This window comes from Phyllobates terribilis, unplaced genomic scaffold (assembly GCF_046119375.1).
Source record: "Phyllobates terribilis strain yellow unplaced genomic scaffold, ASM4611937v1 Scaffold_1__5_contigs__length_1240528914, whole genome shotgun sequence".
NCBI lineage: Eukaryota > Metazoa > Chordata > Amphibia > Anura > Dendrobatidae > Phyllobates > Phyllobates terribilis.
Genome location: NW_027362761.1, coordinates 788,004,614 through 788,248,406, shown reverse-complemented (window position 1 = coordinate 788,248,406; position 243,793 = coordinate 788,004,614). Strand labels below are relative to the sequence as shown.

The 243,793-nt window shown below is 45.4% G+C and overlaps 1 protein-coding gene across 2 annotated transcripts; it reads left to right on the top strand.

Moving 5' to 3' along the window:
- Positions 1-18,452: 18,452 nt before the first annotated feature.
- STAP1 (signal transducing adaptor family member 1) lies at positions 18,453-240,183 on the top strand. 2 transcript variants are annotated; one of them, XM_073637049.1, is made up of 11 exons: positions 18,453-18,699; positions 115,909-115,977; positions 131,444-131,557; positions 133,403-133,459; positions 146,055-146,239; positions 147,662-147,796; positions 175,640-175,712; positions 194,288-194,387; positions 208,177-208,308; positions 224,914-224,959; positions 239,614-240,183. In XM_073637049.1, the coding sequence occupies exons 1-10, from the start codon at positions 18,589-18,591 to the stop codon at positions 224,925-224,927; spliced, it is 990 nt and encodes a 329-aa protein (XP_073493150.1). In that variant the 5' UTR covers positions 18,453-18,588; the 3' UTR covers positions 224,928-224,959; positions 239,614-240,183. The 2 variants fall into 2 exon arrangements, with proteins under 2 accessions (XP_073493150.1, XP_073493151.1); XM_073637050.1 differs by lacking the exon at positions 18,453-18,699 and adding an exon at positions 19,121-19,182.
- The last annotated feature ends 3,610 nt before the right edge of the window (positions 240,184-243,793 follow it).

The following is a 243,793-nucleotide window of genomic DNA, read 5'->3' as shown; positions in this document are numbered from 1 at the left end:
CGCTGAATAGCCTTCAACCCCTCTGGTCGGGGCCACTTCTGGATGGCAGACAGTTTCTCAGGATCCATTTGTAGGCCGGTCTGAGAGATTATGTAGCCCAGAAATGGAAGAGAGGTCTGCTCAAAGATGCACTTCTCATATTTAGCGTAGAGGTGGTTCTGCCTGAGCCTGAGCAGGACCTGACGAACATCCCTCCGGTGAGTAGGAAGGTCCGGAGAGAAGACCAAGATGTCGTCCAGGTACACCACCACGCAGGAGTAGAGCAGGTCACGGAAGATGTCATTGACCAACTCTTGAAAGACGGCAGGAGCGTTACAGAGACCGAAGGGCATTACAAGGTACTCATAGTGGCCGTCCCGGGTGTTGAATGCCGTCTTCCACTCATCCCCCTGACGGATACGGACCAGGTTATACGCCCCACGGAGATCCAGTTTGGTGAAGATTCTAGCCCCCCTCAGGCGGTCAAATAATTCAGGAATGAGCGGGAGGGGATATTTATTCTTCACTGTAATCTGGTTAATCTATACATGGACGGAGTGAGCCGTCCTTCTTTTTGACGAAGAAGAAGCCTGCTCCCGCCGTGGAGGTAGATTTCCGGATAAATCCCCGGGCCAGATTCTCCTCAATATATTCTGACATGGACTGGGTCTCCGCTGCGGACAAAGGGTAGATACGCCCACGGGGAGGAGTAGAGCCGGGTATCAGGTCGATTGGACAATCGTATGGTCTATGAGGTGGTAATGTCTCTGCTTCTTTCTTATTGAAGACATCCGCATAAGACCAATAGGGAACCGGTAGACCGGGTAGATTGACTGGGGTAGGAGAAGGACGAGCAGGATGAAAGGGAACTAGACAAGTCCTATGGCAGTCCTGTCCCCAGCGAAGGACTTCTCCGGTCTGCCAGTCAAGCACGGGTGCATGTTTCTGGAGCCAAGGTAGGCCTAACAAGAGTGCGTGAGAGAGTCCAGGCAGAACATGAAAGGAGATGCTCTCAGAATGCAGCATTCCCACCTGCAGAGTTATGGATTCGGTGATGAGTTGGATGGGATGTGGTAAGAGGCCCCCATCCACGGCGGCGACAGATAAAGGTACGGCCAGAGGTTTGGTGGGAATGCGGTATTTCTCTACCAGAGACTGAGAAATGAGATTTCCAGCAGCTCCTGAGTCAAGTTGAGCCAGTTCGAAATAGCGGTTCTCTCCGCAGGTGATAGAGACTGACAGCATCAGAGATGGAGAGGGTTTACTTTTTTCTAGGGCGACCTCTCTGAGCGATCCTAGACACAGGCGTTTCCCGACCTCTCTGGGCAGGAACGGATCCGGTGCTCCTTACTGCCACAGTAGAAGCAGCTCCCCTCGGCACGGCGTAAGTCTTGACGGGTTTTGACCATCTTGGTCTGGTCGACCTGCATAGGCTCAGGTGAGTGTGCCTGGGGAGTAACGGAGGGAGTGACGGGTTTCTGGAAGGTGGGGGCTAGACGTGAAAACCTCTCACGGGTGACCTCTTTGGCGCGCTCCTGGAATCGGATGTCAATCCGGGTGGCAAGTGTTATTAAGTCGTCGAGAGTGGTAGGAATGTCCCGACCGGCGAGTTCATCTTTAATACGGCCGGACAGACCCTCCCAGAAGACAGACACCAGAGCGTCGTTATCCCAGGCCAGCTCCGAAGCAAGGGTACGGAACCGTATGGCATATTGGCCCACGGTGAGATCTCCTTGACGGAGGCGTAGCAGAGACGATGCAGATGAGGTCTTCCGTCCGGGTTCGTCGAAGACTTTCCGGAAAGCCGTGAGAAAGGCTGGCAGGTCGGACACCAGGGGATCTCCTCTCTCCCACAGAGGATTTAGCCAAGCCAGAGCCTCCCCCGTGAGGTGGGACATGATAAAGGCTACTTTGGACCGGTCGGAGATAAACTGGTGGGACAAGAGTTCAAAGTGCAGGGTGCACTGGTTTATGAAGCCCCGAGCTTGAGCGGAGTCACCTCCGAAACGAGGTGCAGAAAACCGGGGTCCGGGACAGGATACCATGGTATTGGTGGGCAGCGGCGCTGCCGGGTTGCGAGTCATGACACTAGCGGTGGTTGCTGGTGGAACAGTCAGAGTGTCCAGGCGAGAGTTGACACTCCGCAGGTGACTCAGGATGGACTCCTGTTGGGACCTCTGACGGGACAGTTCATGACATAGGTCCGAGAGCGAGGGAGCTTGGGTGCCACCGGATTCCATGGCCCGAGCAAACTGTAACGGGTCTGAGAGGCGGAACCTCTGAGCAACTATACAAGGGGGCGGTCCTTGTAAGGAAGCGGGTGGCTCCCAGGGAAGACGGGCAGGTAGTCACGGCAAGTGACAGGGACAGTCTCTGGGTAGAAGGGCAGGTAGTCACGGCAAGTGACAGGGACAGTCTCTGGGTAGAAGGACGGGTACTCACGGCAAGTGACAGGGACAGTCTCTGGGTAGAAGGACAGCAGGCAGGTGACTGGTGAGCGCTCCCAGGTGAGCGGGCGAGAGTCTCTGGACAGGCAGGTGGTCACGGCAAGTGACGGCAGAGCCTCCAGGTAGGCTAGCAGGCAGGTAGCAGGTGAGCGCTCCTAGGTGAGCAGGCAAGAGTCTCTGGACAGGCAGGTGGTCACGGCAAGTGACGGCAGAGCCTCCAGGTAGGCTAGCAGGCAGGTAGCAGGTGAGCGCTCCTAGGTGAGCAGGCAAGAGTCTCTGGACAGGCAGGTGGTCACGGCAAGTGACGGCAGAGCCTCCAGGTAGGCTAGCAGGCAGGTAGCAGGTGAGCGCTCCTAGGTGAGCAGGCAAGAGTCTCTGGACAGGCAGGTGGTCACGGCAAGTGACGGCGGAGCCTCCAGGTAGGCTAGCAGGCAGGTAGCAGATGAGCGCTCCCAGGTGAGCGGGTAGGCTGGTCCATAGACAGACTGACAGGAGTCGGACGGCAGACCGTCGGACCGCAGGCTTGCAAGCAGGTAAACGGATATCAGGCAGGTATCAAGCAGGAATCTGGCAGGTGACTGGCAGGTAACAGGCAGGAATCTGGCAGGTGACTGGCAGGTAACTGGTAACGGGACCTGAGGGCTGAAGCTGAGTGAAGGCTTTGCAACAACATTGCTCGGGCACCTCCATTTTGGAGGAGGAGCCTTATATATGGTGAAGTCCTCCGGCCATTGGCCGGGGACTCCTTAGGACGGTGCGCGCGGCCCCTTTAAGAGAGGGGGAGCGCGCGCGCCCTAAGCACCGTGGCCGGGAAGCAGCGCGCGCTGCCAGCAGAGCGGGAGGAAGACGCCGGGCACAGAGCGGAGAGGTGAGGGGAACAGCGTCCCTGCCTAGCAGGAGGCAGGGACGCCGGCGCTACACAATGTAAATTGACATTTGCGGATTTAGAAACCACATGTTAAGTTCCACTCTGATTTTTTTTCACAGTGTAACGATTACATTTGATAAGGATGTCATTGCCTTAGCTGCTACTGTAGTTTGATTTATATTTTCTGGCGGCAAACCTGGATAGAATGTGTGAACATATTCCTATAATGTGGATACATGTTTCTGTGTAGTCCAGAATTATTTTTCACATTGTCTAAATATTTGTACTTCTTGTTTTGTTTTTTTGGGTGATATTTTCTTTCTACATGTTTCTCCACTTTAGTTCTTTGCAGACGGCAAGGGGCCCTCTCTAGTCTTGTTGCACAGGGGCTCTCTATGTGATTGTAAATTTCCTACAGAGCGGCCATATTGTCATACAGATTAATAGCCGGCTTGTAAAAATATTATTCTCTGAAATGTCAACATTAGTGTAAATTAAAACATAAAGCTTTAACGCGTACTTCTACTTTCACAAGAAAACTGATTATAGTGCAGGAATCGCTAATAAACCGATTTATAAAAATGATTTTACTGCCATGTCCTGCACTATATTTTCTTCTGAAACAGGAGGTATGCTTTAAAGTAGCACTTGCTACTTGTGACTAGTGATGGAGGCAGTTCTGGTCTCATTAGTAGTCATACTATTAGGGCTCACGCAGACGTCCATGGATTTCGGCCCGATCTCAGATCGCTAATGTACAGACTGCCCACGAGTCTCCAGACTCAAACATGACAGCTTTATATAGTTCTATGAGGCTGTCATGTTTGGATCGATAGAGCCACGGCTAGTCCGTGTATTAGCGGTTCGCGCTTGGACCAATTTGTATGGACGTCTGCATGAGCCCTTAATGTTTACAATTAGGTTTTAGCGACATCCAATGCATAGGCGATAGTAGATGAAGCCGAGGCAAGTCCATCTCAATTATATGGACTTTAATTGCAAGAAATGACTGCCTATGAGACTGTGTAACGGCCTGCATTACTATTCACAGGTAACAAGCACTACCTAAAAACTTAATTTTTCCTTACCCGTGAAAAGTGACCTTTGAAAGAGTTGTAGTCTTATAACACAGTCATATATCTATTCAGTGTAGGGGCTTCATACATGATGACAGGTTCTTTTTGATTGAGAATTTGTCACTATGGTTATGCTGCATAGAATAATCCCTGATTTCAGCAGCATCTGTTGCGTGTGGATTATATGCACTGCTTTTATTAGAGGTTGTCTCCTTTCAGAACATCTTCTCCCGGCGCGGTTTCTTATAAAGAAACCTATACCTTACTTATTGTCCCTGGTCCCACTATGGAGTCTCCGCTACTGCTCCCCAGTGCCCTACATTGGCTGCTACACTAACATCACGTCATCAACGCGGCATCCAATCAGTGAGCTTATTGACTGCGAGCAGGTGTTCCGTCTACATCAGCATATCGAGATTTTCCCAAAGAGGACAATCTCTTTAAACTCACTTTTTAGTAGTTGCTGTGCATTGTTAGGCTGTGTTCACACATTGTGTTTTTGCGGCTTTTTTTTTATGCATTTTTTATGCAAATTTTCAGCTGCGTTTTACAGTACCAGCAAAGTCTATGAGATTCCAGAAATCTCATGCACACATCTTGTTTTTTTTTTAATCAGGATTTTGTGCTTTGCATGTTTTTTTTGCAAAATAGAGCATGTCACAAAGCGTTTATTTAGCATTTTTTTCACCCATTGGAAGTAATGGGAAGTGAAAAAAATCACTGAAAACCAGGTGTCAGGTTTTTCAGCATTTTTTGTTCTAAAACCAGAATGAGATTTTTTTTTTCACTGAACTTTATATACATGCATAAAGAGACACAAGGACAGTGAAAAAAACACAGCAAAAAGGCACAAAAAAACAAGCAAAAAAGCTAGAAAAATCCTGAACAAACCTACTGGCAAGAGTTCAGGTTTTGCGGCAGAAAAAAAAAGCAGCAAAAACGCACTGTGCGAACATAGCCTTAGATGTGTTTAGCATTCCCACTGCTGATTGACATTTTTCTTCCTATTACTATACATAGGGAGAACGCTGTTAGTCGGTGGCATTTCCTGTATTGTCGGTATTCCCATAGTGTTTTTTTTTATTTGGCAACAATATGGCTGTATTATCTAATCTCTGTTTGGAGATGTTATTCAGTCACAGCATGGTGGTAATATTCAGTCTCCGTATGGTGGGTATCTGATCCAGTACGATGGTGTTGATATGGTATGGTGTTACTATTTAGTCACAGTATGGTGATGTTATTAGGTAATGATATAGTGGTATTATTGATCTCATGGTATTATTCATTAGTCTCCGTGTAGTGGTAATATTTGGACAGTCTTTATTAATATTTTTGTGGATAGGGCTAATCTATGTATAGAGATCCCAGGTTTTGGTGCAGCATAGTGGGCCCTACATGCCCAAGAAGACCACATGATTGGAAACACAATCAATACCACTGAATACCAGTACCAGGCTTCTTGTGTGGCAGCACAGGCTTCTGTAAATAGTGCTACTAGTAACAATTATTTTTACATTATCACAACTAGTGATAAGTTACAGTGGGGAAAAAAGTATTTAGTTAGCCACCAATTGTGCAAGTTCTCCCACTTAAAAAGATGAGAGAGGCCTGTAATTGACATCATAGGTAGACCTCAACTATGAGAGACAAAATTAGAAAACAAATCCTGAAAATCACATTGTCTGATTTGGAAAGAAATTGATTTGGAAAGAAATTTTTTTCAAATTTTGGTGGAAAATAAGTATTTGGTCAATTACAAAAGTTCATCTCAATACTTTGTTATATATCCTTTGTTGGCAATGACAATAGTTTTCTGTAAGTCTTCACAAGGTTGGCACACACTGTTGCTGGTATGTTGGTCCATTCCTCCACGCAGATCTCCTCTAGAACAGTGATGTTTTGGGGCTGTCACTGGGCAACACAGACTTTCAACTCCCTCCAAAGGTTTTCTATAGGGTTTAGATCTGGAGACTGGCTAGGCCACTTCAGGACCTTCAAATGCTTCTTACGAAGCCACTCCTTCGTTGCCCTGGCGGTGTGCTTGGGATCATTGTCATGCTGAAGGACCCAGCCACGTTTAATCTTCAATGCCCTTGCTGATGGAAGGAGATTTGCACTCAAAATCTCACGATACATGGCCCCATTCATTCTTTCATGTACAAGGATCAGTCGTCCTGGTCCCTTGGCAGAGAAACAGCCCCAAAGCATGATGTTGCCACCCCCATGCTTCACAGTAGGTATGGTGTTCTTTGGAAGCAACTCAGCATTCTTTCTCCTCCAAACACGACGAGTTGTGTTTCTACCAAACAGTTCTACTTTGGTTTCATCTGACCATATGACATTCTCCCAATACTCTTCTGGATCATCCAAATGCTCTCTAGTAAACTTCAGACGGGCCCAGACATGTAATGGCTTAAGCAGGGGGACACGTCTGGCACTGCAGGTTCTGAGTCCCTGGCGGCATAGTGTGTTACTGATGGTAGTCTGTGTAATGTTGGTCCCAGCTATCTGCAGGTCATTCACTAGGTCCCCCCGTGTGGTTCTGGTATTTTTGCTCACCGTTCTTGAGATCATTTTGACCCCACGGGGTGAGATCTTGTGTGGAGCCCCAGATCGAGGGAGATTATTAGTGGTCTTATATGTCTTCCATTTTCTAATTATTGCTCCCACAGTTGATTTCTTCACACAAGCAGCTTGCCTATTGCAGATTCAGTCTTCCCAACCTGGTGCAGGGCTACAATTTTGTTTCTGGTGTCCTTCGACAGCTCTTTGGTCTTCACCATAGTGGAGTTTGGCGTGTGACTGTTTGAGGTTGCGGACAGGAGTCTTTTATACTGCTAACAAGTTCAATCAGGTGCCAGTACTACAGGTAATGAGTGGAGGACAGAGGAGCCTCTTAAAGAAGAAGTTACAGGTCAGTGAGAGCCAGAAATCTTGTTTGTTTGTAATTGACCAAATACTTATTTTCCACCAAAATTTGAAAAAAATATTCTTTCCAAATCAGACAATGTGATTTTCAGGATTTGTTTTCTCATTTTGTCTCTCATAGTTGAGGTCTACCTATGACAACATTGGTTCCCTAGAAATGAGCATACCATACCAATAATTGTAATTCTATAATAAATGAAGACTATTCTAAATGTCATATCATCTTTATTGTATCAAAATCAACATGATAAAAGAAAACTTTAACTCCTTCATGAAAATGTGATTTTTCCTTTTTTTTTTCTTTTGTTTTCGTTTTTCCCTCCTTTCCTTCCAAGAGCCATAAAACTTTTTCATTTTTCGTCAACATAGCCATATGGAGGGCTTGTTTTTTGCAGTACAAGTTATACTTGACATCATTCATTCTACCACATAGTGTACTTAAAAACGGGGAGAAAAAATTTCAAGTGCGTTGAAATTTAAAAAGAAATTGTAATTCCACAATTGTTTTTTGGGTTTTTCATTTACCATATTTGCTATATGGTATAACTGACTTAGCAATATGATTCTCCAGGTCAGTATGAGTACGCAAATACAAAACATGTACAGTACAGACCAAAAGTTTGGACATACCTTCTCATTTAATGATTTTTCTGTATTTTCATGACTATGAAAATTGTACATTCACACTGAAGGTATCAAAACTATGAATTAACACATGTGCAATTATATACTTAACAAAAAAGTGTGAAACAACTGAAAATATGTCTTATAGTCTAGGTTCTTCAAAGTAGCCACCTTTTGCTTTGATGACTGCTTTGCACACTCTTGGCATTCTCTTGATGAGCTTCAAGAGGTAGTCACCGGAAATGGTCTTCCAACAATCTTGAAGGAGTTCCCAGAGATGCTTAGCACTTGTTGGCCCTTTTGCCTTCACTCTACGGTCCAGCTCACCCCAAACCATCTCGATTGGGTTCAGGTCTGGTGACTGTGGAGGCCAGGTCATCTTGCATAGCACCCCATCACTCTCCTTCTTGGTCAAATAGCCCTTACACAGCCTGGAGGTGTGTTTGGGGTCATTGTCCTGTTGAAAAATAAATGATGGTCCAACTAAACGCAAACCGGATGGTATAGCATGCCGCTGCAAGATGCTGTGGTAGCCATGCTGGTTCAGTATGCCTTAAATTTTGAATAAATCTCCAACAGTGTCACCAGCAAAGCACCCCCACACCATCACACCTCCTCCTCCATGCTTCGTGGTAGGAACCAGGCATGTAGAGTCCATCCGTTCACCTTTTCTGCATCGCACAAAGACACTGTGGTTGGAACCAAAGATCTCAAATTTGGACTCATCAGACCAAAGCACAGATTTCCACTGGTCTAATGTCCATTCCTTGTGTTCTTTAGCCCAAAAAAGTCTCTTCTGCTTGTTTCCTGTCCTTAGCAGTGGTTTCCTAGCAACTATTTTACCATGAAGGCCTGCTGCACAAAGTCTCCTCTTAACAGTTGTTGTAGAGATGTGTCTGCTGCTAGAACTCTGTGTGGCATTGACCTGGTCTCTAATCTGAGCTGCTGTTAACCTGCGATTTCTGAGGCTGGTGACTCGGATAAACTTACCCTCAGAAGCAGAGGTGATTCTTGGTCTTCCTTTCCTGGGGCGGTCCTCATGTGAGCCAGTTTCTTTGTAGTGCTTGATGGTTTTTGCAACTGCACTTGGGGACACTTTCAAAGTTTGCCCAATTTTTCGCACTGACTGACCTTCATTTCTTAAAGTAATGATGGCCACTCGTTTTTCTTTACTTAGCTGCTTTTTTCTTGCCATAATACAGTCTATTCAGTAGGACTATCAGCTGTGTATCCACCTGACTTCTGCACAACACAACTGATGGTCCCAACCGCATTTATAAGGCAAGAAATCCCACTTATTAAACCTGACAGGGCACATCTGTGAATTGAAAACCATTTCCAGTAACTACCTCTTGAAGCTCATCAAGAGAATGCCAAGAGTGTGCAAAGCAGTCATCAAAGCAAAAGGTGGCTACTTTGAAGAACCTAGAATATAAGACATATTTTCAGTTGTTTCACACTTTTTTGTTAAGTATATAATTGCACATGTGTTAATTCATAGTTTTGATGCCCTCAGTGTAAATGTACAATTTTCATAGTCATGAAAATACTGAAAAATCTTGAAATGAGAAGGTGTGTCCAAACTTTTGGTCTGTACTGTATAGTATTTTTTTTATCTAAGTAATGAAAAAAAAATCGGAAAAGTGTAAAAAAAAAAAAAAATTATTTTTATTTTTTGTTTTTGTTTTGTTTTCTTTTGCTTCCATTTTCCGAGACTCGTAACGTTTTCATTTTTCGTGATCTGTTGCTTTGTGAGGAATTAAGTTTTGTGCGCTATACAGAGGTTTTTACTGATACTGATTTGGGGTAGGTAGCAGAGCTGGAGCCGTCCTGGGAACCATGGAAAGGTAAGGATGAGGTTGGTTTATTATTTTACTTTTATTGCAGGAGATCGTTGGCTTCAGCTGGAATGGGCGTGATGGTAAGTGTGGTTTAATTTAGAACATTAAAGAATTGTGTGTTTATTTCAATTAAAGGACTTTATTCTGGGTGTTTGTGTTTTTTTTTAACTTTGACTATGGGGTTAGTAATGGAGGTGTCTTACAGACGCCTCTCCATTACTAACCTGGGCTTGATGTCAGCTGGCATTATAAGCTGACATCAACCCCAGCCCTATTACCCCACTGCCACCGCTACAGGGCAGTGGGAAGAGCGAGGCTAAGTGCCAGAATTGGCGCATCCTATGGATGCGCCATTTCTGGGGCGGCTGACGGCTGGTGTTTCTAGCCTGGGAGGGGGCCAATATTCATGGCACCCTTCCTGGGCTATCAATATCAGCCTCCAGCTGTCTGCCTAGCCTTTGCTAGCTATTAAAATAGGGGGAACCCCACGTCATTTTTTGGGGGGGGGGTCCCCCATTTTAATAGCTAGTAAAGGCTAGGTATTCAGCTGGGGGCTGATATTAGTAGCCTGGGAAGCTCCGTGGGTATTACCCCCTTCCCAGGCTTCAAACATCTGCCCCAGCCGTCTGCTTAACCCCCGCTAGAGACTAAAATTACGGGGAACCCCACGCCAATTGTTTTGTAAATAAATCCTTTATTTTAACATTAAATGAGTGTAAGAAGTACAGTAATCAACACTATCACTGTACTTATTATATATGTGACTGACATGTTTCTATTTATCTACTCTATGTGTGATGCTCTATTCTTTTTGTTCTAAATTGTCGGGTACCGATGTTGAATTGCCGGCCGGCTTTTTTAAAGAGAGGATGCATGAAAACACTATTATTTTTTTTTAATAAATCCTTTAACACTAAATGACAAGTACAGTAACCAACACTGTCACTGTACTTCTTATATATGTGACTGACATGTTTCTATCTACAGTATCTAATCTATTTGTGATGCTCTATTCTTTCTGTTCTAAATTGTCGGGTACCGGTGTATGCCGCTGATAAATTGCCGGCTTTTCATGTTTCACTGTGAGCACTGTTCCCATCGATTTGGGCAACTACTGTAATGCCATAACCACCATGGCTGTTGCATTACAGTGAGTGGCAGACAATCCCTGCATGATGTGAAAAAATCCAGTTACTCTTTTGGTGCACGAACAGTTATCGAACATAACCTTGAACAACCGAATTTTTTGCAAATCGTTCGAGTTCGTTGAACGACTTGAACACCGCCCAAAACAGCTTGAATTTGAGATTGGCGAACAGTTGTAGTCGAACACTGCTCATCTCTAATAACAACCCATCTGTGCCGCTCGTTCACGTCACGGGCATGCCGATGTAACAATATGCCCCCCCGATGGAGTGATTTACATGCTACTGTCAGAGATTGACAGCGAGATTTAACAGGTTAATAGCCACGGGCAGAGCTTCGGCTGTTAAAGCCACATGAATCAGCCATCATTTGCCGGGAAAGGTGAGAGCTCGACATGGGAGCTGGCGTCAAAGGCAGGGACATAACATATAACGTAAATGTACGTCATATGTCATAAAATGTTAAGATACAAGGGATAAGTGGTGCAGGAAGGAAATATCTTATTCTACAGCTATGTATAATGCTATTATCAAATGATCATAGAGTGTAGTTGCATTAAAAAAGAAAGACGCTGTGTCTCGTTTGCTATGATGTTCTGCCTTTTAAAAAGGAGGCTCATACCTGTTGTAGTGATCCGTGAGTAAGGACTATATTGTAGTTTGAAATGCATAGGATAAGCTGTCATATATACAGTACTGGGAATGCCCTTTATTATTTGATTCTACAACAAAGTTTTTGCATAATTTTTATCCAAAAAGCAGCTGGATTCTCCCTACTGATATTTACCCCCCCCCCCCCTGTAGCAACAGAACTGCACTGAGCTCATTTTCTGTACCCATAACCTGCCACCTGATGTCACTTGTCTTTAACTTCTCTACACCTGAGGCCATATGAAAGGAATGCATGCTAGACAAGGAAGTAGTAAAGGGATTTGCCCAGATTAACCAGTGCATCACAGAGAATAATAAACTGAGTAAAAGGGAAAAGCAGATAGGCAGCTTAATGTGATAGTAGGCTCGTTAATTGATACGGGGCATTTACGTGCCCTTCTTTGTTTCAGTAATTCCTACTATTGCAGCTCTATTACATACTAAGTAGGGCTGGTAAAATTCTGGCAATGGTGTCAGTGTTTTATTGTTGGTGTTACTACTAAATAATGCTGTATTTAGGGGTTTTTCCAGTAATATCTTTCTATACAGCAAAAGAAAAGTTCTTAAAAAGCCTAGTACAGCATTAAAAAAAAATCCTTGCCTCTGTCATTCAAAAAAAATATGACATCTGCCCAAAGGTTGCATGGGGCACTGCTGCTCAGCCCTACTTACTACAGTTGTGCTTGGTCGTAATGCTTGGTGCACCCTGTGGGCTCGTGGTGGCACTGTTTTTGGAAGAAAGCAAACTCGCAGCGTGGTGATGGCACGGGCTACGGACTTTAAGCCAAAATATAAATGGTCAATGTGTTTATTCGGTTAATCACTGCACACCCCTAAGCTCATTGTTTTGGTGGTGCCCAGGATGGAGTAAGCACATACGTGACAGATACAGTAGATATGAGAGACACTATGCTAAGTGTCAATTTCAGGTTCTGTGACCTTGCTTACCTGTGTTTGATCCTGTTACTTATCTTGGATTTTGCTTCTTGCCTTGCCCTTGATATTGTAAGCTTCATCTTCCTCTTGAGTTGACTTTTTGGCCTCTGTTAGGCTGCGTGCACACGATGCGTTTTTCATGCGTTTATGCTGCGGAATTGAAGTGACCGCGGGCAAGGCCGCGCATTGGTATCTATAATCTGGCCCAGCAAGATCCCCACACACAGACTCCATCTTGATAACCGTATCTTTACTCGTATACATTTTTAACAGCAAAGAAAAACAATAAATGACAACAGTAAATATGCACAGTAATAACGTGTACTGATAAGCTGACCCTCACTGTCCCTACTCACACGTTACCAGTCCTTTACTCCAGAAGGATGTGTCCCCCGTCGCAGGCCTGTCTGTCTTTGCAGGAGGGCGTCCCAGCCGGAGAAAAAAACAGGAACAACAAATTACGCTGAAAGGAGGGAATACTTCGGCCTCTCGCCAGAGGACCCGCTTACAGTCTCTCTGATCCGGATAGCAGCTTTGGTGGATCCCTTATGTAGTCCACACTCCAGTAGCAGGGAGTGTAATAGCTGTATCCCTCAGCAGTGAAGAAGCTGGGGAAGGCCCCGAGGAAATGGTGTCAGGTAAAAGAAATCCCGTTGAGAGTCTCTCCTGCGCCACGCACGAGGGCCTGCACACCGTCCTGGCTCTTTTCACAGCCCACAGCAAACTCCTCGCGCGCTTTTTTCTGCTTCCCACTTTGGTCACGTGACTCTCTAGGGCCGGACACAGGAGGCTCAGTCTTTTGCTCTGTCATCACACCCTGCGCAGGTGCAACCTCTGGCCACAAGGTGGCAACATCATCCTGTGTAATCACTTCTGTAACAGGCTCTATATCAATAATCACCGAACAGCCAGAGCCTGCCAGCTCACTACAGAATTTCCGCAGCGGAAACGAATCAAAAACGCATGGTAATCCGCACCCCATGGTCCCCAATGGCATACCGCAATGTCAATGCACATGCTGCGGATTTTTCCGCAGCGTTTCTGCAGCTCATAAATCCGCAGCATGTTCATTAATTTTGCGGAAGCGCAGCGGAAGAGCCGCCACTGACTTGCATTGAGACGCACATAATCCGTGTCTGTACATTTGTACAAGCTGATTATATGCGTTTCAATGTGCGAATGGTACCCAGTTCTGGAGGAGAGAATACTCTCATCCAGACCTGGGTACCATTGTACCTGTGAAAAAAAGAATAAAATAACAAAGTTTATATTCACCTGTCCGGCGGCCCCTGTAGCGCTTCTCCTTCCAGGACCTGAGATGACGTCGCAGTCATGTGACCGCAGGCTGTCTCGCGAGATGCCGGCAAGTCAGGAAGGAACCAGGAAGGAGCGCGACAGCACACGCGGCGGCATCGGGGGTGAGTATAGCTTTTATTTTTTTATTTTTACGGTCACACTGTATAAATCCATGCCGTTTGCATGGATTTATATAGTGTGACCTAGTTATCAAGCACTTTCCAAGTGATGCGATCGCCTGGAAAGTGCTTGTCAGTCCGCATGCAGAAACACATGCGTTAACGCATGTGGGTACGCATGTGAATCCGCATGTATTCCGCATGTATTCTGCAGGAAAAACGCATGCACAATCTGCATGCGTTTTTTCTGCCAGGGAGATGCAGAAATGCTGCAGAAATTTTCTGCTTCATTTCTGCATCGTGGGCACATAGCCTGACGCCTAAATCTTGGTTCTGTCAGACTACTTTCTGATTCTCAGAAATTGATGGCATAGCCCTGTGACATTTAAGTATTTGGAAGATCTGCAGACCGTTATGTTTCCTATTAATAAAAATTATCACAACAGGAAACATGGAATTCATAATATTTGTCACATCACCGTGTGTGTATCTTTTTAGAAAATCATGCAACAAATAAGGAACCTAGCTTATCATATGATTAGCTAAAATGCATCATTTGGTCAATAGTGGCACTTTCTGTTACAAGCAAAGATCTTCCAAAATGGGTATGCTGCCTTCACTAAATTATCCCCTTAAAATAGCAACAGATAACATTATTATACTTGAATTCCCAACAACGTGTGCCCAGCCATTGCTTAATGAGGATACTTCTATGCACAGACGGGCATGCCATTGATGCAATCTGTGCAGCCACACAGGGGCCCACGAGGTAAGGGGGGGGGCCACTTCCACCCTCAAAGCAGGTGGAATTGTGCATAATGATTATCAATTAGACTGCAAAGGGCATATATTGTTTTTGCACAGGGGCCCACTTCTGTCGCTGTCTGTCACTGCTCCTATGGGCCAATCCAATTTAGTGATTATTGTGAGTATTGGGTGGGGCTGGTTTTCTAATAATTTCTCATACTATTTTCCAATCTTGAAAAGGGGGAGTCGTACATACCAAAAATTCCTGTCTGCGAACATAAAACGCGGTACGGATTCAATAGAAAGCATAGGCTTTCTAGCCTTCCATTGAATCTGCACCATGTTATGTGTGTGTGCCCTCAGACTGTGCTGTGCGCTCCTGTCCGCTGAGTTGCGCACCTCTCAGAGGAGGGGTGGATTGATCGGTAGGGGTCTCAGGACCTGGATCTCCTCCAATCTGCTTTGGTTGGAAAAGATCTCAAATTTGGACTCATCAGACCAAAGCACTGATTTCCACTGGTCTAATGTCCATTCCTTGTGTTCTTTAGCCCAAATTTGTCTCTTCTGCTTGTTGCCTGTCCTTAGCAGTTGTTTCCTAGCAGCTATTTTACCATGAAGGCCTGCTGCACAAAGTCTCCTCTTAACAGTTGTTGTAGAGATGTGTCTGCTGCCAGAACTCTGTGTGTCATTGACCTGGTCTCTAATCTGAGCTGCTGTTAACCTGCGATTTCTGAGGCTGGTGACTCGGATAAACTTATCCTCAGAAGCAGAGGTGATTCTTGGTCTTCCTTTCCTGGTGCGGTCCTCACGTGAGCCAGTTTCTTTGTAGTGCTTGATGGTTTTTGCAACTGCACTTGGGGACACTTTCAAAGTTTGCCCAATTTTTCAGACTGACTGACCTTCATTTCTTAAAGTAATGATGGCCACTCGTTTTTTTTTTACTTAGCTGCTTTTTTGCCATAATACAAATTCTAACAGTCTATTCAGTAGGACTATCAGCTGTGTATCCACCTGACTTCTGCACAACACAACTGATGGTCCCAACCCCATTTATAAGGCAAGAAATCCCACTTATTAAACCTGACAGGGCACACCTGTGAAGTGAAAACCATTTCCGGTGACTACCTCTTGAAGCTCATCAAGAGAATGCCAAGAGTGTGCAAAGCAGTCATCAAAGCAAAAGGTGGCTACTTTGAAGAACCTAGAATATAAGACATATTTTCAGTTGTTTCACACTTTTTTGTTACGTATATAATTCCACATGTGTTAATTCATAGTTTTGATGCCTTCAGTGTGAATGTACAATTTTCATACTCATGAAAATAAAGAAAAATCTTTAAATGAGAAGGTGTGTCCAAACTTTTGGTCTGTACTGATATATATACACCGCTCAAAAAAATAAAGGGAACACTCAAATAACACATCCTAGATCTGAATGAATGAAATATTCTCATTGAATACTTTGTTCTATACAAAGTTGAATGTGCTGACAACAAAATCACACAGAAATTATTAATGAAAATCAAATTTATTAACCAATGGAGACCTGGATTTGGAGTCACCCCCAAAACTAAAGTGGAAAAATACACTACAGGCTGATCCAACTTTGATGTAATGTCCTTAAAACAAGTCAAAATGAGGCTCAGTATTGTGTGTGGCCTCCACGTGCCTGTATGACCTCCCTACAATGCCTGGGCATGCTCCTTATGAGGTTGTGGATGGTCTCCTGTGAGATCTCCTCCCAGACCTGGACTAAAGCATCCACCAACTCCTGGACAGCCTGTGGTGCAACGTGACGTTGGTGGATGGAGCGAGACATGATGTCCCAGATGTGCTCAATCGGATTCAGGTCTGGGGAACGGGCGGGCCAGTCCATAGCTTTAATGCCTTCATCTTGTAGGAACTGCTGACACACTCCAGCCACATGAGTTCTGGCATTGTCCTGCATTAAGAGGAACCCAGGGCCAACCGCACCAGCATATGGTCTCACAAGGGGTCTGAGGATCTCATCTCTGTACCTAATGGCAGTCAGACTACCTCTGGCGAGCACATGGAGGGCTGTGCGGCCCTCCATAGAAATGCCACCCCACACCATTACTGATCCACTGCCAAACCGGTCATTCTGAAGGATGTTGCAGGCAGCAGATCGCTCTCCACGGTGTCTCCAGACTCTGTCACGTCTGTCACATCTGCTCAGTGTGAACTTGCTTTCATCTGTGAAGAGCACAGGGCGCCAGTGGTGGCTTTGCCAATCCTTGTGTTCTGTGGCAAATGCCAAGCGTCCTGAACTGTGTTGGGCTGTGAGCACAACCCCCATCTGTGGACGCCAGGCCCTCATAGCATTTTCATGGAGTCGGTTTCTAACACATGCACATTTGTGGCCTGCTGGAGGTCATTTTGCAGGGCTCTGGCAGTGCTCGTCCTGTTCCTCCTTGCACAAAGGCGGAGGTAGCGGTCCTGCTGCTGGGTTGTTGCCCTCCTACGGCCTCCTCCACATCTCCTGGTGTACTGGCCTGTCTCCTGGTAGCGCCTCCAGCCTCTGGACACTACGCTGACAGACACAGCAAACCTTCTTTCCACAGCTCGCATTGATGTGCTATCCTGGATGAGCTGTACTATCTGAGCAACTTCTGTGGGTGGTAGAGTCCGTCTCATGCTACCACGAGTGTGAAAGCACAACCAACATTCAAAAGTGACCAACACATCAGCCAGAAAGCATTGGTACTGAGATGTGGTCTGTGGTCCCCATCTGCAGAACCACTCCTTTATTGAGTGTGTCTTGATAATTGAAATAATTTCCATCTATTGTCTATTCCATTTGCACAGCAGCATGTGAAATTGATTGTCAATCAGTGTTGCTTCCTAAGTGGACAGTTTGATTTCACAGAAGTTTGATGTACTTGGAGTTATATTCTGTTGTTTAAGTGTTCCCTTTATTTTTTTGAGCAGTATGTATATGTATAGTTTGGATGGTGAATAAGCAGCCCCAATCAAGTTCAAATGAAATTAAAGCTGTCCTGCAGGATCAGGATGCATCAGTGTCCACGCAAACTATCCGTCAACATTTGAATGAAATGAAACGCTATGAGACTCGGAGGATCCCACTAGTGACACAGAGATATAAAAAAGCTAGACTGCAGTTTGCAAAAAATGTACATGAGTAAGCCAAAATCCTTCTGGGAAAGCGTCTTGTGGACAAATGAAACCAAGATAGAACTTTTTGTCCGGAACAAAATCCCATTGGACACCTGTGGCAAAATCTTAAGATTGCTGTTGGGAGGAGGCACTCTTCAAATGTGAGAAACCTGGAGCAGTTTGCAAAAGAAGAGTGGTCTAAAATTCCAGTTGAGAGGTGTAAGATGCTTGTTGATGGCTATAGGAAGCGATTGATTTCACATATTTATTCCAAAGGATATGCAACCAAATACAGTTGAAAGGCCCATTTTTGGGGTTTTGTGTGAAATTATGTCCATTTATAACAAAACATGTGTAATTGCAATAATTTCCTGGGAAAAATACTTCATTTTATGGCACAATTTAAAGAGTGCCGACACTTTTGGCCATGACTCTATGTGTGTGCGTGTGCTTGTAAACACACACGCGCACATAATATCATGATATCTTACCTTTCAGCATCATTTGCAATGGTGGCCGATTTATAAAAGATATGTTCCATTTCTGGAGGCATTGTGCTACATTTGCCAGAAATGAAGTAATCCGTCCATAGAAATGGCCTTTAATCTTACCTGCTTTCTCCTCCCAGCAAAAATGGGCTGGGTGAGCCTACAGCACAAACAATCTGCACAACATTTTTCTGCCTGGACTTCCTTATACACGCTGGTTATTGTATTATCTCTCACTTGGCATACTGCTAGCTGAGAGGGAGGTCAACGGCTAAAGAGATACTTGGAATAAGGAAACTGTGAACATGGCAGCTGCAGAACCTGCACCAAGAAGAATCTACCTGCAAAGGTCTAAGCTAACTTCACTGCCTTTATACTATGAGGGTTTTCTGTGGATCAAACGAAGTAGAAGTAAGGTAGGAATATTCAGATTGTCTATTCTCTATTGATTTGTACATATTCATAAAAACATTCATGGTAAATCCTTTAGAAACATTTTTGATTTTGTATATTTATATAGACAGTCAGAAGGATAGATAGACCATTACATATGATATTAAATTACCAAGATTAGAAGATATTTATCCAGGTTTTGGCATATTGCTAATATGCAGGTAAAAAAGTGAAGGTGATGCAGAATGGAGGCCCCTTCATTATTATTATTTATTATTATAGCGCCATTTATTCCATGGCGCTTTACATGTGAGAAAGGGGTAAACATAGCAAAAAACAATTACAATAATCTTGAACAAAACATGACCGTGACTGGTACAGGAGGAGCGAGGATCCTGCCAATGAGGACTTAGTCTACAAGGGATGGGTGAGGATACAGTAGGTGAGGTTAGTGCAGCTGTATGGTGGAGCAGTGGTTACTGCAGGTTGTACTCTTGTCGGAAGAGGTGGGTCTTCAGTTTTCTTTTGAAGGCTTCCATGGTAGGCGAAAGTCTGATATGTTGGGGTAGAGAGTTCCAGAGTAGGGGGGATGCACAAGAGAAATCTTGTTTGCTATTGTGGGAAGAAGAGATAAGAGGGGAGTAGAGAAGGAGATCTTGTGAGGAGCGGAGGTTGCGTGCGGGTATGTACCGGGAGACTAGGTCACAGATGTATGGAGGAGACAGGTTGTGAATGGCTTTGTATGCCATGGTTAGGGTTTTGAACTGGAGTTCCTGGGTAATGGGGAGCCAGTGAAGGGATTTACAGAGGGGAGAGGCCAGGGGATTGCGGGGGGACAGGTGGATTAGTCGGGCAGCAGAGTTTAGGATGGATTGGAGGGGTGCGAAAGTGTTGGAAGGGAGGCCACAGAGCAGGAGGTTGCAGTAGTCAAGGCAGGAGATGATGAGGGCATACACTAGTGATTTTGCAGATTCATGGTTGGGGAATGTGCGGATCCGGGAGATATTTTTAAGTTGCAGTCGGCAGGAAGCGGAAAGGGCTTGGATATGTGGTTTGAAGGAGATACTCATACTCAGGATTATGTGGTTCCCAGCACTCGGCACCACACCAATCAGAAGGGTATTGCATATTTTAGCAATTTGCCATCAATTTTTGAGATGAGAAAACCATAAAACATTTTATGAATCTAAATCTTACGATACATAGATCATTTTGCATGTCTATTAAAGCAATCTTTACGAGCACTATAAATAAATCACATAATGACTGTTGTATTACAGCCGGTGGACTTTAGCTTGGGGTTATGACTAGGAAGGCTAAAAAATTCATTGAGGAGCTATTATTTTAAAGATTTTACTTTCTCCATAAGCGTTAAACAAAGTCAGCATTGTACTTTACCTGAATTACACAGCCCACAAATGCCGATGATGGCAAATAATTTATATCTTATAGTGATTACACTTTAATAGTTACTGTATGTGAGCCAGAAGAGCCATAAAACTATGGATGCCGTCTCAGTGCAGTTAGATGAGGTTGATACGGTTTGCAGAGAATTCTGGCCTATGCATTGCATATAAGCCAATCCTGAAGAGAATTTTAATTTAGTCATTGTGAAGAAAAGCTGTCCATTGATAGAGGTTGACAATGCACCATTCCACTCATGAGTTACTATATGTGCGACTGCTTTGAAGAATCTAATATATATAATCGTCTTATCCCGTCTGTCTGTCCTTCTGTCCAGGAAATCCCGCGTGGCTGATTGGTCTGGCCGCGGCCAATCAGCGACGCAGGATTTCAGAAAAAGATGACAGCCGTTAGCGGCTCATCTGCCCCATGGAGGTCAGCGGCGATGCAGCCGGGAGATGACCGGCTATGGCCGCTGATCTCCCAACGGCAAGTGTGAAGGGAGGACCGGGGAGCGGTGCCGCCAGTCGGGATACTTCTGCTGCGAGCAGTCGGTCATCTCCCGGCTGCTCGCAGCAGAAGTACCCCGACCGGCGGCGCCGCTGCTGATCTCCATGCGGCTACCGTCGGGAGATCAATGGCTATGGCCGCTGATCTCCCGACGGCAAGTGTGAAGGAAGGACCGGGGAGCGGTGCCGCCGGTGGGGATACTTCTATTGCGAGCAGCCGGTCATCTCCCGGCTGCTCGCAGCGGAAGTACCCGCACAGGCAGCACCGCTCCCCGGTCCTCACTAATACGATTCGCTGATTGGTCAGTGATTTTGGCGCCAAATTTAAACACGCTCTCCGGTCCTCACTAACACGGTTCGCTGATTGGTCGCGGCCGGGACCAATCAGCGATATTTGTGCCAAATTTAAACACCGCTCTGCACAGAGGTCAGCGGTGAAGTAGCCGGGAGATGACCGGCGCTAGCCGGTCATCTCCCGGCTGCTCGCAGCATAAGTACCCCGACCAGCGGCGCCGCTGACCTCCATGCGGCTACCGTCCTCCCTTCACACTTGCCATCGGGAGATCAGCGGCCCTGATCTCCCGAAGGCAAGTGTGAAGGGAGGACCGGGGAGCGGCGCCGCCGGTCAGGATACTTCTGCTGCGAGCAGCCGGTCATCTCCCGGTTGCTCGCAGCAGAAGTACCCGCACAGGCAGCGTCGCTCCCCGGTCCTCAATAATACGGTTCGCTGATTGGTGCCAAATTTAAAAAACGCTTTGCTGATTGCGCCCGGTTGGCCGCATACATATTCTAGAATACCCGATGCGTTAGAATCGGGCCACCATCTAGTAGAGTAATAACCAACAAAGTTGGTAACTACAAGTAAGTTACAAAAGGCACAAATCATATGGGGACTTTTTTTGGGACTTGCCTGTCACTGTATCTTGCTGGTCACAATGTGATCATATTCACTTACTGTTCATACTGTATTATGGTAGTCTTTGGCTGTGCAATGTTTGATGCTGCAAAAGTTGCTCATAGGTCCCAGCCTTAATCATACCTTTACTGTGAGCTGCGTAGTTAGGGACGTACATAGGAATCCTGGGGGCACACACCAAAAAAAATGTACCATATATTGTGTGGAGCAGGCGGGGTAACAGGATGCCACCATTGTAACAAGTCAGCTTGGGAAATTGCTTCCTTCCAAAAAGTTTTAGGACCAAATGTGAGTGATATTATTGAAAAGTGGAAGCATTTAGGAACCATAACAACTCAATCATAGTGTGGCCCACTGTGTCCCTGACCTGAACCCCATGAATACATGAATATCTTACAACTCATCATTATTGTGACACAACACAGAATAATCTTGCCAAATTGAAAGCACTGATACATAAACAGCAAAGTAAGTTAAAGTGAATCTGTCACTAGATCTCACTATACGAGCTGTATTATTAGATAGATGTCTTAGACCTGATGAGACGGATGTACTTACTATGGAAATCACTGTCATAATGGCTTTATAATCCTGATATTAGGTTTAGCATTGTATGAGTCCAGCAGCAGAATCAAATATTCATGTGTCCAAATGTATTCAATCTTCACCCACTCAGCATGACGGACAGCTGAGCATTGTGAGATCTCAGCAGCAGTAGGGAAACTGAGGAACTGTCAATGGGAGGATATGGAGTTCAGCTGTTATGAAGGATTGTAAAGCCATTTTAACATAAATTGTCAACTTAAATACAGCATCTTCATCAGGTCTAAGATCTATCTAGTAATGTGTGCAGTTTCTATTGTGTAATCTGATTAACCACTTTATAGGTTAAAGGAGTTGTCCAGGTTTGGCACAAAAGTCTGCAGTCACTCTATGTAATTTCAGGCTTGTGAATCCTCAAAGCACACGCCATATGCAATATGCATGCTCCCGGTCACAATCCGAAGATGTACGCAGCCCTTCTCATTACCAATGAATTGAGCAAGGCTGCGTACATCTTATCAAAATGTGGCCGGAAGTATATATTTCACAGCATACTTACCATCACATTACCCCCTGACTCTCACTGGAGGATCCTGACAGCAAACGCTGTATGCGCTATGAGGATTCACAAGTCTGCAGTCACATAGAGTGACTACAGACTTTTGTGACAAACCTGGACAATACCTTTAAACTTCTGACTGCATACAAAAAATCTTCAGATTTTATCCAAACTTAAAGAAATCTACTTGCCCCCAAAGCCTGATTTACCTAAATGGTTGGTTGCTACTGAAGTTTAAAGTGAAATAAGATTGATCAACGATTATAATGCAGGAGTGTGCACAACAAGTGTTTTTATCAATAAATTGTATTGGAAATTATGCTCTTTAAACTACGTTCCCATGATGAGCTTTTGGCGAGTTAATTGTTGAAGATTTTCTGCAGCATTTCTGCACACGTTAAATAAAATAGGTTACTTTCATTTTTTCGAAAAATACGCAACTTAAAAACTTAACGAAAACTCATCTTGAGAACGTAGCCTTAAAGGTAATCTGTTACCAGTTTTTTGTCATGTAATCTGAGATGTAAGGGCCAATACCCTAATTACAATGATGGGCTTCAGGAAAATGGCAGCAGTGAGGCAGGAACAGAATCCCCGCTCTGTACATTGATTTCTCGGCGGTGGGCTTCAGAAAGATGGCTGCCAGAGGTGGCGGCGCATGCTCAGGTTTAGATCTTGGCTTAATGACAGAAGATGGCAGCCCCAACAGAGCCTCAGACGTGTGGCCCAAATGCAATGTGAACCTGGCCTTGCACTTTGTTGTAGAATTTGCATAGCTTAACTCGAAATATGATTCTTCCACTTGACTAACCACATTCTCCAGCGGAGATTTTGTTTTACCAGATACTCACGTTTCCTAGCATTGTATGATAGTGTATCACAGCATGCCTTTTTTTAGCTCATATAACACAGCTCGGACAGAACTAATTTGCATGAGTAGATCATATTTAACCCCATCACGATCTTTCAATCTTCCGTTATTTGCTCCTCTTCTTCCCAGAGCCATAATTTTTTTATTTTTCCATCAAACGTGTATAGATTCTTTTTTATTTAAAGGGAACCTGTGACCAGAAATAACGCCATCAACCTGCAGATATGCGGTTAATCTGCAGGTTAACAGCTTTATTATGCTGCCCGGCGCCTGCACGCAGCCAAATGCAGTGGGGAGAAAATGAACTTTATTCTCCCCGATAGCATTTGGTTTCAGTCTTGGGTGTGGGGGCGCCGCGAGTTCAGTCATCGCTCTGGGAATACAGAGCGGCAGCTATAACCGCACCCCCGGCCCTGACTGCCAGCCAGCCCCAATGCAGAGCCAGAGTCAGTCAGGTAATAGGGTTATTTCTGGTGACAGGTTCCCTTTAAGTGGTGAAAAAAATCCAATGTTTATAAAATAAATAAATAATGACACCATTTTCCGAGACCCGTAGCATCTCCATTTTTTCGGGATCTGGGGCTTGGTGAGGGCTTATTTTTTGCGTATCGAACTGACATTTTTATTGATACCATTTTGGGGTAGATAAGATCTTTTGATCGCCTGTTATTGCATTTTATTGCAATGTTGCAGCAACCAAAAACCGTAATTCTGGCGTTTTTTTTTTCTTGTTGTGCCATTTACCGATCGGATTAATTTAGTTTATATTTATTTATATCAAATCAGCTGTCATGTGCCGGAAAAGATGCGGTCTCAGAGCCGGAGCCCGCATCAAATACAGGGACAAGAGATATGACGTACCTTTACGCCATAGGTCGTGAGGCAGTTAAGTGGGAACTGCCTAGTAATCTACTATTTTCCACTTTCTGATGAAACTAATTGTGTAGAGTGCCATTACCTAGCGACGAGCAACACCACGCGCTGCTACACACGGACTAAACATCCATAACTCAATAGGCAATCAGTTCTGATGAAGGTCCATATGTAGGACCGAAACGTTAAACAACAACGACTGTCAAATATAATTTGTTTACTTTCACTGCAAAATCCTGAGTCTCAAGCTTTTATATTGCATTTGTGCTGAAACTAGGTTTGGCTTTTATGTCAAACCATTTTTTATTTCAACTTTAAATTGTCACATATGAAGAGCCCTAACTTTTCATTTTCCTTTGGTGACGTAGTCGTATGAGGGTTTGTTTTTCTGCAAGATGAGGTACATTTGTCAGCTGCATCGTTTTGGAGTAAATATAATTTATCAAGCCTTTATTAACGCTTTATAGGAATGGATATAAACAAAGCATCAGTTCTGCCACAGTTTTCATTTTTTTTTTTTTTTTTTTTAGGCTGTTTATCATGTTCGACAAATAAAGTGTTACCTTTAGGCTACAGTCAACTATTAGTATTTGTTCAGTATTTTACAGCAGTATCTGTAAGCCAAAATCAGAAGTGGAACAATCAGAGGAAAAGTATAATAGAAACTCATCACCACTTCTGTATTTATCACCCACTCCTGGCTTTGGCTTACAAATACTGATGTGAAATACTGATCAAATACTGATAGTGTGACTGTAGCCTTATTCTGTAGCTAAACACATACCAAATTTCTTTCTAAACTCATTTTATCGATGGGTGTGTAACCATGACATAAAAAACCTATAAAGTTTACTGTGAACTTAACATAAAGAATTGGTTTTAACAAGAGAAAGCAAAAAATAGGTATGTGCTTCAAAAAACAACATACATCATTGGCAATCAGATCAGTACAATTACTCACTGATACCTCATATTCAGCGCTACTACAATAAGTAGGAAAGTCAGGGTAAAAAGAGAGAAAGGAGAATGGCATTATCTCCTCTAGTTATGAGATGCTAAAGCGTCCCTCAGTTGTGATGAAAGTTGTGTGACAGGATTTCCATACCTATCAAAATTATATCGGCTGTGTCTGTTCTTCTACACTATTCTTTCATACATTAAAGAGGCGTTCACCATATTCATCCATTGTGCTATAATAAAAGATCTACTGTCCATCCATCGCATCACGATCATTTTCCTAGCCATGAACAGCATTTCTCAAATTAAACAACGAGGATAATGGCATCAGATATCATCTAAAACAATGTTTCCCAATCTCCAGTTCTCACGGCCCCCAAATACATCATGTTTTCAGGATTTCCTTAATATTGCACACATGAGAGAACCTGTGGCAATTTCTCATACCTTGATAGTAATTCCATCACCTGTGCTATACTAAGGAAATCCTGAAAGCATGATGGGTTGGGGGTTGTGAGGACGGGAGTTTGGGTAACACTGATCTAAAACACCCAACAAAAAACTAAAGACGAGAAAGGTTTAGAAGAATGGACACTTCCATAGAGGATGTTAACCACTGTTCTGCAGAAATAAGACACTAAAGGACACTGCCACATGAGCTAGATGAGGGAAGTCTTCCCATTTTATATAATGCTTTGGGGCTAAGTCCCATTAATGTAATTTATAAAGTTGAATTAACTGATGGTGAAATATACACTTGGGATACAAGCACCTCTACCCATTTCTCATTCGTAAAGGAGGAGACTAGCCATCTCCACCTCTCCTCTGCCAACAAAAGGGTAGGTGAACTTTGCCTTTTGAGTAGTTCAGTGTATAATGATGAAATTATTCCTTTGGGCCCCTAGCTACGAAATACTCTCATGAGAGGTTAGGAAAAAATAATGTATTCAACCCCAGAAAACTGTTGGAAATGCATGACTGAATTGTAGAAATCTATAGAATGCTATCCTGGGGATCTGGTATTGTTACTGAATATATTCATAGGAAACAGATACATTTTAGATGTATACATGACCTTAGGTGGGCTTCCAAAATACCAAAACCTATGGGTTACCTAACTGTGGAACCACCCAATTAGCCCATAAAAGGGTCTTTGTCTTAAGATCCTGAAACAGTTTTTTTTTTTTTTTTTTACTCTCACTCAGACCCTTGCAGCTAGCATTTGTATGAATAACAGAAGACATTTAAATTTATCTGAAGGCTCTTAAGCTGCCCCCAGGGATCCAATCTGTAAATGTGAGGCTTGAAGGTTGTTCTGAGTTGGTGAAGGTACCTCCCTTAACTCAAAGTTTTAATAAACATTGCTAGCTAGTTAGATTATTTAGATAAATATCTGGCAGTGCCATGTCACCATAATTTTTAGAGCATTGAAGTGTGGCCAGTAGTGATGGGAGAACACTAAAATGCTCGGATGCTCGAGGCTCAGGTCGAGCAAATTGGAATACTCGGGTGCTCGACTCGAGCAACGAGCCCAATGTAAGTCTATGGGAAACTCAAGCATTTTTCAGACGGCTCCCCCGGCGGTCTGCAGAGGGCCTAAAAATTGCTCAAATCGATGGGAACAGTGCTCAAATGACATGGGAACAGCATGGGGAAGACCCCTGGAAGCATTTCTGACTCCCAGGTCACTGCTGTGAACAACATTGTCAGAGGTATTACACCACTTTTACAGACTCACAATAAAGCATTCAAAAACTAAACCAAAATGGATTTTCCTGAAAAATATGTTAAGGAACATCCTTTCCAGGGTAATGACTTGTATATAAGCTAAAATAAATATACAAAAACAAAAATGCTCCTCCACACCTTTGGCTATGTTCACACGTAGCATTTTTGATGCGTTTTTGCACTTTTGCATTTCTTTCAACCAAGACAAATGCATTCACTGGGAAATGTAATTTTAACATTTTGCAACCTTATCTGGCCATGTGGTGTGTGACACATCATCAGACACATGCATACAGTGCTGAAAAGACATGGGAACAGTATGGGGAAGACCCCAGGAAGCATCTCTGACTCCCAGGTCACTTCCTAAAAGTGTGCCCATCATAAGTGATCCTTAGCGCATACGAAGATGCCTTGCGCCATGCACCTGTCGTTGCAGACTTGCAACAATCACCGTCCACGTCCTTGTCCCAGTGCAGCGTTCAGTTGTCCCTACCCCATACCTTGGAATGCAGGCGCAAATATGCAGCCAGTCACCCACCCACCCACAGGCTAGAATACTATACTACCAAATTTTTGACAGCTGCTTGCACTTGAAATGTAGCCTTTTAGGCTCGTGGAGGCGAAAGCTTTTCACAACCGATGGCGGCCGGGTGTCCATACTCGGTCCCCAGTCGCCAATATTTCTCCCGGTGTCGTTTCTGCCTTCCACAAGCACGGGTCCCACAACATTACCCATGCCCTCCCCAGTGCACTTCCTGGGAAGGACCGTCTAACCACAAACACGTGGTCAAGTGAATATGGCCAGGTACGGTACGGAGCCAGTCCGCAGCTTGTCGGTGAGTTGTATTTCACCACAGTCATATTTTTTAGCTTGGTAAAAGGACTTGGGAAACCGTACCTACTCCAGCTGTCATTTCTCCCAGGAAGTCCTCTAAAGCTGCTTGCACTTCAAATGTGGCCTTTTAGGCTCGTGGAGCTGGAAGCTGTCCACAATCTCATGCCGACGACGGCCGGGTGTCCATACTTGATCCCCAGCTGCCAGTGTTTCTCCCAGTATCGTCTCCACCTTCCAGCACAGGTCCCTGAACATTACTGGTGGTACTTTTCTGTGGGAATCTGCTTGCCTCCTACCAGCCTGTAATATTTCCAGTGAACTATGGTACGACGCCATGGTATTAGCACTTTCCTACCAGTAGGGAAACCATCCCCAATTTCTTTCTCAGGAATTCTATTTGGTAGACTGAGTGGCTGCCCAAATACATTAGTTTCTCACAAAGGAGCTGAAGATAGAATGGCAGTAAGTGCAAGTTTCTCCAGCCTGTTAGATATCACAGGGTGAATGGTAGCACATTGGCTCAGTGGTTAGCACTGAAGCCTTGCAGCGCTGGGATCCTGGGTTCAAATCCCAGCAAGGACAACATCGGCAAGGATTTTATATGTTCTCCCCGTGTTACGTGGGTTTCCACCTCAGTCAAAAGCCATGGAGTGTCCGGGAACATTCCCACACACTTGACTGCTTCTCGGCAGGGTTGGACAGTCCCACCCGAGATTCCTCGGGTGGGCCCTGTCTTCTCCATCAGGAGAGTTTATGATAGCGCAAACTTTGCAGCAGCAATGGGGCTCTTGAGCGGAGGAGAAAGGTGAGCCCTCAGAATCAAATCCTCTGGTGGGCCCAATGCTTTCAGTTTGAAACTGCTTCTCAGTGGGAGTTGTATTTCACCACAGCCATATTCTTTAGCTCGATGAAAGGACTGGCATAAGGGGAAACCGTATCTACTCCGGCTGTCATTTCTCCGTCACCAGGTTCCGCCCATTGTCACATACGACCATGCCTGGCTGTATGTTCAGCGGTGAGAGCCACAGATCAGGCTGCTGTGTTACAGCTTTCAACAACTCTGCAGTGCTGGGCGGTTTGTCACCTAAGCATTAAGCATGTTATCTTCAGCACAGTTTGTTGCCTCTTGGCCAAGGCAGTGCTGCAGTGCTGTCAGCTTGTGACTGATGTGGTCATTTTGGAGATGGAGGAGGAGGTGGAGGAGCTGAACAATGTGATTACATTGAGGTTACATTGGCGACTCTGTTTTTTATACTAAAGAAAAATCCTACTGTTTTTTTTTACGTCATTTTTTAAGACAAATGCATTCACTTGGAAATGTCATTTTAACATTTTACAACCTTATCTGGCCATGTGGTGTATGACACATCATCAGACACATCCTGTTTCATTTATGATGGAGGGACTCTGAAAGTCACAAAGCCTATTTTTATAGGGCCATCATTCGGCCCTTACTATTCTTAAAGGGCCAGCATTCATCCCTCGCTATTGTTAGAGAACCATCAGTCGGCAATGCTTTGTTGTTCCCATTATTAACGAGTGGGTCTTCTATACTGTTTGGCACTCCAATTCCCATTGGAAGAGATGTGGAGGACGGCCTCATAAAAAAATGTTCCCATTAGAAAGGAGCAGGTCTCCTATACTTGTAATGCCCATGCACTAAGTGTATGGACTGACAAACATTTACCCCTGGGGGGTATACATGAACATACTGTATAAAAATTATTTTTTACTGGCATCATAAACACCCTTTAAAAAAGTTATGTGGGTGTTGCATCACTGACCACGATCACCCTGGTGATATGGTGGTCGAGGAGGACAAGAGCAAATAGCCAAAATCAGGAAGCGTATACCCATGTGTGGGTGTGAAAAGGTGCATGGGAATACATCTCCCAAAAAAAGACACTGGATTTGAGTTTGTTATATGCTGCTATCATTCGGTGGTGTTGAGAAGTCTGGCCCAATCCAGGCCTTGTTCATTTTTATAAGAGTCAGACTGTCAGCATTTTCAGCTGACAGGCGGATGCGCTTATCAGCTTATCAGTTATAATTTCACCAGTGGCACTAAAAACCCGCTCTGATAAAACGCTAGCGGCAGGGCAGGCCAGGACCTTCAAAGCGTAGAGAGCCAGTTCATTCCACGTGTCCAGCTTGGATACCCAATAATTATAAGGCACAGAGGAATCACGGAGGACATTGGTACGATCGGCAAGGTACTCCCTCAGCATCTTCCCAAACTTTTCACTCCTTGTGAGAGTACCCCACACCTCAGGGCCTGTGCGATGGGAGGGGCTGAGAAAATTCTCCCAGAACTTTGACAGTGTTCCCCTGCCTCTGCTGGATTGGAGTTGTCTCTCTCGCCTGTAGTCCTTGGTTGTCAAACGAACTGTGACCTCTGCCGCCAGCAATTTCAGATGGGAATTTTTTTAATAGTTCCTCAACAAGGGCCTTCTGGTACTTCCCCATTTTTGTAGACCTGTCCGCCTCAGTAATAAGAGATATAAAGTTCTGCTTGTAGCGTGGGTCTAGAAGTGTCACCAACCAGTAATGACTGTCACCCAAAATTTTGAGAACTTGAGGATCATGGGAAAGGCAGCGTAACACAAACTCAGCCATGTGTGCCAGACTGCTAACAGGCAAGACTTCCGTGTCCTCACCAAGAGGACGAGTGACCATGCTCTCCTCCTTCTCTCTGTCCTCAGGCCATCCACACTGAACAGACGGTATGACAGTTGTACAGGTAGTACCGTCTATAGCTCATGAAACCAGCTCCTGTTCTTCCTCCTCTTCTTCTCACCCAAATCCATGTTGGGATGAGATGAGTCTGGTCTGTATGTAATCACCCTGTATAGTTCCTTGCTCCATCTCATCGTGCTCCTCCTGCAATGCATCCTCTTTGATTGTGAGCAGAGAGCGTTTCAGAGGACAGAGAAGAGGGATGTTGATGCTAATTATGGCGTCATTGCAGATCACCATCTTGGTGGGGTCCTCAAAGTTTTGGAGGATGGTACATATGTCTGACATCCATGTCCACTCCTGAGGTCTTATATATAGAGTCTAAACTGAATACCGACGGCCTTCTTGATGCTGGTACTCAACAACTGTTCTCTTCTGCTCACAAATCCTTCCCAACATCTGCAGTGTAGGGTTAAAACGCGTGGGGCGACATCACACACCAGTCTGCGAGCCGCAAGTTGCAAACGCAAGGGCGGCAGAAGCTGTAGATGACTTTCTAAAATGGGTACAGGCAGCATACTTTAACAAGCAGATCCGGCAGCTCTGGGTAGGATTTGAGAAACTGCTGAACCACGAGGTTAAGCACATGGGCCAGGCATGGTACGTGTGTGAGCTCGCCTCGTCTCAGAGCCGCCACCAGGTTCCGGCCATTGTCGCACATGACCATGCCTGGCTGTAGGTTCAGCAGTGTGAGCCACAGATCTGCCTGCTCTTTCAGAGCTGTCCACAACTCTTCAGCATTGTGCGGTTTGTCACCTAAGCATATTAGCTTTAGCACAGCCTGTTGCCGCTTGGCTGAGGCAGTGCTGTAGTGCTTCCAGCTTGTGACTGATGTGGTCATTTCGGAGATGGAGGCTGAAGAGGAGGAGGAGGCTGAGGAGGATGAGGTGCAGGAGCTGTAGACTGTGGGGGCAACACTGATTGACCTAGGACCCGCAATCCTTGGCGTTGGGAGGATGTGTTCCGTCCCAAGGTCCGACTGGGTCCCGGCTTCCACTATGTTAATCCAGTGTGCCATCAGCGAGATGTACTGTCCCTGCCCACAAGCACTTGTCCATGTGTCCACAAGCACTTGTCCACGTGTCCGTGGTTAGGTAGATTTTCCCGGTAACTGCGTTGTTGAGGGCACAGCTTATGTTTTGGGACTTGTGCTTGTGTAATGCGGGGACAGCACACTGGGAGAAATAGTGGCGGCTGGGGACCGAGTACACCAAGGGACAGCAGCCGCCATCAGGTTGAGGAATGCTTCCATCTCCACGAGCCTAAAAGGCAGTATTTCGAGTGCAAGCAGTTGCGAAATGAGGGACAAGGACGTGGACGTTCTTCCTGATGCTGCTACTTGACAGTGTGCAATGACAAGTGCAGGGCAGGAGGCATCTTCGCATGCACCATGGACAGGGGATTGGCTTGCATTTACAACAGCGAAAGAAGCAGTGGTGCCACCCGCAGACACTGTTCCTGGACCCTGGGGTTCGGCCCACAAAGTCGGGTGCTTTGTTGCCATGTGCCTGATCATGCTGGTGGTGGTCAGGCTGCTAGTTTTGCCACCCCTGCTGATGCTGGCCTGGCAGGTGGTGCAAATGGCCTTTTTGGGGAAATCGGCAGGGTCTTTAAAAAACAACTTCCTTTGTATTGGTGTTACGGGGAACGGTTGACTGCCTTCTTTCTGCGGCCACCACATTGCTTCTTATTGCCTGTTGGGGTGCTCTGCCTCCCTTCCTCTGTGTGCTGCTGTCCTCGCTCTGCATGTCCTCCTGCTAGGTTGGGTCAGTTACTATATCATCCACCACCTCGTCTTCCACTTCCGCACCCTGGTCCTCCTCCTGACTTTCTGGCAATTGTGTCTCATCATCGTCCACCTCTTGTGACACTTTTCCACCGTCGCCTTCATGTGACCGTGGCTGCTCAAATATTTGGGCATCGCTACATGCGATCTCCTCTTGCCCGCTTCAAGTGGACTGGGCGAGAGGCCCGAATCTATAAATGGAAAAGTGAACAGCTCTTCGGAGTGTCCAAGTGTGGGATCAGTTGTTTCTGGGCACTCGGCATGGTGGGAGGAAGGAGGTTCAGGGTGAGGAATATGCGGTCCAGACTCACGGCTACTGAGACTTGACTGTGTGGAAGATAGGGTGGTGGTGATGGTGGCTAAGTGACTGGAAGCATTATCTGCTATCCAACCAATAACCTTTTCACACTGCTCTGTGTTCAATAGTGCTGTTCTGCGGTCCCCTATTAATTGGGACAGGAAGGTCGAGCAAGAAGATGTGGGTGTTTGTTGTGGCACAATTTCAGCTTGCCCACAGCCTCGGCCTCTGCATGCACCGTCCCCATCACGTCCAGTTCCCCATCCCTTGCCACGTGCCTTGCCCATTTTAAATGGAGGACAATAAATGGAGGACAATATCTTCCACACTCACTACAAATGGCTGAATTTGAAGCGAACTTACATGTGATCTGTGTGACGGAGAAAACAGTTTTAAATAGCTGGCCTGTAGGTAACTATTTTGAACAGCAAACTGGTGTCAATAGCTTCACTGACACACTGAAAAAAATTTCAATGGAGGCCAGAAATGGCAATATTTTCAGCGCAATTATATGTGATCCGTGTGACGGACAAATCTCAGTTTTAAATAGCTGGATTTTTAGCGCTGTAATATGGAAAGGACCTGGCTGTATTCTGCAGTGCCAACAAGCAAATGGCGCAGAAAAACTGTGTTCTCTGGATTGCTTTTTATGCAAATAATGAGGATTATTATCCCCCAAAAAAATATTCCTGGCCCCTGAGACCTGGGCCTATGTCTAGAAATATCTAACAGCAGCAGGAGCAGACAAAACTGGAATGGAGCCTCTTGTGCTATATGCACTGCAGTCTGCTATATACACTGCCTGCCTGATATCTCTGCAGATTGATTAGTCCTCAGAAGGACTGTTTGTTGAGATGGATATGTGTAATATACTTCTGTTCTACCTACACTACCTAATAAACAAGCGAATCTCTCCCTAGCTCAGCAGCACCTGTCCCTACACTGCCTGATTGCGGAGTAGACTGACGAGCACAGTGGCGCCAGGTCTGATATAGACCTGATGACGCTATGCGGCCAGCCAATCACTGTAATGCCACAACTAACATGGCTGCGGCATTACAGTGAGTGGCAGGCAATCCCTGCATGTTCATTGGCTCTGTAAAGAGCGCCAAACATGCAGGGAGGGGACCCGAGCTCCTGCCAAGCAACCACGGAAATACTCGACGAGCCCCGAGCTTGTCGAGCACAGTGATGCTCGGGCGAGTACCGAGCAGTGGCGAGCACGTTCACTCATCACTAGTGACCAGTTTTAATTTATTACACAACAAACCTGGGCTGTGCAGATAATGTATGTGGTGATATTGGTGAAATAGGTCAATTACCCAAATCATAATAATAGACACATATATCCGTTGGACATCGTATAAGGGAGATCATTCAGAAAAACACAAACACCAGTCAGAAAAAAACAAACTGTTTAGTCATGAACAATAACGTACGTATCAAGATAAAAAAACCTTTCTTGAACACATGGTTGTTTTTACGGTGACACTGCGGAAGACAGATGCACACACATCACAGAAAATTTGTTCAAACAGTATAAGCGTAATAAAGGATAAAAACATGTAGCTAAAAATATATAAAGGTGGCTGGACCAAAAGATAGTTATTAACAGATGTATAAGGTATGTGTATTAGTAAGTATGAAAGCTATATATCAAGGCTATTTATCAAAGGGGGTCCAAATATGTATACTCAAGTGTCAGCAGATAAAGCGCATATATATAAATAGACAAAAAATTTATACAGTTAAGGAAATAATTATTTGATCTCTTGTTTTTGTAAGTTTGCCCACTGACAAAGACATGAACAGTCTATAATTTTAAGGGGAGGTTAATTTTAAAATTGAGAGATAGAATATCCAAAAAAAAAATCAAGAAAATCACATTGTATAAATTAGATACATTTATTTGCATTTTGCAGTGAGAAATAAATATTTGATTCCTCTGGCAAACAACACTCAGACGTTTTTTGTAGTAGATGATGAGGGTTGCGCACATTTCAGGAGGAATTTTGGTCCACTCTTCTTTGCAGATCATATCTAAATCATTCAGATTTTGAGGCTGTAGCTTGGCAACTCAGAGCTTCAACTCCCTCCATAAATTTTCTATGGGATTAAGGGCTGGAGACTGGCTAGGCCACTCATGTTAGTCAATGATTCCGTGCTCATCTGCAATTTTTTTTCTCAGCTTGGATCGGACTGAGAAAAAAATTGCAGCATGCTGCGAGTGGCCGCGTATATTGGGCGAGACTTGCTAATGCAAGCCAATGGGTGTGATAAAAATATCCATGCGTGTGCCTTCCAATTTTTACGCATCCATCTTGTAGAAACCTGACATTTTATTAGCCGAGTACAGTAAATTCATAGCATGACCCGTCAGAATAGAATAGAATATTATATATTCTATCTATACATAGAATAGATAGAAAGATGCCAGTGACATATATAATTAGTGCAGTATGTGTGTAGTTTAGTGTTCATGTATATAGTTTAGTGTTCATGTATTTAGCCAATAATTCAATAAATGAAAGCAAAAAATGGCTTGTGGTCCCCGAATTTTTAATAACCAACTGAGGAAAAGCCAACAGCTGGGGGCTTATGTTTATAGCTTGGGAAGGGGGTAATAAACATACAGGTTTCCAGTCTATTAGTATCAGCTGTATACTTAGCCTTTACTGGTTATTAAAATGAGACCACCCCCCTATAATTAGTAACCAGAAAAGGCTAGGCAGACAGCTGCGAGTTGATATTATTAGGCCAGGAAGGGGCCATGGATATTGATCCCCTCCCAGACTAAGAACATCAGCTCTCAGCCACCCCAGAAATGGTGCATCCATAAGATGTGCCACTTGTGGTGCTTAGCCTCCACTCTTTCCACTTGACCTGGTGCGGTGGCAATAGTATTGAGGTTCCTGCCAGCTTTGTATTGTCAGCTGACATCAAGCTCAGGGATTAGTAATGGAGAGACGTCTATAACACGCCCCCGTTACTAACCCCATAGTCAAATTGTAAAAAATACAAAGAATAAAATAATTTTAATCCTTTATTTTAAATTAATACTCCACGTCCCACTTTTTCCCCATTTATTACTGTAAAATAAAAAATAATAAACCACCATATTCCTCACCTGTCCGACGAGAAGATAATCTATAACTATCCCACGAAGAACTCCAGCTCTGCTACATCTGGGAGGTTTCTTGAGCATTGGGATGATGCTACTGTTCAGCAAGCCAGCCAGAATACACGGAGACAGTAGCGTCATTACCCTCCTGCAGTGTGTAGCGCTGATGAACCTTGGTCACCTCACTGACATCAGCGTTAGCTGAGTGCTGATGTCAGTGAAGTGAACGGAGTTCATCTGCTATGAACTCTGCTCACCTTGTTCACGTCACCATGAGGCCCTGATGCTGCGCTATCATGCGCAGCTCAGTGTCTCTTCTGGATGCCAGGCTGAATGGTCGCATCATGGTAAAAGAGGGGGGAGTGTTTATTTAAAATAAAGAAGTCTGTCTTTCTTTCAATTAAATTACTTTAATCAGGCTTTGTATTTTTTACAATGTGACTATGGGGTTAGTAATGGGGGCGTCTCCATTGGGGACGCCTCTCCATTACTAACCCCTGGGCTTAATGTCAGTGGCCATAAAATAGCTGACATCAACCCCAACCCTATTACCCCACTTGCCACCACACCAGGGCAAGTGGGAAGAGCGAAGCTAAGTGACAGATTTTACGCATCTTATGAATGCGCCATTTCTTGGGCAATTGAGGACTGATGTTCTTAGTCTGGGAAGGGGCCAATATCCATAGCCCCTTCCTAGCCTATTAATATCAGTCCGCAGCTGTCTGCCTAGCTTTTGCTGGTTATTAATTATAGGGAGGACCTCACATCTTTTTGTTTGGGGGTCCCCCATTTTAATAACCAGTAAAGGCTAAGTAGATAGCTGTGAGCTGATATTAATAGCCTGGTAAGCTCCATGTTTATTACCCCCTTCCCAGGCTATAAACATTAGCCCCCAGCTGTCGGCTTTCCCTCATCTGGTTAAGAAAAAGTAGTGGGACCCCACGCCATTTTTTTCTTTAATTTATTGAATTATGTACACTAAACTGCGCATGCCCTGCACTGATTATATATATCAATGACATCTAACTATCTATCTATCTATCTATCTATATCTGTATCTAAGATTGTTTTTAGTTAGTAAACTAGCTTGAAATGACTTAGAGAATTCCTGTATGTAAAAGCTGATGTTAAAAACGCATTGCATACGGATTGCATGCGCATGTCATACGGATGCTAGGTGAGAAAAATCGCACTGTACTCGCATGACACTTTTCCGACTTCAAGAACAACATCAGACCAAGTTTTTCAACACAGATGAGTCTGAGCCTTTCAGCTGACATCCATAGCGCTGTATCATCATAGTGTCTGCTATTCACTGTGATGCTGGAGCTGCTCCTTAGTTCTCCCCTTCCCTTTTGGGACTATACGTTTAAATTAGGAGACGTGGTCTGCTTCTGGTACAAGGCAGCCCCCTGATAACACCTCCTTCCATTCAGTCCAAAATCAGGGGCCAACCCCCTGGCAAGCTATGTTTCCGGTTTCATTTTGTCTTTGTTCGCTACCTGCTCAAACTCCCCCACCACCCTTCTCCCTCTCAACTCAGGAGATAACAAAGGGCAGACCAGGCAGCACAGAATAAGCCTTGACAGTGCATTATATACTGACATGGGTTGATCAGTGCTCTACCTCTGCTCCCTGCCTGACACATGACAGTACATATTATACACTGTTGTGATCAAGTGCTGTACAAACCATATCTTGTATTTGCACACCTTTTTTGTGACTTATCTGAGTGTGGTGGGCGTGATACACACTTATTTTTAAACTTGGATAGGAGGAGATCCTATACATCAACTTCCTCCTGCCCCTGCAGACTTACAGCCCCCTCACAGTCTACCCTCTCCTTCACGCTGTCTGAATTCAGGTTGGGAATTTTGACAGGCTATATCTCAGCCTACATGTAAGCTACAGCTATGATCCAGATCTTATTTTGAAGGCCTAGTTCACACAACCATATTTTCGGTCCGAGTGCTGTCTGTCAAAAAATCACTCAGACCAATGTTATTCAATGGGGCATTGCAAATGAGCAATTTTTTTCACTGACCGAATCTGTGTGTAAAGAAAATTGCACCATGCACTAGTTTCTTCCATAAATCAGATGATACTCACCCATTCAAGTCTATGGGTGCACCACCAAAATCTGATGCCATAAGGATACACAGTATCTGTTTTTTTTTATGGATACATTGCAATTCTGTAGCAGGAAACTGTAAATAGTCTTGTAAATTATGAATAGCTGCTGCTGTAAAACTCGAATTGCATACGAATAACAAGTGACTTTAGCCCCCGATGTTTCTGGTTGGGTCGCAACTACAGCTGAGATTTTCAGCTTCAAAATGAGCCCTGGATAACAGCTCTAGCTGTGATCCAAGCTGAGATATGCCTAAGCTGAGTAACTAGGGCGTATCTCATACATCCTCGGCTACTGGGTTGCCGCACTGCAGGGACATGAGATTTGTCCTTGGAAGGAAAAGGGTTAAATGGAGCTCTGTAATCCGTTTTTGTTTGAACCCTCCTGTTAGTTTTTTTTTTTTTTCTATTTTGTGGTCACGTGACCTGCTGCCTATTTATTCCAGCTCCGCCCTTCTGGCTTTGCTGGACTTCAGTGTTACTTTGACTCTTAATCTAGCCAGGTGCTTTGTACCTATCTCTATAGTTTGCTTGGTCCTTGGACCTCTAAGTATTTTTGTCTCTTTGTCTTTTTGCTCCGCTACAACTTCTGCTAGGAGGTGTCCAATTTTGTCCCAGGCCTTAGTACTTTTAGGGACCCCTCCCTTATATCTATAGGTCTGCATTCAGACTAGCTGAGGACGAAGGCGGGTCTGTTCACAAGGAACAGGTTGCCCATTGCATCGTAGGGAATCAGCTTAGTCCTATTGTAGGGACAGTTTTGCTATCTTTTCTTAGTTCTTGTAGCAGATCATAACAGTTTTTAAGGTATTAAATCATGTTTGAAGTGCAGCTCTAGCTTAATCCTAATTAGTGTTGAGCCACCCCTGTAGTGTTCGAGTTCGGTTCGGTTCGTCGAACACCCATATGTTCGTCGAACTGTTCGTCTAACTGTTTGTCGAACACCTTCGAACACCGTTAAAACCAATAGCAGGCAAACAAAAACACATAGAAACACATAGAAAACACCTTCAAAGGTGTCCAAAAGCTGACAAACTGCTCAGAAGACACAACTAACTCATGGAAAAGTGACAAGTACATATAGTCATGCGAAAAGAAAAGAGGTGGAGGAGTAAAAGGAGGGGGAGACACAGATATAGGCATGTCATGCCCTTCTAAAACCAAAAAAGTGCGAAGCCGACACGGCCAGTCCGTTCCTGCCCGTGCGACCTCCGTGTCGCCGGGTTTGTGCCTGAGCCGCGGTGGACCCTAACAGCCAGCCCCCCTCTCCCAATACTGGTGCCTGTCCGCTTGTGGGTCGAGCGAGCCCCCCTGCGGTGGAGGCAGGTCTAATCTTTTTAATTTAAATTGTCTCTCTAATTTGAATGAGTACACTTTTTAAATCCTTTTACAAGGATCTATTGAAGGGCAAGTCTCATGCCAGCAGCCGCGGTAATTCCAGCTCCAGTAGCGTCCACTAAAGCTGCTGCAGTTAAAAAGCTTTTATAAGGATCGAGCTTGGCGGTCCACCGCAAGGCGTCCTACCGCCAGTCCCAGCCCCTATGCCTTGGGGTGCCTCCTGATGCTCTTCACTGAGTATCCCGGGGTCCCGAAGCATTTCCTTTGAAAAAATTAAGTGTCCAAACTACAGGTGGTGTAGCTTGCTTACCAGCTGGGATAATCCGCTGACTAGCAGACACTGCTACTAGGCACAAAGTATTTCCTGGGCTAGATGCAGTTAAAAATTTGTAATTAGATACTCTCGTTGGATGCTGAGAAAGCATTCCATAGAGTCTCCTGGCACGCCATATATGATTCTCTTTAAAAGCTTGGGGTAGGGGTATAGGGGACCCTTTTATAGGCAAAATCACGGCCCTGTATCGCAATACATCACCTAGGCTGAAGATAAATGGAACATTTTCATCACCTTTCATAATCACCAATGGGACAAGGCAGGGATGTCCTCTGTCCCCTCTCTTATACATCCTAGTGACGGAGCACCTGCTCTCATCAATTCGCGATAACACCAATATTAGGTGGATCGAGGTGGGAGGCACCGAATACAAGTGCTCTGCATTTGCTGATGATGTCCTAGTATATATCACTCAATCACATATATCCATCCCTGCTGTTATGGCTGAAATAGATCACTTTGTTACATGGTCAAATTTTAAAATCAATGCAGCGAAGTCTGAGGCCCTCGATGTCTCCCTCCCCAAATCCATACAGGATTCCATCCAGTCCAACTTTCCCTTGGCCTGGCCCTCACAGGGTATCAAATATTTAGGAATTCGTATTCATAGAGACCTCTCCCGTCTGTTATCTTAATTTTGGGTCCTTTATTGAACAACTCCATACTGACCACGGTTGGCAAGTTAGAACTGTAAGATTCACTACGTGAACCACTGGTGTTTTGTCGAAAACCACATGTACATTGTGTTGCAAATTATTATGCAAAAAGTGTTTAGGAGTGATAAGGTAAGAATTTTTTGTTTTGTCAGTTAAACTCATTGATGGTGATGTGTGTCAGGGCTCTTTAGATCACTGTAAGCAATTACAGACACCTGTGCTAATTAGTTTGGCAGGTGTGTCCAATGAAAGGCAAGACTACTTAAGAAGGCTGTCCCACATTATTAAGCAGCCAACATTTTCTGCCAAAATGGGAAAGAAAAAGGATGTGTCGGCTGCTGAGAAGCAACAAATTGTGGAGTGTTTAGGTCAAGGCATGACTACAATCAACATTGCCAAGACACTTCATCCTGATCATCGCACAATCAAGAAGTATGTAGCTGATTCACAGTACACACGTGTGCGTGCTGATAAGGGAAAATTGAGGACTCTTGCCTACAGGCAATTACGTCAGGTTAAAAGAGCAGCGTCAAAAAAGCCTTGTCATAGCAGCAGACAAGTTTTTGCAGCTGCTGGTGCCTCCAACGTCCCCCGAACAACAAGATGCAGGGTCCTTCAGAGGTTTGCAGCTGTGTGTAAGCCATCCTGTCGACCTCCTTTACCCACTGTACACAAGCAGAAACGGCTCCAGTGGGCCAAAGAATACATGAAGACTGACTTCAAAACTGTTTTGTTCACGGATGAGTGCCGTGCAACGCTCGATGGTCCAGATGGATGGAGTGGAGGATGGCTGGTTGATGGACACCCCATGCAAACACGGCGATGGCGCCAACAAGTAGGAGGTGGAGTAATGTTTTGGGCTGGAATCATGGGGAGAGTGATTGTCGGCCCCTTTAGGATCCCTGAAGGGGTAAAGATGAACTCCATAATGTTTGTGGAGTTTCTCAAACAGCACTTCCTGCCATGGTTCCAGAAGAAGAACCGTGTATTCCGCAGCAATATCATTTTCATGCATGATAATGCACCGTCTCATGCTGCACATAACACATCTGCATCTCTGGCTGATATGGGCATAAAAGGGGACAAACTTATGGTTTGACCCCATGTTCTCCTGACCTCAACCCCATTGAGAACCTCGGGAGCTTCATCAAAAGGAGTGTCTATGATGGCTGGAGGCAGTTCACATCTAAGCAACAGCTCTGGGAGGGTATTCTGTCCTCATGCAAAACAATTGAAGCAGAAACCATCCAAAACCTGACAAATTCAATGGACGAGAGAGTTCAGAAGCTCCGTTCGAACAAGGGGTCCTATGTGCAAATGTAACATCACCTAGAATAAAGTTTTGAGTTGAAAACCGTTTTATTTCAGTTTCTAATAACCTGCTAATGCTTATAATTTCAAAAATGACCATTTTTTGTTTTTTTTATTAAAATGAAAAGGTTGATCGAAGAGTGTGGGGGATCTAAGAGTGTGGCAACCCAGTAGTCAGGATTATTTCGAATTCTGACAATCTGAGGGTCATGTTGCAGGTAGTGCAGCAAGAAGGCACTCATGTGTCTTGCGCATCTAGGAGCCCCAAAATTATTTTCCGGGCTAGATGCAGCTAAAAATTATTATTAATTTGAAAGCTGGTGGAGCTTAGTATAGATGGCCTAATAGAATCAGTACTGCAAACTGCTACAAGGCCCAAATTATTTTCCAGCCAAGACACAGATAAACATGATTAGTAATTTTAAATCTGGTGGAATTTAGTATAGATGGCCTAATAGAATCAGTACTGCACACTGCTACAAGGCCCAAATTATTTTACAGCCAAGATAGGGATAAACATGATTAGTAATTTTAAATCTGGCGGAGTTTAGTATACATGGCCTAATAGAATCAGTACTGCACACTGCTACAAGGCCCAAATTATTTTCCAGCCAAGATACAGATAAACATGGTTAGTAATTGGAAAGCTTAAAACGGTTGGTGAGGTGATTTTAACAAATCATCAAGCTTTTACTCTCCCCAGGATGACACAGGGGTAGAAAAGTCGTTTCGGATCCATGATTTGTTCATCTTTATGAACGTGAGTCTGTCTACATTATCAGTGGAGAGCCGCGTGCGCTTATCTGTCAGCACACCACCAGCAGCGCTGAACACACGTTCAGACAGAACGCTGGCTGCGGGGCATGACAAGATCTCCAAGGCATAAATTGCGAGCTCCGGCCATTTATCCAGATTGGAAGCCCAAAAAGAGCAAGGGTCCAGTCACATGGTCATGGCTTCAATGTTTACTTGGAGATACTCCTGTACCATCGTCTCTAGGCGTTGACTATGTGTCAGACTTCTTGTCTCCTGTGGCATTGCAAAGGATGGGCTAAAAAAGTGGTGAAATGATTCCGCAAAATTGATGTTACCAGCAGATACTGTGTTTGTGTTACGTTTTGAGTGCTGAACACTTGACGGTCCCACGGTTGTCAAGTTGGAACTGTGAGATTCACTATGTGCACCACTAGTGTTTTGTAGAAAAGCACATGTAAGATTCTGCAACAGTCTCTGCTGATACTCCTGCATGCGTGCATCTCTTTCTGTGGCAGGAATAATTTCTGCAAATTTACTTTTGTACCAGGGATCTAACAGTGTGGCAACCCAGTAGTCAGGATTATTTCTAATTCTCACAATTCGAGGGTCATGTTGCAGGTAGTGCAGCAAGAAGGCACTCATGTGTCTTGCGCACCCAGGAGCACCAAGTCCCTGTTGTGTTGGTGGCGAGGTAACAATCATGCTTCCTTCCTCTGCCTTCTCCGCCCAACATCGCACAACAGAAATGTGATCAAGGTCTCCCTCATCTGATGAGTCTTCCATCAGTTCGTCCTCCACTACTTCCTGGGCTCCTGCACCTTCCTCACTAGTTTGGCTGCTACCATGCGCCCTGGTAAAACCATCTCCCCTACCCTCTCATTTCTGCTGCCTTGGTGCTGCCGTCCGTCTGGACCTTGCAGATGTTAGCCCTTCCGCATACAACTCCTCCTCCTCTTCTTCCTCCACCTCCTCTTGTGCCACCACCTGACTCCGAATTCTTTTTAACATGTGCTCCAGCATGTAAATCACCGGAATAGTCATGCTGATAATGGCATCGTCAGCACTAAACATCTTCGTCGCCATTTCAAAACTGTGCAGAAGGGTGCATAGGTCCCTGATCTGAGACCACTCCTCCAGCGTTATTTGCCCCACCTCTGGATCTCGTTGGCCCAGGCTATATGTCAGAACGTATTGCACCAGGGCTTGTCGGAGCTGCCACAGTCACTGCAACATGTGCAGAGTTGAATTCCACTGGGTATGCACATCGCATTTTAGCCGGTGAACTGGCAGGCCCAACGACTTCTGTAGAGATGTAAGTCGCTGAGCTGCGGGATGCGAACGGCGGAAGTGAGCACACAGCGACCGTGCCCTCTGCAGAAGGCCATCTAGTCCGGGATAGTGGGATAAAAATTGCTGGACAACCAGGTTCAACACGTGAGCCATACAAGGCACGTGTGTGACATTGCCCCGCCGAAGGGCCGCACCCAGGTTTGCAGCATTGTCGCACATGGCCTTCCCTGGTTTCAGGTCCAGTGGAGTCTACCATTCATGAAACTGGTTCTCCAGAGCTGACCACAACTCCTCAGCTGTGTGACTCACATGTCCCAGACATTTCAAAGTAAAAACTGCAGCCCTGCTGCCAGCATAGTAAGGAGGTGTGCAGGATCCCTTCTGCGCAGTTAGAAAGCTTGTGGCATGACCAGACAGGCTTTGGGTGCAGGTGGAGGACCGAGAGGAGGTTGAGGAGGCAGAAGCAGTGGAGGAACTTCAAGATAAAGAGGATTGACGCACAACTCGTGGGGACGGCAAGACTTGGACAGCAGCCCCTTGTCCTGCTGTCACCATAGTTACCCAGTGCCCAGTCAGCGACATGTAATGCCTCTGTCCATGCCTACTTGTCCAAGTGTCTGTGGTGAAATACACCCTGTCACACACAGAGTTTCTTAAAGAAGCGGTGATATTGTGTGCGACATGCTGGTGGAGCGCAGGCACACCTTTCTTTGAGAAGTAGTGCCGACTGGGCATCTGGTACTGGGGCACTGCGACGGACATAAGGTCTCAAATCCTCTGTGTCCACCAGGCGGAAAGGCAGCATTTCTGTAGCCAAGAGCTTGCAGATGGTGAAATTCAACCTCTTAGCTTTCTCATGGCTAGGAGGAAATGGTCTTTTACTTGTCCACATCTGAGGGATCGAGGGCTGGCTGTTGTGCTTAGACAGGGTTGAGAAGGGTGTTCCCGGCAAACTGTGAGGAAGATGCAGGCGGACATGTTAGGTTGCCTTGATCCAAAGGTGGTGCTATCGATGTCGGACAGCGCTGATCACCAGCTGGTGTTTCCACCTCCAAAGAAAATGATGACCTGCCAATCACGCTGGCTGTTGCGGGTAAAGAGTTGGCAGGTCTGCATCCCAAAACAGGTGTGACTGCTGTCCCCCCTGTCACAGAGGATGAAGAGGCCGCGGATTCCCAAGATGTGGCAGACGGTGGTTGGCCCGGCCGGCTAGGCCGCATTGTAGCACAGTGAGCTTCCCACTTCAACTTATGCTTCATATCCATGTGCCGGTTCATGCATGAAGTACTCAAACTTTGTATTTTTTGGCCTCTACTTAGCTTTTGCTGACAAATGTTACAGATAACACGAGTTGGGTCATCTTTATCGAAATGAAAAAATGCCCAGGCTATGCAAGGCTTAGCACCCATGCGACCTGAAGAGCCACCACGACTTGTGGTCAGAGGCAGAGTTGTGTTTGAGGATGCAGTTGTTGACGTGCTTCCAGTACTACATCTCTGTCCAGGAAGGCGCAACCTGACCTCGTCGTCACTAGCATCCTCCTCCACCTCCTCTGCTGACCTCATCGACTGGCTGACTGTGGGTTGACAGTAAGTGGGATCTCCAACCTCGTCATCATCACCCTGTGTGTTATCACACCCGTCGTCCTTAGAGCCAACCTCTTCCTGACCTGACAAAAAACTCAAGTTGTCGCTCCAATCTGGTATTTGAGTCTCATCATCGTCTTCCTCATTGTCTCCACCAACAGGAGTTACAGTTTGGGAACTTGGGTCTACATTATGGTCAGAACCTTCTGCGTCTGGTCCTGGATCCGACTCCTAAAGATTCTGGGCATCAGTGCAGATCATTTCCTCGTCTGGATTCACAGAAGCTCTGGAGCCGACATCTGATTCCCAGGCTATAGTATGAGTAAACAGCTCTGCAGACTCAACCATCTGTTCTACCCCATACTCAGACGGGCAGCTGGAGACTTGGGAGCTGTGAGGAAGCAAGTGCGATTGGGGTGACACCTCTGAGGACTGGAGTATTTGTGACGTTGAAGTTGAGGTGGAGGAGAGCCCACTTAAAGGAGCACTTGATATCCGTTGAAGCACCTGCTGTTTTTGTGCCTCATCTGGAATTGGTAGCGATTGGCGTGGCCGTAAGAAAGGGATCTTATCACATTGTCCGCTAAAAGAAGTAAGCATCTTCGTTTGGCTGGAAGATGGTCTTTCTTCTGCAGATGTTACTGGTGCTTTAACACCTACCCCATGGACACAACCTTTTTTTCCCTTCCCAAAACGCCTATTCCCCTTTCCACCAGCAGCAGGCCTTTTTCCACTCATTTTAGTGGTTAACTAATTCACAACTCTGGAGTTGTTTGCACAAAAAACAATGGATGGGAACCGAGCAGAGCTGAGTGGCCAAACTGTGGTATTAGCCCAAAAGTATTGGCTGGGTTAGATGCAGATAAAAATTATTTTGAATTTGCAACCTGCTGGAGGTTAGTATAGATGGACTTATAGAACAAGTCCCACACACTGCTACAAGCCGAAATATTTTTTCAGAGCTAGATGCAGAGAAAAATTATTTTGAATTTGCAACCTGGTGGAGGTTAGTATAGATGGACTAATAGAACAAATCCCACACACTGCTACAAGCCGAAATATTTTTTCAGAGCTAGATGCAGATAAATATTATTTTGAATTTGCAACCTGCTGGAGGTTAGTATAGATGGACTAATAGAACAAGTCCCAGACACTGCTACAAGCCGAAATATTTTTTCAGAGCTAGATGCAGACAAAAAATTACATTGAATTTGCAACCTGGTGGAGGTTAGTATAGATGGACTAATAGAACAAGTCCCACACACTGCTACAAGCCGAAATATTTTTTCAGAGCTAGATACAGAAAAAAATTACATTTAATTGGCAACCTGGTGGAGGTTAGTATTGATGGACTAATAGAATGATGCTATGCCCAAAAGGTTTTACTTCACTAGGTGCAGTAAAAAAATTTGTATTCTATACACATGTGGTGTAGCTTGCAACACAGATAGGCTACTCCACTGACTAACACACACTGCAAGAGGCCAAAAAGAATTTGCTTTGCTAGATTTAGCCAAATGCTGTGAAAAAAAACTTGCACAGCTCTGGCACAGACCTGCTTGGCAAAAAGTGATAGGAACTGATGTAACCTAGCCCTAAAAAGGACTGCAATTACAATTAGTCTTTACTCCCAACCTATCTATTTAAGAGCACAGACCTGCCTGATAAAAGTCATAGGAAATGATGTAACCTAGTCCTTAAAAGGACTGCAATCACAACTATTCCCTACTCCCAAGCTATCTGTAGATTTGTGCGTAAATTGGCTTGAAATTAACAAAGTATAGCGCGCAAGGCAACAGCGGTGCCGTCTAACACGCAGCTGCAGCAGTGAGAAAATGGTGGCGACGGGGAAAATGGCTGGGTCTTATAGGGCAAGGACATGTGACATACACTGCCAATGACACATGCCCTTGCTTGTGTGAAAAAGCACTTCGCTCCGTGTGTGCGCTGCTGATAGGCCGACAGACTGCACCTCCCCACTGTAAATGCGGGAAAGAGAAAAAAAATGGAGATCTTCATTATTTCTGCAGAGATCCATCCCCTGCCCCTCCCTCCGCCCCGCTGTACACTCAAACTGCGTATTAACATTCATTTTCAGCATTACTGAGAAAAAATCCAGTTATGATTTTGGTGCACGAACAGTTATCGAACATAACCTCAAACAGCCGAATTTTTTTCAAATTGTTCGTGTTCGCCGAACGGCTCGAACACCGCCCAAAACAGCTCGAATGTGAGATTGGCGAACAGTTCGAGTCGAACACCGCATATCCTAATATCAGCTGGGAAAACTTTCAATAGGGGTTACATGTCCATTCTGTCATGGATTTTCAAAGTAAGATCCCAGCCTCATTGGGCCTAAAGTATCTATTTATTAATGTGTGTAGTTTTTTTCAGTGCTGGAGTGGTGCTGTTAACCTAAGCTCCCTTCCCCTTGTCTTATACTCACCATTTCACCATTTTTCGGTGCCACTCCGTTCTCGCGGCACCATCTTGTGACTGTAGCTTCTGACTAGCAGGAAGTCTGAAGCGACAAGCACAAGCTCTCAAGGCAAGTGTATGGGAGCCAGAAAGAGGTTTTCATAGACTTGTAACCTCCGGCTTACTCCATGAAAAACTGGAGCAGCTGGCAGGTCACGACTCACAAACTGCAGGAGACCAATGGGAGCGGCGGAAGGTGAGTATAAGACAGGGGGCAGGGGACTTGGATTTGAAGCACCAATCAAGCAGTAAAATAAAATAAAGCACTGGAGTAGTGATTTAACCCCTTTCTGCCATGGGCCTGGTACTTACCGATATGGGACGTATGGATACCAGAGGCCGTGCGTGCGCGATTCTGCTCGCGGCACTTTAACCCCCTAAATGCTATCGCAGCATTTAGCCAGCGAGCCGAGGGACAGACACCCCTCTGCTCTTGGATCGGAGATGTTGCCATGGTGACCCGATGTCATCATGACATCTGGGTCACCAGGCACTAGCTAGGTAGTTAGATCATGCGCAGTTAAAAATCACAAAATGATAAAAAAAATAAACAAAAATATATTGTACCCATAAATAAATACTATTATGAGAAAAAATAAAACAATAAAAGTACACATATTTGGTATCGCCGTGTCCGGAACGACCCGACCTATAAAATTGTCCAACTAGTTAACCACTTTATTGAACATGGTTAAAAAAATAGTAAAAAAAACGATGCTTTAATATCATATCACCTAACAAAAATTGGAATAAAACACGATCAAAAAGACGAATGTAAATAAAAATAGTACCACTGAAAAAGTAATCTTGTCCCGCAAAAGCCGAAAAAGAAAAAAAGTTATAGCTCTCAGAATAAAGTGATGCAAAAATAATTATTTTTTTCTATAAGATAGTTTTTATTGCACTAAAACATAAAAAAAAACTATACAAATGTGGTACCGCTGTAATCATACTGACCCAGAGAATAAAGCTGCCTCATCAATTTTACCATACGCAGAACGGCATAAAAAAAAAAAAATCCTGAATTGTTGGTTTTTGTTTATTCTGCCAAAAATCTGAATAGAAAGCAATCACAAAATGTCATGTGCCCGAAAATGGTACCAATAAAAACATCAACCTGTCTCGCAAAAAATAAGACCTCACTTGACTCTGTCGGCCAAAATATGGAAAAATTATAGCTCTCAAAATATGTCAATGCAAAAATCTTTTAGTGTGTGACAGCTGCCAAACCTAAAAACCCGATTATAAATCTGGTATCACTGTAATCGCACCGACCTGAAGAATAAAGTAATCTAATCACTTATACTGCATGAGGAACAGCGTGAAAAATAAAGAAAACCAATTCTTCACATGCTGCTGATTTGTTCATTCTGCCTCCCAAAGATCACAGTGAGGCTCGGCTCACATTTATCCTGCGCTCTGCACTCTGCGCTGAGCACTTGCACTGGGGTTTCCGTGTAAGTCTCTGAAATATGCGATTCAGATAGAACCCCCGGCGGAAGATTCCCTGTAATGAGGCAGATGGAGGCACCATGGATGTATCTGGCCTGTTATCCCATGGTGTCCGTCTTTTTAAGTGCCGACGGTCACAGTTTTGTGAACCTCTGAAAAAAACTACACCGCTGAACAGAGGCACAGTCCAAAGTAACTTTGCAGCCTCATTATAGTGAATGGATCCCTTGGGGTTTCATCTGAATTACATCATTCAGAGATTTAAATGGAAACCCCGATATCAGTGCTCAGTGTAGAGCACCGGATAAATCAAAACATTTTGCATAACATTTTGGATCACAATAAAAGCTTCAACTCAATCCACAAAAAAAATCAAGTCTCCACTCAGGTCCGTCATCTGTTAACCGAAATATAGGAGCTTCCACGTTACTAGCAGCGCAAAGGCTCTGGAAAAGTGAAATGGCACTTGCTCCCCAAAAGAAAATCAGAAAATCTGTGCTCTCAAATCCAAATGCCCCCCTCCTTTCTGAGTCCCACAGTGTGCCTAAACCGCAGTTAGTGCCTACATGTTTGGCATTTCTGTAGTGATGAGACTCCTCCTAATTTACGGGTGCATGTCTTCAGAAGCACAAGCTGGGCACAACATACTGGTCACTACAATGTACTGATCACTACAACAGCAGTTTGCAACTTTCACTCAGCAATATCCATAGCTGCCTGTTTTTGGAAAACACCCATGTAGTTAAAATCCTCACCACACCTGTAGATAAATTCCCAAAGAGGTATCATTTCCAAAATGGGGTCACTTGAGGCGGAATTCTGCTCTTCTAGCACTTAGGGTCTCTGTATATGGAGTCCGCATACTATTCTAGGTAAATCTGCACTCCAGGAGGCAAATAGCGCTCTGTCCCTTCTGAGTCTCGTTGTGTGGCTAAGCAGTACTTCACAGCCACATATGGGTTTTTAATACATTCAGCAGAATTTGTGTGACAAATTTTGGTGCCATGTTTACCCATTTCCCAGTGTCAAAATGTAAAATCTGGGGCTAAACTTTGGTGGTAAAAATGTAATTATTCTTTCTTCACCGCCCAATGATGTAAAATTCTGTGAGGCACATGTGGTGTCAACATGGTCATTCATTGAGAGGTGTAGTTTGTAAAATGGGATCACTTATGGGGAGTTCTGTTAGCATCTTAGGGGCTCTGCCAATGTGACATGGCACTGTCAAACTGGTCCAGCAAAATATGAACTTCAATATGGTGCTTCTTCCCTTCTGAGCTTTGCACTGTGCCTCTAAAGTAGTTTTCGACCACATATGGAGTATCGGCATACTCAGGAGAAATTGTACAACAAATTTTCGGGTCCATTTTCTCAAGCTATCCTTGTGAAAATGAGAAAATTGGGGGCGAAAACAACATTATTGTAGGAAAAATATATTTTTTTAATTTTCACAGATCAAAGTTGTAAAATTCTGTGAAGCCCCTCTGGGTTTCAAGGTGCTCTCCATACATCTAGATAAATTCCTTGAACGGTCTATTTCCAAAATGAGGACACTTGTGGGGGTTTTCCACTGTTTAGGCACATCAGGAGCTCTCCAAACGTGACATGACACCAGCAGGCCATTCCATCAAAGTCTGCATTCCAAACTGCCTCATCTTCTTTTCTGAGCCATGCCGTGCGCCCAAACAGTGGTTTTCCCCCACATATGGGGTATCTGCGTACTCGGGAGAAATGGCACAACAAATTTTGGGTTCCATTTTCTCCTGTTACCCTTGTGAAAATAAAAATGATATAATATTATAAACTTCTGTGAAGCACCTGGGGGTTCAAGGTGCTCACCACACATCTAGGTAAGTTCCCTTAGGGGTCTAGTTTCCAAAATGGTGTCACTTGTGGGGGATTTTCACTGTTTAGGTACATCAGAGGCTCTCCAAACGCAACATGGCATCCTCTAATTATTTCAGCAAATTTTGCATTCAAAGAGTCAAATGGCACTCCTTCCCTTTAAAGCCCTGCTGTGCCCCTAAACAGTAGTTTTCCTCCACATATTGGGTATCGGCGTACTCAGGAGATATTGCACAACAAATTTTACAGTGTGCTTTCTCCTGTTACCCTTACAAAAAAACAAAATTAGGGGCTAAATACATTTTTGTGGGAAATATGTGAAATTTTTATTCTCATGGCTCAATGTCAGAAACTTCTGTGAAGCACCTTGGGGTTCAAGGTTCTCACCACACATCTAGATAAGTTCCCTGAAGAGTCAAGTTTCCAAAATGGTGTCCCTTGTGAGGGGTTTACACTGTTTAGGCACATCAGGGGCTCTCCAAATTTGACATGGCGTCCGCTTATTATTCCAGCAAATTTTGCATTCTAAAAGTCAAATGGTGCTCCGTCCCTTCTGAGCCCTGTCGTGTGTGCAAACAGTGGTTTTCCCCCACATATGGGGTATTGGCATGCTCAGGAGAAATTTCACAATAAATTTCGGGGCCCTTTTTCTCCTGGTAGCCTTGCTAAAATAAAAAAAAAATTGGTCAAAAGTAAAAATTTTGTGAAAAAAAGTTAAATATTCATTTTTTTTCCACATTCCAAAAATTCCTGTGAAGCACCTGAAGGGTTAATTAATTTCTTGAATGTGGTTTTGAGCACCTTGAGGGGTGCAGTTTTTAGAAAGGTGTCACTTTTGGGTCTTTTCTGTCATTCACACCCCTCAAAGTCACTTCAAATGTGATGTGGTTCCTTAAAAATGGTTTTGGAAATTTTGCTGGAAAAATGAGAAATCACTGGTCAACTTTTAACCCTTATAACTTCCCAAACAAAATCCTATCTATTTGATTTAAGGGCATAAGAATTCAAAGTTTGAAAATTGCAAAATTTTCAACATTTTTGCCAAATTTCCATTTTTTTCACAAATAAATGCAAGTCACATCGAAGAAATTTTACCACTGTCATGAAGTACAATATGTCATGAAAAAACAGTCTCAGAATGGGATCTGATGAAGCGTTCTAGAGTTATTACCTCATAAAAGTGACGCTGGTCAGAATTTTAAAAATTTGCCTGGTCATGAAGGTGTAAATAGCCTTCGGGGGTAAAGGGGTTAAACACTGTTTGAAGCATCAGCCACAGAGATTTTTAAGATTCTTTTTCACACTGCCAGTCAAAACAGCAAAATAACTGAAATGGACATGATGACAATGCAAACTTTTATTTTTCCTGACTGTAAAGCACCAAATGTAGCCCACAGGGTGGTTATATTTGGCCTGCGACACCAGAACCGCCACCCCTATGTGGGGCCCATTTTTCTGTATGGAGGTCTATGCTGGGCCCATTATTCTGTGTGGAGGACTATGTGGGGTCTGTTATTTTGCATGGAGGACTATGTGGGGCCCATTATTCTGTATGGAGGACTAAGTGGGGCCCATTATTCTGTATACTGGTTGGCCTGCGACTTTGTTCAAGTTTTTCATTTTATCCCTCTGTCTGTTTGAGTTTGACATCCCTGCTGTAAAGCCAATGTTAATATTATGTGGAAATTCTTTCAAGGTTTTGAAGAATATACTACATGATAAATACACCAAATCCACAGCGTGGCCAAAGCTGTAGAACATAACATTCATATGTGTTCTGTTGAATACCTAAATTCATGCATAGGCATTAAAAACAATATACTAGTTGGGTTCTAGGGACTGAGTCATGATTGACATTCGATCCTAAAATTGCTGCATGAGTTTTAAGTTAGGACCAAGGTGTAAACCAAATGTAGGCAATTATTTTCCCAAGGGGCTACCTGAGAGACTGTTCATGTTGTGGAAGGCTGAATTAACAGGCCCAACTTACTTCTGTTCATTATTATTAATGTTTTATATTTTTATCACTTAAAGAGGTTGTCCACTACTTCAACAGCTGATCAGCGGGGGTGCTGGGTGTCACACCCCCACCGATCAGACACTGATGACGTATCGTAGGTTAATGTATTGGACAACCTCTTTAATATTAAGCAGAATTAAATAGCTTGATTAGCTCCTACTATTAATGAATGTAATGAAAGTGTTTATTGTAACCTGTATTTTTTATCATAGAAGCTTACTTAAATCATATAAATTACTGCTCTGTATAAAATTTATAAAAAGCTGTAAATCATACTGCTCCTTTTCTTCAGCCCTTGTACCTTTTTCAACAGTCTCCAACACAATATGATGACCTCACAGCACCCCGCAAAGTATGATGTCCCCACACAGCCTCTCAAATAATGGCCCCCCCAAACCACTTGATGTCCGTATAAAAATATATCTCCTTATAGCCCCCCCATGCAGTATGATGTACCCACACAGCCCCCCACACAGTATGATGTCTTTGTACAGCCCTGTACGCAGTATAATGTCTGCACACAGCCCCCATACAGTATGATGTCTGCACACAGTCTCCACACAGAATGATGTCCCCACAGTTTTCCACAAGTACTGATAATTTAAAAAAATAAAATACAACTACTCACCTAACCCCCTTCCCTCTGCTGCTCTGGACAAAGCAGTTGTGATGTAGTGACGCTTGCTGCACTCTCAGACACAGAGGCTCAATGGTGGAAGAGGTAGCTAATGGCTCACTGTTCCACCATTATATTCACCGGTATCTGCATCCCTAGGATGCAGATACCAGGGAAATTGAGGTGGAAGGTGATCACTTGATGTGGGACACCACTGTTTCAAGCTCTTTGATGGTCCCAGTTCATGGGCCGCACTTTCCTCAAATCTGGTGTAAACCATTGAAGGCAGGGCCAATCTCCGCAAACCAAGCTTAAGGGTCTTCTCTTAAATGACCAACAAAGCAAAAAGTTGTATAAAATGTATGCTGTAACAATAAGGTACCTCTTCATTGTATCGAAGACAACAACACCATGAAAGAGCCTCATAGCACTGTTTTTCTTTTACTAGAATTGTATGCATTTGCACAGAAAATGTTTACTATCATGTCCCACATACACCTTTTATCTATCCGGAACTGACTTGACGGCATGATGCCAACCAGATTGCCATTAGGGCAGCAAAGTTTGGCACTGCTGTTAGGGTGCCTTCCCTTAAAGCGACAAGGAGTGGAGAGGAGGAGTTCAGAATGTAATTTTTTGTTTGCATAGCTGCCCTGGTTGCCATCCAGCCATGTATAAACTACACGAACAGGCTCCATAACATTGCAGAACAAAGAAAAGCATTCATTTTGCATTTGGATTTTTCATTTATACTGTGTCTGGTAAATTACTATTTCCTGAATGTTGCTCCTTGATTGAATGTGTAAATGTATTCCCTTTGTTTTAATTCATTTACATTCCCTGTTCAGATCCTTAAATATTATTTAATATCCTGTAGAGAACACTGTAATAATGGCTTACTTTGATATGCTCGGCTAACTCAGGAATGAGGAACTCATGTTTAAAACCTAAGCTAGGTAAAAACCCCACTCTCTGACATGACTTAAATTCTTCCCACTGACCTAGCTATTAATCAGTACTCTAATTTTTACTTGTTGTTACTTTTAGTAAAAACTAAATATTGTTTTTTAGGCACACAGTGCTTGTTGTTGATGCAACTCGACACATTCATATTGCAATACAAGAGATTTGTAGACAAATAAAAAAAAATCAGATATCATTCTACTTAACTAGTATCTCCCGAGTTATAATAAAAGTTCTGTGCGCTCTTTAGAAGGTATAATAAATTGTCTGTCAATAAAACACCATTCAGAATCTTTCAGATCAACATCATGGATCTTTTAGCAGCTCAGCTCCATCATTTTGGAGTGACACCTTCTGCCCCTTTAGACCCAGTGAAATAAACGTAGTGTTCCAAATAAATGTATTACGTTTTTTATAGCTAGATGCTGTATGTGACTTTGTGGCTATAGTTTAGCTGATTGTTATAGAAGTATCCTATTATTTAAAGAGTAGCCATCATTTTAATTTCATAAATCAATGGAACATATGAAACTAAGTAACTTTGTAATATATCTTATCAGAGAAATCTGCTTCTTTCTCTCACTGGATTGATCTTCCATTATCAATTCATGGATAAAATCTGTTTTCAGTGAAGACAGACTTTCCTATTACTAAAATAGAAGATGACAGTTGGGTCTTTTAAAATTCTATGCAGAAGGAAGGGGAGGAGATAGAGATAGACAAAGACATTCTGCAGCAAGTTCTCCTGAAACTACAGTTACAGAAGTTTGAGTAGAGATGAGTGAACATTTCAAGGTTCGGTTCGGATCGACAAACGTCCCGATGTTCACCGAACAGTTTGTTGAACATATCCGAACCCCATGAGGCGCCATGCATACCAGGATAAGGATGAGGGGTGCCATGCATACAAGGGATGGCGGATGGGGTACCATGCATACCAGAATAGGGATGAGGGTGTACCATGCATACCAGGATAGGAATGAGGGGTACCATGCATACCAAGATAGGGATGAGGGGTACCATGCATACCAGGATAGGGATGAGGGGGTACCATGCATACCAGGATAGGGATGAGGGGGTACCATGGATACCAGAATAGGGATGAGGGGTACCATGCATACCAGGATAGGGATGAGAAGTGCCATGCATACAAAGGATGAGGGATGGGGTACCATGCATACCAGACTAGGGATGAGGGGGGCCATACATACCAGAATAGGGATGAGGGGGTACCATGGATACCAGGATAGAGATGAAGCGCCATGCATACCAGGGTAAGGATGAGGGGTGCCATGCATACCAGGATAGGGATGAGGGGTGCCATGCATACAAGGGATGAGGGATGGGGTACCATGCATACCAGGATAGGGATGAGGGTGTACCATGCATATCAGGATAGGGATGAGGGGTACCATGCATACCAGGATAGGTATGAGGGGGTACCATGCGTACCAGAATAGGAATGAGGGGTACCATGCATACCAGGATAGGGATGAGGGGGTACCATACATATCAGGATAGGGATGAGGGGGTACCATGCATACCAGACTAGGGATAAGGGGGGGCCATACATACCAGAATAGGGATGAGGGGTACCATGCATACCAGGATAGGGATGAAGGGCCATGCATACCAGGATAGGGATGAGGGGTGCCGTGCATACCAGGATAGGGATGAGGGCGTACCATGCATACCAGAATAGGGAGGAGGGGTACCATGCACACCAGGATAGGGATGAGGGGTACCATGCACACCAGGATAGGGATGAGGGGTACCATGCACACCAGGATAGGGATGAGGGGTACCATGCACACCAGGATAGGGATGAGGGGTTCCATGTGTACCAGGATAGTGATGAGGGCTAAAATGCATACCAGAATAGGGATGAGGGGTACCATGCATACAATGGATGAGGGATGGGGTACCATGCACACCAGGATAGGGATGAGGGGTACCATGCATACCAGGATAGGGATGAGGGAGTACCATGCACACCAGGATAAGGATGAGGGGTGCCATGCATACCAGGATTGGGATGAGGGGTGCCATGCATGCCAGGGTTGGGATGAGGGGTGCCATGCATATCAGGATGGGAATCAGGGGTGCCATGCGTACCCGGATTGGGTATCAGAGGCACCATGCGTACCAGAATTGGGATCAGGGGCGCCATGCGTACCAGGATGGGGATCAGGGGCGCCATGCGTACCAGGATGGGGATCAGGGGCGCCATGCGTACCAGGATGGGGATCAGGTGCGCCATGCGTACCAAGATGGGGATCAGGGGTGCCATGCGTACCAGCATTAGGGAGCAGAGGTGCCATGCGTACCAGGATTGGGGATGAGGGGGCCATGCATACCAGGATTGGGGATGAGGGGTCCATGCGTAACAGAATTGAGGATGAGGGGGCCATGCATACCAGGATAGAGGATGAGGGGGCCATGCATACCAGGATTGGCGATGACGGGGCCATTCATGCCAGGATTGGGGATGAGGGGGCCATGAATACCGAAATGTGGATCAGGGGTGCCATGCATACCAGGATGGGATGGGGGCTGCGTATAATAAGAAGGGGGGGCATATATACCAGGATGGGGGATGTTAACAGAATTGGGGGACATCTATAATATAATCAGGGATGTGTCCTTCTGTCCGAAGCCTCTATAGACTGAGCATGCGCGATGGTCCTGCACAGTCTGGCTCCAGACAGAAGAACACATTCAGCCGTTACAGGTAAGAGGAGTGCACAGTGCCGGAGATCCTTTTATGCATAGACACTGAACGCATACCGTGTTCTCCGGCACCATAAGTACATACCTGACCGGGAAGAGTGTTGCCGGGGCACCTGTGTTCGGGCCAGAGGCTGGGAGAGGAGTGCGGCACTGGAATTGGCGCATGCGCATAGCGTGCTGTCCGGCGCCATTTTAGTGAAGACACATTTGCAGTGTGTCTTCATCAAAATGGCGCCAGACAGTGTGTTATGGGCACACGCATACTCCGGCGCCACACTCCTCCGCCAGCCTCTGGATTGGGGAGCAGGATGAGGGCAGCACAAAAGAGGATGGGTGCGCAGGATGGGGGCAGTGTGCAGTGGGGAAAAAAAGTATTTAGTCAGCCACCAACTGTGCAAGTTCTCCTACTTAAAAAGTTGAGAGAGGCCTGTAATTGACATCATAGGTAGACCTCAACTATGAGAGACAAAATGAGAAAACAAATCCTGAAAATCGCATTGTCTGATTTGGAAAGAATTTTTTTAAAATTTTGGTGGAAAATAAGTATTTGGTCAATTACAAACAAACAAGATTTCTGGCTCTCACAGACCTGTAACTTCTTCTTTAAGAGGCTCCTCTGTCCTCCATTCATTACCTGTAGCACTGACACCTGTTTGAACTTGTTATCAGTATAAAAGACACTTGTCTGCAACCTCAAACAGTCACACGCCAAACTCCACTATGGAGAAGACCAAAGAGCTGTCAAAGGACACCAGAAACAAAATTGTAGCCCTGCACCAGGGTGGGAAGACTGAATCTGCAATAGGCAAGCAGCTTGGTGTGAAGAAATCAACTGTGGGAGCAATAATTAGAAAATGGAAGACATACAAGACCACTGATAATCTCCCTCGATCTGGGGCTCCACACAAGATCTCACCCCGTGGGGTCAAAATGATCTCAAGAACGGTGAGCAAAAATCCCAGAACCACATGGGGGGGGACCTAGTGAATGACCTGCAGAGAGCTGGGACCAATGTTGCACAGGCTACCATCAGTAACACACTACGCCACCAGGGACTCAGATCCTGCAGTGTCAGACGTGTCCCCCTGCTTAAGCCATTACATGTCCGTGCCCGTCTGAAGTTTGCTTTTTTCATTAAAATTGGTGAAAATATAAGTATAAAACATTTTATATACTTACAATCATACCTGCTCATTCAGTCATAGGGGTGTGATCCTCACATTTAGTCATGGGTGGCGCCACATCAGTCAGGGCCTGGCGCCGCCTTTGTATTTGAATTTTGCTCCCGGGGAGTGCTGATGTTATGGGACACTTGCGCAGTATGATAAGGCCAGCTGTAAAGCTTTGCAGCGCTGGGAGCCGCTACGCTGTGTAGTTACCAGCTTCACTGTGCATGCGCTATGACGAGCTGTTCCCCGCATGTGCGCAGTGAAGTTCCCAGCTTCACTGTGTGCAACCGGAGCCGCTCGTCACAGCGCATGCACAGTGAAGCTGGTAACTACACAGCCTCACTGCGCACGCGCGGCGGCTCCCAGTGCTGCAAAGCTTTACTGCCGCCGTATCATACTGCGCAAGCGTCCCAGAACGTCATCGCTCACCAGGAGCAAAATTCAAATATATGGGCAGTGCCAGGCCCTGACTGATGTGGCGCCACCCAGGACTGAATGTGAGGATCACACCCCTATGACTGAACGAGCAGGTATGATTATAAGAATACAAAATGTTATATACTTATTATATTTGCACCAATTTTAATGAAAAAAGCGTGTTAGTGATGCACATTGACAAACAAGTGGAGGTTCTGCAGCCGGAGACCTGTGAGAGAACACTTGTCATTGTGACAGAGGATGAAGAAGCAGCAGATGTGCTTTATGGGGCAGCCGGTGGTTGGCAAAGCCCGCTAGTCCACATTATAGCGCAGTGAGATTCCAAGACTAACACATGTTGATCGTGCATGTACCGGTTCATGCATCTAGTATTCAAATTATTGGAATTTTTGCCTCTACTGAGATTTTTTTTTACAAAATTGGCAGATAACGCGAGTTGGGTCATCCTTTGCGGTCTCAAAAAAGGCCCAGGCCAACCCTGCGAACTGGCTGAGGATGCAGTGCTTGTCGTGATTGTATCACTCCTTGTCTGTGCGGGAAACCGCAACATAACCTCCTCGTGTTCCTACTCCTCTACCTCTTCTGTTGAGCTACTCAACTGCGTGCCTCTGGGTTCACATCAAGTGGGATGGAATCTACAACCTCATCATCATCCTCTCTGTTCTCCCACTCCTCGCCCTGAGAGTCACCCTCCTCCTCTTCCTGCCCTCACAGCACAGTACAGTCCGCGTGCCCCTCCGGTATCTTAGCCTCATCAGGATCACCTCCAACCTCGGGGGTTAACATCTGGTGATGAGGGTCTAGATTCTGTTCAGACCCTACTTCTTCTGGCCCCGGAGCCAACTGAAAAAAATGTTGGCCATTGGTTCAGATGCTTTCCTCCTCTTGAGTCTGTGACTCTTTGGAGCAGATCTCTGATGCCCATGGAATAGAATATGTTTACAGCTCTGCAAACTCGCCTAACTGTGGTTCCCCACAGTAAGTTGGGTAGTTTGAGAGTTCTGATGCAGGGGGAAACAGGGGTAATTGGGGTGACACCTCTGAGTACTCTACTGTGTGTGATGTTGATGTGGAGGAAGAGGAGAGGCCACTTAATGCAGCGCTTGCTACTGGAGCACATGCTCTTTCTGTTCCTCATCTACAAGGCATATCACTGTGCGGCTGCCAAAGAAAGAGAGTGGAGTAGCCCATCCTGTAACAGAAGTTGTCAGTTGTTTTTGGATAGCATGAGACAGTGTTTGTTCAGTAGAGCTTTCAGTAACATTATCACCTACCCCACGTACACCTTGAACACCAAACCTATTCCCCCTTCCACCATGACCTTGTTTTTTTCCCACTCATGTTGGATGTACCCTTCCCCTCTTTTAACCAGATGTTTCACAACCCTAGGCCAAGACCTGTCAGTTGCCTGTCACTAAATGAACAATCAGTATTTATTTGCTGAGATAGTGTGGCTGGAGCACGCTATTAGAACAAACAATGTAGATTCTCAATTGTGGACTCCTGGCTGGAGCAAAAATATGAGTACAAAATATTTATATGCAGAAATGTGGGCTGGTTTCAGGACCACACTATTAGCAAAAAGAATTTAAATTTTCAAATGTGGTCTCCTGGTTGGAGCAAAAATATTACCAGCACAAAATATTTATTTGCAGAAATTTAGCCTTGTTTCAGGACCACACTATTAGCACAAAGAATTTAGATTTTCAAATGTGGACTCCTGGCTGGAGCACAATATTAGCAGCACAAAGACTTATATGCTGAAATGTGGTCTGGTGTCTCTGGACCACCCTATTTGCAAAAAGGATTGATCTGCTAGAAGGTCATTTCACAGCCACACAGGAATCTACCTATCTGAACTAGCTGACTGACAATCAACTGCCTAGATAACTATCTACCTATCCAGTAGCAGCAACAGGAGCAGCCTCTCTGCGCTGTTACACTGAAAAAATGACGCTAAAACAACATGTCTAATCTTTATATGGAGAGGGACATGTGACTTTGGCAGCCAATGACACAAGCCCTTGTGTCTGGAAGTTGTGGATGGTTTCTGCCCCCTGATTGGCTGCCAGAATCTCCACACATTAAGTTAAGGAAAAAAAAAATAAGAATAACAGTCCGCCGCTCCTCCGACCTCTCCCCACCCCTCCCCTCATCAAATACGCCCACCCCCCACTATCCTAGCCAAAGTCCTAACAAAAGCATTAGGGAAACTCAATCATTTAACTAACTTTGGCCGAAATTTGCCTATTTTGAGGAAAACGCTCGGGAATCCAAACATGAATCCAAATGTGCAATGTTCGTGCCCACTTTGAGATTGGCAAACGTTTTCCGAACAAGTTCACTCATCTCTATTTATGAGCACCAACTGTCATCTCCTATCTCAGTAATGGGAAAATCAGTGTTCACTGAAGACAGATTTTACCCGTGAATTGAGAATTTTGAGAATGAATGATCAGGCCAGGAGGAGAAAGAATAATAATAAGATATATATTTTATTTATTTATTTTACTAACTTATATAGTTCCATTAATTCCACAGCACTTTACAGACATTATCTATAAGAAGATATATTATGAAATTTTTTATTTTCACATGTACTATTGATTTATGAAAAAAAATGAAACCGAGAGTTACTCTTTAAATACTGTGTACTGAAAATTTGGTGAATTTGAATTTCAAAAGATCCGCTCATCTCTATTATGTATACTTTTATTCATAATTAGTGTTGAGCGATACCTTCCGATATCAGGAAATATCGTATCGGATTGGATCGGACCGATACCCAAAAAGTATCGGATATCGCCGATTCCGATACCGGAAACCAATGCAAGTCAATGGAACACAAATATCGGAATGAAAATAAACCCTTTCTTTCCTTGTAGGTTAATTCTACATGAAGGAAAACAACTAAGAATAATGTAGAATGTATTACGGAAAAGCCGGCAATTCAGCAGCGGCATACACCGGTACCCGAGAATTTACAATGGAAAGAATAGAGCTTCACACATAGATTAGATAGATAGAAACATGTCAGTCACATATATAATAAGTACAGTGACAGTGTTGGTTACTGTACTTGTCATTTAGTGTAAAGGATTTATTAAAAAAAATAATAGTGTTTTCATGCACCGTCTCTTTAAAAAAGCCGGCCGGCAATTCAGCAGCGGTACCTGACAATTTACAACAGAAAGAATAGAGCATCACACATAGATTAGATAGATAGAAACATGTCAGTCACATATATATGAAGTACAGTGACAGTGTTGATTACTGTACTTGTCATTTAGTTTAAAGGATTTATTAAAAAAAATAATAGTGTTTTCATGCACTGTCTCTTTAAAAAAAGCCGGCCGGCAATTCAGCAGCGTACCCGACAATTTAGAATAGAAGGAATAGAGAATCACACATAGATTAGATAGATAGAAACATGTCAGTCACATATATAAGAAGTACAGTGATAGTGTTGATTACTGTACTTCTCATTTAGTGTTAAAATAAAGGATTTATTTAAAAAAAAATTGGCGTGGGGTTCCCCATAATTTTAGGTTCTAGCGGAGGTTAAGCAGACAGCTGGGGCAGATGTTTGAAGCCTGGGAAGGGGGTAATACCCACGGAGCTTCCCAGGCTACTAATATCAGCCCCCAGCTGAATACCTAGCCTTTACTAGCTATTAAAATGGGGGACCCCCCCCAAAAAAATGACGTGGGGTCCCCCCTAATTTAATAGCTAGCAAAGGCTAGGCAGACAGCTGGGGGCTGATATTAATAGCCCAGGAAGGGTGCCATGAATATTGGCCCCCTCCCAGGCTAGAAACACCAGCCGTCAGCCGCCCCAGAAATGGCGCATCCATAGGATGCGCCAATTCTGGCACTTAGCCTCGCTCTTCCCACTGCCCTGTAGCGGTGGCAGTGGGGTAATAGGGCTGGGGTTGATGTCAGCTTATAATGCCAGCTGACATCAAGCCCAGGTTAGTAATGGAGAGGCGTCTATAAGACACCCCCATTACTAGCCCCATAGTCAAAGTTAAAAAAAACACAAACACCCAGAATAAAGTCCTTTAATTGAAATAAAGACACAATTCTTTATTGTTCTAAATTAAACTCTACTTACCGTCACGCCCATTCCAGCTGAAGCCAACGATCTCCTGCAATAAAAGAAAAATAATAAAGCAACCTCATCCTTACCTTTCCATGGTTCCCACGACAGCTTCAGCTCTGCTACATCGAGATGACAGGCTGGACCGCAGCAGAACGCTGCCATCCAGCCTGTCATCCCGCGGACACTGAGAAGCGCAGGCTTGCTTGCGCTCCTCAGTGTCTCGCTGTGACGGCATAAAGATGAGCCGAGGTCATGTCCAATGAACTCTGCTCACCTCATGCACGTCACTTACAGCGTGGAAAAATTCTCCTGCACTCAGCGCTTCAGCGTGAGAATTCTCCCACGCTGTCAGTGACGTGCATGAGGTCAGCTGAGTTCATTGGACATGACCTCACCTCATGCACGTCACTGACAGCGTGGGAGAATTCTCACGCTGAAGCGCTGAGTGCAGGAGAATTTTCCCACGCTGTCAGTGACGTGCATGAGGTCAGCTGAGTTCATTGGACATGAGCTCACCTCATGCACGTCACTGACAGCGTGGGAGAATTCTCACGCTGAAGCGCTGAGTGCAGGAGAATTTTCCCACGCTGTCAGTGACGTGCATGAGGTGAGCCGAGTTCATTGGACATGACCTCGGCTCATCTTTATGCCGTCACAGCGAGACACTGAGGAGCGCAAGCAAGCCTGCGCTTCTCAGTGTCCGTGGGATGACAGGCTGGATGGCAGCGTTCTGCTGCGGTCCAACCTGTCATCTCGATGTAGCAGAGCTGAAGCTGTCGTGGGAACCATGGAAAGGTAAGGATGAGGTTGCTTTATTATTTTTCTTTTATTGCAGGAGATCGTTGGCTTCAGCTGGAATGGGCGTGATGGTAAGTAGAGTTTAATTTAGAACAATAAAGAATTGTGTCTTTATTTCAATTAAAGGACTTTTTCTGGGTGTTGTGTTTTTTTTTAAATACTTTACTAGAAATTCATGGTGGTCATGTCTAATATTGGCGTGACCCCCATGAATTTCGGGCTGATAATGCCAAGCTGGCCCTAACCCCTTTATTACCCAGTGAGCCACCGCACCAGGGCCCTGGATGAGTTGGGTACAGCGCCAGAAGATGGCGCTTCTGTGAACGCGCCATTTTCCGGGGTGGCTGCGGACTGCAATTTGCAGCGGGGGTGGCCCAGAAAGCTTGGGCCTCCCTGCGCTGCAGATTCCAGCCCCCAGCTGCCTAGTTGTACCTGGCTGGACACAAAAACAGGGCGAAGCCCCACGTCAATTTTTTTTTAATTATTTCATGAAATAATTAAAAAAAAAGGGCTTCCCTATATTGTTGTGTCCGGCCAGGTACAAATAGGCAGCTGGTGGTTGGGGGCAGCCCGTTCCTGCCTGCTGTACCTGGCTGGACACAAATATAGTGCAAAGCCCCACGTCAATTTTTTTTTAATTATTTCATGAAATAATTAAAAAAAAAAAAGGGCTTCCCTATATTGTTGTGTCCGGCCAGGTACAAATAGGCAGCTGGGAGTTGGGGGCAGCCCGTTCCTGGATGCTGTACCTGGCTGGACACAAATATAATGCGAAGCCCCACGTCAATTTTTTTTTAATTATTTCATGAAATAATTTAAAAAAAAGGGCTTCCCTATATTGTTGTGTCCGGCCAGGTACAATTAGGCAGCTGGGAGTTGGGGGCAGCCCGTTCCTGGATGCTGTACCTGGCTGGCATACAAAAATATGGCAAAGCCCACGTCAAAATTTTTGGGAAAAATTAATTAAAAAATAAATAATAATTTAGGGACTGCATCTTTATTAACCACTCAAGTGTCATTTAGTGTTAAAATAAAGGATTTATTAAAAATAAAATTGGCGTGGGATCCCCCATAATTTTAGTCTCTAGCGGAGGTTAAGCAGACGGCTGGGGCAGATGTTTGAAGCCTGGGAAGGGGGTAATACCCACGGAGCTTCCCAGGCTACTAATATCAGCCCCCAGCTGAATATCTAGCCTTTACTAGCTATTAAAATGGGAGACCCCCCCAAAAAATGACGTGGGGTCCCCCCTATTTTAATAGCTAGCAAAGGCTAGGCAGACAGCTGGGGGCTGATATTAATAACCCAGGAAGGGTGCCATGAATATTGGCCCCCTCCCAGGCTAGAAACCCCAGCCGTCAGCCACCCCAGAAATGGCGCATCCATAGGATGCGCCAATTCTGGCACTTAGCCTCGCTCTTCCACGTTGCCCTGGTGCGGTGACAGGGGGTAATAGTGGTGGGGTTCATGTCAGCACCAGCTGCCATGAAGCCCAGGTTAGTAATGATGGGCGTCTATAAGACACCCCCATTACTAACCTACAAAGTGTTAAAAATAAAAAACACACACTACACCCAGAAAAAAAATAATTTATTTGAAATAAAACACACCATTTTATTTAATTCTTAGTTTACTAAAAAAAAAAAAATAGTTACCTGTCCACGTTCCTGCGCTGACCTCCCATGCACAGCTGTCACATTTGGAGATGGTGACAGCTGTGCATTGCTGCTGTAAGCTCACACTGCCGGGAACACGTCCGCTCCCGGCAGCGGGAGCCACTGACTGAGGTCACCGGAGTGCATTCAGTCAGCGCAGCTCCGGTGACCTCCTTTACGGCACTGCTGTACCGTGGGAATTTCTCACGGTACAGCGGGGCCGTAAAGCACCTAACCGGAGCAGCGCTGCCTGAACTCCGGCGAACCCGCTTATGCAATGACGGAGCTGCTTTACGGCCCCGTCATTCTAGCGGCAGCGGCGGTTCAGAGCGGTCACATTCTATGTGGCTGCTCTAAACTGGAGATCATTGTGGGACACTCGTGGACTACTACGGAGGGGTAAGGATAAGGTTGTGGTTTATTATTTTATATTTTATTACAGGAGATCGATGGCTTCGGGGAATTAGGTGTCTAGGTGAGTATAGGTGTATTTTTTTATTTTTTACTTTATTTTAGGTGGCGATTGGCGGGCACAGGTAATGTATAAACCTTTATTTTAGGTAACCACTGGCCACCAATGACATGTATTTAAAATTTATTGGGGACCAAAAACAAAAAAATATGGGGGCCTAAAAAAATAAAACATGTATAGGGCCAAAATAACATATGGGGTAGTTTAAATAGCAGGATCAGGCTGATGGGAACTACTGTTCCCATCAAGCTGATCCTGCTGGCACAAGTGGACGGGGGACAGACATAGGCCGATGGGAGTAGTAGTGTCACATCGGCCTATGTCTGCCTGCATGCACACACCCGCAGACATCGCACAGACACCACGCACACCCGCAGACATCGCACAGACACCGCGCACACCCGCAGACACCGCACACACACCGCGCACACCCGCACACATCGCACAGACACCCACACACACCAATCATGACCGGTCTGGGAGGCGAGGCTGACCTGTGCGGCTGTGGGAAAGTTCATGTGAGTTCATGCAGTCAAGCATGAACTCACATGAACCCTCCGAGGGCACCGCGGCTACTTCAAATGAACAGCTGATCGGCATCACCTGATACCTCAGCTGTTCATTTGAAATAACCGGCAGGAAAGCGCAGTAGAGAACGGGAAAGCCGGCGGTGAAGTCTTTTCACTGCCGGCTTCCCCGCCCAGGTCCTTCGCTCCCCGCTCCTTGGTGCTGCTCTCCCCGCCCAGTCCTAATTTACGATCGGAATGGGAGGTGGCGAGGGGAGCGGAGGATAGGGGTGGGAGGCTGCGGGGAAGCAGTATGGGGCTGTGTGATTGTTTAAAAGCCGGCGGCATTTTACCGCCCGCCGGCTTTTAAACAATCAGGAGAATTCTCTCACGCTAGGATGGCATTCTGATGACAGGCTGGATCGCAGCTGAGCGCTGCCACCCAGCTTGTCATCCTTCAGAGACACTGCAGAGCGCAGGCATTATGGGAACTTCCGATTTCGGTATTCGATATTGTAAAAGTATCGGAATTAAGTATCGGAATTCCGATACCGCGAATATCGGCCGATACCCGATATTTCAGTATCGGAATGCTCAACACTATTCATAATTCAATAAAAAAAAGACAAAATTAAAAGTGTTAAAACCTTTTTGTTCTAGGACATGATATTCATGGAACCGTTTTCGCTCTCTTTGTCTCAAAGCCCTTCTGTGTGTCTTGTATTATTTTATATTATCTTTATATTTGTTAATCCTTTGTCTGCTGCAACATTTGGTTGTGGACTCACTTACAAGATGTATAAAAGTATTAAGGACATTATTGCATGTAGGTAAACAATTGAAATATGTTAGTTACATTTTTCAGGTCAGTACAATTACAGTGATACCAGATTTATATAGGTTTTTTTATGCTTTGCTACTGTACTTTTGCACAATAAAAATAATATTTTTAAAAAAATAATTTGTTTTTGCATCGCCATATTCTGAGAGATTTAACTTTTTTATTTTTCTACCAACAGAGCCAAATGTTGTCTTGTTTTTGGTGGAACAAGTTGATATTTTCAGTTATTACATTTTTTTTTTTACATTTTAATTGTGTTTTATTTTATTTTTTGTGTCAGCATGATGAAAAGGTTTTTATTTAATTATTTTTGTGTTCGCCATACAAGGCAAATAATGTGACAGTTATACCTTGGGTTGTACCTGAGATGGAAATAGCAATTGTGTACCTTTTTTTTTCTTATTTACATATAAGCTGCATTTTTATTAGTTTACCACGGTTTGTTGTTCTTTTTGTGTTCTTTTTGCATTTTTACAAGTTTTATTGAATCTTATTTTACATTTTATTTAGTTCCACTATGATACTTTACCTATGGCAAAGACAATACCGGTAATTAATACCCCTAGGCCATTAACCATATACAGTGGCTTGGGAAAGTATTCATTCCCCTTATTTTTTGTGATTTGCTACCTCACAACCTGGAATTTCACTGTTTTTTTTGAGGGTTTGCATCAGTTCATGTAAAGAACATGCCTACAACTGTGATCATTTGTTTTTCTTTTTATTGTGATGCGAACAACAAATAGGACAAACTAACTAAAAACTTCAGTGTGCATAACTATTCACCTCCCTAAAGTCAGTACTTTATAGAGCAGAGGTCTCAAACACGCGGCCCGCAGGCACCATGGACCCCGATCGCGGCCCGGTCCAGGAGCTGCTGGCAGCTGCGCTTCAGTTCAGTGTATTGCCGCGCAGAGACCGGCTCTCTGCTTAGCAATACCAGTGCCAGCCGACGGCCTATCAGAGGCCAGCAGCTGACATCTGCGTCCCAGCGCAGCAGCGTATGACGTCACTGACACGCGCAGATGTCAGCTCCTGGACCGGGCCGCGATCGGGGTCTATGGTGCCTGCAGGCCACAGGTGCAGAAAGGACGCCGAGGGAACGGAGGACAGGTGAGAAGAATCTTTTTTTTTTTCTCTTGTATGTGTAGAACGGCACAAAGGACAGTCTTCCAAGATGGGGACCAGGCTGGGGACAGTCCTAAAAGATGGGGACCAGGCTGGGGACAGTCCTAAAAGATGGGGACCAGGCTGGGGACAGTCCTAAAAGATGGGGACCAGGCTGGGGACAGTCCTAAAAGATGGGGACCAGGCTGGGGACAGTCCTAAAACATGGGGACCAGGCTGGGGACAGTCCTAAAACATGGGGACCAGGCTGGGGACATTACAAGATGGGGACCAGGATGGGGCATTACTACAAGATTAGGACATATCTACAATATGGGGACCGGTATGTGACATTACGACAATATGGGGCCCAGTATGGAATATTACGACAAGATGGGGACAAACATGGGGGACATTACAAGATGCAGACCAGGGTGGGGCACATTACAACAAGATTTTGGCAGAAAAACTTCAAAATAAAGCATGAAAAAATATTTTGCCACTAAAATGCTGCTTTATATCTAAACTAAAGTAAACAAACAAAGTGCATGTTTTATTATCGCCACATCCATAACGACCCAAACTATAAAAAATAAAACAGCAAAAAAGTTCAAAAGGTGTATAGAAAAAAAAATGGTATCACTAAAAATGTCACTTTGTTCTGCAAAGAATGCGGTCCCCTAAATTAATTTTTTTTCCGTGTGCGGCCCATATACCCAGCCGAGTTTGAAACCCCTGTTATAGAGCCTCCTTTTGCGGCAATTACAGCTGCAAGTCACTTTGGATAAGTCTCTATGAGCTTTCCACATCTTGCCATTCAGATTTTTTCCCATTCCTCAAAGCAAAACTGCTCTAGCTACTTCAAATTAGATGGTTTCCTTTGGTGAACAGCAATTTTCAAGTCTGACCACAGATTCTGAGTTGGATTTATGTCTGGGCTTTGACTAGACCACTCCAAAACATTTACACGTTTCCGAGTGTTGCTTTAGCAGTATGCTTTGGGTCATTGTCTTGTTTGAAGGTGAACCTCCGTCCCAGTCTCAAATGACTGACAGACTGAAACAGGTTTTGCTCAAGAATATCCCTCTATTTGGCATCATCCATCTTCCCCTTGACCTGGACTATTTTCCCTGTCCCTGCTGCCGAAAAACATCCCCATAGCATGATGCTGCCACCACTATGTTTCACTGTGGAGATGGTGTTCTTGAGGTGATAAGCTATATTGGTTTGTCGCCCGACATAGCGTTTACCTTGGTTGCTAAAAAGTTCAATATTGGTCTCATCTGACCACAGCACCTTCGTCCATATATTTGGGAAGTCTCCCACATGTCTTTTGGCAAACTCAAAACGAGACTCACAATTTTTGTATGTAAGTAAAGGCTTTTTTCTTTCCACTCTTCCATAAAGGCCACCTCTATATGACTTATTGTGGTTGTATGGACAGATACTCCAGTCTCTTCTTGGGAACTCTGCAGCTCCTTCAGGGTTACATTTGGTCTCTGTGCTGCCTTTCTGGTTAATGCCCTCCTTGCCTGGGCTGAGAGCTTTGGTGTACTTCTCAACAACTTTGTCCCTGACTTGTTTGGAGATCTTCTTGGTCTTCATGGTGGTGTTTTTTTTAGTGGTGCCTCTTGCTTAATGGTGTTGCAGCCTCTGTGGCCTTTCAGAAAAGGTGTGTATATACTGACAGATCATGTGACACTTAAGCCACGGCCCCACTATCAGTATTTGGTTAGTATTCGGTCAGTATTTTTTCTCAGGAGTGGGAGCCAAAACTAGGTGATGAAAAATCAGAGAAAAGGTATAACAGAAACATGTGCACCAATTCTGCATTTACCACCTACCCCTAGTTTTGGCTCCCACTCTTGAGAAAAAATACTGACCAAATACTGATAGTGGGGCCGTGGCCTTAGATTGCACACAGATGGACTTCCTTTCACTAAGCATGTGACTTATGAAGGTAATTGCTTGTGTAGCACCCTGAGGATTCGGCTGCTACAGGGGTATTACACCTCAAGCCAGAGGTGTGGTATTCCACTCCCGGGTAAGGATGGAGTGTGGAACTGAGCTCAGTTAGCTGCATGCACTACATACATCCCATTTCCGAGGAACAGACCGATGGTACTCCCACTAGAGAAATGTGCAGGTACAACAGTGTCTGTTCCTGGCTGGAGTGGGAGGGGGGTGGAACATCCCAGTAGTGTAGGGGCAGATAGGGGGAGCAGTCTGGGTAGTGCTAGGAGCTCATTGGGTGCTGGTCACCTGAGCTCACACATAGAGGGAGTATATAAGGTGGGAACCATCTTAGATCAGGGTCAGTCAGTCAGTCTTTTGCAGAGTCAGAGGAAGAGAGCAGAGAAGAAGAGCAGCTCCAAGGCCCAGAGAGAGAGAGGAGAAAGAAAGACCCAGAGGGGGAGAAAGAAGGAACTCCAAGAGCCCAAATTAGACCAGAGGGTGAAGAGTTGGCAACAGGGTACCGGATCCCAAGCTGGCAGAGGCTACAGCACACCTTAGCCAGGAACCGGAGGTCGTGGGCAGGACTGATCTGCCACGATCACCCACTAAATCCACCCGGAAGGCAGACCAGGAATAGGGTCAGGGAACCCAGAGACAAGGGTTTACCACCAAGAGGCCCGAGGGAGCCGGACATAGGTGGATCCCTGGTGGGGAAGGCCAGAGAAGAGGACAGGACAGAAAGGGAGCTCAGGACCACGCTCCAGAATCACCTGGGGGTTGGCCGAGTCCAGGACCTGGTGGACGCAGCACGGCTCGGGTGGTCACTTAAGGCCGGAGTGACCAGAACAACTGCAGTAAGTAAACAAACCCTGAACTGCACAGCCCGACTCTGAGTCTCATTTCCATCCCCGCTGCACCACCACAACCCCCATCCTCTGCAACTGACCCCCTGAGGCTATACCCCTCCCGTTGGGGGTTATACTACCTGAGCTGCACATACATCACCAGCCTCAGCGGACCCTGCTGCAGCGGCGGCCGTATTGACCGCAATTCAACGGGTGGCGTAGTCGACACAAAAGAACATCTAGTAACATCATAAGGACTGCCACACACTGAGCTTGACACCCTGGGCACGGACCGGGTCACAGCCACTCGGAGACTACAACCCCCATCTGATCCGGCTCCGGGTATCCCCAACAACACTGGCCCAGGGGGCGCGTCACTTGTACCAGAAATTTTTTAGGGGCTTCATTGCAAAAGGGGTGAATACATACGCACATGCCAATTTTTTTTTATTTGATCCCATAAATTTAATCTATGCCTATATTTTTTCTCACTTCACTTCGCCAACCTAGACTATTTAGTGCTGATGCATCACACACAAATTGGATTACAAAAATATTTAAAGACAGGTTGTAATGTAACAAAATAGGTAAAAAGCCAAGAGGGGTGAACACTTTCGCAAGCCACTATACACTAGAGGCTACATTGATAGCAAACGGGGCTAGTTCTTGCCACTGGCCAATTTGCTGACAAGGGTCCATGGGATTGGGTCTGAGGGTATCTGTCTGAGAAAGGACACAGTCTAGGTAAAACTGAACATGGCTGTTAAGCCGGTGCTTCTCTGTTTGCTGAATGTTGTCGCAATGGCAGATAAATCATTTGGTCCATTATGTAAAATATCCTGTAGCGTCTACTGCCTTGGCTACACTGCACAGGCGGGGGTGCATTGAATCTGTGGGGATAGCAAGAGGTGTCTGCTGGTCAGTTGTGTGGTCAGGAGGACTTCTGCTTGGCAAAATCTTGAAAGAGCAGGTAACACAGATTATACTGGAAATAAACCAATTTAAACTCCTTAACAGAAACTGGAGAAAATTCCCCTATTTTGCTTTTATAGCAAGGGTCTAAAAGTGTGGCTGTCCAATAGTCATTCCTTTGCTTGATGGTAATAATACACCTGTCATCTCACAAGCAAGGCCGCCATCAGGACATTACTGCCCTTACTGCTGTATGGGGCCTGGTGAGCAGCAGGGCAGAGGGGGGGCCCCCCTCTTGTGCTTCTGCTCACCGGGCCCCATGGTGTAATAATTTGGCGAGCGCCGGGGTGCCGCCTTTGGCGGCACACACCTTGGCTCTGTGTGCTTTCCCGGAGCTCCGCTGCCACGCAGCTCCTCCTCCTTCATACTTCTGCTGACTTCTTGCCAGGTGAAGGCGCGTACGCAATGACATCATCACGTACACGCTGTCACCTGACCAGAAGTCTGGAGAAGTATGCGGGAGCAGGAGCTGCGTGGCCGTGGAGCTCCAGGAAAGCATACAGAGCCATTGCCAAGACACCAGAAGCCGAGCTGCGCCTGCAGGTGATCGTAAGTGAGGTAAGTGTGATCAAACTTTTTTTTCCTTTTTCCTTTCTTAAATGAATTAAATAGGTGAGGGGAGGGGGACTGCAAGTTATGGAGTGAGGAGGGGGCTGCAAGTCATGGAGTGAGGGGGGCTGAAAATAATGGAGTGAGGGGTGGGGGCTGCAAGTCATGGAGTGAGGGGGGGCTGCAAGGCATGGAGTGAGGGGGGGCTGCAAGTCATGGAGTGAGGGGTGGGAGCTGCAAATGATGGAGTGAGGGGTGGGGCTGCAAATTATGGAGAGGGGGGCTGCAAATTATGGAGTGAGGGGGGCTGCACTGCAGATGGTGTAATGAGGGCTGCAGATGATGGTGTAATGGGGGTCTGCAAATGATGGAGTAAGGGGGGGCTGCTTATGATGGAGTGAAGGGGGCTGCAAATGATGGTGTAAGGGGGGGCTGCAACTGATGGTGTAAGGGGGGCTGCAAATGCAAATGATGCAGTGGAGGGGACGGGGGACAGCTAATGATGAAGTGAGGGGGGAGGGGGACTGCAAATGATGAATTGACGGGGGGACTGCAAATGATGGAGTAAGTGGGGGCTGCTTATGATGGAGTGAGGGGGGGGCTGCAAATGATGGAGTGAGGGGGGCTGCAAATTATGATGTAAGGGGGGGCTGCAACTGATGGTGTAAGGGGGGCTGCAAATGCAAATGATGCAGTGGAGGGGACGGGGGACAGCTAATGATGAAGTGAGGGGGGAGGGGGACTGCAAATGATGAATTGAGGGGGGGACTGCAAATGAAGTGAGGGGGAACTGCAAATGATGAAGTACAGAGTGGGGGCGTTGAAGTTGCAGGAGTGTGACTGAATTGGTGTAAAGAGTATGGGTGCTAACTAATTTATACATTAGGTGGGGAAAAGTGGCTATTTATAGTTAGTGGGGGCGCAGTAGTGGATTACAATTTATATTTGGAATGGTGGGTTGCATAATAACTAATGATATATTAATGGTGGGTGCACGTCTGTATTCAGCTGAGTAAAAGTGGAAAAAGTGGGGAATGTGCTCTCGAAGCGGTGCTCTAGATAACTGTGTTATTTTATGCAGACACGAGTTCTGGCTGGAAGAAGTGATGGCGGTCTGCGCTGAATGAAAAAGAAAAGCAAAGATGAAGGACTTCTACTAGAGACGTCACTGGTGAGTCAGTGTGTTACCTGTACACCTACACTATAAACTATACACAGAGCTCCTGTGTATAATATCACTGGTGTTCACTGTATTCCCTGTAAACTATACACTATATACAGAGCTCCTGTGTATAATGTCACTGGTGATCCCTGTATTACCTGTACACTGACTCTATATACAGAGCTCCCGTGTATATAGGCACTTGTGGTAATATTAGTATTGTGTTTTTTTATTAACGATCAGTATTGTAATATTCGGTCACTATGTGGTGGTAATATGTGGTCTGATGATGGTGTGGCGGTATTTGTTCCTTGTATGTGGTATTATTTGGTTACTATATGGTGGTAATATGTGATCTGGTTATGATGTGGCGGTATTTCTCCCTTGTATGTGGTATTATTCGGTTTTTATGTAGTGGTAATATATGGTCCAGTCATGGTGTGACGGTATTTGTCCCTTGTATGTGGTATTATTTGGTTACTATGTTGCGGTAATATATGATCTGGTCATGGTGTGGTGTTATTTTTTCCTTGTATGCCATATTATTTGGTTACTATGTGGTCTAGTCATGGTGTGATGGTATTTGTCCCTGTATCTGGTATTATCCGGTCACTATGTGGTGGTAATATGTGGTCTGGTCATGGTGTGGCAATATTTGTTCCTTGTATGTGGTATTATTGGTCATTTTAAAAAATGTACGTGACACATTCTCTTAAAGAAAAATAAATAAAAATATACCTAAAAAGAGTATTGGATATTTTAACAAATGTTTAATAGGTTAGAGTAGAGAAGGGCTTGGCCAGAAGAGTTCTTGTCCTGGTGAAGGCTTCAAAAATCTTTTGGCCAAAGCAAAAGCTGCTGGCTATGTATGTGGTATGGTGTTTGATGTGAACTGTTAATGTGTGATTGGTGAGGACGTGGTGCAGAAATGGACTTTTTCCATGAGGGGTGGGACTGTGGAAGTTTTGAGGGGTCGTGGTGGAGGTGGAGTTGGGGTGGAGCCTGGGCGGACTCTCAAGGGGGTCCAAAAATGTTGCCAGTATGGAGCCTTGAAATTCCTGGTGGCAGCCCTGCTCACAAGCATTCCAGCTTGCCATGCTCACCAATAGAACTAAGGGGCTCGTTGGTTTATTTTCATCACCCTGCAGTGGGTTACGAATCGTGGCTCTGTGCTCCCACCTGTGAATGGAGCCGGTCCGGTGCTACGCTGCTCCGGTCGCAAGCGCCGCCATTGTTCTGACCCTGGAAGCGGAGCTACTATGCATGCAGGGAAATGGTCCCAATCTTGTGGAACGTCACATTCTGGTGTCGTGGGATGTGTGAGGATTATGTTCAGTCTGCTGCTGAAGCTAACAGGGATTGGCGTTCTGGGGATGATTGAGAGGTAATCAACACCTGATAATTAGGCAGGCTATTTAACACTGCTCCCTGCTCAGTCCTTTGCTGTTTATTGCAGTTTGCAGTTCCCTATGTGCTTGGTGGTGGTAACATTAGGTTTTGCTATCTTTTCAGGGGTTTTCTCATTTTCTATTCTGGTTTCACTTCCTGGGCTTCTTGCAGAGGTACTCACCTGGTCCTCGATTAAGTCCCAGCCGCGTCACCAGATGCCAGCTGTCCGGCGACAGCCGGCCTGGGAAGGGCTCTGCCAAAGTCCCCCTTCCATTTACTAGGAGCTGGGTCAATAGTATTCCCGGCCCTCAAGGGCTCGCCTAGCTGAGCAGCTTGTGGCAACTGCGTCTGTGGCTGCGCCTTTGCTAGTTTGGTGCCGGTCTTGCTGGGTCTCTCTGTGAAGTACAAAACACTGTGACTGTTGGTTGTCAGGTCCAATATCATCATCATTTTCACTTTGACTGTCAGCTTCATCCCCTGCCTATGCCAGCTTTATGTCCCCTCCACATCCACCTTCTGCCATTCCGCTTCTTCCTCCTCCTACAAATCCTGCAGCATGGAACATTCACCTTAATCCTCTTCTTCCTCCGAATCCAGCTTCATGGATCTTGCACCTTTAGGGTCCCCAACACATAGGATAGCGATGATCATGTTCAAGTTGCTGTTCTTCCTCTATCCTCTCTTGGATTCTGGTGTTTTTTCCCAGTTTAAATATGAGGGAAATGACATTGTTGATGCCACAGTTTTCCTTGCTGACACATTTTGTCATCTCTTTGAAGGGCTTCAGTAGGCGATATGCGTCTCCTCATCAACTAACAATGGTGTAACTCAAGGTAACCCATGCTGCAGTTTGGGTATCCCATAACTGTAGAAAAAAAAGACATGGCCACACATCCAGAAAAGGAGGGGACATTTTCCAATATGCCATAACTGTAGAAAGAAAGACACGGACCACACATCCAGAAATCACACATTGATCTAATGCCTTTAGGCAAAAATGTGCAAGACTGAATCAGTCTGTATGAAGCCCAATACCATATTATGGTGAACCTGTGAACCTCTCAGTGGGTGCCTAACCTAAAAGGGGCAGCGCCATATGCCGACCAACACTGAAGTGACAACACACCAGCAGGAGCAGTGACCCAGTGCCCCTCCGCACCCATACTGCAATGCAAAGTCCCCATAGCTCCAGGCCACACCACCCTACAGGCACATAATCACAGCAGCAATGGCTTCCACACATGATACAGTATAGTTCATCCTCATTTTACGCTGCTTGTACAGACACTACAAGATATGCAGTGTCGAATTGCAGTGGGTTGTGACATCACAAATCACCTGGCTCTCTAGCAGGCCACTCTCTTTTTGCAAAGCAATGAGGGTATGCTTTGCCACATAAGAATGGAAGAAATGAGCAGAAATTTTCCTGGCCACATCCACCAAATTCCTCAAGTGGGTTTGTTTCTGAAAGAAATATCGCACAATTAAATTCAGGACGTGTCATGCAAGGAGCATTAGTTACTTTGTCCAACCGTAAGACAGCCAGAATCTTTCAGGCATTGCTGATCACCAAAATTCCCAACTACAGTTCATGGGGAGCCAGGCAGTGTGAGTGTTGCCGCTTGATGCACAGAAGCAACTTGTCTGCTGTAAGGCTTTTGTCTCCCATGCTTTCAAGTTGAAAAATTACATGACAGAGCTTTACCTTACATGAGCGAAAAGAATGAGAACTGTGTGTAGAATCAACGCTGTGCCCTGTGGCTGTTGAGGATGGGATCATGTCTGTTGAGTATGATACTAAGGAGGTGTAAGAGGAGACAGATAGCCACCGCTTAGTGGTATAGACAGACGTAGCTCCCATTTGTAGAGGTTTAACCATATATCCCGATTGCAGTTGTGCACCGCTGCCATTTAACAAATTCACCTAGGTAGTGAAACTCATCTATTGTCCCTGCCCATAGTTGTTGCTCCACATGTTTATGATGCAGTGCATTTTGAAGCTCAAAGACAAGTCAAGAGAGCAACCTACATTCTCCTGCACATGACAGATTGGGCACCTCTCTATTCATGAAATAATGGTGGTTGGCTATCTGCCAGTGAGGCTGAGCACTCACCATCATTTCTGGAAAGACAGCAGACGCAACAAAGTGGCATGACAGCAACTGCACCACTAGCAAGATTAGTTCGCAAACCTGCAAATGACTAGGAGCGGACACTTTGTTCCTGAACACATAGTCAGGGATGAACATTTGCTGATGGGATAAATGAGGAGGATGAAGCATACTTAGAGTATGATAAGCAGTAGTAGTGAATGACGATGATGGTGATGATGACACCAACCAGTACTAGTTCTGGTTGATGGCCGGTTTGCTTTTCCAAAATGAGCAGGTGAAGTTGACTCGCCCAGGGGATGGGGATAACTCGGTACCCGGGCCTTTACCTGGTTTGGGGATGTCGGGGTTGTCGGCTCCCGGGCCCGTACCCTGGGGTCACGCTTGAAAAAGGGGATTGGAACTTGGATAAAATAAATAAACAGTTCGTGACGCCACCAGTTCGTGACCAACGCTGCCTCAGACCTCCGGGGGTGTTGGGATGGCAGCTAAGGTGTTTCTACTCCCCACAGGTGGAGCGGGCCCCTGGGGCAGGGATGGTGTGAAGGGATGCAGGAGAGAGGGGACCCAGCCGGGTCAGAGGAAAAACAGACACGCACACAGGGGTTTGCTTCAGTACCTTTACTGATGATGGTAGTCAGGTACGGTCCGGGGTACTTGTAGGTGGTGTGCACTTCTGGATTTGCTCCCCAGTAAGCGGGTGTAAGGCCTCCTTGTTTGTATCTTCCTGTCTCTCTCCCTGGAGCTTCTGACCTGCCTGGAGCAGGGTCTAGCTTCCTTGATGTTTCTTTCACCGTCTACTTGGCGGCGAGGGCTTTCTCCTGGTTACCACTATCCCTGGACGCTGGGACCTTCGTGGTACCGAGTCCCCTGAATGTGCGGTATTCACGGGTGGACTGAGGGATTTAAAATCCTCCTCGGTATGCCGTATTCCCTACTGGGCATAGGGATCCCAATAGGCACGGGCCCGGTGCCCGGTTTGCATCTGGGACGAACATTCTATGGTCCCTCTGTCCCAGATGGCTCTTCTCCTCTCCTCTGCCTTCTGGCCCACCCTAGGCCCTCACTGGCCAGACTAGCCCGCAGCCTGGGGCCTAGCCTGGCCTTCAGCCACACGGACTGCAGCTTGCTCTCTCTGGTTTCTCTCTGTCTGGAAGCTGACTGAGAACTCATCTAAACTGCACTGAGAGCTCCCTAGCTAAACTCCACCCCCCAGTATCTGCATACTTGTCAGGGCTCCATCTAGTGGACTTGGGTGGAGATGTCTGCATGTATTGAGGCCACTGGGGAGAATCCGTCTGTGCAACACCCAGGAGTTCTGTGACAGCCTGCAGCTGCAGGGCGTCACATTCCCTCCTAGTACAAGTCAGTAATCCCGGACTGAAACATTTTTGTATAACAGGTAACACAAGGATAACATATTTTTAAACATTACAACAACTTTTCTTCCCTTTATGGGAAGCACGTAGCTTGACCGTTACATTAACAGGTTTAATAAACATTATTTATGCTTTACTTGTAGCAAAAATATTTTCTTTCTTTTTAATATGTATAAAATACTTTTATAACAATTGAGGACATGCACATTAACAGCAACACAACTTTACTTTCTGCAACGACCAGTTTTGATGAGATCCCTCCTCGGGTGTGTCCCTCTCATCCGGGTAAGCTGGCTTGTGGGGGACCTGCTCCAAACCCCCAACGAAGGTCCTGGGCGGGCTGCGGGACTGGTGTAGGACCACTGGTTCGGCCACGCCAAGCAGGTTTTAGTGGTGGTGGTCTTGTGAAAGCCACCAGGGGGCACCTCAGGAGGTGCAAACTATACACAATGGTGGGACCGCTCATAGTTCACGGACTCCAAGTTCAAGTTAACTTATACTTAACATGAGAGCTACCGGGGAACTAGTAGCTCAAGGGCGCCCCTCCTGGGCTGCGCCTGGTTATGGGAGGTGGGTGACCCGTCCTGGTCATCCTTCCGTTCAGTGAGGGTGTCCTGTTCCAACAGTTCCCTCACCCTCTGAACATTTAGGGCATGCTGTAGAGCCATGGGCACCATCCGTGCCACAGCTCCTGCTGGTGCGGCGACTGCTCCTGCCTGAGCAGCGCCGGGTGCAGACTGGTCATCTGGGGCATTAACTGGGGCCCCGGCGTGTTGCTGATCCTCCGCCATCGCTGTGCCCCAGTAGTTAACTGCGGCCTACTTTCCGACTTCTAGCGCTGGCTGCGGTCCTCCGGACGGGAACAGGGGAGGTTCCCGTCAAGCAACTCCGGTGCAGGACGTGCAGGGCGTGCGCTTCCCGGCACGGCGGTCTCCTTCCAGGACCTGATGCTGCATCAGTGCGTGAGGCAGGGCTTGGCGTGCTTCTGCAGTTACGCCCCTCTTCTTCCCACGCGGAGACTCAAAAATGGCGGACAATGGCGGGAAACAGTGGCAATTGGCGGGAAAACTTCACACAGTATGCAACACAGTTCTTTAAGGCGCACAGTACCCGGTGGCAGCGGGCACGATATCCTGTTCGTGACGCCAGGAAAGAGAGCTGTGTTACCCAGGGGGAACGTAGTCCGCAGCCACCCCAGAAAATGGCCCGTTCATAGAAGCGCCATCTTCTGGTGCTGTACCCAACTCATCCAGGGCCCTGGTGCGGTGGCTCACTGGGTAATAAAGGGGTTAGGGCCAGCTTGGTATTATCAGCTGGCCCTAAGCCCGAAATTAATGGGGTCACGACAATATTAGACATGACCGCCATGAATTTTAGTAAAGTATTTAAAAAAAACACAACACCCAGAATAAAGTCCTTTAATTGAAATAAACACACAATTCTTTAATCTTCTAAATTAAACCATACATAACGTCACGCCCATTCCAGCTGAAGCCAATGTCTTCTGCAATAAAAGTAAAATAATAAACCAACCTCATCCTTACCTTTCCATGGTTCCCAGGACTGCTTCACCTCTGCTACATTGACATGACAGGCTGGATCGCAGCAGAAAGCTGCCATCCAGCTTGCCATGCCGCCGACACTGAGAAGCGCAGGCATGCTTGCGCTTCTCAGTGTCTCGCTGTGACGGCATTCAGATGAGCCGAGTTCATGTCCAATGAACTCAGCTCACCTCATGCATGTCACTGACAGCTTGGGAGAATTCTCCTGCGCTTGCAGTGAGCGCAGGAGAATTCTCTTACGCTCACGGCATGCGCAGGAGAATTCTCCCACGCTGTCAGCTGGAATGGGCGTGATGGTAAGTATGGTTTAATTTAGAACATTAAAGAATTGTGTGTTTATTTCAATTAAAGGACTTTATTCTGGGTGTTTGTGTTTTTTTTAACTTTGACTATGGGGTTAGTAATGGAGGTGTCTTATAGACGCCTCTCCATTACTAACCTGGGCTTGATGTCAGCTGGCATTATAAGCTGACATCAACCCCAGCCCTATTACCCCACTGCCACCACTACAGGGCAGTGGGAAGAGCGAGGCTAAGTGCCAGAATTGGCACATCCTATGGATGCCGCCATTTCTGGGGCGGCTGAGGGCTGGTGTTTCTAGCCTGGGAGGGGGCCAATATTCATGGCACCCTTCCTGGGCTATTAATATCCGCCCCCAGCTGTCTGCCTAGCCTTTGCTAGCTATTAAAATAGGGGGGACCCCACGTCATTCTTTTTTGGGGTCCCCCATTTTAATAGCTAGTAAAGGCTAGGTATTCAGCTGGGGGCTGATATTAGTAGCCTGGGAAGCTCCGTGGGTATTACCCCCTTCCCAGGCTTCTGCTTAACCTCCGCTAGAGACTAAAATTACGGTGAACCCCACGCCAATTTTTTTTTTAATAAATCCTTTATTTTAACACTAAATGACAAGTACAATAATCAACACTATCACTGTACTTATTATATATGTGACTGACATGTTTCTATTTATCTACTCTATGTGTGATGCTCTATTCTTTCTGTTCTAAATTGTCGGGTACCGATGCTGAATTGCCGGCCAGCTTTTTTAAAGAGACGGTGCATGAAAACACTTTTATTTTTTTTTCAATAAATCCTTTAACACTAAATGACAAGTACAGTAACCAACACTGTCACTGTACTACTTATATATGTGACTGACATGTTTCTATCTATCTAATCTATGTGTGATACTCTATTATTTCTGTTCTAAATTGTCGGGTACCGGTGTAGCACTGTGAGCACTGTTCCCATCGATTTGGGCAACCACTGTAATGCCACAACCACCATGGCTGTAGCATTACAGTGAGTGGCAGACAATCCCTGCATGATGGGAAAAAGTCCAGTTACGCTTTTGATGCACAAACAGTTATCGAACATAACCTCGAACAGCCGAATTTTTGCAAATCGTTCGAGTTCATCGAACGACTCGAACACCGCCCAAAACAGCTCAAATTTGAGATTGGCGAACAGTTCTAGTCGAACACCGCTCATCTCTACATCTGACCTGCCTGGAACAGCGTCTAGCTTTCTTGATGTTTCTCTCATCCGTCTACTTGGCGGTGAGGGCTTTCCCCTGGTTACCACTATCCCTAGACGCTGGGGACTTCGTGGTACCTAGTCCTCTGAATGTGCGGTATTCACGGGTGGACCGAGGGATATAAAATCCTCCTCGGTATGCCGGATTCCCTACTGGGCATAGAGATCCCAGTATGCATGGGCCCGGTGCCCGGCTTGCATCTGGGACGAACCTTCTATGGTCCCTCTGTCCCAGATGGCTCTTCTCCTCTGCCTTCTGGCCCACTCTAGGCCCTCACTGGCCAGACTAGCCCACAGCTTGGGGCTTAGCCTGGCCTTCAGCCACACGGATTGCAGCTTGCTCTCTCTGGTTCCTCTCTGTCTGGAAGCTGACCGAGAACTCAACTAAACTGCACTGAGAGCTCCCTAGCTAAACTCCACCCCCAGTATCTGCATACTTGTCAGGGCTCCATCTAGTGGACTTGGGTGGAGATATCTGCATGTATTGAGGCCACTGGGGAGAATCCGTCTGTGCAACACCCAGGAGTTCTGTGACAGCCTGCAGCTGCAGGGCGTCACAATATTGCTTCATGTGGTGATAGAGAGCCATATTTCATAATCTATACGAGCCAGGACATTCATGGCTTATCTTCTTCTAGCAGAGCCTGCAGAATACCCTAGAATTCTCAAGCCGTAACATGCAAAAGAGCTCCCACACACGAGATGTCCACATGTACAACTCACCACCACTGTGAGACGTGACCTTTCAGGCACTGTTGAGCCTCCTCCTCAAACAGCATGTTCAGCATCACCTGCTCAAGAACTGACCACAGAACAAGCAGATTTTGTCCTTGAAGATCTTTTCTTGCATGTCTCCTTCACTGTGTATTGCCAAAGCTAAGACACTCCTCCTCTGATGACATCATCTCCTCAGCACACCTGTCTGGCTCTCAGGTCTTGTTCACCACAGAATAATTGTTTTCATCAATGATTCAGCTGACAGTAACTTACTGTATGTGTTTGGGAAATGGCAAGACTTGCTTGCCCTCCTACCTGATTTCTCCCCAAAATGCTGATATTAAAATGCTGTTACTCCAGTTTATCATAGATCAATCAATTTATAATCACACTGACCATGCAGATACAGCTCCTCCCTATCACTTGAATTTTTGGATTATTATTCACAGACTGAGACTACCACTCCCATTTTCAATGTGCTTTAGCACTATAATAGTACCCCACAATCAAATTTAGGCCTTTTTCTATCCGTATGTGTAATGAGCTGTGCGCTCTGACCTCCTATCTCTAGACTGTAAAATTCTAAAATTCCATCTTCATCTTTTATTGTGGCTGTGATCGTCCCTCCTGATTGACTGCTCTAGTCCATGTGATGTAGTAGGTACAAGGCATTATAGGGAAGGTCGCGCCTGACGTTATTAGCCCTCTCTCGGAGTCTTTGTCAGTCTTCAACTCCTAGTCAATAATCCATACAAAGAACCCTTATCTCTAGTATCAGTTTATCTACCAAAGCATTATCAATGAAGCACTCACTTTTTTAAATGGTTGTCCTTTTAATGCTCTTATAGTTTTCAGGTTGTTTTACTTCAGAACTCAGGAGTAGAACTTATGGCATTTCTCTCTTAGGCCTCAATCTCGATGCCAAGGCGAGACTCAGTTCTCCACCCTCCTGGTCTCATGATCACCCACATGGTCTCTACTAATGCTGATCCCAAGTATACCTACCTGATGCCAAGAATTTCTCTGCAGCCACTGTAGTAAGGCTTACTGCACTTCGCTAAAAACGCTGGTTTTGTCTCTGGCTCCCCCAGGGAAGCTGACATCAGCAATTGGGTTTGGTTATAGGCTCACACCCAAATCCTCAAGCATGCCAAAATACTAACCCTTGTATAGAAACAGTTATTATGCTATACTCTGTGATGCTGAAGTCAATGTTACAGCAAACTTCCTTATAGAGTGACAATAGCCTTCAGCAACATAGCATCAGGTTCAATTGTCCTAGGACACTACCTGGACTGCCACTTAAAGGGTAGACACCACTTTTGCAGTGATAATAATCTTTACGTTTCAAATACTGATGTAAAATACTATTATTTCACACTCTGTGTTGGACTTCCATCCTTCATCTGGAAATTCTGCTGCCTTTTACACAAACCACATGAACCAATATGATAAATCTGGCACATTTAAAGGGAACCTGTCATGTCCTTTGTAGTATCTAAACTGCCCCCATTGCGTTGTTAGTCACTTGCTGTGCGTGTGCGTTCCACCGGCCCTCACTTGGGAGGATGGAGGTTACAGGAAGCATAGAAGCAGGAAGTACCTGCGTTCTACAACACACATGATATGGGTGGCATGTGTTCCAGCTGCCACCAACATGGTGCTAGAGAACCACTGACCCCTTGAAATTATCTACAGCTGATACACTTGAGAGGATCTCCTTATTGGCGCCCAGCTTGAGATGATGGTATTTAAGACCACACAGTACTTTATTTTGGTAATGCCAGTAATACACCAGGTTCACAGGAAGCTGGGAAAAATTGTTTAGGACTATGCCCTTGTCGTGCACTTAACTCCCCTTAGGAAGCTGGAGAGAGAGAAATGCATCGGGAGAGGCACAGAGAGTATTGTAGGGCCATCCACTGTAAAGGCAACTTCACACGTCCTGATATTTCCAGTACTGGAAAAAACAGTACCGGAGATATTCATGTGATAACCGTGTGCCGCCCATGTGCCGCATCAAGAGCACACGTACCGGTGCTTGGGAATCAGCAGTACAGTTACTGCTGTTCCCAAGCGCCGGGTGCTGAACGCTGCCCACATCATTGTTCACTGCTTGCGCTGCGATCAGCACCTGCAGGGGACAACGTTGAGAGTAGTAGTCAGCTCCCGTAGTCCTTATAGAGTGACAGTAGCCTTCAGCAACATAGCATCAAGTTTAGTTGTCCTAGGAGACTACCTGGACTGCCACTTAAAGGGTAGACACCACTTTTGCAGTGATAATAATCTTTAACTTTCAAATACTGTTGTAAAATACTATTATTCCACACTCTGTGTTGGACTTCCATCCTTCATCTGGAAATTCCGCTGCCTTTTACAGTATCACTGCTGTGGATGAGATTTTCTGAAATCTTATACACACAATGCAGAGACGGTCCACGGTAATGGGTGTAAACTTGGACTACATAGTCTAAATATGCACCAGATTGATCAAACCACATGGACCAATATGATAAATCTGGCACATTTAAAGGGAACCTGTCATGTCCTTTGTAGTATCTAAACTGCCCCCATTGCGTTTGTAACATACCTGGCGGCGTCCTTGCATAGTGGTCCATCTCCCACTGTGCAAGAGCGCGCACTTGATCTCCAATCCAGAATGTCTCTCTGGCTTCCCTCCATGCTGTCTGTTTGCTTCTGTTTCTGCTGCTTAAGGGCGGCGCCCGATTACTTCCTGCTTTTTGTACCTGCTGCAGGCACACCCCTTGTGCGTCCTCAGCCTATTGCTGTCTGTCTCCTGGTATTTAACCCAGCTGCTCCAATGAATCCCTGCCTGAGCATTGTGTTTCATTCAGTGTGCTCTTTCACTCTGAATGTGCCAGGTCCCCTTCTATGTTTGCTTGTCTGCCTATCCTGGAGGCTGTATTTACAGGCCTGTCTGAACACGCTCCTTGCCTGTTCGTTTCGCCTTCTAGGGGCCGCATACCTAGACCCGCTCCTGTATCTTGTCTGTCCTGTCTGAACACGCTCCTGGCCTGTTCCTCCCGCCTTCTAGGGGCTGCATACCTAGACCCGCTCCTGTATCTTGCTACTGTGTCTGTTCTTGTCTGTATACTCTTCTAGCCTGTTTCCTGTGTTTCTCTATGTCCGTACCTTTCCTTTTTCTGCAGGGTCTGAACTCGTACCTAACTCCTGCTCATCACTGTACTCCCGTTTGTGAGTTTGTGGTCCACTCGCTACTTCACTGCAAGTACCCTGTGGGTATCTGGTTCTGCCTTTCCCTTCCTGTCTGTTCCATGTGAACAGAGCCCTGTCCCCCCTGCTCTGCCTTGCTCACCGCAACCGGCGGTTCTAGCCTGCTCTGCCTTGCTCACCGCTCCAGCGGTTCTAGCCTGCTCTGCCTTGCTCACCGCTCCGGCGGTTCTAGCCTGCTCTGCCTTGCTCACTGCTCCGGCAGTCTTGCTCCGCTCTGACCCTTTGCTCACTGCTCCGGCAGTCTTGCTCCGCTCTGATCCTCTGCTCACTGCTCCGGCAGTCTTGCTCTGCTCTGACCTTTTGCTCACTGCTCCGGCAGTCTTGCTCCGCTCTGACCCTTTGCTCACTGCTCCGGCAGTCTTGCTCCGCTCTGATCCTTTGCTCACTGCTCCGGCAGTCTTGCTCCGCTCTGACCCTTTTGCTCACTGCTCCGGCAGTCTTGCTCCGCTCTGACCCTTTTGCTCACTGCTCCGGCAGTCTTGCTCCGCTCTGACCCTTTGCTCACTGCTCCGGCAGTCTTGCTCCGCTCTGACCCTTTGCTCACTGCTCCAGCAGTCTTGCTCCGCTCTGACCCTTTTGCTCACTGCTCCGGCAGTCTTGCTCCGCTCTGACCCTTTGCTCACTGCTCTGGCAGTCTTGCTCCGCTCTGACCCTTTGCTCACTGCTCCGGCAGTCTTGCTCCGCTCTGACCCTTTGCTCACTGCTCCGGCAGTCTTGCTCCGCTCTGACCCTTTGCTCACTGCTCCGGCAGTCTCGCTCCGCTCTGACCCTTTGCTCACTGCTCCGGCAGTCTCGCTCCGCTCTTACCCTTTGCTCACTGCTCCGGCAGTCTCGCTCCGCTCCGACCCTTTGCTCACTGCTCCGGCAGTCTCGCTCCGCTCCGACCCTTTGCTCACTGCTCCGGCATTCTCGCTCCGCTCTTACCCTTTGCTAATTGCTCCGGCAGTCTCGCTCCGCTCTGACCCTTTGCTCACTGCTCCGGCAGTCTCGCTCTGCTCTGACCCTTTGCTCACTGCTCCGGCAGTCTCGCTCTGCTCTGACTACTCTTGCTCACCGCTCCAGGCGGTCTCGTCCTGCTCTACTCTTGCTCACCGCTCCAGGCGGCCTCGTCTTGCTCTACTCTTGCTCACCGCTCCAGGCGGCCTCGTCCTGCTCTACTCTCGCTCACCGCTCCAGGCGGCCTCGTCCTGCTCTACTCTCGCTCACCGCTCTAGGCGGTCTCGTCTTGCCCTGCTCTCGCTCACCACTCTGGGCGGCCTTACTCTGCTGTGTTTGTCCGCCACATCTGTGGTTCTGTTCCTGGGTCCCGGTGTGTACTGGGTCCTGTCCTGCCTGTGTTCCTACCTGCTAGTGCCTCCCTGTCTGCACTCTAGCCGTGCTTGCCTGTGCCCCCCTGCCTGCATACCCGCCTGCCTGCATACCAGTCGTGCCTGCCTATACCCACCAGTCTGTGTGCCAGCCTAACATGTGTGTTCCTGTATTCCCCTGTGTGGGTCAACAGCCGTGTCCGGGGTCTGTCCTGGAGTAGCACCTGGTCCCTCTGCTCGGTTCCTCCTTGGTGCACTGGCGTCGTATGCCGTCGTGCGACCCTGGTCGGATCGGGTGAATACCTAGTTACGCCCCTCCAGGCATTCACTCTCCGGCAAGGTCCAGTGGAATCACTACATATACACGCACACGCCCCTCAGCCCAGGCGTGTGCATTACAGCGTTGTTAGTCACTTTCTGTGCGTGTGCGTTCCACCGGCCCTCACTTGAGAGGATGGAGGTTACAGGAAGCGGAAATACCTGCGTTCTACGCCACTCATGTTATGGGTGGCGTGCGTTCCAGCTGCCACCAACGTGGTGCTTGAGAACCACTGATCCCTTGAAATTATCTACAGCTGATACACTTGAGAGGATCTCCTTATTGGCGCCCAGCTTGAGATGAAGTTATTTAAGACCACACAGTACTTTATTTTGGTAATGCCAGTAATACACCAGGTTCACAGGAAGCTGGGAAAAATTATTTAGGACTAAGCCCATGTCATGCACTTTTCTCCCCTGAGGAACCTGGAGAGGGAGAAACGCATTGGGATATTTCCAGTACTGGAAAAAACAGTACCGGAGATATCCATGTGACAACCGTGTGCCGCCCATGTGCCACATCAAGAGCACACGCTGGAGCGAGTCATTCTTCCCTGCTTCTCTGCGTGAGCGCTCAGGTGTATTATAATGGGAGACACTTAGGACAGGTGAATATAAGGATTTTTTTTATTTTACTCTTATTTTTACAGTTGGACACTACGGGAGCAGACTACTACTCTCAACATTCTGATCGCAGCACCAGAAGGGAACAATGATGAGGGCAGCATTCAACACCTGACGCTTGGAAACAGCACAAACTGTACCGCTGATTCCCAAGCGCCTGTATGTGTCACACAGATGTCATTCGTGTGTCATTAGTGTTGGACGTTTTGCAGACCGTGTAGTGGGTAAGAAACGGACATGTTAACTTGTTTTGTACCCGGACAAATGGTCCGTGGAAACTCGCTGACATGTGCACAGACCCATTCATTTGAATGGGTCTACATGTGTCAGTGTCTCCAGTAAGTGCGGAAACTGTCACCACACATACCGGACATACTGATGTGTGAAACAGCCCTAAGGGTCATATGTGGACTGCCCCTGCCAGAGCGGGAGCAATGGGTGAATAGGGCCATATTAGCATGCACAGGGTCTGCTAGGGCCTCCTCGATGCTCCAACTGACTGTGTCCTAAAATGCAGCTTGGTGTATCTCCATGTGTTCCATGGACCTAGGAGTATGGGTGCGATCTTTCTGAATCTTTTGTATATACACTTAAAACTGCATATATAGGTCACACTATCACTGTCACTAAGGTAATTAGCATTGGTCTCAGTATGTATTTTTAAGAGTGTACTGTACCATTGTCGGTTGCACAGAGATTTATTTATTTATTGAGAGTGGGTTGACCGCCCTGGTCGACTCGCTTGTCCTTTTTTTGTCTTTGTCCATTTTGACTTGTACTGATTGTACTTGAGTATTAGTAATATGTGTTCAATTTTTAATTGGTATCTATTAAAAGTTCCATTTTATATATTCTCACTTAATGCTAGTAGCTACATATAGTGTGAGTTAGAGGGAAAAAATCGGGGCTACTTCCCGTATTCAGTATCTGCTTCTTACATATAGACCAGCAAACTGGTAAAACTTCTGCTTTTATGGAGGTGATCACGTGATTAATTTGTTATATGCTGTTTGTCATCTTGTATTACCTAATTTTAAGACCTTATAAGGATCAGATGTTTTTTTTTTACTATGTCCTGATGTGTAAAACTCAGAGGTTGTACTTTTTATCATGACTCGACCATAATTTTTACTGTCTATATTCTTAGGATTTATTCAATAACTTTTGTTCCTTTTTGAGGAGGGACAAAAACACATAATAAATCCTTTGGTAAGGGAGAAAAAGCAGTTTTTCTTGGAAAGGGGGTAGGACTCTCATGCAGGCACAGCTACTGGGCCTGTACAATCTCCACGCAATACGCTTATAGCGCTTTGTGCTAGTTACACATTGCCAGCACTATAATGTATGACATGTGATTCCATGAAGTTAAAAAAAAAAGAGCCGTTGGTAAGCAACCCTTTAAATATAATATCTCATATCACTTCTTAGAGATTGAGGTTTCTTAGTTTTGTCTCACTTTTTTACTAGACAGTCCTGTAGGTTGAGAGATCTTTGTAGGCTATCCTGGGTGGAATGTGGAATTTGGAATCCATGAGTACAGTATAACTGAACTAATGGGTATTCCCTAAAGGTGCATCAGGTTATATAAGTCTTTCTTCCTTGTTTTTTTTTTTTTAACATATGCAAACAATGATGCACGTGAACTTGGCATAACAACTTTCAGAAATGCAACCTGAGACAAAAATATGGACATTATTTCCTATTCAATGAGTCAGGTAGTACATTGAAAATACCATTATAAGATTTGGTGAGGTCTAATTTTCTAACAACACGCTTATCTTTTAATTTGGCTTAGTGACCAGGAAGTAAGTTATTTGCTATGCATCTATTCTGTAAATGATTATGTGCTCAGTTATTTGATAACACAATAATTGTACTTGTTCCTTCTGCTTTTAATATGCTACTATTATCAAAAAGGGCCACTTTGACATTGTTATGGCTGCTGCATGTTAGAGCAATGTGTCTTGGGTGTCTTTGAATGTGTCTTTGAATGAGCACTTACAGTGCGCTTTCTTTCTGTCTTTAAAAATAAGTAATGAGCCAAGAAGAGAGTGAACTGTCAGTGCAAATTGAAAAGGAGAGAAGTCAGCAAGCAGGGAGAACAGAGACAAGCCCAGCCCCCAGAACAGACGCCCCATTTCAGTGGGGTAACATCTTTCAGGTGGTCGGACTGGTCTCTCTCTTGGATTCTTTTCTTCAAAAAAATTGACTACATTTTTTAATTATCTTATAGGTAGAAATTATTTTCTTAGAATAATACAGGACCTCGAGGATGACGAAGGGCACATTGGATGTACAAAGTTTATATATAAATGTATAGAAAGAATTGAAGCAATTAGAGAGAAGTTATGTGAGGTTATTAAATTTAGCAATGATATGATAAAGTTTTTGTAAACTTTATTGGACATTGTTCTTGAAAAAATCCTATTTCATGTTAAATGAAGATTTTTATTTGCAGGGGTGGGGTACTCCACAGCTCAAAGTCTTGCTAATATATTCATCAAGATGATGGGACTAATTTTATATTAACATCAGGCTATATGAAATTTATCAAAAGTTGCCATGTTTTGTAGATGATATATTCATAGCATGGTCAGGTACAGAAGATTTTTTAATGGAATTTATTGATTATTTAAATTCATGTCATGAATTTATTACATTTTCTCCAGAGTATAGAATCTAGATTTTAAATTAAATATACATGATGGTAAATTTGAAATTTCACTACATACTAAGAATACTGATCACAACACTATGTTAAATTATGAGAGTTGTCATGCCTTTAATGTATTCTAAGGTTATGTTTAGGGATAAGCCAATATTTGCTTATTAGAAAGGAAAAGCAGATTGATTAATGAAAGCAGATAGAAAAAGAAAATACGTGAACAGACAGCTTAGAAGTACCACGGAAAGAAAAAGCACGTATGCATGTTTAAATTGTCAAAGTTGTCATTCTGTTATTAATGGAGAATTCATACATCATTCATTAAATGGAAACAAAATAACTATTAAAAGTTATAGTACATGCGATAATAAAAATAGTGTAACGAGACTTTTTATTTTCCGAAAAAAAAACGCAATGTGAGCAATTTGCGCTGACAAATAGTGGAAAAAGGGTATTATGGTGTGATACAAGTGGTTAACACTAGGAGACTCCTGCAAAGAGAGTTGTTTTTATTTTTTTATTTAGATATTAATTGTGACACTGTTATAGGTTAACTTATTTTTTCTTGAAAGTGTATATAATTAAATATGTTTCTATGATACTATAAATATTCATGAGTGCATGAGGTCAGCATGCTTGTGAAAGGGACCGTGGCATCCAAAACTTTGCAGGATGGTGCTGCTGCTGCACCATATGCATGTCTTACTTCATGTCTATGAGACTGTGGGCTCTGGATGAGTTTTTGGTGAGTTTTTGATGCTGTGTATTTTTGCTACATCAAAAACACAGCATCTTACAGTTCCAGTAAAGTGAATGGGATCTCATGCCCACTGTGCTTCTTTTTACTCAGCGTACACTTATCTGCGTGTTTCAAATCAGCTACATGTCAATTTCTTTTGCGAGTAAATTGGGTTTTATGTGAAGATTTTCCCTATGGAATTAAATTAGATGCAGAAAATTTGCAAGCAAAAACACATCTGCGTTTTTAGTGCATCTATGCTGCAGAAACGCATTAAAAATTCATGTAATCCACACATGACTATATCAAGAAAGTTTTGTCAAAGCCAAATACCAGGAAGTATAAAAAAATAGCTTTATTTAAAGCATGACATAATAAAAAAAGACAAAAATACCTATTTGTGTGTGTTTTTTGCATGTGTTTTTATCACAAGTAGCCTAATTTACATGCTTCTGTACACGGTCAGACACAGCCATTACACAGTACACAGCAGGGGCACATTTATAAGATTATCTCAGCACAGGAACATTTTATTTAAACACCTCCAATTGTGGGACTTATTATTATTACAAGATCTATTGTAATTCGGGGGAAAACCCCTTTTAAGTAAAGCGCAGTTGGGCCCAGTGATCAAAGCAACATGGTCACTACCCATTACTGCAATATATGCAAAACATCGCCAATTTAGTAATAAGGGCCCAATTCATTAAGACTGGTATTTCGTATGCCAGTCTTAAAGACGGCCGTGTAGGAGTAAGATGCATATAATTCATTTAGCACATCTCATCTCTGATGTGCATCTTGTCAGCAGTGTACATTTCTGGCATTAGTTAGGCCACTAAAGTTTTGTAACTTTTAAAGAATTTTTCTGGGCAGGCCTCACCATGCCCCCTCCCACCCATGTTCTTTCCACTTTGGCGTTTCTGGCCAATACTGGGCAACCATGCCAATAAGCCACGACATTTTTTAACAACTTTGAGATGCGCTCAGATTTTATGACTTTTCAAAGTGTATTATGCCAGAATTCTGGCAAAAACACTTTGATGAATTTGGACCTTAGGGTATTTAGTAGATTCAGTACACAAAAGCACTGAAGTTTCTTTGGAGATTGTCATGTCTGTATAGCAGCAGTCTTACACTATGACTGTGCACACTGGGGCTTTTCTGCACGGGGGCATGTGATTATAAACATAATCAGATTAAAGGTGATTATAGGTGTTTTTATTTTCACGGGGGCAAACATTCAGATCGAGAAGGAGTTATCCTAGTAGTGGACAACCCCTCTAAGGCTGTGGTCTCAGGTTGCATTTATTGTGTGTAACACATTAAGATGTATCTGCTAAGAAGACAATTCAAGTGGGGTTTTATGAAATAACTTCTTGGCAGCCGCACCTCAGATGCGTACTGCCCTCACCGAATGGTATGTGAGACGTTAGCTTAAAGATGGGTCATCATTCCTGGTCCAGTGCTTTGTGTTTGCCCCCAAGGCTAAAATTTGCCGGCCAGCCCCTGCCGGCTGCAGTACTGAAAATGCGGCATCTAGGAGAAAATTAACCTTATTTCTCCTGGGATCCGATAGCTTTCAGGCATGCACAAAGTAATTAAATCAACACTCACAGCACTAAGGCCAAAACCAGGAGTGGGTGATAAATACAGAAGTGGTGACATGTTTCTATTATACTTCTCTGACTGTTCCACGCCTGGTTTTGGCTTACAAATAGTGAAGTAAACTTCTGAGCAAATACCGAACGTGTGCATGTGACATTAGAGCTGTGGTTGTAATCATGTCCCGGTACTGACAGTCAGTGCCAGGGTGTAGTTACAGCCACCGCTCTCCGTGCACGCCTGCATGAATGAAAGCCATCACCTCCAGGGAGAAATGAAGATCATTTTCTCCCATCCTCCGCAATTTTAGTACAGTGGATGGGCACTGGGCAAGGGGTTAATAGAACTACCAAAGCGAGCAGGAATGCATGGAACTGTCCCCATAGAATTTAGGGTATGGTGAAAATGTACTGGATAGCTAAGAAAGTTGTTTTAAAGGGAAGCTATCATCAGATTGTTTAAATCAGGTTTTTTTGTGTTACATGTACTTAACCGCTTAAGGACTGAGCCAATTGCAGTAATGCTTAATGATGAAGCAAAATTTTACAATTCTGACCAGTATCACTTTATGAGCTAATAACTCTGTAACGCTTCAACAGCTCCCACTGATTCTGAGATTGTTTTTTTTGTGATATATTGCACTTCATGATTGTGGTAACATTTATTCGATATGACTTGCGTTTACTTGTTAAAAAAAATGAAAAAGTGGTGAAAATTTTGCAATTTTCAAACTTTCAATTCTTATGTCCTTAAATCAGAGAGATATTTCACACAAAATAGTTAATAAATAACATTTTCCACATGTCTACTTTACATCAGCACAATTGTTGAAACAAATTTTCTTTTTTATTAGTGCGCTATAAGCGTTAAAAGTTGACCAGCGATGTCTCATTTTTCCAACAAAATTTACAAAACCATTTTTTTAGGGACCACAACACATTTGAAGTGACTTTGAGGGGTCTATATGACAGAAAATACCCAAAAGTGACACCATTCTAAAAACCTCAAGGTGCTCAAAACCACATTCAAGAAGTTTATTAACCCTTCAGGTGTTTCACAAGAATTTTTGGAATGTGAAAGAACACAATGAACATTTAACTTTTTTTCACAAAAATGTTACTTTAGACCCAATTTTTTTATTTTCACAAGGGTAACAGTAAAAAATGGAATCCACAATTTGTAGTGCAATTTCTCATGAGCACGCTGATACCCCATATGTGAAGGAAAACCACTATTTGGGCTCACTGCAGGGTTCGGAAGGGAAGGAGAGCCATTAGAAAAACTGCACCAATCAAGGTGCTCAAAAACACATTCAAGAAGTTGATTAACCCTTCACGTGCGTCACAGGAACTGAAGCAACGTGGAAGAAGGAAAAAATTAACATTTAACTTTTTCACAAAATGTTTACTTGAGACCCAATTTTTTTATTTTCACAAGGGTAACAAGAGAAAATTTGTTGTGCAATTTCTCCTGAGTACGCTGATACCCGATATGTGGGGTAAAACTACTGTTTAGGCGCACGGCAGGGTTCGGAAGGCAAGGAGCACTATTTAACTTTTTGAATGCAAAAATGTCTGGAATCGAGAGCGAACGCCATGTTACGTTTGGAGAGCCCCTGATGTGCGTAAACAGTGGAAACCACCCACAAGTGACCCTATTTTGGTAACTAGACCCATCTGGAAACTTATCTAGATGTGTGGTGAGCACCTTGAACTGCCAGGTGCTTCACAGAAGTTTATAACGTAGAGCCGTGACATTAAGAAATCAAATTATTTTTTTCCACAAATGTGTACTTTTAGCCCCAATTTTTTTTAATTTCACAAGGGTAACAGGAGAAAATGGACCCCAAAATTTGTTGTCCAATTGCTCCTGAGTACGGACATTTCCCATATGTAGAGGAAAACTATTGTTTGGACGGATGGGAAGGTTTTGGAATGGAAGGAGTGACGTTTGGAATGCAGACTTTGATGGAATGGTCTGAGGGTGTCATGTCGCGTTTGGAGAGCCCCTGATGTGCGTAAACAATGGAAAACCCTGACAAGTTACCCTATTTTGGAAACTACACCCCTCAAGGATTTTATTTAGGGGTATAGTTAGCATTTTGAGCCCACAGGTACTACATAGAATTTGATAACATTAGGCCGTCATATTGAAAATTTTCATTATTTTCATGAAAATGTAGTTTTAGCCCCAAATTTGTAATTTTTACAATGGATAATAGGAGAAAATGGACCCCATAATTTGTTATGCTATTTCTCCCAAACACGTTGATGCCCCATATGTCATCAAAAATTACTGTTAGGCCACACGTCAGGACTGAGAAGGAAGGAGCACTATTTGGCTTTTGGAGCACAGATTTTGTTAGAATAGTTTGTGGGCAACATTTGAGGAGCCCCTAAGGTGCCTGAACAGCAGAAAAACCCCAAAAGTGACCCCATTGTAGAAATTACACATCTCAATGAATTCATTTATGGCTGCAGTAACTATTATGCAACATCCACGCCAGGCTTTATTCTGGAGAATTCCAAATATGCCAGTTTAGTGCCCATACATTGTGCCCTCATAAAGTGTAGTGAGTCCCCATATATTGTAGTGCTCCCATACATTTCTTCTGGTGACACACGCCCTGTAAATTGTTAAGTGCTCTCCCCGCTACAGTAATGCCAAACATGTGGCCGCTTACTGCAGTTTAGGCACAGTGGGGCTAAGAAGGAGGGGGGGCATTTGGATTTGGGAGCGCAGAATTCACTGGATTTTATTTGAGTGAGTGGGAGCTGTCACTTTTCCAGAGTCTTTGTTCTACCAGTAACGTGGGACAATCTATAGTCCCAGTGACAGATGACGGACCTGAGAGGGGGCTGGTTTTGTATGGGATAAATTAGGGGTTTTATTGGTAACATTTTGGGGTACATAATTTTAGATTGCTTACAGAATAAGACTGGATCACCAGTCTACGCTGAGCACTTATGTAGGAGTTTCTGTGTAAATCCCACAAAAATCTGATTCAGACGAAACCCCCAATGGGACAATCCACAACAAAGAGGCAGATGGAGACACTTTTGAGTCCGTTTGGCGTCTGCTCCGGTGGTCTCCATCTTTTTAGGTGTGCACAAATCTGTGGTCGTCGACACTTGTGCGCTAAAAAAAAGCCTAAAATGATGGGACGCTGCTGGAACAAAGACCAGTCCAAAGGGACTCCATCGTCCTCATAAGTGAGTGGTTCCATCTGGGTTCTTTGTCTGAATAGCTGTTTTGGGGAATTTACGCGGAGGCCCCAACGTAAGCGTTTATATATTTTTTTACATACGACTTTTTGATCACTTTTTATTCACTTTTTTGTGAGTCAGTGTGATAAAAAGCTTCATCCTTAGCGTGTTTTTTATTTATTTTTTACAGCGTTCGCCAAATGGAATAAATAACATGACAGTTTTATAGAGTGGGTCGTTCCAAATGCGACGATACCAATTATGTTTTTTTGTTTATTTTTGTTTAATCACAAATGCTGCATTTTGTTTTTTTAAACCAATTATTTTTATTTAGGTTTCAAAAATTTACAGCAAACAGTTATCAATATACATATAACAATTCACATAACGTGTAGTAATACAGTCAAAACCCTCTCCCCCCTCCCCCCTCCCGCCAATACTCCTTATGCCGGGCATACCTGGGAACATTGACAATCATATTACCGCCATCCATGCGGACCATATTTTCCCAAAAGTTCTCTCTCCATGCCTCCGCCTGTAAATGCTTTCCTCTAAATGCATCACCGTACGTGTCTGAGCAATAAATTCCCTCCTAGTGGGGGGTTCCGAATCTGTCCATTTTCGTGCTATTAGTTTGCGTGCCACATATAGCAATCGCGCTATCGCCACTTTGCAATGTTCTGAGACAGGTATTCCATCCACCTCCCCCAAAACACACAGCACCGGGTTTCTGTCAATTGTACATGTATAAGCCCTCTCAATTTTGTTAACAACGACCAACCAATAAGCCACTAGCCGTGGGCATGACCATAGCATGTGTAGCAGTCCGGCCTGGTCCGTGCCACATCTAGGGCAACTGGAATCTCCCCTCAAGCCCGCCTTGTACAGGCGCAGCGGTGTTTTGTATGTCCTATGTATTATGTATAATTGGGAGATCCGTGCCTGCTCGCTTAGAGAGATCTTCGGGACATATTCTAGAATTGCCTCCCATTGTTCTGTTGTGAGGGTACCCACCTCCCTTTCCCATTTACTCTTTGCAATGAAGTGATTTCCCCCCAGATAGGAGTGCAATAGGTCATGATATAAGCTCGATATGACTCCCCTCGTCCCTCCCTTCATACATACAGAGTCTAGTACAATGTCACCCTGAACCGTCATGGCTCCCAATCCACACTGTGCCCTCCAAGCATGTTGAAGCCTATAGTATTGAAATCCCCATACCAAAGGCAAATCAAATTCTTCTCTCAATTTCTCAAAGGTCTTCAGGTCCGTTCCACTCTGCAGCTGGCACACATATCTCACTCCTTGCGCCTTCCAATTGCCCATTTGACACAGCTTATTAAGTTCCGGCAGATGTTCATTGCCCAACACCGGTGAGTACTTAGTCAGCCCGTCCACCCCCCTGATCTTTTTAATAGTGTCCCATACCTTCTGAGTCAAGCCTAAGGTAGGATATATTGCTCCCAATTTCTTAAAGGTACCATCCTCTAACGCCTGGACCAGTGGGCGTCTCCCCGACACATGTACCAGCACCCGGCAAGCTGCCCCTCCACAATCGGGTTCTCTCCATCCCCTGACATGCTGGCCCTGTACTGCCAAGAAATAGACCCAGGGATTGGGTGCGGCCAATCCTCCCTCCTCCTTCCCATTTTGCAGCGTTCCCAATTTAATCCTTGCCTGCCTCTTGCCCCATATCAAGGATCTGAAGATAGAATCAATACCCTGAAACCGTTTTTTTGGTAGCCATATCGGTGAGTTGTGCAAAACGTACATTAGTTGTGGCATAAGGACCATCTTAATCAGGTTAGTTCTACCCGTCACCGTCAAAGCCAATTGGCACCATGCGCCTATTTTCTTTTTAAATTTCTCTAGCAGAGGAACTAAATTCAGATCCGTGAATCGTGTCAATGGAAGCGCCACCCATATCCCAAGGTATTTAAATTGTGAAACCAGCTGGAGCTGCTTCCCCCTCTCATCTATCTCCTCCGCTTTTATTGGTCTATCTACAGCCATGACATAAGACTTGTGCCAGTTTATCTCCAGTCCCGAAATGCTCCCAAAGTGTTTAATTACATCCATCGTGCACCCCAATGCCTCTCCTGCATTTTCCAGAAATAACAGGATGTCATCGGCATACAGTGATATTTTTTCTTCCAGCCTCCCAAATTTAAATCCGACCACTCCTCTCTCAGCTCTTATTTTGGCCGCCAGGGGCTCCACTGCCACCGCAAACAATAGCGGGGACAGCGGGCACCCCTGCCTTGTGCCCCTATGTAAGTCAAACATCCCGGACCGTTCACCATTCACCTTAACTACCGCCCTTGGGGATGAGTACAATAACTTCACCCAGGCCATGAATGCGGGGCCAAATCCCATTATTTCCATGATTTTCCATAAATATTTCCATTCCACGCTATCAAATGCTTTTCTAGCGTCCAATGACATCACTATTCTCCCGCCACCATTATCAGCAGGCAGCTACATATTAAGAAATAATCTTCTCAAGTTAACAGCCGTGGAGCTTGTTGGGCATAAAGCCCGACTGGTCCTCGTGAATAACAGTATGCGCAACCCCGGTGAGCTGGGTGGCCAGGATCTTAGCGAGTATTTTGACATCCGTTGTCAACAACGATATGGGCCTATACGACTCCGCATCCATGGGGTCTTTCCCCTCCTTTGGCAGAACCACTATCACCGCTTCCTCCATTGATCTCGGTAACGCCCCCTTCACCAAAGCCTCATCAAACACAGATTTCAATTTTGGAGCTAGCAGTTCCACCAGCTCCCTGTACACCTCCCCAGGTAGACCATCAGCACCCGGTGATTTGTTATTGGGCATAGACAGAATTGCACATTCCACCTCCTCCACACTCACAGGTTCATCCAACCTTATCCTATCTTCCTCAGACAATTTAGACAGTGAGATGCCTTCCAAAAATTCCTCTACGGCCCCCTCCGTGTCCCGTACTCTTGAATTGTACAGTGCCATGTAATATTCCTTGAAGACCTCCAATATGTCCTTTGTGTCTGTCAGAGTCGTCCCTGTTTGGTCTCTCAACCTGTACACCCTGGAAGACTCCCTCTGTGCCGCAGATATCACCGCCAACAAGTGACCCACTCTCTCTCCTTCCTCAAAGAATTGGGCTTGCTGAAATGCCCTTTTCCTCTCAGCTTGCATCATGTGCAGTTTATTAACTGCCTCCTGTGCCAATTTTAGTCTATTGTGAGCTACACTCGTTGGCGCCAAAATCATGTCTGCCTCTGCCCTTGTCAAGTCATCCTTTATTTGTTGATCTGCCAATTTAGTTTTGGTCTTACACCGTGAGGTCTCACTTATAAAGAGTCCCCTCGTAAATGCCTTCATAGCCTCCCACACCACTGTGGCCTCAGCACTCCCTTCATTCACTTGGAAGAAGTGCTCTAGTTCTTTGGTTATGCCACCCATATCCACCACTTTAAGCCACGTTGGGTGAAGACGCCAACCTCCCCTCTGACCCTGAGCTGATCCCACTAGAAGCGTGACAACCATAGGACTATGATCCGATAGAGTCCTCTGTAGGTATTCCACCTCCCCAACCATCCCATCCATAGCAGTATCCCCAAAAGCCAGGTCTATCCTTGACAGTGTTCCGTGTGTAGCCGAATGACACGAGAAGGTCCTCTTACCCTCATTTCGTACTCTCCACAGATCCACCAGCCCCAGCTCCCCCACGTAGGTGCCAAATGCAGTCATTCCGTCCCGTCCAGCTTCCATACCTGCCGGACGTACTTTATCCCAGTAATCATTCATGGTGTTGTTAACATCTCCCATAATCAACATCGGAGCCTCCCCCCATCTGGCTGTCAAGTCCATTACTGCTTGAAGTTCCTTTTTAGAATAAGGTGGAGGGATATATAAAGCCACTAAAATCATTTTGTGTCCATACAATCTGCACGCAATCCATACATACTGCCCTTCACTGTCTACTTGCACTGCCAGCTCTTCATAATGTGCGTTTTTGTGTATTAGGACTGACACCCCCCTGGAGTACGAGGAATAAGTGGAATGATATGTCTTTAACATCCACCCTCTCGATAGCCAGTGCCTAGTATCTCTAGTGAGATGGGTCTCCTGTAAGCACGCAATCATAGGATCACAAGATCTGATGTGATTCAGAACTGCTGCCCTCTTAATCCTGTCAGATATACCACGTACATTCCAACTTAAAATCCGAACCGTACGGTTACTCATTGTGCATTAGAAAAAACAATCCACCATCATCAAGTAACATCTTTCCATTTTGTTCCCAAGCATACCAGGTCAAACAGCATAAGCAACCCCATTTTCCCGCAAATCCAACCCATCCAACTCCCCCCCACCCTTCTCTTGTCACTCTCTTCCCAACGTGAGAGTGGGAGCTCAAAGAACCTGAGCAACATCGTAGTATACCGCATATCAACATGCGCCATGTCCTCCTCCAGCATTGGCAGTCTCTCCACCACATAATCAATAGTATGCATAGTCCCGAACCATTAATCAAACAAATTAACTATAAAACTATAAAACGTAGATCCCAGCGGGGGTTTCTCCCCCTCCTCTGCGGTTTCGCAGAGCAATGCAGAGCCACAACCCTGTCCAGTGGTCAGGATAGCAGGGTCGTGCATTCACCGTGCCGAGTCCTCAGCTTCTCTCAATTTGCTCCGGTTCCGCTCCAACCACGAGGCGGCCTCTACCGGTGACGGGAAAAAATTGACCTTTCCAAAGGCTTCCACTCTTAATTTGGCAGGATAAATTGTAGAGTATTTCACATTCAAAGAGCGGAGCTGTTTCTTCACTTCACCATACCGTAGCCGCAGCTTTTGCACCTCAGCCGAGTAATCCGGGTATATTTCAATGCGTTTGCCCTCCAGGGTAAGATCTGTCAATTTTCTGGCCTTACGTAAGATAGTGTCCCGGTCTCTGCAGTTCAGGATTCTGGCTAACATCGTACGAGGGCCCTCTCCAGGCACTGGGGGTCTCATGGGCACTCGATGGGCACGCTCCACAGCAAACACCCTCGACAGGATATTAGACCCAAACTTTCCCAGCAGCCAGGTTTCAACAAAGGTCGTGGGGTCAGCACCCTCAGCTCTTTCAGGGATGCCCACAATACGCAAATTGTTCCTGCGTGACCGGTTTTCCAGGTCATCATTTTTGTTAGCCACTACCGTGATCCTCTGAGTGTGCTGTTGCTGCGTCTTTTGCACTGAGGTTAAATGATCTTCTGTTACACCAACTCTGCCCTCCACCTCAGTCAATCTGGCTGTAACTTTCTGCATAGAAGCCTCAATGCCTCCCATGTCGGCTTTCAGACCATTCACCTGCTTTGTCAGAGCAGTTAAAGCAGTCTTGCAGTATAAGACAGCCTGGAATACATCTCGCAGATTCGGCTCTGCCTCATCTGAACTTTCAGCTGCCAGCACAGTGTCACCATCCCCCTCCTCCTGCTGTTCATTATGTAGCACAGGCACAGGCATCTCCTCACCATCTTCCTCCTCATCTCCATGCTTCTCACTGCCTTCACTTCCTTCTTCATCTGCCTTCATGCCCCTCGCATACCTGTGCAGCCGTGCTGAAGCCTCCAGCCTCCGTGCATAGGCTGTGTTCCTCCTTCCCGCCTCTTCCTCTGTCTCGGTGCCATCTTGGGCTGAGGCACTGCTGCAGGCCCCGGCATCCTTCTGCCTTTTGCGGCCCATGTTGGACTCTCTGAGTCTGGCAGAAGCTCGCCTCTGACTCCCGGGACCCTCAGACAGCAGTTCCTGATGAGGGATTTGGCTGGTTCGGGCTCTGTGCAGGATAATTGAAGCTAATGGTGGTGGAGAGGCACTGCCACCCGACCTCTCACATCAAGAGCTAGGCCACGCCCCCACAAATGCTGCATTTTGAGCGGCGAAACGGATTTTAGTGATTTGTATGCACTTTTTTGTGTTTTTTTTTTACTTTTTTACATGTTTTATTTCACTTTTTTGTTTACTTTTTCACTAAGTCCCACTGTGGGACATGTGTAATTTTCACTTTGATTGCTGATCTCATACACTGCAGTACTCCTGTGGGGTTAATCGACCCCGATTGACTGGTCGGGGACTATACTATACTGTATATACTATACTATACTGCAAGGTGTCAGCTGTTATATACAGCTGACACCCATGGGAATCGCTGCCACAGGGCGGCGCTATTCACTTATGCCTCAGGGACGTGAAAGAGCAGCACTAAGGCATAAGTACCCTTAACTGCTGCCGTAAAAAAGCGTTATGGCGGTCGTTAAGGGGTTAAAAAAAATGTGTTCATGATCTCTACTAAAAAAAAAATAAAAATAAAATTCGTACTGTTGCAATTTTTGCCCAGGCCAACAGGGCCATTTTAGACCCATACTTCCTGCACTTTCAGGAACAGTTCACTGAAATTTTCTTATTTTCAGAAGCAGGGTCATAATAACAGATACCATCACTAAACACAGCTGACAATAAAGGATCCACCAATCACAATAAATGATTTCATACCTGACCCTGCTCACCTTCCTTCACAATGATTTTTGTTATTTACATGTGTTATTTCCTTAAACAAAAGGAAGTGTGAGACTATAAATGCCCCAGTGGCCAGTGTGAAAATTGCAAGAGTTCTATTTTTTATTTTAATACAGATTGTGCAATATAAAAAAATATAGTTTTCTTTTATAAAACCTGTCACGTCTCATAATGGTATCTGCCTGCAGATGTAGGGTTAATCTTTGACAGCCGGCTGATGCACTGCAGAGGGTCCTAGCATTTATGGGGTCCTAGCATTTCGATTCCACAGTGATCAAACTGCCAAGTTGGGAATACTTTTTGTGCAGGCTTATGATCTTGTCCCTGACATCCTTAGAAAGCTCTTTGGTCTTGCCCATGTTGTAGAGGTTAGAGTCTGACTGATTAATTGAGTTTGTGGACAGGAGTCTTTTATACAGGTGTCTATGTAAGACAGCTGTCATTAATGCTGGTAACGAGTTGATTAGGAGCGTCTAACTGGTCTGTAGGAGCCAGAACTCATAATGGTTTGTAGGGGATCAAATACTTATTTCTCATTGCAAAATGCAAAAAAAATTATCTAATTTATACAATGTGATTTTCTTGATTTTTTGGGGGGATATTCTATCTCTCAATGTTAAAATTAATCTACCTTTAAAATTATAAACTGTTCATGTCTTTGTCAGTGGGCTAACTTACAAAAACAGCAAGGGATCAAATACCTATTTTCCCCACTGTATACAGATGGTGAATGATGAAAGAAAGAGCCGGCGGCTCCCTCCACTATTATCATACATCCGCAGAGTAGGGGAGGATGGCCACATGGTGCAGACCATGGGCCACAGTTTTCAGCCCTTCAGCTGTCTCTGTCTGGACTGGAACTGCCAGTGGACCGGTTGTGGCCCATGGGCCACACTTTGCTCAGGTCTGTTATAGAGGTAGTTACACTGCAGGGGAAACACCTGACTTAATGCAGCTTCCCTGACAAAATCAGCTCTTTGCTGGGGATGTTGGTAGAGCATTCTACTTCCACCTTTTAAAAGCTTATGAAGTTTACTATAGGAGACATCATGAAGCAACACAGTTTTAGCTTTTGGGCTGTATAGTTACTTAGGTTAAAAAAAATTACATATCTAAGTTCAATCTTTCTTAGATCAATTGTACATAATGAATTTCTCTAACCCTTAGGGTACGTGCGCATGATCAGGAATAGCAGCGTTTGGGATGCGGCTCACCTGTGCTGCGTCCAAAACTCTGCGTTCCCCATTAGAAGGATAGAAGCCCGCTAGAAGCCCACTGTGCTTCTATTTAACGCTGTGTAAACTCACCTGCGGTGCGGGTTTACAAGCCACAGCATGTCAATTTCTGAAGCGGAGACTAGTCTCTGCTGCGGATTTTGACCAATTGAACGTCAGTACATTCGGTGACTGGAGTAGCATTTTTGGCGCAGCACACAGAGGCGCACACCACATTGAAGAACCACAGATTCTTTTAATGAATTCGGCACTTTCTGTTTCAGCAAGCCTGGCTTAGCGCGATTTAGCTTTATGCAAGTCTTAATGAATCAGCCCCCTTGTGTTATTGTGTTGTATGTATTTTGAATGACTTCCTTTACAAGCACCTTTTTCAGATACTTTTTTATTTTGTACAGGCATTTCTTGTTGCCTCAGCACAAGAGATCATACTATTGAACACAGAAAAAAAAAACGACTACCGGTAATTATCAGAGATGCTACAAAATCTAAAAAACAAAACAAAGGCAGTATATGTAGCCATTGAAGAGACCAATTTTAAAATCAAATGTCTGAATCATAAACAAATATCAATGTCACTGAATACTAGAAAAGATTATGAACACAGGAAGTGGGTATTCAAACATGGCAAAAATATAAAAAAAAATTGTACTCTAATGTTATATAAATTAGAGGTTTATGGAAGAAAAAGACCACAGTTATAAAACGTATGTCACAAAAGACATAATAAAAACAAAAGTGCATAATTTAAATTGCACAATGAAATATATAGGGTCAATAGTACATATATTGATGGTTAAAGATATGATAAGACAAAACAAAATGGATATAATGGATTTGATATAATTATTGGTATACAAAAACGGCATAATTTCGTTAATGCTGTAAGTTATACGGGCCAAGTATAAGTCTGCTAAACATAGTATGGCAATTCAAGGAGTATAAAGTGCCCCCCCCCCAGGAAGCCCACGCGAAACGCGCATTGAGGCTGCTGGCATTGCTGGCTGACACCGGTCAAACATTGGTAAGATGATCTCTCTTGCATGCTCTTACTCATGATACTCAATCTCACTCATCATTGTCAATCTATTTGTATATGTGGTTGAATAAGCGTGCTTAGTGGTCTGTACAGGATTGATATTATCACATGATTACTATTTCTTTTGGTGATATTTGACTAAGACCACTGGTCACATTGGCAAATTGATGTACAGTACAGACCAAAAGTTTGGACACACCTTCTCATTTAAAGATTTTTCTGTATTTTCATGACTATGAAAATTGTACATTCACACTGAAGGCATCAAAACTATGAATTAACACATGTGGAATTATATACTTAACAAAAAAGTGTGAAACAACTGAAAATATGTCTTATATTCTAGGTTCTTCAAAGTAGCCACCTTTTGCTTTGATGACTGTGTGGCACCCCAGGGGTCTGGTTTTCCACAGTAATGTAATGTTATGTCTGAGAGCAGGTGGGAGGTCCTTTGGTCAGGGATCCTGTGCATGCCACACCTCCTGCCCAGTCTTGGGAGGGGAAGAACTTCCCCTGTATAAACCCGGGGCTGAGGCAGGGTGAGTCAGACAAGGAGAGTGGAGAAGAGAAGCAGCATAGGAAACAGCAGAGTTACAAGGAGTCAGGGGCTGGCAGCTGCAGAGTTCGCCCTGACTAAGAAGATTCTTTACCGGACCCGGAGTCCGAGGCTGTGGGGACTAACTCCTACCCAGCAGCAGAATCCGTCAGGCAGGGGATTTCAGGTCCTCTGGCCCAGAAGCCCGAAGGCACGGTCACACGCGTGGGACCAGCACCGCCATCGTGGAGCGGAAGCCATTAGAAGGCCCCGAGTCACCGGCCATACGGGTGAGCACCACACGGTACACTCAGGGACGTGGGCTACTTACATCAGCTTCTAGCAAGGTAGCCAGAAGAGTACAGTCAGTTTGGGAGGCCTACAACTACGCCTGGCCAGGGGAGATCCCATCTGCTCAAAGACTGACCAGGCCCCGTTTGCTAGCAAGTACTCCGGGAGGGTCTGTCGTTGTTACCAGTAAAGACCCTGAACTACACCGTACCGTCTCTGAGTGGTTCCTGCTACCCCCATCATCCACGTCGGCTGCCCTGAGGCCATACCCCTCCCGTTGGGGGTTATACTATCACGCTGCACAATCCTACCACCGGCCTCAGCGGTCTGCCCTGCAGCAGCAGCTTCCTGGCTGCACTCAACGGGTGGCGTAGTCATCAACTATTTACTACTAATAGACTGCCGTCTAGTTTGACTCCCTGGGCACGGACCGGGTCACCGCCACGAGATTACAACCCTCCACGGATCCGGCTCCGGGTAAGCTCCCGCGTGCGCACCGCAGCGCGACACAGGCCCAGGGGCGCGTCAACTTTGGCGTAGTCGGCAGGATTTCGTGCCCGCAACCACCGGGTACTGCGTGCCTGAAAAGCAAAGACTGTTCAAACTTACCAGTGGTGAAGATTCCCGCTATCCGTGGAGGTTTCCCGCCATCCGGCGCCATCTTCTACCTTCTTCCCGCCATCCGTGGAGTTTTCCCGCCATTGGACGCCATCTTGAGGACGCCGCGCGGGAAGAAGAGGGGCGTGGACTCCGAAAGCGCGCGAGAACTGAAGCCCCGCCTCACGTCCGGACGTTGCGTAAGGTCCTGGAAGGAGCCCAGCAGACGCCGACGTCACAGGAGCGCGACGGAAGGTCCTCAACCCTGACGATCCACTGCGGAGCCGCGGCCTACGGAAGAGGATCATCGCAAGGTAGGCCACGGTCCACTAGGGGGGAGGAAGATGTCGGATACGGAGGAGAGCTTCACTGCCTCAAACCCCGCCAGCGCTACCGCTGCTGCAGTTATGCCCTTCACCATGCCCTATATCCCGGGAGCAGCTTGGCTACCCCAGTACTCAGGGGAGTCACATACCCTGCATGACTTTAGAGAAAAGCTGGATAGCCTCTTCCAGGTGTACCCCCTCACAGAAGAGCAAAAAGTGAGCATCCTGGTGGCCCAACTAACCGGGGCAGCCAAAAGAGAAGTAAAATCTTGGCCACCTGGGAGGAGGACTGTCGCAGAGATACTAACCCGGCTGAGGGACACCTTCGATACCCGCACCTCAGCCGAGATCAAGCTTAGATTCTACGGGTGCAAGCAGCGAGCGCATGAGAGTATAAGGGACTATGCACTAAACCTACAAGAGGCCCTGTGGGCCATAAAGCAGACCGACCCTGATGGGGTGGGAAACGAGGACAGGCTGTTGACTGAACAATTTATAGAGGGTTTATATTGCAATGCCCACCGAACCCAGTTGCGGGCAATGGCCTTACAGGATCCCCATCTGGACTTTGCACAGTTCAAGGACAGAGCCATCCGGGTGCTCCGAGAACCGGCACCAGGTGGCGTTGTGACCCACAGACGCCCCACTACCACTTACTACCAGGAGGCGGCGCCCTTGTCAGCAGGGCCTGTGGGAGCTGATGCGCAGGCTTTGGACAATGACCCGGCTCCAGACCTACACCATCAGGTCCAAGAGCTAGCTAAGAGCGTTGCTGCGCTAACCCGAACTGTGCAGTCTTTACAGGTTTCCACCCCAGGGAAGATCCAGCTGGCATCCGGACCGGAGGACATCCCGTGGCGTCGACCAAGGAGGACCCCACCGGCCAGAGGAAGACCCAGTGACCGATACAGCGAGGACGGACGACCCATCTGCCGCCGCTGCAATCAACCCGGACATATGGAAAGGTACTGTTCTTTAAACGGGCACAACCTGGGGTAGAGGGCCAACCCCCAGGAAAATGATCACCAGGCCCATCGAACTGGCGCGACAGATATGTGGGAGGACGTCCAGTCTTGCCTGTGGTACTGGATGGCATTCCCATGAGTGCCCTACTGGATACCGGGTCACAGGTCACCACCATCCCGTACGTGCTCTTCAAGCAGTACTGGAATGACTCGGATATTACCCGCTACCCTGACGACGACTTGAGTATCATCGCCAGCAATGGCCAGCCCGTGCCACAGATCGGATTTAAAGAGGTGACCCTCAAAATCGGTAGAGTCGAACTGGCCGCACAGGGACTGATCATTGTAGATATTGATAAACATGAGAGTCACCCAAAAATAACTCTAGGAACTAACGTAATTGAAAATTGTCTTGCAGAGGTGATTTTCCTTTTACAGCAGGTTGCCAAGAACGCCAGCTCCGGCGAGCAGCGGGTGCTCCAGAAAGAGATCCGGGCACTGATGCAACGGCAACAAGTGGAACTCTCCGGCGGTGAGATTGGTAGCGTAAGAATGTGTGACCCTTTTCCTATTGCCATGCCCCCAAAAAGTGAAATGATGATTTGGTGCCGGGCAGCTATTGGTCTGAGAGGTAGAGATTACCAGGCAATGGTAGAACCAGTTTACTCAGACAGTAGGCCCACCATTTTGACAGCACGGGGGGTGGTCAATGTACGCCATGGGAGGGTGCCCGTTCGCATAATAAATATCGGGGAGAGGGAAGTGTACCTGCCCCGGTATGCCACGCTAGCCAAATTATATACCACTAATCAAAATTCTATACAATCTGTGGAACCCTTGCCTCCATCTCACCCGGAGGAAGGTAACGGCTCTAAGAAAGACATGGAGGACTGGTGTCAGCAACTACATCTGGGTACTGACTCCACTCCCTCACATCAGAAACAAGGAGTCTATCGGGTGGTTCAAGAGTATGAGAGAGTGTTTAGTAAACACCCGTTAGACTTCGGGCGAGTCAAGGGGGTAGAACACCGCATCCCCACGGGAGATCATCCTCCCATAAAAGAGAGGTATCGACCCGTACCCCCTGCACATTACCAACACGCCAAGGGGATGCTTAGAGACATGAAGGAGGCTGGGGTAATCCGGGATAGCTGTAGCCCCTGGGCAGCCCCACTAGTTTTAGTCAAAAAGAAAGACAACACCATGAGGATGTGTGTAGATTACCGGAAAATCAACCGTATCACACACAAGGATGCGTACCCCTTACCAAGGATAGAGGAGTCATTGGCTGCTTTAAGATCTGCTAACTTCTTCTCTACCTTGGATCTCACTAGCGGGTACTGGCAGGTTCCTGTAGCAGAGGCGGACCGGGAGAAGACCGCATTCACCACCCCGATGGGACTTAGCGAGTTCACCTGCATGCCGTTCGGACTCTGCAACGCCCCAGGAACCTTCCAACGATTAATGGAGTGCTGTCTGGGCCACAGAAACTTCGAGACGGTCCTGTTGTACCTGGACGATGTCATCGTATACTCCAAAACTTATGAGGACCACCTGAAACACCTGGCGGAGGTGTTCGAAGCTCTGGCGAGTTACGGCCTAAAGGTGAAACCCTCCAAGTGTCACCTCCTGAAACCAAAGGTGCAATACCTGGGACACGTGGTGAGCGCTGACGGAGTGGCTCCCGACCCCGATAAGATCACCGCAATTAAGCGATGGCCAAGCCCCTCCAGCGTAAAAGAAGTGCGGCAGTTCCTAGGGTTGGTAGGCTACTACCGAAGGTTTATTCCCGGTTTCACCAAAAAGGCAGCGCCTATGCAGGACCTCCTGATAGGCCAGTCCCGGAAGGCCAAGAACCAGAAGCCGCCCTTCAAATGGGAAGAGCTAGAAGAAGAGTCCTTCCGCCAGCTGAAGATGGCCCTCACGGGGGATGAAATCTTGGCGTACCCGGACTATAGCCAGCCCTTCATCCTCTACACCGACGCCAGTAACATCGGGCTAGGAGCCGTACTGTCCCAGATTCAGCAGGGGAGAGAACGAGTAATCTCCTATGCCAGCCGAAAACTGCGACCCACCGAAAGGAACCCCGAGAATTACAGCTCATTTAAGCTAGAGTTCCTGGCCGTGGTATGGGCAGTCACCGAGCGCTTTAGGCATTACCTCGCTTCTTCCCGGTTCACCGTATACACGGATAACAACCCGTTGATACACCTGGACACGGCAAGACTCGGTGCCCTGGAGCAGAGGTGGATGGCCCGTCTGTCCAACTACGAGTTCACAATCAAATACCGGGCAGGACGCTCCAATACTAACGCGGATGCCCTGTCCAGGATGCCCAACCTGCCGGACGAAGGAGAAGATCCGGAGGGACTGGAAGAAGTTGAACTCCCTGCGTTCCACCGTCATGGGACTATCCAGTATTCCCACCGGGTAAGGGGTAAGCAGGCTGCTACGTTGAACCCCTTACCCCACTACAACTGGGCGGAAACGCAAGACAGCGACCCTGCCGTCCGACTAGTGAAGGAAATGCTGACTCGGCCGGAGGCTCGCCTTGAACCAGACGCTCCGGAGGAAGCCAAACAACTATGGGCGGAGAAGAGTCGACTATTCCTTTACAAGGGGAAGTTGTGCCGCAGAATGGTCAACTCCCGGACGCATGAACTACTCTGGCAAGTAGTGGTGCCACGAAGAGACGCAGCCATGGTGATGGAGGCATACCACGACGGAGCTGGACACTTCGGGTGGAAAAAGCTGGAGTTCCTGCTGCGCGAGCGGTTCCACTGGGTAGGCATGAGGGGAACCATCGAGAAGTGGTGCAGAGACTGTGGCCCGTGCAATCTGAGAAGGAAGGACCGGGCCAGCCAGAAGACTCCCCTGCAGTCCATCGTCACCCGGCAACCGTTGGAACTGGTAGCCTTGGATCATGTAAAACTGACCCCAAGCAGAAGTGGCTACGTCTACGCGTTAACCATCGTGGATCATTACTCCCGGTTCTTGGTTGTCGTCCCCGTCAAGGACTTAACGGCTCAAACAGCAGCTAGGGCCTTCCAGCAGCACTTCTGCCGTCCACACGGGTACCCGGACCAAGTGCTGACGGACCAGGGACCTGCCTTTGAAGCGGAGGTCTTCCAGGAATTCTGCAATCTGTATGGCTGCCGGAAGATAAGGACGACACCCTACCATCCGCAAACTAATGGACTTTGTGAAAAAATGAACCAGGTGGTAATGGATCTTCTAAAAACATTGCCCCTGGAAGAACGCAGTCTGTGGCCTGAGAAGTTGCCCGATCTGGTGGACCTATACAACCACATCCCGGTAGGTTCCACCAACTGTACCCCGGCTTACCTAATGAGGGCGAGACCTGGTAAGTTACCTGTTGACCTGGAAATGGGAGTCCTGACACCTGAGGACACTTCACCAGAAACAGACTGGGACACAGAGAGGCAGCAGCAGTACCGGAGAGTACAGGAGAGCGTGGAGCGAAGTCTCTGTCAGGCTAGGGAAAGACAAGAGAAGACTTACAACCAGTATGCTCCCGCTGTTCCCCTGGTACCCGGAGAGCAGGTCTTGAAGAGGAAAAGACGGCTCCACAAGTTGGATGACCAGTGGGAGAAGGACCCGTACACCGTACTGCCCTCAAGCCACGAGAACCCGAAGGTCTGTACCATCAGTAAAGACGGAGGGGAAACCACAGCCATTGTATCCCGGGACCACCTGAAGAAGTGTCCCGAACAACTGAGGAACCCTGAAGAGGAACAAGAAGACCATCGACCCGTGGGAGAAAGGGAAGATATGGTTAGTACCGTGCTCGGGGACTTCCCTCGGTCTTGGACTCAAGTCAATGGTGCAGTTGTGGTACCCGTACTCACCTTCCTCCAACCATCATCCCAAGAACCTACGGAGCAACGGGTAGAGCTGGAAGAACAGCCGGTCCAGGAGGCAGAAGACTCCACACAAGCAGAACAGGAGAATCAACCCTCTGCTTATAGTGAGCCTGCCGTACCCCTAGTGAGACAAAGAGCCGGTAGACAGCTGCCCAGTTTACCCTTGACAGTTCCTACACCCTGTAGTTCAGGGCCAGACAGTCAGCTCCGTAGGTCCACTCGGGCCACTAGAGGCCAGTTACCCGCACGCTGGAGAATTTGAAGTGTGTAAATTGTTTTATTTATGTTTTTCTGTGTCTTGTTGCTTGTATATAATTTTGTGTTTCTAGTTATTTTTAGGGATCCTTGGTGGATTTACCGGGAATCCTTGTACATAGTTGGAGCGTAACCCAGGATGGACTAGAGACTGTTAAGGACTCGGGGTAGGACAGACCCCTACCTGGTTACGTCTCCCTGTGTTGGTGAAATGGACACCTTGCTTTCTTCAGAGACTGCACTCGGTTGCGGACACGCCGTAACCATCTTTATATGTTTTCTTATTGTATTATTAATGTTTTTGCCTTGTTATGATTTTCTAAATGTGTTTAGTCCCGGAGTACTAAATTTCACTAGGGGGGAATGTGGCACCCCAGGGGTCTGGTTTTCCACAGTAATGTAATGTTATGTCTGAGAGCAGGTGGGAGGTCCTTTGGTCAGGGATCCTGTGCATGCCACACCTCCTGCCCAGTCTTGGGAGGGGAAGAACTTCCCCTGTATAAACCCGGGGCTGAGGCAGGGTGAGTCAGACAAGGAGAGTGGAGAAGAGAAGCAGCATAGGAAACAGCAGAGTTACAAGGAGTCAGGGGCTGGCAGCTGCAGAGTTCGCCCTGACTAAGAAGATTCTTTACCGGACCCGGAGTCCGAGGCTGTGGGGACTAACTCCTACCCAGCAGCAGAATCCGTCAGGCAGGGGATTTCAGGTCCTCTGGCCCAGAAGCCCGAAGGCACGGTCACACGCGTGGGACCAGCACCGCCATCGTGGAGCGGAAGCCATTAGAAGGCCCCGAGTCACCGGCCATACGGGTGAGCACCACACGGTACACTCAGGGACGTGGGCTACTTACATCAGCTTCTAGCAAGGTAGCCAGAAGAGTACAGTCAGTTTGGGAGGCCTACAACTACGCCTGGCCAGGGGAGATCCCATCTGCTCAAAGACTGACCAGGCCCCGTTTGCTAGCAAGTACTCCGGGAGGGTCTGTCGTTGTTACCAGTAAAGACCCTGAACTACACCGTACCGTCTCTGAGTGGTTCCTGCTACCCCCATCATCCACGTCGGCTGCCCTGAGGCCATACCCCTCCCGTTGGGGGTTATACTATCACGCTGCACGCTGCACAATCCTACCACCGTACGCCAAAGTTGACGCGCCCCTGGGCCTGTGTCGCGCTGCGGTGCGCACGCGGGAGCTTACCCGGAGCCGGATCCGTGGAGGGTTGTAATCTCGTGGCGGTGACCCGGTCCGTGCCCAGGGAGTCAAACTAGACGGCAGTCTATTAGTAGTAAATAGTTGATGACTACGCCACCCGTTGAGTGCAGCCAGGAAGCTGCTGCTGCAGGGCAGACCGCTGAGGCCGGTGGTAGGATTGTGCAGCGTGATAGTATAACCCCCAACGGGAGGGGTATGGCCTCAGGGCAGCCGACGTGGATGATGGGGGTAGCAGGAACCACTCAGAGACGGTACGGTGTAGTTCAGGGTCTTTACTGGTAACAACGACAGACCCTCCCGGAGTACTTGCTAGCAAACGGGGCCTGGTCAGTCTTTGAGCAGATGGGATCTCCCCTGGCCAGGCGTAGTTGTAGGCCTCCCAAACTGACTGTACTCTTCTGGCTACCTTGCTAGAAGCTGATGTAAGTAGCCCACGTCCCTGAGTGTACCGTGTGGTGCTCACCCGTATGGCCGGTGACTCGGGGCCTTCTAATGGCTTCCGCTCCACGATGGCGGTGCTGGTCCCACGCGTGTGACCGTGCCTTCGGGCTTCTGGGCCAGAGGACCTGAAATCCCCTGCCTGACGGATTCTGCTGCTGGGTAGGAGTTAGTCCCCACAGCCTCGGACTCCGGGTCCGGTAAAGAATCTTCTTAGTCAGGGCGAACTCTGCAGCTGCCAGCCCCTGACTCCTTGTAACTCTGCTGTTTCCTATGCTGCTTCTCTTCTCCACTCTCCTTGTCTGACTCACCCTGCCTCAGCCCCGGGTTTATACAGGGGAAGTTCTTCCCCTCCCAAGACTGGGCAGGAGGTGTGGCATGCACAGGATCCCTGACCAAAGGACCTCCCACCTGCTCTCAGACATAACATTACATTACTGTGGAAAACCAGACCCCTGGGGTGCCACAACTGCTTTACACACTCTTGGCATTCTCTTGATGAGCTTCAAGAGGTAGTCACCGGAAATGGTCTTCCAACAATCTTGAAGGAGTTCCCAGAGATGCTTAGCACTTGTTGGCCTTTTACTTTCACTCTGCGGTCCAGCTCAACATCTGTTCTCCCTTGTTTGCGTGGGTTTCCTCCCACACTACAAATACCTACTGATAGGGAATTTGGATTATTAGCCCCAATGGGAACGATGATGACGTCTGTAAAGCACTGCGGAATATCACGGCGCTATATAAAAAGCATAATAATAATACAATTGCACTAATAATTGCTTTTAGGAGGGAATATCTCAATATTACAACATCAAGCTATAGATACAAAAATCTCTGTTGTCTTCAGTATGAAATCAAAAACAGCAAGGGTTTGATATGCAGTCACAGCAAATTATAGGTTCTCTATGGACTCTTACATCACAAGTACAGTTGAGCAAAAGATTCTCAGAACTCTGGTTTAGTGGCCACTAGGGTAGTCCATGACCACTGACGCTGTGATCCTCCTCCTACACGTCAGCCTTTTCTCATTGGCAAGCCTTCTCATCAGCATTGAGACCTCTTACGTTGCGTCACAATTATAACGTTGTGCCAGGCCTACTAACCAGAATCAATAATATGGCTATGTGCCTTTTTTACTGCAATTGTACAAAAAATAGCTTTAGGAAAAATACCTATTTTTACTATATAGCATATGGCTCCTCCAAAACCAGTCCTATGCTTTTCATTCCAAAGGTTGACTTTTACAGCTCATTCAGACATGTCATGCGAAAAAACAGTCCAATTTTCATCAGAGTTTTAGATCAGATTTTCATAGGTGTTTGGGCAGAGTGTCAATTTTATAAGAGTTTCATCAGTTTTACTTGTATGCAAAAAAAAAAACCTGATATTTTTTCAAGCTGCTATGGTTCTGTATGGGATCCAATTTATTTTTCCATAGGTGTAGATTTGAATAAGAAAATCTCATCTGAAATAAGGAAAACAATAATGCATGCTCTGAATTTTTTTTTACATGGACACTCAGTCCGTGTGAAAAAATTGTCTGAACAGCCCTATTGAATAACATTGGTCCGTATACTGTCCGATTTTAATTCGACTGGACACGTCCATATAATACACTCATCTGAACGAGCCCTAAGCCTAAGTTCTCATCTGAATTTTGAATTTTGTTTTTCCGTTCCAAAAACAGAAAACCAGAATTGATACAGTGGATGAGTCCGCGAAACGATGGACACAAACATTACAGACATACCCAATTAGCTAAAGTGGGGTCCATCAGGTTTATGTCATGTCATTTTACTGGAAAAAAAAGGTGTAACATGCTGCACTACTCTTTCCAGTGAAAGTGAAAAAAATCTGTGACAAAGACTCCTGCAAAACCGTACTCATATATACAATGGAGAAGGTTTATTCTTACTGGTTCCCGTACATAAGGTGCCCCAGTCTTTCTCCAAGGGTAATGCACATCAGACATCAAGAGAGTGTACATCTTGTAGGAAGAAATCTACCAAAAACCTATAGATAATGCACTGGTGCAACTTTGAAACCCTGCTCACCATTTCAAGCACAAGAATGGCCTACTGACTTAATAAAAATAGGTTTAGCCAACACCCAATATTTTTTATATTTACTAAAAAAAATCATACAATTACATTGATAAATCTGCTCCTTTGTTTCCAGTATGTGTACTAATTAGTACTCTCAAAATAATTAATTCTCTGTTATGGAATATACTGTGTACCCTTGTATCATTTTTATTCTTCAATATAATTAGAAAAATATTTTTGCTTTCTAGGAAGTCAAGTACTGGACTGAACTGCGAGGAACAAAACTATTTCTTTACACTGATAAAAAGCAAGAAAAGGTATACCATGTGTGTCTGTGTTTGAAAAACTGATGACGGAAACAGATACATTTTACTAATTTTATTTGCAATAATAGATTTACTAACATGCGTAATTGTGTAATAAAAAGGCTGCTAAGGGTTATAACTTAACAATGTAGCTGGACAAAATGTGTTCTTGTGGTGTACCAACTTTTTATGTAGATCTACAACATCTTAGGCCAAGTACATTTTGCATTCAGCAGTGATTTGATGGCTTCCATCCAGGGCACCGATCCGAATCCGAATCCCTGGAAATGGGATTCAGGTGTGCCCCTTATTAAGCCATTATTTATAAGACAAAATGGAGTTCAAATAGACTTAATTTATGCATTTTTTTGTGGTGGTGTCCATCTGTTTAAATTGATAAAAAGTGAAGTTATTGTCACGGCTTGTCACAATTGTGGCAATTTTAAACTATTTTTATGAGAACAAAATATGATCTCAATATACAATTGACATCACATTGTAATGACCGCAATTAAAGCTAATTGGGATCCCACTTATTCAATTCTTCAAATGTGATTTCAATTATTAGACAAACTGAGAGGACTCTTCCCTGTTTTACCCCATTAGTGCCAAATGAGCTTGGGGTGTTGATCAAGTGCCATGGCCGCTGGAGTCTTGGGAGTGGGTTCATGGGAAACACATTTTGCACACAATAGTACATATTTCAGGACACTTTACAGACATTGTCATCACTATCACCATTGGGGCTCACACATTAAATTCCTACCAGTATATTTTGGAGTACCTGGAGGAAACCAATGCAAGCACATGGAGAACATATAATCCCCCTTCAGATGTTGTTCTTGGTGGGATAAGATATGGGCACCTCAGTGCTGAAAAGCCACCGTGCTGCCCCAACAAAATAACATTGGGACATATTGTACTTACCACAATATTCATTATACTTTTCTCAGAACAGTCACAGAGACTCCGAGAGCACAGAAAGCATTAAATAGATCAGACGCGTATGTTTGGCCCACAACAAGCTTCTTTCAATGATCCTATGAAAGTAAAGATTCATGGAGAATCTACATTCATACATCAGAAAATGGAATATCCAGGATTTGTCTACCAGTTATTAGTGCCAACATACAAGCAGAGCTTAGTGACTTATATTGTTCCTGGTGATCTAGAGTTTTTTAACCCCTTTACCCCTGAGGGTGGTTTGCACGTTAATGACCAGGCCAATTTTTACAATTCTGACCACTGTCACTTTATGAGGTAATTACTCTGGAACGCTTCACCGGATCCCACTGATTCTGAGATTTTTTTTTTTTTCGTGACATATTGTACTTCATGAGAGTGGTAAAAGTTCTTCGATATCACTTGTGTTTATTTGTGAAAAAATCAGAAATTTGGCAAAAATTTAGCAATTTTCAAAATTTTAATTTTTATGCCCTTAAATCAAAGAGATATGTCACACAAAATAGTTAATAAATAACATTTCCCACATGTCTACTTTATATCAGCACAATTTTGAAACCAACATTTTTTTTTAGTAGGGAGCTATAAGGGTTAAAAGTTGACCAGCGATTTTTCATTTTAACAATAAAATTTACAAAACCATTTTTTTAGAGACCACATCACATTTGACGTGACTTTGAGGGGTCTTTATGACAGAACATACCCAAAAGTGACACCATTTTAAAAACTGCACCCCTCAAGGTGCTCAAAACCACATTCAAGAAGTTTATTAACCCTTCAGGTGCTTGACAGGAATTTTTGGAATGTGGAAGAAAAAAATGAACATTTAACTTTTTTCACAAAAATGTTACTTTAGACCCAATTTTTTTTATTTTCGCAGGGGTAATAGGAAAAAATGGACCCCAAAATTTGTTGTGCAATTTCCCCTGAGCACGCAGATACCCAATATGTGAGGAAAAACCACTGTTTGGGCGCACAGCAGGGTTCGGAAAGGAAGGAGCGCCATTTGACTTTTTGAATGTAAAATTTGCTTGAATAATTAGCGGACACCATGTTGCGTTTGGGGAGCCCCTGATGTGCCTAAACAGTGGAAACCCCCCAAAATTGACACTATTTTGGAAACTAGACCCTCCAGGGAACTTATCTAGATGTGTGGTGAGCACTTTGAACCCCCAGGTGCTTCACAGAAGTTTATAACATTGAGCCGTAAAAATAAAATTTTCTCATTTTCCAACAAAAATGTTTTTCAGCCCCCAATTTTGCATTTTCATAAGGGTAAAAGGAGAAATTGCACCATGCAATTTGTTATGCAATTTCTCCTGAGTAAGCCGATACCCCATATGTGGGGGAAAACTACTGTTTGGGTGCACAGCCGGGCTCAGAAGGGAAGGAGCGCCATTTGACTTTTTGAATGTAAAATTTGCTTGAATAATTAGCGGATGTGCCCCTGATGTGCCTAAACAATGAAACCCCCCACAAGTGACACCATTTTGGAAACTAGACCCCTTAGGGAACTTATCTAGATTGTGGTGAGCACCCTGAACCCCCAGGTGCTTCACAGAAGTTTATAACATTGAACCGTAAAAATAACATTTTCACATTTTTTCAACAAAAATGTTTTTCAGCCCCCATTTTTGCATTTTTACAAGGGTAACAGGAGACACCATGTTGCGTTTGGGGAGTCCCTGATGTGCCTAAATAGGGGAAATCACCAGCCCCCAGTGACTCCATTTTGGAAACTACACGCCTCCAGGATTTTATCAAGGGGTATAGTGAACATTTTGAACCCAGAGGTACGACACAGAATTTGATAACATTAGGTCATCATATTGAATAAGTTGTCATTAGTCCTGAGTGCAAGTGCTCGCTATTTGAGTTTGCATCAGGTACTAGGGTATGCACCAAGTATCGCGGGTGCTCAAGTGACATGCTCGAGTCCCTGCCCCGCATGTTTTTTTAATTAGATACCCCAAAAAAAACATGCGGGAATCGCTCGTGCATGGCAGTCAATCCCCGCAAGGTTTTTTTGGCTGTATAGCAGCTGCAAAACATTTGGGGCAGAGACTCGAGCATGTCACTCGAGCACCCGCCATACTCGGTGCATATCCAAGCACCTGATGCAAACTCAAGTAGCGAGCACTTGCGCTCACTAGTCGTCATATCAGCAGCCTTTGTTTTTTTTCTTTATTTCTGAAAATATCCCAACCCCAACCCTAACCCAAGCCCAACCCTTGCCCAACTCTAACCCTAGCCTATCCCTAACCTTAGCCTAACCCTAGCCTATCCCTAACCCTAGCCCAACGTTAACCAAAGCCTAGAACAACCCTAGCACAACCCTAACCTTAAAGTTTATTTTTTACGCCGTTCCTCGTGCAGTATAAGTGATTAGACGTCTTTATTCTTCAGGTCGGTGCAATTACAGCGATGCCAGATTCATATCGGGTTTTTATTATTGACAGCTGTCACACACTAAAAGACGCATTTTTTTGCAAAGACTAGATTTTGCATCGCCATATTTTGAGAGCTATAATTTTTCCATATTTCGGCCGACAGAGTCATGTGACGGCTTGTTTTTTTGCGGGACAAGTTAACGTTTTTATTGGTATCATTTTTGGGCAAATGACATTTTTTGATCACTTTCTATTCCGATTTCTGAGAGGCAGAATAAACAAAAGCCAACAATTCAGGAATTTTTTTTTTTTTTTTTTTATGTCGTTCTGCGTGTGGTAAAATTGATAAGGTAGCTCTATTCTTTGGGTCAGTACGTTTACAGCGGTACCGCATTTATATATTTTTTTTTATATTTTGGCGCTTTTACACAATAAAAACTATTTTACAGAAAAATAATTGTTTTTGCATCGCTTTATTCTGAGAGCTATAACTTTTTTAGTTTTCAGTTGTTGGAGCTTCCTGGCTTGCCGGCAGCTCGCGATGGTTTAAAAAGGACCTGCCATGACGTCATTTAGTCATGTGACGGGTCACGCGACCGCTGATGACGGCAGTCGCGTGACCCGTCACATGACTAAATGACGTCAATGCAGGTCCTTTTAGGCCACCGCGAGCTGCTGGCAAGCCAAGACGCATCGGATAAAGCCCCCCTGGGGCCATCAGAAGGTAAATTATTTTTTATTTTTTACCATGCTTTTACGGTCACACTATATAAATCCATGCCGAATGCATGGATTTATATAGTATGACCAAGGTGTCAAGCACTTTCCAAGTGATGCTAAAATCGCTTGGAAAGCGCTTGACAACCCGCATGCGGAAATGCATGCAAAAACGCTTCACTTCCGCTTGTCCCTGGCAGGAAAAACGCATGTAAAATCCGCATGCGTTTTTTCTGCCAGGGAGATGCAGAAACGCTCAGGATAAATCCGGAGCATTTCTGCATCGTGGGCACATAGCCTCAAAGATTGGCCCCACCATGAAGCACCAAAAGCTGGAACTTGGTTTGAACAGTCATTCTGTGCTGACAGAGTCCCATAAAGGGGAACATTAGTAGCCCTTATAGTCTATATTCATTAGTAGGTAAAACAGTTTTCTGGGTTAGTTATAAAATTACTCAGCTGGTTTAAAATGGGTGTATAATATAAACACAGTTAGGATTCCCTTCCTTTTAACAGTTCTAGTGGTTGTCATGTGTGGAGACGCAAGGGTCAGTGGGTGCTCTCGTCCGCTGATTTGGCTGACTTTAGAAAGACTGCATGGACCAGAACTCATCCCACTGAACACCCGTACTACTTCCCCGTGGGCAGAATACTACTCAGACAACACAGGGTGAGGGTAACACACTACGTTAATAATTTATTGGATCAACAACAGTCAATAACATTATTGTACTGTCCCAGCAAATACATAAGTTGGTGAAAATTACAGAGTCTCACCCTTCCTCTGGCTTCCTGGGATTAGAGCAGCTGCGACTTTGCGGCTTCCAGGGCCAACTACCCCAACCAGTGCCACCCCGCTTATGGAGGGCACCCACAGAGAGGAGGTAGCAGCTAATTTAGGAAGCTGACAGTTCATTGAAGTATGTGGCCAGGTGACCTGATTGTTCCAACTTGGATGCTCCAAACTTCTCCATGGGCTCAGTGGTGGGCAGTGGATCAAATCTGTATTCCTCCGGTTGGTGCCATGGTGCCTTTTGCAGTTCTGTAAAGTCTCACTCTGGAAACAGAGGCAGATCACCCTTTTATAGTTCAAAGCTCTTATTCAGGCATTTTTCCACAGGATTGGGGGAAGGTGGCAGGAGCTCATCTCTCATTGTTCGAGGCTTCATAATTTGTCTTTTAATGTTTGTGGAACAACAAGCTTTCCATACACTGATACAATTTTTCCCCCAAGGATAGCAGAACAATAAACTGTAGGAGCTTATATAAAAGGTAAACAGCAGCCCTTCAACAATTCAACAAACATCAATTCAAGAGTCATTGTTCAGGCTCAAATGAACAATGGCTTATATCTCTTGATCTACTGGAAAATAAATCTGGCATAATTAAGAATAAATGCTGTGTCATCATATCACGTGATCGCTCATCTGTGATTTGCATACATCTGCTCTCGTGCCGAACACTTTCTCTTATTCTCTTATTCTTCTCTTGTGATTTGCAACACTGAAAGTGGTTTGCAAATCACAAGTAAGGGGTCATGTGAGAACCATTGGAACTGTTAAAAGGAGTGAATCCTAACTGTGTGTATATTACACACTGTTAGGACTCTCCATATTACACCAGCTGCCGAATTTCATAACTGTCAATGAGAACCACTTTAAGGCAACGTTCACACGTTCAGTATTTGGTCAGTATTTTACATCAGTATTTGTAAGCCAGATCCAGGAGTGGAACAAATATTAAACGTGTGAATGTGGCCTAATTGATATATGTTCCTAATACATATATTCTGTTATCTGATGCAGAGGTTACAAATCTGTCCACCTGAATGTGTCTAGCATGTCACAGTCCATCTATGTTCACTTTTCTCTTCCTGCCCTGCAGTGATCACAGAAATAGAAGGGGATGGTGATCTTGTTAGTTGACACTGTTAGTTGACAACAATACAATTTTACTTTGGAAAGGATTAGTCTTTGCATCTTTTTGATGCCCGGGTCCAATGCTATGGAATGTATCACGTTTCTGTGGACTGAATTCATGCTTTAATAAATGGATTAGTTGGCTCCCACTGCTGCATCAGACGTTTCACCATGATAAATTGCAACACCAAGAAGGAAAAGTTGTGGAATTCTAGAAATCGCAGGACCGATAGACATGTGAATGATATTCAGATGATGTCAATATGGAAACAGAATATTGAAACCTCTTTAATTTATTCAGTATCGAGTATAATTGCCTTGTGCTGAAATAGACACACTTACACACCTTACACATTGCCCATATGGTCTCCAGATCAACAGAGACTCGAATTGTCCCTCTTTTGTATGGACGTATTCGATATTCGGAGATTGGTCTGAAGACCAAGTGGGCAATGGTATGAGAGAATGTCACACCAGTCCTACTCCTGGGATTATGATGTGGGGTGGCATATTGTACTGTAGCCTGACGCCTCTAATATACATTCCAGGTACACTAACAGCTTGGCGTTACATTGTTTTGGTCATTGAATCAGTTGTATGGCCATTTCTCCAAAGTCTCCCAAGGTTGTCCAACACAACAGTGCCAGATCGCATGTTGCATATCATTAACATGTCTATCGATCCTGTGATTTCCATAATTCCACAACTTTTCCTTTTTGGTGTTGCTTATTCAGTGTTGAGGAGCATATAAGGGGGAAGCAACTAAAAAATTGCAAAGCCTAAATTTAGATAACGCGTACAAACAATTTTTAATTGGTTTTATGGGATGTTTCAATTATACACTGTAAAACCTAGTGATTTATAAAAATGGTTATTGTGCACACTCCGGCACTATAATCATTTCTCTGTGTAATTGGAGGTAGACTTTAAAGTGGATCTATCACCAGAATTCATACTACAAACTGCAGACATCATTAATATGAGATTCCCAGCCTAATATTATCTCTAGCTGGACTCATAAAATGCTCGCTTTTATTTCATGATTATACAGCTATTCAGATATGGATTTTCAGAGTAAGTACCCCAGCTTCATCAGATCTAAGATCTATTTTATAATGTATGCAGTTTATGTTGCGAAATATGATAAGTTATTCTTTAATACAACAATGGGAATAGGTTGTCAGTAGGACATTGCCAGCTGTGGGCTTCAAACTTTTCAGAGAATACCTATGTGCTTCCAAGTATTCTGATTTAAAGGGAAACCCTGCTCTGGAACAACATTTTATGCTGGAGTTTTGTCTGATAATATGATTTTTATTAATTGTTCAATCAAAAACGTAAATGCAGAATTCTGCTGGTTCTCGTTACCAGAAGCAGTGTGTGAATGGGTGCTCAGACGACACGGCGTGTTGACCTAATAGACCTGTTATGTCACATATCAGCAAAGTGTCACATTTTCTTTTATATTGCAACGGGGAAATTTGTTAAATGTTCTAGAAAAAGTTATTTTACTTTTTCCTAGTGCAACATTTTTGATGAACATGATTAGAAATAGAGATTTTATTGGATTAGCAGTTTAAAAACCTTTACTCTGCTATAAATAGTCATTGTTGGGTCTGGGTGCCAAATTATTGGCACAGAAACATACTGTACTCACTTGTACTATTAAAGAACTACCAGGAAGTAAACTAAAATCAACAAGCTTCCATATATTTGCTACCATAACTTTGCTTTATAACCCAAGCAATTTCCTAATTGGCTCCCTCTTCTCTGTCTTCTAGTCTTAAAAAAATGTACATTGTGCTATAAAAAATGCCGTTTTATTTTTCAATTTTTATGTATTATTGAATGGATGTCGGATTTTAGGGGTTTTTCGTTACTTTTTTTTTGTTTAGCTTTAAACTTCTTTTTAGAAATTACTTTGCTGAACGGAATGAAATGACAGCACATAATAAAACAAGAACAATCGAGGAAAATACCTAAAATAATTAACCGTATTTGTTGGACATTGTTCACTGTCAAAGTCCAACTGTATGTTGAAACCTCAGGTGTGCAACCTTAAAAAAAAAGAGAAAAGCATAAGCGGGAGGGGAGGGAAAAGAAAGATGGGAGAATAAAAGGGGACTAAAAACATGGAATTACAATCAGCGATATTAAAGTCTCAACAACAGAAAAAAAGGCACAAAGTATCAAGTGGTGCGGCAGATACAAGCCAATAATTTTAAGTTAAAACAGTGACAACAAACCTATGTCGCTGTAACTTATCTGACAAAGGTTTATAAGTCAAATGACATTTACACTGAACAAACATTCTACCACAATGATACTATAACACTGATGAGGTCAAAGTAGTAAAAAACTTTTTATGAGATCATAGTGTCCCCTTCATTTGTAGTTTTGTCCTGGATTACAAGTTCCTAATTAAACAATAGTAGCTGATCTGCAGCACTTGACTGCAGCCACTAAACAGTGTGGCGGAGAAATAGTTCTTCTGCACCATACATTGTTTACATCCATCCACTGCTGAAGATAGTAAAAGCTGATTAATTAGGGTGGCGAAGCCCCATCGATCTGATGTTTATGACGTATCCGAAAGGAGACCCCTTTAGCTGGTTTAGCAAGTCTATAAGTGATAGAGATAATCAACAAGTGGTAGGGCACATTAATAAGTGATAGATCACATCAATAAGTGGTAGGACACATCAATAAGTAATAGGACATAGCAATATGTGATACACACATCAATAAGTGATAGGACTCATCTATAAGTGGTACGACACATTAATAAGTGGCAGTGCACATCAATAAGTGGTAAGACACAGCAATAAGTGATAGAGCACATCAATAAGTGGTAGTGCACAGCAATAAGTGGTGGGACACATCAATTAGTGGTAGTGCACATTAATAAGTGATAGATCACATCAATAAGTGATAGTGCACATCAAACAGTGGTAGCACACATCAATTAGTGGTAGGGCACAAAAATAAGTGGTAGTGCACATCAATTAGTGTTAGGGCACATCAATAAGTGGTAGTGCGCATCAGTAAGTGGTAGGGCACATCAATAAGTGGTAGGGCACATCAATAAGTGGTAGAGCACATCAATAAGTGGTAGTGCACATCAGTAAGTGGTAGGGCACATCAATAAGTGGTAGAGCACATCAATAAGTGGTAGTGCACATCAGTAAGTGTTAGTGCACATCAGTAAGTGGTAGGACACAGCAATAAGTGGCAGGACACAGCAATAAGTGGTAGTGCACATCAGTAAGTGGTAGGAGACATCAATAAGTGGTAGGACACATCAATAAGTGGTAGGGCACATCAATAAGTGGTAGGACACAGCAATAAGTGGTAGGGCACATCAATAAGTGGTAGAGCACATCAATAAGTGGTAGTGCATATCAATAAGTGGTAGGGCGCATCAATAAGTGGTAGTGTGCATCAGTAAGTGGTAGGGCACATCAATAAGTGGTAGTGCACATCAGTAAGTGGTAGGACACATCAATAAGTGGTAGGACACATCAATAAGTGGTAGAGCACATCAATAAGTGGTAGTGCACATCAGTAAGTGGTAGTGCACATCAGTAAGTGGTAGGACACATCAATAAGTGGTAGGACACATCAATAAGTGGTAGAGCACATCAATAAGTGGTAGTGCACATCAGTAAGTGGTAGTGCACATCAGTAAGTGGTAGGACACATCAATAAGTGGTAGGACACATCAATAAGTGGTAGGACACATCAATAAGTGGTAGGACACAGCAATAAGTGGTAGGGCACATCAATAAGTGGTAGAGCACATCAATAAGTGGTAGTGCATATCAATAAGTGGTAGGGCACATCAATAAGTGGTAGTGCGCATCAGTAAGTGGTAGGGCACATCAATAAGTGGTAGTGCACATCAGTAAGTGGTAGGACACATCAATAAGTGGTAGGACACATCAATAAGTGGTAGAGCACATCAATAAGTGGTAGTGCACATCAGTAAGTGGTAGTGCACATCAGTAAGTGGTAGGACACATCAATAAGTGGTAGGACACATCAATAAGTGGTAGGACACATCAATAAGTGGTAGGACACATCAATAAGTGGTAGAGCACATCAATAAGTGGTAGTGCACATCAGTAAGTGGTAGTGCACATCAGTAAGTGGTAGGACACATCAATAAGTGGTAGGACACATCAATAAGTGGTAGGACACATCAATAAGTGGTAGGACACATCAATAAGTGGTAGGACACATCAATAAGTGGTAGGACACATTAATAAGTGATACTGCACATCAAACAGTGGTAGCACACATCAATTAGTGGTAGGGCACATAAATAAGTGGTAGTGCACATCAATTAGTGTTAGTGCACATTAATAATTGGTAGTGCACATCAGTAAGTGGTAGGACACAGCAATAAGTGGTAGGGCACATCAATTAGTGGTAGGGCACATCAATAAGTGGTAGTGCACATCAATAAGTGGTAGGACACAGCAATAAGTGGTAGGACACATCTATAAGTGGTAGGACACATCAGTAAGTGGTATGGCACATCAATAAGTGGTAGGGCACAGCAATAATTGGTAGGGCACATCAATAAATGGTAGAGCACATCAATAAGTGGTAGGACACATCAATTAGTGGTAGGGCACATCAATTAGTGGTAGGGCACATCAATTAGTGGTAGGGCACATCAATAATTGGTAGGGCACATCAATAAGTGGTAGGACACAGCAATAAGTGGTAGGGCACATCAATTAGTGGTAGGGCACATCAATTAGTGGTAGGGCACTTCAATAAGTGGTAGTGCACATCAATAAGTGGTAGGACACAGCAATAATTGGTAGTACACATCTATAAGTGGTAGGACACAGCAATAAGTGGTAGTGCACATCAATAAGTGGTAGGGCACATCAATAAGTGGTAGGACACAGCAATAAGTGGTAGGACACATCAATATGTGGTAGGGCACATCAATTAGTGGTAGTGCACATCAATAAGTGGTAGGGCACAGCAATAATTGCTAGGGCACATCAATAAGTGGTAGTGCACATCAATAAGTGGTAGGACACAGCAATAATTGGTAGTGCACATCAATAAGTGGTAGTCACATCAATAAGTGGTAGGACACAGCAATAAGTGGTAGGGCACATCAATTAGTGGTAGGGCACATCAATAAGTGGTAGTGCACATCAATAAGTGGTAGTACACATCTATAATTGGTAGTACACATCTATAATTGGTAGGACACAGTAATAAGTGGTAGTGCACATCAATAAGTGGTAGAGCACATCAATAAGTGGTAGGACACAGCAATAAGTGGTAGGGCACATCAATTAGTGGTAGGGCACATCAATAAGTGGTAGTGCACATCAATAAGTGGTAGGACTCAGCAATAATTGGTAGTACACATCTATAAGTGGTAGGACGCAGCAATAAGTGGTAGTGCACATCAATAAGTGGTAGAGCACATCAGTAAGTGGTAGTGCACATCACTAAGTGGTAGGACACATCAATTAGTGGTAGGGCACATCAATAAGTGGTAGTGCACATCAATAAGTGGTAGGACACAGCAATAATTGGTAGTGCACATCTATAAGTGGTAGGACACAGCAATAAGTGGTAGTGCACATCAATAAGTGGTAGAGCACATCAGTAAGTGGTAGAGCACATCAATAAGTGGTAGTGCACATCAAACAGTGGTAGGACACATCAATTAGTGGTAGGGCACATCATTAAGTGGTAGAGCACACCAATAAGTGGTAGAGCACACCAATAAGTGGTAGTACACATCAATAAGTTGTAGGACACAGCAATAAGTGGTAGAGCACATCCATAAGTGGTAGGACATGGGAATAAGTGGTATGGCACGTCAATAAGTGGTAGGACACATCAATTAGTAATAGAGCACATCAATAAGTGATAGGGCATATTAATAATGGTAGTGCACATCAATAAGTGGTTGGTAGCAAGAACTTGTTGAACATGTTGATAATTGGTGGAACACATACAGTACATAAATGGTAAAGCATATCAACAACTGGAAAAAAAACATCAATAATTGTGAGGAAAAAGCAATAACCGTATGAACACATCAAAAACTAGTAGGACAGATTAAAAATTATGATGTACTGTATATCAGTGAGTTGTGAAGCACATCTATATCTGGTAGGACACATCATTACTGGTAAGGTATTTCAAATTGTTGTGCACATGAGTAACTGGTAGAACACATTACTAATGTTTTGAGTTCATCAATCAGTCATCACCAGATTTTACTATGCAAAATGTTTACATTATTAAATAGATCTCTTAAACATGATCAGTCTGGTCAATTTACTTTAAAAATCCATGTCAGAATTGCCATGACCATTTTATGAGTCCAGCAACAGAATGAAATAGCTCATCAGCAGCTTTTACTGAGAACTGCTAATCTGGGTGATAATTATGAAGGATTATACAACTATTTTGACATACAGTGGTGTGTAAAAGTGTTTGCCTCCTTCCTGATTTCTTATTCTTTTGCATGTTTGTCACACTTAAATGTTTCAGATCACAAAACAAATTTAAATATTAGACAAAGATAACACAACTAACCACAAAATACAGTTTTTAAATGAAAGTCTTTATTATTAAGGGAAAAATAAATCCAAACCTACAGGGCCCTGTGTGAAAAAGTGGTTGCCCCTTTAACCTAATAACTGGTTGGGTCACCCTTAGCAGCAACAACTGCAATCAAGTGTTTACGATAACTGGCATTGAGTCTTTTACAACGGTTTGGAGGAATTTTGGCCCACTCATCTTTGCAAAATTGTTGTAATTCAGTCACATTGGAGGGTTTCCGAGCATGAACCGCCTTTTTAAAGTCATGTCACAGCATCTCAGTTAAGGTCAAGACTTTATTGAGGCTACTCCAAAGTCTTAATTTTGTTTTTCTTAAGCCATTCAGATGTGGACTTGCTGGTGAGTTTTGGATCAATGTCCTTCTGCATAACCCAAGTGCGCTTCAGCTTGAGGTCACGAACAGATGGCCCGACATTCTCCTTCAGGATTTTTTGGTAGACAGCAGAATTCATGGTTCCATTTACCACAAAAAGTTTTCCAGGTCCTGAAGCAGTAAAACAACCCCAGACCATCACACTACCACCACCATATTTTACTGTTGGTATGCTGTTCCTTTTCTGAAATGCGGTGTCACGCCGGATGTGTTACATCTACGCCGAATGTAATGGGACATACACCTTCCAAAAAGTTCAACTTTTGTCTCGTTAGTCCACAGAGTATTCTCCCAAAAGTCTTGCCGATCATCCAGATGTTTTCTGACAAAACTGAGATAAGCCTTTATGTTCTTTTTGCTCAGCAGTGGTTTTCGTCTTGGAATTCCATGCCATTTTTGCCCAGTCTCTTTCTTATGGTGGAGTCATGAACACTGACCTTAACTGAGGCAAGTGAAGCTTGCATTTCTTTGAATGTTGTTGTGAAGTCTTTTGTGACCTTTTGGATGAGTCGTCGCTGCGCTCTTGGAGTAATTTTGGTCTGCCAGCCACTCCTGGGAAGGTTCATCACTGTTCCATGTTTTTGCCATTTGTGGGTAATGGCTCTTACTGTGGTTTGCTGTAGTCCCAAAGCATTAGAAATGGCTTTATAACCTTTTTCAGACTGAAAGATATCAATTACTTTTTTTCTCATTTGTTCCTGAATTTATTTTGATCGCAGCATGATGTCTAGCTTTTGAGGATCTTTTGGTCTACTTCACTTTGTCAGGCAGGTCCTATTTAAGTGATTTCTTGATTGAGAACAGGTGTGGCACTAATCAGGCCTGTGTGTGGTCTGTGTGTGGCAAGGGAAATTGAACTCAGCTTCCCAAAGATGTGATAAACCACTGTTAATTTATGTTTTTTCATGCAGGTTTGGATTTTTTTCCCTTAATAATAAAGACCTTCATTTTAAAACTGCATTTTGTGTTTACTTGTGTTATCTTTGTCTAATATTTACATTTTGTTTTGTGATCTGAAACATTTAAGTGTGACAAACATGCAAAAGAATAAGAAATCAGGAATCATCATCATCAGCATCTTTTTCCAGTCTAAGAGTTTTATTTAGTAATGTACACAGTTTTTATTGGGAAATCTTGTGGCAGATCTGCCGGTCAGCAGGTTTTTGCTATTTATTCTGAGAAAAGCGTAATGTAGGGGCAGAGATGCTGATTTCAGTGACGTGTCACTTACTGGACTGTGTGGTGTAATTTCAATACAATCAGTGTTTTATCAGCAGGAGATTATCACTGTAGATGTTGAGTGCAAACCAGTGCAGCTAATTTGTGTAACCGTTAGCAGGTTTATATCATGTTAGATTTGATAATCCAAGTTACTCCATAATGAATTTTCCTTATTACCTTTGGGTGTGGTCTAACCATACATGTAGCAGGTTCATATGTTTGTTATTTGTACTAATCGTAAGATTAAGGCTATGTTAACACATAATAGATTTAATGCAGAGCGTTTTTGCCTCTCTCTGGCAGAAAAAAACGCATGCAGATTTACATGCGTTTTTTTCTGCCAGAGAGAAGCGTTTTTTCAGCGTTTTTACATGCGTTTTCGCATGCGTTTTTTCAGGCGCTTTTCCAAGCGATTTTGAGCATCACTTGGAAAAGTGCTTGACAAGTTGGGCACACAATATAAATCCATGCAACCGGCATGGATTTATATTGTGTGACCAACTTATATGCTTTAAATGTTGCATCTATAGTAAAAAAAAAAGAATTAAAAAGTTAAAAATAAAAAAAACGTATACTCACCTCTCCAGTCTCCTCCCAGCGGCAGCGATCCTCTCTCCTCGGCGTCCCGCGGTGTACTGGCAGGACCTGCGATGACGTCATTTAGTCAGCTGATGGTCACGCAACCATCACCTGACTGCTGACGTCAGCGGTCGCGTGACCACCAGCTGACTAAATGACGTCACCGCAGGTCCTGCAAGTACACCGCGGGACACAGAGGAGAGAGGACGCCGCCAGGAGCAGACCGGAGAGGTCAGTATACAGGTTTTATTTTATTTTTAACTTTTTTATTTCTTTTTTTCACCGCGTGGTAGCCAGGATGAAGAGGAGTTGTAGTCTCCTCTTCATCCCGGGTACCACACGCACCGTGATTACGCTGCAAATTCGGTGCCATTGAATTTAATTGAAACGCAGCAAATCCACATATACCTGCGGGTTTGCTGCGTTTTAATGTTCCTCAATGGCGGCGAATTTGCAGCGTAATCGCGGTAGAAATTGTCATGCTGCGTTTTGCAACGCAATGCGACTTCAGCGCGCTAATTAGCGCATAATGTCCACAGCACATCCGAATTCACATTGCTTTGCATGGCAGACGGTTTTACAAGCGTTTTCGCGGCCGTAAAAACGCCGCAAAAATGCTACAAATACGCTACGTGGGCACATAGCCTAAGAGCTGGGGGTTCTATTTATGTAACTTGCCTAACTGTATTGCTTATCTTACACAGTTTACTGATAGCATAGATCTGCAGCATTTGTCATCTGTGACTGACAAATATCCCAGTGAGAAACTGTGGACTGAAGTTATACTGCAGTTTTCGAATGAGGAAGTGTACATAAAGGTGAGTTACATTACGTAACAGCAGCGTTCTGTATTTGGCAAATAAATACAAGTATGTTTACTGATTCATCTAAAGAATAAGCCTTCTATTTCTTTGCAGTGTCACAATACAATGACATTTATTCTTCTTTTATAAAGTCTTGTCTGTGTTATGTAACATGTATACTATAGTCATACCTACAGAATGTAACTAGCATCATCAGCTGAGTCATTTTTTTGCCATAGGACAGGACTTCCAGTGTTCCACAATGTAGCGAAAGTAGATTATATGATTTTCTGTCATGTCCCCCAGTATAGAATTTCATGGCAATGCATTTAAAACACCAACAATAGGTGCTATGGTAGGAAGGGTCTCCATGTGCTGTAATACTACTCTGCCTCTAAAGCTTACGGGTCCTTTCATGCTAAACCTGTAGAAAAGCATAGTCATCCTGCCCTTAACTTCCATGACAAGTTTATACTGCTTCAGGTTCACGTACTAGACTATTATGTCCTAATATGATCATGCCCTGTAAGTTGTCATTCATTCCTTTTCAGTGGACAGCTCTCTTTCATCAGTATTCTAAAAGCACTATAGGTACTGGTACTTCTTTTTCTCATGTTCCTTCATACATTGTGTCCACCTTTATCCAATGAATGGCTTGCCATATACTGAAATCCCACATCTCTGTTTTGGCTGTATGTCATTTGACAGATGGAAGGGCAGGAGCAGTGATACAAAGAGTAGAGATGAGCAATTTGATTGTCATTGCCCTGGTCTGAAATCCATTCCAAACCTGTGTGGCAGCCAACCTTCACTTCCAGCTTCCCGTTCTTCATTTCTTCACTCCTTGGCATCCTTGACCTGACATCTTTAGCGGCTCTTAAGCTTACTAGACCCTATGACTTCATGATGTTGTGTGAGATCTAGTCATTAGGCCTCGAAAGATGACATGACATGCATTGTGCCATGATGTCATGAAGTTGCAGGGCCTAGTAAGTGCCAAGGGTGCCCAGGATGCGAGGTCAAGCCAGGAAATCGGGTGGGAAGCCACAGAATTGAAAATCCATTGTCCCACAGTGTTGGACAGGACACCAGAGCAGGCCTGCATAAATGGAATTGCTCATCTATAGCAAAGGCCCACCCTCATTTTCTGTAATCCATTTTGGTGCCTATACTACTAAAGACGGATTATACAATGGCAGCAGTTTAGCAACAGAAAATACTGGCAAAGTTATTACACATTGTAATTAGTTACATATTCCACTCCTTCTGAAGTTTTTCTCAGACATGGTGGTGCTCAGCTCCTTAAAGATCCCTACACAATTTTCTCCAGCAATGCAAAATTAATAATAGGCACTCACCACTAGAAAATCCAATATTATCAGTTATCCGTCAAATATGAAGCATTTGCCAGCGGTGAGTGCTGGTTTCTACTTTTGCCTTGCTGGAGAGAATTACACAGCAATGCAAAAGTAAAAACAGGCAGTCACTACTAGCAAATCCAATATTATCTGTTATTTGTCATATATGAAGCATTTTCCAGAGGTGAGTGCTGCTTTCTTCTTTTGCCTTGCTGGAGAGGATTATACAGTGCGCAGCTACAGGCAGCAACTATCTCTCTGTAATGATTTTTCAGGGTAAGACAACATAGTTTTCAAATAAAGTGATTTCAAGATTGCTTATTAAGCACGTTAGCTATAAAATACATTTTCTAAAAGCACAGAAACCCTTTAAATAAAACTGTGATTTTCATCTTCTGAAATAGTTTAAATTTGATCAGATATCGTCTAAATTCAAAGAAATAAAATCTAAACGTCCACACATTTGGCCTACGTATAATATATGTTTTGATTAATATTGCAGACTGAAACAGCTGAAGATGCTGAAGAGTGGAAAGGCTTTATTCTGACTGTGTCTCAGGTATACAAGACATAAAATATTACTAGGGGAACATGTATAGAGCAAGTTACGCTGTTTCTGCAACTTGACAGCTAAGTTTACAGCGTTGTTTGCTTTGGTATTTTTTCATGATTTATTTGTTATGCCTTTATTTATTTATATTTTTATTTAGATCACAATCTAAATTCCCTATTAGTACGTCTTTGGAGTGTGGAAGGAAACCGGGGTACCCGGAGTTAACTCCTTGCTAATGTTTCCATAACTCCATATCATTTCTATGGGAGTTACGCTGTCAGCGTGCTGTGCTAATCTGTTTCCATGACCCCGTTTCTGGTAGTCAGGACCAAGAACCAGTTATTCTCATCTCAGCCATGAAAGGCGGAAATAGAAATGACCCTTTAAGTCACCATAAAAGACTTGAAATGATAACCTATTGCTATGTAGGTGTTATGTCTCATAAGGTGATAATTTGGGCACATTTTACTTTCACCTTTTGTCTACATGCCTGAATTTTGCATTGTTCTACATAAAGGGACTTAAATCTCCAAAGCATCCCAAAGGGCTGGTCCTAAAGAGGTTAAATAGTATAATAGAGAAATAAGTCAGTAGCCAATAAAAATGCAGCTTTGCATACATAAAGACCCTGATTCATCAAAGCAATTTAGTCAGAATTCTGCTGTAAATTGTTTTGAAAAGCCACAAAATTTTGGCGCAACTCTGAGTTTTATAGGAGCAAAATAATCAAAACTGTATAAATAATACATGCAGTCCAACAAGTTGCTCTAGTAAGTAGTATTAGAGATGTTGCCTCTGATGAAGCAGTGACATAGGACATGATCGACTTCCTCACTTTGTTTTGATGCCAGCTGCCTTTTAATGCAATGATTAATTTGCAAGTTAAATCAAATGGGAATCTTGCTTAAAATATAATCCTGAACCATGTGTACTGTCACAGCGATTGAGATGCTACCCAGTGTGTATATGTTGCTCATGTGCAATGCCTTATATAAGGGCATATTACAACACACAATATTGTGGACCCCAAAGCTCCCCACACAGTATTATGGCCACCACAGCCCTCCAAGCAGTATCATGCCCCCCACAGCCACCACATCCACGGTAAGATACACATAGACACAGTATGGTAACCCACAGCCCCTCCAGACAGTATGTTGACACCAACCTCCCCTTTACATAGCATCATGACCCCCACAGTCCCCCACACACAGCATCATGGCCCCCACAGTGTCATGGCACCCAGCAGCTCCCCAAAACTACAACTCATCCCTCAAACAACAAGCCATCATATAGGTATGTTGACAGAAAAATAAAAAAGTTATGGCTCTTCAAAAAAGGGAAATGGAAACCAAAAATTGGCTGCAAAGGGATAAAGCTCCTGTATGCCAAGTTGTCCAAACTCCTCAATTTTGGTGAGATCTGCCAAGCGTCTAATGCGTATGGGGCCTCACAACTGTCTCCCAACAGATTACGTCCGATTATGATTAAATTGAATTGAAATTCTATCTCTCAATCCTTTTGTTCGGCTTATAGACAATAATCATCTGCCAGCAGCTCCCTCATAGAGAACACAAGAGCGGTCGATAAAGTTGAACATTAATGTGTATGGGTAAGTCGGGAGAGTCAGCTGGTGGACAAAAGATAGTTCAGCAGACAACTATTTAACGTGTATGGTCAGCTTTGCACACAGGAGCCCAATGGCCGAGATTAGAAAAATCCCAGCTATAGGCTATATCACTTTGGATACCATGATCATCCCTTATTGCGACACCTAAATAGAATAAACCCTGCTACTTTTGATTTGCTAAAATATCGACTTAAGGGCTATAATGTCAGGAATTTACACATATTTCAATAAATTGGAATTAAGAACAAGAAATCAAAAATCGAAGGACTAAAAAATGTTTTACATTTTGGCATGATATTTATATTAGAATATTTTTAATATGATATGCATGAATTCCACAGCTTCCAGTATATTAAAATGTGTTCTTTACTTTTCAATGCAACTGTATAATGCTCAGAAAACATTTTTTTTTACATCTGTCTAATGCAGCCATGTGCAACTGTATGAGTGTAAATTTGCAGAAGCTACTCAACAGTTCTACACCTAAGGGTCTGACTGTCAGTACAATATGACCGCCAATAGGTAAACTGGTTGTTAAAATGCCTGTTTAGACAAGCAGACTAAAGCTCAGCGATGCGCACTGAGTGATCTCTAATAAATTGCTCAGTGCACATGGGCTACTATAGTTCTCAGCAGTGCAAGTCATGTTTGCACAGGATAATGCAGTGCTGAGAATGTTGATTTTTTTATTCTGTGCAAGAGGTCCATTTCACCTGATGGATGAGCATTTTGTTCGGGTGATCGACTGGCTCTTTCCAGTGCAAGATAATCGTGAAATTGGTGTTTTTAAGAACACTAGTTCGCAATTTTTTTGGGGGTGTAAATGCAGCTTGTCAATGACCTAACATCTACGAAGACTCTTTTCTAATTACTTAAAATGTAGTTGGAATAGCTGTCATTGTACAGTGAAAATTGTATCCATTGTTGAATTACTCTCTGAGATCAGCCATATAAAATTATTAGTGTAGTGTTCACCACCATGATGCTGGCATGTAATTTTAAGCACAATGATAGTGGTGTAAATTATTGTAAAGCAGGGGTGCACAACATTTTATCCTCCAAGGGCCACATTGCCATACTGAACCAATCCCAAGGGCAGCAAAAAAATTTAAAGGGGTACTTGCATGAATACATCACCAGAACCACCATCAGTACATTGGTACATCACCAGAACCAATTTTTAAGTATTTGAAGAGGATTTGGAAAGTTTCTGCTCCCAAAAAATCAGTGTGAACACACTCTAACTCAAACTGATGTTTCTAAGCAGAGACTCTCTAAATCCTCCTAATAATCTTAAAAAATCTTAATGTGTCTGGGAAAGGCGGGAGAGTCAGCTGCCAGACAAAAGATAGTTCAGCAGACAGCTGAGCAAAAAATTCTCAAAAAGTTTGGAGGATTTTTAAGATTTAACACAGGCATGAAGCATGTTATATCTTACTACATGTATACTAGATCAGAACCACTGTCAGCACATTAGTGCGGCGCTAGAACCACCATCAGTACATGAATGCAATGCCAGAACCACCATCAGCACATGAATGCAGCGCCTGAACTATGTCTGTACATGAATGCATCGCCAGAACCACCAACAGTGCATGAATGCAGCAATGGAACCACCGTCAGTACTTGAATGCATCACCAGAACCACCGTCAGTACATAAATGCAGCATCAGAACCACCATCAGTACTTGAATGTGACTCGCCCCCTGGGCCGTGGGGTACCCGGAACCGGACTTCTGTACGATGCTGGGGGTAGTAGTGGCAACCCGATCTCGTGGCTCAGGGTGGTCAGACCAAATGCTGTGGCAGTCTATTTATAGATTTGTGAATGTCCGACTACACCACCCGTGGATTGCGGTCAGAGATAACCGCCGCTGCGAGACAGACCACTGAGGCTGGTGTTGGTGTGCAGCACAGGGGTAGGACAACTCCCCACGGGAAGAGTGTAGCCTCAGGGCAGTGTAGGTGGATGCTGGGGGTGATAGTGCCGGCCGCAATAGTAAAAGTTCAGAGCCCGTTTCAAACAGTTCTGGGTCTTTATTGTAGATGTTATTAATGACCCAACAGTAGTACCGGTTAGGAATGGGCCTGGGTATCTGAGAGCATTCGGGCAAGCCCCACTGGTCAGGGTGAGTGTGTAGGCCTACTGTTCTCTCTATGCTCTTTCTGACTATCCCCCTCTTCGTGGTGTAATAGCCCACGTCCCTGAGCTGGCCGTGTACTTCTCGCCTGTATGGCTTGCGACTCGGGCCTTGGGTACCTTTTGCTTTCTCCTCGCTGTACTGGTCCCTCTGTGTGGTGGAGCCTCCAGGCTTCTTAGGCCAAGGGACCTGAAATCCCTCGCGGGTTGGTTCTCTGCTGCTGGGCTTGATAACCCGGGGCAGCCTCGGACCCCAATGTCCGGTTAGATTGGTTCTCTGCCAGGACCGGCTCTCGTCGCCTCTGTCCCTGACTTGCAGTTTCTCCTCTGCCTCACGGACTCCTCAGCTGCTGCTGACCTGTCCCTCTTCTCTGAAAACCCTTCTGGACACTTCAGAAGTCGGTTCTGGTCTCCCTAACCCTGCCCCAGTTCCAACTTTTATAGGGCAGCCAGCTCCCCCTACTGGCCTGGGACAGGAGGTGCTGAATGCTAATTGTCCCTAACCAGGGAACCTCCCTCCTGCTCTCAGACACAGCCTTTATTATTTGTGGCATCCAGGACTGGGGTGACACATTCCCCCCTAGTAAAATTTAGTACTCCGGACTAAACAGGAAACACAAATACAGGGTATAAATGATAACATAACATATATACAAGTACATTTTGTCCTTAAGGCCACGGCGCTTCCATGACCGGGTGTCCATATCACCCAATATGGTGAAGTTTTGAACGGTGCGGGGACCTGTCTCCATAAACCCCAAGTTCCTGGCCTTGGGCGTGGCGACAAGGCTGAGCTACCTACTTTGGGCCACAAGGGAGCCACGCCGGACAGGTTTTTCTTCTGTGGCCATCTTCGCAAGAGGGCACCAAGTGCAACTATCTACAAGACAGTTCCGGCCATTCAGTGTCCATGACCTGTCAGTCCATTGAACTAGAAAAAACTGGAAAAACATTATTAATAACCAGGTACCAAACATAAAACATTTGCAACATACAGGTAAATATATACTTTGCATTTAGATTCTCCAGCGAGCTGGTATTTGACCCCTGGTGCTCCGGGTTGACCTGCGTAACCCACTGTCTGGTGGTGGTCTAACCTGGCTTTCCCCACTAGCATTTAGGGTACAGCTACTAGCTGGGTTTACAGGCAGTGCAGGCAGCTGTCTGCGGGTCCTTTGGTTTACCGCAGGCATGGCAGGCTCACTGTCAGCAGGGGGTTGACTCTCCTGGGCTGCTGGCGTGGGTTCTTCTGCCTCTGGGGCTGCTTGTTCCTCTTGTTCTTCCTGCTCTCCTGTAGGCTCCTGCTGGGTTGGTTGAAGGAAGTGTAGGACGGGTGCCACTATTGCGTCGTTTATCCGAGTCCAGGACCGGTGAAACTCCCCGAGGATGGTGCTGACCGTTTCTTCCTTGTCCACTGCAGGCTCAAGGTCATCTTGATCTTCACTTGCACTCTGTAGTTGCTCGGGGCACCGTTTTAGGTGGTCTCTGGAGACGGTGCTAGTGGTTTCTCCTCCATCCTTGGTAATTACACATACCTTCGGGTTGTTGTGGTCGGACTGCAGTACTGTGTACGGGTCGCTCTCCCACTGGTCATCTAGCTTGTGAAGCCTTCTCTTCCGCTTCAGGACCTGCTCACCAGGTTCCAGGGGACCAGCAGGGGCGTGTTGGTTGAAGAGCCTCTCTTGTTTTTCTCTCGCCTGAGCCAGACTCCTCTCCACACTCTCCTGTACCTTCTTGTACTGTAGCCGCCGTTCCGTATCCCAGTCCGCGTCTGGGGAGGTGTCCTCGGGTGTCAGGACTCCCATCTCCAGGTCTACCGGCAGCTTACCTGGTCTTGCTCGCATCAGGTAAGCCGGGGTGCAATTTTTAGCATTCACCGGGATATGGTTGTATAAGTCTATCAGGTCTGGCAGGTTCTCCGGCCACAGGCTGCCTTCTTCCAGGGGCAACGTCTTGAGGAGATCAATGACGATATTATTCATTTTCTCACACAGCCCATTGGTTTGCGGGTGGTAAGGCGTTGTCCGAATCTTCTTACAGCCGTAGAGGTTGCAGAACTCCTGGAAGACTTCAGCCTCAAACGCTGGACCTTGATCTGTCAAGACCTGTTCCGGATACCCGTGTGGACGGCAGAAGTGTTGTTGGAAGGCTCTGGCCGCTGTTTGGGCTGTCAAGTCTTTAACAGGAACCACCACCAGGAACCGGGAGTAATGGTCCACAATCGTGAGGGCATAGATGTAGCCGGACCGGCTTGGAGCCAACTTCACATGGTCTAGCGCTACCAGCTCCAGAGGCTGCCTGGTAATGATGGGCCTCAATGGAGTCTTCTGGCTGGCACGGTCCTTCCTTCTGAGGTTACATGGGCCGCAATCTCTGCACCATCTTTCTATGGCCCCTCTCATTCCTATCCAGAAGAACCGCTCCCATAACAGGAACTCCAATTTCTTCCACCCAAAGTGTCCTGCTCCATCATGGTAGGCCTCCAGGACCATAGCCGCATCTCGCCTGGGAACTACTACCTGCCAGGTTAACTCGTGTGTCCGGTGGTTGACAAGCCTTCTGCACAGTTTACCTTCGTAGAGAAATAGTCTGCTCTTCTCCTTCCACAGCTGCTTAGCTTCCTCAGAGGCATCCAGATCGGTATAGGCATCTGCCTGAGTCAGCATTTCCTTCACCAAGCAAACTGCAGGGTCACTATCCTACGTTTCAGCCCAGCCGTGGTGAGGTAAGGGATTGAACATGACGGTGGTCGAGTCTTTGTCTCTTACACGGTGGGAGTACTGGGTGGCCCCATACCGGTGGAATGCTGGGAGCTCTATTTCCTCCAGCTCGTCTGGATCTTCACCCTCATCGGGCAAGTGGGGCATTCTCGATAGGGCATCTGCATTGGTATTGGGTCGGCCTGCCCGGTACTTGATGGTGAAGTCATAGTTTGCTTGCCGGGCCATCCACCTCTGCTCTAGGGCACCAAGTCTCGCAGTGTCCAGGTGCGTCAACGGATTGTTGTCCGTGTACACAGTGAACTTCACAGAGGCCAGGTAATGCTTGAAACGTTCTGTGACGACCCACACCACTGCCAAGAATTCTAGCTTGAAGGAGCTGTAATTATCCGGGTTTCTTTCAGTGGGCCTCAGCTTCCGGCTGGCATACGCTATCACTCGTTCCCTGCCCTGTTGGTTTTGGGACAGTACGGCTCCTAGCCCCACATTACTGGCATCGGTGTGGAGGATAAAAGGCTGGCCATAATCAGGGTAGGCCAGAACTTCATCCCCCGTGAGGGCCATTTTCAGCTGGCGGAAGGAATCCTCTTCCAACTTGTCCCACTTGAAGGGTGGCTTGTGACTTCTGGATTTAGACTGACCTATCAGGAGGTCCTGCATTGGAGCTGCCATCTTAGTGAACCCGGGGATGAACCTTCGGTAGTAGCCTACCAACCCGAGGAATTGCCTCACTTCTTTGATGTTAGAGGGACTTGGCCAGTTATTTATTGCCGTGATTTTGTCAGGGTCGGGGGCTACTCCTTCTGCACTCACCACATGTCCCAGGTACTGTACCTTCGGCTTTAACAGATGGCACTTGGAGGGTTTCACTTTCATGACAAAGCCTGCCAGGGCCTCTAACACCTCGGCCAGGTGCCTTAGATGGTCCTCGTAAGTCTTCGAATAGACAATAACATCGTCCAGGTAGAGTAAGACTGTTTCAAAATTCCTATGTCCTAGGCAGCCTTCCATCAGCCTCTGGAAGGTCCCTGGTGCATTGCAGAGCCCGAACGGCATACAGTTGAATTCACTGAGTCCAATCGGGGTGGTGAAGGCGGTCTTCTCCTTGTCAGCCTCTGCCACAGGAACCTGCCAGTACCCGCTAGTAAGATCCAAAGTAGAGAAGAATTTAGCTGATTTTAGTGCGGCTAAAGACTCCTCTATCCTAGGTAACGGGTATGCGTCTTTATGGGTGATACGATTGACCTTTCTATAGTCCACGCACATTCTCATGGAACCGTCTTTCTTTTTTACCAAAACTAAGGGAGCTTCCCAGGGGCTACAGCTATCTCTAAAGACCCCAGCTTCTTTCATTTCTCTCAGCATGCCCTTTGCGTTCTGATAATGTGCAGGGGGTACAGGTCTGTGTCTCTCTTTTATTGGTGGGTGGCTCCCCGTGGGGATGTGGTGTTCCACTCCCTTTACTGTGCCAAAGTCTAGCGGGTGCTTACTAAAGATTCTCTCGTACTCGTGAACCACCCAGTAGACTCCTTGCTTTTGGCGCAGGGGAGTGGAGTCAGCACCCACATGGAGTTTCTGGCACCAGTCCTCCTTGTGTTTCTGGGAGCCATTATCCTCCACCGGGGAAGATGGAGGAAAGGTCTCCACGACCCTGAGAGCATTGTGTTCGACAGCAAACAATTTGGCTAATGTAGCATACCGGGGCAAATGTACTTCCCTTTCCCCAATGTTTAAGATCCGGACGGGCACCCTTCCATCGTGGACATCAACCACCCCCCGGGCTGTCAAAATGGTGGGCCTGCTGTCTGAGTACACGGGTTCTATTATGGCTTGATAGTCTCTCCCTGTTAACCCGATTGCAGTCTGACACCAGATCATCATTTCACTTTTGGGAGGCATGGCAATGGGGAACGGGTCGCTCATCCTCACACTACCGATCTCACCACCAGACAGTTCTACCTGTTGCCGTCTCATCAGGGCTCTTATCTCTTTCTGGAGGCCCCTCTGTTGGCTGGAGCTAGCATTCATCGCCACCTGCTGCAAAATTACAATTACTTCTGAAAGACAATTTTCAATCACGTTAGTACCCAAGGTTATTTTAGGGTGACTTTCTCGACGGTTAATGTCCACAATAATCACTCCCTGTGCCGGCAGTTCAACCTTACCAATCTTGATGGTCATCTCTCTGAACCCCACCTGCGGCACGGGTTGACCATTGCTGGCGATGATGCTCAAGTCATCGTCTGGATAACGGGTTATATCAGTGTCACTCCAGTACTGCTTGAAAAGTACATAGGGGATGGTAGTCACTTGGGACCCGGTGTCCAGCAGTGCACTCATGGGGATACCGTCCAGCACTACGGGTAAAATCGGGCGTCCCCCTACGTACTTATCACGCCAATTAGACGGGCCTGGTGACCTTATGCCTGGGGGTTGGCCCTCTGCCCCAGGTCGGACCCGTTTAAAGTACAGTACCTGGCTATGTGTCCCGGCTGGCTGCAACGGCGGCAAATCGGCTATCCATCCTCAGTGTAACGGTCGGCGGGCCTCCCTCTGAACGATGGGATCCTCCTCCTTCGACACCACGGGACATTCTCCGGACTGGAAGCCAGCTTGATTGGTCCTGACGGGTCCATCTGTAACGACTGTACGGTCCTGGTCAATGCAGCAACACTCTTTGTTAGTTCTTGGACCTGATGGTGCAGGTTTGCAGGCGGGGATGGGTTTAGGGCCTGCGCATCAGCCCCCACAAGGTCTGCAGGGTAAGGCGCTGCCTCCTGGTGGTAAGTGATGGCAGGGCGCCCAGAAGCTACAGCACCACCTGGTGCGGGTTCTCGGAGCACCCAGATGGCCCTATCTTTAAACTGTGCAAAAGTCAAATCGGGGTTCTGTAGGGCCATGAGGCTCAGCTGGGTTCTGTGGGCGCTGGACAGCAGACCTTCTATGAACTGTTCGGTCAATAGTTTATCTGTATCCTGCACGCTGCCAGGATCAGCTTGTTTGATTGCTCTCAGGGCTTCTTGCAAGTTTAAGGCATAGTCTCTGATACTATCTTGGGCTCGCTGCTTACATCCATAGAACCGCATTTTGATTTCTGCTGAGGTTCGGGTATCAAAGGTGTCCCGTAGACGGGTCAGAACCCCCCTTACAGTCCTTTTCTCCTCCGCTGTCCAAGACTTTACCTCCCGCTGGGCCGCACCAGTTAACTGCCCTATCAGTATGCTTACTTTCTGTTCTTCTGTCAGGGGATAAACTTTGAACAAGCTATACAGCCTTTCTTTAAAGTCGCCCAAGGTATGCGACTCGCCGGCATACTGTGGCAGCCAGGCCGCTCCGGGGATATAGGGCATGGAAAATGGCATCACAGCTGCAGCGGCTACTCTGGTGGTAGAGGGTCCCTCCGCGTCCGACATCTTACTCCCCCCTAGTTAACCGTGGCCTACCTTCCGGCGATCCTCTTCTGTAGGCCGCGGCTCCGCTCGCGATGCTCTGGGCAAGGACCTTTCATCGCTTGGTGATGACGTCGGCGTTCGCTGGATCTCCTTCCAGGACGTTGCGCAGCATCTCAGCGTAGGGCGGGGCTTCAGGTCTCACGCGTTTTTTTGACGTCCACGCCCCTCTTCTTCCCGCGCGGCATCCCGAAGATGGCGCCCGATGGCGGGAAACGGCTCCGGATGGCGGGAAATGGCCCCGAATGGCGGGAAACTTCACTCAGGTATGTATAAAGTCTTTTTCAGGCACGCAATACCCGTTTGTGGCGGGTTGGTCACAATCCTGCCGACTACGCCAAAGCTGACTCGCCCCCTGGGCCGTGGGGTACCCGGAACCGGGCTTCTGTACGATGCTGGGGATAGTAGTGGCAACCCGATCCCGTGGCTCAGGGTGGTCAGACCAAATGCTGTGGCAGTCTATTTATAGATTTGTGAATGTCCGACTACGCCACCCGTGAATTGCGGTCAGAGATAACCGCCGCTGCGAGGCAGACCACTGAGGCTGGTGTTGGTGTGCAGTACAGGGGTAGGACAACTCCCCACGGGAAGAGTGTAGCCTCAGGGCAGTGTAGGTGGATGCTGGGGGTGATAGTGCCGGCCGCAATAGTAAAAGTTCAGAGCCCGTTTCAAACAGTTCTGGGTCTTTATTGTAGATGTTATTAATGACCCAACAGTAGTACCGGTTAGGAATGGGCCTGGGTATCTGAGAGCATTCGGGCGAGCCCCACTGGTCAGGGTTAGTGTGTAGGCCTACCGTTCTCGCTATGCTCTTTCTGACTATCCCCCTCTTCGTGGTGTAATAGCCCACATCCCTGAGCTGGCCGTGTACTTCTCGCCTGTATGGCTTGTGACTCGGGCCTTGGGTATCTTTTGCTTTCTCCTCGCTGTACTGGTCGCTCTGTGTGGCGGAGCCTCCAGGCTTCTTAGGCCAAGGGACCTGAAATCCCTCGCGGGTTGGTTCTCTGCTGCTGGGCTTGATAACCCGGGGCAGCCTCGGATCCCAATGTCCGGTTAGATTGGTTCTCTGCCAGGACCGGCTCTCGTCGCCTCTGTCCCTGGCTTGCAGTTTCTCCTCTGCCTCACGGACTCCTCAGCTGCTGCTGACCTGTCCCTCTTCTCTGAAAACCCTTCTGGACACTTCAGAAGTCGGTTCTGGTCTCCCTAACCCTGCCCCAGTTCCAGCTTTTATAGGGCAGCCAGCTCCCCCTCCTGGCCTGGGACAGGAGGTGCTGCATGCTAATTGTCCCTAACCAGGGAACCTCCCTCCTGCTCTCAGACACAGTCTTTATTATTTGTGGCATCCAGGCCTGGGGTGACACAAATGCATCACCAGAACCACCATCAGTACATAAATGCAGCATCAGAACCACCATCAGTACATGAATTCAGCACCAGAACCACTGTCATAACATGTATACCTCACTAAGCTTAGTACAGCAATCATTTGTAATGTCAGGTCAGCCCCATATATAATTGTATTCCTTGAGCCTACAATTCCCAGTATTTTCTTAACAATGGTAAGAAGATACTGGGAGTTGTTAACAGTCATCAAACTGTGTACCATCAACATACAGGAACCACAGTACTGATGAGACGCAGTCAGTATCACAAATAAGCATTTGCATCCAGGTACCTTATAGACGACATCTTCTCTGATTGGAGTCGTTCCCATCCCTTTTGTCCCCATGTAGCTCAGACACCATGATGAGATTTCACTCCCACGGCTCATCTCTCCAGACTTCACTCTTCTCTGTCTTCAGCAGCTCATACCAATAAGGTGACCTTAAAAATAAAAGTATTATTATACTGCCCCTAAATAAAAATATCTCCCATGCTATTCCCCTGAATAAATAATTGCTCCTCACTGTCCTCCCTGCACAAAATATTTCCCTCAAACTGCTCCTCTCCATAATATCCCCCACACTGCACCTCTCCATAATATCCCTAACTGTCCCTCTCCATAATATTCCCCCCACACTGCCCTTCTCCATAACATCCCCCACTATGCCCCTTTCCATAATATCCCCCATATTGCCCCTCTCCATAATGTCGACCACACTGCCCCATCCATATTATCCCCCCACATTGCCCCTTTCACTAATATCCCTCCACACTGCCCCTCTCCATAATATCCCTCACACACTGCCCCTCTGTATAATACCCCCACACTTCTCCTCTCAATAATATAGTCCCTCTCCATAATGTTCCCCCAAACGCTGCCCTTCTCCAAAATAGCCATACATTTGAAAATTGGAAGAAGGGAGCCAACATCTCCCAGGTCCTTGTGGGATGCTTGTGCGTCTGTTGTAAAGTAATGATTACCTTACATAGTTGGACTTGGAGTAATTGATCCTCACTCAAGCCTATTTTTTTACTCACTTTTACATCATATGCCCAATATTATGTTGGGATACAGATACAGTTGGTAGTTGCTACAAATGTTTGACATGTTTTGAGTATTTTTAATATTGTATTTTCTAAAGTACTTTTGCAGTGGTAGAACACGCCATCCTTTCCTACAAAATCCAAAATGCAAGTGATTTCCAAATTTAGGATTGGTATTATTCATGGTATTTTATATGTATTTTGCCTAGGTGACATGTTTATTATTTGCCTCTAGCTGTCAGTTCCAACTTCTTTGACTTTGTTACCTGGACAAATAATTCAACTCAAAGAGGTCTTAGAAAAGGAATCTTCAAGGAGAGCATCAGGATCTTTTGAAGACGTAATTACTTCACCTTGCACACTTTCCCCAACTTTTTCATCTACGTATGAAGATGTAGAGAATGTAAATAGAATGCCTCAGTAAGTGTATAAAAATACTCTAATACTTCTACTAATAACATTATTTAATGTACTGAGTTGTAAAGTTGAAAATTAAAGGGGGTGTCTGGTTTCAAATCATCGGGACCTGATTGGTTCAGGTCCCGATGACATTATTGTCATGCAAGCCATTGATAACAATCAGTGAGAAAGTTTGTTGTAGTAACAAACTTTCCTGGGTGATTTGCTTCATATACATCACTGTCTCTTCTCTGATCTTCTGTCAGTGAGTGATCAGAGGAGAGACATTGTGACAAGCGCTACTCACAAGCTTTCTCAGTGAGTGATTTTGTCATACTGTGAAATACACACATACACATAAATCAATTACCTGTTAATCCCACCAATTTATCAGTAAGGAAATAGGGTTAGATTGACTAGGCGTAGTATAAATTGATATATAAATGAGATTATTCATTTATAAATAATTAAATGTAATATTTATATTCTTACAATTTACTGTAAATGAATCAGTTGACTTTTCTAATACATTTATAAAATATATACATTTAAATAAATTGATCGCAGTTGTTTTACCGATTAATCAATTAAATAGTTATATCAATTATTTTGCTCATCATAATTAATTTCATTTATTTATTTTACAACTAGTTTATTTTTGTACTATATATAGATACACATACACACATAGTCTATCTATTATTTAGAAGTGCTGCACCAGTTAATCAGTATTAATCAGTTAATTAGCTGCTTTAATTCATTTTAATTCATTTTTCTACAACTCGTTTATTTTTGTATATATATCTGTATCTATAATTCAATAGGAAGTGATGCACCAGGTAGTCAATTACTTAGTTGCGTAAATCAATTAATTAATTGCATCAATTTGTTCATTTTTGTACTAATATGCACACATACAAATACTATATACATATATATTGCATGCATAATTTTGATAGCAATGTATTTTCCACTAAAATATAGCTACAGTATATAATACTGTAGCGTGTACTCCTCACTCCTGTTGCTTGCTGTCATTACAGCTCTGGGAGGGAGGAGAGCTGCGGTGTGCAAGCGGTACACATAATATGTTTGTCACATAAAATGGTCTAGATATATCCTTGTTATTACATGGGACAAACTCTGCTTCCATGATGATGTTCACTGTTCACACACTGACCCAGATGTGGAGAAAAAAAGTTTTGATGAGCCCCTCTGCCTCTTTTTACTGCCCTATACAGTTTAAATAAAATAAATATTGTGAAAGGTCCTGTGTAAACCTTGGGCTCCAGGGCATCTTCTGATCACGTGATGGTTAAGGTAGAATATTGGGTTACATTAACATATACCAAAATATTAATATTTTCTTATAGGGAAAAATGTTCCTGGTCATTCTTCACCTATGTCAGAATTTGTTATTGTTTCTTTTCTAACTATTTAAAGGTGCTTTTACTCTGTATCTCGCCAACAAGCCACCGAAATGCTCATGAAGGATGAAAATGACGGCAATTTAATTCTCAGGCCTGGTGCAGACTGCAAGAACTTTGCTGTTACTATCCGTGAGCCCACAGAAAATAGGTACATTTATAAAACATGGTAATAGTTATTGTTCTTATTAATCAATTGCTATACATGCCAAATAGTGATTAATGCTTAAAGGCTGCACACGCTGAATGGCTGGACCTGTGGACTGTGACACCGATGACATCACAGGTTGCTGCCTGCTTATGATTGGTCAGCATCATACAGGAGGAGCATCATACACACACCCAGCGAAAACTAACTAATAACTTCCACTTGGACTAAACTAAGTTTAACTAATTAGGTGCTAAATATATGATTGTTAAAATCTCCGGTGACAAAACAAAAAACAAAATAAAAAAAAACATTTTATTTTGCTCTGAAGCCACTACTATATTGTATGTCCAGTTCAACATGAAAAATTCTGTATAAGGTCATCTTTAAGTATTGGGCATACTGTATATCGTTTTTAGTACTTTATTTTATTTTGGTGCAGGCATTGTTGTTTTTTCCACTGTTTATTGTAATTGTCATTTGATTACTGGTCCACGAATATTTCTCATTGAGTTATCTTGCTTCACATATTACTAAGGAGTTTGAGTTTAGGGGCTGAATCGCAGGGCACTCCCATTAACCAGACTGAGGGCAACAGTTTTGCATACATATTTTTTTTAAATCTGCATAACTGTAATCTGCATAACCCTGTGTATTCTTCTATGGTCACTAAATCTCTTTTCAAGTGTCTTTTTGTTTCTGTAGATGATGTGAAGCCAAGAGTTCATATGATTTTAATAGGGAGAGAGGAGAAAGTGCTGCCAGACACCTCTGGTTTGAAATTTCAACTGCCCGATTCTTCTCATCCTTGACATCATAGGTCGATGAAGAATCGAGAGGCACCCATGCCCATTAGATAATCAGCCTCAGGGCCGGTTTTAGACAAAGTGAGTGATTCGGTCGACAGGGTAGGGGTACTCGGATACCGGGATGGATGGGCTACTTCTGTGGGGATCACGGTTGGTCGGTTCCCGGTTCCATGCCCTGGACCGTCAGTAAAGGGATGGGGGTGAGGATGATGGGAGTATTGTGTCCTGACGCCTCCTGTGGTAACTGGTAAAATCGGATACCAGCGCTGTGTATGGTTGCTGAGGTGATCGGCATACGGCTTGTACGAATGCTATAGGCAGTAATGTCAAAGTAGGCACACACACACATTAAGTCTTTGTTTCAGTACCTTTCTTTTACTGATGTCCGGTAACAGGTACAGTTCAGGAGGGTAACCAGGTTTTTGGCGCAGGTAGAGATATTCACTCTGGAAATTTGTGAGGCCTCCTCTAACAATGTGTGCGTTGTTTGGGATCAGTCCTGCCTTAAGCTGAACCTGCCACCTTTTACTTTCTTTGGGGTCCTTCTCCACAACTGACAATGAGGACCTTTCCTTGGGGCTACCAATACTCTTTCTGGGCCCCTGGTCCTATACTTGGTCAAGTTTGGCAACTCTTTCCCCTTCTTCTTCAGGGGGAGTAGATCCTCCTAATCTGTCCGGGTTTTCTATGCTATTCCTGAATTAATAGCAATCTCGGACTCCGGTGTCCGGGTGAGCTAAAGGGATAATAGTTTTATCTCTTTCTTTCTCCTTCTAGCCTCCGTCCCTCTCTCAAGGGCGCTTCACAACACAGACCTGATCCTAGTTCAGGGCTTAACTGGTCCTCAGCCAACAGCTCTGTGTCTCTCTCCTCCTTCATCCCTCACAAGATTAACTGCCTCTTTGCTGTCTCCCTGGAAACTGACTCCTCCCCTCAGACCTGAGGTGGAAGGTGTTGTGTGTGCCCAAGTGTACATCTCTCCCTACACCTATGGATCCTGTGGTAATCCCCCGCAGGGGTGCCACATTCCCCACTTGTTAACTTCAGTCCTCCGGGACTGAAACATTTTTTTTTTAACAAAGATAGCATAACATTAACATTTCTATTTGTAATTTGAACAGAGTCTCAAAAATAAAATTTACAATAACCAGGGAAAATGGGAAAAACGGATAACCAGTCCATACAACGCTAGTCGATCTGCTGCAAGCTGTTAAAGTGAAAGTCTTTTTGCCACCACCAGTCCTGTGGCTTCGGTGCATTCTTAAAAATTTTTCAAAAAGTTTCAGACGTCCAAACAGGTAAAGTCTCTTTAGGCTTAAAGATTCAAATAGACTTAATAATTCACAATACACAACAAAACATTTACTACGTGTGCCTCGGCACAAGGGTCCTAGGTACTGCAGGGGCCTCTCCCGGTCATAAGCACTGTAGGCCCTTTGGCCCTGGGATCACCTATTGGCCAAGATTTTGCTCTCCCTAGACAACTTCTTGCGCCAACTCTACTCACCCTTTTTTTATGTTGTGTACCTGGTGTAACCTGTTTTGGTCTACTCGTCACCCTTCTATATACTGACTTTAACTACATATTTACATTTTTTAACCTATTTACATTTCCCTTTTGTTATGGTTTACTCCCTGTATCTGAGTGGTGGGTGTCCAAAATTAATACGTGATGACCTCCGTAAAACTGGTATTCCACTGGTGCGTAAGCCTGGTGTGGAGCGAACACTACTTACTGACTCTTGTGTTGGTCTACGTACCACAGGTATGCCGGAGTGTCTTCCCACTCCTCTAGTGGGAATGGCAGGTACACCGATTGCAGGATTCCCTGGCTCGGCTACAGCGGGTGGTTCTTCTCTTGATCCTTCTACTGGTTGTGGGAATGTCAACATGGGAATTAAATATGCTCCTTCTATTTGGGGCCAATCTGCGGGTAACTCTCCTAAGATTGTCTTAATTGTCCTTGGTGTCTCTTCTTCTGGTATGGGACAAGGGATATATTCTTTTTGTTGTAAGGGTTGAGGACACTTCTTTAAGTGGTCTCGGGACACTGTTGCTGTTGTTTTTCCGTTATCCTTGCTGATTAGACAGGTTTTCTGGTTGTCAAAATTGGATGGTAATACAGTGTATGGTTCTTCTTCCCATTGATTATCCAGCTTATGAAGTCTCTTTTTCCTTTTCAAAACCAATTCTCCGGGGGTTAACGGGATTCCTTGTGCGTTTTTATTGAAATTGGTTTCTTGTCTTTCTCTGGATTTTGCTAGACTTTTCTCAACACACTCCTGTATTTTCTTGTATTGTTCTGTTCTTCTAGTATCCCAATCTGCACTTGAGGGGTCTTCCTCAGGAACTACAATGCCCATTTCAAAGTCCACTGGCAATTTTCCTGGTCTCGCTCTCATCAAGTATGCTGGGGTACAATTAGTTGAGCTTACTGGGATGTTGTTATAGATGTCAATCAGATCTGGTAATTTCTCTGGCCATCTGTTTCTGTCTTCCAAGGGTAGAGTCTTCAGCAATTCTATTACCAGGTGATTCATTTTTTCGTACATTCCATTAGTTTGGGGATGGTAAGGCGTGGTACGAATTTTCTTGCATCCATACAAGCTACAGAACTCTTGAAATATTTCCGCTTCAAAGGCAGGACCCTGATCTGTCAATACCTGTTCTGGATATCCATGTGGCCTGCAGAAATAAGCTTGAAAGGTTCTTGCTGCCAAGTCCTTCACAGGAGCTACCACTAGGAATCTGGAATAGTGGTCCACCATGGTAAGAGCATAAGTATAGCCTGATCTACTGGGTGTGAGTTTGACATGATCCAATTCTACTAGTTCCAGGGGCTGTTTGGTTATGATAGGCTGGAGTGGTGCTTTCTGGTTGTTATGATCTCCTCTTCTTAATGAGCATGGGCCACAATTTTTACACCATTTTTCTATGGAAGACCTCATGCCAATCCAATAAAACCTCTCACGTAACAGTATTTCCAATTTTCTCCATCCAAAGTGTCCTGCTCCATTATGGTACGCTTCCAATACCATTTGGACGTTTCTCTTTGGAACCACAACTTGCCATACCATTTCATGTGTCCTTGGATTGATATACCGTCTGCACAATTGGTTTTTATAGATAAATAACCTGCTTCTTTCTTTCCACAGGTATTGGGCCTCTGGGGGAGCATTCTTCTCAATTTTGGAATCCGGTTGGGTTACCAGCCGCTTCACTAGGCTCACTGCCGGATCGCTGTCTTGGGTTTCTTTCCATCCATAATGAGGCAGTTTGTTTAGGGCAACATCCTGACGGTTCTGGTAGATATGGGTTTCTGTCATTTTCCATTTTCTACTTTTATGGAAAGCTGGAAGTTCTATTTCCTCCAAGTCATCTGTTTCTTCTTCAAGCCCTTGCAAGTGTACTTGAGGGTTTCTGGAGAGGCCATCAGCATTTGCATTTCCACGGCCTGTTCGGTACTTGATGGTAAAGTCGTAGTTCGATAGCCGGGCCATCCAGAGCTGCTCCAATGCACCAAGCTTTGCAGTATCCAAATGTGTTAGCGGATTATTGTCCGTAAAGATGGTAAATTTTGAAGCTGCTAAGTAACGCTTGAACCTCTCCGTGACTGCCCAGACCAAGGCCAGGAACTCCAACTTAAAGAAACTGTAATTTTCCGGGTTCCTCTCGGTAGGTCGAAGTCTTCTACTGGCATAGGCAATTACTCTTTCCTTGCCTTCTTGTATTTGGGACAGTACTGCTCCCAGGCCTACATTGCTTACATCCGGGTAGAGGACAAATGGTAGGTTATAATCTGGGTACGCCAAGGTTTCCTCACCGGTCAGGGCCTGTTTCATTTCTTGGAAGGAGTCTTCTTGTTTCTTTCCCCATTCCAACGGCGGCTCTGCAGACCTTCTCTTCTTAGCTTGGCCTACCAGAAGATCTTGTAGGGGCGCTGCCATCTTCGTGTAGCCCTTAATAAATCTTCTGTAATACCCAACCAAACCAAAGAACTGACGTACCTCTCTGACGGTGGTCGGCCTCTGCCAGTCCTGGATAGCTGTCACTTTTTCCGGATCTGGTGCTACGCCATCCGCGCTGACCACATGCCCTAGGTTCTTCATAGGTTTTGGAATACACTATGACGTCATCCAGGTATAAAAGTACCGTCTCAAAATTCCGGTGTCCCAGGCAGCACTCCATGAGTCTCTGAAACGTCCCCGGTGCATAGCATAACCCAAATGGCATGCTATTGAATTCGCATAGGCCCATTGGTGTTGTGAATGCTGTTTTCTCCCGGTCTTCTTCTTCAACGGAGACCTGCCAATACTAACTAGTAGGATCTAATGTGGAGAAATACTTAGCCGTCTTTAATGCAGCAAGAGACTCCTCTATCCGGGGTAACGGGTAAGCATCTTTGTGAGTGATCCTATTGACCTCCCTGTAATACACACACATCCTCATAGTGCCATCTTTTTTTCTGACTAAGACTAAGGGGGCCACCCAGGGACTACAGCTATCTTTTATAACCCCGGCCCCCTTCATGTCCTGCAGCATCTCTTTAGCACACTGGTAGTGGTTTGGTGGGATGGGTCTATGTCTCACTTTAATCGGGGGGATGATCTCTTGTGGGTATGTGATGGTGTACCCCTTTTATCCTCCCAAAATCTAATGGATACTTGGCTAAACGCTTGTACTACCCGCTAAACTCCTTGCTTCTGAGGTTCGGGAGTGGCATCAGTCCCTATGTGCAACTGCTGACACCACTCCTCCAGCTGTCCCTTGGGGTTGTTGTCCTCCGCCTGACTTGATGGGGGCAAGGGCTCTAGTGTCTGTATGTTTTTATTACTGACAGTGTACAGCTTTGCTACAGTAGCATACCGGGGTAGTTTCACTTCTTCCTCACCACAATTCAACACACGGATTGGTACTCTTCACCTGCGTACATCCACCACCCCTCTAGCTGTCAGCAGTGTAGGTCTATGCTCTGAATATACCGGTTCTACTATTGCCTGGTATTCCTTTCTTCTGATACACATAGCTGCTCGACACCATATCATCATTTCACTGTTTGGTGGTAATACAATGGGAAACGGGTCCGTTACCCGCGCACTGCCAATCTCCCCTCCAGACAGATTTACCTTGTGCTTGTGAATTAAGGCATGGATTTCTCTTTGAAGGACTCTCCTCCGCCCAATGCCAGCAGTCTCTTTAATCTGTTGGAGTAAAAACAGCACTTCTTCAAGGCAGTTTTCAATCACATTAGTACCAAGCACCATGTAAAGACATTTGTTCATCTTCTACCACACATAACCCTTGGCCTTTCAACTCAACCCTCCCCAGCTTTATTGTCACCTCTCTAAAGCCCACCTGATTCAGTGGTTGACCATTAGCTGCTAAAATGACAAGACTAGAGTCTGGGGGGCTAAGATCAGCATAAGACCAAAATTGCTTGTAAAGGATATGTGGGATGGTGGTGACTTGTGACACAGTGTCCAATAAGGCCGATGTGGGGATTCCTTCTTGCGTAATGTTGAGGTATGGGCGGCCTCCCACATATCGACTACGCCAGTCATATGGGCCCTGCCTTTTTATTCCTGGGGGTTGGCCCTGGGACCCAGGAATCTCGGGTTTAAACGACATCTTCTTGCAAAGTGGCCCGGTTTGTTGCAACGAAGGCAAACGGGTTGTCCTGAAGAATCCGTGTGGTTGGTCGCTCTGCGTCGGAATGGTGAGTTGGTCCCCTGAATGGGCGACTTGTTGATCCCCTCCATGGGCGACATGGCTCTGTGTCGGAATGGTGCGTTTGTCCCCTGCACGGGCGACATGAGCTTTCTCCTCATCCACGGAACATCCTCAGGGGATTCAGCTAACTGGATTTTGCTTGGTGGTTGTGCCTCCGGTCTGGCTTGCAAGAGTTTTAACATGTAGTCCATGTTTTTGGTTAGTTGTAACACCTGATTACGTAGGTCATCAGCAGATTCGGGTGCGACAGCTTGTCCTATCGCTTTTACAGAGTCTTTAGGGGTAGGCTCTAAGTTCATGTGAGAGGTATTAACCTGCCAGGATGGGATTGCAGGTTTTGCAGGTAATGGGTCTTGTAGTACAGTTATAGCACGGTCCTTTAAGGTATTAAATTCCACATCTGGATGATCTAGGACCCACATGTGCACCTGCTGACGGTGAAAGTCTGATCTCAACCCATTCATAAACTGTTCTGCAAGCAATTTATCTTCGTCTTGCACACTTGCTGGATCTACCCGTTTTATGGACCGGAGTGCCGCTTGTAAACGTAGGGCAAAGTCTCTGATGGTATCTTGCTGTCTCTGCTTACATTGGTAGAATAGCATCCTTAGTTCAGACTGTGTGCGTTTTTGAAAAGCAGCTTTGAGCTTATCAAACACATTTTCTATAGAGTCTCCATCAGCATCGCTCCAAGTCTCAGCTTCTAGCTCCACTGCACCTATTAGTTGTCCCTGCACCACGGAGGCTCGCTGCTTTCCTGTCATTGCATACATGTCCAGTACCGCACACATTTTACGTTTGAAAGCTGCTAAGGTACCGGGTTTACCTTCATACGTCGGTAACCATTTGGCCCCCGGTACATACGGCAAGGCAATTGGCAGTATCGGGGCCATCGCTCCAGATGCTGCGGCTCCTTCACCAGCTGAGGAACCGGCTGCTGCTGCGTCTTGGGCATCCCCTCCCTCAAGGTCTCGGATATTGTTTGCTTCACTCATGACGGTGCCCCCCTAGTTAACCGTTGCCAGCTGCTACGATCAACTCCTTCAGTCACCGGTGACTTTAAAAAAAAAAACGGCGGGGCTATCCTTGCGCTCCTTTAGCCACGCCCCCGCGACTCTCTCCGCTCTGTGACGCAGTTTAATTTCTCTATGACGTAGTAATGACGGCCCGTTTTACAGTACACAAACTTTCAATAAAGTCCAATTTAAGCACACAGTACCCGGTTCTACCGGGCCCGGAATCCTGTTCGTGACGCCAAACTGAGTCGGTCGACAGGGTAGGGGTACTCGGATACCGGGATGGATGAGTTACTTCTGTGGGGATCACGGTTGGTTGGTTCCCGGTTCCATGCCCTGGACCGTCAGTAAAGGGATGGGGGTGAGGATGATGGGAGTATTGTGTCCTGACTCCTCCTGTGGTAACTGGTAAAATCGGTTACCAGCGCTGTGTATGGTTGCTGAGGTATTCGGCATACGGCTTGTACAAACGCTATAGGCAGTAATGTCAAAGTAGGCACACACACACATTATGTCTTTGTTTCAGTACCTTTCTTTTACTGAAGTCCGGTAACAGGTACAGTTCAGGAGGGTAACCAGGTTTTCGGTGCAGGTAGAGATATTCACTCTAACAATGTGTGCGTTGTTTGGGATCAGTCCTGCCTTAAGCTGAACCTTTTACTTTCTTTGGGGTCCTTCTCCACAACTGACAATGAGGACCTGTAACGGGTTTGGGAGGCGGAACCACTGAGCAACTTATACAAGGGGGCGGTCCTTGTAAGGAAGCGGGTGGCGACCAGGGAAGACAGGCAGGCAGTCACAGCAGGTGACCGGGACAGTCTCAGGGTAAACGGGCAGGAGGTCACGGCAAGTGACCGGGACAGTCTCTGGGTAAACGGGCAGGAGGTCACAGCAAGTGACCGGGACAGTCTCTGGGTAAACGGGCAGGAGGTCACAGCAAGTGACCGGGACAGTCTCTGGGTAAACGGGCAGGAGGGCACGGCAAGTGTCCGGGACAGTCTCTGGGTAAAGGGTAGGTACGACCTGTGACGGCTGAGCCTCCAGGTAGGCTAGCAGGCAGATGGCAGATGAGTGCTCCCAGGTGAGCTGGCGAGAGTCTCTGGATAAGCAGGTGGTCACAGCATGTGACGGCGGAGCCTCCAGGTAGGCTAACAGACAGGTAGCAGATGAGCGCTCCCAGGTGAGCGGGCAAGAGTCTCTGGACTGGCAGGTGGTCACAGCACGTGACGGCGGAGCCTCCAGGTAGGCTAGCAGGCAGGTAGTAGATGAGCGCTCCCAGGTGAGCGGGCAAGAGTCTCTGGACAGGCAGGTGGTCACAGCACGTGACGGCGGAGCCTCCAGGTAGGCTAGCAGACAGGTAGCAGGTGAGCGCTCCCAGGTGAGCGGGCAAGAGTCTCTGGACTGGCAGGTGGTCACAGCACGTGACGGCGGAGCCTCCAGGTAGACTAGCAGACAGGTAGCAGGTGAGCGCTCCCAGGTGAGCGGGCAAGCTGGTCCATAGACAGACTGACAGGTGTCGGAAGGCAGACCGTCGGACCTCAGGCAAGCAAGCAGGTAAGCGGATAACAGGCAGGAATCAGACAGCAAACTGGCAGGAAACTGGCAGGTAACTGGATACGGGACCTGAGGGCTGAAGCAGAGTAGTGAACAGTGCAACAACATTGCTCGGGCACCTCCATTTTGGAGGAGGTGCCTTATATATGGAGGGATCCTCCGGCCATTGGCCGGGGACTCCTTAGGGCGGCGCGCGCGGCCCCTTTAAGAGAGGGGGAGCGCGCGCGCGCGCGCCCTAAGCACAGTGACCGGGGGAGAGCGGGCGCTGCAAGCAGAGCTGGAGGAAGCCGCCGGGCACGGAGCAGAGAGGTGAGGGGAACAACGTCCCTGCCTAGCAGGAGGCAGGGACGCCGACGCTACAGGACCTTTCCTTGGGTCTACCAATTCTCTTTCTGGGCCCCTGGTCCTATACTTGGTCAAGTTTGGCAACTCTTTCCCCTTCTTCTTCAGGGGGAGTAGATCCTCCTGATCTGTCCGGGTTTTCTATGCTATTCCTGAATTAATAGCCATCTCGGACTCCGGTGTCCGGGTGAGCTAAAGGGATAATAGTTTTATCTCTTTCTTTCTCCTTCTAGCCTCCGTCCCTCTATCAAGGGCGCTTCACAACACAGACCTGATCCTAGTTCAGGGCTTAACTGGTCCTCAGCCAACAGCTCTGTGTCTCTCCTCCTTCATCCCTCACAAGATTAACTGCCGCTTTGCTGTCTCCCTGGAAACTGACTCCTCCCCTCAGACCTGGGGTGGAAGGTGTTGTGTGTGCCCAAGTGTACATCTCTCCCTGTACCTATGGATCCTGTGGTAATCCCCCGCAGGGGTGCCACATTAGTACCTGGGCAAAAGTGTAAAGTGAGGCCCCAAATACTAACATATTGCACCATCACACAGAAACATTTCGGTTGCATTTACTGTACATAAGTTGAGTTCAGGCTGTTAAACAAGTACGATTGTCAATATTCAAATCATTTGGCATTTGATTATCTACACCTTTATATAGGCTAATGAAGAACGATGGGCACAGAACGATCACTAGTAGGTCGATCAGTCCCAATACAGTATCATGTTGTCAGCAACACATCTGCAGTTTACACCCTGCGATGCGCTGCTGAGAACAATGATTTTTGTTCCCACATAAACAATCCAATCACCGAATAAATGACCATCATTTGCTTGTTCATTGGGAGATTGCTGACATGTTTACACCTATGAACTCTAGTGTGCACTGCCGGTATGTATAAATGTGGATGCTGTGCGTATATACAGTACAGACCAAAAGTTTGGACACACCTTCTCATTTAAAGATTTTTCTGTATTTTCATGACTTTGAAAATTGTACATTCACACTGAAGGCATCAAAACTATGAATTCACACATGTATGTATACACACAGCACATACATGCTTAGATTACATAGATACATGTATACAGAGAGCACATACATACAAATACATGTATGCACAGAGCACATACATACAGAAACATGCATACACAGCACAGGACATTCATATAGACTGATGCACACATGGCACATACATACACACTATACAGTCTCCTCTTGTTCAGTTCTTCTAGACTCCTGCATGGTACAGGACCTGTGAAGGCATCATGGTCTCATGACCATGATGTCACCAAATGTCCTGAAGCACTCTCAACATCGGAAACAACACTGATAATGCAGAACTGCTATTTACAATTTAGTTTCTGCTGTAAATGCTGGTGGCGCTTGAAAAGTGGGGGCCCCAGGCAATTGCCCAGTTTGCCAAACCCCCACCATTGCTGTCCCTGGTCCCATCCCACTGAAATCAGCTAACTTTCATCTAATGTGTATGGTGACCTTAAGGCTTTTGCTAACTATACCTGCTACTCCCTGCTATATAGCATACTGTTTATAACTTGCATGCTGCTGAAAAGACAACAGTCCATAGGCCTAGGGCACAGTCAAAAGTTAGGCTAATTTTGCATCCAACACGGTCCGCAAAAAAACATGGACGTCCAAAGAGCCCCATAGCATACCTCCCAACTTTGAAAAGTAAGAAAAAGGGACATATACTGCCTATTGCAGCAATTTTTATTTTATGTAAGCCAATACCCTAACCTTGCCCAGTTCTGTGTATGTGCCCCCACAGAAATATTGCTCCTAAGGAAGCCTAATAGTGTTGAAAAACACTATGGTACTCCTTTTGTGGCCCCCACAGTGCTCCTCATACAGTATAATACTCATACAGTGTCTACCACACATAGTATGATGCCCCCACAGTGCTCAACACACACAGTATGATGCCCCACAGACCCCCCACTCAGTATGATGACCCCTACTGCACACTGGAAACAGTATGATTCCTCCACAGTATACTTCCATGCACACAGTAAGATGCAACCTCACAGTACTTTCTCCTACACAGAGTATGTTGCCTCCACAGTGCCCATCACACAATATGATGCCCCCAAAGACCTCCCCACACAGTATGCTGCCCTCCCGCAGAGCAGACACCTCCGACATATAGTATAATCTCCCTCAGACACCTCATATGATCCCCCCACAGACACCTCCCACATACAGAATGATATCTCCCATGAACGTCTCCCACACACACACATTACAATAACCCCCACAGATCCCCCACACAGTATAATTCCCCCACACCACCAAAGTATGATGCGCTCCACAGAACCCCTACACACTGACCCCCACAGTGCACACTGCTTTGCTACATCAACACAAAAAATATGCTAAATAAACATACACAACTCTGCTACATCAACACACAAAGCTCTGCTACATCAATACACAAATACACACATATAGGTCTGCTACATCAACACGCACAACTCTGCTACATCAAAATGTGCACTTACCCTGTTAAGTAATACATATACAAACACATATACACACCTTGCCTTTGCATCCGGCTCCTCATCTCCGCTGCTAATCATGGAACCTAAAGGTCCTGGCAGAGCATTCAGTTTCTAGATAGACTGAATGGTGCAGGAGGAATATGACAGCTCCTTGCTCCACCAATATATTCAACATTATCTGTGACTTTACAACATAGATATAGCTGAAGTCGGGATATGTCCCTAAGCTCCTGGGACAGCAGGACAGATCTGTAAACTCAGAAGAGTCCTGCTGGGTCTGGGACAGCTGGGAAGTAGAGGTGAAACCAGAAGTTTACATACACTATATAAAGAGACACACATGCATGTTTTTCTCAATATCTGACATGAAATCAGAATAAACCTTTCCCGCTTTAGGTCAATTAGGATTACCATAATTTTTAATATTTGCCAAATGCCAGAATAATGAGAGAGAGAGAATGTTTTAAGGAATTTTTATTACTTACTGCAAAGTCAAAAATTTACATACATTTCATTAGTATTTGGTACCATTGCCCTTAAACTGAATGACTTGGGATATCCTTCCACAAGCTTCTCACAATAGTTGGTCGGAATTTGGGCCCATTCCTCCTGACAAAACTGGTGTAACTGATCCAGGTTTGTAGGTCGCCTTGCTCGCACCTGCCTTTTCAGCTTTGCCCATAAATTTTCAATAGGATTGAGACCAGGGCTTTGTGATGGCCACTCCAAAACATTGACTTTATTATCCTTAAGCCACTTTGCTACCATTTTGGCAGTATGCTTCAGGTAATTGTCCATTGGGAAGACCCATTTCCACCCAAGCTTTAACTTCCTGGCTGATGTCTTGAGATGCTGCTTCAGTATTGCCACATAATCTTCTTTTCTCATGATTCCATCTATTTTGTGAAGTGCACCAGTCCCTCCTGCAGCAAAAAAACCCCACAACATGATGCTGCCACCCCGGTGTTTCACAGTCGGGATGGTGTTCTTCAGCTTCCAAACTTCTCCCTTTTTCCTCCAAATGTAACGATGGTCATTATGCCCAAAAAGTTCAATTTTAGTTTCATCAGACCACAGGACATGTCTCCAAAAATTAAGGTCTTTGTTCCTGTGTGCATTTGCAAACATTAATCTGGCTTTCTTATTTCTTTTGGAGTAATGGCTTCTTCCTGGCAGAGTGGCCTTTCAGCCCATGTTGATACAGTACTCATTTCACTGTGGTTATTGACAGAATCTTACCAGCTTCTGCCATCATCTTCACAAGGTCTTTTGCTTTTGTCCTTGAGTTGACATGCACATGTCGGACCAAAGCACATTCATCTCTGGGACACAGAACCTGTCTCCTTCCTTAGCGGTATGATGGCTGGACATTCCCATCTTGTTTGTACTTGTGTATAATTGTTTGTACAGATGAATGAGGCACCTTCAGGTATCTTGAAATAGTACCCAAGGATGAGCCAGACTTGTGCTAGTCCACAATTCTCTTCCTGATATCTTGGCTGATTTCTTTAGACTTTCCCATGATGCTACACAAATAAGCAGTGTGTTTCAGGTGTGCATTAAAATACATACACAGGTGTGTCTCTAATTAACTCAGATGTTGCCCAGAAAACTATTAGAAGCTTCCAAACACATGACATCATCATATCGACAGTCCAAAATTGTTTAAAGGCATAGTAATCTTAGTGTATGCAAACTTTTGACTTTGCAGTGAGTAATAAAAATGCCTTAAAACATTCTCTCTCTCATTATTCTGGCATTTGGCAAATATTAAAAATTATGGTAATCCTAATTGACCTAAAACGGGAAAGGTTTATTCTAATTTCATGTCAGATATTGAGAAAAACATGCATGTGTGTATTTTTATATAGTATATGTAAACTTCTGGTTTCAACTGTATGTATTATGTGAATGAGTTCTATTTGTGAAAAACACTGATAAAACATGTACAGTATGTGATCCACGGGCATTTGAATGAGGCAATACACACCTGCATCTGTGGTTTGCCAGCATCAGGTTTATTGTTCGGAATAATGTATATAACTACCGATTGTGAAAAATGTGGTCTGGCCATAGCTGTGTTTGTAAAGTCTGAGCATTGCAATCTGGGAAATTAAGCTATGAGAACACGATTTAGGAAGTGATATGATCAGGATGACAGACAGAAATTAGATAGGTTAGAAAGTACTGTATGAAAAATTCACAAATATTGTTTGAAAGTTAGTCAACTTAGAGGGTAGTGAAACTATTTAATGTGCTTTCTTACGATAGTAGTATTAATAATAACATGAAGAAATTCCTATGCATTCCCATTCCCCAATGCCAAAAATGAAAATTACAAGGAAAAACTATAGATGAAGTTTGAATTGTTTTTTTGCATTTACTAAATCCTTTTTCTTTAGATGTGGTTATGAATGGGAACAATTTAGTTCAAATACAGTATGTGTCCTAGTGTTTTTACAGATAATGAAGTCCTTGACCTATCACTACTGTAAAGACTGTAAAAATAGTGCTGCAAAATAACTTGTTAGGGTATGTGCACACGATGCAGAAACGCTCCGGATTCTTCCTGAGCATTTCTGCATCTCCCTGGCAGGAAAAAACGCATGTGGATTGTACATGCGGATTGTACATGCGGTTTCCTGCCAGGGACATGCGGAAATGAAGCGGTCTTCACTTTCATTTCCGCATGCGGGTTGACAAGCGCTTCTCAAGCGATTTTAGCATCACTTGGAAAGTGCTTGACAACTTCACACTATATAAATCCATGCAACCGGCATGGATTTATATAGTGTGTGAATGTCAAAAAATAAAAAATAAATATATAATTTACCCTCTGATGGCCCCCGGTGTCCTGCTTCGCACGGTCCCGGCTACCGGCAGTGAAGACTGAAGGACCTGCTGACGTCAGCGTCACGTGACCCGTCACATGACTCTGATGTCAGCGAAGGTCCTTCTTCATTCAACCGCGAAGTGCCGGGAACCAAGCAGGAGCGCTGCGCGGGCCGTCAGAAGGTGAGTATATATATATTTTTTATTTTATTCTTTTTTTTTTTAATGGTACCTGGGTCTGGATGAGAGTCCTCTCATCCACACCCGGGTACCATCCGCACATTAGACCGCATGGAATGCGCATCAACATATATAGTGATGCGGATTCCATGCTGTCTAATGCAAGTCAATGGCGCCAAAAAAAGCAGCGTTTCCGCAAAATTAATGGACATGCTGCGGATTTTTGAGCGCAGCGTTTACGCTGCGGAAAAATCCGCATCATGGGCACAGCACATGCGGATTTCAATTGGGGAACATTGCTGCCCTTCTACCATGCGTTTTTCGTGCGTTTCCGCAACTGCAAAAACGCCGCGGAAACGCATGAAAAACGCATCGTGTGAACTCAGCCTTACAGTACTTTTTATAGTTAAAGTGGCCTTCTGTTTCACAATAAAAAAATTATAATAAATGCATAAATCATAGTTAAAATGCCTTGTGCAGAGGCATAACTAAGGGGTTCACATCTGGGTGGGTGGGGTGGAACTTCTGAGTGGGACCCTAACCAGGTAACCATGTTTATAACTACAGTGGCGCACCCTAGTGGGTTTAGGGGAATCTCAGCAGATGACCATGGTGTAACTGAAAATTAATCTCTCTACAAAGACCAACACTGATATTACCGCCATACAGTGACCATATAGTGGTAGATACTAGTCCTGCAGAACATATAAGTGATTACAGTGCAGTTATAGATGGTGACTTACAGCTGACATTTTTTCTTAATGAATCAGGAGCATCTGAAAAGTGGTGTGCGCCTTCATGTGCTCATCAACACAAATCTTACACCTATCAAAGACTGGAATAAGGTTTGTGACGTGAGTAACGCTGCCGTCCATCATGAATTTGATGAGCTGGGGTTAAGCCGCCGTCCCGCCTCAGCTCTGCCCACTTTGTTGCAGTTGAGCTGGGAAAAATTGGCATGAGAAAATGAAGTTGCAAAATTTTAGCGCAGCCTCACATTCTACCAATATTTTGTAACTTTTCAAAGCTTTTCACGCCAGAATTCTGGTGTATACAGTGGTGGCCAAAAGTATTGGCACCCCTGCAATTCTGTCAGATAATACTCAGTTTCTTCCTGAAAATGATTGCAATCACAAATTCTTTGGTATTATAATCTTCATATAATTTGTCTTCAATGAAAAAAACACAAAAATAATTATCCTAAAGCCAAATTGGATATAATTCCACACCAAACCTAAAAAAGGGGGTGGACAAAAGTATTGGCACTGTTTGAAAAATCATGTGATGCTTCTGTGTCACCCCAGGCCTGGATGCCACAAATATTAAAGGCTGTGTCTGAGAGCAGGAGGGAGGTCCCCTGGTTAGGGACCATTAGCATGCAGCACCTCCTGTCCCAGGCCAATAGGGGGAGCTGTCTGCCCCTATAAAAGCTGGAACTGGGGCAGGGTAAGGGAGACCAGAACCCACTTCTGAAGTGAGCAGAAGGGTTCTCAGAGGAAGGGACAGGTCAGCAGCAGCTGAGGAGTCCGTGAGGCAAAGGAGAAACTGCAAGCCAGGGACAGAGGCGACGAGAGCTGGTCCTGGCAGAGAACCAATCTAACCGGATATTGGGGTCCGAGGCTGCCCGGGTTATCAAGCCCAGCAGCAGAGAACCAACCCGCGAGGGATTTCAGGTCCCTTGGCCTAAGAAGCCTGGAGGCTCCGCCACACAGAAGGACCAGTACAGCGAGGAGAAAGCAAAAGGTACCCAAGGCCCGAGTCGCGAGCCATACAGGCGAGAAGTACACGGCCAGCTCAGGGATGTGGGCTATTACACCACGAAAAGGGGGATAGTCAGAAAGAGCATAGAGAGAACGGTAGGCCTACACACTCACCCTGACCAGTGGGGCTCGCCCGAATGCTCTCAGACACCCAGGCCCATTCCTAACCAGTACCACAGTTGGGTCATTAATAATACCTACAATAAAGACCCTGGACTGTTTGAAGTGGACTCTGAACTCTTACTATTGCGGCCTGCACTATCACCCCCAGCATCCACCTACACTGCCCTGAGGCTACACTCTTCCCATGGGGAGTTATCCTACCCCTGTGCTGCATACCAACACCAGCCTCAGCGGTCTGCCTTGCAGCGGCGGTTATCCCTGACCGCAATCCACGGGTGGCGTAGTCGGACATTCAAAACACTGATAAATAGACTGCCACCATTTGGTCTGACCACCCTGAGCCATGGGATCAGGTTGCCACTACTACCCCCATCAGCACCGTACACTAGAAGGCCCAGGGGGCGAGTCAGCTTTGGCGTAGTCGGCAGGATTGTGACCAACCCGCCACAAACGGGTATTGCGTGCCTGAAAAAGACTTTATACTTACCTGAGTGAAGTTTCCCGCCATTCGGGGCCATTTCCCGCCATCCGGAGCCGTTTCCCGCCATCGGGCGCCATCTTCGGGACGCCGCGCGGGAAGAAGAGGGGCGTGGACGTCAAAAACGCACGAGACCTGAAGCCCCGCCCTGTGCAAGGTCCTAGAAGGAGATCCAGCGGACGCCGACGTCATCACCGAGCGACGCAAGGTCCTCGCCCAGAGCATCGCGAGCGGAGCCATGGCCTACAGAAGAGGATCGCCGGAAGGTAGGCCACGGTTAACTAGGGGGGAGGAAGATGTCGGACGCGGAGGGATCCTCTACCACCAGCGTAGCCGCTGCAGCTGTGATGCCGTTTTCCATGCCCTATATCCCCGGAGCGGCCTGGTGCCACAGTATGCCGGCGAGTCGCATACGTTGGGCGACTTTAAAAAAAGGATGTATAGCCTGTTCAAAGTTTATCCCCTGACAGAAGAACAGAAAGTAAGCATACTGATAGGGCAGTTAACTGGTGCAGCCCAGCGGGAGGTAAAGTCTTGGACAGCTGAGGAGAAAAGGACTGTAAGGGGGGTTCTGACCCGTCTACGGAACACCTTTGACACCCGTACCTCAGCTGAAATCAAAATGCGGTTCTATGGATGTAAGCAACGAGTTCAAGATAGCATCAGAGATTATGCCCTAAATTTACAGGAAGCCTTGGGAGCAATCAAACAAGCTGATCCTGGCAGCGTGCAGGATACAGATAAACTATTGACTGACCAGTTCATAGAAGGTCTGCTGTCCAGCGCCCACAGAACCCAGCTGCGCCTCATGGCCCTACAGAACCCCGATTTGACTTTTGCACAGTTCAAAGATAGGGCCATCCGGGTGCTCCGAGAACCCGCACCAGGTGGCGCTGTAGCTTCCCGGCGCCCTGCCATCACTTACCACCAGGGGGCGGCCCCCTACCCCGCAGACCTTGTGGGGGCTGATGGGCAGGCCCTAAATCCATCCCCGCCTGCAGACCTGCACCATCAGGTCCAAGAACTAACAAAGAGTGTTGCTGCATTGACCAGGACCGTACAGTCATTACAGATGGACCCGTCAGGACCAATCAAGCTGGCTTCTAGTCCGGAGGATGTCCCGTGGCGTCGACAGAGGAGGATCCCGTCATTCAGAGGGAGGCCCGCCGATCGTTACACTGAGGATGGACAGCCGATTTGCCGCCGTTGCAGCCAGCCGGGACACGTAGCCAGGTACTGTACTTTAAATGGGTCCGACCTGGGACAGAGGGCCAAACCCCAGGCATAAGGTCATCAGGCCCATCTAATTGGCGTGATAAGTACGTAGGGGGACACCCGGTTTTACCCGTAGTGCTGGACGGTATCCCCATGAGTGCACTGCTGGACACCGGGTCCCATGTGACTACCATCCCCTATGTACTTTTCAAGCAGTACTGGAGTGACACTGATATAACCCGTTATCCAGACGATGACTTGAGCATCATCGCCAGCAATGGTCAACCCGTGCCGCAAGTGGGGTTCAGAGAGATGACCATTAAGATTGGTAAGGTTGAACTGCCGGCACAGGGAGTGATCATTGTGGACATTGACCGTCAAGAAAGTCACCCTAAAATAACCTTGGGTACTAACGTGATTGAAAATTGTCTTTCAGAAGTAATTGTAATTTTGCAGCAGGTGACGATGAATGCGAGTTCCAGCCAACAGAGAGTCCTCCAGAAAGAGATAAGAGCCCTGATGAGACGGCAACAGGTAGAACTGTCTGGTGGTGAGATCGGTAGCGTGAGGATGAGCGACCCGTTCCCCATTGCCATGCCTCCCAAAAGTGAAATGATGATCTGGTGTCGGACTGCAATCGGGTTAATAGGGAGAGACTACCAAGCCATGGTAGTACCCGTGTACTCAGACAGCTGGCCCACCATTTTGACAGCCCAGGGGGTGGTTGATGTCCGCCATGGAAGGGTGCCCGTCCGGATCTTAACATTGGGGAAAGGGAAGTACATTTGCCCCGGTACACTACATTAGCCAAATTGTTTGCTGTCGAACACAATGCTCTCAGGGTCGTGGAACCCTTGCCTCCATCTCCACCGGTGGAAGATAATGGCTCCCAGAAACACAAGGAGGACTGGTGCCAGAAACTCCATGTGGGTGCTGACTCCACTCCCCTGCACCAAAAACAAGGAGTATACCGGGTGGTTCAGGAGTACGAGAGAATCTTTAGTAAGCACCCGCTAGACTTCGGCAGAGTGAAAGGGGTAGAACACCACATCCCCACGGGGAGCCACCCACCAATAAAAGAGAGACACAGACCTGTACCCCCTGCACATTATCAGAACGCAAAGGGCATGCTGAGAGAAATGAAAGAAGCGGGAGTCATTAGAGACAGCTGTAGCCCATGGGCAGCCCCGTTGGTTCTGGTAAAAAAGAAAGACGGTACCATGAGAATGTGCGTGGACTATAGAAAGGTCAATCGTATCACCCATAAAGACTCGTACCTGTTACCTAGGATAGAGGAGTCTTTAGCCGCACTAAGATCAGCTAACTTCTTCTCTACTTTGGATCTTACTAGCGGGTACTGGCAGGTTCCTGTGGCAGAGGCTGACAAGGAGAAGACCGCCTTCACCACCCCGATGGCATTAAGTGAATTCAACTGTATGCCATTCGGGCTCTGCAACGCACCCGGGACCTTCCAGAGGCTGATGGAATGCTGTCTAGGGCACCGAAACTTTGAGACGGTCCTACTTTACCTGGACGACGTGATTGTCTATTCGAAGACTTACAAGGACCATCTAAAGCACCTGGCCGAGGTGTTTGAGGCCCTGGCAGGCTTTGGCATGAAAGTGAAACCCTCCAAGTGCCATCTGTTAAAGCCGAAGGTACAATACATGGGACACGTGGTGAGTGCAGAAGGAGTAGCCCCCGACCCTGACAAAATCACGGCAATAAAGAACTGGCCAAGCCCCTCTAACATAAAAGAAGTGAGGCAGTTCCTCGGGTTGGTAGGCTACTACCAAAGGTTCATCCCCAGGTTCACCAAGATGGCAGCCCCTATGCAGGACCTCCTTATAGGACAATCTAAGACCAGAAGCCAAAAGCCACCCTTCAAGTGGGACAAGCCGGAAGAGGAGTCCTTCCGCCAGCTGAAGATGGCTCTCACAGGGGATGAGATCCTGGCCTACCCCGATTATGGCCAGCCTTTTATCCTCCACACAGACGCCAGTAATGTGGGGCTGGGAGCCGTACTGTCACAGAACCAACAGGGCAGAGAAAGGGTGATCGCGTACGCCAGCCGGAAGCTGAGTTCCACCGAGAGAAACCCGGAGAATTACAGCTCCTTTAAGCTGGAGTTCTTGGCAGTGGTGTGGGCCGTAACGGAACGTTTCAAGCATTACCTGGCCTCTGCGAAGTTCACTGTGTACATGGACAACAATCCGTTGACGCATCTGGACTTGGTCCCCTAGAGCAGCGGTGGATGGCCCGGCTAGCAAATTATGACTTCACCATCAAGTACCGGGCAGGCCGAGCCAATGCCAATGCAGATGCCCTATCGAGAATGCCCCACTTGCCCGATGAGGGAGAAGATCCAGACGAGCTGGAGGAAATAGAGCTCCCTGCATTCCACCGGTATGGGGCCACTCAGTACTCCCACTGTGTAAGAGACAAAGACTTGACCACCGTCATGTTCAATCCCTTACCTCACCACGGCTGGGGACCCTGCAATTTGCCTGGTGACCCAGGCAGACGCTCGCCCTGGCCCGGACGCTCCAGAGGAAGCCAAGCAGTTATGGAAGGAGAAAAGCAGGCTATTCCTCTACGAAGGTAAGCTGTGCAGAAGGCTTGTCAACCACCGGACGCACGAGCTGACCTGGCAGGTAGTGGTCCCGAGACGAGATGCAGCAATGGCCCTGGAGGCCTACCATGACAGAGCGGGACACTTCGGGTGGAAGAAACTGGAGTTCCTACTGAGAGAGCGGTTCTACTGGGTCCGGTATGAGAGGGGCCAAAGAGAAGTGGTGCAGGGACTGCGGCCCATGTAACCTCAGAAGGAAGGACGGTACCAGCCAGAAGACACCCTTGAGGCCCATCGTCACCAGGCAGCCTCTTGAGCTGGTAGCTCTGGACCATGTGAAACTGGCTCCAAGCCGGTCGGGCTACGTCTATGCCCTGACAATAGTGGACCACTATTCCCGGTTCCTGGTGGTGGTCCCCATTAAAGACTTGACAGCCCAAACAGCGGCCAGAGCCTTCCAACAACACTTCTGCCATCCACACGGGTATCCGGAACAGGTCTTGACAGATCAAGGTCCAGCGTTTGAAGTCTTCCAGGAGTTCTGCAACCTCTACGGCTGTAAGAAGATTCGGACAACGCCTTACCACCCACAAACAAACGGGCTGTGTGAGAAAATGAATAATATCGTCATTGATCTCCTCAAGACGTTGCACCTGGAAAAAAGCAGCCTGTGGCCGGAGAAGCTGCCAGACCTGATAGACTTATACAACCATATCCCGGTGAATGCTACAAATTGCACCCCGGCTTACCTGATGCGAGCAAGACCAGGTAAACTGCCGATAGACCTGGAGATGGGAGTCCTGACACCCGAGGACACCTCCCCAGGCGCGGACTGGGATACGGAACAAGAAGGTACAGGAGAGTGTGGAGAGGAGTTTGGCTCAAGCGAGAGAAAAGCAAGAGAGGCTCTTCAACCAACACGCCCCTGCTGGTCCCCTGGAACCTGGTGAGCAGGTCCTGAAGCGGAAGAGAAGGCTTCACAAGCTAGATGACCAGTGGGAGAGCGACCCGTACACAGTACTGCAGTCCGACGACAAGAACCCGAAGGTATGTGTAATTACCAAGGATGGAGGAGAAACCACTAGCACCGTCTCCAGAGACCCCCTAAAAAGGTGCCCCGAGCAACTACAGAGTGCAGGAGAAGATCAAGATGACTTTGAACCTGCAGTGGACAAGGAAGAAATGATCAGCACAGTTCTTGGAGAGTTCCCCCGGTCCTGGACTTGGATAAATGATGCAATAGTGGTACTCATCCTACACTCCCTTCAGCCAACCCAGCAGGAGCCTACAGGAGAGCAGGAAGAACAAGAGGAACAAGCAGCCCCAGAGGCAGAAGAACCCATGCCAGCAGCCCAGGAGAGTCAACCCTCTGCTGACAGTGAGCCTGCCATGCCTGCGGTAAACCAAAGGACCCGCAGACAGCTGCCTGCACTGCCTGTAAACCCAGCTAGTAGCTGTACCCTAAATGCTAGTGGGGAAAGCCAGATTAGACCACCACGAGACAGTGGGTTACGCAGGTCGACCCGGAGCACTAGGGGTCAAATACCAGCTCGCTGGAAGATCTAAATGCTGTACATTGCAAATGTTTTGTGTTTGTTACCTGGTTATTAATACTGCTTTTCCAGTTTTTCTAGTTCATTGGACTGACAGGTCATGGACACTAAATGGCCGGAACTGAGTTGTAGATAGTTGCACTTGGTGCCCTCTTGTGAAGATGGCCACGAAAGAAAATCCTGTCCGGCGTGGCCTCCTTGTGGTCCAAAGTAGTTAGCTTTTACCTTGCCGCCACGCCCAAAGCCAGGAACTTGGGGTTTTACAGGTCCCCACACCGTGGAAAACTTCACCTTGTTGGGTGATATGGACACCCGGTCACGGAAGCGCCGTGGCCTTAAGGACAAAATGTATCTGTATATATGTTATGTTACAATTTATACCGTGTATTTGTGTTTCCTGTTTAGTCCGGAGTACTAAATTTTACTAGGGGGGAATGTTTCACCCCAGGCCTGGATGCCACAAATATTAAAGGCTGTGTCTGAGAGCAGGAGGGAGGTCCCCTGGTTAGGGACCATTAGCATGCAGCACCTCCTGTCCCAGGCCAGTAGGGGGAGCTGTCTGCCCCTATAAAAGCTGGAACTGGGGCAGGGTTAGGGAGACCAGAACCCACTTCTGAAGTGAGCAGAAGGGTTCTCAGAGGAAGGGACAGGTCAGCAGCAGCTGAGGAGTCCGTGAGGCAGAGGAGAAACTGCAAGCCAGGGACAGAGGCAACGAGAGCCGATCCTGGCAGAGAACCAATCTAACCGGACATTGGGGTCCGAGGCTGCCCGGGTTATCAAGCCCAGCAGCAGAGAACCAACCCGCGAGGGATTTCAGGTCCCTTGGCCTAAGAAGCCTGGAGGCTCCACCACACAGAGGGACCAGTACAGTGAGGAGAAAGCAAAAGGTACCCAAGGCCCGAGTCGCAAGCCATACAGGCGAGAAGTACACGGCCAGCTCAGGGACGTGGGCTATTACACCACGAAGAGGGGGATAGTCAGAAAGAGCATAGAGAGAACGGTAGGCCTACACACTCACCCTGACCAGTGGGGCTCGCCCGAATGCTCTCAAACACCCAGGCCCATTCCTAACCAGTACCACTGTTGGGTCATTAATAATACCTACAATAAAGACCCTGGACTGTTTGAAGTGGACTCTGAACTCCTACTATTGCGGCCTGCACTATCACCCCCAGCATCCACCTACACTGCCCTGAGGCTACACTCTTCCCGTGGGGAGTTATCCTACCCCTGTGCTGCATACCAACACCAGCCTCAGCGGTCTGCCTTGCAGCGGCGGTTATCCCTGACCGCAATCCACGGGTGGCGTAGTCGGACATTCAAAACACTGATAAATAGACTGCCACCATTTGGTCTGACCACCCTGAGCCACGGGATCGGGTTGCCACTACTACCCCCATCAGCACCGTACACTAGAAGGCCCGGTTCCGGGTACCCCACGGCCCAGGGGGCTAGTCACTTCTCTAATTCGTGTAATTAACAGCACCTGTAACTTACCTGTGGCACCTAACAGGTGTTGGCAATAACTAAATCACACTTGCAGCCAGTTAACATGGATTAAAGTTGACTCAACCTCTGTCCTGTGTCCTTGAGTGTACCACATTGAGCATGGAGAAAAGAAAGAAGACCAAAGAACTGTCTGAGGACTTGAGAAACCAAATTGTGAGGAAGCATGAGCAATCTCAAGGCTACATGTCCATCTCCAAAGACCTGAATGTTCCTGTGTCTTCCGTGCGCAGTGTCATCAAGAAGTTTAAAGCCCATGGCACTGTGGCTAACCTCCCTAGATGTGGACAGAAAAGAAAAATTGACGAGAGATTTCAACGCAAGATTGTGCGGATGGTGGATAAAGAACCTCGACTAACATCCAAACAAGTTCAAGCTGCCCTGCAGTCCGAGGGTACAGCAGTGTCAACCCGTACTATCCGTCGGCGTCTGAATGAAAAGGGACTGTATGGTAGGATACCCAGGAATACCCCACTTCTTACCCCGAGGCATAAAAAAGCCAGGCTGGAGTTTGCCAAAACTTACCTGAGAAAGCCTAAAACGTTTTGGAAGAATGTTCTCTGGTCAGATGAGACAAAAGTAGAGCTTTTTGGGAAAAAGCATCAACATAGAGTGTACAGGAAAAAAAAGAGGCATTCAAAGAAAAGAACACGGCCCCTACAGTCAAACATGGCGGAGGTTCCCTGATGTTTTGGGGTTGCTTTGCTGCCTCTGGCACTGGACTGCTTGACTGTGTGCATGGCATTATGAAGTCTGAAGACTACCAACAAATTTTGCAGCATAATGTAGGGCCCAGTGTGAGAAAGCTGGGTCTCCCTCAGAGGTCATGGGTCTTCCAGCAGGACAATGACCCAAATCACACTTCCAAAAGCACTATAAAATGGTTTGAGAGAAAGCACTGGAGACTTCTAAGGTGGCCAGCAATGAGTCCAGACCTGAATCCCATAGAACACCTGTGGAGAGATCTCAAAATGGCAGTTTGGAGAAGGCACCCTTCAAATATCAGGGACCTGGAGCAGTTTGCCAAAGAAGAATGGTCTACAATTCCAGCAGAGCATTGTAAGAAACTCATTGATGGTTACCGGAAGCGGTTGTTCGCAGTTATTTTGGCTAAAGGTTGTGCAACCAAGTATTAGGCTGAGGGTGCCAATACTTTTGTCTGGCCCATTTTTGGAGTTTTGTGTGAAATGATCAATGATTTGATTTTTGCTTCATTTTCTTTTGTGTTTTTTCCTTGCAAGCAAATTAAATGAAGATAATAATACCAAAGAATTTGTGATTGCAATCATTTTCAGGAAGAAACAGTATTATCTGACAGAATTGCAGGGGTGCCAATACTTTTGGCCACCACTGTAGATGATTCGGGCCCCTAGTTTGTTGTAAAATCATCAGAATGGAACGTAGCACATTAATGAAGTAATTATGACACCAATACAATACTCAACAGTTTCTAAACATAGAATTAGAGTGTTACCTATCATTAAAAGTCATTATTCATTAATAACATTAATAATCTTTTTGTTTAAATGAATAGGTAGCCCCAAAAATATATTTTTTTAAATAATATTAATTTAAAAAAAATAACAATTTTCAGAACCTAAAGAAACAGTTTTTTAGGGCCAGCATTTGTAGTCAGAATATACTAAAGGAACGTTGCCTGCAACGATAAAACCTCAGTTACCAGTTGGTAACATTTTAACAGTTGCTGATTGGTATCTGCTAATATGATTCCGCAGGTTGTGCTCCTTTAGTCAGAACTGTGACTTCAGATACTGTAGCTGTTTTTGTAGCTAAATTTGAGGGATTTTTGTTGTCTGGCTTCACTGTTTTGCCACCTTTTTATGGAGAATATCTCATAAAAATAATGCCAATGCCATCCACCCTTTTGTGGCATTGCTGCAGTTCATTCTAGTGTCATTCTGGTGTCAGCAAGGTCGGGGCCCATTCTTGATCTTCATGGTCACTAGCCTTGCTTATAGTAATTGCACGACAAATGTGAGTGTTGTTAGCCTGGGGCATCCATTCGCAACTGGACAATAACCATAACTGTATCAGCCAAAACATGGTAGAGCAGAGAGCCAAATAATGCCATCCCTGATATCATCTGTCTTGTAATTCACAAGCTGCTTTAAGCATACGGCCTACATAATGCCAAGATCAAGCATGACATGTCAACATCCTGCGTGATTGCCACCACATTGCGCTGCCTACACCGGGCTGCTGCCTTCAAAGGCCAGAAGAGGCCTCAGCCACTCTGCTAGTTGTGGGATTGGCACTATAACTGTTAAAGAGGCACAAAGGTTGGGATTTTGTATTGTACTGTCTAAGAGCACAAAGGGGGCAGTTATTGTTGTTTGGGGCAAAAAAAGGGGCATACATAGAACTGATATCTACCAATATATGTTCACGCTATGCATTTTATTCTGTAACAGTCCAGTGGTATTATTATTTAATCTCTCTATTGATCATAGTTGAATAATTTGGTCCTTGTTTGTTTGTTGGATTGATATTTTTGGTAGTGTTCTAGTGTGTTTTGTTCAGCAACAGTAAGGAGGGAACATTTAATCCCTGTACAGTGGTAATATTTGGTTCATTGTAATAAAGGTTTTTTTTTACCCCTCAAAAAAAAAAAAGCTATAAACTATCCCGATCCTGAGAAAGGAATCTGCAACCCCATCTAAGATGGAGTGGAAGTTCGGCCTTGACTCCATTCATTGTTTGTGGGAGTTGTGATAAAAGCCAAGTGCATTACTCTGCCTCTCTAGCAGTGCCATTGGCATTGAATGAAGTGGAGTCCGCGAATGTCACAGCCTCTGCTTCCCAGGCAGGGCTACATTACTAATAATACAGGATGAATACACAGTTGTGTACAGGAAGAGTTTTTTTAATTTGTAAAGGGTGGGAAGGGAGTCTCAAACTGAATTTTTGCACCAGTATCCATATATCTTCTGCCCATGGCACATATTATACCAGATTGGTAAACTGATTTTTGGGTTTTTCATGAGCTTACTGTAATGCTAAAGTCTCTGATGCGGGCTTCATTTTCCTATGATATACTGTACACTGCACTATATATTTATGTAGTACAGTATATATGGGGCATTTGACAATGTAGCATGTACATTTATTAGCTGGTAATATCCTAATAACATTAAAAATAATAATTTAAAAAATATTATTTATAATTTAATTCCTCATCCTCTGCAGCGGTTCCCAAAAGTCCTGCTATATTGATATCAATTCCATTCATGTGACCTCTGCAGCCAATCTCTGATCTTATCAATGATATTTGCATGTATAGCTTGTGACCGCTTGGACCAATGATTGAATGCACCTGTCATGTGAGTGATGAACATGACATTATTACCGCATGGCGGTCGGACCACCAACCACCCAATGACGCAGGTGTTTCATGTAATGAATGGAAATCAATTAATTAGCTAAGCTCTAAGTTGGTTTTTAAAAATAAAACTTAACGAGCCTTGCCATATAATTTAGGATAAAAGCCAAACCAGAATTTGCAGACACGTGTTTCGGGCTGTTGCCGCTCTTCAGTGCAGAGACAATTGTAGTGAAGAGACAATTTGCATATAAAATAAATATACATAGGTCTGTCTATTTGTTTAATTTTTTATCTTGTCTTTTTTTTCTTCCTACTTTTGCAGCACCAGGCCTCAGGTTAAACACTACAAGGTACTGAAAACAGACCGTGGCTTCACCATCGAATTAGACAGGCCTGTAAGTTTGTATATTTTAAGATTGTTCATTTGTTCTGCATTTGTTATGTAGCATGGCAGATTTAACAAATTTTTCATATACCAAATCAGTACAAAAATAGTAATTTATTTTATGTTATTTATTTATATTGGTATTTTTTATTATTTGTTATAAACATTATAAGCATAAGCATGTATATATATTATACAGTGGTCGCCAAAAGTATTGGCACCCCTGCAAGTCTGTCAGATAATACTCAGTTTCTTCCTGAAAATGATTGCAATCACAAATTCTTTGGTATTATTATCTTCATTTAATTTGTCTTCAATGAAAAAACACAAAAATAATTGTCCTAAAGCCAAATTGGATATAATTCCACACCAAACCTAAAAAAGGGGGTGGACAAAAGTATTGGCACTATTTGAAAAATCATGTGATGCTTCTCTAATTCGTGTAATTAACAGCACCTCTAACTTACCTGTGGCACCTAACAGGTGTTGGCAATAACTAAATCACACTTGCAGCCAGTTAACATGGATTAAAGTTGACTCAACCTCTGTCCTGTGTCCTTGAGTGTACCACATTGAGCATGGAGAAAAGAAAGAAGACCAAAGAACTGTCTGAGGACTTGAGAAACCAAATTGTGAGGAAGCATGAGCAATCTCAAGGCTACAAGTCCATCTCCAAAGACCTGAATGTTCCTGTGTCTTCCGTGCGCAGTGTCATCAAGAAGTTTAAAGCCCATGGCACTGTGGCTAACCTCCCTAGATGTGGACGGAAAAGAAAAATTGACGAGAGATTTCAGCGCAAGATTGTGCGGATGGTGGATAAAGAACCTCGACTAACATCCAAACAAGTTCAAGCTGCCCTGCAGTCCGAGGGTACAGCAGTGTCAACCCGTACTATCCGTCGGCGTCTGAATGAAAAGGGACTGTATGGTAGGATACCCAGGAAGACCCCACTTCTTACCCCGAGACATAAAAAAGCCAGGCTGGAGTTTGCCAAAACTTACCTGAGAAAGCCTAAAACGTTTTGGAAGAATGTTCTCTGGTCAGATGAGACAAAGGTAGATCTTTTTGGGAAAAAGCATCAACATAGAGTGTACAGGAAAAAAAAAAGAGGCATTCAAAGAAAAGAACACGGTCCCTACAGTCAAACATGGCGGAGGTTCCCTTATGTTTTGGGGTTGCTTTGCTGCCTCTGGCACTGGACTGCTTGACCGTGTGCATGGCATTATGAAGTCTGAAGACTACCAACAAATTTTGCAGCATAATGTAGGGCCCAGTGTGAGAAAGCTGGGTCTCCCTCAGAGGTCATGGGTCTTCCAGCAGGACAATGACCCAAAACACACTTCCAAAAGCACTATAAAATGGTTTGAGAGAAAGCACTGGAGACTTCTAAGGTGGCCAGCAATGAGTCCAGACCTGAATCCCATAGAACACCTGTGGAGAGATCTCAAAATGGCAGTTTGGAGAAGGCACCCTTCAAATATCAGGGACCTGGAGCAGTTTGCCAAAGAAGAATGGTCTACAATTCCAGCAGAGCATTGTAAGAAACTCATTGATGGTTACCGGAAGCGGTTGTTCGCAGTTATTTTGGCTAAAGGTTGTGCAACCAAGTATTAGGCTGAGGGTGCCAATACTTTTGTCTGGCCCATTTTTGGAGTTTTGTGTGAAATGATCAATGATTTGATTTTTGCTTCATTCTCTTTTGTGTTTTTTCCTTGCAAGCAAATTAAATGAAGATAATAATACCAAAGAATTTGTGATTGCAATCATTTTCAGGAAGAAACTGAGTATTATCTGACAGAATTGCAGGGGTGCCAATACTTTTGGCCACCACTATATATATACTGCCATTGAAATAAATGATAGATATGATGAACACTTGTGTAATAGATCAGTTTTATATTACTGATCTTCCACTTCCAACTTGAGGATTTATGATTTATTTAACCTGCATAGAGGTTGCCCTGACAAGAATACCATGGTTTAAAGGTTAACTTCACATATGCTGTTTCATTACTTTTTGTAATTTTTTAAATTAATGATGCTTTTTAATATTTTTTTGTATTATTTTATTGAGAAGGCTTAGTGATGATCTGTGTCTTAATGCGGTAGTCTACTCAAGTTTCATTTTTATATAGTTTGCACATAATAATGCACATGTGAAAACTAACTCGTCAAAATGGTATTCTAGTCTACAAATATTATCATCTACAGTATTACTCCTATAAACTAACATAGTCAATGGAAATTAGTATGTCAGTGCCAAATCTTTGTAAGTGCCATAGACTCCGTCAATCCCATAGACTGTGCCATATAGCGGTGGCCAGGGAAAGGTGTATAGAGTAGGCGACGTGCATGTGTCTTGCCACCTCATTCATTGTTTATGTCAGTGACGTTCATAGCCAATAGCTACTCTTGATTTAAAGGGAATCTGTCAGCATGTTTTTGCTATGTAATCTGACATCATTATGAGGTAGGGACAAAGACACCGATTCCAGCGATGCATCACTTATTTTACGAGTGCAGCAGTTATGATAGAGTCATAGTTTTCTCTGCTCAGATTGAGTAGAGCTCAGTTGATGAGCTGTGTATAAGGCTGCGTGCCCACTATGTGTTTTCAAGTGTTTTTGCTGCGGAATTTCCGCAGCGAAAACACTTAAAAAACGCCTGGTAATACGTGTCCCATGGTCCCCAATGATAATCCGCATGTGCTGTGCACATGCTGCGGAAATTTCCACTGCTGATTATCATTGCGGAAAAATACGCAGCATGTCCATTAATTTTGCGGACACGCAGCGTAATCGCCGTCATTGACTTGCATTGGACCGCGTGGCATCCTCATCACTGCATCTGCAGATGCGAATATCACACAGTTCAATGTGCGGATGGTATCCGGGTTTGGAGAATAAGAGACTCTCATCCAGACATGGGTACCATAGAACTTGTTAAAAAAAGGATTTAAAATAAAAAATAAACATTATACTTAAATTCCGATGGCCCCCGGCCCCCTCAGCGATGCGTCTGTTGTATGGGTCGCGGTGGTGTGAAAGGACCTGCCATGACATCATTTAGTCATGTGACATGTCAAGCGACCGCTGACGTCGGCGGTCGCGTGGCCTGTCACATGACTAAATGATGTCATGGCAGGTCCTTAAACACCACCGTGACCGATACAACAGACCGGACGCAGCGGAGAAAACACTGGGGGCCATCGGAAGGTAAGTATAATCTTTATTTTTTATTTTTTTACCATTCTTATTCTTTTTTTTTACCAATTACTTGGTCACACTATATAAATCCATGCCGGCTGCATGGATTTATATAGTGTGACCAAGTTGTCAAGCACTTTTCCAAGTGATGCTAAAATCGCTTGGAAAAGCGCTTTTTAACCCGCATACAGAAATGCATGCAAAAACGCTTGACAAATGCCTCTACCTGGCAGGAAAAACGCATGTAAAATCCGCATGCGTTTTTCCTGCCAGGGAGAAACGGAAAAAAATTCTGCATTGTGGGCACTTAAACTTACCCGCCCACACCACAGCTTTCTGTGTCCTCTGTATAGTGACAGGAAGCTGCTAATCAGTTTTGGGGGGTGGGTTGGACTATCCTGCACGTGCCAAGTTGTCCTGCAATGATAATCTCCTGCTGATAAAACACTGATTTTATTGAAACAGCAAAACACAGCCCAGTAAGTGACACATCCCTGGAATCAGGATCTCTTCCACATTATGGTGTTCTCAAATTACATAGCAACAACCTGGTGACAGATTCCCTTTAATTGATGATAAACTATGGAGAATGTAATATTCCTTTAAGACCGAGAACATCAATACGTTTTCTCAATGGCGTAATTAACCTAATTCAAAAAAAGCAGTTAAACATATGTTAATCTTAACACTGCTTCTTTTTCCGCCTTTTGTTGCATGGAAAACGCTGGAAAAAGTGCTGACAAAATGCTCAAAAGAATGGACCTAATCATATTAGGTAAAGAAGACTTGCTATTCTTACATTCAGGCTTTTGAACCTCTTTTAAACGTTTCAGGTTTCCAAAGGCACCAAGTGTTTAAAAGAAGTGACTTGTCCATTCTTCTGGCGTTTTCTGCTAAGAAAATGCTCAATACTTTACAATACAAGGAAGGCTAAAAAAGATGCGCAGAGACGACCCAGCATCTTTTTTGTGTGTTTTGTCAATGTTTTTGCTTAAAAGCAAAATGTTGGCATTTCTTTAAAAAAAAATGGACGCCTAATGCTCCTGTGACGTCTCTACTCGTAAAGCCCTTTTCTTTACCCTGGGAGATGGAGGACTTGGAGTCGGGTCCTGTGATGGAGAGATGGGGTGCAGCCGTGGCCCGGACCCGACCCGTGCTCATGGCCGTCACATTAAAAAGGATGGTGTGGGCTTATCCGGGTTGAGTGGCTGATTAATGACTACGTCACCTGTGGCACCTGGTGAAGGCCACCAGCGCTGCCGCAGTCCGCTGAGGCATGGTGTTATTGCAGCCAAAGTGTAGTGCCGGCGTCCCTGCCCTCTGCTAGGCAGGGACGCTGCTCCTCTCACCGCTCTGCTCCGTGCCCGGCTTCCTCCCCCCGCTCTGCTGTCAGCGCGCGCTCCGTCCCGGCGTCCTCCTCCTGCTCTGCTCTCAGCGCGCGCTCCTTCCCGGCCCCTGTGCTTAGGGCGCGCGCGCGCGCGCTCCCCTCCTCTTAAAGGGGCCGCGCGCGCCGCCCTAAAGAGTCCCCGGCCAATGGCCGGAGGACTTCATCATATATAAGGCACCTCCTCCAAAATGGAGGTGCCCGAGCAATGTTGTTTGCACCTGTGTCTCACCTGTGCTTCAGCCCTCAGGTCCCGTTGCCAGTTACCTGCCAGTTTCCTGCCAGTTTCCTGCTAGTTACCTGCCAGTACCTGCCAGTTACCTGCCTGATTCCTGCCTGAATACTTGTTACCTGTCTGCCAGTCTGAGGTCCGACGGTCTGCCTTACTACTCCGGTCAGTCTGTCTATGGACCAGCTTGCCCGCTCACCTGGGAGCGCTTCTCCGTTATCTGCCTGCTTGCCAGCCCGGAGGCTCCGTTGTCACGTGCTGTGACCACCAGCTACTCCAGACTCTTGCCCACTCACCTGGGAGCGCATCTCCGTTACCTGCCTGCTTGCCAGCCCGGAGGTCCCGTTGTCACGTGCGGTGACCATCAGCTATTCCAGAGACTCTTGCCCGCTCACCTGGGAGCGCTTCTCCGTTACCTACCTGCCTGCCAGCCCGGAGGTTCCGCCGTCACGTGCCGTGACCACCTGCTATTCCAGAGACTCTCGCTTGCTCACCTGGGAGCACACATCTACCACCTGCCTGCTAGCCTACCCGGAGGCTCTGCCATCACAGGTCGTACCTACCCCTTACCCAGAGACTGCCCTGATCACTTGCCGTAACTCCCTGTCCGTTCACCCAGAGACTGCCACCCGCTCCCTTACAAGGGCCGCCCCCTTGTATAGTAGCTCAGAGGTTCCGCCTCCCGGACCCGTTACAGTCCGCCTCCCGGACCCGTTACAGTTTGCTCGGGCCATGGAACCCGGTGGCACCCAAGCTCCCTCGCTCTCGGACCTCGGTCTTGAACTGTCCCGTCAGAGGTCCCAACAGGAGGCCATCCTGGGTCACCTGCGGAATGTTAATACTCGCCTGAACACTCTGTCTGATCCACCAACAACCTCCGCCAGTGCCATATCTTGCAATCCGGCGGCTCCGCTGCTCACTAATACTATGGTATCCTACCCCGGACCCCGGCTTTCTGCACCTCCTCGCTTCGGAGGCGACCCCGTCCAGGCTCGGGGCTTCTTGAATCAGTGCACCCTGCATTTTGAACTTTTGTCCTACCAGTTTAACTCCGACCGGGCCAAAATTGCCTTCATCATGTCCCATCTCACCGGGGAGGCCCTGGCCTGGCTGAATCCTCTATGGGAGAGAGGAGACCCCCTGGTGTCCAACTTGCCTGCTTTTCTCACGGCTTTCCGGAAAGTCTTCGACGAACCCGGACGGAAGACCTCATCTGCATCATCGTTGCTACGCCTCCGTCAGGGGAGTCTCACCGTGGGCCAATATGCCATACGGTTCCGTACCCTTGCCTCGGAGCTGGCCTGGGATAACGACGCTCTGGTTTCCGTCTTCTGGGAGGGTCTGTCCGGCCGTATTAAAGATGAACTTGCCGGTCGGGACATTCCTACCACTCTCGATGACTTAATAACTCTTGCCACCCGAATTGACCTACGGTTTCAGGAGCGTGCCAAAGAGGTCACCCGTGAGAGAAGGATTCCACGTTTAGCTCCTACTTTCCAGAAACCCGTCATTCCCTCCATCTCTCCCCAGGTACACTCTCCTGAGCCTATGCAGGTCGACCAGACCAAGATGGTCAAAACCCGTCAGGACTCACGCCGTGCCGAGGGGAGCTGCTTCTACTGTGGCAGTAAGGAGCACCGGATCCGTGCCTGCCCGGAGAGGTCGGGAAACGCCTGTGTCTAGGTTCGCTCAGAGAGGTCCACCTAGACAAGAATAAATCCTCTCCATCCCTGCTGTTGTCAGTTTCGATCATCTACGGGGAGAACCGTTATTTCGAACTAGCCCAACTTGACTCTGGAGCAGCCGGGAACCTTATTTCACAGTCCCTGGTTGAGAAATACCGCATCCCCACCAAACCTCTGGCTGTACCCTTGTCTGTCGCTGCCGTGGATGGGGGCCTCTTACCTCGCCCCATTCAACTCATCACCGAATCCATTACCCTGCAGGTGGGAATGCTGCATTCTGAAAGTATCTCCTTTCATGTTCTGCCTGGACTCTCTCACGCCCTCTTGCTAGGTCTGCCCTGGCTCCAGAGACATGCACCCGTGCTAGACTGGCAAACCGGAGAGGTCCTTCGCTGGGGACAAGATTGTCATAAAACCTGCCTGGTTCCCGTCCATCCCGTCCGTCCCTCTCCTACCCCAGCTAATCTACCTGGACTTCCGATTCCTTATTGGTCTTATGCAGATGTCTTTAATAAAAAGGAGGCAGAGACATTACCACCACATAGACCATACGACTGTCCCATCGATCTGCTACCCGGTACTACTCCTCCCCGTGGGCGTATCTATCCTTTATCCGCTGCTGAGACCCGGTCAATGTCCGAATATATTGAGGAGAATCTGGCCAGAGGATTCATCCGGAAATCTACCTCCCCGGCGGGAGCAGGCTTCTTTTTCGTCAAAAAGAAGGACGGCTCTCTCCGTCCCTGTATAGACTATAGAGGCCTAAACCTGATCACGGTGAAGAATAAGTACCCCCTTCCGCTCATTCCAGAATTATTTGATCGTCTGAGGGGGGCTAGGATCTTCACCAAACTGGACCTTCGTGGGGCGTACAACCTGGTTCGTATTCGTCAGGGGGATGAATGGAAGACGGCATTCAACACCCGGGACGGCCACTATGAATACCTGGTAATGCCCTTTGGTCTCTGTAACGCTCCTGCCGTCTTTCAAGAGTTGGTCAATGACATCTTCCGGGACCTTCTCTACTCCTGCGTAGTGGTGTACCTGGACGACATCTTGGTCTTCTCTCCGGATCTCCAGACTCACCGGAGGGACGTTCGTCAGGTCCTGCTCAGGCTAAGGCAGAACCATCTCTACGCTAAATTTGAGAAGTGCCTCTTTGAGCAGACCTCGCTTCCGTTTCTGGGCTACATTATCTCTCAGACCGGCCTTCAAATGGATCCTGAGAAACTGTCTGCCATCGAGAAATGGCCCCGACCGGAGGGGTTGAAGGCCATTCAGCGTTTCCTGGGCTTCGCCAACTACTACCGCCTCTTCATACCACACTTCTCTTCCCGGACGGCCCCAATTTCTGCGCTCACCCGTAAAGGTACTAATCCCAAAGAGTGGCCACCCGAAGCAGAGGAGGCCTTTCTTTCCCTTAAACAGGCCTTCTCTTCCGCCCCGGTGCTGCATCGCCCAGATGGCAACAAGCAGTTCTTCCTGGAAGTTGACGCCTCCTCCTCTGGAGCCGGAGCGGTACTTACTCAAAAATCATCTTCCGGGAGGATGGTAACTTGTGGCTTCTTCTCTAAACTCTTCTCCTCCTCTGAGCGCAACTATTCCATAGGAGACCGAGAGTTATTGGCCATCAAACTGGCATTGGAGGAGTGGCGTTACCTGCTCGAGGGGGCTCTTCACCCGGTAATAATTTACACTGACCACAAGAACTTGGCTTACCTCCAGCATGCCCAGAGACTTAACCCGCGCCAAGCCCGGTGGTCCTTGTTTTTTGCTCGTTTTGATTTTGTCCTTCATTTTCGCCCGGCTGACAAAAACGTCAAGGCGGATGCCTTGTCTCGATCCTTTCTGGTGTCTGATCTCGAGGAGGATCCGAAACATATCATCGATCCCGCCAGAGTAATGCAGGTGGCTCCCGTGAGTCTAAATCGTCTTCCTCCTGGTAAGACGTTCGTACCAGTACCTGATCGGGAGAAGATTCTACACTGGGGTCATTCGTCTAAACTAGCTGGCCACGCCGGTCAGAAAAAGACCCTCCAGCTTATTACCCGGCACTACTGGTGGCCTAACCTGCACAAGGATGTAATAGACTTTGTTTCTGCCTGTGTGTCCTGCGCCCGCAACAAAGTTCCGAGACACCTGCCGGCCGGCCGCCTCCTACCTCTGCCAGTACCTGCTGCCCCCTGGCAGCATATAGCGATGGACTTCATTACTGATCTGCCCGTCTCTGCCGGTTGTACGGTCATTTGGGTGGTCGCTGACCGCTTCTCCAAGATGGCTCACTTCATTCCACTGCCAGGTCTTCCGTCTGCACCCGAGCTGGCTAAAGACTTTATCCGCCACATCTTCCGTCTTCATGGCCTGCCCCGTCACATCGTGTCGGATCGTGGGGTACAGTTCACTTCCCGTTTCTGGAGAGCCACTTGTAAATTGCTGGACGTCACCCTGGACTTCTCCTCCGCTTACCACCCACAGTCTAATGGTCAAGTGGAGCGGATCAATCAGAACCTGACCAGTTACCTTCGGCACTTCGTTAATGCCCACCATTCTGACTGGGTGGATCTCCTGCCATGGGCCGAATTCTCGTACAACAATCACGAGAGCGAGTCTTCCTCCAAATCCCCGTTTTTTGTAGTCTACGGTCAGCATCCTCGGATCCCGTTTCCCGTCTCCACCTCGGCGGACAATCCGGCTGCGGAATCTCTTGTTAACAAATTTTCCTCCATATGGGAGAGTACCCGGTCCGCACTCCTTCTGTCATCCGAGCGTATGAAAAGACACGCTGACAAAAAACGTCTGGACCCTCCTCAATTCCGCCCTGGGGATAAAGTCTGGCTCTCGTCCAAATATGTCCGGCTCAAGATCCCTTCCTATAAGTTAGGGCCTCGGTTCATCGGCCCACTGGAGGTCATCAGTCAGATCAACCCGGTGGCCTATAAATTGAAACTCCCGGCCAACTTACGGATTCCTAACTCCTTCCATGTGTCTCTCCTCAAACCTGTGGTACTTAACTCTTTTTCCAAGTCTACAGGTACGCCTCCTGCTCCGGTTTCTGCTGAGGACGAGTTTGAGGTAGAGAACATTCTTGCCACCAAAAGGGTAAGAGGAAAGACCTTTTTCCTGGTAGATTGGAAGGGGTTTGGTCCTGAGGAGAGAACGTGGGAGCCCCGGGAGAACATCCATGCCCCTCTCATCCTAGCTAAATTTCTGTCTGGCCTAAAAAAGGGGGGGCCTAAAGGGGGGGTACTGTAGTGCCGGCGTCCCTGCCCTCTGCTAGGCAGGGACGCTGCTCCTCTCACCGCTCTGCTCTGTGCCCGGCTTCCTCCCCCCGCTCTGCTGTCAGCGCGCGCTCCGTCCCGGCGTCCTCCTCCTGCTCTGCTCTCAGCGCGCGCTCCTTCCCGGCCCCTGTGCTTAGGGCGCGCGCGCTCCCCTCCTCTTAAAGGGGCCGCGCGCGCCGCCCTAAAGAGTCCCCGGCCAATGGCCGGAGGACTTCATCATATATAAGGCACCTCCTCCAAAATGGAGGTGCCCGAGCAATGTTGTTTGCACCTGTGTCTCACCTGTGCTTCAGCCCTCAGGTCCCGTTGCCAGTTACCTGCCAGTTTCCTGCCAGTTTCCTGCTAGTTACCTGCCAGTACCTGCCAGTTACCTGCCTGATTCCTGCCTGAATACTTGTTACCTGTCTGCCAGTCTGAGGTCCGACGGTCTGCCTTACTACTCCGGTCAGTCTGTCTATGGACCAGCTTGCCCGCTCACCTGGGAGCGCTTCTCCGTTATCTGCCTGCTTGCCAGCCCGGAGGCTCCGTTGTCACGTGCTGTGACCACCAGCTACTCCAGACTCTTGCCCGCTCACCTGGGAGCGCATCTCCGTTACCTGCCTGCTTGCCAGCCCGGAGGTCCCGTTGTCACGTGCGGTGACCATCAGCTATTCCAGAGACTCTTGCCCGCTCACCTGGGAGCGCTTCTCCGTTACCTACCTGCCTGCCAGCCCGGAGGTTCCGCCGTCACGTGCCGTGACCACCTGCTATTCCAGAGACTCTCGCTTGCTCACCTGGGAGCACACATCTACCACCTGCCTGCTAGCCTACCCGGAGGCTCTGCCATCACAGGTCGTACCTACCCCTTACCCAGAGACTGCCCTGATCACTTGCCGTAACTCCCTGTCCGTTCACCCAGAGACTGCCACCCGCTCCCTTACAAGGGCCGCCCCCTTGTATAGTAGCTCAGAGGTTCCGCCTCCCGGACCCGTTACAGTCCGCCTCCCGGACCCGTTACACAAAGTTATTACTACTCCCCACAGGCGGAGCAAGACCTCAGGGCAGAGGGACAGGATGGAGGGGGTAGTAGTAGAGGAGAACGGGCTCCGCGTCGTGCGGTGTGGCGCAGAATAAACAGTCCGGAGGCCATAGGGGTGAACTTCCAAGGCTTTACTCACTTTAGAGTTGGCAGAATGAAGGCGACTCCCTGCTCCCCGCGGAGTCCTGCGGTCACCAGAGACGGGGGTCCGACAACCTCCGAGTAAGTCCAGCGTTCAATCGGGACCCTGCATCAGAGTGTTCCTGAACTACAGACCGAATCCTTTCCTGTCCGTGTGTGTGCAAATAGGCCGGGTCTCCCTCTGACCTCCTCTCAGAACAAGGGTATGGGTGGCAGCTCCGCTCCTTCCGATACCCGGTGGGATCCTCTGGGCCTACCGGGCTTTCCCGACCAGGACATGGAGTAGCAAGGTCGGGTGTCGGGGGCCAGTACCCCTCTTGCAGCCGGACTCCCTCTGAATATATCAGGTTGGCGAGGACAGGAGGCGTACACCGCTCCGTCTGCATCCTCCCCGGGATCCATTTGCTATGGAGCCACACTCTTAAGCTCCGGGCCTTCTTGGTCCTGGTCCTTGGCCGGGTTGAGACATTCCCCGTCTGCAACCTGCCCCTCATCCCAAGGCCGGAGTACGAGGGCTGTGTCTCCATCCCCTGCAGGTCCACACAGGATCCACGCTCAGGGTGGGAGATCACAGTAACACACAGTATTTGACAGCACAAAAGACTTGACTAACAAGGACCAAGAACCAAGATGGCTTTTTATTAAATATGAAATTTAAAGTGTAACTAAATTGTGAGTCCTCCACCCTCACCCACTAACTGCTTCCCCTAACTCTTGGTTCCCCAGTCTCCCTGTAACCAGGAGGGCAGCACCTAGTGCATACTAGCCCCCTCTAGTGGAGAAATGTGGTGTTGGATGTGGAGGTTGGGTCCTGACCATCACGCTGTTCTTACCTCAGAGGAGGAACACTACACTCCATTAGAGAAGTGCAGCATCCCTGTGGCGGTCGAACCCTCAGGGGCGCCACACTCCTGATGAGGTTGCGGATGGTCTCCTGTGGGATCTCCTCCCAGACCTGGACTAAAGCATCCGCAAACTCCTGGACAGTCTGCGGTGCAATGTGACGTTGGTGGATGGAGCAAGACATGATGTCCCAGATGTGCTCAATCGAATTCAGGTCTGGGGAACGGGCGGGCCAGTCCATAGCTTCAATGCCTTCATCTTGCAGGAACTGCTGACACACTCCAGCCACATGAGGTCTGGCATTGTCCTGCATAAGGAGGAACCCAGGGCCAACCGCACCAGCATATTGTCTCACAAGGGGTCTGAGGATCTCATCTTGGTACCTAATGGCAGTCAGGCTACCTCTGGCGAGCACATGGAGGGCTATGCGGCCCTCCAAAGAAATGCCACCCCACACCATTACTGATCCACTGCCAAACCGGTCATGCTGAAGGATGTTGCAGGCTGCAGATCGCTCTCCACGGCGTCTCCAGACTGTCACGTCTGTCACATGTGCTCAGTGTGAACCTGCTTTCATCTGTGAAGAGCACAGGGCGCCAGTGGCGACTTTGCCAATCCTGGTGTTCTGTGGCATTTCTTTGGAGGGCCGCACAGCCCTCCATGTGCTCACCAGAGGTAGCCTGACTGCCATTAGGTACAGAGATGAGATCCTCAGACCCCTTGTGAGACCATATGCTGGTGCAGTTGGCCCTGGGTTCCTCCTAATACAGAACAATGCCAGACATCATGTGGCTGGAGTGTGTCAGCAGTTCCTGCAAGATGAAGGCATTGAAGCTATGGACTGGCCCGCCTGTTCCCCAGACCTGAATCCGATTGAGCACATCTGGGACATCATGTCTCGCTCCATCCACCAACGTCACGTTGCATCACAGACTGTCCAGGAGTTGGCGGATGCTTTAGTCCAGGTCTGGGAGGAGATCCCACAGGAGACCATCCGCAACCTCATCAGGAGCATGCCCAGGCTTTGTAGGGAGGTCATACAGGCACGTGGAGGCCACACACAATACTGAGCCTCATTTTGACTTGTTTTAAGGACATTACATCAAAGTTGGATCAGCCTGTAGTGTGTTTTTCCACTTTAATTTTGGGGGTGACTCCAAATCCAGGTCTCCATTGGTTAATAAATTTGATTTCCATTGATGATTTTTGTGTGATTATGTTGTCAGCACATTCAACTTTGTACAGAACAAAGTATTCAATGAGAATATTTCATTCATTCAGATCTAGGATGTGTTATTTGAGTGTTCCCTTTATTTTTTTGAGCAGTGTACATTTAGGGTAATGTTAAATGGAGAAGCCAAATATCTCAATGACCATAAGCCACAGGGGTTTTATCATTGTTTCACAAGCAATCCCTTGATTTTATTGTTTTCATTGGCAATAATCACATGGTTAACTGACATTTTTCTATATTACCGCAGCTTCACCTGTACTAAATTTGCGGTTTTCGCATTATGGGCTCACCAGTCTAAAGTTCTGTTATTAGCGATGTAGGAAGTCAATTCATTTTCTATATTGACTCCCTAAATCATAGGCCTTAGTTTTTTGTTTGTTTTTTCAAGAAAAAAAAATGTGTCTATGAAATAGTTTATTTTTTGCCATGTGTATGTACTGTACATCCGGCATACAATAATCCAGATATTGTAGATGTTCTAGAACTAGAAAAGCTTTTACAAAACCATAAATTGAATACAGCATAAAATAGACTACGCTCATTAAAGGGATTCTGCCAGCAGGTTTTTGCTATGTAAATCGGACAGCATCATGAGGTATGGATAGATGCCAGCGATGTATCACTTAGTTTACTGGGTGCAGCAGTTTTGAAAAAAAATCACAGTTTTCTCAGCTGCAGATCTAGCAGAGCTCAGAATGACATCACTGATTAGCAGCTTTCTGTGTACAATGTACTGTACATAGACAGAAAGCTGCTTATTAGTGGGGGGGACGTGGTTGGACTAGGAGGCACATGGGCAGCTTGTCCTCTAGTCAGGGCCGGCGTCAGCACCCGGCGCACCCGGGCAAGTGCCGGGGCCCTGAGCAAGCGGGGGGGCCCACTTGCCGTCGGGCACCCCGGCGCGCTATAGGACCCGTGAGCGGAGGAGAGTGGTGCCAGCGCCCCCCCTCCGCTTGCTCAGGGCCCCGGCAGCCGGCACAATACTTACCTCTCCCCGTGCCTCCGCAGATCCGCTGTCTTCCTGCTGCGCGCTCCCTGTGATGTCTCGGGTCAGAGGACGCAGTGACGTCTTTCCACCGCGCCCTCTCCTGAGCTGTCACAGGCAGCGCAGAGCGGGAATTTGCCGGCGACACTGGAGTCCGGACCTGAGCAGGGGCAGCAGGTGAGGAGAAGTGAGGTGAGTATTTGATTTATTTATTTTTTTTAATGTATGGAGGCATGGGGCATTAAAAAGGGGTGGGGGAGTGACATACTGAATGGGGCATCAAAAGGGGGGGAGTGACATACTGTATGGGGCATTATATGGGGGGAATGACATTCTGCATGGGGCATTATATGGGGGGAATGACATTCTGCATGGGGCATTATATGGGGGGGAGTGACATACTGAATGGGGCATTATAAGGGAAGGGGTGTGTGACATCCTGCATGGGGCATTATAAGGGGGGTGGTGTGTGTGACATCCTGCACGGGGCATTATATGGGGGAAAAAGTGACATCCTGCATGGGGCATTATAAGGGAGGGGGGGGTGACAGCCTGCAAAGAGCATTATGTGGGGGCCAGTATCCTGTATGGAGTGTTATATGGGGACCAGTATCCTGTATGGAGCATTTTATGGGGGCCAGTATTCTGTATGGAACGATTTGCCGGTTTCTGAGCTATTGTAGAATTTACAATAGATATCGCTAATGAAATGTAAGAAGTGAAATCTTTGGCATTGTACTATATATATATATATATACAGTACAGACCAAAAGTTTGGACACACCTTCTCATTTAAAGAATTTTCTGTATTTTCATGACTATGAAAATTGTACATTCACACTGAAGGCATCAAAACTATGAATTAACACATGTGGAATTATATACTTAACAAAAAAGTGTGAAACAACTGAAAATATGTCTTATATTCTAGGTTCTTCAAAGTAGCCACCTTTTGCTTTGATGACTGCTTTGCACACTCTTGGCATTCTCTTGATGAGCTTCGAGAGGTAGTCACTGGAAATGGTCTTCCAACAATCTTGAAGGAGTTCCCAGAAATGCTTAACACTTGTTGGCCCTTTTGCTTTCACTCTGCGGTCCAGCTCACCCCAAACCATCTCGATTGGGTTCAGGTCTGGTGACTGTGGAGGCCAGGTCATCTGGTGTAGCACCCCATCACTCTCCTCCTTGGTCAAATAGCCCTTACACAGCCTGGAGGTGGGTTTGGGGTCATTGTCCTGTTGAAAAATAAATGATGGTCCAACTAAAAGCAAACGGGATGGAATAGCATGCCGCTGCAAGATGCTGTGGTAGCCATGCTGGTTCAGTATGCCTTCAATTTTGAATAAATCCCCAACAGTGTCAGCAGCAAAGCACCCCCACACCATCACACCTCCTCCTCCATGCTTCACAGTGGGAACCAGGCATGTAGAGTCCATCCGTTCACCTTTTCTGCGTCGCACAAAGACATGGTTGTTGGAACCAAAGTTCTCAAATTTGGACTCATCAGACCAAAGCACAGATTTTCACTGGTCTGATGTCCATTCCTTGTGTTCTTTAGCCCAAACAAGTCTCTTCTGCTTGTTGCCTGTCCTTAGCAGTGGTTTCCTAGCAGCTATTTTACCATGAAGGCCTGCTGCACAAAGTCTCCTCTTAACAGTTGTTGATGAGATGTGTCTGCTGCTAGAACTCTGTGTAGCATTGACCTGGTCTCTAATCTGAGCTTCTGTTAACCTGCGATTTCTGAGGCTGGTGACTCAGATAAACTTATCCTCAGAAGCAGTGGTGGCTCTTGGTCTTCCTTTCCTGGGGTGGTCCTCATGTGAGCCACTGCACTTGGGGACACTTTCAAAGTTTTCCCAATTTTTCGGACTGACTGACCTTCATTTCTTAAAGTAATGATGGCCACTCATTTTTCTTTACTTAGAATTTGTATTATGGCAAGAAAAAAGTAGCTAACAGTCTATTCAGTAGGACTATCAGCTGTGTATCCACCTGACTTCTGCACAACACAACTGATGGTCCCAACCCCATTTGTAAGGCAAGAAATCCCACTTGTTAAACCTGACAGGGCACACCTGTGAAGTGAAAACCATTTCCGGTGACTACCTCTTGAAGTATATATATATATATATATATATATATATATATATATATATATATATATATAGTACAGACCAAAAGTTTGGACACACCTTCTCATTTAAAGTTTTTTCTGTATTTTCATGACTATGAAAATTGTACATTCACACTTAAGGCATCAAAACTATGAATTAACACATGTGGAATTATATACTTAACAAAAAAGTGTGAAACAACTGAAAATATGTCTTATATTCTAGGTTCTTCAAAGTAGCCACCTTTTGCTTTGATGACTGCTTTGCACACTCTTGGCATTCTCTTGATGAGCTTCAAGAGGTAGTCACCGGAAATGGTTTTCACTTCACAGGTGTGCCCTGTCAGGTTTAATAAGTGGGATTTCTTGCCTTATAAATGGGGTTGGGACCATCAGTTGTGTTGTGCAGAAGTCTGGTGGATACACAGCTGATAGTCCTACTGAATAGACTGTTTGAATTTGTATTATGGCAAGAAAAAAGCAGATAAGTAAAGAAAAACGAGTGGCCATCATTACTTTAAGAAATGAAGGTCAGTCAGTGCGAAAAATTGGGCAAACTTTGAAATTGTCCCCAAGTGCTGTTGCAAAAACCATCAAGCGCTACAAAGAAACTGGCTCACATGAGGACCGCCCCAGGAAAGGAAGACCAAGAGTCACCTCTGCTTCTGAGGATAAGTTTATCCGAGTCACCAGCCTCAGAAATCGCAGGTTAACAGCAGCTCAGATTAGAGACCAGGTCAATGCCACACAGAGTTCTAGCAGCAGACACATCTCTACAACAACTGTTAAGAGGAGACTTTGTACAGCAGGCCTTCATGGTAAAATAGCTGCTAGGAAACCACTACTAAGGACAGGCAACAAGCAGAAGAGACTTGTTTGGGCTAAAGAACACAAGGAATGGACATTAGACCAGTGGAAATCTGTGCTTTGAGTCCAAATTTGAGATCTTTGGTTCCAACCACCGTGTCTTTGTGCGACGCAGAAAAGGTGAACAGATGGACTCTGCATGCCTGGTTCCCACCGTGAAGCATGGAGGAGGAGGTGTGATGGTGTGGGGGTGCTTTGCTGGTGACACTGTAGGGGATTTATTCAAAATTGAAGGCATACTGAACCAGCATGGCTACCAAAGCATCTTGCAGCGGCATGCTATTCCATCCGGTTTGCGTTTAGTTGGACCATCATTTATTTTTCAACAGGACAATGACCTCAAACACACCTCCAGGCTGTGTAAGGGCTATTTGACCAAGATGGAGAATGATGGGGTGCTACGCCAGATGACCTGCCCTCCACAGTCACCAGACCTGAAACCAATCAAGATGGTTTGGGGTGAGCTGGACCGCAGAGTGAAGGCAAAAGGGCCAACAAGTGCTAAGCATCTCTGGGAACTCCTTCAAGATTGTTGGAAGACCATTTCCGGTGACTACCTCTTGAAGCTCATCAAGAGAATGCCAAGAGTGTGCAAAGCAGTCATCAAAGCAAAAGGTGGCTACTTTGAAGAACCTAGAATATAAGACATATTTTCAGTTGTTTCACACTTTTTTGTTAAGTATATAATTCCACATGTGCTAATTCATAGTTTTGATGCCTTCAGTGTGAATGTACAATTTTCATAGTCATGAAAATACAGAAAAATCTTTAAATGAGAAGATGTGTCCAAACTTTTGGTCTGTACTGTATATATATATATGCGGTATCTGTTCATCATGAATCGTGGTATGTGTTGAAGGGGCCCACTGAGACTCTTTCGCCCAAGGCCCACAAAAACCTGGAGCCGGCCCTGCTTCTAGTGATTATCTCCTGCTGATAAAACACTGTGACACAATACTGGAATCCGGCTCTCTTTCCCTACATCATGGTGCGCTCGGATTATGTAGCAAAAACCTGGTGACAGATTCCGTTTAAGAAAAAAGCTGTAACTGCGTTTATTAGCATTTTCGTGATGATTGCTAGAGGTTTCTTACCCTAAGGCCAGGTTCACACGTTCAGTATTTGATCAGCATTTTACCTCAGTATTAGTAAGCCAAAACCAGGACTGGGTGATAAATACAGAAGTGGTGACGAGTTTCTATTATACTTTTCCTCTGATTGTTCCTCTCCTGGTTTTGGCTTACAAATACTGATGTAAAATACTGACCAAATACTGGATGTGGCCTCACAAGTAAATTCTTATTATGTTGGTAAAGTAGTTTTGTATAGTAAAACTACTTAAATCTGGTATTACAAGATGTGACAAGTAACAGATTATCAAATGTGCTTTATTAATAAAGAGTCATAGAAATTCATCTAGTGCTGTCAACTAAAAATTAAATGTAATATTCTATATATTATGTCATTATGGCAAAAATATATTTATATGTGTTTCCCCATTTTACTATATATGTGCTGTATGTTTTTTCTAGCTCTTTTCTTTGTCTTCTTTTTAGTCCATGCCATTTCTATAATATGCTGTTTTATTTCTGTTATACTTAGGTTGTACTGAGCAGCCTTGATGAAGTTGTTAATCACTTTATTAATGAAACCAGAGGAAAGCTAAGGCCATTTATTTCCAGTATATATGATACGCAAATTGGTATGAAGTATTATTTAATATTTTTATACAATTTTAACTCCATGGTGCTTTCTGATTTTAATGCATACTTAACAAACGCACAGTAAACTACAGCTTAGAAGGGTAAAACATACTATATATATAGTGGTGTCGAAGATCGATCACAAGAGGCCCAACAACTGGTACAACTGAACTGGAACACATGAAGGTTTAATGGAGTAGTCCAACAATTCCAAGTTTGCCACTTATCAAATCTGACTTGAGAACTGTAGAAATGGAGCAGCAGAGTCAAAGCAGACTCTGTATGGGTGCAAAGCTTTGGTAGACCAAACCTTCATCTTGTATTCAATTGGCAAAAAAATAAGTACTATCAACACATTATGGATTCAAAAGTGATTTATAAAATGTATAAAAGTGATCTATAAAATGTTCTAGCAATGCTTCAAGCCATGAAGCTTAAAAATACTTAGATTGAAGATATGAAATGTTCAGTTTCCTGGAATGCTGCCCCTTCTCCTCTTGGCTATCCCATCTTACTGGTATTCTGGATAGGATGACAACTGAATACAGTAAATTCGCTAATCCTCAGATTATTAAAAATGTGGTATGATGGGGTCACACCTCTGAGATCATACCTATCTTGAGCATAGTTTCTGCTTACCTCTATGCAGGATAAGGAGGATAAGACAAGGAATGCTGACTGTCTCGTTGTGCTCGCTGTCTCCATTCAGGTCTATTATTTTTGACTCGCCCCCTGGGCCGTGGGGTACTCAAGACCGGGTCTCTAGTTTGCGCCGTGCTGATGGGGGTAGTAGTGGCAACTGTGAAAGTCCGACTACGCCACCCGTGGATTGCGGTCAGGGATAACCGCCGCTGCAGGACAGACCACTGGGGCTGGTGTTGGTGAGCAGCACAGGAATGGTATAACTCCCCACGGGAGGAGTGTAGCCCCAGGGCAGTGTAGGTGGATGTTGGAGGTGATAGTTCCGGCCGCGATAGTCAGAATGCAGAGTCCGCTTAAACAGTTCAGGGTCTTTATTGTAACAGATGGTAATGACCCAACAACAGTACCGGCTAGAAGGGGGCCTGGATGTCTGAGAACACTCGGGAAGCCCCTCTGGTCAGGGTGAGGGTGTAGGCCTACCGTGCTCTCTATGCTCTTTCTGACTATTCCCCTCTTAGTGGTAAAATAGCCCACGTCCCTGAGTGTGCCGTGTATTCTCACCCGTATGGCTTGCAACTTGGGCTCCTTTTACCTCTGGTCTCTCTTGGCTTTGCTGATCCCTTCTGTTGTGGCGGAGCCTCCGGCTTTTTAGGCCAAAGGACATGAAATCCCTTGCGGATTGGTTCTCTGCTGCTGGACTTAGAGTCTTTACAGCCTCGGACCCCAATGTTCGGTAGGTAGTTCTCCCTTTCTGCCAGGACAGGCTCTCAGCGCCGTACGTCCCTGGCTAGCAGTTCCTCCACTGCCTCACGACCTCCTCAGCCTGCTGCTGACCCTTACTCTCTGGGCCTAGACTCCTTCACGGTCTCAGGTCTCTCTAACCCTGCCCCCAGTTCCAGCTTTTATAGGGCAGCCTGCTCCCCCTACTGGCCTGGGACAGGAGGTGCTGCATGCTAATTGTCCCTAACCAGGGAACCTCCCTCCTGCTCTCAGACACAGCCTTTATTATTTGTGGCATCCAGGCCTGGGGTGACACATTCCCCTCTAATAAAAGTTTTAGTACTCCGGGACTAAGCCTTTTTGGCCAAAAACAAACAGGGTAAATACACATAATCATAAAACATCAGCAAATACCAGCACAATTTGAGTTCTTAAGGTCACATTGTGGTCTGTGACCGGGTGTCCATATCACCAACAAAAGGGAGCTTAAACCGGTTGGGGGTTTGTCCTAGCCCCGAGTCCTTGACAGTCTTTGGTGGACAGTCTTTATTCATTCCTCGGTTAAGCTCCAAACAAACCTTACAAAGAGTCCCGGTTATTTAATGTCCATAACCTGTTAGTCCGTTTGGTTAACTGAAAGAAACTGAAAAACATAATCACTGGTCATGCAGTTAACTTTTCAAACATTTCAACATTTGACAACTACTTATAAGGGTTATTTACAGTTCTTTACACACCCTATATTTTCCAGCGAGTGGGTATCTGCCCCCTAGTGCTTCGGGTTGACCTACGTAACCCACTGCCTGGTTTTCCCCACTAGCATTTAGGGTACAGTTACTAGCTGGGTTTACAGGCAGTGCAGGCAGCTGTCTGCGGGTCCTTTGGCTTACCGCAGGCATGGCAAGCTCACTGTCAGCAGAGGGTTGACTCTCCTGGGCTGCTGGCATGGGTTCTTCTGCCTCCGGGGCTGCTTGTTCCTCTGATTCTTCCTGCTGTTCTGTAGGTTCTTGCTGGGTTGGTTGAAGGAAGTGTAGGACATGTACCACTATTGCGTCGTTTATCCGAGTCCAGGACCGGGGGAACTCTCCGAGAACGGTGCTGACCATTTCTTCCTTGTCCACTGCGGGCTCAAGGTCATCTTGATCTTCACTTGCACTCCGTAGTTGCTCAGGGCACCGTTTTAGGTGGTCTCTGGAGACAGTGTTCGAGGTCTCTCCTCCATCCTTGCTTATTACACAGACCTTCGAGTTATCGTGGTTGGACGGCAGTACTGTGTACGGGTCTCTCTCCCACTGGTCATCTAGCTTGTGAAGCCTTCTTTTCCGCTTCAGGACCTGCTCGCCAGATTCCAGGGGACCAGCAGGGGCGTGTTGGTTGAGGAGCCTCTCTTGCTTTTCTCTTGCTTGAGCCAGGCTCCTCTCCACACTCTCCTGTACCTTTTTGCACTGTAGCCGCCGTTCTGTATCCCAGTCCACATCTGGGGAGGTGTCCTCGGACCCCCATCTCCAGGTCCATAGGCAGCTTTCCTGGTCTTGCTCGCATCAGGTAAGCCGGGGTGCAGTTGGTAGCATTCACCGGGATATGATTGTATAAGTCTATCAGGTCCGGCAGTTTTTCCGGCCACAGGCTGCGTTCTTCCAGGGGCAACGTCTTGAGGAGATCAATGACTATCTGATTCATTTTCTCACACATCCCGTTGGTTTGTGGGTGGTAAGGCGTCGTCCGAATCTTCTTACAGCCGTAGAGGTTGCAGAACTCCTGGAAGACTTCAGCCTCGAACGCTGGACCTTTGTCTGTTAGTACCTGTTCCGGATACCCGTGTGGGCGGTAGAAGTGCTGCTGGAAGGCTCTGCTTGCCGTTTGGGCTGTCAAGTCTTTAACCGGGACCACCACTAGGAACCGGGAATAGTGATCCACTATTGTCAGGGCATAGATGTAGCCCGACCGGCTTGGAGCCACTTTCACATGATCCAGAGCTACCAGCTCAAGAGGCCGCCTGGTGACGATGGGCCTCAAGGGTGTCTTCTGGCTGGTACGGTCCTTCCTTCTTAGGTTACATGAGCCACAGTCCCTGCACCACTTCTCTATGGCCCCTCTCATACCTATCCAGAAGAACCGTTCTCTCAGTAGGAACTCTAGTTTCTTCCAACCGAAGTGTCCCGCTCTGTCATGGTAGGCCTCCAGAACCATAGCCGCATCTCGTCTTGGGACCACTACTTGCCAGGTCAGCTCGTGCGTCCGATGGTTGACAAGTCTTCTGCACAGCTTACCTTCGTAGAGGAATAGTCTGCTCTTCTCCTTCCACAGCTGCTTAGCTTCCTCTGGAGCATCCGGATCAGGGCGAGCGTCTGCCTGGGTCGGCATCTCTTTCACCAGGCGGACTGCAGGGTCACTATCCTGCGTTTCAGCCCAGCCGTGATGAGGTAAGGGGTTGAACATGACGGTGGTTACGTTCTTGTCTCTTACGCTGTGGGAATATTGGGTGGCCCCATACCGGTGAAACGCAGGGAGCTCCACCTCCTCCAGCTCTTCTGGATCTTCTTCCCCGTCGGGTAAGTGAGGCATTCTTGATAGGGCGTCTGCGTTGGCATTGGTTCGGCCCGGTATTTGATCGTGTAGTCATAATTTGACAGCCGAGCCATCCACCGCTGCTCTAGGGCACCAAGTCTAGCATTGTCCAGATGTGTCAACGGGTTGTTTTCCGTATACACCGTGAATTTTGCAGAGGCCAGGTAATGTTTAAACCGTTCTGTTATGGCCCACACCACTGCCAAGAACTCTAGCTTGAAGGAGCTGTAATTCTCCGGGTTTCTTTTGGTGGGCCTCAGTTTCCGGCTGGCATACGCTATCACTCGTTCCCTGCCCTGTTTATTTTGGGACAGTACGGCTCCTAGCCCCACATTACTGGCGTCGGTGTGGAGGATAAAAGGCTGGCCATAATCAGGGTAGGCCAGAATTTCATCCCCCGTGAGGGCCATCTTCAGTTGGCGGAAGGAATCCTCTTCCAACTTATCCCACTTGAAGGGTGGTTTGTTACTTCTAGCTTTGGACTGACCTATCAGGAGGTCCTGCATTGGGGCTGCCATCTTAGTGAATCCGGGGATGAACCTTCGGTAGTAGCCTACCAACCCGAGGAATTGCCTCACTTCTTTGATGTTAGAGGGACTTGGCCAGCTCTTGATTACTGTAACCTTGTCGGGGTCGGGGGCTACTCCCTCTGCACTCACCACGTGTCCTAGGTACTGTACCTTCGGTTTCAACAGGTGACACTTTGAGGGCTTCACCTTCAGGCCAAAGCCTGCCAGGGCTTCGAACACCTCTGCCAGGTGTTTCAGATGGTCCTTGTAGGTCTTTGAATATACAATCACGTCGTCCAGGTAAAGTAGGACCGTCTCAAAGTTTCGGTGCCCTAGACAGCATTCCATCAGCCTCTGGAAGGTCCCGGGTGCGTTGCAGAGCCCGAATGGCATACAGTTGAATTCACTTAATCCCATCGGGGTGGTGAAGGCGGTCTTCTCCTTGTCAGCCTCTGCTACAGGAACCTGCCAGTACCCGCTAGTAAGGTCCAAAGTGTCCAAAGTAGAGAACAAATTATCTGATTTGAGTGCGGCCAAAGACTCCTCTATTCTAGGCAACGGGTATGCGTCTTTATGGGTGATACGATTGACTTGTCTATAGTCCACGCACATTCTCATAGTACCGTCTTTCTTTTTTACCAGAACCAAGGGGGCTGCCCAGGGGCTACAACTGTCTCTAATGACCCTGGCTTCTTTCATTTCTCTCAGCATGCCCTTTGCGTTCTGATAGTGTGCGGGGGGTACAGGTCTGTATCTTTCTTTTATTGGTGAGTGGCTCCCCGTGGGGATGTGGTGTTCTACCCTTTTCACTCTGCCAAAGTCCAGGTGCTTACTAAAGATTCTTTCGTACTCCTGAACCACCCGGTAGACTCCTTGTTTTTGGTGTAAGGGAGTAGAGTCAGCACCCACATGGAGTTTCTGGTACCAGTCCTCCTTGTGTTTCTGGGAGCCATTATCCTCCACCGGGGGACATGGAGGCAAGGGCTCCATGACCCTGAGAGCATTATGTTCGACAGCAAACAATTTGGCTAGTGTAGCGTACCGGGGCAAGTGTACTCCGCAATGTTTAAGATACGGACGGGCACCCTTCCATGGCGGACATCAACCACCCCCCGGGCTGTCAAAATGGTGGGCCTGCTGTCTGAGTACACGCATTCTACCATGGCTTTTTAGTCTCTTCCTCTTAACCCGATTGGAGTCCGACACCAGATCATCATTTCACTTTTGGGAGGCATGGCAATGGGGAACGGGTCGCTCTTCCTCACGCTACCGATCTCACCACCAGACAGATCTACTTGTTGCCGTCTCATCAGGGCTCTTATCTCTTTCTGGAGGACCCTCTGTTGGCTGGAGCTAGCATTCCTCGCCACCTGCTGCAAAATTACAATTATTTCTGAAAGACAATTTTCAATCACGTTAGTACCCAAGGTTATTTTAGGGTGACTTTCTCGACGGTCAATGTCCACAATAATCACTCCCTGTGCCGGCAGTTCAACTTTACCAATCTTAATGGTCATCTCTCTGAACTCCACCTGCGGCACGGGTTGGCCATTGCTTGCGATGATGCTTAAGTCATCGTCTGGATAACTGGTTATATCAGTGTCACTCCAGTACTGCTTGAAAAGTACATAGGGGATGGTAGTCACTTGGGACCCGGCGTCCAGCAGTGCACTCATGGGGATACCGTCCAGCACCACGGGTAAAACCGGGCGCCCCCCCACGTACTTATCGCGCCAATTAGACGGGCCTGGTGACCTTATGCCTGGGGGTTGACCCTCTGCCCCAGGTCGGACCCGTTTAAAGTACAGTACCTGGCTATGTGTCCTGGCTGGTTGCAAGAGCGGCAAATCGGCTGTCCATCCTCAGCGTAGCGGTCTGTGGGCCTCCCTCTGAAAGACGGGATCCTCTTCCGTCGACGCCACGGGACATCCTCCGGACTGGAAGCCAGCTTGATTGGTTCTGACGGGTCCATCTGTAACGACTGTACGGTCCTGGTCAATGCAGCAACACTCTTTGTTAGTTCTTGGACCTGATGGTGCAGGTTTGCAGGCGGGGATGGGTTTAGGGCCTGCGCATCAGCCCCCACAAGGTCTGCAGGGTAGGGCGCCGCCTCCTGGTGGTACGTAATGGCAGGACGCCGGGAAGCTACAGCGCCACCTGGTTTGGGTTCTCGGAGCACCCGGATGGCCCTATCTTTAAACTGTGCAAAAGTTAAATCGGGGTTCTGTAGGGCCATGAGGCGCAGCTGGGTTCTGTGGGTGCTGGACAGCAGACCTTCTATAAACTGGTCAGTCAATATCTTATCTGTATCCTGCACGCTGCCAGGGTCAGCTTGTTTGATTGCTCCCAAGGCTTCCTGTAAATTTAGGGCATAATCTCTGATGCTGTCCTGTGTCCGCTGCTTACATCCATAGAACCGCATTTTAATTTCAGCTGAGGTGCGGGTGTCAAAGGTACCCTGCAGCCGGGTCAAAATGTCCTTTACAGTCCTTTTCTCCTCAGCTGGCCATGATTTTACCTCCCGCTGGGCCGCACCAGTTAACTGCCCTGTCAGTATGCTGATTTTCTGTTCGGGGATAGACTTTAAATAAACTGTGCAGTCTTTCCTTAAAGTCACTTAATGTATGGGATTCCCCTGAGTACTGGGGCAGCCATAGGGCATGGAAAACGGCGTCACCGCTGCTGCAGCCACGCTGGTGGTAGTGGGCCCCTCCGCTTCCGACATCTTCCTCCCCCCTAGTTAACCGTGGCCTACCTTCCGTTGATCCTTTTCCGTAGGCCGCGGTTCCACTAGCGCTGCTCTGGGCGAGGTCCTTGCGTCGCGTCCTGATGACGTCAGCGTTGCTCTCTCTCCTTCCAGGACCTTGCGCAGCGTCCGGACGTAGGGCGGGGCTTCAGGTCTCGCGCGGTTTTGACGTCCACGCCCCTCTTCTTCCCGCGCGGTGTCCCGAAGATGGCGCCCGATGGCGGGAAAACGGCTGAAGATGGTGGGAAACGGCTCCGGATGGCGGGAAATCTCTTTTTAAGGTACATATACAGACTTTTCAGGCACGCAATACCCATTTGTGGCGGGTTGGTCACAATCCTGCCGACTACGCCAGAAAGCTGACTCGCCCCCTGGGCCGTGGGGTACTCAAGACCGGGTCTCTAGTTTGCGCGGTGCTGATGGGGGTAGTAGTGGCAACCTGGTCCCGTGCTCAGGGTGTCAAGCTAAAATGGTGGCAGTCTCTTTATATATATATTCATGTGAAAGTCCGACTACGCCACCCGTGGATTGCGGTCAGGGATAACCGCCGCTGCAGGACAGACCGCTGGGGCTGGTGTTGGTGAGCAGCACAGGAATGGTATAACTCCCCACGGGAGGAGTGTAGCCCCAGGGCAGTGTAGGTGGATGTTGGGGGTGATAGTTCCGGCCGCGATAGTCAGAATGCAGAGTCCGCTTAAACAGTTCAGGGTCTTTATTGTAACAGATGGTAATGACCCAACAACAGTACCGGCTAGAAGGGGGCCTGGATGTCTGAGAACACTCGGGAAGCCCCTCTGGTCAGGGTGAGGGTGTAGGCCTACCGTGCTCTCTATGCTCTTTCTGACTATTCCCCTCTTAGTGGTAAAATAGCCCACGTCCCTGAGCGTGCTGTGTATTCTCACCCGTATGGCTTGCAACTTGGGCTCCTTTTACCTCTGGCCTCTCTTGGCTTTGCTGGTCCCTTCTGTTGTGGCGGAGCCTCCGGGCTTTTTAGGCCAAAGGACATGAAATCCCTTGTGGATTGGTTCTCTGCTGCTGGACTTAGAGTCTTTACAGCCTCAGACCCCAATGTCCGGTAGGTAGTTCTCCCTTTCTGCCAGGACAGGCTCTCAGCGCCGTACGTCCCTGGCTAGCAGTTCCTCCACTGCCTCACGACCTCCTCAGCCTGCTGCTGACCCTTACTCTCTGGGCCTAGACACCTTCACGGTCTCAGGTCTCCCAGGTCTCTCTAACCCTGCCCCCAGTTCCAGCTTTTATAGGGCAGCCTGCTCCCCCTACTGGCCTGGGACAGGAGGTGCTGCATGCTAATTGTCCCTAACCAGGGAACCTCCCTCCTGCTCTCAGACACAGCCTTTATTGTTTGTGGCATCCAGGCCTGGGGTGACACATTTTCACTTAGGAATAAACTATGTATAAAATTGTTCAGCTAATATCTATTAAAGCTCCCCATACACATTAGACTAATGTTGGCCGAACCAACCGATATTGACGACTTCAACTCATCTAACGTGTATGGAGGGTGCGGGCCACTGAATGTGAGGGGAGATATTAATCGGCTATGTTTGATATCGGACTGCTGATCGCATTGTTTCCAGGAGATAAGCCACCATCAGATATGTCTAGCGATAGCATTGTCATAGACAACATAGAATCACTCATCTAAATAACCGCTTCTGTATATGAGAGAGACGTCCGAGATTTCACTGACAGCCATCTAATGTGTATGGCGCCTTAACTCAGTTTGTGCATTAACATGCATAATTGGCTAAATGTGCATGCTTTAAATAGAGCTGTTACAGGTGAGTGGCTACCGGACACATCTGGTGCCATTAATCTCTACAGGAAACAATAGGTTTGAAGAAATGAAAATCAACCTGTTCGAATAGGGCTTCTATCAAGACCAGATACTGGGAAATCTACCTAGCACTCTTAGACGTTAGACAAGTATCCAACAGTTTATTGCTATAATCCAGGAACATAATTTTTTTTTTATTCTTTAAATATTTTATGTCTGAGATGGACATAGCACTTTAAAGGGAGTCCCCCAAAATGCATTTTAAATTAGCTATACATTGTGGAAGGGGACTTAGCCCCTATAGCAACTATACTGCCACTGTACCTGTTACTGGTATTTTGCCTGAGAAAATAACTTAATCCACATGCAAATGAGGAGGCGTAATGGTGCACCAAACCCTTGGCCACACCAAGGGTGCACTGAAGCCTCTTCATTTGAATTTGAGTTAAAAGTTATTTTCTCAGGCACAGTACCAATAATAGGTACCATGCTTGTATGGTTGTTATCCCTCACAACACTATATAGCCATTTAGAATTTTAGGGGTGACGGACTCCCTTCAAAGTGACTGTCAAGCTCAGAAACTAAATATAAGTCATTGCCTACAGGAGATTCTTATTTGCTAATTCTTTTTTATTATATCCATATTTGTTAGTTGGCCTGCACTGGGCATAGCTGTGATCTGTGACTACAGATTAGCTGTGGTGTCTTCAGAATGTTAGAGTTAGTCTGAAACATAGCCGTCTCATCGTTTCCTCCCCCCGCAGTCCTGCTTTCTCTGATTGACTGCAATATAGAAATTCAAATCTTCTTTTAATCTAAGCAGGAAACCAATGAATGAAGCGCTAATTTCTGTTTAAGCAAGGGTAGCACGATTATAAAATACGGATTACTAATGCACCAGTGAGAAAAATAAAATTATTAGGAAACTATAGTCAAATGGGAATTAATAAGGGGCATCATGGATGGTCAGTTGATAAGTTGCTATTTGTTTGGGCCCTCTTCTTGACCTGTTTCCCTTTCCCAACCTGGGATGTACATATACGTCACATGTTGGCTGAGGTGTAAAGAGCCAGCTCTAGAACTGGGGGTGCTTCATAAACATAGGGTGCTGGCAGTGTCCTCCTAGCTAGCTCCGATCGCTCCTGTTTACTCATCCCATGTCTTACATCGTGGATAGTGGGTGTTAGGTCAGCCATTTGCCCACTACAGGGCCAGTTATCATGGTAGCTGGGGGCGGCGGGCCTACTCAATACCCCCCATTGTTGCCACCTTTACACTCCTTTGAAGCCCAGCAATACTAAAGTATCGCATTATATTGTGCAAGCAATGAAATTATCATAGGCTCAAATCCCCTAGTCCAAAGGGGACTAAAAAATATTTAAAAATAGCTGACATTAAAAAAAAAAAAAAAGTTTAACCCTTTTAATGACCCCGCCAAAACTGCAAAAACTGTTTTATATAGCCCATAATCATACTGGAAAAACGTGTTGCCAATTTATATTATTGTATGTTGAATGCCATAAAATGGAAAGAACCCCCCCCCCCAAGTTGGAATTTCATTCTTTCACCATTTCACCACACTTTAATTTTATTCTCTTTTTCAATACACTGAGTATTAAAGTGAATGGAGTCATTCAAAACGAACTCGTTTTGCAAAAAACAAGCCCTCATAAGACAATGTCAATGTAAAAATAATAAAAGCTAATGTTCTTACAAGAGGTGGAGGAAAAATGTGCAAAAAAATTAAATGACTCTGATGGCAAGGGGTTAATCAGACAATAATGGTCGAATTAAGAATAAAATATATATTTTTTTCATTTTGCCTGAAATATGCAATTGTGTCCCAGTTTTAAGGCTGAAAGACCCAAGTCCATCAAGTTCAGTCTACACCCTAACCTTGATCCAGAAGGCAAAAACCCAATAAGGCAAATGCTAAGTGCCCCACTATTAGGGGAACAATTCCTTCCCTTCTCCACAGATTTTAATCGGATTAGTTCCCTGGATCAATGTCTCATTGCAGAGTCTAGGACCCAAAACCCATATACGAGGGGCGATCCAAAAGTAATGATAATCAATACTAAACACAATGAATATAGTTAAAAAAAAAATTATTTTTCTACATAGTCTCCTAACAAGTCTATACATTTAGTCCATCTCTTTTCGTAGTTAATTGTGCATTTATAATTTTTAAAACCAGTAAAATAAGACAAAACCTATGTTAGCTAATCCCATAATGGTGAATCATAATGCCAAGTAGTTTTTACTGAACAATGAAAGCTAAAAAAACACAAACAAAAAATAAATAAATAGCAATTGTCGATGGCAAAATGAAAAAGTAGATATGGCTTTTGAAAGGTGGGGAGGGAAGGATGCAAGCGCACTTAAAACAAAATGATCAGGCATCTTAAACTCCATTAGCCTGATACTTCAATTTCTCAGTCTGCTGTCGGTAAAGAGCTGGACGAACTGATAATTGGCAAATAAGTGTTAATAAAAATGCTCAGTCCTGATTGTTGGCCTGTATAAGCATGCCGCCAGTCATCGAACAAACGAGGAAACTGCTTCCTCATCAGGTGATTGGATCATTTATGTCAACATTATTATGTGTTGCCTATACATGGTGTATGGGGACAGAACAATTGTACTAACAGTCATTCTGCTCCCACCAGTATTTTATGGTCTGTGTAAATAAGCACCGATCGCCTAGTATATAGTTGATTAGTGCTTGTTATTAAGCCAAAATCGGGCGACTAAATGGATCCATAGGAGGCCTTCCTAAACCTTAGATGACCAGGGTTAGCTGGTCATGTGAAAATAAGCATGTTTAGGTAACTGTCACCCAATAAGCTTTAGACAGAACTTACGTCATAGTCCAATTTAGCAAGTTGACAAGAAGTGATGTGTAGATCAATAGAAACATGAAGGATGGAGGAAGTAGCTGTCTTCTCTTCCTATATGTATTGCTATAGAAATTGAAATGTAGATGGAGGAACTCTGGCAAACAACTGCATGAAACAGAAGATACTGTATTGGATGTTTTAACAGAAACAATTGGGTCACTTTTATTCCATTCTGTGCCATATAATCAGAACACTTTTCACTTTAAGGAAAACTGTCAGAAACTTTCACCCCCACCAAACTATTTATATGACTCTTTAGACTTTTAAAACATAAGACCAACTTTTGTGTCCCTTTATGACCACAAAGCAATACTTCATTAGTAGGAGAAATAATGTTTTTGTCACAATTGTGGTTGTCCTGATGAAGAAGTATATTCACTTTGAAACGTGCTGACAAATAAAACTGCATTTCAACCATTCCGTTCTCCTACTCCTTTCTGGACCATTTGCAGCGCGGATTTGTGCCCAGTTATTTCCAGCCTCACAAACTAAGATATGCTGCTCTCATATTAGGTGGCAAAAAGCTTTTGACAGATTCTCTTTAAAATTGAAAGCTCTCACAACAAAAAGTCCATGCGTAGACCTTGGCTTATACTTTTGTCTTCGATTATCATAAAAGGAAGCAAAAACTGCACCAAAGCTACAGTAAACTGGGCCTAAATCATCATGGAGATGGAAATGAATGAAACATTTTCCAGTTTAATTAATTAAAGATCGATGTTTTGAATGATTTGCTGCTGATCTCAGATTAAAGAGAGGTCAAGAGTAGTAACAAAAAAAAATTTTGAAAACTAAAGGTAAGTTCACATGTAGTGTCATTGATGCATTTTTTTATTGCATGAAAATCACATGCTATGGCCAGAAAACTGCAGTGTGAATTGCTCTTATTTTTGGTGTTTTTATTCATTTTTTATGATTTGTTTTGTGCTAAGCCATTTTGATCTCAATGAGGAAAAACTGCAGTAATAATTAATTGATATTCTGTGTTTTGTTTTTTTAAATGAACCAAATATCCAAAAACCACAAGAAAGGACTGTGTGAATGAGATTTTAGATTTCTCATAAATGTTGTTGCTACTTTGAAATTCACAAAAAAAAACAACTAAAAAACAAAGTATCAAAAACACTAAGTGTGAACAAGCCCTAACTGTAAATTTCTAGATAATTCAAGTAAAGGCACTAAGAGATCTACAGCTTCATTCATAACAATAAATCATCTTCACAGAAAAGCCCTCACTTTAAATATTTAATGAACGGGGCAGTGTTACTGTGTTGTTTTTAATTTTTATTTTATAAATCTATAGTACATATGCAAATAAGCAACTTTTGAAATATATCTTATCATAGAAATTTGCTCTTTTCTCCTCCTGGATTTATCTTTCATTCTGAAAATTCTCAATTTATGGTTAAATCTGTCTTTACTGAATACACATTATTACAGTGCTGAGATAGGAGATGACAGTTGGTGCTCATGAGATTCTATGTGGTGGGGAGGGAGGAGCTTTGTCTCTAGCGCCTCCCTCCTAAATAGAATCTACAACTGTCATCTCTTATCTCAGTAATATAATAATCTGTATTCACTAATCTATTCACAAATCTGTTGGATGTGGAATTACCCTTGTTGTCGGCCCCCACTATATCTGCTCACAGGGCAATTTTTCCACCTTTTAACCTTAAATTTGTGAACAATTACAGCAATATCTTGCGACATTCAATTGTCATTCAAAATTTAAATTTTTGTACATCTGTTATAATGAACCAGAACTGCCCCGATCATGAAATCTTAGGGAGAACAGAGTTTCTCTTCTATTTGCTAGATGTCACAGACATTTGAGAAAACTATTTGTGGTTTGTCCAAAAGCCTCATAAACTAAATCGCTGAAATCTGGTTTTGTCATTTTGTTTCAGATTACACTGTAAAAGAGACAAATGATGGCACGAGGAGGAAATCTCAGTCCAAAATACAACTGTTAATGAATCAGCTTTCCCAAGATAGAGCTATAGCTGTGCAACGTGGAAGTGAAAATGCCTACGTCAATGGTGACTATTTCTGTTTGTTAACATGTAGCTTCAAAAGTAGAAGAAATATATAAGGCGTGTCACTATAATGAATATCCCAAAAATGTCACTACAATGGGGGCGAAGAGTCCCAATTTTGGCCCGTTTCCCCTCACTAGGAGTGTTAATGCAATTCAGCACATGAACTGCCACTCCACTCATGATACATATGCCAAAGATTGTTGATGGTTTCCGTACTTCAAGCCCCAGCGAGAAGGTCATCAATCATGCCCATGGGGACATGATCGCAGCTTCTGTGGCCAGACTGTTTCAGGTTGAAGAGGTGCACGTTAGGCTTGAACTTGAACATGGTAGGAATTGTAGAAAGAACTACATAATGTAATGGTGGCCATTTGAGAGGTTTAGGGGACCAGACACATTTTCATTTGACTTTTTTTTTATTTTCAGCCTTAGAGCATTCTTTTTCCAATTATACCTGCAATCAACTGCAATAAAATGTAATACTTTTATGCCCAAAAATGACAAAAGTATTCTCAGAGTCATACCTTTATTGGCTAACCAGAAAAAATATATAATATGCAAGCTTTTAGAGCACAGAGGCTCCTTCTTCAGGCAATATTACCAATATTAGCCAATAGCCAATAAAGGTATCACTCCGAGAATACTTTTGTCATTTTTGGGCATAAAAGTATTTACATTGATTTTTCTGGATAACACAGTACCACAATATAACTTTGTATTGTACATCAAGACCAAGAGAGGAGTGACATTGATAGCAAGGTTGGATGTACATCACGTTTTACTGCCAATTCAGGACATTTTTGAGCGTTTTGGTCTGAATAACCCCCAAAATATTCATAAGTTCCCGAGATGGAGGCACTTAGTTTAATGAGGCAAACTTTGGACTCCAATGGTTATGTTGGAAATAGCAAATGATAAACAGCATTTTTAGTGTTATATGATGGTTGCATGCATACGTCGGTGGACTCATGGCCTAATGCATCCACCTAGCTGTAGATCCAAGAAAAGGTAATGAAAGCAGCACTCCAAAAAAACATTACAATAGGCTGTACTGATCTCAAAAATGCAACATTTCACCTATACTTCAACCTTCATCAAACCTAACATGGACCGAATTATTGCACACACACACACACACACACACACACACACACACACACACACACACACACATATATACACGCATACTGAATCATTGCACACACACATGGTGTGTCTTTGCTGATGACACCAAGCTATATAGTATATTAAAATCTGACCTTGACATTATGATATTGCTGAACAATCTGAATAAGATGACTGAATGGGCAAACACTTGGCAGATGAGGTTTAATGTAGATAAAAGTAGAGTAATGAACCTAGGACGGAGTAATCCTATTGCTGCATATACATTAAATGGGAGTATACTCGGGACTACAGAACAGGAGAAGGACTTGGGTATTCTGGTTACAAGTAAGCTGAGCAGCAGTACTCAATGTCAAGCAGCAGCAGCCGCAAAAGCAAATAAGATTTTAGGATGTATAAAAAGAGAATTAAAATCCCGCGATGCCAACATACTGTTACCCCTTTATAAATCACTGGTGAGGCCACATCTGGAATATGGGATCCAGTTTTGAGCTCCAAAATAATATTGTGGGTTATAGTTAAATTAGTGACAAAATGTACAATTGGGGGAGGAAGGTTGAACTTGATGGACCTAGGTCTATATTCCTCCTATGTAACTATGTAGCCACGTATGTGTGTGTGCAATAATTCAGTATGTGTGTGTATGTTTATATATATAATACAGTACAGGCCAAAAGTTTGGACACACCTTCTCATTTAAAGATTTTTTTGTATTTTCGTGACTATCAAAATTGTACATTCACACTGAAGGCATGAATTAACACATGAAGGCATGAAGGTCAGTCAGTGCGAAAAATTCGGAAAACTTTGAAAGTGTCCCCAAGTGCAGTTGCAAAAACTATCAAGCGCTACAAAGAAACTGGCTCACATGAGGACCGCCCCAGGAAAGGAAGACCACCTCTGCTTCTGAGGATAAGTTTATCCGAGTCACCAGCCTCAGAAATCGCAGGTTAACAGCAGCTCAGATTAGAGACCAGATCAATGCCACACAGAGTTCTAGCAGCAGACACATCTCTTCAACAACTGTTAAGAGGAGACTTTGTGCAGCAGGCCTTCATGGTAAAATAGCTGCTAGGAAACCACTGCTAAGGACAGGCAACAAGCAGAAGAGACTTGTTTGGGCTAAAAAACACAAGGAATGGACATTAGACCAGTGGAAATCTGTGCTTTGGTCTGATGAGTCCAAATTTGAGATCTTTGGTTCCAACCACCGTGTTTTTGTGTGAAGCAGAAAAGGTGAACGGATGGACTCTACATGCCTGGTTCCCACCGTGAAGCATGGAGGAGGAGGTGTGATGGTGTGGGGGTGCTTTGCTGGTGACACTGTTGAGAATTTATTCAAAATTGAAGGCATACTGAACCAGCATGGCTACCACAGCATCTTGCAGCGGCATGCTATTCCATCCGGTTTGCATTTAGTTGGACCATCATTTATTTTTCAACAGGACAATGACCCCAAACACACCTCCAGGCTGTGTAAGAGCTATTTGACCAAGAAGGAGAGTGATGGGGTGCTACGCCAGATGACCTGGCCTCCACAGTCACCAGACCTGAACCCAATCGAGATGGTTTGGGGTGAGCAGCACCGCAGAGTGAAGGAAAAAGGGCTAACAAGTGCTAAGCATCTCTGGGAACTCCTTCAAGATTGTTGGAAGACCACTTCCGGTGACTACCTTTTGAAGCTCATCAAGAGAATGCCAAGAGTGAACAAAGCAGTCATCAAAGCAAAAGGTGGCTACTTTGAAGAACCTAGAATATAAGACATATTTTCAGTTGTTTCACACTTTTTTGTTAAGTATATAATTCCACATGTGTTAATTCATAGTTTTGATGCCTTCAGTGTGAATGTACAATTTTCATAGTCATGAAAATACAGAAAAATCTTTAAATAAGAAGGTGTGTCCAAACTTTTGGTCTGTACTGTATATATATATAATATATATATTCATATATATGTGTATACTGTATATACATATATATTTGTATCCCCAATAATGACATCATAAAAGAGAGACAAAGAGGAAATCATCAAATAGCGTCATGGTTTATGCAGCCACATATCTGTAATATAACACTGAAATTTGTCATGGGGAAACTTTGGTGTATGCAGCCACATATCTGCAAAAAAACATTGAAATTCATCATGGGGAAACATTTAGATAATGAAAATGGCACAACAGCAGTAACTGTATGATTAAATTTGCTTCTGTATTTGTTACCAGAGTGATGATACAAATCACAACATTGGGATGTAATAACTGCCCATGCGCATAGACCTCGATATCATGTTGATGTAACAGTCATAGGGTGAAAGTGATGTAACGTGCATAGTGTGCATGCTAAAAAAAGTCCCCTAGTTATATCAGCTGACTACTGTTGCCATAGTGCAGGTAAGGGTGCCAGGGCTGCCACCATGAATTTTTGGGCCCCCTTGAGACTCCACTCAGGCTCCACCCCAGCTCCGCCTCCATCCCTGGAACCTTCCACAGTCCCACCGCCCTCTCTTGGAAAAACTACACTTCTGCACCACATTCCCCCAATCACATATTAACTGTTCCCATTAAACACCACATTACATGCATAGCCATCAGCTTTTGTTTTGACCAAAAGATTTTTTAAGCCTGCCACTACGACAAGGTAGACTTTTTTAGCAGGGGCCTACTCTACTCTAATTTATCAAAAAATTCTTAAAATATCCAATACTCTTTTTAGGTATATTTTAATTTATTTTTCTTAAAGGGAATGTGTCAAATACATTTTTTTTAAATTACCAATAATACCACATACAAGGGACAAATGCCGTCACACCATGACCGTATCACATATTACCACCACATAGTGACCGAATAATACCACATACAAAGAACAGATACCACCACACCATGACCAGACCACATATTACCACCACATAGTGACCGAATAATACCACGTACAAGGAACAAATACTGTCACACCATGACCAGACCACATATTGCCACCAAAAAGTGAATGAATACTGCCACATATATAGGGACAAATATCACCACACGTGACCAGACCACATATTACCACCACATAGTGACCAAATACTACAATACTGATCATTACTAAAAACCCACAATACTAATATTACCATAAGTGCTATTATACACAGGAGCTCTGTACATAGTATACAGTGTATCGTGTAAGTGTACATGTAATACAGTTACTCACCAGTGACATTATACACAGGAGCTCTGTATATAGTGCCAGTGTACAAGTAATACAGTGACTCAACAGAGACATTATACACAGGAGCTCTGTGTATAGAGTCAGTGTACAGGTAAGGCCACGGCCCCAATATCAGTATTTAGTCAGTATTTTTTCTCAGGAGTGGGATCCAAAACCAGGAGTGGGTGATAAATGCAGAATTGGTGCACTTGTTTCTATTATACCTTTTCTCTGATTTTTCCTCACTTGGTTTAGGCTCCCACTCCTGAGAAAAAATACTGATAGTGGGGCCATGGCCCAATACAGCAACTCCCCAGTGACATTACACACAGGAGCTCTGTATATAGTGCATAGTGTACAGGTAATACAGTGACTCACCAGTGATATTATACACAGGAGTCTGTATATACTGTAGTGTATAGTGTACAGGTAATATAGTGATCGTCAGTGACGGTATACTCAGGAGCTCTGTATATAGTGTAAGTGTACAGGTAATACAGTGACTCACCAGTGACATTATACACAGGAGCCCTGTATATAGTACATAGTGTATAGTGTAATTGTAGAGGTAACACACTGACTCACCAGTGACGTCCCTAATTGAAGATACTCATCATACTTCATCCAGCGCAGACCACCATCACTTCTTCCAGCCAGGACTCGTCTCTGCAGAAAATAACACAGTTATTTAGATCTCCGCTTGCAGAGCACATTCCCCATTTTTTTCCCAACACTACATTATGCCAGATGAAGAAAAAAAGCGACATAGTGTCGCCCTGCACAGTAACAGGACCTTCTCCCCTCCACTGAAAACAGTATCCTCAATAATAAAATACATCACAGCAGTAATAATATCACTTAGCCTCTACAGTAGTAATGTCCCACATCCTGGCCCCTTCCTGTAATAACGTTCCCCATCCTGGCCCTATGTGTCTCATTCCTGGCCCCTTTGTGTCTCATTCCTGACCCCTTTGTGTCTCATTCCTGACCCCTTTGTGTCTCATTCCCTGCCCCCTTGTGTCTCATTCCCGGCCCCCTTGTCTCATTCCTGGCCCCATATGTTCTCCCATCCTGGCCCCATATGTTCTCCCATCCTGGCCCCATATATCTCCATCCTGGCCTTATATGTTCTCCATCCTGCCCTTATATGTCATCCCATTTTGGCCCCATGTGTCTCCATACTTTCCCCATGTGTCCTCCCATCCTGCCCCCATGTGTCTCCTTCCTGCCCCCAGGCCCCATATGTTCTCCCTTCCTGGCCCCATGTGTCTCCATTCTGCCTCCAGGCTTCATATGATCTCTGGGCCCCCCTCCTTGCTTCTGCTCACTGGGCCCCATACGCCAATAAGGGCAGTAATGCTCTGATGGCAGCCCTGAAGGGTGCCAAAATAATAGTATGTATAACATGTCGGTATTAGCCTGGAACTTAAGATGTACAGAAAAGATTATCAATGCAAGATAAAGAAAAGGAAAAAATATGATGTGGACTATTTAATGTTGAAAATATGTATGTGTAGCTATAAGTATACACGTCATATAGAACTAATACACGTATGTGCAAACCAACATACAGTCTCGAATAGGAGTTTCGATGTCTGGTTCTATTTTTACTTGTTTACTATATATGTATACATATACTGTATAAAGAAGCGCATATATATATATATATATATATACATATACATACATATATACACTACCGTTCAAAAGTTTGGGGTCACCCAGACAATTTTGTGTTTTACATTAAAACTCATACTATTTTTTATCAAATTAGTTGCAAAATGATTAGAAAATATAGTCCAGACATTGAGAAGGTTAGAAATAATGATTTTTATTAGAAAGAATAATTTTCTCCTTTAAACTTTGCTTTCGTGAAAGAATGCTCCCTTTGCAGCATTTACAGCATTGCAGACCTTTGGCATTCTATCTGTTAATTTGCTGAGGTAATCTTGAGAAATTTCACTCCATGCTTCCTGAAGCCCCTCCCACAAGTTGGATTGGCTTGGTGGGCACTTTTTGTGTACCATACGGTCAAGCTGCTCCCGCAACAGCTCAATGGGGTTGAGATCTGGTGACTGCGCTGGCCACTCCATTACAAGTAGAATACCAGCTGCCTGCTTCTTCCCTAAATAGTTCATGCATAATTTGGAGGTGTGCTTTGGGTCATTGTCCTGTTGTAGGATGAAATTGGCTCCAATCAAGCGCTGTCCACAGGGTATGGAATGGCGTTGCAAAATGGAGTGATAGCCTTCCTTATTCAAACTCCCATTTACTGGTACAAATCTCCCACTTTACCAGCACCAAAGCAACCCCAGACCATCACATTACCTCCACCATGCTTGACAGATGGTGTCAGGCACTCTTCCAGCATCTTTTCAGTTGTTCTGCGTCTCACAAATGTTCTTCTGCGTGATCCAAACACCTCAAACTTTATTTAGTCTGTCCATAAAACTTTTTTCAAAACTTCCTCTGTCCAATGTCTGTGTTCTTTGGCCCATATTAATCTTTTCCTTTTATTAGCCAGTCTCAGATATGGCTTTTTCTTTGCCACTTTGCCCTGAAGGCCAGCATCCCGGAGTCGCCTCTTCATTGTAGACGTTGACACTTGCGTTTTGCATGTACTATTTAATGAAGCTGCCAGTTGAGGAGCTGTGAGGTGTCGATTTCTCAAACTAGAGACTCTAATGTACTTGTCTTGTTGCTCAGTTGTGCAGCGGGGCCTCCCACTTCTTTCTACTCTGGTTAGAGCCTGTTTGTGCTCTTCTCTGAAGGGAGTAGTACACACCGTTGTAGGTAATCTTCAGTTTCTTGGCAATTTCTCGCATGGAATAGCCTTCATTTCATTTCTAAGAACAAGAATACTGTCGAGTTTCACATGAAAGTTCTCTTTTTCTGTCCATTTTGAGAGTTTCATAGAATAAACAAATGTAATGCTCCAGATTCTCAACTAGCTCAAAGGAAGGTCAATTTTATAGCTTCTCAAATCAGCCAAACCATTTTCGGCTGGGCTAACATACTTGTGCAAGGGTTTTCTAGGGTTTTCTAAACATCCATTAGCCTTCTTACACAGTTAGCAAACACAATGTACCATTAAAACACTGGAGTGGTGGTTGTTGGAAATGGGCCTCTATACACCTATGTAGATATTGCTATAAAAACAAGACGTTTCCAGCTAGAATAGTCATTTACCACATTAACAATGTATAGAGTGTATTTCTGATTCATTTAATGTTAGCTTCATTGAAAAAAAATGTGCTTTTCTTTCAAAAGTAATGAAATTTCTAAATGACCAAAAACTTTTGAACGGTAGTGTGTATGTTACACGCACGCTGCTAGGTTCAGAAAGGGCGAGACGGGTTTCATGAATTCTTTGGAATCCTGGGGGAACCGTTACTCAGGGCGACCATAGGCTGCAGCTTCTCTCAGGCACACGATAGATTCAATTGCTGACCAGACACATTTGACAAGAGTCTTTTTCAACAGTTTAACAGTGGAATTTAATCTGAAGCACGGGCAGTGCAATTCAGGGATATTACAGCAACTATCTTCATTACAGTACAGTCTGAGTTTCTTGAGCAACCAGCTCCAGTAACAATACAGTAGTTTCTTCACAAGGCACAGTATTACAGTCTCTTCAGTAGCATAATTCAGCATAGATTAGATCTCTTAGCAGCACACTTCTATGCATACACAACCACAGGCTTTTCCTTTCCGAGGACACAATAGTACACAGCATTCTTTATCCTGAATGGAGATGGAGGGGGGGAGGGTTTGATGAGGAATATGATCCCTGTGACACAATTCCTTCCAGTCCTTATCTTCCAGCCTGATAATACTCTGCATTGTTAGTTCAGGGAGTTTATCTGACCTGTGTTTAGTTTCTCTCCTGATCTGAATCCTGTTCAGTTGCCTTCTGTCAGATCCAGATAACACACCACCTTTCTCTTCGGCTTCAGCCAGACTACAATAAGAAGTTCCCCACAATCCCCCTGGGGCTCTGCTAAAACACTCCCTGTCTCCTGTGACTGTGTTAACCCCTCTAGTTCCTGGATGCTTCTGAAGCACAACACTTCCTGTCTCCTGTGCTTGTGTTAATTATAACAGTTGCTGGATGCTTTAGAAGCAACAGCACTACTTCTGCATGTCAATATATATATATATATATATATATATATATATATATATATGTGTGTATATATTGTAAGGCAGCGCTTGTCATTATCCTGGGGGATACTCGCTTCGCTGCGTCAAATTAAAACACACCAGCCATATTTTCCGGTATTTCTCAACTCAGCAGTTTATTAACTCCATAAACTGCTGATTTCCGGGTCCAACTCCGTGGCCCACCGACACACATATAAAGTCCACGAGCCCAAGTGGCAGACTGGCCCACTTGGCTCTAGTTACAGCCTCCCGCAAGGTAATAATAAAACAATGTCCATGAAAATGTCCATAACACAAATAGTATTACCTACGTCGGGCTTTAGCTGCTTTGGTCCATTTGTTTCCCAGATGGGGTCTCTAGCCTCTGGCCCTCCAAGGCTTACTGACGTCCACACAGGATCCAGGCTTCACCCTCCAGGAGTCCACTAGCCTCTGGCCCTCCAAGCCACTAGCATCCACTCCCAGGATCCAGTCTCGGCCTTTCAGGCTGTCAGGCTTCACTTGGCCTCACTAGACTTCAGACAAACAGTGTCCCACCCACCCGGGTAACAGGCCTCATGCCTCTCACAGGAACACTGCACACCTGCACCACTCACACTGCACACTGCTCAAATCACCAGGGTTTATATATCTTGCAGCACACTCACAGATAGGACCTTAACTGATGTCAGAGTCATGTGTCCACACCCTCTGTGTGCATAAGGACCTGTGTGATGTCATGGTCATGTGACCAGTCAATTAAAGGGGAAGGTACATGGTCATTCAAACACACTGAACCATTAAAGGGATGTCTGCTACATCACAATATATTGTAAGGTGACTGCCGGACAGGTCGTGGACGGGAGGTATGTGTCCCCGATGTGCCAAGCTTCGGTGATGTGGGACCCTGAGAAGAAGGCTCCAGCACACATAGTGCTGAGAGGAATTTAATTAGCCCGGATTACAGGGCCGGGTTTTACGAGCAGCTGAAAGAGCTGGGGGGGGGAAACAGCTCACTTACCTCCAGTCCAGGTCTTGGAAGGCTGATTTAAGACAGCTGCGCCTGTCTCAGCCTGTCTGTGTTTTGTTTGGCAAGGTGAGCAGACCTTGCATGTGGTCTTTAGACTCTGCAGGAGGCAGAGAAAAGCACCTTGTTTAAACGGCTGGAGCCGTGTGCTGCATGGACTTGTTATTTTGAGCTTTGTTCTGTTATTCCTTTTGGTGTCAGGAAAAGGCTGTTACTTTTGTTTTTTAACTGGTGTATGGACACTAAATAAACCACCAGTTTGTTTGAACCCGTGCACTGCATCACTGTGTGACCCCGTGCCTACCTCCAACGCAGCTCAGTGAGTACAAATCCCTACAATTGGTGCTAGAAGCACGGGCACAGATCCCAAGCGGCAGTGTGACTGCTACAAGAAGACATATGTCCTGGGTGAAGTCGGCCATAAGCCAGCAAGTGTCGCCGGACAAAATGGAAGACCTGCTTAAACATGTTGCAGGCACAGCCGGCACAACAAGTGCAGCATCAGCAACAGCAGGCTCAGCTGGCGCAGTTCCAGCAGCAGTACCTGCAGAGCCAGCAGAACATACAGCAGCAGCAACGGGAGCAGCAGCAGGAAACAAATAAACTTCTGATGCAGCAGATCCAACAGCAGCAAAGGCAAATGGAAATCTTGGCAGAGCAGATCCGTGGCAGAGCGACCGTCACATCCTCAGATCCAGGTGATGACTCACACGTCAGGAAGACGGTAAGAAGAGCATTACAAAAGATGACCCCGGGTGATGACATTGAGGCGTTCCTGACGGTCTTTGAGAGGGTGGCAGAGCGGGAGAAATTGCCTTCAGAGCAGTGGGCAGAGGTACTGGCACCATATTTGACAGGCGAGCCGCAGAAGGCCTATTATGACTTGGCCTTGCAGGACGCAAAAGAGTACGTTAAGTTGAAAACTGAGATTTTGGCATGCTTGGGAGTGACTCTGACTGTCAGGGCGCAACGGGTGCACCACTGGGCCTATTGCAGTGACAAACCTCCCCGGTCCCAGATGTTCGACCTCCTACACCTGGTCCAAAAGTGGTTGCAACCTGAATCTTCCTCCCCAGCACAGATGGTGGAGAACGTCGTTATGGACAGGTTTATACACTCTCTCCCGAAGTCGGTGAAATCCTGGGTTGCCCAGGGAGATCCCCATAATGCCGATGACTTGGTGAGGTTGGTGGAAAGATACCAGGCGGTTGAGAGTCCGTTGGGAAAACAAGGGGTCGTAGCTTCTCAATATTGGGGTTCCCAAAAGGCGGCGGACATCCAAAAGAAGGGAGCTAGCGCCACACCTGGGGGGCGTCCTAGAGTTTGGGAGGGGTCTGACTTGCTGCCCAAGGTCCCACCCCATAATATAGTATGTTGGAGATGTCATACCCCTGGCCATATTGCCGCCCGGTGTCCCATAAACTCTGAGCCAAAGGACTGCAACATGGGCCAGCGTTGCTCTTATTTTGCCTACCCCGCCTGCAGTGCGGTTCCTCAACATGGCGAGGGTCCTCAGGCATGCTCAGTGTCAGTAAACGGAGTACAAGTCTCTGGACTATTGGACTCAGGAAGTTTGGTGACCCTGATAAGGGCCACACTCCCTCATCGGCTGGTTCCTGGGAAGGTGGTGGGTGTCCGTTGTATCCATGGGGACGCTAAGAACTATCCTGTGGCCCAGGTGGATGTAAACACGGACTGTGGCACCACATCTCATGAAGTGGCGGTCGTTAAGGACCTATTGCATCCCATAATAATTGGACGTGACTTTGCATTATTCTGGAAAATGTGGAGGAAAGTGGGGACATCTGATTGCTCGGACGACAGCCAGATCACCCCTAAGGAAACTGACCTGCAGAACATGGTAGATGAGTTTCCATGTGTGTGTTTGTGGGTGATGAGGATGAGGTAGCATCCCCTGAGACCAATTTCCCTGAGCTGGAGGTGTCCAAGGGAAACTTTGGAACTGCCCAACTCAGGGATTTAACTCTGAAATGGGCCTTTGAAAATGTTACTGTGTTAAATGGGGTGCCTCAGGAACCGGGGGCTGACACTCGGTTCCCTCATTTTGCTGTGAATGGGGATTTGCTGTACAGAGTAACCAAGCCAAGGGGTGAGGTAATAGAACAGTTGCTGGTGCCAGGGCCCTATAGACGCGGGGTGTTAGACATGGCTCATTCTCATGGGTTGGGTGGTCACCTGGGTGCAGACAAGACTCAAGAACGGATCCTCCAGAGATTCTTCTGGCCAGGTTGCTATAGAGAAATAAAGAGCTATTGTCATTCCTGCCCCACATGCCAGATAACCTCCCCAGTGGCCCACTTCCGCAGTCCCCTAGTGCCACTACCAGTCATTGAGGTTCCATTTGAACGCATAGCAATGGATCTAGTGGGGCCTCTTGTCAAGTCCGCCCGAGGGCATCAGTATATCCTGGTGGTATTAGATTATGCTACACGGTATCCGGAGGCCGTACCACTACGAAACTCCTCCGCCAGGTGTATAGCCCGGGAGTTAGTCCACATGTTTTCAAGAACGGGGTTGCCTAAGGAGATCCTAACTGACCAAGGAACTCCATTTATGTCGAAGGTCATGAGGGAATTGCGCAAGACATTGCAGATTGCACAACTGAGAACCTCCGTGTACCACCCCCAGATGGACGGACTGGTCGAGAGGTTTAACAAAACCTTGAAAGCAATGTTGAGGAAAGCACTGGAAAAGGATGGCCGAGACTGGGACTGTCTGCTTCCTTATCTGTTGTTCACCATCAGGGAAGTTCCCCAAGCTTCCACAGGTTTCTCCCCGTTTGAACTACTCTATGGACGACACCCTCGAGGACTTCTGGATGTGGCGAAAGAGTCCTGGGAAGCTGAGACCACTCCCTATAGGAGCGTGGTGGAGCACATTGCCCAGATGCAAGAGAGGATTGCCCACATGATGCCCATTGTGAAGGAGCAGCTCATCAAGGCACAAGAGGCACAGTCCAGGGTGTATAATAGGTCAGCCAGGGTGAGATCGTTCAACCCAGGAGATCGAGTGCTTGTGCTAGTGCCCACAGTGGAGAGCAAGTTCATGGCCAAGTGGCAGGGCCCCTATGAGGTGGTAAAGAAAGTGGGGGAAGTCAACTATAAAATCCACCAACCAGAGAAGAGGAAGCCCTACCAAATTTACCATGTAAACTTGATTAAGCCATGGCAAGATAGAGAACCCGCGGAAGTTCCCTGTTTAGTGGCTGAGGCTAAGGCCGATGTGAAAGAGGTCCAGGTGGCAGAGTCACTGTAAAGTGCCCAAAAGCAACAGTGCAAAGAGTTGTTACAGCGAAATAAAGACCTGTTTTTGGAGTTGCCAGGACTCACTCAGGTCATAGAGCATGAGGTTCTCACAGAGCCTCATGTTCGCGTCAATCTAAAACCATACCGGATCCCCGAGGCCCGCAGAGAGGTGATCTCAAAAGAAGTGAGGCGGATGCTTAACCTGGGAGTCATTGAAGAGTCCAAAAGTGGATGGTCCAGTCCTTTAGTCTTAGTGCCAAAACCAGATGGGGAATAGCGGTTTTGCAATGACTATAGGAAGCTGAACGAGGTCTCAAAGTTTGACACAATGCCTAGGGTAGATGAGCTTATCGAAAGGCTAGGACCCGCTCGGTACATCACCACTCTGGACCTCACCACAGGATATTGGCAAATTCCCCTGTCAGAAGAGACCAAGGAGAAGACAGCCTTCTCGACACCAGACGGATATTATTAATACATCAGGATGCCGTTTGGGTTGCAGGGAGCTCCGGCCACCTTCCAGAGAGCCATGGACCGGATCTTAGCACCCCACAAAAAGTATGCAGCGGCCTACCTAGATGACATTGTCATATTCAGCCAGGACTGGGAAAGTCATCTGGACAAAGTTCAAGCAATACTTGATGCCCTAAGGAAGGCGGGCTTTACTATCCACCTGAAGAAATGTGCCATGGGGACGGAGGAAGCCAAGTACCTAGGGTACGTCGTTGGTAGAGGGCAAATAAAACCACAAATAAATAAGGTCGAGGCGATCTTGAACTGGCCACAACCCCTCTCGAAGAAGCAAGTCAGGGCATTTCTAGGCATTGTGGGCTACTATCGAAGATTTGTCCCTAACTTTGCCCTGATAGCAGCCTCGCTGACGGATCTTCTGAAAGGGACGAAGTCAGCTATGGCCAAGTGGTCCCCAGAAGCAGAAGCGGCCTTCCAAGAATTGAAACGGGTCCTCTGTAAACAGCCAGTCTTGGTGGCACCCAACTTCTCCAAGGAGTTTGTGGTCCAGACGGATGCATCGGATGTCGGGCTGGGAGCAGTCTTGTCCCAGGAGATTAACGGAGAAGAACACCCTGTAATATACCTCAGTCGGAAGCTCTCCACTTGTGAGAAGAATTGTAGAAAACTCCATTGTAGAAAAAGAATGTTTGGCCATTAAGTGGGCGTTAGACACTCTGAGGTATTACCTGTTAGGTAGAAGGTTCAGGCTAGTGTCAGACCATGCCCCACTGAGGTGGATGCAAGAAAAGAAGAAGAACAATGCCAGAGTAACTAGGTGGTTCCTGGCTCTACAAGATTTTAGTTTCCGGGTAGAGCATAGGCCTGGGAAACAACATGGGAATGCTGATGCCTTGTCAAGGGTTTATTGTATGGTGATAGAAGGTGCCAAGCCACCCGGCTTTGGGCAGAGGGAGGGGGGGTATGTAAGGTGACTGCCGGACATGTCGTGGACGGGAGGTGTATGTCCCCGATGTGCCAAGCTTCGGTGATGTAGGACCCGGAGAAGAAGGCTCCAGCACACATAGTGCTGAGAGGAATCTAATTAGCTCAGATTACAGGGCCGGGTTTTACGAGCAGCTGAAAGAGCTGGGGGGGAAACAGCTCACTTACCTCCAGTCCAGGTCTTGGAAGGCTGATTTAAGACAGCTGCGCCTGTCTCAGCCTGTCTGTGTTTTGTTTGGCAAGGTGAGCAGACCTTGCATGTGGTCTTTAGACTCTGCAGGAGGCAGAGAAAAGCACCTTGTTTAAATTGCTGGAGCCGTGCTGCATGGACTTGTTATTTTGAGCTTTGCTCTGTTATTCCTTTTGGTGCCAGGAAAAGGCTGCTACTTTTGTGTTTTAACTGGTGTATGGACACTAAATAAACCACCAGTTTGTTTGAACCTGTGGACTGCATCACTGTGTGAACCCGTGCCTACCTCCAACGCGGCTCAGTGAGTACAAATCCCTAATTATATATATATATATATATATATATATATATATATATATATATATATATATATATATATATATATATATATATATATATATATATATATATATATATATATATATATATATATATATTGTAGCAACATTTTTGCTTCATGGTTTTTCTTCAACAATATAGGATATGTTGGTTTGTGTGTATGTGTATTAGTTCAATATGACACGTATGCTTATATCTATATATATATGGTACATATATTCAACATTAAGTAGGTCACATCATATTTTTTCCTTTCTTTTATGCTCTGTTCATAATATTTTATATACAGCACATCTTAAGTTCAGAGATAATACCGTTATGTTATGTATACTATTATTTTGGTGTCCTTGCTTGAAAAATGGCAATAGTAGTCAGCTGATTAATTATGTTTGTTTTAGTATGCACACTACAGTTACTGCAGTTTTGCCATTCTTATTACCTAAATGGTTCCTTATGATGTATTTCTGAGTATTTTATGTACATTCTGTATATGTTGTTGCGTACACCCTCATGCCCTTTGATGATGTGATCTTTGTCTTTTAGTTGTTATGTCATTATTGGGGATGTGTGTATGTAATGATCCAGTGTTTGTTCCATTTGATGAAGGCTCTAGAATAGCTGAAACGTTGCCTCTTGAATCTGAATTGAGTCTGTTGGAACCTTCTTTGCAGTGCAGCTTCCACTACTTTTTCTTGAATTGTTTTTCAATGGTGTCCGACTTTTCAGATGGATACAACAGAGCAGTAGATTTTGCAACTGAAAAGAATGGTTTCTTCAGAGCACAGCACTACAAATATATTAGTAGTATAAGTTGTAGAAATCCTTCTGGGTGTCATCATTAATTTGGAACATAAAATGATGGTGCAGAACAGAAAACAAACCCAAACCCATGGACAGTTTATGTAAAAGAAAATACACTTTCATTAGCTATAGCTACAGCTTAATAGCCAACAAATTGGGGTAATTTAGGTCGAAATGCCACTCAAGCCACTTAATCCTCTTGGCATTGGATTAAGTGAACATTGTACACTTCTTCTAAACAGGTACACATTTAGATTACAAATGCAGTTGTTATTTTGTCACCTATCTATGACCCAGTGCACATTCAATCTCTGTCGGGCCAAGTCCCTGTGTGGCGCATGCGGAGTAAACTTAGTCAACTAACTAGGATTACTGGCAACACTATTGGCCAATCAGGAGTGACTGCACCAATAACAAAGCTGACTCTTTCCCTAAGCCTATCTTAACAGTGCCAACTATTGTATGTGATAGTAGTGCTCCTGTGCACTTTGAATCAACGTATTGTATTTAAACCTGGTTTCTTTCTGTCCATTCTCCTGATTAACCCTTAGATACCCTATCTGGTTTGACTCTCGGACTGCATGATCACATTATCACTGTTTGCTATCCTATTATGTCTGACCTCCTTATCTATGATCTTTCTATGACTTATTGCATTTTTTGATCCAATTCTGTCATACTTATTGCTTCCATGGATCTAACCCCAACTTGTTTAGTTTTTCCCTCTGCTCACTCGGCCGGTCAGAAGCTACTCTGCAGAAGCAACCTGAAGTCCTCTGTAGTGAAGGCCAGATGCCCATATAGCAGTTGAGCAGTGAAAACTTGGGAGCTCCTTACACACTGCTAAACAAAGTGGTCAGTGCCAATCCTGGCCATATAAGCATGTAAACTGATGCAATTGTTACAGCAGTGAGCCCAATTTTCAGAAATTGCAGAACTAATGTTGAAATGACAGTTTACACAAGTTCTTCTCTTGTATGTATAGTAGATGTTAAGTTGCTCAACCTGAGAACAGTATTGTTTACTACCAGTAATTATTAATTTTCATTCATTTTCACTTTTGTCATCAGTATTTCCAAAATAATGGCAGAAACGATCAAGAAGTATGTCCATCTGGTAAGTACATCTGAAGGCATGTGATCTACATTACAATTCATGCGATCTTACACCAAATGCCTATAAGATTTACTGCAAACAAACTCATAGTAACCCTTGCAGACATACACTGAAGCATGCAGCCTAGGTGTCTGTGCTACTGTCACTTACAAGGGAGTCTCTGCAATATATGATTTTTAATTTGGAACTAGAGATAAACTAAACGTATTAAGAATGATTCTCTGAATTTTCTCTAATGTATGTTTCACAATTACATTGGAAAAGTTTATGATCTGGGACTTGTAAAGGGGTTTTCCAGGCTGTGGACAAACTTTTGGAGTCACTCAATGAGGCCTCCTTAACACATCTGTATAAAACACCTATGTGAAAAAACGGTCCCGGTGTCACCAGTGTGTCATCCATATGTACGTAATTACCATCAGTGTGTCATCAGTGTGACCGTGTTTGCCATCAGTGTGCCATCCATGAGTCCGTGTTTACCATCAGTGTGTTTGTTCAGTGTGTCATTCGTGTGTCCGTGTTTGCCATTAGTGTGTCTTGGTTTACCATCAGTGTGACCATGTTTGCCATCAGTGTTCCATCAGTGTGTCATTCATGAGTCCGTGTTTACCATCAGTGTGTCATCCGTTTGTCCGTGTTTGCCATCAGTGTGACCATGTTTGCCATCAGTGTGGCATCCATGAGTCCGTGTTTATCATCAGTATGTTTGTGTTTACCATCCGTGTGTCATCCGTGTGTCCGTGTTTACCATCAGTATGTCATCCGTGTGTCCGTGTTTGCCATCAGAGTGACCATGTTTGCCATCAGTGTGGCATCCATGAGTCCGTGTTTATCATCAGTATGTTTGTGTTTACCATCCGTGTGTCATCTGTGTGTCCGTGTTTGCCATCAGTGTGTCATCCATGAGTCCGTGTTTACCATCAGTGTGTCATCCGTGTGTCCGTGTTTACCATCATTGTGACTGTGTTTGCCATCAGTGTGTCATCCATGAGTTCGTGTTTACCATCAGTGTGACTGTGTTTGCCATCAGTGTGTCATCCATGAGTTCATGTTTACCATCAGTGTGTTTGTGTTTACCATCAGTGTGTCATCCATGTGTCCGTGTTTGCCATCCATGAGTCCGTGTTTACCATCAGTCATCAGTGTGCCATCCATGAGTCCGTGTTTACCATCAGTGTGTAATCCGTGTGTCCGTGTTTTCCATCAGTGTGTCATCCATGAGTCCGTGTTTACCATCAGTGTGCCATCCATGAGTCCATGTTTACCATCTATGAGTATTTACCATCAGTGTACTTGTGTTTACCATCAGTGTGTCATCCATGTGTCCTTATTTTCCATCAGTCTGTTTGTGTTTACCATCAGTGTGTCATCCATGAGTCCATGTTTACCATCAGTGTGTTTGTGTTTGCCATCAATATGACTGTGTTTGCCATCAGTGTGTCATCCATGAGTCCTTGTTTACCATCAGTGTGTCCGTGTTTTCCATCAGTGTGACTGTGTTTGCCATCAGTGTGTCATCCATGAGTCTATGTTTACCATCAGTGTGTTTGTGTATGCCATCAGTGTGCCATCCATGAGTCCGTGTTTGCCATCAGTCATCAGTGTGCCATCCATGAGTCCGTGTTTACCATCAGTGTTTCATCCGTGTGTCCGTGTTTTCCATCAGTGTGCCATCCGTGAGTCCGTGTTTACCTTCAGTGTGCCATCTATGAGTCCGTGTTTACCATCAGTGTGTTTGTGTTTGACATCAGTGTGACTGTGTTTACCATCAGTGTGTCATCCATGAGTCCATGTTTACCATCAGTGTGTTTGCCATCAGTGTGTTTGTGTTTACCATCAGTGTGTCATCCGTGTGTCCGTGTTTGCCATCCATGAGTCCGTGTTTGCCATCAGCCATCAGTGTGCCATCTATGAGTCCGTGTTTACCATCAGTGGGTTTGTGTTTGCCTTCAATGTGACCATTTTTACCATGAGTGTGTTAGTGTTTACCATAAGTGTGTCATCCATGTGTCCGTGTTTGCCATCCATGAGTCCGTTTACCATCAGTCATCAGTGTGCCATCCATGAGTCCGTGTTTACCATCAGTGTGTCATCCGTGTGTCCGTGTTTTCCATCAGTGTGACTGTGTTTGCCATCAGTGTGTCATCCATGACTCCCTGTTTACCGTCAGTGTGTTTGTGTATGCCATCAGTGTGCCATCCATGAGTCCATGTTTATCATCAGTGTGTTTGTGTTTGCCATCAGTGTGTCATCCATGAGTCTGTGTTTACCATCAGTCTGTTTGTGTTTGCCATCAGTGTGACCGTGTTTACCATCAGTGTGCCATCCATGAGTCTGTGTTTACCATCAGTGTGACCATGTTTACCATCAATGTGTCATTCATGAGTCCGTGTTTACCAACAGTCTGTTTGTGTTTACCATAGTGTGTTTGTGTTTGCCATCAGTGTGTCATCTATGAGTCCGTGTTTACCATCAGTGTGTCTGTGTTTTCCATCAGTGTGTCATTCATGAGTCTGTGTTTACCATCAGTGTGTTTGCCATCAGTGTGTCATCCATGAGTCCGTGTTTACCATCAGTGTGCCATTAATGTGACCGTGTTTGCCATCACTGTGTCATCCATGAGTCCATGTTTACCATCAGTGTGACCGAGTTTGCCATCAGTGTGTTTGTGTTTGCCATCAATGTGCCATCCGTGAGTCCATGTTTACCATCAGTGTGCCATCTGTGTGTCCGTGTTTTCCATCAGCATAGCTCCCAACCATCCGGTATTCTGCAGGACTGTCCCGATTTCAGTGTTCAGTCATGGCTCAGCTGTTCTCCCAGGTTCTGTTTCTACTCACCTCTCCGTATTGTTAACCCTTTTGACGAACACACTCGGGTGCTCACAGAGTATTTTCGAAGTGCTCAGCATCTACGTCTGAGCCGCAGCGGCTGCATGTGTCGCGGCTGTTAGACAGCAGTGACACATGCAGCCACAGCGGCACTAAGATACAGTACGGACCAAAAGTTTGGACACACCTTCTCATTTAAAGATTTTTCTGTATTTTCATGACTATGAAAATTGTACATTCACACTGAAGGCATCAAAACTATGAATTAACACTTGTGGAATTATATACTTAACAAAAAAGTGTGAAACAACTGAAAATATGTCTTATATTCTAGGTTCTTCAAAGTAGCCACCTTTTGCTTTGATGACTGCTTTGCATACTCTTGGCATTCTCTTGATGAGCTTCAAGAGGTAGTCACCGGAAATGGTCTTCCAACAATCTTGAAGGAGTTCCCAGAGATGCTTAGCACTTGTTGGCCCTTTTGCCTTCACTCTGCGGTCCAGCTCACCCCAAACCATCTCGATTGGGTTCAGGTCTGGTGACTGTGGAGGCCAGGTCATCTGGCGTAGTACCCCATCACTCTCCCTCTTGGTCAAATAACCCTTACACAGCCTGGAGGTGTGTTTGGGGTCATTGTCCTGTTGAAAAATAAATGATGGTCCAACTAAATGCAAACCGGATGGAATAGCATGCCGCTGCAAGATCCTGTGGTAGCCATGCTGGCTCAGTATGCCTTTAATTTTCAATAAATCCCCAACAATGTCACCAGCAAAGCACCCCCATACCATCACACCTCCTCCTCCATGCTTCACAGTGGGAACCAGACATGTAGAGTCCATCCGTTCACCTTTTCTGCGTCACACAAAGACACCGTGGTTGGAACCAAAGATTTCAAATTTGGACTCATCAGACCAAAGCACAGATTTCCACTTGTCTAATGTCCATTCCTTGTGTTCTTTAGCCCAAACAAATCTCTTCTGCTTGTTGCCTGTCCTTAGCAGTGGTTTCCTAGCAGCTATTTTACCATGAAGGCCTGCTGCACAAAGTCTCCTCTTAACAGTTGTTGAAGAGATGTGTCTGCTGCTAGAACTCTGTGTGGCATTGACCTTGTCTCTAAACTGAGCTGCTGTTAACCTGCGATTTCTGAGGCTGGTGTCTCGGATAAGCTTATCCTCAGAAGCAGAGGTGACTCTTGGTCTTCCATTCCTGGGGCGGTCCTCATGTGAGCCAGTTTCTTTGTAGCGCTTGATGGTTTTTGCAACTGCACTTGGGGACACTTTCAAAGTTTTTCCAATTTTTCGCACTGACTGACCTTCATTTCTTAAAGTAATGATGGCCACTCGTTTTTCTTTACTTAGAATTTGTATTATGGCAAGAAAAAAGCAGCTAACAGTCTATTCAGTAGGACTATCAGTTGTGTATCCACCAGACTTCTGCACAACACAACTGATGGTCCCAATCCCATTTATAAGGCAAGAAATCCCATTTATTAAACCTGACATGGCACACCTGTGAAGTAAAAACCATTTCCGGTGACTACCTCTTGAAGCTCATCAAGAGAATGCCAAGAGTGTGCAAAGCAGTCATCAAAGCAAAAGGTGGCTACTTTGAAGAACCTAGAATATAAGACATACTAGATGGTGGCTCGATTCTAACGCATCGGGTATTCTAGAATATGTATGCGGCCGACCGGGCGCAATCAGCAAAGCGGTGTTAAAATTTGGCGCCAATAATGCTGATTAGTCACGGCCGGCAACCGCGACCAATCAGCAGAGCGTTGTTTAAATTTTCAGCGTCGTATTAGTGAGGACCGGGGAGCGGCACTGCCTGTGCGGGTACTTCCGCTGTGAGCAGCTGGGAGATGAGCGGCTGCTCGCAGCAGAAGCATCCCGACCGGCGGCGCCGCTCCTCGGTCCTCCGTTCACACTCGCTATTGGGAGATCAGAGCGTTGTTTAAATTAGGCGCCAATCTCGCTCACTGGTCGCGGTCGGCTGGTGGCCGCAACCAATCGGCAGAGCGTTGTTTAAATTTGTCGCCAATCTCGCTGATTGGTCGCGGCTGGCGTCCGTGACCAATCAGCACAGCAGTGTTTAAATGTGGAGGCAAAATCGCTGATTGGTCGCGGACTCCAGCCGCGACCAGTCATCAGAGCGTTGTTTAAATTTGGCGCCAATCTCACTGATTGGTCGCGTCTGGCGTCCGCGACCAATCATCAGAGCGTTGTTTAAATTTGGCGCCAATCTCACTGATTGGTCGCGTCTGGCGTCCGCGACCAATCATCAGAGCGTTTTTTAAATTTTGCACCAAAATCGCTGATTGGTCGCGGCTGGCGTCCGCGACCAATCAGCACAGCAGTGTTTAAATGTGGCGCCAAGATCGGTGATTGGTCGTGGCCGCTATTTAAATGTGGCGCCCAAATCGGTGATTGGTCGCGGGCAGCGGCCGCGACCAATCAGCACAGCGTTGTTAAACTTTTGCGCCAAGATCACTGATTGGTCGCGGGCGGAGACCGCGACCAATCAGCTAATTGTATTGGTGAGGATTGGGGAGCGGAATCGTATTGGTGAGGACCGGGGAGTGGTGCTGCCTGTGCGGCTACTTCCGCTGCGAGAACCCGGGAGATGAGCGGCTTCTCGCAGCAGAAGTATCCTGACCCGCAGCGCCGCTCCCCGGTCCTCCCTTCCGCATGGAGGCCAGCGGTGCCGGCGGTCGGGGTCCTTCTGCTGCTACCGGCCGGGAGATGAGCGCCTCGCACCGGTCATCTCCCGGCTGCATCTCCGTCCCACAGATGAGCCGCTAACGGTCGCTATCTTTTTTCAGAAATCCCGCGGCGCTGATGGGCCGCTGCCAGACCAATGAGCGACGCGGGATTTCCAGGACAGACAGACAGACAGAAAGACAGACAGACGGGATAAGACGATTATATATATATATAGATGTTCAGCTGTTTCACATTTTTTTGTAAAGTATATAATTCCACATGTGTTAATTCATAATTTTGATGTCTTCAATGTGAATGTACAATTTTCATAGTCATGAAAATACAGAAAAATCTTTAAATGAGAAGGTGTGTCCAAACTTTTGGTCTGTACAGTACATGCCGAAGACGCCGAAAATACTCGGCAAGCACCGGAGCATGCTCACTGAAAGGGTTAACAATACACAGGCGCTCATCATTACCGCAGAGTTCAGCAGCGTCTTCAGACGCTTCTATGTGGAGCCTTAAAAAAACACAGATACTTGATTAAGTGCAAAATCAAAGCTTTTCTGTACTATAAAAAGCACCTTTAAAAACGGGGCTTCACATCTGCACCAAAACACATCAAATAAAGGGGAGAAGATTGTTCTTGTGTAGTTTGGTGCAGACATCTGCAGGACACACAGATGACGTCGTGCTGCCCCAGAAGATAAGAAATTCGCGGCCTCCCGTCCAGCCGCCAGGTAGCACTGATCTGGACACTGGACCAGAGTCCTGGGAATCCAGCCACTGAACTCTAGTCCCAACTGTCCCGGATACAGCAGACAGTCCTGGATTTGGGTCTAGACCCTGCAGTCTCGGGTGTCTGATGAATTTTTCTCACTACCAGCGCCTGTCTGACAACTCCTCCTGCCCGGGGAGCAAGATAATGGTAAATGGGTGTAGATTGGGGTGTGGCTAGGGGTATGGCCAAAATCTGCGGCGGCGCGCCATGCGCGCCACATAATTTCTCCCTCTTTCTATTCTTCAAAAGTTGGGAGGAATGCATCAGTGTTTACCATCAGTGTGCTATCGGTGTGTCCGTGTTTACTATCAGTGTGCCATCAGTGTGTCCGTGTTTACCATCAGTGTGCTATCGGTATGTCCGTGTTTACCATCAGTGTGTCCACGTTTAGCATCAATGTGCCATCAGTGTGTCATCCGTGTGTCCGTGTTTACCATCAGTGTGCTATCGGTGTGTCCGTGTTTACCATCAGTGTGTCCACGTTTAGCATCAGTGTGCCATCGGTGTGTCATCCGTGTTTACCATCAGTGTGTCCACGTTTAGCATCAGTGTGCCATCGGTGTGTCATCCGTGTTTGCCATCAGTGTGTCTGTTTTTTCATCTGTGTGTCATCAATTTTTTTCCGGTATGGCTAAAGAAAGAAGTAAATTCCATAGCTTCTCCTATACTCAGCAATGTTAAACACAGACAGTACACTGATGCCATCCATGTGCTGTACATATTTTTCACGGACCCGTAGACTTATATTAGCCGTAGTCAAATTTGCTTAAAAAAAAACCGCACATATCTATCTCATGTAAAAGCACGGACATGTGAGCAGACACATAGGTTATAATGGGTATGTTTGGGATCCGTAAAAAAAACTGATGAGACACGTACTGGAAACACGGACATGTGAAGGAGGCCTGTGACTGCAAATTACCGAATCTGCAAATCGCATACTCATGGTCATCATGCTGGGAGTATAGTGGGATCGTGACAGTGAGCTCATGTTCTATGTGCCACATGATCATACAAGGACAGACAAGCAGACATGCCATCACATCAGACGTTATTTCTTTGGTATGGTATCAGCATTTCCATGCATTTAGACTTTTTTTTTCTACTTTCTTCTTCTCTTCTATCTGCCCTCTTGTATTTTTTGTACAGTACAGTAGTAAAAATGCATATAAATTCTGTTAAAAGGTCTAAACCTTCAGAGAAATGTATATGTTTTGCTTAAAAAAAATCACTATGAAAACCAGGTCTTCATGCAGGTGACAAGGGGGTTATACCGGAAAAATGACATTCCACTATGAAGGTAAACTAGATGAGAAGTGGTTTTGTAAGCTGCTTGCAATGGCAATGAAGGGTGTGGTGTTCAAGCAAATTCATGCCAAGGGTGCAACAAAACGGGCTCTCACATAACATTTTGTTTCCTGTTTGTGTTGGCATTTCTGCCCACTACTTCATTTTAACCTTGGTCTATGAAGATAGAACAGTCTTTATGTTGTTAGCTAACTGTTAAAATAAAAGTCAAATAATACTATGATAAAATATAATGACTAAATCTCATGTGACATTTAGAAAGGAAAAATGGTCAGTAAATTAAAGCCATGTACTTGTAAGGCCACTCTGCTGAAAACTGCAGTCCAAGAATATGCCTTAAAAATCTACATTAAGGCTATGTGCACACTGTGCATTTTTGATGCGTTTTCCTCTCAGAAATGCACCAAAACGCTAGGGAATCCTTGTGCCAGCTCATGCAATGACAATCCTGATGTGCTATGCACATGATCAGGAATTTTTCTGTCAGGATTGTCATTGCGTTTAAATCCGCAGCATGTCCATTCTGTATAGCGTTTCTGCAGCGTTTTTCACCCATTGACTTGAATTGAGTCAGTCAAATCCGCAGCAAAAACGCAGGTAAAAATATATTTGCTGCGGATGTTTGCTGCATATTTGATTGACTCAATTCAAGTAAATGAGTCAAATACGCCGCAAAAACACACAAAGAATGGTACCCAGGCCGGGGAAGAAGACCTCCTCCCATCACCCGACCACCGCTCCCGCTGATAACAACGGGAGCAGACGCGGCTGAGGGAAGAAGTAGTTTCCTCAGCCGAGCCGGCGTCTGTGCGCTTGTTAAAAAAAAAAAAGTAAAAATCAATATTAAAATAAAAACACCTTATTCTAAGTAAAAATCAATATTAAAATAAAAACACCTTATTCTAAGTAAAAATCAATATTAAAACAAAAACACCTTATTCTCACCTGTCCGCCGCCGTCCTCCCGATGTCCCCCGGCGACCAGATTACCCAGTGGTACACTGACGGGAGTGCGCTCGCTCCCGTCAGTGTACATAACTGCACTGCTGGGGTTGAGTTCACCTGAGTTAATCAGCTGGAGATCAGCTGACGAGCTCCGGGACCTCATTTACGGCAACAGTGCTGTGTGGGAATTTTCCCACGCAACACTGATGCTGTAAATGAGGTCACCAGAGCTGATCAGCTGATCTCCAGCTGATGAACTCAGCCAGTAGCACAGCGATGTACACTGACAGGAATGATTACACTCCTGTCAGTGTACAGTGCTGTCTTCTACAGCAGTCACATCAGTGATTGATGTGGCTGCTGTAGAAGTGACCCGGATCACTTCTGAGGAGTGTTTCTCCTTTTCCGCTTTACTTCCTGATTGAATGGGTGACTATTTTATCTCTTTGGATTCAGTATTGTCTATTTTTATCCTTTTTTTTTTATGGTTATTGCCAGAGTATTGAGTGTATGAGGAATAAAGGTTCGTTGTCCTGCCATCAGCATTAATGGTTAATGAAATAATGTTATGGAATAAGTCTATAGTATATATGGGCTGTGCTTGACATCATGATATGGCTTCTATTATGATTATTGGTATTAATTGTGGTATGATTTATTTGCACTGAGGATACTCTTGTTAGATCACGTATGTTTTTAGTAGTGAAGGGATGTGATGTGCACTTTATTTGGTTTACTATTATAGTGAATCCCCATTGTCATTTTTTGACAGTATTACAGTTATATCAATTTTACATTGTCAATTACATTGTCTTTTGTGACAGGATTACACTTATGATAATTGACAGATGAGATTCAAACTGTTCTATCTTGCGTTATACAGTACAGACCAAAAGTTTGGACACACCTTCTCATTTAAAGATTTTTCTGTATTTTCATGACTATGAAAATTGTACATTCAATAAGGCATCAAAACTATGACTTAACACATGTGGAATTACTGTATATACTTAACAAAAAAGTGTGAAACAACTGAAAATATGTCTTATATTCTAGGTTCTTCAAAGTAGCCACCTTTTGCTTTGATGACTGCTTTGCACACTCTTGGCATTCTCTTGATGAGCTTCAAGAGGTAGTCACCGGAAATTGTCTTTCAACAATCTTGAAGGAGTTCCCAGAGATGCTTAGCACTTGTTGGCCCTTTTGCCTTCACTCTGCGGTCCAGCTCACCCCAAACCATCTTGATTGGGTTCAGGTCTGGTGACTGTGGAGGCCAGGTCATCTGGCGTAGTACCCCATCACTCCCCTTCTTGGTCAAATAGCCCTTACACAGCCTGAAGGTGTGTTTGGGGTCATTGTCCTGTTGAAAAATAAATGATGGTCCAACTAGCGCAAACCGGGTGGAATAGCATTCCACTGCAAGATGCTGTGGTAGCCATGCTGGTTCAGTATGCCTTCAATTTTGAATAAATCCCCAACAGTGTCACCAGCAAAGCACCCCCACACCATCACACCTTCTCCTCCATGCTTCACGGTGGGAACCAGGCATGTAGAGGCCATCCGTTCACCTTTTCTGCGTCGCACAAAAACACGGTGGTTGGAACCAAAGATCTCAAATTTGGACTCATCAGACCAAAGCACAGATTTCCACTGGTCTAATGTCCATTGCTTGTGTTCTTTAGCCCAAACAAATCCCTTCTGCTTGTTGCCTGTCCTTAGCAGTGGTTTCCTAGCAGCTATTTTACCATGAAGGCCGGCTGCACAAAGTCTCCTCTTAACAGTTGTTGTAGAGATGTGTGTGCTGCTAGAACTCTGTGTGGCATTGACCTGGTCTCTAATCTGAGCTCCTGTTAACCTGCGATTTCTGAGGCTGGTGACTCGGATAAACTTATCCTTAGAAGCAGAGGTGACTCTTGGTCTTCCTTTCCTGGGGCGGTCCTCATGTGAGCCAGTTTCTTTGTAGCGCTTGATGGTTTTTGCAACTGCACTTGGGGACACTTTCAAAGTTTGCCCAATTTTTCGGACTGACTGACCTTCATTTCTTAAAGTAATGATGGCCACTCGTTTTTCTTTACTTAGCTGCTTTTTTCTTGCCATAATACAAATTCTAACAGTCTATTCAGTAGGACTATCAGCTGTGTATCCACCAGACTTCTGCACAACACAACTGATTGTCCCAACCCCATTTATAAGGCAAGAAATCCCACTTATTAAACCTGACAGGGCACACCTGTGAAGTGAAAACCATTTCCGGTGACTACCTCTTGAAGCTCATCAAGAGAATGCCAAGAGTGTGCAAAGCAGTCATCGGAGCAAAAGGTGGCTACTTTGAAGAACCTAGAATATAAGACATATTTTCAGTTGTTTCACACTTTTTTGTTAAGTATATAATTCCACATGTGTTAATTCATAGTTTTGATGCCTTCAGTGTGAATGTACAATTTTCAAAGTCATGAAAATACAGAAAAATCTTTAAATGAGGTGTGTCAAACTTTTGGTCTGTACTGTACATAATAATAAACCTTCCTTATTTCCTACCCTATATAAAAGATATAATCTTTTAATGTATAAGATGGGTGACAAAGATATCGAGACATGCGCACTTGTATGCTCTTTCCTGTGTATCGGAGTTAATGCAGGCGCATTGGATCCCATAAAGTGACCTGTGAGAGGTTGTCCCCTCAGAACATGATTGGTGGAGTGATCAGTGGATGTGCATACATCATGCGACCTGGAAATGATGCAGTCAAACAGAGGTATCATTCTGCAGGACAGTGTCATCACAGGTTCTTCCCCACTGTTCTGCTTAGCTCCGCCCCCTGATCACACGGTGCTGATGTCATCACAGGTCCTTCTCCACTGTTCTGCGGAGCTCCGCCCCCTGATCACACGGTGCTGATGTCATCACAGGTCCTTCACCACTTCTCTGTACAGCTCCGCCCCCTGATCACATGGTGCTGACGTCAGCACAGGTCCTTCACCAACATTTTTGCAGTGCAGTGGTGCAGGCTGGGGAGTCACTAAATGGGGAGTCACTAAACCCGGAAGTCCTCGAGTGTCTCTGGAGCTCTGGGATTGGTAAATGGGACATATATGTTTAAGAGAAGTGCTGTCTTATAGGTTGTAGTTAATGAGGGCAGGAGGGAGAATTATCCCATGTTTGGATTGGGATAACAATAATGAATGACAAAGTATCTGGACCAATTAGAGAGGATCAGGCTTGGGAAATAGAGGAGTCTATTGGTCAGTTCAACCTTGTGACTATGAGTACTGATTGCTAGTGGGAGATGATCGGTGCCATATAATTGGATGACCTTTTGATGATGTCATGTGCAAGGGCTTAAGAAGGCTGGCAGCCCATGTGTCAGCTCATTTAGCCTCTGTCATTTGATGATACCCGATCTCTGGTGAAACATGTTGGGGAGACTCTGTGTTTTCTTTTAATGGCAGTAGTCAGTATACAAAAGTCATACATAAGTATAGGAGAGTATAAGTAGTGGCCGCACCTTGCTTACCTTAGGATATATAGTAGTCATACAGATAGATGAAATGAGAGATCAATGGATCCTCGATAGTTAGCTAGTTGTTATACTGACCTCTGCAAAGTTTTAAAGTTATATTCCTTTATACTAGTCAAATAAAAGTTATATTTTAGGGTCTTTAGGTTGGGTTATCTTTTGCCTTTGGCAAATAGTGTTTACACGTACCCAAACTCACCTGCAGCATGTAAATCTCTGTAGCGGAGACGCCAGTCTCTGTCGCAGATTTTGACTGATTGAAATGTCATTATATGTGGCAATAGAACACAGCGTTTTGGACGCAGCTAAAATACGCTACTTCCAAAGTGCTGCTGGTTGCTGATCATGGGGACATAGGTGCTAACGAAACAGCTGTGAGCTGTTATTAATAGCCAGGGAACATGTTTGCCTAGTGGCACCTTCCTAAGCTAAAGATAGCAGTTCTCAAGCTGCCCCAGAAATGACATGAATGGGGAATGCTAATGACATTGGGTTTAGCGGACACCTAGCCTTTTGGTTTGGTGATGAAAAGGTGTCACTCAGACCCTTTCATTACTAACCCTAAGTAAACTAAAGTAAAGAGTTAAATAAACACACACACAGAGTAAAACACTTCATTTGAAATACAACAGACACATTCTTTAATCATTTAAATTAACCAATATACTCACCCCAGGTCTGACAGTAATCCAAGGGTTAAAGTGATGATTTCTTTTTTTCAAATATCTTTATTTAGCGCCAAAAAGCATTCATTGATGTACAAAAACGTATAAAAAATGCGGCAAAAAGTACATTTTTTTCTGCAGTGTTTTTCTTGCCAAGAGAGGCAAAAACCTTAAGGAATTTTCTGCATTCAAATCCTGAATGTGCGCACATAGCTTTTGACTTCACCAGTAGTTTTCGGTCCGGTCTTGATGAGGAGGTGTGGTGGTGTCAGACGGTCCTGATTCATGAAGAGGTGCTCCCATGGGGAGTGTCTGAAAAGTGGTGTGCGACTCCGAGTGCCATGCCAGAAATCTTACTCCAGTCCCTTAAAGGGGTTTTCCCACAAACAAAAGTTCATTTTAAAAATTGGCTGTGTCTGACCGTGTACAGAACATGGTCTGATCATACCACAGCTCCTGAGCAGGGGAGGAAGCAAAAGAGTATACAGACATACAGCAGGGGATCGCAGGGGAGTCATTTTGTGAGGTAAAACATTTCACTTCCTGTTTTTAAACAACGTTTTACCTCACAAAATGACTCCTCTGTGATCCCCCTGCTGTATTGTCTGTTGGTTCCTCCCTCGCCCAGGAGCTGTGGTATGTTCCGTACAAGGTCAGACACAGAAATTTTTGAAATGAACTTTTGTTTGTGGGAAAACCCCTTTAATTAGACAAGTTGTGGCCTCACACTCCCGCCTCGCCCCTGTCACGCCCCAGCTCCACCCTTTTGGAACATGTCAAAAAGGGCACATTTTTCCGATAGTGTGATTTTGGGGCATTTTTCCAAAACGGTTAAATAAAAACTTTTGAATCCTCTACAAAGTATATTCTGTCTTGTAATGTTACCACCAAAGATTTGTTCCTGTGAGCATTGCATTGGTGACTAGAGAATTGATTCCTTATGTACCACTTGTCCTTTTATGCATCCATTACGTGAGATGACTTACAAGAGTCACGTTATCCATTTCTTTGTAAAATAAAATAATGTAAAATAATGTGTGTTTATATGTATATATTTTTTTTTTCTTCAAAAAATACAAAACAAATAGACAAAAAATAATATAACTCGTATAAATTTAAGACTTGTAGCTTAAAATTTCCCTAACTTTTTTATTTTTTTTGTCCAATGTATGTGTACAACAGAGGTAGTGCAGTGATCTAATCTGAGAAATCCCCACAATTTTAATCTTAAACAGTAAACTGAACAACATTCTAGTCATTCTTTTTACAACCTTAGAGGTAGTATACTTGAACAATGGTTGTATATTTTTTCATATATTTTGTGTATATAGATATTGATCTTTTTAATGATAGAAGCTCTCCAGTACCAGGGCACATGACTTTGGCACTGTGCCCCTTCGTTTTTCACGGTCAGTGATTCCTAGGTTAAAAATGGATGATCTGTATGGGATTCGATTTTTTTCTTATCTGATATTCGGAAGAGACTAGTACTTGCTGCAATTTTTCTCACGCTGATACTCTGTGTGAAAAACTGTTTTCCTCTGAACAGCCCTATTGAAGAACATTTTTACTCGGACAGCACTCATACGCTTATCTGAATGGGCCCCATGGCTCATTTTGGTTTTTTTTTTAATGAGGTTGAGTTGCGACCCATGACCTAAAATTACCGAGACTATTGAATTTTTGGTTGGAGGTCATAAGTCCCACACAAGTTTAAACCTATAGCTTTCAATGCAAGTCACGTGTGAGTCACATGCATCCTGTCTGAAATTTGGCTTTTTTTGGCAGCTTGTCTGGGATTGTATTACTACCAGTGTTTCCATGTAGCTCTGGCAAAACACGCAGTTTTGCTATATTTGATTAATGTGGTTACGGTTTAATTAAAACTGTCTGTTTGTATTTCAGAACACGTTACTGCGAAACAAGATTTTGGATGAACGAAATTAAGGAACCATTTATATATAGCAGAAGGGAAGAAAAACTATCATATGTCAACAAGTACTTTTTATTGAGTGTACCAAACATGAGCTAATCTGAAAAAAAGACAACCAATAACTGTATAGCTGCTTCTTTCTTTATTTACACATTTATATCCGGGTGACCCATATCCACTTGTGCCAGCCTTTTTGTTTCGGGGGGCCATAACATATTCACTGTCATGACTTCTCCAATGATCTTATCTTCTATCATCACATATAATTATCGCAATGCTTCTCTACTAAGTCCGTCAGAACTGAAAGAATGATGTCCAAATATCACCTTACAGTGACAGAATATTCTATATTATGGGGAAAAGTGCCACTGAGCAGGTGCTCAGACAATCTAGATCATATAGAATTGCTCATGGCTCTATAATATTGTTTGATAAAAAAATATAAAAGAAAAAAAGTGTGTATGTATAAAATAACTGATTCAGCTATAAAATTCTTGTCGTAGAAATTACATAAGTAATAAAGGTCGTAGCTATTAATAAAACATCTTGTTTAGTGAAAAGGATGGCTCAGTATTTTTTGCCTTAAGTTCTCTTTTTGGGCAAATCTCTTTTGGAACCAACATCAGTTCACCAGATCTTGGAAAAAGCGACGGATTCTCTTGAGAACTTGACAGGTCAATCCATTCTACAGACTGCTCACTGACTGATGAGGGTTGTCTAGGACTTAACCATCGATGATGTATCCTTAGAGTAGGTAATCAGTATGAGATCAGTGGGGTTCTGAATCCAGTCACCTCCATCGATCAGCTCCTGAATTAAGTGATGGTGTAACTGCTGTTTATCTCTTCCACTGTGGTGGTGCTACAGGGAAATCGCGATTTTTAACCAGGTTACTATCAGAACACAGCTTGTGCTGTCTACAAAAAACGTAACGCCCAAAGGAGACATTGCTTTAGACTAGGGTCACACGAGCGTATAAAAATCGATCCCATTCTCAAGAAGAGTGGGACCATTTTTTCCTCACTTGCCATCCGTGTGCTGTCCGTATCCAATCCTTTGTTTTACTCAGCAACTATTAATCTTTTACAGGAACATTTACAGTTTACCATCTTACAGAATTGCAATGTGTCCGTAAAAATCAGATGCCGTACCGATGGTCCATATTTGTTTTTTTCGCACCCATCCGATTTCAGAGTCAAATCACAGCATGCTGCAATTTTTATCTCACGCCGAATAAAGCTGAGAAAAAATATGCAGATCTGCACAGCCTCATTGAATAGCATTGGTGCAATATCGTTTTTTTATTGGCTTGCACTTGTCCGATTTATACAGTTATCTTGAGCGAGCCCTTAAAGGGGCCACAACACATTATGAAGGCCACAGAGACGTTGGAGAGAGGTGGGCTATGGCGTGGGGCCCGCGAGCCACAGCTTCCAGCCTGGATTGGGAAAGCCAAAGGACAGGGTGTGGTCGGCGGGCTGTAGTTTGCCCAGGTCTGATCTAAGACATAAATTTGAATCAAAAGCCTTCCTTGGGCAATGTGATTTGTGATTGCTGTCATATACTAATATATCAGAAGGTCTTAAGAATTATGTCCACTTCTGTGTAATATTCCACTTGTGGACTTCTCCTTTATAGTATGTTCGTATTTAAGCACACTTTAGTATGACTATTTTTAAGTAACTCATACATAAATTTTTCCACAAGACCTGTCACGAGATCAAAAGTTGAGAGTTTTGGCTTTTTTTAACATTCCCGCTGTTCCCGAATATTCTGTTTTTTAATTTTTTTTAAATTTACCATATAGCTACACAGACACAGGCTTTTTTTATTTGCTGTTAATATTTATAGTCTTTCCAAGAGGGCATGTCTCACGGGATTCTCTGTGAGCACCATCTACTTGGAAAAGACCATACAAATAGCTATTATATAAAAAGGCCGATATCTCTGGAACTATATGGCGGATTAAAAGCAACAGAATACTCAGGCGAGAATAAAATCAGAGAAAAAATCTGTATACTTATGACCCATTGACCAATCCTCTTTAAATATTATATTCTGCTTTTTTGTGTGTGATTTCCATATGTTGCCAATAGATAGAAAACAGGAAGGTAGGAAGGAGCACGAAACTGTTTGGCTTAATTTTTTTTTTGCAGTGCCTATATATATTGGAAACTCCCTAAAAGTGATACCATCTTAAAAACTGCATCCCTCAAATACTTCAAAACTAACCAAAGAAAATTGACCCCAAAAATTATTACTCACTTTGTTTTGAGCACGCTGATACCCCACATGTGGTCAGAAACACTGTTTGGACAAAAGGCGGGGCTCGAAAGTGGCGGAGTACGATTTGAATTTTGGAACACATATTTGGCTGAAATGGAGGGCGGGCACCATGTTACATTTGCAGGGACCTTAAGGTGCCTAAACAGCGGAAAACCCCAACAAGTGACCCCATTTTGGAAACTACACCCCTCAAGGATTTTATCCAGAGGTATAGTGAGCATTTTGAACCCACAGGTACTACACAGAATTTGATAACATTAGGTCGTCATTTTGAAAATGTTCATTTTTTTTCACAAAAATGTTGTTTTATCCCTAAATTTTTTACTTTTTCAATAGGAAACATGAAAAAGTGGACTTCACAGTTTAATACCCACTTTCTTCTGAGCGCGATGATACCCCACATGTAGTCAAAAAATTCAGTTTGGACCCACCACAGGGCTGGAAAGGGAAGAAGTGACATTTGGTATTTGGAATGTAAATTTGGCCGGAATAGATTGCAGACACCATGTCTCATTTGGAGAGCCCCTGAGGTACCAAAACAGCAAAAAAAAAACACAAGTGACTCCATTTTGGAAACGAGACCCATCAATGTATTAATCTAGGGCTGTGCTGATCATGTAGAACCCATAGGTGCTTCACTGAACTTTTTAAAATGTAGATAATAATAATAATATTTTTTATTTATATAGCGCCAACATATTCCGCAGCACTTTACAATTAAGCTGGGACATGTACAAACAATAAATTCAATACATAAACCTATAAAAATATCACTAAAGAGTGAAATCAATCCCAAATTAAATGAGAAACCAAAAAGCAAAACATTCCCAAATCAATGTCACCAACCTGGTGATACAGAATATAATATTTCATTGGAGACTGGCGAGAATGAAGACAAACTGTGGGATCAGTTTATAAGAAGATAACAAATTTTATTCAATATAATAGGTATACAGCATAGAAACAGATCAGCTAAAATGGTTTGGAATGACAAAAATTACTGCAGTGGCACTATAGAGGAGGTGATGGAGTATCCATCACAATAGGGAAATGATAGAGACACATTGGGTCCTGTTCAATCTATATAAGGCTTCCTAATAATTATGATGAGCCAAGGGCTGCTCTGGCATGTTGCACAGCAATAGAATTCATTCCTAGCGATCAGTCAGAAGAATAATATGCAGCCTGATTCTATCTTTGTACGTGTCAATGGAAGACTAGAACGAAATATAAAGCATAGGAATTACCTTGAGTCATGGTATAGAATGGAGCAAGTAATGCTGAGGACCCGTGCAGTAGCCCCGACGCGCGTTTCACCTTCCGGCTTCGTCAGGAGGCGTGGTTAAAGGTTAAAAGCAGGGGCTATTTAAATGAATGACTCTAGGCCACTAGCGAATCGGCGCGCAACACGTCATGTTGCTCCGCCCCGTGGCGCGGCCAGTCGGTGTCCGCAGGAAGTGACGAGGAGGAGGACGTGCGTCATCCCCCCCGTCACCCCGGCAACCCGCCCGGCCAGCAACGCCACATGGCGCGAGCAGCGCATGCACGGGGCACGTCTGCGCTGTGTGGAGGCAGACAAAATGGAATTAAGGTGGGTATGTCTATATGCCTGTGCCAAAAACTAGCTATGTAGTAAGTCTCAATAAAGGGAGAGTACGTCATACTATCTCCCATCAAGGCTTCACCTCTCAAAACCTGTATAGTTATATAGGTGATCTTAAAGAATAATATATATCAGATATTACATGTAATATTATACCCTGATATAAGGTTAATATCGTTCATAAAAGATCTTATATCATAGGTAACAGTGCCATCATCAATATGAAAAAAGATCAAACAAGGTTGAACATAAAAAAGCGTATC

What these genes read in the sequence shown, in the direction of transcription:
- STAP1 (XM_073637049.1), top strand. Translation starts at nt 18,589, where the DNA reads ATGGCAGCTGCAGAACCTGCACCAAGAAGAATCTACCTGCAAAGGTCT. An exon ending in TCAAACGAAGTAGAAGTAAG is followed by an intron (nt 18,700 to 115,908) that starts GTAGGAATATTC and finishes TTTGCTTTCTAG; the next exon opens with GAAGTCAAGTACTGGACTGA. An exon ending in TATATATGATACGCAAATTG is followed by an intron (nt 194,388 to 208,176) that starts GTATGAAGTATT and finishes ATTTTGTTTCAG; the next exon opens with ATTACACTGTAAAAGAGACA.